At 44.6% G+C, this 288358-nt stretch overlaps 1 protein-coding gene across 2 annotated transcripts; it reads right to left on the bottom strand.

Moving 5' to 3' along the window:
* Positions 1-99655: 99655 nt before the first annotated feature.
* LOC146809760 (serine/threonine-protein kinase SBK1-like) lies at positions 99656-202058 on the bottom strand. 2 transcript variants are annotated; one of them, XM_085616611.1, is made up of 4 exons: positions 201615-202058; positions 135344-135538; positions 121011-121213; positions 99656-113486 (listed from the first exon to the last, which is right to left on the bottom strand). In XM_085616611.1, the coding sequence occupies exons 2-4, from the start codon at positions 135507-135509 to the stop codon at positions 112680-112682; spliced, it is 1176 nt and encodes a 391-aa protein (XP_085472737.1). In that variant the 5' UTR covers positions 135510-135538; positions 201615-202058; the 3' UTR covers positions 99656-112679. The 2 variants fall into 2 exon arrangements, with proteins under 2 accessions (XP_085472737.1, XP_085472738.1); XM_085616612.1 differs by lacking the exon at positions 201615-202058 and adding an exon at positions 194626-194704.
* Between the last annotated feature and the right edge of the window lie 86300 nt (positions 202059-288358).

Here is a 288358-nt window from a genome sequence, read left to right as displayed (position 1 = left end):
CCCGATATCTTCGGGTCAAGTTCGCTTTATATAAAACTCTGAAATAAATAAATAAATAAGCGGATTTTAAAAGGTTGAGCTGATATAACATGTAATCTAATGCTGCTCAGCTGGGAAAGACTGATGGATTTTCGGGATTAAAGCTGCCATTCAATGTCTGTGTGTTAAAGCCATGAAAAATTGATTAAAGGTCAACAGTCTTATCGCTATGGTGACTAAAAAGACTGCCTATTAAAATGCACCAGTGACTGTCTATCTGATCATGTTGCTCGAATTAAGGTTGAGATTGAAGTTGCCACTAATCATCAACATGAACTCTTGATATTTCCCCAAAATTAAGTAGCAAGGCTTTTAATTGTGGCATTGCATTTCACCTCTATGTCCTTGCTTGAGAACTAAATATATTTTAAGTAACTCAGTCCATCATTTGTTCTCTGAGAGGTGGAAACAACGCGATCATGATTGTTATCCTTTTTCATAAAACGTCCTCTATATTCATCATTATCCATAAATCTTGAGCTTGATTTTCATAACTTCATAAAACAAATTATGACAAACAAACAGCCACACGTGTTCTTTGGAGCCAATGGATAGACCGTTCTCTATACACAAGAAATGTTAAGAAGAAAAGGTCCATCAAAGTCACAGCCATCTAAAGTAGCGCAATATGTTATAAGTAGCAATAAATAGATAACTTTCCGTGTTAAATTCTGCAAAGTATTCATCTCCAAAGTAAGAGATATCAAAAGAATGAAATGTATTGTTTGTAGGGATGACATGATACATTCTCGAATGGAATTCTAGTTGATCTTCATCTCCATGGTGAAGGTATCAATATCGAGTGCAGTCACAATCTGTCTCTCACAATGAATACTCTGTAGAATTTCCCATGAGAAGACATTTACATATGCAATAAATGGGCCGCAAGACAAAGGACAGTATCCTATAAACTACTTCAATTATTAAAGCTCCTTCAGTCTCTGGAATAACTTGCTAAAGTGGAAGCTTTCCTCGATGACCGAAGCTCCTCTGTCCCAGCTTTTGCCCAGCCTTACTCTTGAAGGGCTTCCCTATCAATCTCCTGGCTGCCGGATACAGTTTCCAGTAAGATGTGGTGGAGAAGCAGAGTTTAGCAGTGGGTAAAGGAATCAGAGGGTCTGATGACAATTGGAGGAGAAGAGGAAATTACAGTCGTCTAGGCGAAAAACGGTGCCATTTGTATGACAGACACATTTTCTGTCTGAATCTTCTTCAGTAATCTCGGGAGGAGGGGAATAGGAGGAAAAGCATACAAAATCCGTTGCATCCAAGAAAAAGACATGGTTTATACAACCCACTCCAGTTCTCCCTTCTATAAAAAGAAAAAGATGGTCAATAGGGCATCCACTTTGCAAGCAATCCAATCTACATAAGGCAGCCCACTTCTTACAAATTAGGTTAAGCACTCAACCTCCCCAACAATGGGAGTTTGTGACTAAGAGTGTCAGTTCGAATGTTTGCTTTCCCTTTAATATATGCTTCTGAAATCAGCACCAGGTGAGTTTCTACCCCAGAACACATGTGGAGGCCCATGTTAATTAGGTATGGACAATGAGTACTCTCTTTGTGATTGACGTAAACCCATGCTATCTGGTTGCTTATTTTTAACAGACCTGGTTGAGCTGGTATTAAGGGGTAAAGTGTAGCAGAGACTTCCAGATCACTGTTAACTCTCTCCAATGGGAGGAATGTTTGGGCTCCTCCAGGAGCTAATGACACTGAATTGATTAGTCCTGGAAAGTCGCTCACCACTCCAGGTGACTGGCATTGATGATAAATAGAAGGTGTTTAGGGCAACCTCTGCTACACATGCATGTCCTCTAACCAACAGCCTGTGATATCCATGTCCTCCTGACTTACTGGAATAATCGTTTTTTAACACTGATTCTTTTTATTGCTGTGAGACAGAAGATGCTGAACCCAAGGTTTAATGGGGAGTTGAATCCATGATGTTGTGGCTGCTTATAAACCTTGGCCTCTTTGACCCTGGCAGTTACTTGTAATTTCAGATCTGATAACAGTAGATTATAAAGTGGTCTTTTTCTGTCCACTGGAGGGGACATGAATCCTTTGAATGTTTGTAACAGAATTCTACTGAACTTCAAATCTTGGCAAGGTTGCTCACACGATGTTTCCATGTTTATGAGAAATCTATATTTAGTCAGAATTTTTTAAAACTCTGGTCATGTCTCTTTTGACCTTGAAAAATGAAGATGCATAAATAAGACACTCGTCAAGATAACAGAAGAAATAAATGCCTCCTTTCTGCAACTCTGTGAGAAGTGTGGCAAGTATTTTTGGAAGATGAAAGAATTTGAAAATGATACTGGTTTCCATCTATGGTCAATTTTAGGAATTTCCATGAGCTGTTATGACGTGGAAATATGCATCATAGAATTCTATGCATGTCAAATGATCACCACTGCTAATGAGTGGGATTATTGTTTGGAAAGATACCTTCAAAAAAGTTTTGCTTATCACAAACTGGTTAAGATAATCAATGCTAATGATGGGTCAGTGTTGTCCAAGGATTTGTTTTTATTATTGAAATCAGGATTGAATGACATCCATTCCTTTGTTCATGCTCCAAAACCAGTGAAATTGCATTCTTTTACAGAACAAACAATTATGTACAAAATCTTTATGAGTCTTTCTTTCTCTTTCTTTCTCTTTCTCTCTCTTCCTTTCTCTTCCTTTCATTTAATTTTTCTCTCTTTCTTTCTTTTTCTTTTTCTTTCTTTTGTTCTCATTCTTTCTCTTTCTTTCTTTCTCTTTCTTCCTTTCTTCTTTCTTTCTCTTTCTTTCTTTCTTTTTCTTTCTTTCTTTCTTTCTTTCTTTCTTTCTTTCTTTCTTTCTTTCTTTCTTTCTTTCTCTCTTTCTTTCTTTCTCTTTCTTTCTCTTTCTTTCTATCACCATATTTAATGTCTCTTGAGATAAAAGGCTCGAGTTCACTAGCAATCAGTTCCAAAAGAAAGTCTTTCAGTTGGTTGACCAACACAGGATACTAATTGGCGTTCAGGAAAGGAAGCTCAGTCATGTTGAAAATGAAATACCTCAAAGCACTCAGTCTTATTAGCAAAGGAAGTTCGAACTGGAGCTCAAACAGTATATCAGGTTCCTTCAGATACAATACATTTCCACTACTATTCCAGGATTCAGACAATTATAACTCTTGGTCATTTACAAAGAAATATATCTATTCAGGAGAAGAGTACCTTCAACAAGGCACCCTCGCTCTCTTTGACCTTCTGAGTGTGTTTTCTTCTCCTTCTCCAGTGTCTCTCAGATCAGAGTTCTCTATATCGTCGCGAACAAAACCACTTGGCACTGTCCACGCCAGCAAGGCTCCAAACAGCTTTTCCTCATGTGCTTCTTGACCAGGATCCAGTCACTAGGAGACAGGTCATGGCCTTGCTCCTGATGAGGTGGGACCATAGCAGCTTTCACCTGATGAGACACGAAATGCACCACATCAGCAAGTGCTTTACAGTAGTTGAGCACCAAATCACCTGTGATATTGACAAGCTCATTTGCAGGCACTGCAAGCAGTCTCATCGCCCTACCCGTGATATTCTTATGGGGGGACAATTCTGTCCTTCGATCAGGTATCCCGCGAAGACTCATCAACACAAGCGGCAAAGCATCAGCCCGTTTCAATGACATAAAAGCACATACTTTGGCAAGCCTTGATTTCAAAGTTCTATTGACCTGTTCCACCAGACCCAAATCCTCGGGCCAGTAACTGCCAAACCTTGGTATCAACTCCCTCAACAATAATCTTGCAACTGTCAAACTGACATTCCTGCATGCAGGATATGTTTCAGTCCACTGTGAAAAAAGGCACACCAAAACTAGCACATCTCGCAGTCCATTACATACAGGTATCTCTATGAAATCAAGCTGCATCCAATTGGATGGACCACCAGACCTCGCAATGTGACTCAATGTAACTGCAGTTCTTTTCCCTACATTATTCTGTTGGCACACGACACACCTGTAACACAACACTTCAGCCATCAACCTAAATCTGGGATTAAACAAGGTTTGTCAGAACAACCTAGCCATCGCACCTCTTCCTACATGAATGGGACCATGATGGCGTTATGCAATCGGCGATAAAAAACTATTAGGCATCACTGGTCTTCTATCTGCTGAAACCCAAATCTCGTCCTCATCCCTCTTAACACAACCTGCTTTGACCCGACCTTGCTGTTCTTCTCCTGACATTTCCTCCGGCAACCTCTTTACTTCTTCCCATGTGTCTGCTGTTGTCAATAATAGGTTGTAGTTGGTTTTATCTGTTCTCTCATTGGTATTTTCACCAATACAATTACAAGCATTTTAAGCACAGTATTTCACCACCTCATAGTTACAAAATCATCACCCTCACAATGTGCAGAGCACTTAACAACAGCAATCTGAGCTGGCATTTGCAATGCCTCGAAGAGTTTCAAACATGTTCCCCGTTTCGAATGGGCGATCCAGAAGAGGTCATGAAACCCCTTTGGGACCATAACAGTCTGAAATCATGAACCACTCAAAAGCCATATTGACTCTCTATGTAGACTGTCACTCTCTGCTGATTAGTGGCACAGCATGCCCTAGTAAGAGCAATCAACTCAGCCATTTGTGCTGAATATACATCTGGTAGCCACGAAGCTTCAAATATCCCTGAAACTGCAAACCGCATAGGCAGCTTGAACGTTTTCTTCATGATCTCACAAACACGAGTTATCCACAAATAATGCAAAATCATATTCAAGTAATGGCTCAATATCAGGTCTTGGCTTGGGGCATAGTTCAGTGACATTGAGACAGTCATGCTCTGCTCCATTTTCATCAACATCATAATCAAGACTAGGTAATAATGTTGCCAAACTTTAAAACAGAACACCTCTTCAACGTGACGTTTTCAGCCGCAAGTATGATCTGCTCATACCGGGTCAGACGGTTGTTTGTCAAATGCTGAGCGTGTGGACGTGTCAGCAATATTCCCACTGAATGAGGCATGTGCACAGTTAAAGGATGACCCATGACAATGCCTTCACATCTTTCTATGCGGACACCTACGGCCACCACTTCTTTGAAGACACCCAGGCAGAGCCGCCATACTGGATCTAAAGTAGCTGAAAAATAGGCCTATGGGCATTCCCATGTGTTTGTGTTTGTGTTAGCACTGAGAGAGTGCAGCCCTCCCTCGCTCTGCAAAAGAGCCAAAAGGCTTTGTTGTTATCAGGCATTCCTGGCACCAGGGTGCAACAAAGACTTGCTCTCAAATCCAGGAATGCAATTAAACAGTAATTGTCCCAAGGTACTGGATACAACACATCTTTGTGTGTCAGCCTCTGTAAAGTCTTGGCCACTAGGGAAAAGCTGGGTATTCACTGGCGAAAGTAGCTCAACATTTCCAAAAACATTCTAACCTCTTTCTGAGTTGGTGGTGGTTTCATCTGCAAAATCGCTGAGATTGTCTCTTGTGCCACCTTTCTTACTCCTTTTTCTATATGATGGCCATGGTATTAAACCTCTTTCAGACAGTACTGCAACTTTCCAGGGGACACTAAGGTGCCGATTCCGATCCTGTAAAACCCGGGTACGAATCGTCGTACGGAGCGTTTTCTCCGTACGACTCGTACCCGGGGAATGCACCTTATAAACCAGCAAATACGATTCGTACAGAAATACCATTTCTGTACGAATCATAAAAAACACAGTGCGACTAAAAAATACATACAAGTCCAATCCGGGACCGCGCGTACGCGACATTCGCACAGAGTCAGGCAGCGTTTTACGGACCAGCAAGTACGATTCGTACCCACAGCACTTCGCACAGGAATATTTTTACGGGAGCCAAAAAGTGCCGGAAAAACTAAGTACCCCCACCCCCGCATGTACAGTGCGTACCCCCACCCCGTATGTACAGTGCGTACCCCACCCCCGCATGTTCGGTGCGTACCCCACCCCCGCATGTACGGTGCGTACCCCCACCCTCGTATGTACGGTGCGTACCCCCACCCCCGCATGTACGGTGCGTACCCCCACCCCCGTATGTACGGTGCGTACCCCCACCCCCGCATGTACGGTGCGTACCCCCACCCCCGTATGTACGGTGCGTACCCCACCCCCGCATGTACGATGCGTACCCCCACCCCGTATGTATGGTGCGTACCCCCACCCTCGCATGTACGGTGCATACCCCCACCCCCGCATGTACGGTGCATACCCCCACCCCCGCATGTACGATCCGTACCCCCACCCCCATGTGTACCGTGCGTACCCCCACCCCCGCATTTACGGTGCGCACCCCCACCCCCGTATGTACGGTGCATACCCCCACCCCCGCATGTACGGTGCATACCCCCACCCCCGTATGTACGGTGCGTACCCCACCCCCGCATGTACGCACCGTACCCCCAGCGCTATGCGCTGGGGGTACGGTGCATACATGCGGGGGTGGTGTATGCACCGTACATACAGGGGTGGGGGTACGGTGCGTACATGCCGGGGTACGCACCATACATACGGGGGTGGGGGTACGGTGCATACATGCGGGGGTGGGGTACGCACCATACATACGGGCGTGGGGGTACGGTGCATACATGCGGGGGTGGGGTACGCACCATACATGCGGGGGTGGGGTACGCACCGTACATGCAGGGGTGGGGTGGGAAGCCGGGGGGGGCGTACGACTCGTACCCCTCGCCCAGTTGTACCTGGGGTAGGGGTGGTACACAGTTCGCTCCATACGGGACGTTTTACATGCGAATGTGTATTCAGAACGCCGGTACGGATCGTACTTGTGCGCTCGGACTTCAGTTTTACGAATCGTACGTAAAACTGTCCGGGGACGTGTCGTAGACTTTTCCCGAGGTCATTCGTATGTATTTTCCACGTACGAATCATACTTGGCCGTTTGTACGGTTCGTACGTAAAAAAATACAGATACGAGTCGTACGGGAATTTTTTTTAACGGATCGGAATCGGCACCTTTATGTCCATTCTCAGCCAAGCAGTTCAGCAATGCGATGGTATCAACCTTGCATGCTTCATGAGAATTTGATGCAACCAAGAGGACATCAATATACTGGACCAGGACAGAATTACAAGACTACAGAGACTGCAGATTCTTTTTAAGGATCTGGTTGAAGATTGAAGGACTCTCCATATACCCCTGTGAAACTCAACACCATGCCAAAACGATGTCTAAATGTTGATATACCATTATATCGATGTTTGAATATCGATATGACAGAATATCGACCATCAAGAATATCGTCTACCAGAGGATCGACATGCAAGTAAGAAATATTGTTTTAATTAATATCGATGTTAGTAATATTGTTAGTAAAAATATCGTTGTTATTAATATTGATATTTGGTGTGTGTTTTGTATGTTAGTATATGGGTTAAAAGTATAGCTTATTTTTGTAATGTATGTTTGCATTTTTTACAAGTAATTCATTTTATGTTTAATTCATTTTTGCGTATTTTAGTTCAGTAGCGGGTTGGGGGTTTATAAGGGAATAGGGTGGAAAGTAATTTAGTTATAATATATTTATGATTACGTTTTTAGAAGTTAAATAATATTTTTGAAAATATAAATATTGCTTTTTAGCTCTGTAGCAGGTTGTGGGTTTATAGGGGAATAGGGTTGGAAGTAATTTATTTATAATTAATTAATTAATAATTGAATTAAATAATTAATATTGGTGTAATAATATTTTATATTGTTCATTGTGTAAAAAGTTTTTATTGATTAGTTCATTGGATATTACGTATTATTAAATAATTGGTAAATATGTTAATTGTGTAATTTTTTATGAGTTTGCTGTGGGTTTATAGGGGAATAGGGTGAGAAGTAATGTAATTATAATTAATTAATTATTAAGTTTATTAATTAATATTTATGTAATTAAAATGTTATATTGTTAATTGCGTTAAAAATTGTAATAATTAGTTATTAGTTGGATATTAATTATTTATAAATAATTGGTAAATATGTTAATTGTGTAATTTTTTTAGGAATTGGTTGTGGGTTGATAGGGGAGTCGGGTGGGAAGTAATTTAATTTTATTAAAATTTTAATTATTTTTTATATACAATATTTATTTAAAGTTATTTTATTATGTTAATTGTGTGAACTAATTTATTTTTAATTGTTTTTAATTAGCTTGTTAATTGTTATTAGTTAATTAAATGATTGTTAAATAATTATGTTAATTGTGTAATCATTTACAATATTGGTGGTGACGTTTATAGGGGAATTTATTGGGAGGTAAATTATTTTTGAAAAATTAATTATTTGTTAATTAATGTTAATTATTTTGCAGGAGTGGGAATAGTAAATTATTCCAACCCGCAATCCAACACTTTCCCTACTGTTGCACTTGCTGGAGTGGGAATAGTAATTTTTACCCACCCACTATCCAACACTTTCCCTACTGTTGCACTTACTGGAGTGGGAATAACAATTTTTACATACCCGCTATCCAACTCTTTCCCTACTGTTGCACTCCCTGGAATGGGAGTAGTAATTTTTACCCACCCACTATCCAATACTTTCCCTACAGTTGCACTCACTGGAGTGGGAATAGTAATTTTTACCCACCTGCTATCCAACACTTTCCCTACTGTTGCACTCACTGGAGTAGGAATAGTAATTTTTATATACCCGCTATCCAACACTTTCCCTACTGTTACACTTGGTGGAGTGGGAATAGTAAATTATTCCCACCCACTATCCAACACATTCCCTACTGTTGCACTCGCTGCAGTGGGAATAGTAGTTTTTGCCCACCCGCTATCCAACACTTTCCCTACTGTTGCACTCACTGGAATGGGAATAGTAATTTTTACATACCCACTATCCTACACTTTCCCTACTGTTACACTAGGTGGAGTGGGAATATTAAATTCTTCCCACCCGCTATCCAACACTTTCCCTACTGTTAATTTCTTTGGAGTGGTAATAGTAATTTTTACCCACCCACTATCCAACACCTTCCCTACTGTTGCATTCACTGGAGTGGGAATAGTAATTTTTACCTACCCGCTATCCAACACTTTCCCTACTGTTGCACTCACTGGAGTGGGAATAGTAAACTATTCCCCACCGCTATCCAAAACTTAACCTACTGGTGCATTTGCTGTAGTGGGAATAGTAAATTATTACCCTCCGCTATCCAACACTTCCCCTAATGTTGCACTTTCTGTAGTGGGAATAGTAATTGTATCCCCTACGCTATCCAACATTTACCTACCTTTATAGTTGATATAGTGTAAAATATTTTTTTGTAAAATAAATATTAATTTTAATATTTTAATTTATTATATATATATTTTATTTTTATGTTACAGATTTATGTATATATATGTATTTAAAACTTTTCTTATGTTTCTAATATTTTATAATGAAATAAAATAATTATTTATCAATATTAATATGTTAACCCCTTGTGTGCCCATGACGTGCTGGACACGTCATGGAGCACAGTCGCGCTGTGCCCATGACGTGTCCAGCATGTCATGAGGCATTCCCTGGGGAGTCCCTCTGGTGCGGGCACCAGAGGGATTCCTTTTAATTAAAAATAGCCTCGGGAGCTGGGGAAGAGCTTCCCCAGCTCCCGAGGCCCCCCCCCCTTTCAGTGTAATGACGATCGGCACGCACGTTGCGCCGACATCATTACACTGAAAGAGAAACTGAAATGAGCCAAGAGGCTCATTTCAGTTTCACTTTGTACGTGCTCAGGGGGCTATCTCAGCCCCCTGAGCATGTAGAAAGACAGGAGAGGTATCGGTGGAAAGGGGAGAATCTCCCCTTTCCAATGGTACCCCTCTGCAGTGGATCCCTGCTTGGGGATTGCCACAGGAGGGCGATCCCCAACCAGGGATCCACCCACTAGACACCAGGGAGGGGGGAGCAGCCCCTTGGGCAAGGGCCTTTGCTCCCCCCAAATAATTGTGGCATTATTTAGTCTTTTTGCCCCCCCTGGGGGACAGATGGGGGCAGTAGCCCCCAATCTGCCCCTCGGGGGGGCAAAAAGCCCACTAGACAACAGGGAATTTTCAAAAAAATAAAAATAGGGGTGGGGGCTGGCCAAAATGGCCCATGCCCCCACCCCACCCCCCAATAATCACAGTCTTTCTGCCCCCCTCGGGGGGCAGATGGGGCATTTGCCCCTAATCTGCCCCTTCGGGGGGGGCAGAAAGCCCGCTATACACCAGGGATTTGTTTTCAGTTTTTTTTTTAGGGTGGGGGCTGCCCGAATCCGGCATGCCAATGCCCCCACCCACCCGCCACCATTACAGCCTTTCTGCCCCCCCTGGGGGGCAGATGGGGCATTGGCCCCCAATCTGCCCCCCCGGGGGGGGGGCAAAAAGACCACTAGATACCAGGGAACTAAAAAAAAAAAAATAGGGGTGGGGGCTGCCCAAAACGGGCTGGCCCATGCCCCCACCCCACCCCCCAATTATTACAGTCTTTCTGCCACCCCCGGGGGGCAGATGGGGCATTGGCCCCTAATCTGCCCCTCCGGGGGGGGGCAGAAAGCCCACTAAACACCAGGGATTTTTTTTGCGCAATTGTTTTTAGGGTGTGGGCTGCCTGAAAAGGGCACGCCAATGCCCCCACCCTCCCCCCCACAAAAATGACAGTCTTTCTCCCCCCTAGGAGGCAGATGGGAGCTGTAGCCACCAATCTGGCCCCCCCCCTGTGGGCGCAGAATGTCCACTAGAAACCATGCATTTTTTTGTTTTATTAGTGTAGGGGTAGGGGCTCCCCAAAATGGGCATGACAATACCCCACCCCACCCCATCCCCAGAGAAATTCCAGTCTTTCTGCCCCCCCGGGAGGGCAGATGGTGGCAGTGGCCCCTGATCTGCCCCCTGTGGGAGCAGAAAGCCCACTAGGCGCCAGCCAGTACGCAGGCTTTTTTTATGCGTGAGGGTGGGAGCTGCCCAAAATGAGTAGATATGAAAGTATGCTGTTCCTAGAAAGAGCTACTAGTGAGTAAAGAGATGTACGTGTCCCCGAAGTCAGGAGGAGAGTCCTCCTTCAGGAAAAAGACCCTCACACATCCGGCAAACTAGCTGTCATATGTCGTCAGCATGGGGCCCAGATGTTAAGTGTCATCATCGGGTCTGCTCCGAATCGGGGCGGCGCTGCAATCCCCGATCGGCGACCCCAGTGGCGCCTTTTGGTGGAGATCTTTATTCCATAGTTGCCGGTGGGTGAATGCAGGTGAGGGCCTTGAAGTGAGGAAGTGTGTGGTGAAAGGAGTGTATTAAAAATAAGTAGTGGGGAACCTAAATAACGTTTATTAAATGACGGGGGTCCCACTCTTATGCTAAAAACAATAAAGTGCGTAATATTACAGTTAAAATGACTGTTTTACGCTGTGGTCATAAATGGTCAACATGTTTCTTGCTTTAGTAAAGTAACCGCAATTCTTCAGGACCAGGTGATTCACACACTTATTGGTAGTGGTAGTGGCTACTGTGGCACTTACCACCCGTACAGCACCCTAATAAGTGGTGACTAGTGGAGGTGAGGTACAACGCCCTTAGCTGCAGGGCTACGATATCCAACGAGCTGGCGCTGGAGGCAGACACCAGATAGTACAGTGTCAGAAGTCCGAAGAACAGGACGCCTTCCCACCTACCCTTGATCCACGCCGACTCGGGGGCCCAAAATGGTCATACCAATGCCCCCACCCCCACAAAAAATAGCCACAGTCTTTCTGCCCCTTTAGGGGCATATCAGGATGAAATCCCCTTCCCCGATTCCCCCCCAGGGCGGCAGAAAGGCCACTGGGCTTCGGATTTTTTTTAGCAATGTGCATATCTGTGGATTTTGGGCCCTAGCGCAGTTGGCACATAGGCAAACCTAGCAAACCTGTACATTCTTTAAAACTAGACACCGAGGGGAATCCTGGATGGGGTGACTTCACTGGCTCTCACCAGGTTCTGTTACCCAGAATCCATTGCAAACCTAAAAATGTGTCCAAAATAACCCATTTTCCTCACATTTCTGTGGTGGAAAGTTCTGGAATCTGCGTGGGTCCACAAAATTCCACCCACCCTGCGTTCCCCAAAGTCTTCAGAGAAAAATGGTACCTCACTTGCGTGGGTAGGCCTAGTGCCCGGTGATGCCACAACTTTCCCACACAAAAATGTGTGGAAAAGGTGAATTTTTTAGCTAAATTTGAGGTTAGCAGGGCATTCTGGGTAAGGAAACATTGGGGGATCCACGCAAGCCATTCCTCCCTGGAATCCCCGGGTGTCTAGTTTTCAGAAATGTGTGGGCTTGGTAGGTTCCCCTAGGTGGCCGCCGAGCACCTGGCCAAAAACCCAGGTGACCCCCCTTGCAAAACCAGGTCGTTTTGATGTAGACAATTTTCATGTCGCCTCAATACGTTCTGGGCCCTTGCCTGTCGCGGGTACTTGGGCCTCCCACACGAGTGAGGCACCGTTTTTATCGGGGGACCCGGGGGAACGCTGGGTGGTAGGAAATTTGTGTCAAATTTGAGGTTTGAAGGGCATTCTGGGTAAGGAAACGTTGGGGGATCCACGCAAGCCATACCTCCCTGGAATCCCCCGGGTGTCTAGTTTTCAGAAATGTGTGGGTTTGGTAGGTTTCCCTAGGTGCCGGCAGAGCTAGGGTTCAAAAACTACAGCTAGGCACTATGCCAAAAAAGGTTCATTTTTCACTGCGAAATTGAGGTGTGTCCACGATGCGTTTTGCGCCGTTTCCTTTCCCGGGCACTAGGCCGACCCACACAAGTGAGGTACCATTTTTATCGGAAGACTTTGGGGAACACGGGGTGGGTGGAAATTTGTGGATCCACGCAGATTCCAGAACATTCCACCACAGAAATGTGGGGAAAATGTGGTTTTTTTGGCAATTGTTTAGGTTTGCAAGGGATTCTGGGTAGCAGAACTTGGTGGGAGGCAGTCAAGTCACCCCATCCTGGATTCCCCTGGGTGTCTAGTTTTCAAAAATGTATAGGTTTGCTAGGTTTCCCTAGGTGACGGCAGAGCTATGGTTCAAAAACTACAGCTAGGCACAGTGGTGGAGATTTAGCCATGGCCAAAATCTCCACCTCTGGGCCGGAAGCTCCGCCTCCGGCCCAGAAGCCCCGCCTCCGGCCCAGAAGCCCCGCCTCCGGCCCGGAATTTCCGTCCCGAGTGCGGACGTAAAGTTAGTAGTCGTAAATCCATTCTGTGAATACCAAAAGTAGTAAATGCATTCTGTGAATACCAAAAGCAGTAAGTGCATTCTGTGAATACCAAAATGGTAGTAAGTTTAGGATTTTGTCTTAAGTTAGTTCTGTGAGTCGGGCCCTGTAATTCTATTGTGGTTCTGATTTCGCCTAAATAACACATGCAGCTTACTTTAAGGTCTTTCTTAGACACGTTACACATGGTGTCTGGATTATTGTATTATTCAGGATGGCCTAATTTAAACAGAAACATTTTAACATATGCTAACCACCTTATGTTATTGACTCTGCCTATTGCCAATGCGTCTTTCAAAATGAGGCGATTAAAATCTGTCTCCTCTGAAGTCCAGACTCTATGCCAGAGGAGGACCGGCTGAATCTTGATAACGTCTTCCAGATATGGCATACCTAGTTCTTGGTGGCATATATATGTAGATGTACTGTCTGGTGCTGCCAACAGGTAAATGAAAAAATTATTTTCTGCAGACTGTAGTGAGTTTACCCCTTTGTAACCCCAGATTCCAGCTCCATATGTGACGATTGCCACGCATTTTGCCCTGTAAATCTGTAACAATTCTGCAGGGGGACATCTTCCTATTTTTCTGCTGAAATTTAGTAAGGCCATCAGAGATTTAATAAATAAAAAGCAGCCTTCTCGCTTTATTGCTTGGCACCACGTGCCGGTTTGTTCGAATAATATCCCTAAATAAGAGAACGTTTTAGTATGCTCTATTGCCATTGAATAAATAAAAAGCGTTTTGGGCCTGCTCCACAATTCATTGCAAATGTTTTCGAGCAGTTCACAGTAAGTCCCAAGTTAGACTTAAAATTTATAAAAACATTTACAACCTTTTTGAGACCGATCGGTGTGTGGGCCATCAAGACCGCATCGTCTGCATACATGAGTGCCGGGATAGGGCGTGTCCCTGCGGCTGGTAGATCCTTGCACTCCCAGACCAGGACTGATTCTAATTCATTAAGATATAATGTAAAAAGGAACAGGGCAAGGATGCACCCTTGTCTAACTCCTTTAATTACTTTAAAGTGCTTAGTGCATTCGCCCCCCCTCCCGTAATGGACCCTGGGCTTGCCCCCGAGTATAATTGCCTTAAAAATGTGATTATTAAAACGTCAACTCCCATTTCCTCTGAAACCAAACTCAGCTTTCCATGAATCAAGCAGTCAAAGGCCGCTGTTAAATCAATAAAAGTCAGGTATAGACTCTCCTGTTTTGCCCTGGTGTATTTGTCTAAAGAAATGCGTAGATTCAAGCCCTGTTCGATTGTGCCCAAACCTTTAAGAAATCCATATTGTATATCGCTTAATATGTTTTGTTCCTGTGCCCATGCCTGTAACTTGTCCAACAAGACTCGTCCCACGACCTTAACTGTAGAGTCCAATAATGAAATTGGACGGTAACAGGCTGGGTTTGACCTGTCACCCTTTTTGAAAATGGGCACAATTATTGAACCATACCAGGTCAACAAAAAACCTTGTGAGCAACATGCATTAAAAACCTGTGTCAAAAGTAGCCCCCATAGGGATAAGTTTGATTTAAAAAGATCTACCGGAATACTGTCCAGCCCGGCCGCCTTCCCCCCCAAACTTTGAGTAATGGCCGTGTTGACTTCACTTAAGGTGAAATTTAAAGGTAAGCATGTAAGCCTTACAGAGTTCTCCATTTCGGGCCCAATTAATGACGATCCCTGTTCATCTATCTGTGAGTTATTATATAACCTAGCAAAGTGTGATATCCATTCATGTTGGGGATGGCAATCGCTACTATTGCTTTGTCGCCTTCGGCTAAAAACGATGCATTAACCGCCTTCCAAAAGGAGAAGGAATCGCGATCAACAAAAGCTTCATGTAAGGCCTGCCAAGGTTCCTTTTTAGGGCCTTCTTCCTTTCTTTTATTGCCCTCTTATAATCACTTCTTGCCAATCTAATCTGTTCCCAATTTTTTCTATTGCATGTAGAGACTTTTTATGCTTAGAATATGCTTTTGTACAATTATTGTCAAACTACCCTTGCTTACCTTTCTTATTGTTTCTTGCTTTCACATGCAATGTTTCCTTAATGATGCTTGTGATAACAGAAACGTTTTCTAGGATTTCCTGGTGGGATGACTTCTCATCTAAACAGGATAAAAGCATTTCTTTCCATTTCATGACCACTTTATGAGTAAAAGCCTCTGGGTCCACATTAACCCATTTAAGTGCGTAACCATTTTGTCTATATGGGGGCCGATTCCGATCCTGTAAAAAGGCAGTACGAATGGTCGTACAAAGCGTTTTCTCCGTATGACTCGTACCAAGTAAACTCATCTTACAACCTAGGAAGTACGATTCGTACAGAAAGCCTTTTTCTGTACGAATCATACAAAAGACCATACAGCTAAAAAATACCAACGATTCTGATCCGGAACTGCTTGTACGCGATGTCCGCTCGTATGTAAGCAGCGTTTTCCGGCCCAGCAAGTACGATTCGTCCCGACATCACTACGTACCACCCTTTGATTACGGGAGCGAAAAACTGCCGGGAAAGCAGAACCCTACGCCATAGAGCCCCGGTACGCAACGTAAAGCCATGAACCCCATCGTACGTGTCATCCCGGTCCTCTTGGCCTACGACCTGGTGCACCGCACCCGACGCACAAGCCGCAGAAGGTGAGAACAACACCCAGGGGCCAGGGTGGGGGTGAGGAGCAGGAAACATACCCCATACTCAAACCCAAACCTATAATATGGAGGTCATACATTACCACCTGGGACTGGTCACTTGGGGGGCATGTCCAGCAACCCCTGCGTACCGCAACAACGGAAGTGGACGTGTACGGTGCGTACCACACGTACCCCTACGGCACCATGACAACTCAGGTACGCACCGTACCCACGCATGTATGCGTGGGTACGGTGCGTACCCCTACGGCACCATGACAACTCAGGTACGCACCGTACCCATGCACACATGCGTGGGTACGGTGCGTACCTAAGTTGTCATGGTGCCGTAGGAGTACGCACCGTACCCACGCATGAATGCATGGGTACAGTGCGTACCCCTACGGCACCATGACAACTCAGGTACGCACCGTACCCAAGCATACATGCGTGGGTACGGTGCGTACCCCTACGGCACCATGACAACTCAGGTACGGACCGTACCCACGCATGAATGCGTGGGTACGGTGCGTACCTAAGTTGCCATGGTGCTGTAGGAGTACGCACCGCACCCACGCATGAATGCGTGGGTACGGTGCGTACCCCTACGGTACCATGACAACTCAGGTACGCACGTACCCACGCATGAATGCGGGGGTACGGTGTGTACCCCTACGGCACCATGACAACTCAGGTACGCACCATACCCATGCATACATGCATGGGTACGGTGCGTACCTAAGTTGTCATGGTGCCGTAGGGGTACGCACCGTACCCACGCATGAATGCATGGGTACGGTGCGTACCCCTACGGCACCATGACAACTCAGGTACGGACCGTACCCACGCATGAATGCGTGGGTACGGTGCGTACCTAAGTTGCCATGGTGCTGTAGGGGTACGCACTGTACCCACGCATGAATGCTTGGGTACGGTGCGTACCCCTACGGCACCATGACAACTCAGGTACGCACCCCATTATGGCAGCAGTAAATTTTGGATACGAGGCGTACACATGCCAGGAATGTGGGCCTAGAGGACTGGCCCAGCATGTTACCTTCATATTGGTGTGTGTGTAGGTCCTGCCCAGCAGTGTACAGCTCCAAGCGGGTGTGTGGGTGGGTGCATATGACTCCCAGCAGTATCCAGACATATGAGGGGTGGGTGCAGAGGACTCCCACTAGTGTCCAGGCATATGAGGGGTGGGTGAAGAGGACTCCCAGCAGTGTCCAGGCATATGAGGGGTGGGTGCATATCACTCCCAGCAGTGTCCAGACATATGAGGGGTGGGTGCAGAGGACTCCCAGCAGTGTCCAGGCATATGAGGGGTGGGTGCATATCACTACCAGCAGTGTCCAGACATATGAGGGGTGGGTGCAGAGGACTCCCAGCAGTGTCCAGGCATATGAGGGGTGGGTGCATATCACTACCAGCAGTGTCCAGACATATGAGGGGTGGGTGCATATCACTACCAGCAGTGTCCAGACATTTGAGGGGTGGGTGCATATCACTACCAGCAGTGTCCAGACATATGAGGGGTGGGTGCAGAGGACTCCCAGCAGTGTCCAGGCATATGAGGGGTGGGTGCAGAGAACTCCCAGCAGTGTCCAGACATATGAGGGGTGGATGCAGAGGACTCCCAGCAGTGTCCAGGCATATGAGGGGCGGGTGCATATCACTACCAGCAGTGTCCAGACATATGAGGGGTGGGTGCAGAGGACTCCCAGCAGTGTCCAGGCATATGAGGGGTGGGTGCATATCACTACCAGCAGTGTCCAGGCATATGAGGGGTGGGTGCAGAGGACTACTAGCAGTGTCCAGACATATGAGGGGTGGGTGCAGATGACTCCCTGCAGTGTCCCACTCCCAGGAGGATGGATGTCTTTCACAAAATGCATGACACACCACATGTGGGTGTGAGGACATATAACACATGCATACCCACCCATGGCAGATGCAGCACAATACACACCCTGATGTCATGCCAACAGACGGTATAGTCATGTAACTGCATACCAAAGTAAGATAGCCAAAGAGAACACACACTGTCACGCACATCCCAGGAGTGATAGGAATGTTCAAGTGCTGGCCCAGCCACCAAGATGTTGTCTCTCATGGAAGGAATAGGGTTCAATGCCACTAGATACAATGCCCACAATTGTGAGTCAGGTGCCCAAATACCCTGCATAACAAGTACCACTTGTGTGTTAGTCCCTGATTACACACATGCATAGTGCTGAAAAGGGGCAATTGGTCCCTGATGCCATTCCTACATACCCAAAACACAAGTACAGTGACTAGCAAGGATGGCACAGACGATTCAGCAGGAGACATCGGTGAGCAGGCATGCCCATTGTTGAATGGATCCGTCACCAACAAAGGAAATGTTGACACAGGTCAGCACAACAATTGTGCAACTGTTTGCACGACGATGTCAGGTGCCACAGAGGAAGGAACAGTCCTTGGGACAATGTCTCCAAACCAAATGAACACACACTACCAATGATTCTTTGCACAGACATTGTGATGGCACACAGATACCATGGTCCACCTCATGACCATCATACAAAAACATATCTTATTACCCTAACACATTACCAGAACACCTACTTCATGAGCCTCATCACCAACATCAAGTACCTGAAATGCAATAGTGTTCAAAGTAAAGGAAAAGGCTTTATTCAGCACACAAAAATAATAAATGAATAAGAAACTATGTACAAAGGCCAATAGCCAGTCCATTTCTGAAGTCCAAGGGTGGACGTAGGGGACCGCATCCACCCCTACCTTGCCTGCACAAAGTAACCTCAAGGTGTGTCGACTGGGGGGGGCATCATCTGTGGGAGTAACAGGCACCGCAGGGACAGGAGGGGGTTGGGTAGGTATGGTGGGTGCAGGGCTGGAGGTCTCCACCACAGGGGGTGGGGCAGTGCCAAAGGTGGATGTGAGCACCTCGCTGCACACTGCTGCCAGGGCGTCCAGAGTAACCCCTGCACCTGAAGATACGCCAGGGCCAACGGAGGGTGTGGTGGCTGAGGGATGGGGTGCAGTGGCCTTGGGGGAGGGGGAGGACATGGGGGGACTCAGCTCCCCTGCCCGGGGACTTCCTCACCCGTTTCTGAGGTGGTGTCACAGTGGGGGTGAGGGACAGCTCACACATGTAGGCCTCTTTGGGTGACAGTTTGGCAGGGGAGCTAAGGGGAGTGGTTTTGGAGGAACTGGGTTGTGAGGACTGCGGACTCTGACTGTGGCTGCGTGTCTGTCATTTGCCCCCAGACCCTGTGGGTGTGCGTGTCAGGATGCGTGCGCTGTGCCCTACTTCGGGGTGTGCTAGATGTGTCTGTTGGGGTGCGTGCCCGTGATTGTCTGGGTGTGCGTTGGGCAGGCATGGGAGAGGGCAGTGTGGATGGGTCCGGGGTAGGGGGGGACGGAGCGCTGCAGGACAGTACCTGTTGCCATCAGTGAAGAGTCCACAGACCGCAGAATCCAGCATAGGTCAGTCATCGTTGCTGACATGCCCTCCATGAACGACACCACCTGTGTCAGCAGTCTAGTGTGGTCATGGAGGACATTCAGCACTGATGCCTGCCCAACCTGCAACTGCCGCAGTATGTCCACAGACTCTTCACTGAGGGCAGCAGGGATGACAGGGGCAGGGGGTGCGGTGCCTGGCACGAAGGAGACATGGTGTGACGCAGCATGGATAGGAGGGACGGGAGCAACTGGGAGGGAGGAGATGGGAATGGAGGAGGTGGGGACAGATGTGGGGATGCTGCCAGTTGGTGTTGCAGCCTCCGCCTCCCCAGGGATGTCAGCCTCGGACCCGTCGGCGTCGTAGATGCTCACGCCTCCAGACAGGTCCTCTGACTGACTCCCCTCGCCCTCTGTGCCACTGGCTCCTGCTGACACCACAGCACTGATGGCACTGTTGCTGGGTGCCTCCTCCAGGTCCATGCTGTTGTCTCCCTCGCTTTCGGTTGATGATGCTGTGGGCAAGGAGAAGAAACCGAAATGCATCAGTCACCTGTATACATCTGACACATGAGCACAAAACAATTGGTCACAGTGCATATCCAGCAATGCATCATGAGTAACAGCTAGATCACTCCGCACATATGTAAGCCCTGTACTGCCCAGTTGGTAGACCCACTATGCCACTTGGACACCAGGAAAAAAAGAACACACCAGGCCACAACTTGGATGAGAAATACACTGAGAAGCTAGTGGCTGTGAACCGGTGAGCACAGCAATACAATGAAGTCATGCCACCTCTTGTTTACCCTGAAAGTAAAAGTAGTGGTGCACCCAAGGTAAACTAATACACCTCAATATTCAAGGTGTCACCACACTCAGAGACCTGTAAGTACTTTGGAACACAAAACCAAAACATTTTGCTACCTTGGGACTCACAATACCTTACACAATCAACATGTTTTGAATGTTCCAATTCGCCATCTCGTGAAAAGAACACTCATGTGCCTGGATGAAATATGTCGCACAAGGCAGTGCACACAAAAGTACATTTACCCTGTCATTGAAGAAGCTGCCACCTTTTCTAAGAAGCCACTGTTAGAAATAAATGGTGTTGCAGAAAGTACATATACATGTGCGTACGGAGGTTTTGATGTCTTGAGACTCTTTAGTTTGTATCACCAGCAACAATCGAGTCTCACAAAATCAAGAACACTGTGGGAACATGTATATGGAGAATCTGCAACACCAATTAATTCAAACAGTGGCTCCTTTGAAAAGGTGCCAGTGTGTTCAATGAAAGTGGAAATGCTGTTTGGTGTGCACTTCCTTTGGAGATATCTTTCATGCAGGCACATCAGTGTTCTTAACACAAATCATCAAATTAACACATTTAAAACATGAAGAACTGTTGACAAGTGCTGTGAGTGCCAAGGTACAATTTCTTAGAGTAACAACTTGAATAATGTAATTTGTCACATGGCTATCCTTCACCTGATTACACAGTTGGCTACACATATGACCTACTGCCTGTCATCTGGAGTGGCACACATGTCCACACCCAGGACGATGCATAAGCTAATGGGCCTGCAATTGTTTTGAAAAAAGCCTAGCTGTACTGTGGGGACACCCTCATGGCAAGTCAGAATGTACCCACAGATGTGAGCACACAAAGTCACAACTGCGTAGCATCTGAACCACACACAGGTGCAAAAAATGTATGAGCAGGATACATGTTTGTCAAAAACTGACACAGGCTGCAAAGCACGAACATTAAGCACTGGCCATCATCACGGGGGCACTGCACGGTGATTTTCTGTACAGCGAATTCTCACACACAAGTCAGACCTGGCAATGAAAAATCAGGGTTGCACATGTATGCCCCTCCCGCACACCCCCCATACCTGAGTCAATGTGACTGATACAAATCAAGAAGTGACACCTCTTATTCAGGGTTACAATAACTGTGCTGGAAAACTTGCTTCATTTACACAACATCACCTCGTGGGGCTGGCAACACATATTTGTGACAAACAACCATCAACAGATTGTTGTGAATAGCCACACAGGCACTGCCCAGTGTGAGTATGCACAAGCAAAATGGTGTATCCCTGTCCAGTGGACACATGTAGCACACATTTGAAAAATACAAACTAGGCCAGGGAACAATGCCACAGAAGCAGACCTATGCTGAACCCACAGTGAATGTGCACAGTGTTGGATGACACACATGATTAGGAGGGCAGGCTGTCTCAGGGGACTGTAGTGGGCACACTGCTCCATGGTCCTGGAATGAGCTGACTGTACCATGTTCAACCGTCATGGCACTATGCATATCTCCCACTCATGCACATCATGTCTGAGGCCACAACATTGGTCATGCATGCTGCAAGGGTGTTCAGTTGAAAGCTCACACTCCTATGTTGAGAATCATCATCAGTGACAACAAATATGGACCACCAACATAGTGAACAGGTCATGGCACAGGCAAGGTACCAACACAAGTCACAGACCACCCTCCCACATGATGTAGAAAGCTATGTGCACTGAGATTTACTGGCACCCTAGATGAACATGTGCAAATGTTATTACACACAGACCAGGGGACACATGTCAAGGAGGGGAAGGGATGAAAAAGAGCCCCAGGTGACATTGGGGAACAGAAAATGCACTGCACATATAAACTCTGGGAGTGTATTCATGCAAAATAGCACTTCCTAAAGCTGGCGACACATAACACGACAAAAAGCCATGTACCTACCCCCTCCTTGCTGCAGTCTCTCCTGTAACTGCCTATCGAGGTCAGGGAAGACCACCGCCAGGACACGTTTCATGTGGGGGGTCAGGCGTCGGCGGCCGCCATGGGGGCGAGGAGGGTCGAGCTCCAGCTTGACCCGGGCGATCCGCCGGGTCCAGCACCGGATGTCTTGCCACCTCTTGCAGACCTGTGGCAGCTGCCGACTATGCTCCCCCGCAGATCTCACGGCCCTGACGACGTTGTTCCAGATCACTCCCTTCTCTTAGGGAGTTACCTGTCAGGATGACAAAGTGACACAACATCAATACACCTGCTCCATGTCCCAGAGACACACATTAGAACATCTTTGAAATGTTGAACAGGGCATAGGATGCTGATATGAATGGCCTCATTCACAACAAGAAATTGGCCTGTGTGCAAGCGCCAATGCAGTACACGGCATTGAAAGTCAACAGGTGACATGAGGGGTGCAACACACTCACTGATCATGCCACACACTGTGCAGCACATGCAACAGCAGGCTGGTGGCCAACATGTGCCCAGCAGTCACATGTCCCACTCCACTGACGCACCCTCAGCAGACTAGACAGACACACACAGGCACAGATCACTTGCCTGTCATTGACAACAGCGGATACAAACCTCACTCTGCACATGTGCCATTTGCCAGTGGGGAGTCACAGGTGTCAAGCTAGCTCTGCAAGTCAGACACAAAGCATGGCTCACTTGTCACATCAGATGGGTAGATCTGTTGCCTCCACCATGCAGCTGTGGTGCAACACTTCACATAGACACTCACCCACATGACAAGGAACATTCACACACATCAATATCCATGAGGTCGTACACATCATTTGGACACTCTCACCACAGGTCCACTCAACTCATACACATCTGTGGGTACAGTCATCTGTCACACCGGGGGGACTACTGAATCACCTCAGGACCACAGGAAAAAAAGCCACAAAGGATTTGCCAGGCTGAATGTGTCATGCACTATGCAGTAAAAGTCACTGTAAGCACTATGCAAGTGAGTAGTACACACATGAACTACAGAATGCTCTGCATGAGAGACATAAGCATGATCCCCCTGTGTTAAATGGTAGCGGCAGTTTCAGTCGATAACCTTTCAAGTATTGCCCGGCGGTAATCGCCTCTTATACCATTCGATAATTTACCAATGAAAGAGGCAGGCGCCGGAGACTGGAAGGCAGGAAACAAAATTTTTATTCCGTCGGAGCAGAACACATCAGATCAGACAGCAAGGTATTGTCACGAGGTGCTCTAACTGCATCTCTGAGGCCTGGCCTCTTATACACAGGTTTATGACTTTATTGCAGGTTTATCACACATGGCACATTCTTGAGATTGTCTTGATAAAAGAAAGAACTTCCTCGGAATCCCCACTTCGAGCTCGTTCCCACACATATCTTCAGTGGGAGTCCCCACCCCTCCCACAGTAGGAGATGGCTATCACACAGCTGGACATTCCGCCAATTCCCGTGGGTGTGTGCAACCGGTCGGGTCTCAGGGGGTAGGGGCTTTGATCTGCTGTAATCCCTTTGATGTGGGGTGTTTTCCTTTCAGTAGGGGCAATAGACTGCATCTGTAGGGCTAGGTGATGGCCTGGGATCAGTTCGGACAATCGGGCGCGGAGGATGGGGGTTATCAGGAAGGATGTATGACCATGTATGGGATGAAAGGAGGTGTTGGTCAGGCACGGGGTGTGATTCCATGGCAGGGTCGCGCAGAAGGAGAGGGTTTATGGCCCGTGTATGAGAGAGCAGGGGTGGCCGGCGCGCGGGGGATGCTTGCAGCGCCAGGGGAACGCGCTGGCGATCGACAATGAGCGGGGAGAGAGAGTGGGGTGCCTAAAATGGCAGCCGTGCGTTCGCTGTGTGTGGCGCTGGGGAGAGGCAAGATGGCGCAGATAATGTTCAGTTACAAGCTAAATTTCCACAGTCCTCCCTTTTAACATATCTCGCCAGCTTGCCTGGCCGACATTCACCTTCGTTAACCCTTCAGCTATAATATCGTGAATGTTTTTCATGCATTCCTTAAAAGTACAGAGTTTTTAGGACAGGCAGGAGCAATCTGACACATTTGTACATAGTTACATACAGTTGATAAAGTAGGCGAGGAGGTAGTACATACAAAATTACATCAGCTGTGCCGCATGTCAGGCCCAGGGATAGGAGGAGGGGAGCTTGTTTGAGCACAAACATGATACTGTAAAGCAAAAAAAAGAGAAAAATGTTTCTGGCAAAACAAGGGATATTTCGTACATTACTTAAGGCCCAGACTTCGTGTGGATCAAAAATAGTCAGTATAGTCGTGTGCATGGCTGGTGTTGTATGAATGTCATTATACAAAGTTAGATTTTCTTAACTTCTCAGTGTACAGTCGGAAGTGACTGACGCAGCATCATGAAAACTCGATAGGAAGATAGTTAATATAAAAAGGTGGTTGGGAGAGGAATTCAACTTAACATGAGTTCTTCTTTCCAGTGTCCTATTATAAAGAGCCATCACTGGTAAGCTCTTATTGTTGTTCTTCTTTTGTTGGCACTGTTGAGCACCGGCGGTGGAGCTAAGGTCCAGCTCAAATCCAATTTCTCACGTGGCAGGGTGTGACCATTCGCTGTTCTCCGATCACAGTCCTGTTCCCTAACACAGTTCATCATAGGTACTTTGAGACAGGGTACCCGCTTTTTGTTCTTCTGTAGTTAAGTCAAATTCAAAATCCATATAAAAGAGGGAGAGAGAGAGAGAGAGAAGGGTGTGACGTGCTTCGGGATGCCGAGGGAAGAGGGGGTGGAGTGGGATCGGATCAAAATGCGGACCAAGGAGAGCAGAATCTTCCAGCACTGGGCCCATCAATCGGGCCCGACGGGTTGGGACTTCAGGCACGCTGGTCAGTGAGCAGGGGGCCTCGATATAGCCCTCCGTTCTATCGCTTATCATCCTGATAATGGTGCCTCGTCTCACGCCCTTTTTGCTTCGTTGCTTCCCCCTTGGTCGATGCCATAGATGTTCCATGGTCCGCAACCAGGCTGTGCGTCACGTCCGACCCCTCTCTTCCGATGGCCGCAGGTTATCTTTGAATGAGTACAAGAAACAAAATCTTAGAGAGTTGGCAGGGAAGACATTTACACACTTCATCCTCTCTCCCAACCACCGAGTAGTTGGGGAAATGCTTTTATCGGTTGTTGTATGATTGGTGTTTATTAACTCTTATGTCAGTGTGTGTTACTAATTTATTAATCATTGCTGTGGTGCAGGTTTCTGTGGGTGTTCCTGTCCATCGTCTGGCCTGCTAGGTGTCGATTCCTGTGCCCTATAATCGTTGCAGGAAGCCTGACATCTGTCAACCTTCTGGTCTATTAGAAAAATTCGAACCGGCTTCTCCGGTAGAGACTCGTTCATCTCAACACAAGTTCTGTTAATACACATTTTCCTCCGAGGACTGCTAAGTTTATGGAAAAAGTGCGAGGTGCTACTGTCATGGGTTCATAGGTATCTATTTCGGGGAGGGACATAAGCTAAACATTTTTCTTGCTGGAGACAATAGGTAACCCCCATCAGCTTAGGCAATGTACCTTTAGAGAACAAAGTCATCAGTTGTTTTGCTCGAAATTCTCTGGGACGGCTAGTACAGAGCTGGGGTGATTCTGGGAGGACGGGTGCTTGGACATTCTAGTTCGGGACAATTGGGCGGGGGCAGTTCTGGGCGGTGGAGATGGTGTCGTTAAAGCTCTAAGAACGCAAACCACTGACATATAGTCCCCGTGATGAGGGCCAGATTGGGAGACATCAGTCGTCTTACCTGTCCTTTCTTTCTTAGTCAATTAAATTCAACATTTTGCAGAAAGGAGAGGTAGTAATGTGGTAAAGTACGGTCGTTTTTGTTTCTGTCAATTTGTTCGAACACCGCCGTGTTTCAGGCCAATTATACACAGACTGAGGAGGTATGTGTCGTGTAATTTATTCAAAAAGGAAGAGGGCAAGGAAGCCTTCAGTGAGGGAGGGAGAGAGAGAGAGGGAGAGAGAGAGAGAGAGAGAGAGAGAGAGAGAGTGAGAGAGAGAGAGAGAGAGAGAGAGAGAGAGAGAGAGAGAGAGAGAGACGTGCGCATCAAGTAGGCTATTTGGCATATGTACGACACAAAACGAGAGAGAGAGAGACATGTGTACGATAATAGGCTACTTGGTGCGCACACAACATGGAGTAGCATGGGTCGGTTCAATGTAAGAGAACACAAGCGGGGGAAAGACATAAATTCGGTGATCACGCACACACAAATACCGGATAGGGTGTGACAGTACATGCATCCAGCGCAGAAACTTAAGACGGAGATACAGGGTTACGTTGAGTATGGGGGCCTTTCCTTTCTTGTCCTCTTTCCTATGCATGCTGCGTATTTTCAGTATTTTGTAGTCTATCTTGAGGGGGGGGGTGTCGGACTTTTTACTCCCCTCCCTTTGATTGATAGACAAGCACTTCAATCATACGATGACGCTCTCTTCAAGCGACCCCAGCATGAAATGCATACGCATTCATGCCGCATAATCGTAGCACACACGCACAAGCATATCATACAGTTCTTCATGTTCCCAATGGTGGTCTGCACTTTGCGCATTTATCCCACAACGTTTGTCTATGTTTTTCCCTATATTGAACACGGTGCGGTCCATGTCCACTCCATTCTTCAGTCGGAACTTCGTCGTGACCTATAGAGAGGGAAAAGAGGGGAGGGGATGTGCAGTATTCAAAGTACCTTAGCGCGCGTAGACACGAAAAAGTTCTACTTACCACGTACCAGGCTAGCCGCAGGAGTGGGTAATACCACAGACCTATTATTCTTTTCTTCCGAGACAAAGATGCTCTATTTCATTCATCTCCTAAATTCGGGTTCCCTGGTCGTACATGCATTTCTCAATCGGTCGTGTATTATTGCGCAAGATACCATACCTTGCATTCGGCATATACCTTAAGCTATAGTTGACCATTTTCTAACAACTCTTGGAAAAGACAGGTGTGACGGGCACAAATTCCGTTAATCAAAGAGATTCAGGTAAATGGGGTCTGCATTATCTGTTTTCTATTGATTGGGAGTAACAATCATTTATTCAAAAGAAAAACCTTTACCAACCTAGATGATTTGTCATGACACTGATTCCGTAATTCCTCTAAGAAGCCCTTTATTTAAAACAATGTCAGTATACAAAATACGGGCCTACAACCGTTCAGGCCGGCCACGGTGTGAGAGGCGTCTCGACGCCATTTTGGGGCGAGGTCGGGTGGGTCCAGTGCACAGTCTAAGTCTTTCCACTAACTAGCTGCTGGACCAGAATCCCTTTCGGTAGTTCGAGAACTTTTCGTTAGCGTCAGATTGCGTCAGCATGACGTCACCACGATCTCGCAGCGATGCCGTGATCCATCCTCAGGGCGGGACAGCAGGCAGGTCTCGCTGTCGCCGCCTTGAATCAGTCTCTTTCATAGCATCCGGAGGAGGCAAGGTGGTTGTCGCCCGGGGCAAAGAACAATGGCGGCGGCTTGCCCTCACCGGAAGTCCGCGGGAGTCGAGTGCCAATGACTCCCGCAGACTCTGCAAAGCTGAGGGGGCGTTTTGTCAAGGGTGGGGCCCACGCCCAAGCAGACAAGCTTCCGAGTCCAGAACCGTCTCACGGTGGGCTAGGCCTGGATCCGAAGAACCGACCGCCGGAGTCCAAAGGCAGCAGCAGCAGCAGCTCTTCGTTACGGCCACCGGGGTGGGTCCCCCGATCATTCTGCTGCGGGGACCCACCTCTCGAGTCAAACGTTAATGGCAATATTGGTGCAGAAAGGAACCCGCGCCTGGGCGGCTGTCCGGCAGGCAAGACGTAAATGGCTGTCTTGCTGCAGCTGGTCGGTGAGTGCAGGGGCGCCTACTCAGCTGGACGGCGAGTGAAATGGCTGGGTGTAACTCAGCTGGCCGGTGAAAGAAACGGTTGGGGTGCAACTCAGCTGGCCGGCGAGTAAAAAGGCAGGGTGCAACTCAGTTGGTCGGTGAAAGAGACGGTTGGGGTGCCCTCATCTGCTGGTGAGCCTCCACCTGGGGAGGCGGGGGAGGCCCGTCCGCGTCGCTTCCCCCCGCCAGGGCACCCTTCGTTATTGAAGGAAGAAGAGAATGGGAAGATCCGCACGACGTGGCAGGCCCCACCTCGGCGTTGCCAGGGTCTTGGCGCCGCGTGTGGCTTCCGGACTATTCGCACAGTTGTCCGCCACTGATGTAAATGGATTTTTGCATGGCTTTTATAGCCCAAGGCCGACTAAAAGGACCGCCCAAAACAGGCCAATGTTGCAACTTCGAGGAAGGAGAGGCGAGGACGGTGTCACGTGGACGTAAATGCTTTGGGATGCAGGTCGCAGCAGACTGTCATGTAAATAGTTGTTTAAAACGTGTTTTAACCTGTTCACCTTGTCGGAATGTTGTTATACCTATAAGTTATTAAAATGTTTAATCATACTACTTTGTTGGAGTGTTGTACATATTTGCAACCTAGTTATAGTGTAATCGGAAAATGGCATAGTCCAATTGTGCGTGATCCTAGTCAAGTTCGGTGACGTCGATGGCGGGTATCAACAGACTTCGGGTTGTGTGGGATTTCAGTCGTGTTTACTGGGCGGGGTGGGTGGTAGGGCAGACATGTTTAGGCAGCGAGAGCGATGGAGCCGGGCTAACTCGTGGCTGTCTTGACCGTGAGCTTGGCTCCTTCCCGTAGTTCCATATATCCCACAAAGGGCTATTTCCTAGCGTTACTTTAGTTTTGTAGGGTCAAAAAGGATCCCACCAGTGGCCACTGACTCTCGGGGTCCCCCTTTGTATATTTTATGCCATAGCTTGCTACAAACTACGGCGATTAGTTCGTATTTAGTGAACATGTCCTTATTAGGGGTGCCTTCAAGAGGAGCCGGATGGTTCACCTCTAATAAGCGGTCCGGGCAGAACCAACTACCAATCAGTGGGGAGAAGATAGGCAAGACGGGTTTCAACGGGGACAAAAGTCAGCACTACCTATCCTTTCACTGCTTGCAAAGACTAGACAGAATATCTCTATTCCTCGTTATTTGTAAGCAGAGAATACCTCCAAAGAACCAATATCGAACAACTAGTGTTCGGACAATCAATCAATCAATGGGGAGATAAAGATAGGCACGACGGGTTTCAACGGGGACAAAAGTCTGCGTTACCTACCCTTCACTATTTGCAAAGACTAGACAGAATATTTCTATTCTACGTTATTTGCAAACAGAGAATATCTCAAAGAGCACTATTCTTCAAAACAATCAATGTTCGGACAATCAATCAGTGGGAGATAAAGATAGGCACGACGGGTTTCAACGGGGACAAAAGTCTGCGTTACCTACCCTTCACTATCTGCAAAGGGAGAGAGAGAGAGAGTATTTCTACTCCTCCCCGTTTGTAGACAGCGAATATCTCAAAGAGAACAATCAATAAGCAATACTAGTATTTCAATCAATCAATCAATCGTTTCGCAATTTGTCGTGTTTCACGACCTTACCCGGACCGCGTGGACATTTTCTCATCTTCCGCCTCCAGCGCCCGATCGTCCTCTACTCTCCGTATTTGCCACGGCACTCCTGATGGTTCCCAGTCAGGACCGTAGATCACTCGAGAGAGGTCTGCTCGGAACCAGTGAAGTTCGGATGATCGGCTGCCAGACGAGGGTCTATCGGGCAGGAGCTCTCCCGATCGTTGCAGTCGTTCACTCTGTCGTCGGGACCTCTCCCACTGGATCCACGTGTCGCTGGATGGGCCCCACGCTTGGGACGCCAATTGTTAAATGGTAGCGGCAGTTTCAGTCGATAACCTTTTAAGTATTGCCCGGCGGTAATCGCCTCTTATACCATTCGATAATTTACCAATGAAAGAGGCAGGCGCCGGAGACTGGAAGGCAGGAAACAAAGTTTTTATTCCGTCGGAGCAGATCACATCAGATCAGACAGCAAGGTATCGTCACGAGGTGCTCTAACTGCATCTCTGAGGCCTGGCCTCTTATACACAGGTTTATGACTTTATTGCAGGTTTATCACACATGGCACATTCTTGAGATTGTCTTGATACAAGAAAGAACTTCCTCGGAATCCCCACTTCGAGCTCGTTCCCACACATATCTTCAGTGGGAGTCCCCACCCCTCCCACAGTAGGAGATGGCTATCACACAGCTGGACATTCCGCCAATTCCCGTGGGTGTGTGCAACCGGTCGGGTCTCAGGGGGTAGGGGCTTTGATCTGCTGTAATCCCTTTGATGTGGGGTGTTTTCCTTTCAGTAGGGGCAATAGACTGCATCTGTAGGGCTAGGTGATGGTCTGGGATCAGTTCGGACAATCGGGCGTGGAGGATGGGGGTTATCAGGAAGGATGTATGACCATGTATGGGATGAAAGGAGGTGTTGGTCAGGCACGGGGTGTGATTCCATGGCAGGGTCGCGCAGAAGGAGAGGGTTTATGGCCCGTGTATGAGAGAGCGGGGGTGGCCGGCGCGCGGGGGATGCTTGCAGCGCCAGGGGAACGCGCTGGCGATCGACAATGAGCGGGGAGAGAGAGTGGGGTGCCTAAAATGGCGGCCGTGCGTTCGCTGTGCGTGGCGCTGGGGAGAGGCAAGATGGCGCAGATAATGTTCAGTTACAAGCTAAATTTCCACACCCTGTGTATTTTTGAAATCAACACACAGGTACGGTGCGTTTCACACGTACCCCTACGGCACCAGTTGTCCAGTGCGTTTGACACGTACGTGTATGCACTAGTAGTACACGTACCTGTACTAAGGTAGTACACGTACGTGTACGCACTAGTAGTACACGTACCCGTACGTGTACTACTAGTGCGTACCCGTAAGGTGATCGCACTAGTAGTACACGTACCCGTACGTGTACTACTAGTGCATACACGTACGTGTACTACCTTAGTAGACGTACGTGTATGCACTAGTAGTACACGTACTTGACTAAGGTAGTACACGTACGTGTACGCACTAGTAGTACACGAATGGGTACGCATTTCACACGCTTACAATGGTAATACAGGCGTACACATGCCAGGAATGGAGGGCTACGAGCCGCACATGGATGTCCATCAAGTACTTGTCATTGCATACATTCACGTGCAGGCCCTAGGTGTGTTAGACAGTGATATTGCACAGGTCATCTCATCTAGTTGCACAATTGATGTGTTATGACCTGTGGACACATATCATGTGTGATGGGGCACTATGTGGCACACATCACCTTGACACTTGCCACATGTGTGTCTGTAGTGCAACTGTGTCATGCACAGCAGCAGTGGGTGGCACAGTCGTCAACACCCGCACCTGTCTCCTGATGCCAGGGACAGGGACACTCTATCAACTGACCTGTCATGATCAGCGTGCCCCTTTGGGACTATGTCAGGTGTGTGCATGTGTTCCCATGAGCTTGATGTCAGTGTCCCATCAACTGCATCTGCTGTTGGTGCATCCAACAGGGGTCTGTGTGGAGATGGGCATGGAACACATCTACGCACACCATGCCACATGTGGATTCCTACGGCTGTAGGGTCTGTGTGCATCGGACATCATATTTTCCAGTCATACATGTGTGCGTTGTCTCAATGGCTGTGTCTTTGTGTTGTCACATGTACCCCTTCATCGCACTGTGTTTGATATGTACATTTGACATTCCATGTGACCTGTGCATGTGCCTTGCAGTCAGCTGTCTGGATGAGATGACATCCTTCCAATGCAGCTATGTGGTTGTGTGTCACTCCGGTGATGTCTCTGGCTGTTCACTCAGACTGTCCACCAAATCATTTCAGGGCATGTCATGTAGACTTGACAATCAACAGGTGTATCAGGCTTTTTGTAGGAGTGCAAGCAAGCTGGCATATGTGTCCTGTATGTATTACACACACCCGACTCCATAGTTACCTGATGTGTATTAGCAGTGTAGCATGTGCTCTGTTCATTGACATTGATGTTGGCCAACTCTCAATCTTCATTCTTCCAAACTATGGGCCCGATTCACAGAACTATCTTAAGACAAAATCCTAAACTTACTACTTTTGGTATTCACAGAAGTTAGGACTTTACAGACTTAAGAAAGACTTAAGACAGACTTAAGACAGACTTAAGACAGACTTAAGACAGACTTAAGTTAGGATTTTGTCTTAAGTTTGTCTTAAGTCTGTCTTAAGTCTGTCTTAAGTCTGTCTTAAGTCTGTCTTAAGTCTGTCTTAAGTCTGTCTTAAGTTTGTCTTAAGTCTGTCTTAAGTCTGTCTTAAGTCTGTCTTAAGTTTGTCTTAAGACAAACTTAAGACAAAATCCTAACTTCTGTGAATACCAAAAGTAGTAAGTTTAGGATTTTTTCTTAAGTTAGTTCTGTGAATCGGCCCCTATGTCTTGCAGGGCACCACCTGTTCCAAGACTAATGCCAGACTTGGCTGCCATGAGGGAACGTGCCTGCATCCGCCGTTACAGATTCACTCAACAGTTGATTGAGGACTTGACAGACAAGCTGGCACCACACCTCCAACCACAACACAGGTATCCTACTGCGCTGACCACCAAGATGAAGGTGATGGCAGCCTTACATTTCTTTTGCCACAGGTACGTTTCAATTGACCATAGCTGATGTGGGTGGGATGTCACAGACTATGTTCAGCCATGTCCTGCGTGAAGTTTTAGCAGCCATATTGGAGCACCTTGATGAATTCATAAAATGTCCTACTGCAGATGAGTTGACAGATGTCAAGGGTGATTTCTATGCCCTGGGTGGGATGCCCCATGTAATTGGGTCCATTGATGGTACACATGTGGCTTTTGTACCACCACAGGCACAGGAACAAGCCTATCGCACCCGCAAACATTACCACTCGATAAATGCCCTTGTGGTGTGTCTTGCTAACATGCTGATTTCCTATGTCTGTGTACGTTTTCCAGGATCAGCACACAATGCCTACATCATGAGGCGTAGCAGGGTGCCACAAATGATGCTGCAGCTGCACAACGAACAAGCATGTCTTGTTGGTGGGTATACTCTTTTTGTCCTATGTGTTGCTGTATCTTTGTCTCTTACGGCATCTCCTGACCCACCTATTTACATGATGTTTCCATATAGGGGACTTTGGCTATCCCAACATGCCATGGCTGATGACACCTCTCCGCAACCCATGAACAGCTGCAGATCACCGGTACAAGAATGCACACGGGCAGACCAGGCGAGTGATTGAGAGGACGTTTGGACACCTGAAGAGCCGATTCTGGTGCCTGGACAAGACAAGCGGGTCCCTCCCTTATGCCCCGGAGAAGGTCTGCCAAATCTTCATCGTGTGCTGCATGCTGCACAACATGGCAGTTGAGAAGGCAGTGCCACTCATCCTGGATCCGGATGAGCAGGAGCATCCACCCGTGGAGGATCAAGGGCTTGCTCATGAGGCTAGTGATGAGGAGGAGGAGGGGGATGATATCCAGAGTCAGCTCATATGCAACTTCTTCTCATAATGGTGAGTCACTGGGTATGAGTGTGGAAGCTTGTAGCATTGAGTGGCATGTGTTGCAATGTGTGTGTCCAGCTGACTGAATGCAAAGTGACTTGGATGTGTGTTCTGATGTGTCACTCGAGTGATGATGTCATGCAACACAGTTTTGCGGAGAGACTTGATTTGTAATTTACATATGTCCAACATTGTTCATGTTTTGGAAATGTCCATGTGTGCGGTGAGAATTGTTTTAGGTGACTTCTCGTGTGTCTGTCATTCCCAGGTATTTATCGCCTGTTGTCTGCTTGTGTCATCGTTGTCCTCCTGCTATTCCTCGTGAGGATTGCAACGTGTGCTGAATCAGCGTTCCATGCACGGACATGTGGAAATGTCAGTTTGGGTAAGGATTGCAGCAAGGATTTTTGGTGGTGGTACGGGTTGGGAATGTGTGGTGACTGCTTCTGTGCATGTTGTGGTACCATGCATCCATGTCTTCTCACCATGGAGCATAGAACATGTAGCATCACTCCCATGACATGATAGTCACCCTTCTTGACAGTCATCTGTAGTGGAGTATGGCGTCTGATGAAGGCATCAATGTGTGTGAACCTTGCCTCTGAAACATTGCAGATGCTACAGGTGGACATAGTGGGGGACATCACAACAACAGGCTCCATGGGGAATTGCAGCCTCTCCGTGTGCAGCAGGATGTGTTTGGCTCATCACCTTACCTTGTGTGCCAGTTCATTGGGATTTACATCATCCGTGTTGTGATGGGGGGGTCCAGCGTATGTCCCACATGTTCTGTCAACTGACCTGTGAGTCTGTTAATATGGATGCATATCCCTTTGTGTGTGTATGTGGAATAAAGGTGTTCAGCACAATTCAAAGTGCCTCATCTCTGTCACTGCAGATTTCTTGCCAGTTTGCATGCGTCATCTATGGCATAATTGTCAAAGATTGAGCATATGAGTGTATGTGTACTTTGGCAACATGCATGCAATGCTTTATGGCTAATGATCTCTATTGTGCATGAAGTACCTGGTTGTGTACGTATTTGTGCAGGTTGCTCCCCACAACGGGACGTGAATGCCTGCTGATGGTGTGTCTCCTTTGCGCATCTCCGCATTTTGTTGCCTGATACAGTGGCTGTAATTTATGGTGATTGTTCATACATTTTCTCGGAGTGACCCATGAGTGACCTGACACTCCTTCCTTTACATACACCTGTTGCACTGTGCCTTGCGGACCTCCTTGTCTTTGTGTGCTAATTTTTGCATAATTTCTAACCCCTTCCACCTGCTGCTGCCTCACCTGTTGCCCCGCCACTCCGAGTGCCCTGATTCTGCAACCCCCACGCCTCAAAAATGCTCAGCCCTTCCCCCTCCACCCATTCGAAATGCAGCCAGCAGCTTTTCTGTGCCACTGTAGCCCCAGCGCCGTACCAAAGGCAGGACCGTCTGCGCCTGCAACATGCACAGTGCACGACTCTCTAGTCTTTGCATGACCCACGTCACACAACAGGCTCATGCTGCAGCTACTCTCCAAGCAATGTCCTCATGACAATCATCCGCCTGCTATCAGACAACCCCTAAGCTCACACACGACACCTTCGCATGCTGTGTGTGCTACTCCAACTGCCTCCACAGCGCTGCCCAGCCTTCCAGACCCTGTCAGAACAACCAGGTAATGTGCCTCCTACTCCACACCTGCTCTATCCACCAGCACGCCATTGGACTCTGTTACCTCCTCAACACTACAGCCCCACGCATCACCTTCATGACAGTAACCTGGACAAAAGCATCCTCAGCACATGACGTCTTCATTGCCATCTCAGACGGATACAAGATCACCCGCAGGGACGGCCACAGCAATCCCGGTTGCTGAATTGCTATTTATTCACAAGTACACCCTCAGAATCACAAATCCGGGTTCGCAGCAACTCCCTGGCAACCCTCGGAGTAACACTCATCTACAGATCTGCAGGCCTACATCCACAATTCCGCTAAGCCATCAACACGTACATCTGCACGCACGCCCTCACCTCCACGGGCTACATGTGGCTGGGGGCCAGTAACTTCTTGCTGGAGGGGAACCACACCACCATCCATCATTGGTCCACCAACATTTGAATCCACGTCTCCAACAAGCAACACAGTGCCACACACCCCGCTACCGATCCCCCAAAGATGCTTGATGTAAGTCGCCACAGACAAGCTGTGTGGGAATCACAAAACAACACCACCGCCACACCCTGCAACCTCACGCACTGGATCAGCAACTTATCCAACAATCTTGCCACATTGACGGACTTTCCTGTGAAGCACAACAACAGTTAAGGCACCTGGGACAAGGCAGACCTACTGGACTCCTACAGACCTAGCCCGACTCTTGTGCAAACCTTGCAACACAAAGAGACATCATTTTCCTTACAGCCCTGGAAAACACCACACACAGCCATCACCATATCATCAGCAAGGACAAGTGGAGATACTTCAGATAGTGCTGACACACCCAAACACACAACATCAAGGAGCTCATCAGCATTGTGAGTGAACTGACAGCAGATCTCCATCCAAACATCCCACCCTAGCAAGGCAGATCCCATCCCTTGCAACTTTGTACCACTGCAAGCTCATGGCCATACACAACAGCCTTGGCACACAGAGGCAGACGGCACTATTATCAGCAGCAAGTACACAACCGGGCTCATGTGCAATATACACTCTGGCTCTCCATCAGGCCCATTCCAACACAACATCTCAACCACATCATTCCCCATCCTTGAAGCCCACGTCCCGCGCATCATGAATGTCTCCTTTGAGTTTGCCACATTCCATGGGTGCAGGAGGCATGCATAGCCCCAGGCCCTTCTTAAACAACGGACGGCAGTACCGCAGGATCTCCTGGTACATCACCCTGCTTCCCTACCCAGCAAATATCATCAGGAAGACACTCAACAAGCAACTGATCAATTTCCTTCATGCAACCAGCTCCAGCCAACCGGCACCAGACCATCTTCCACAGTAATCACACCACTGCAACCGTCATCACTGCCACCACCAACGACAACTTTGCCCTGCTCAACAATGGTGAGGCCACCACCCTTGACCTCTCAACGCCATTCTACACCATGTGCTACCACACTGTTAGCTCACACATCTCCAACACTGGTATCGAGAGGAGGGCCCAGGATTAAATCAGAAAGTAGCTCACCAGCAAGGCCCAGGGAGTCTGCCTCCACCCTGCAACATGTAGTACACTGGGGTCATCTGGCCCATGCCACAGGGTTCTTCTCTCAGCGTGATGATCTTCAATGTCTCCATGACCCCCCTCTCCACCATCACATGCGCACACAATCATCATCTCGTATGCCATTGACACCCAGCTGATCCTCAAACTCACCAAAGAGCCAGCCATTGCCAGATCCAAACTTCAAGAAGGCATGAGATCCGTTGATGAATGGCTGAACATCAGCCACCTGAGGCTCGACTTGGACAGGACAGAGGTCATCATCTGAGGATTGTCCCCTTATGGCTGGGTCAACTCCTTGTGTCCCACTGGTCTGTGCACCGCACCAGCACCCAGTGGCCACGCACGCAAGCTGGTGTTCATCATGGACCCATCGCTCACAATTACCATGCAACTCCCCGCCATCTGTACCTCATGCTGCAACACCCTCCACATGCTGCAAATGACCCACAGATAGATCCACTCCAAGGCAAGACAGACCGTACCCCTGGTCCAGGACACCAGCCGGCTCAACTACAGCACCGGCCTCTACGGAGGACAACAGCAAAAATGCAGGAGAACTTATCCACATCCAGGGTGCATCCGCGCACCTCATCTGCAACAACCCCCACCCCAGCCACATCCCGTCCACCTGAGATAGGTACAATGGCTCATTGTGTGCTGCAGGATCACCTTCAGACTCCTCAACCACACTCAGGAGGCGGTCCACAACCCCAGACCCAAACTGACCTTGGACGTGTGTCATCCAACAGCCCGTTGGCCCAACTCCATGCAGCCCAGCTTGCCCTGGCCACCATTCATCACATCCACATAAAATCTGCATGCAGGAGATAGCTCTCCCACCTCTCAAAACAGACCTGGTACTCCCTCCCCGGGCATATCAACATGACCCATGACCTCTACACCTTCATATAACTCTTCTAAATTGATCTGTCTGAGCAATATTGCAAGCCCCCCCTTAGCAGCTTGAGGCCATCACGGGTGAGTAGTGGGCTCCATGTCTGTATTTTGTGATACCCATGTGTGTCCTCGACCGGACTCAGATCCAAGTGTATGGATGGCTGGAGTTAGTTCCACACTCAGGCATACTTCGACATATCCCCACACGTATGTTGTGGACTCATGCTAAATGACTGCAACATGAAATTTAAATTATTAATTTTTTAATTTCTCTGGGGCTGATTTGTGCACAGTAAAAGGGCAATGCAGGGACCATAGAATCCAAATTTCACAGGGGGAGATGGGATCCTTGTCATTTGAAGTCATCAGAGTCCAGCCCACTGTGTTTGGCATCATTGGTCAGACTGTGACCAGCAAGTCCATGTGGCAGATGATGTCAGTCAATGAGGTGATGCTGTCGCACATGAAGGCCAGGTGCCAGGCCAGGTGACCTGGGAGATGTGGATGGGCCACTGCCTCTCACGGTCTTTTCCGTGGACGGCCAACCTTCCTCATGGGACCCTCAGATGCAGGCCTTGACGATGCTTGGGACGCTCCGTCAGACGAATCCTCCTCCTCCTCCCTCCCTGTGGCTGGTGCTGGTCTGCGTCTGGTGGCACAGGAAGGGTTGACCAATGAGAAAGGGGGACCCCCAATGGCGGGATAAAGAACCGGTAGACAAGGGGTAAAAGGCAAAATACTTCAAAAAGTGAACAAGACCGGTTCAATAGGTATGTACTGTGGCCTAATAAATAGGTACTTGATAGAAAACAAGACAAAACTGGAACAGAGTTAGACAAGAAAAGATCAAGAATACTCATAAAGAATTGTAGGTATAAAGATAAACCTTTAGTATTTATTTTGCTTTTTTTGTAGAAAAATTCTTTTTTAATTTATACAAATATATTTCATCATAAGGAAAACATATGTGAATATAATGCGAACAATCACAATACATCAATAAATATACATTAATCAAGAACAAAGTGAGAGCCCCACTTAGAACATCAACTCAACCATACATGCATTCAGTCAAAACCACATTCATAACATCAAAACACATTGTGGGTGAACACAAGTTATCCTTGGGTGTTCAAATGGATGATTTGATTGTATCTCATCCAAAGGAAGCCAGGTGGTACTTCAGAAAAAAGAAGGTCATCGAATCAAGCGCCAACGCGCGTTTCGGTATAGGGCCCACAGGGGGGCCCCACCTTCATCAGGGCGTAGACCAAGGATAATGGGGGGCAAACACACGATCTAAAAATTCAAACAAATAAATATAATAAGGTGACGTAAACTAATGTAATCATCTATTAACAAAGTTGAAATTTAAATAACAAATCTAAAGTCTTTTAAGTCCAAAAAACATTTCCAGTTATGTCACAGATAACTTGCGAATAAACCGCTTAATATATATGGCCCAATGGGTCCGACAGTAGCGTAAAAGAACAAATCACCGCTAGTACATAGTGTGACATAGTAAGAAAATGTGAATCAAACCACCCAAGTAGTGAGAATAAGAATCAAATTAGGTCAGTGCTGAAAGGAAAATGTGACAATTAAAAATAATCAAATTTCAAATTAAAACAAAAATAATTGGAGAAAAGATAATTGAGGGAAGGAGGTACCCATCCAGAGGGGTATTGGGACCCGGGACAGACATAGACACCTATAGCATGAACCACAGATCAGCAAAAATAATACATACTAAAACAAACGTCTTTGGAGGACCATGGATAATTCGCCTCCAAGCCTCAATGGCAACACGAAACAGTGTCCTTTAGGAACGTCAGGTAAGGCTCACTGTTAACAAGAGTTTTCTTTTCACTAATGGGGAACAGGCATAGTGTAGGCGCTTAAGTCATGTGCGCCAGAAATCTAAAAAAAGGAATAAATGTGCAAAGAATAATAAGCACTGAATATGTACCGATGTTTCTTTAAACAAACTGTTCAAACAGGGAGAGGCTGGATGAAGGAGATTAAATCAGAATAGGCTTAGTAACCAACCTACTTGCATTCAAAGTGAATCCAATGTAAGCGCGAGCCCGGGATACTTCAGTAGGGATCTTAAAAGATAGAGCGTGTCGGACTGCAGAGTTTTAACAATGACAGATAAATAACTAGTAGTCCGTATCCAGAAGGATGCTGGCAGGCATCAATAAAGTTTCTGTAAGACAAAAGAGAGGGGAAAAAAACACTCAAGGCGTGTAAACGGTATCTGAGGCTAAGCTGAAAGCACTCCCAAACAGTAAATATCCCTATCAAACATTTTAGGACCGAGGGAAGGTGGAACTGATAAAGTAGTAACCGAGTCCTGCCGGGGCTTAAACGAGTGAGGCACCATAGTCAGAACATTACCAACCTAAATGATACCTAGGGGGGAGCAACAGGAGTAGATGGCAACACTCAGTCGACTAGGGTAGGAGAATGTAAATCTGTAGAACGCTGCTATGCAGCAATAAGCGGGTAAATAAACGTACGGAGACAATCCCCAAGAAAACGGACTCAGAGTGCTAGAGCAATCGCATTTCCACTAAACATAACATTAATATCAGATACTTACTAGCTCAAAGCGGTTAGAGTCCCCAAAAACATCGATGTAACAGGTCCGGGGAAGGGACGGCGTCTCTGTCTCCTTCACGATAAGTTTGGAACAAAGCCCGCCCTCATCAAATACCTCTCGCCAATGAACCGCCCACCAATGAGAACAAAGGTGGGAGGGAGCAAACTAAACATCGACAGAGGACTTCGAGTGGTGGCGATCAGCGCATAGTTAGAGATAGTAGCGCCATCTTAGGATCATTGATGCAGGATAGGTAATACTAAGCCATAAAGGTTGGAAAGAGTATCCGCAAAGGCCACTTAATAACAAATGATCAAAAAAAAGAAGGTAAAGAAAAAAGGGTATCCGTATTCTATCAAGATGATAAATATAGACACCGTAGTCCAAAACGGTGCAACAGAGCCACGAGACAAACCTAATTGGAGGGAAATCAGGTTAGAGGTAAACCAGCCATGGGGACTGTAGAGTAAACTTACCCCAACATCCATGAAACCCAAGATAAGAAAAAAATAAAGATAGAAAGATAATAAAACTAGGGTAGGGTTAGAAAAGCCAGTACAGAACTGGGGCACATTAAAACCAAGATTGACAAACTGCTAAATGAATGAACTCTATCTAAACATCCCAATGGAGAATGGGTGCCTTTACTTAGGGTAGTTATATGATGGCATTTTCCCATAAGATAATTTCATTAAGGCCATGCTGCACAGAGTCCAGATAAAAAATCCAGAATGTTTCCCTTTTCTTCCTGATGGAAGTGGGGTTTCTTCCAGGGGGTGAGTGTATTTTTTCCAAGATCGTCCATTTCAAGTCGGAGTCCTTGTGATTCATGTTTAACCAGTGATTAACTAGAGGGGCAGATGTTTTTTTGATGCGAATGTTTGACCTGTGTTCACAGATTCGCAATCTAATTTCCCGACTCGTTTCACCGATGTAAGGGAGGTCACAAGGGCACAAGATGATATATATCACATTGGAAGACCTGCAGTTAGTCATTCCATGAAGCGTGATCGTCCGATTGTTGGCCAGAATGGTGTTGCCAACCATAGCATGTGAACATGCTTGGCAAGTGCCACAACGATGATTGCCCTCCACTGGTTTCAGTCCAACAATAGCTGTTTGGGTGGGTGCTGTATTTCCCGTGATTTTACCTCTAATCAAGCAATTTTTTAGATTCTTGTTTCGCTTGAACGCAAAAAGAGGTTTGGGAATACTGCTCCCATCGTTGCCGATGTTTAACAGGTACCAAAGGGAGTTGATAGTCTGTCTGACCCTATGGTCGATGTTGGAATGCTTGGTGACATATACCAACTTATCAACTGGGTCAGGTTCCCTTCTTTCAAACATGGCTTCCCTGTTAAAGTATCGAGCTCTTTTGAAAGAGTCTTTGATGAGTTTGTGTGGGTAACCCCGTTTCAGAAATTTGGTTTTTAGAGTGTCAGCTTCAGCAAGGAAGTCTTTCAAATGTGAGCAGTTTCTACGGAGCCGTAGAAATTGACTGAATGGGATGCTATCCCTCTGGCTCCTAGGATGATAGCTGCCGTATAAGAGAAGAGTGTTCCGGGCAGTCGGCTTAGTGTATAGAGACACACTGATTTTATTGTCCTGATGTTCAACCCACACATCTAGAAATTCAACCTTCAAGTTACTTGAGTGAACCGTAAATTTAAGGTTAATGTCAGCAGCATTTAGCCAGGCTACAAATTCTTCCAGGGATCTGTGGTCGCCACTCCAGACGAAGAATATATCGTCTATGAATCGTGACCAAGCTCGCACATTCTCATAGAATGGAGCCATGTTGTTGTAGATGTTAAACTGCTCAAATTTACCCATATAGAGGCACGCTATGCTGGGCGCACAGGACGCCCCCATGCTGACGCCCTGTATTTGATGGAAAAAGTCACCATTGAATTCAAAATAGTTGTCATTTAAGACAATCTCAAGACACTGAATGATAAAGGAAGAGTTGGTAATTCGATTATCATTGTTGAGGATTTCTTGAACAACCGCTAATGCCCCCTCCTGCGGTATATTAGTGTATAGGGCTTCAAGGTCTAATGTGACCAAAAGTTCCCTATCAGGGTCAAAGGGGATGTTTTCGATCTTGGAGATAAAGTGGCCCGTATCTCTCACATACGATTCCAGTTCACCCACCAAGGGTTTCAAAAAACAATCCACATATTTAGCTAGGGGTTCAAGGGCTGAACCAATCGTGGACACAATGGGTCGTAATGGCGGGTCCAAAATGTTTTTGTGTGTCTTGGGTACCCCATAAATAATGGGTATTCGGGTGTAGCTGGGTGTTAAATATTCTGCCTCTTTGGTACAGATAAGTTCCTGATCAATGGCATTTTTGACCAGGGACAAAATTCGAGTTTTAAGGTTGGTCTCAGGATTACTTCTAATCCTTTTGTAGTGTGTGGTAGACGATAGCAAGACATTCATTTTCTCAATGTAATTAGTGGTATTGAATAAAACAATACCACCGCCCTTATCACATGGCTTGATTGTAAGAGATTTGTTATTTTGAAGCGATGTGAGAGCCTTTAGTTCAGCAGGAGGTAAATTGTTGGCTGGTTTTGGCACATATTTGATGATTTTCAAAATCTTGGAAGTGACTGCTTTCTCGAAGATCCCCACTTCTGGACCCACTAGATCAAGTCCAGGAGTGAAATCAGAGGGGGGTTTTAATCCCGACAAGTTATTCTCAGTATCAGGAGATGGTCTATTAGAAAATAATTTTTTAAATCTAATTTTCCTGAAAAAGGAATGTAGGTCCTTTAAAAATTCGAATTTGTTAAAGGAGGTGGTAGGCACAAAAGTAAGACCCCTGGATAAAAGGCTCAGAGATTCTTGGTCGACCTCGGATGTCGACAGGTTGAACACAGGAATGTCTACTGTGTTTTCCAGTACTGGTTGTGCCTGGTTTGTATATACATCTGGGGTTGACCTCGAGCTTGATGGTAGTTCCTCATCCGGGATGCTCGAGTTCTGGGGCGGAAATTCCCCCGGCGATTGCCTAAAAAATGGTCCGGGGTCATTGGTCTATCGAATTGTTCTTGACGGGGTTGATAGTTGGTGTTGTAATTTGACTCATAGTCACCAGATCCTTCCCCTTCCGAGTCCGTAGTGTCCGAAAATGTGACCACTTTCTTATTGTTACCCCATCTCATATTGCTAGAACCAGGGCCACTGCCTTCAACCATGGTGTAGAAGTTTGACGTGAGATAGGGGTAAGTGCGTTCCTGCGAGCATAGTCTTATGTCTTTCTTTAGTTTATCTGTTTTTCTTTTAAGGAGATAAGTAGAGAAAGAATCAAGCTCTTGGGCAATCTCATCTAGTTTTTTAGTTGCCAGTTCAATAGAATTGTCTTTCTTCAGTTTATCCTCAAGGGCTTCTATTTCTTTGGACAGGATGGTTAATACCTCTCTCGCTGTTTCGATGATTAACATCATCCAGTCGCGAGAGCATCTATTAGAAATAAGTGCCCATTTCTCCAAAAATAGCCTTATTTCCACAAATAGACCGGGGACATTACGAACACGTAACCCGAAGGGTATGGTTCCAGCCTTAAGGTACTCAAGCATAAAGTTGGCATGAGCTTCAGTACGTTTAGATTTTTTCTTAAGGTTAAGTAATTTCGTCCATTCACCTTCCAGGCCCTTCGACAGTGAGAACTGGCCATCACTGCCAGCCGCCAGACCTATCATGCGGGCAAAATCATCATCAGAAAACCCGAAGGTTTTGATGCTTTCCATGCTGTCCGTGGGGAAACAGAGCTGTTAGATGTCAAGTATAGCCCAGAGAGGGAACTGCAGACAGTCCGAGATCCTGTAGTCTGCCAAACAATAAAAATATATCAATCAAAATCAATAAGTTCAACACCTGTGACAAAAAACCTATAATAGGAGAAAAAGATAAAGAGAATAAGCTACTGTACTAGAAAATCTCAACCCCCACAGCAACCAGGCTGTGACGAGAAAACCAATGAGAAAGGGGGACCCCCAATGGCGGGATAAAGAACCGGTAGACAAGGGGTAAAAGGCAAAATACTTCAAAAAGTGAACAAGACCGGTTCAATAGGTATGTACTGTGGCCTAATAAATAGGTACTTGATAGAAAACAAGACAAAACTGGAACAGAGTTAGACAAGAAAAGATCAAGAATACTCATAAAGAATTGTAGGTATAAAGATAAACCTTTAGTATTTATTTTGCTTTTTTTGTAGAAAAATTCTTTTTTAATTTATACAAATATATTTCATCATAAGGAAAACATATGTGAATATAATGCGAACAATCACAATACATCAATAAATATACATTAATCAAGAACAAAGTGAGAGCCCCACTTAGAACATCAACTCAACCATACATGCATTCAGTCAAAACCACATTCATAACATCAAAACACATTGTGGGTGAACACAAGTTATCCTTGGGTGTTCAAATGGATGATTTGATTGTATCTCATCCAAAGGAAGCCAGGTGGTACTTCAGAAAAAAGAAGGTCATCGAATCAAGCGCCAACGCGCGTTTCGGTATAGGGCCCACAGGGGGGCCCCACCTTCATCAGGGCGTAGACCAAGGATAATGGGGGGCAAACACACGATCTAAAAATTCAAACAAATAAATATAATAAGGTGACGTAAACTAATGTAATCATCTATTAACAAAGTTGAAATTTAAATAACAAATCTAAAGTCTTTTAAGTCCAAAAAACATTTCCAGTTATGTCACAGATAACTTGCGAATAAACCGCTTAATATATATGGCCCAATGGGTCCGACAGTAGCGTAAAAGAACAAATCACCGCTAGTACATAGTGTGACATAGTAAGAAAATGTGAATCAAACCACCCAAGTAGTGAGAATAAGAATCAAATTAGGTCAGTGCTGAAAGGAAAATGTGACAATTAAAAATAATCAAATTTCAAATTAAAACAAAAATAATTGGAGAAAAGATAATTGAGGGAAGGAGGTACCCATCCAGAGGGGTATTGGGACCCGGGACAGACATAGACACCTATAGCATGAACCACAGATCAGCAAAAATAATACATACTAAAACAAACGTCTTTGGAGGACCATGGATAATTCGCCTCCAAGCCTCAATGGCAACACGAAACAGTGTCCTTTAGGAACGTCAGGTAAGGCTCACTGTTAACAAGAGTTTTCTTTTCAATAATGGGGAACAGGCATAGTGTAGGCGTTTAAGTCATGTGCGCCAGAAATCTAAAAAAAGGAATAAATGTGCAAAGAATAATAAGCACTGAATATGTACCGATGTCTCTTTAAACAAACTGTTCAAACAGGGAGAGGCTGGATGAAGGAGATTAAATCAGAATAGGCTTAGTAACCAACCTACTTGCATTCAAAGTGAATCCAATGTAAGCGCGAGCCCGGGATACTTCAGTAGGGATCTTAAAAGATAGAGCGTGTCGGACTGCAGAGTTTTAACAATGACAGATAAATAACTAGTAGTCCGTATCCAGAAGGATGCTGGCAGGCATCAATAAAGTTTCTGTAAGACAAAAGAGAGGGGAAAAAAACACTCAAGGCGTGTAAACGGTATCTGAGGCTAAGCTGAAAGCACTCCCAAACAGTCAATATCCCTATCAAACATTTTAGGACCGAGGGAAGGTGGAACTGATAAAGTAGTAACCGAGTCCTACCGGGGCTTAAACGAGTGAGGCACCATAGTCAGAACATTACCAACCTAAATGATACCTAGGGGGGAGCAACAGGAGTAGATGGCAACACTCAGTCGACTAGGGTAGGAGAATGTAAATCTGTAGAACGCTGCTATGCAGCAATAAGCGGGTAAATAAACGTACGGAGACAATCCCCAAGAAAACGGACTCAGAGCGCTAGAGCAATCGCATTTCCACTAAACATAACATTAATATCAGACACTTACTAGCTCAAAGCGGTTAGAGTCCCCAAAAACATCGATGTAACAGGTCCGGGGAAGGGACGGCGTCTCTGTCTCCTTCACGATAAGTTTGGAACAAAGCCCGCCCTCATCAAATACCTCTCGCCAATGAACCGCCCACCAATGGGAACAAAGGTGGGAGGGAGCAAACTAAACATCGACAGAGGACTTCGAGTGGTGGCGATCAGCGCATAGTTAGAGATAGTAGCGCCATCTTAGGATCATTGATGCAGGATAGGTAATGCTAAGCCATAAAGGTTGGAAAGAGTATCCGCAAAGGCCACTTAATAACAAATGATCGAAAAAAAGAAGGTAAAGAAAAAAGGGTACCCGTATTCTATCAAGATGATAAATATAGACACCGTAGGAAGGGTTGCCCATGTTGTCAGCGATCCGACGGAGTGAATGGCTTATGTCCCTTTGCACCGCCAGGAGTTAAGCCAGTCTTGCCTCCATCCGTCCTTGGTGTTGTTGTTGACTGGCGTGTTGCTCGGCCTGCTGGTTTTTGATCTCTGTCAGGGTCACGACTAAGCCTGGGCAAAGCACTTCCCTACGTTCGCGTAGTTTGCGAAGTTCGCGCTACTTCGCACTACGCGAACTGCACGTAGCACAGTGCGAACACGCGTAGCGAAGTGTTGCGTAGTGCTGCGGTCATTTTTTGCTTGCTCGCATTCCTCAACGTCAAGTTGGTGACCGCGAGCAAGCAAAATGACATCCCGGCGAGACTTTTTCCTTGTTCGCGATCAGCAACATCAAGTTGGCAATCGCGAGCATAGAAAATAAACCTCCCCGCGAGATGCCCAACGCGAGGAGGTCAGGTTTCTCATTGCGAGTGGTCGCGTATGCTCGCGACTGCTTGCGATGAGAAACTACCAGTTCGCGTTGAGAAAGCTGCCGCTCGAGGAAAAATCTACTCGAGCAGCAGAAAACTACAGCTCGCACTGTGCAAGATGCCATTTTCAATGACTGCACAGTGCTGGTTGCTTGTCCGCACTGTGCAATCATTGAAAACAACATCTGGCACAGTGCGAACAAGGTACTACGCAGTTCGCGAAGTGCTAGGCTTAGCTCACGTAGTGCGAACTGCACTTTGCGTAGCTTCGCGAAGTGCCACTTCGCGAACTACGCCCAGGGTTAGTCACGACTACCTGGCTGATCTCCCTGGTGTCACACCGGTATGCCTCCATGATGTTGTGTATGTGTGACATACCGGTCCCTTCAGCTGGCTGGTCAGGTTCTCGCCTCCGCCTGCCTCCACTCCCACCACCCCTGCCCACACGAGCCTGGCCTGCCGTTGTGGGCACATCGGGTCTACGGGACCCCTGAGGGATGGCAGTGGCGGTGTTGTCTGCCTCCTCCTGGGTGCCCGCCGCACCCTGTCCCTCCTGGTCAGGGGGACGGTGTCTCCTGGGATGTGGAAGGAATGGGGGTGGTGGTTGGCACAGATTTTCCTGAACCAGGTTCTGCAGGGGCTTGGACACCAGAGGGTCCAGGTTGGTCGGGGTCATCCACGGAGTGTTCAGAGGCATCGCTGCCGGTGGGATCAGGTTCCTCCCGAGCCTGTGACTGTGATTCTTCACCCCCATTGTTGGGGGGATATTCATCACGTTGCCCTGGGTGTGAGAGACAGACAATGTTAATGCTGTTTCATGCAACATGCATGTTTCATACACATTCAAGTTGGCACTGTTCCTCCAGGTAGTTGTATGTGCCTAGCATTCTCCTCAGTGTTCACTTGTGTATGGGTATGTTGCGGGGGACAGATTGATATGTTCTCCTGAGTCTTTGACATGTCGATTTGTGGCTTGGGTGCTTCTTCAGCTATGTATTGGTCTTGTTGTGTTACATGTCCATTGTGACAGTGGGTAAATCCATTGCCTGTCCTGGTGGTGTCTGATTGTGTAAGGGGTGTGTGTGACAGGGCCTGCTGGTGGGTGTAGTGTGATTTGGCACTGGGGCTCCCAGGTGATGTAGCTGTCCCCCCATGCAGCATGCTGCCATGACAGTGAGTGTGAGTTCCTGTCCTAGCTATCTGACCTTGTTGTGTTGGTGTTTGTGTTTGCACTGGTCACAAGAGGGCCTTGTGCTGCCTACACCAGGGCCAAGTGAGAGCTATCTTGTCAGTACTTTCCCAATCCCTGTGCATTGCGGATGGTGCATGGGTATGTAGCTGGGCCATATGGGATGAGGGCAATTGTGTCTGATTTAGAATTCAAACATGTGTTTTGTGGCACCCACCCTCCCAGCATTCCGCACATCCATTCTTGGGTTGGTGCTTCGTGTAGTATGTGACATAGCATGGCCTTGCTTTCTCAATGGGGCATACACATGTTATTGGCATTAGTGTTGTTTTTGACTGTGGTTCTGGCTGGTGAGGGCTTGGGGGCAGTTGCATGCATTTGGTGTAGTTGGGGTGTGGATGCCATTACCCCATGTTACGTAAGTTGTTTGTGTACTCACCAGGCTCTGGAAGTCCTTGAAGTCCATGTACTCCCACCGGCGGAAGCATGGCCATCACCTTCTCCTCCCAGGGATGGTAATGTACTGGTCTGCGGGGCGCACCACTTCCAGTGATGTTGCTCTGGGCGTGGTCTTCATTCATTTTTCTCTTGACCGCCCTCCGCAGATCGTACCACCTGGCTTGGCATTCGGTCCTGGTCCTTCTGATGGGTGCAACAGCATTCACCCTATCGACGATCCTCTGCCACAGGCGTGATTTTTCAGCTATGCTGGTCTGTCTGACCAATGTTCCAAACAGCTGTGGCTCGACTCTGATAACTTCATTGACAAGGACCTCCAGCTCCTCCCTTGTGAACTTTGGATTCTTGTCTGTGGGCATGGTGTGGGGTGAGGGTGTGGATGGTTGTGGGTGTGTGGGTCTGAATGTGACGGTGTGGGTCTGAATGTGGAGAGGGGGGTATGTGTGAAGGAGGGTGTGTGAAGGTTTATATGTTAAGGTGGATGGGTGCAGTTGTTTGTGTGTGCTCTCTAGCTGCAGTGAGTTTGTTGCAAAGGCTCATGGTTTGTGTGTGTGGGCCCTTTTGTTTGGTCCATTTGTGGGTGGGGCTCAGTTAGAATTTTTGGTGGGTGTGTTATATGGGGTGGTTGTGAGTTTGGCCCTCTGTTTGCCTGTTTGGATGTGTCCAGGTCAGTCCTTTCCATTTTTGGGCAGTGTAGACGTATTTTGTGGTGTTGTGCGAGTCGTATAGGCCATCCTTGTGCTGTTTTACAGTGTCCGTGGTTCAGTACGGTACAGGGGTACGAGTCGTACAGCCACACACCCCCATGCATTGAGGATGTACTGTGCATACACCCAACATCGCGTATGTATGGTGCGTACCTGCAACATCGCGTATGTACGGTGTGTACCCGCAACATCGCGTATGTACGGTGCGTACCCCCAACATCACTTATGTGCGGTGCATACCCGCAACATCGCGTATGTATGGTGCGTACCCCCAACATCGCGTATGTACGGCGCATACACGCAACATCACGTATGTATGGTGCGTACCCCCAACATCGCATATGTACAGTAAATGTAAATGTAAATGTAAATGTATGAGTCTTGTAAAGCGCACTGCTGCCCTGAGGCGTCGTGGCGCTGTAGACCGCTGGGGAACCCGTCCTGGCTATCCCTGTGAGATGGTCCCTCCTGGGTATCTCCAAGGTGAAACCAGGCATCCCCAGCGAATGTGGGGGGCCGTTGTGGAGATGAGGCAAGCTAATGCCCAGAGTTGCCGAGTGTGATCCCTGGTTAGAGTGGGCACCGAGGCGAGAATTATCGAGTCCGCTGGCCCTGGTCCACAACCCTGCCGTGTCGGGAATTGAACCCTGGTCCCGGGCCGTCCTCTGCTTCCGGGTCTGCTGCCTCTAACCAGTGAGCCACACCACTCCACAGTGCATACCCACAACATCGTGTATGTACAGTGCGTACCCCCAACATCGCGTATGTACGGCGGATGTTGCGGGTACGCACTGTACATACACGATGTTGGGGGTACGCACCATACATACGCGATGTTGGGGGTACGCATTGCACATACGCGATGTTGGGGGTATGCACAGTACATGCGCACTGGGGGTACGCACCGTACATACACAACGCATGGGGGTGTATGCCTGTACGACTCGTACCCCTGTACGACTCGCACCCCAGGAACAACTTTTCCCAGGATACGAGTCGTACAAAGTTCGCTTCGTAGCGGGTAATGGCATTCCCCGTGTACGGGACGTTTTCCGTACAAATCGTAAATCGCAAAGCCGGTCCGGATCGTACTAGTACGGTCGGACTTCATTTTTATGATTTGTACGGAGAAGTGTCCGGGTCCGTCTCGTACAACTTTTCCCGATCTGATTCGTACGGATAGGGCAGATCCATATGTATTTTTCACATACGAATCGTACTTCATGGGTCGGACGGGACTCGTACGATTCGTATGGAAAAATTTACAGATACGAGTCGTACGGGGGAAAAAAATACAGGATCGGAATCAGCCCAATGATGTGATATTTTCCACGATATGAATGGAAGTGCCTCTGGTATTTATGATATTATCACGCACCATCATGTCAATACCACTAGGAAAATGGCTGCTTAATGCAATCTCGTGTGTAGTAAAATCCTTGATACGGGTAGAATATCTGCTTGATGCTAATACAAAATCTATGGTCGAGAAAATACCTCGGCCATTAAAAGTGGGTTGGAAAGGGACAGAGGGAAAGCATAAGTTGTTTGCAAAACCTATGTCAAGTGAGAACATAATGTCATTTAAAAGATCCCCATACAGAGTGTGGGTAACATGAGAGAAATCAAAATCTTTCTTGTATGTTATGCCACAAACCCCCTTATTAGCATACTGACATATAGGTGAATTAAAGTCCCCACCTCATATAATGCAGGCCTTTTTGGATGGACACATTTGTAAAAAATACAGTTCACTGCTCAACTGTCTTAAAATTCTCACGATCTGCTCTGGTGCAGCATTGTTATAGAAATCCACTAAATTTCATTAACAGATTTATTTTGCCAGCTTATCAAATGCTGCTGTATCATCATGCTAATCTGAGGTCTCAATCCTGTCACAAACCTAGACACAAACTTTCCTATATCATTCGGTTCTTTTGTATCCATCATATAATACTGCATAAACACATGTAATAATCTCTCATAGTAAGCACAAATCGCTTCCTTTGGTTCCTGAGCTGTATCATCAATTTTAACCCTATCAATATCCCTGGGTGACACCTTAGATTACAACCATATCATCAATTGGTTATACTTCCTCATCACAATATCTGACAAGCTATTAGTCAGTGCTCTCTGTCTGTCTCTCTCTCAGGCCATTCACTATTGAGAAATAATTTTGTTTTTACATTCCGACCACAAACCACCCGGAACCACAATATCAAATGACGTTTTCAAATGGGTCCACAAAACCTTTGAAATCTTCACCAAACGGTCAACTTGTGTATACCAATCTACAGGTTTCTCTTTCAAGTTGGGAAAATCATTTGTGAATGATGCATGATCACTTCGGCTCTATGGTACATGACATAACCTCCACTAGGCCCTTCTCATAGAGGTAAAATCTTAACACATGTTCCTCCGTCTCCCAGAGGTGGCGATTCTCCAAACAGTGTTCCTGGGCTTTTCTTCTTTGACCATCTAACTTCCCACCTCTCCAATGTTCCCCAAATTCGAATATTGAGAATTAGTTCCCTAACTTTCATTTTTAACCCTACCGTTCTCATGTTTTCCAAGTCCTGATCAGAAAAATTAAGTCAATGACTTTTCTGTAAAGTTCTAGTTTGTTCTAAATCTACCTCATATTTCTGTGCTAACTCGGACAATTTGCCATGAGCCTGTCTCGCCTTTCGAGTAACATCCTTGCTCATAAACAAAAGCTCATTTAGTTGATAAGTGTCAATCCGATTTAAATCCAAACTTCCACTTATCATTTCATCCAATTCAAGTTTTAATTTGTATATTTCTACCAAATTCACCTTTACAGTTGACTAAATTTTCCCCTAACTTTTTTCTGTACTCTGAGTCTCATTCAACGGAACATTACAATCCCTTAATGAAACATTGTTTTCCCCTAACCAGTCACCTATATTCTCATCTGTCAGTATACATGTCATCCTCGGTGGCTTGCACACTCCGTTAATCTTAGGCGTGCTTTTGGGAAAATACAAAGGTGTTTCCCATACAAGGGAACCCAGTTCTAGCGATCCCACAATGTCCTTAAAGGTCCAAATTCTCCCTGGCTCATAGATGGGTCTGCACTCCCAGCACAAGGAGAATCCTCATTAATCAGAACTATAGGGGCAAACTGCAGATTAGATCTAGTCAAAACCTATACTAGGGATGTTGACTCACTTGGAATGGAAACATTACATATATCGCTCTCTGTAGTACTAGGGTTATATTTTGGGACTACGGGTCGAATCATGACTGGTACCGCAGGGTATACTGGATGGGGCAGTAGAGTTATTCGGGACTATAGGGTGACTAAGTACCCAAGTTCCTGACTAGCCAGTGTCATATTCTGATTCCAATTTGTACAGGTATCTCCCACCGCATTAGTGCTTGTATTCATAGGTGCAGTAGCAATCTCTGAATTTCCGTTAGTCATTAAACTTCCACCTTCCCTCACTCGTGTCTCATTGTATGGAGGTAGACACTCAGACAGCAAAACTTAAAAAAATTATCACTGGATTCACTTTCATCAGTTGTAGCTCCCTCATCTAGTTCCATCAACCCATCTCCTCTCACTTTCTTTTTCCTTTCCTTTCCAAACTCTTCAAACATTAATACTGGTTATAATTTACCTCCTTCTACCATATCCGCCCCCCACCTTTTCAGTCCTGCATCCCATCTCGCATGCATATATACAAACTGTCCGTCTAGCCCTTCCTTGAAACCTCTCTTTCTCTCTAGCGCATGCAAAACGTTCCCACGACACATTAAGGGGTCTATTAGGTTGGCGGGCGGATCGCCGCCGCCCGTCTGGTGGTCGCGATCCACCCGCCATTTACCACCACCCGCCTACCATTTCCCCCCACCAATTTACGATGGTGGTGGGGACCCCGGCATACGGAAATACCGTCTGCCATTTTTCCACCGGTCGGATAGGCGACCGGGCGGAAAAGGGCTCCAATATTATTCTGGGTGGCAGTACAGGGCTTTCCATGGCGGAGACCCCGCCATGGAAAGCCAGGTGGAGTTCACTTTTGGGGGCCCCCAGAGGTTGGGAGGGTGGGGGCACACTTTGGGGATACCCATGGTACTCCCCTCCATTTGCATGCACAATGTGGCAGCACCTCCCGCCACAATACAACAGATGCGGGATGCTACCGCCACCGCAGCGGTGGCATCCTGATTCCCATGGCGGGACCGCCGCACCTGTGGCAGCCGGTCCACTTTCCCGGTACGGTTTGTCCGCCATCGTAATAGGCCCCCTAAGTGTCCCGAATTATGCTGATCTGGGCAGTGGCAAGATGTAATGCAAAAATGTTCTCAAATTTTCAATGATTCGAATATTAAATGTTCCATAGCAATCACCACCAGCAATCACCAGCCTCACCAGCTCTAGGTGATTGCTTGGGGGGCGGGGGCAAAAGTATGTATCTATTGGAGCAAGTGACCACCAAGGCAGTCTCCTCATCACTCTTGCTGTCCGGAATTGTCAAACTTGCCTTCTTTATAGAGGTAGGGCCAGTTACTTGAGAAATATCTGGTAAGCTTACATTACAGGCCTTTAATGGGGGGGAGGAGTAATCCCTGGTTTCCCGAAACAGCTTTAGGGCAAAGTTCTTCTGTTCGCTGCACACCCGATTGTTTTTTTTATGGTAGGTTTTTTTTTAGGTTCATGCACTAACTAATTTCACTTTGTCACCTAGTATAGAGGCAACTTCTTAAATCTTCTATCTCTGTCATCATGCAATTGTCCCCTGCATTTCTCATTATTTTGGGGGGTTTCTCTTTGCCAGGTGGTACCTCAGACACCTTAAATTTACCAATTCAGGCTCCTACTAGTGCTCACAATGTTCCCCCACCTAGGACCTTGCAAATGGAAAGACCACTAATAGATCAGCTTAAAATGCAATGGGCTCTTGTTAGAAGTCACTCTTCCACGTAATGTGATAAGCCCCTTTGAATCAAAATATTTGGCAATGTCACAAGAGAGGGCTAACGTAAAATCTACAAACACCCAGAATGTTCTGGTCAGTTTACACAACAATTTAATGATCAAACATCTCACAAATAATTTAGAAAATGAGAAAGGAAAAAAAGGAAGTTATTAGGCCCCGCAAGTAATACAAATGTCTTGCGTGGCAGAATGCGGCCGCGCTATAGGCTCAATTCTAGGGAGAACTCCACCCCCTTCCTCAACGTTGGCTTCTCCTGGCACAAAAATCACTGGGTCTTGGAGGCCCCCTTGAGTGATGCAAGTATACTGCACAAGTTGGTGACAGTGCTATAATCACAATGTTAGGGCCAACGCCTCCTCCTTCCTTAATGTTGGCACCTCCAGGCACGAGGCTCACTGGAACTTGGAGTTTCTCTTGATGGAGCAGAGGGTACCAGCTAAAACTTTTCACAATTTAAATACTCACCTGGGCCCATAACCATTCATACATAAGCTAGTAAGCTCCGCTCGGATCAATTTAGTGTGCTAATACCTGCAAGATGAATTTACCTCACCAATTCTTACCATTCCTTCCGTCCGAATATAATTTTCTCTGATCAATGGACCTAGTTGTTAGCAGTTTAGGTGTAAATACCATCAAAGTGAATACTTTAAATGACCACAGACTCGAGACAGTTTAAATGTTTACATAGTAAATTTCATGTGAACCAAACATGCAAAGTACAGCTCGAACACCATTTTCTTTGAAGGAAGGAAAATCAAATTAAGTCAGAAATTTCAGACTAAGTTATAATAATGACAGTACCTGAAAAAGGAGAAAAACAGAGAGAGCAGTACAATGACATACTACACAGAATTATAGTTACCTAGAATGGTGTGGAAATCAACCCCTTGGCCTAAGAGCTGGACAGGGTCCCATGGGACAGGTCAGGGGACCAAAGGATTCAGGACAGGATTCAGGACAGGATAAGTGACCTCTTCTAGATCCGATGCCTGCGTCACACCCCTCTCTGATACTCTCCTCGATTCTTCCACGATCTTCTTCTAGCTCTTTACTTACTTCCCTCCTTGATTCTTCCGTGATGTTCTTCTAATTAGCTTTGGTTCTAAGTTCTGAAGTTTGGTTCTGCTTTAGGATGTGCTCAATTCTCGGACAGCATCTCGGTCTCTCAGCATCTCTGCAGCATGAGCGATATCTAACTAACTAAACTACATCAATTATACTCTTCTAATGGTAACCACCACCCCCAAATGTTTCAAAGTTCATGAAACGTCTAATTCTGATTGGACAAGCTAGGATTTCCTGCCAGATGCAGTAGACACATGCGCAATGCAGAGTCCCAGCCATCTTTAGTGACACACGGATTACTTGTTAGTAAAACACGTAGGCAAGCTTCCCCTAGATTCAAATGTACAAATTCATAATGCAAATTAGTATTTATAAACACAATTATTACGGCGTTACGAGTTATTTGAGGGTATTATTTCTGAGCAAGTCTCCTTTTATACGCGTCCTTGCTCCATCACCCTCGCGTGATACAGTGAACACATGAACGACCTAATTCCCAGCCATGCAGCAACTCCCTGGCTTAATTCTATTCAAATACAGTCAGGGAAGGTGGCCAACCCCAACCGGGAAAACAATAATAATTATATGGGGTCATAGATAAGAAACCCCGGGCAAAGGTCAGAACGGCTGAAGAGCACCTTACAATTGCTCTTGTCTGTTCCAATACCCTGAAGAACAAGAGTTAATCTTGTTGAGAGGCCGTAAGGAAGGAAGGGGCTATATCGTAGGCTGTTGCACAAACAACAAAAGAGAGTTGGGCCCATGCTCACCCACATTCACCCGAAGGGACCCAACGATCCCTCCTCTTAGTTCAGAGGAGGTAAGCCCCTTCCATCAAGCAGGCCAGAGGGGGTGCAATCAAGTACTGACATAGAAATAGATCTGAAGGACGCTTAATACTCTTACCGCAAATAGCAATGAAAGTCCGGTGGTAGAGCCAAGGAGGGTGGCCTTGTCCTGGCTCTTTCTGGCGCTGATTGGCGCAGGACAGGCTGTCTTGAACCGTGATGGTGTCACTGGGAACCCTGGAGACAGCAGCGTGAGACGCTGCTGCATCAGAAACCAGTGCTCACTGCATCGAAAGAGCACCATGCTTGCCGTATCGAATCGCTGAGGTGCCTGGATTACAGAGCCTACCAAGGAAGCAAGTGGAGGGTGACAAATCAGGCCAGCTGCTAGCAGGGCTATTGAAAAGCACCGTTGTGGCCATGTCCATAGCTGTAATGTCAGTAGTCCCTACGCAACTTGCCACTATACAAATGGACATCCATAAGGCATTTACCTCCCATTATCACACTATCAATGATGCTCCCCTCACCTCCCCCCGTAAATCTGAGAGTTCCTCAGTAAGATCACACTGCCTGCCATTGAGCCAATGGGGAGGGAAGAACTCAGAACTCAGTGCGCCCATCACGAAGCTGGAATCTGAGGTGCCATTCTGGGCCCTGCCACAAGTCAAACCCAAGGATTGGACAGGTTACCTATTGAGTTTTATAAAATGTATGAGGGTATACTGGTCCCCAAGATGTTGGAGTTGTATATGGCCGGAGGGGCGGCTCCCGCCAACACTTCTTGAGGCAATACTGTTTTCGCTTCCAAAGCCAGAAAGGGATCCTTTGGAGATGGCATCTTACCGACCCCTGTGTGTACTAGGAATGGACTATAAAATACGAATCAAAATCATTGCTGTGTGACTTCTCGAACACCTTCCCTGACTGGTTCATTTGGACTAAAACAGATTTGTAACGTATCGGTCCACTACACTTAATATTGGCAGACTCTACAGGAATTTGGCGAGTGCACCTGCCCAATGGGTCTATGTGGCATGTGTAGTGCTGGACTTGGAGAAGGCGTTCAACACTGTTGAATGGGAATACATGTTTACAACCTTAGCTACAATGGGCGTAGATGGCAGACTGCAAGGCTCATAAGGCTCATAAGGCTCCTTTATTTGGAACCCAGAGTGAGGATGAAGACAGGACAGTGGTGTCGGGCCCCTTTTGAGTTAGCAGAGACATGTGCCAAGGGTGTCCTTTTTCTCCACTCCTGTTTGCCCTGGCAATAGAACAACTGATACAGAGGATTAGACAGCAGGGCCAGGCCTAGGGTATACCACTAGAGGGGACAACACAAGTAGTCTTGCTTCATGCAGACAACATATTGACATATGAGAGGGCATTGTAGAGATAACAGAGATACTGATGGAGTTTCATGGTCCCTCAGGACTAGGAGTTAACGGGTCGAAGACGTGTTTGTTTCTAGTTAACCCAGAGTGCCAGCCACAGCAATTTGTGATTGACACTCATCCCCTTCGCTGTGAACCATGCACTTTCTGTTAGTTTGGCATCAACATCTATCACACAGCCCAAGCCCACAGCGATGGGAACCTCACAAAAACCATTGCCTCATTCTGTCTGCAAATAGCACTGTGGAGCACAATCCAGCTCACAGAGTTCCGCTTTGAAAAATGGTGATACTTCCCCGGCTGTTGTATTACTTCCACAATCTCCTGGTGAGTGTTCTCTGAGACCTTTTGCACCCTTCCTGCAATGCTTCCTTTGGAATAAGGGCAAGACTTCCTTTGGAAGCAGGGCAGATGTAGAATAATGCTGTTCAAGATGAAGCTCTTGGGGGAAAGAGGAGGCATTGGGGCCTCAAATTTTGAACAGTATTACTTGGCAGCGCATTTACATTGGTTCACTCCCTGGATGGCGGGACGGTATGGAGAAATTAAGACTGGCCTCCAGATCCCATTCACAGCGGACTGTGAGGGAAGCTTTCCTCCTACAGGGGACAATCCCTCAATAGGCCAATAACCTATTACGAGGGTTATCTACTGTAACTTTCAGAGGAGTTTGTGTCTCATGTCAAGTATGCCTCAGTATGCAGCTGGGATTCATCTAAGTTTTATCTGTCAGTTCAGAGAAATTATTGGGGGGAAGGGGGTGATGTTGTGAGAGACGGCCAGAGTAGAAAGAATGGGGGACATGTTCCAGGAGGGTACACTAGTCCCTTTTGAATAGTTGAGAGATGATATGGGCCTCCAAGAGAGGCACTTACAGGCCCATGGCCAGCTGGTTGCTGAACTTGGCCGGTTGTGGTACGTCGATGACACAGAGCCTGATCAGCACCCGCTCATACATACCATGCAAACTCTAGGCGAAAGCTGTCACCTGATAACATATCAAATGCGAACCCTTTCGTATGTATTGCAGAACCCCTAAATAGCACTTCACATGGCTTGGGAGGGAGACATAGGAGGAGAATTGGCGCAGATGAAATGGGAAAGGGCCCGACTAAATCTGTGCAAGGCTCCCGTAACTCCAGAATCCAGTACATACAGCACAACATTCTGCACAGGGCTGATCTAACCCCGGCAAAACTCTATAGGATCTTCCCTGGATCCGCATCTACCTGCCCACAGGGCACACATGGCTCATATATCCAGGAACTGCCTGATAGCCAAGAAGCTGTGGCTAGAGGTCACAAATAAACTACCCAATATATTGAGCTGCACTGATCTCAATAATATGGCAAGTGGCACACTGGGGCTATAAAGGCACAGGAAAGCACTGGCGTAACAAAAGTTGAGGGGTCCCCTCTTCAAGGTACATGAAGGGGCCCCCACTCTGTATTTAATATGGAGCTCTATGGCCTGAGCCCCCCCCCCCACACCGCAGGGGCTGCGGGGGCGTGTGTTACACCAGTGCAGGAAAGCAGGGGTGCTTCAAACCGCTTCATTGATGTGGCGATGCTGATGGTCCATAGACAGATCGTCATGAACTGGAAAGCTGGAGCACTGCCCGGGATGGGGCACAGGTGCGTGGCGACACTTAAGTGGGGTAGGACTGAGGCGCTAGCATTGCGGCATGACAGCTGCATAAGAGACCCATAGCAGCAGATTGGGAAGGCTTTTTGGACGGCTTACGAGCACCCCAAGCAGACCACGATTCACATAAGTGAGAATACTGCTTCGCTAACAGTGTGCGTCCTCTTGCTGAGTGCTGATCTCCCTGACCCGCACCCACACATGCAGATGATGGGGGTGGAGAGTGTACTGAGGCTGTGAATTGCGTATTCAACCGTCCCATATTCTAGGACTTATCAAACTAGGAATGTGGGTGCGCAAGGCTAACCAGCCGAGGGGCTGGAGGGACTGTTCCACCACCTTGAGCTGTTCTAAATACAACTGCTGCTCATTTGGCTTATTGTTTAAACTATTCAAGATTTGTTGACTGGAAGAACCAGTAGCTCCAGATTGTCTCAGGAAAGTATGACATGAGTACAGGGGCTGAGGTGAGTTTAATGTTGCATTGATATATGTGCTTGGCCAGCATTTGCAGGCCTTTCAACCATGTTGCTAATGTCAAAAACCTAAATAAGGATGGTTAAAAAAAAGTCTTCTGGAAAGGGACATATCATAGAAGCATGTGCTGTTGATGTTTTTGTTTCCAATAAAATAACTTCTTTGCTTCCAGGGATTTTGAAATTATTGAATATAATTAGGGTGGGGTGAAGGTTTGTCACTTTTTGATGTTTAAGAGTTTTGATGGTGAAACTGGCACAATTGAGCTTAATTCAGATCTCCACTAGAAGCCAATAGACCTCTCTTAATCATTGTATGTTTTGGTTTTACCTTTTTGGAACCAGATTAAAGTCTGACTAACAGCTAAAAGGGCCTTCTGGGGTATAAGTGACATTTTGGGTGCTCTGATGAGAATTAGGGGTGGGCGGAATTTGCGAAAGTGACTTTCGCAAATTATTGCGAAAATGTTAAAAATCTCCGCAAACACGCAGAAATATCGCGAAGATATGGAAGTTTTTTTCCCGCCCGTTCGCTGTATTTTCTGCATGGTCGCGGCTCGCCAACTTACCCATGCGGTTGCTCGTGGGCGCAGCCATCTTGTTTTCACTCTTCTCGCGGTGCATGATCGCGAGAAGAAAGACGTGATCGCGCGACCAATGACATTACTGCGGGCGCGAACTGTCGCGAGACAGCGCAAATGGCTACCAACAATCCAACATCTCGTGGAGAACGTGACCGGATCGGGAAAACTTGTCGGCGAACGCAGGGATTCAGGTAAGGCGATCACGCGCGCATGAGAATGTATTATTTTACAGCGCGAGCAAGAAACAAATTATCGCTAAGCTGCGGAATGCAGATATTTTGACATTTTCGCGCTCTCCGCGGAATGCGAAAATGACAAATTATCGCAATTTCTGCGAGCGGAACGGAAATTTAGCCCAGGCCGAATGAGAATAGCCTTAGGGCCTGATTACTGAAATTTCCCATTCTAAACAACTGTTTTCAATTAGTGATGAAAGACATGAACCAATTGCGGGGATACAAAGTGTCACAGAGTCTTTGATGAGTAAAAGAGCTTTGATGGAGGCCACAGAGCCTGTCTGTCTCTGGCTGCCGTCCCACGCATCCGCAAGATTACAGCCGAAGAAAAATCCTTCTCCTACCTCACGGAAAAGACCTGGAACACCCTGCCTCTCCAACTCAGGCAATCACCTTCACTGCCTCATTTCAGGAAGGACCTCAAGACCAGGCTTTTTTACTGAACCACAGAGCCTTCAATGGACCAGCAGTCTCCCACCCCCATACCCCCACACTCCTCCCAGCCCTTTGAGAGTCTTATGGGGGAGTAGTCACGCTTTATAAGCTATCTGATTGACAGAGAAGTCAAGAAGCAGGAGAAGGATTCCATTGTTCAGTATGTGGTAAATATCACCAAAATGTTGGTAGAGGTTTCACTGCTGAAACCTTTGTGAGATCCCAATTGATATATTGTCCTCAGATTTGAATTTTTTAAGGGCTTTGAGAGTGAATGGTCATTCAGTTTTCAAGGACTTCCAGTCTCAAGCCATGGGAGTATTGTTACTGGTCTATATTTGCTTCGTTTGTTTAGGTCAGCGGGAGATTTTAATGGGAGTGATGTAGCCTCTCTCAGTAAGTAACTCTCTCAGGGCATTCAGAGAGGTTTCTTCCTGGAGGAAGGTGTTAAATATGTAATACCAGGTTTTGTAGAAAAACTGGAAGTGGATTTTGATACATTTGCCGGTAAATATTTGCTAAAGTAAGAGTGGGTTTCAATAAATTTACTATTTTAGAGAGCTGTTATGTATATTGAATCCTGGTTCCTGGTGAATTATGTCTAATTATGGTGGTGTTGATTTATCTATAGAGAAAGAAAGGGAGTAACCCAACTGACCAAGAGACAGGGTACTACAGGTAATGATTAAGAAGAAACTCTCTTGGACCAAATATGATTTCAGAACATCATTCACTACAATTTTCAATCAATCCAGGGCCTCACATCAAACACAGCATCAAACCCAAATAACAATTATGAACTTATTATTAGAAACTGAAGATAATGCAAAAATATTTATTAAAAATAGTTTCCTTGAAAATGATCCATAAATAAAAGCAAATACAATATTACAAACATAATACCAATTTAATTGCAAACGACAAATGGTCAAAGTATAAAATACATGAGAGACAACAGACATGTGACACATACAAATGATCAAGATATGATTGTTTCAAAAAGAATCAATCAATTCGATCAAAAGTCCATCAGTACATTATATGACTGGGCATTGACAGGTCCTTGAATACAACCTTGAAATGAAACAAGAGCGTCGACGCGTTTCGGTGGACATAAATTATTGAGAACCCACCTTCATCAGGACAAAAGTAATAATTGTCTCTACTAGTGGTACAATATATGGTGCAATTTCATGCCATCTAATTGAAAACATAAATATACAAAATCATCAACATATATTAAATCAACAATGTTAATCAAAGACAAAATTAAAAACATTATTGTAAAAAACTGTTTCTAAACGATATAAGCTATAAATATATCTAAATGTTCTCATCAAAACAAGAACAGGCCTAAAAAATTACAATTTATTCATAATTGCTGATTGGGATCTGTTTATATCCTGTCTTGCATCTCACATTCATAACCACACCGGGCAAGGAAGACACCACTCATTCATCCAACCATGTTACAGTCTTCTGACATTGTAAAAACCAACTGACTCTTGTAACACTGCTAAGATAAACTTTATGCAGTATTTCATATTCTTAATGTTTTATGTGAAAGAACACAATGGAGATCCCTCACCTTTATTTTGTCAATAGACAACTGTTATTTTATAGATATCTGACCGAGAAGAATTGAGTCCAATCTATCAAACTCATATCAAAGTTCTAGTATAACAATCTTTATATCCATAACACCCACCTATACGGTAAGTTTGTGGTCACCAATCCACCTCAGGGTACATAAGAAGACACAGTGACGAAAAAATCTTTAAAAATCTTCTTCGGACAATTGGGCTCCTGTAAAAGGAATGAATATTTCTTACTAATAGCTGCCTCAGTGGTTCGTGACCAACTTGACCATCACCCCATCAAATGGCGGTGGTGGCTGTAAATATATATGAAAACACCTACCACTTCTCTTGTTTTTCGATATGGAGACTGTCATTTCCTTAATACTTAAACGAGAGTTAGATGCGTTTGTCCGCCTCGAGTTTAGGTCAGACAAAATCAACTGTTATGTCAGTGGGATCCTAAAAGGGGAGACAGAAAGTAATAAATATTAATGCATCTATACTCTTCCCATTTTGTATCTTAATGTAAATCCAACATTTCACCTACCTTTATTGAGCACAGTTTAGATATTCACGGTATCTTTGATTAAATATATTTCGTTTTCATGCTCGTACGATATCTATATTGTTAATCACTGTGTCCTTCCACTGCCTTTTCCTGTAGATTCTAGATGTCTTATGTAGTTTCTTGCACTATTTCCATACCTCTCGTTTATGATCGGTGATATTCTTACCAATATATTCTCTACTCCTCCTCATTCAAATGGGTCAAGGAACTCCATAGTATGGGACTCATACATCCCATTGTTTGTATGTTTAGGTAAAAACTTACTTCAGTTCTTATTTGGTGTTTTGGCCACCCCAACTATATACAAACACTTCCTGTCCTCTCCGTGACTATATTTCTATCTAAACCCAATTACATAACAGATTCAGTCCCCTATTGGGATCCATCTACGTGCTCTATTTTCTCACCTTTTGTCAAGGGATCCGGCGTCAGATATCTCGCCGCAGGGTTCTGGTTCACGATCGAGTAGATACTAACCCATATCGCCACCCTCTTTAAATACCTAATATAATTGACCACACCTGGTGCGCTATGCACGCATCATCAAAAATCTCCTAACTGCGACAGGAATTCCTCGTTAAAGCGGTGATGCCTACAGGGTTTTGTTGGTGGGCCCCAGCAGCGATAAAAAGTTGTTCAACTTCGTGAGCTATCTGAAAAGCTTCCTATCATTGACTCACGGATGGCTGCAATCCCTTATATTGGCACGTCTTTGTTATAGGGTATAAGAGATCACCAGAGATTATTAACCGAAGTTACTTGACACACTTATTAAAGTGGTAATCCTGATAGTGTCATGAGATACCCAGATGGGGCTCATCTCACCTCCTGAACCGCTCAAATTTAGGTAGTAATAGGAGATTACATGTGGGGATCAGACAAATGGGTTTAATATCATATTGGCCTCAGCGTTAACCCTGAAATTTGTAAGTAAACAAGGGCATATGACCAATTTTTTTGTAACATCTGATTACTCTTACCTATCTATAAATGGCTATAATAAACATATAAGCCAAAAATTAATCTAACAAAGATTGTTCATTCCAATTAATTATTAGTGTTGACTGGGTCTCCATCCAGCGAGATACCTATAGATCAGCACCAGGACATGGCCGGTACATGCCCTCCTGCCTGTCATGAGGCCCCCGCATGACTAAGCTACCCAGTCAGTTGTATTCTGCTTCTATAAGAACCTAGGAACATCTCTAACATGATACACAATCTTATTACTCAATTAACTTCATCCAATCTTCCTTGGTGTTTAAACCAGTTCTAATGTGTCCAAGATTGAGATGTACCATTGTTCATGTTTTTTACGTTTGATCGTTGGATCACCGCCCCTTCTGTTACCTTTGATTCTCTCTATTATAGACCATCTAAAATCAGTACATGTATAGCCCATTTTTTTTAAAATGGCCAACCAAAGGGGCATTCTCTTTATTATTATTAATCGCCGATTTATGCTGCAATATGCGGGTGCATAGTTCTCTTGATGTTTCACATATGTAGCCCAAGTTACTTGGGCATACAAGTAGGTAAACCAAGTTTTTACTCCTGCAGTTATTGAAATCTCTGGACACAAGAGTGTGTTTGTTGTACATCATATTCTTGCCCACTATGCACTGATCACAAATAGTGCAACAGCTGCACTTCTAGTTGCCTGATGCTCTGGTACCCATCAGATTACTTTAGCCCATTTTTGGTGCTTCATGGTACATGTGCACAAATTATTTTCTTAAATTAGTATTGCGTCTAAATGTAAATAAAGGCCTCTCTAAAGTCACAGGTTCATTGTCATTAAGAATACTCCAATTGGAGTTGATAATGTTATTAACTTTATTGCTAATGCCAGAGAATTGGCTCACAAATACAAATCTTTTTTTTATCATTGCTATTTTGTTTTTTCGTGGTTATATTAGACATCATACTTTCACGGTCATAAAACCGGGTTTGTTTGAATGAATGGGTGATACGTTTTTTAGGATAGCCCCCTATCTTTCAATTTGATTTTTAAAACTTCGGAATGCTTATAAAAATCCTCCAACGATGAGCAGTTCCATCAAAGCTGAAGGAACTGCCCGAATTGAATGTTGTCCTTTTGTGTCCTGGGATGATAGCTCAAGTAATGCATTAAGGTGTTCTTATCCGTGGGTTTAGTGAAAAGTTCTACCCCGAGACTTCCACCCACGTCCTGATGGTTAAATCCAAGAAATTCACAGCCCTATTGCTATACTCTGATTTAAATTTCAAATTTACATCACCCAGATTCAGCCACTGCACGAACTCCTCTAGGAGATGTGCAGTGCCTTCCCAGATGAATAAAATATCATCAATGAATCTACTCCACCTTGTTACATTCTCAAAGAATGGAGCAAATTCACTGAAAATATGTCTATCTTCAAATTGCCCCACATAGAGGCATACCAGACTGGGGCACATATGGCCCACATGCTGGTCCCCTTGCTTTGTAAATATAGGTCATCTTTGAAAAGAAACATATTTTGTTTGAGTACCAAAGTTGTACATGCCATGATGAAATCTGCATTGGCACCTCTGCTTTCTGCAGGACCCAGGATGCGCCTGATGACATCTAATGTTGCATCTTGGGGTATGTTCGCATACAGTGCCTCAATATCCAATGTGACCAACAATTGAGTATGGTTTTAAAACTACAGCCTTCAATTGTATTGCTCATATGTGCAGAATCCTTAATATAGGATTTTTGTCTTTGTACAAGTGGTTTCAGAAAGCTGTCCACATATTTACTGAGCGGCTCTAGTGAGGAATTGATGCAACTCACAATAGGTTTGAGAGGTGGATTATTGACATTTTTGTGAATTTTTGGTGGGCCATATATGGCAGGGATAATGGCTTTATCTTTACTTGAAAATCTATACTCGTTATCTGTAATCCAATTATTACTTTTTGCTAAAGACAACAATTTAGAAATTTCTTTATTGATGGCAGACCAGTCGTTGAAGGATATTTTCTGGTAATGTTCCTCCACATTTAGGAGGGCCATCACCCTGTTATCATAATCAAGGGTGTCAAAGATGACTACCACGCCACCCTTATCGGCGGGCTTGATCGTTATTTTGAAATCATTTTTAAGATCCATGATGGCTTCTGTGTGTTTTTTACTAATATTATGGAAAGTGTGTGGTCGGTGTTCCCAGATATTCTTTATTTTAGATTCAACTACCTGTTCAAAAACATCAATTTTCCTATCTTCCTGAGATATGTGAGGGGTAAATGTGGATTTAGGTTTAAGTCCTGAAATATTAGTTTCCTCTATATATTCCTTATTTTCAGAAAAACAAGTTAATCCAATTTTGCGAACAAAGTATTTAAGATTCTTTTCCAGGGTAAATTTGTTTACCTGTGCAGTGGGTGCAAAACTAAAGCCCTTCTCTAAGACTTCTAATTCAATTTATTAAGGATTCGACTCGATAAATTGATAATGGGAAATCTATTGGACATTACCTCCAATATTGTTGGTTCCTCGTTTGGAGATATTTCTCCTGAGGTTGATGCCTCACATATTGGGCTCCCCCATACCCCGATTTGTTCTCAAGCCCCACCCTCAGGCGCTGTTCTAAAAAAAATGAAGGAGAGGCAGATAAACTGGATGCACCTGGTCCATATTCTAAATTCTTGTAATTACCGCCTAGGTCTAGTCTCATATTACTTTCTTCATTGATTCCCGATCCAGAATATTCTGAGAAGGTAATGCGTTTTCTCCCTCCACTGTTATATGTAGGTCTTTGTTGGTAAGGCCTACCCCATCCTTGTTCACTCTTTTGCTGGTAGTAGTCTTTCTCTAGAAATGGGTAATTCAGTTCTACACTATACTTGTTGACATCCTTTCTTATTTTGTTTTACTTTTTATTGATTAAGTAATCTTTATAGCCATCTATTTCTATTTCAAGTTCCTCCAATTTTTTCTTAGCCTCATCCAATGCCGTGTTATTCTTGATTTCTAATTCCAGTTGTTCAATCTCTTGTTTCTCTAGAATGATAATCTCCTGCGCAGTTTCAATAATGAGAAGGATCCAATCCCTTCTGCACCAGTTCGCAATATGGGTCCAGGTTTCTAAAAACTTCCTGTTCTCAATGAATAAACCGGGTTAATTTTTAATTTGTAACCCAATAGGGATCACCCCGGCTTTAACGTATTCAATTAAGAATTTGGCATGCATCTCAGTTCTTATAAGTTTCCCCATTTATCATTATTACTGGTAAGTATACTATCTTTAGTACCATTTTTAGTATTCATATTTATAATTTTGGTATATTGATCCTCACTGACTCCAAAGGTTTTAAACAGATCCATGCTATCAGTAGGTTGGGAACAACTCTCTACACTGATAAGGGTTTGTGTGTGGGAACTTCTGAAGGAAGGTCCACCTCCCCAACCAACTGGTTGTGCCAAAAGTACAGAGAAAGAAAGGGAGTAACCCCACTGACCAAGAGACAGGGCACTACAGGTAATGATTAAGAAGAAACTCTCTTGGACCAAATATGATTTCAGAACATCATTCGCTTCAATTTTCAATCAATCCAGGGTCTCACACCAAACACAACATCAAACCCAAATAACAATTATGATCTTATTAATAGAAACTGAAGATAATACAAAAATATTTATTAAAAATAGTTTCCTTAAAAATGATCCATAAATAAAAGCAAATACAATATTTTAAAATAATACCAATATAATTACAAACAAAAAATGGTCAAAGTATAAAATACATGAGTGACAACAGACATGTGACACATACAAATCATCAAGATATGGTTATTTAAAAAAGAATCAATCAATTTGATCAAACGTTCGTCAGTACATTATATGACTGGGCATTGACAGTTTCTTGAATATAACCTTGAAATCAAACAAGAGCGTTGACGCGTTTTGGTGGACATAAATTATTGCAAAGCCACCTTCATCAGGACAAAAGTAATAATTGTCTCTCCTAGTGGTACAATATATGGTGCACTTTCATGTCACCTAATTGAAAACATAAATATACAAAATCATCAACATATATTAAATCAACAATGTTAATCAAAGACACAATTAAAAACACTGTTGTAAAAAACAGTTTCTAAATGATTTGTGCTATAAATATATCCAAATGGTCTCATCAAACCAAGAACAGGCCTAAATAATTACAATTTATTCATAATTGTTGATTGGGATCTGTTTATATCCTGTCTTACATCTCACATTCATAACCACACCGGACAAGGAAGACACCACTCATTCATCCAACCATGTTACAGTCTTCTGACATTGTAAAAACCCAACTAACTCTTGTAACACTGCTAAGATAAACTTTATGCAGTATTTCATATTATTAATGTTTTATATGAAAGAACACAATGGAGATCCCTCACCTTTATTTTGTCAAGAGACAACTGTTATTTTATATATATCTGACCGAAAAGAATTGGGTCCAATCTATCAAACTCATATCAAAGTTCTAGTATGGTAGGGTATTAGAACCACATCTATGGGCTAAAATTATAACAATCTTTATATCCATAACGCCCACCTATATGGTAAGTATGTGGTCACCAATCCACCTCCGAGTAGATGATAAGACACGGTGACGAAAAAATCTTTACAAATCTTCTTCGGCCAATTGGGTTCCGTAAAAGGAATGAATGTTCCTTACTAATTTCTTCCTCAGTGGTTCATGGCCAACTTGACCATCACCCCATCTAACGCCGGTGGTGGATGTATATATAATTGAAAACACCTACCACTTCTCTTGTTTTTCGATATGGAGACTGCGATTTCCTTAATACTTAGGCGCCGATTCTGATGTCGGACGGACGGTCCGTGCGAAATCGGTCAGGAGCCATAACCGACCGACCTGCTGTCGTCGGTTACGGCACTGCTAGTACGATGCGACCGAACAGGGTTTAGTCGCACTCGTATACATCACAATGCAAGCATGCATTCCAAGCGGAATGCATGCTTGCATCGTGGAAAGCAGGGGTGCGGTTCATCCCTGTACCCTGTGGGCGGCACCCCAAAGTGCCTGCCATCGGGTGCAGGGATCCACAGACGAGCACCATACGGCAGCCTCGCACCCATGGGGGCCCTACTGGGGGCCCCCAAAGACAGTTTCTGACTGCCTTTTCGTGCCGGAAAAACCGGCACAAAAAAGCAGTGAAAAACTGCCATTGTACTCCCTCGGTCGCAAAGAGGAGGCTGGGGGAGTACTGAGGGCTTTCCGGACAGCGGACGTGCTCTCCGAGCCTGTCGTCCGCAATCTGGAAATCCGTGTCGGATTCCTTTCCGACCGAGCCCATCAGTACGGCTCGGTCGGAAAGGAATCCGGCCGACACGATCCGATTCGGTTGGAAGGGCTCCGACCGTCGGGTCGATGGCCGATCCCATAGGGGCCGATTCCGATTTCTCCGACCGACGGTTGGAGCCCTTCCGACCGAATTGAATCGTGTCGGCCAGATTCCTTCCCGACCGAGCCATTCTGATGGGCTCGGTCGGAAAGGAATCCATCACGGATTTCCGGATTGCGGACGACAGGCTTGGAGAGCCCGTCTGCCATCCGGAAATCCCTCAGCACTTTTTTTTTTCACTGTCTTTTCGTGCCGGTTTTTCTGGCACGAAAAGGCAGTCGAAAACTGTCTTTGGGGGCCCCCAGTAGAGCCCCCATGGGTGCGAGGCTGCCGTATGGTGGCCTGGGGGCACCTATGGTGGCCCTCTGTGGATCCCTGCACCCGGTGGTAGGCACCTTGGGGTGACGCCCACAGGGTGCAGGGATGAACTGCATCCCTGCTTTCCACGATGCAAGCATGAATTCTGCTCGGAATGCATGCTTGCATTGTGATGTATACGAGTGCTACCGAACCCTGTTCGGTCGCATCGTACTAGCAGGGTTGTAACCGACGACAGCAGGTAGGTCGGTTACGGCTCCTAACCGATGTCGGATGGACCTGAGTCCGTCCGACATCGGAATCGGTGCCTTATTTGAGAGTTAGATGCGTTTGTCTTCCTCGAGTTTAGGTCAGACAAGATCCCCAGTTATGTCAGTGGGATCCTAAAAGGGGAGACAGAAAGTAATAAATATTAATGCATCTATACTCTTCCCCTTTTGTATCTTAATCTAGTAAATCCGACATTTCACCTACCATTATTGAGCACAGTTTAGATATCCACGGTATCTTTTGATTACATGTATTTCGTTTTCATCCTCGTACGATATCTATATTGTTAATAACTGTGTCCTTCCACTGCCTTTTCTAGATCCTGAAATGATATATGCGAATATATATCCACATCTTCTAATGCAAAAGGTGTGAGCCCACATAAGTTATCATCTACTAATATTTTGAGTTTCCTGTAGATTCTAGATGTCCTATGTTGTCTCTTGCACTATTTCCATACCTTTCGTTTGTGATCGGTGATATTCTTATCGATATATACGCTACTCCGCCTCATTCAAGTGGGTCAAGGAACTCCATAGTATGGGACTCATACATCCCATTGTTTATATGTTTAGTTAAAAACGTACTTCAATTCTTATTTGGTGTTTTGGCCACCCCAACTATTTACAAATACTTCCTGTCCTCTCCGTGACTATATTTCTATCTAAACCCAATTACATAACAGATTCAGTCCCCTATTGGGATCCATCTACGTGCTCTATTTTCTCACCTTTTGTCAAGGGATCCGGCGTCAGATATCTCGCCGCAGGGTTCTGCTTCACGATCGAGTAGATACTAACTCACATTGCCACCCTCTTTAAAATTAATACCTAATAGAATTGACGCACCTGGTGCGCTATTCACGCATCATCATAAATCTCCTCACTGCGACGGGAATTCCTCAATAAAGCGGCGATGCCTACCGAGTTTTTTTGCTGGGCCCCAGCACCGATAAAAAGTTGTTCAACTTCGTGAGCTATCTGAAAAGCTTCCTATGACTGACTCACGGATGGCTGCAATCCCTTATATTGGCACGTCTTTGTTATAGGGTATTAGAGATCACCAGAGATTATTAACCGAAGTTATTTGACACACTTATTAAAGTGGTAATCCTGATAGTGTCATGAGATACCCAGATGGGGCTCATCTCACCTCCTGAACCGCTCAAATTCAGGTAGTAATAGGAGATTCCATGTGGGGATCAGACAAATTGGTTTAATTGTCATATTTACCTCAGCATTAACCCTGACATTTGTAAGTAAACAAGAGCATAAGACCAATTATATTGTAACAACCGGTTACTCTTAGCTATCTATAATTGGCTATAATAAACATATGAACCCAAAATTAATCTAACAAAGATTGTTCATTCTAATGAATTATTAGTGTTGACTGGGTCTCCATCCAGTGCGATACCTATAGATCGTCACCAGGGCATGGCCGGTACATGCGCTCCTGCCTGTCATGAGCCCCCGCATGACTAAGCTACCCAGTCAGTTGTATTCTGCTTCTATAAGAACCTAGGAACATCTCTAACATGATACACAATCTTATTACTCAATTAACTTCATCTAATTCAAGATTTATCTGCCATCAAATACCTGGGACACATGTACTTTCAAAATGCACTGCATGTATCTGTGTAATTTAACTGATCCTGACGAGATTGAGGTTTGATGCAGTTCTGTATAATTTTGAAAAAATCGGGTGATTTTGGATTCTGGGATTATTTGTTAGGGATAGGTCTCTAATATCAGACATTACTTCTTGTTTGTGTTTTCAGCAAACCTTATTAGTTCTGTTACATTTAGGTAAGACTTATTGGCTTTCTCTCTTAATTCCATCTTCATTCTAGTAATTTGAGTGCCTTCCATTTGTGTTTCACCTGGGAAGCATGGATGGAGATCATCATGGTATTTTTTCTTTGTCCAATTAAAGCTATCAATTTCTAATATCTGTGTTCAGATCGTCAGTTGAATGTTACTGCAGTCAGGGTAGGCATTCTTTGAGGGGGAGTATTGAACATCACCCATTTTAGGGCAATTTCCCTAAAGGTTTTGCTTTTTGTCCTCCTGGTTTTTGCCGACTTTCTTTTCATGACCTTAGGAATCTGGGTACTTTCCCACTGTGCTGCAGTGAGAAAGTGTGTGTGCCATTCCTGCACATGCCAGGAAAGGGTGCTTACTTGATTGGTTTTGCTGTCGTACCTGTGAGTGCCCTGTACAAAAGTACACCACATACCCAGGGTGGGTACTGCACTGGTTAGTAGAGGCAAGCAGCACTGATTATGCCACCCACTGGAATAGCCTTACAAACATGCATCATGCTTAGGTTTACATTTTTCTCATGCATTGGCCAACCCTCAGGGGGCCTTTTCCTACCACCAGGGTGGTCCTAAGGTAAGTCGTGAGGGGTGAAGCTCAGGGTTGGCGAGTGGTCGGGTAGGTACACTTGTGTGTTCGCTGCCCGGGTAGGGAGAAACCCCCATGTGTGTTATCCAAACCTAGGGGGTCAGCTCTCCCCAGGGGACAACCCCTGGGCTTTGCTGGTACTCTTTTTGTGGCATTAGGGCTTGGGGCACTTTCCCACTGTAAATGCAGGGTTAAGGTCTGCGAACCTTCAAACCCATGGTAGGAAGAGGTGCTTACCTGATGTTTGTAAAACAGGTCACCAGCCTGCCATTGAAGGCCGGTATACGTGTTGGTACCAATAATGTGCTTAAACATGCGTCCAGTCTACCATTTCAGGCTAATCTCTGTACTTGCACCAATAATGCAAATAAACATGAGTCAAGCCTGCTAATGCAGGCCGGTCTGTGCACTTGCACTGATGAGGTGCTAAAACATGTGTTCAGCAGGCTATTGCAGGTCTGTGTGTGTGCAATTGCACTTCTGCTCAGGCTAGTCATCCTGAGAGGACCTATCACTACCACCAGAGCACCCCCAGGATAAGTCTTAAGGGGCGAAGTGAGTGGTAGTTGAAAGGCCAGGCTAGTACACCTGTGTGTTCCCTGACCAGGTATTGAGGAACGCCCATGTGTGTTTTCACTACCTATGTGGTTTGCTTTTCCCATAGGCATGGAGGAATGGTTGAAATTACTTCATGCTGAAATAGTGGATTGCAGTGGAGCAGCCTCATCGTGTTTCCCATCAATAGATTCACAATAACAAACCCTTACCAGTGCTGAAGGTGGTTTTGTCATTACTAGCTTTTCCTGGACTTGGGCATTTCTCTGTTCTAAAACTTTTTGTGTGCCTTTTAGATTGACTCCAGTACACACTGGAGGCTGGGGGAGCACATCTGGGAATTCCCCTGCAACAGATATAAAACATTGGGCATGCAACTGGAACGATAGACCTCAGCTATATGAGGGCCTGGCTGGATAGATTGGAGTAAGAGGTTTTGACACTTGGCCTCTGGAAACCTCGGGGAGCCCTGTGGGCGAACTTCCTGAGTGACTGCCAAGCCCCTATTTGATGACTGCCTCCTAATGAGTCCTGCTACCTTTCACTACCTGCTTCCCTGGGACCAATAGAGAAAAAGAGTGGCAGGGTATAGAATGCACTGAGTTGTGTAGAGTAACAGCTAACAAAACAGAATGCTCAAAGGATATATGTAACGGCCACCCGCCGTTACCAGTTAGGTAGACAAAAGTCCACACGTATATGCATAAAGAAAGAGTTAATAACCTAAACAATAAATCTCCAAAGTAATTAGAACAGTCCACAGTGGTAGTTGCTACATAATTCTTCTACTTTTCTTTATTTTCTTTTGACACTGTTCAACATAGCTGTAGATTCTAGCCAGCACGTGTTTCGTCTATATGAAGTAAACCATAGAGTTCCTCAGGAAAAACTGCAATCAAGCTAGATCAGAGTAGTAGTATAAAACACAAAGGTACAAGATCCAAGCAGGTTACTCCAGTGATGTCTGAAAGCTCAATACTTCAGACATCTATAAATCAAGAAAGTAAAAAAGCTCCACTAGCAGGGCTCTAAGTTCTCAAGTTCTAATCACAGGTCAATGAACGACATCCATGAGTCTACTGAGAACAATAACAGTCCACGTGTAGAGTGCTCCCTGGGAAGCACTCTCCACTTGGACTGTTATTCTTCTCAGGAGACTGTTCTATGTACTTTGGACATTTATTGCTCAGGATATTAAACCTTTCTTTACTGCTTCCCTGGGACCCTGACTAAGTGTGAACTCAGCCGCGTGTGGCCTAGTATGCGGGGGAGGGCTGCTTATCTTTCATCTGTAGGTGTAGGACAGTTAGCATGAGCTGGTGGGTGGAGGAAATATCTGCAGTGTGCTATCAATTGGCCAGCTAGGTATCAGTTGCACCGCATTTTGGTGCTGTGTACGTATGTGTGCGAGCTGGTTCCATACGTACCTGCCTGATATGCATTGCACTGTGCATGGGTGTGGAGTCTGTGAGTGTGTGTGTGGGAGTAACAGTCTGCGGATTGCCTGTGATTCATGACACTGGCTGGCAGTGCTGCCTTCCACATTGATTTCTTACCAGAAGAACACTACAGTTGCAAATGGTTTTACCCATGCAGTCTCTGCCCGAGGTGCTGCTAAAAAGTGTTATAGGTCATTGCATGTACATAGTTCTGAAATTGTTGCGACTTGGGATGCATGCTATAACTGTATGGTATTGAATTAGAAGAATTGCTAGGGTGGGCCTGGGGTTGACAATGCGTTGCACCGCATAAGGGTGCTGAGGGGGTGGTGGGGTTGCAAAGGATCTGTCCCAAGTGTACATATTATTGATGTAATTTCAACACAGTTGACCCTAGCACTGCTTGTAATATTTTCAAGTGTGACTTCTGCCCTGAAAGACATGATCATGTTGTGTTGATTATTGTGTGTGTTGAATACAAACGTTGTTTACATACATCATGTGTGAAGTCTCTTTTGTGACAAAGTGCATTTGTTGTGAGTGAGTGCTATGCCAATGCTTTACACATTGCCTCTGTGATAAGCCTGACTGCTCAGTGCCAATCAACCCAAGGTTGAGCGCAGGTCATACAGTGTATGTAATCACCTGCCCCTGATGGGAGTGATAGGTTCTGCCTGGCTGGGGCATTGCCTCAGTCAACCAGAAAGTGGCAGTTCCAACAGGGAGTGATAGTTCTCTTTTTTAACTATTTGGAATATGTAATTCATAATAACTGTGTCCTGAAGAGGGTATTTTGTTCATGAAAAGTAAGCACATAATAACGAAACATCTGCAGGTTGTGGTCATTTGTGGTATAGTTCACAATGACATAAAAATAAAATATTGGTCAAAACAGACGCACATGGATGTAACTATAGGGTTGATCGAAATGAGTCCATTTAATGTTGTGGATTTGTTAATAAAAAAATATTTTGAATGACTGACTACTTTTATAATGCACTACAGTGCCCCACTGCTTCTCTTTATCAGGGTTGAATGTTGGACTAAACGTTAGTTAGTCCCTGGGTGAAAGAGGTAGGGCTTGAATGTGTTTCCTGGGTGACAGGAGGGACTCAAACTGCCTCACGCCAAAGATATATGGATGTAAAATAATATAATAGATTAACAAGATTAAGAATTAAAGTAAACAGTTGTAAGCACATTTCTAATAAAGATAATAGACAAATGATCTCCAAACAAAGATTAAAAATGCCCTTGAGTAACTAATTACCATGATCTCAGATCCAGTTAAATTAATCTTTCCAAAATACATCCACAACATTCCCGAGTACAGAACGTTAGTGCAAGTTCAGAAGGTCTGAGTCTTAATATTAATTGACATTATGTATTTAATGTCAGTTCTCACTATACTAGCAAAATGATGAGATCTAATAACCTTACGCTCCGCTGCCTATACTTGAACACACTATCCATGGTAAAACATCAATTAGATATTTTTCTACTCCTTAACTCAGATAGACCGGATATGTTACTCCTCACTGAAACCTGGCTTACTCAAGACTCTCTACCAAATGTTCTAGCAGCTCTCCCGGCAGATTATTATATACTGTCAGTGAATAGAGAATCAGGAAAGCAAGGTGGTGGCGTTGCTGCCATCATCCATAAAGATCATAAGTTTACTACTTTACCCTCCCTGGACTTACCGGACACTGAAAACCTTCTAATCAAATCTGATACTGTCAAGGGAACTATGGTACTGGCATTGATCTATCGACCCCCCAAGGTCATGCCCACCTTTCCGGCCTCCCTGAGTGAGCAGTTGGCTGGCTTAGTTGTCAACTATGACAAGGTAATGCTGATCAGGGATTTAAACTATTGGTTTAACGACCCAGCGGCAGGGCCCCAGGCCATTGAACTTTCTGAGCTTCTTTTCCATCTGAATTTTTCTCAATTAGTCCTGACCCCCAGTCATAAAAAAGGACACATTCTGGACCAGATTTGGTCTCATAATGTCCTACTGTCTACCCCGACGGCAACCCCCTGTATTTGGTCAGATCACCATTTACTCCAATTTTCCTGCATTTTTCATGGCCATGTGAAGGCCCCCATTCCTGTCGGAGGGGTAGTAAGGAAATGGAGATCTCTAAACATTCACGACTTTGTGTCTTCCTTGGTGAACTCATTCCCAGCACCTACACATGATATTAATCTTATGGAAAACAACCTCAATGACTGGCTCTTGGCAGCCTGCAATGAGCATGTTCCACTCTCCAGATTTTCTCTTGCTTGTCGTATGGACGCCCATAGGTGGTTCACGGCAGATTTAAAAAAACAAAAATTGGAACTGTGCCAATTTGAGAGGAAATGTGGACGCTTACCTGCCCTTTGATTGGACCTGCCACCGGACTGCTGCTGTTTCTTTCTTCACGCTCTGCCCTTTGGAAAAGCCACAGCAACTCGCCGGACCCGCTCCGCGGGTCCCGCATCGCATGTGACATCAGCGGGAGCTGCTGTTGGGAGAGGGGCGGTCTCTTGGGCTAGGACTTGGGGCGTGTTGTTGCTGGCAGGGCTGCGAGCACGTTAGCAGGGACTCCATCGCCCAGGAGTCCCTGCGAGCCCAATCTGCTTCACCTGGGCAGCTCTCCCTGCTGGCCCCGCCCCCCCACCCATCACTCCTTCCTTTTGCTATTTTAGAAGGACGCGCGCCCGCCGCATGGGAGAGCGCGGGTGCGCCCGGGGCTAAGCCCGGGCAAAGGGCGGGCCGTCTAATGCCGTCCAAGGACGATTAAGGACGGGCCGGGCTTATCCTCTTTCATCACAGAACCGAAGTATTTGTTTTATACTTTTAAGTGTTATTATTATCTTTTAATGGTCTGATTTATAGGTTGTTTTCTTCAGTTGGGATCTTGTCCTGTATTACTCCTCTCAAAAGAATTTCCCCATGATGGCCTTACGTTCCGGAAAGGGTAGGCAGGTTACATTGAAAACGAGTAGTGTTAAAGCAACTGGAACTTTGGATGATTTTATAATTCGGGCAACAGGGATATTGGAAAAAGAAATCGCTCTTACAGAAAAGCGTCTCTCAATAGATCTGGAAACAGGGAAACGCTCTTCACTAGGACGTATTGGTTCTATAATTACCCCTGAAAAAAGTTTAGTAAATGATCTGGTAGATAGCCCAATTCCTGTAATGAATTCTAATTCTTATTTAATTTCTTCGACTGACCTGGTGGACTGTGCAAACGAAGACTGTATATCATCAAGCACTACTAGTGGGGATAGCATCCAAAACTGTAATTTGAGCCTTATAGTGCCCACATTAACACAACCCCAGGTCTTAGAACCCGAGCCAGTAGGAATTGAAATTTTAAAAACTAGTAAACGGAAAAGAGGAGGGGGTCACAATAAGGGTAGTAGAGCCAAAACAGTAAAAATAAATACTTTAAGAGTAACATCGAAATCAGCAAAACAAAGGGGGATTTCATCTGGGGATTATGTACATACAAATCATTCCTGCCCAAATAATGATGAATTATTGCTTAATATTGAAAAGCTGGTTAAAGGGCTTCTGACGCCTCTTGTAGAAAGAACGCAAATAGTAAATTTGAAACTGGACCAATTAGAACATCTTATATCGGTCAATACTCGTTGTCTTGAGAAATTGGCTAAGAACAGTAAACCTATTGAAACCATGGGGGGTAACCCCTCTACTTTGGTGGTTGCTATGGGTTGTCAGCAAAAGCCCGCAGTGGCCGCTGCATCTACATCAAAGTTATCCGCACCCAAGCAGGCAGTCACTTCTGGGCCTAGGGTAATACCACAACAGGGACTTATAAATCATAGAGAAAAATCTCCACTAAAGAAGCCGGTTTGTGTAGATCTACCCCCTGACTGCGCTCCTTTTATCGCAATTTTGACAGGAGTCCCAGGAGTCAGGCCAAATCAATTGGAATCAAACAGGGATCTTAGAAATAAAGTAACCTTCTGGCTCAATAAAAATAGGGCGCTTCCCCCTGCCTCTAGAACAGAAATATTAAGTGTCCGAAGGGTTCCTTGGGTGGGGCCAAGTGAGAAAGATTTGGAGGGGGATTGTATTCCCATAAACTTTAGGGACAATTGGGTTAAAGATTTTATTTGTTGTAAACCAAGGTTTGGTAGATTGGGGGATATACAATGTATAGGTTTAGAATACTTTTACCCCAATCTAAAGCATGTTGCTTTTCAACAATCCCAAAATTATCCTAGGATGAGACCCCAGGGTGAGAAATATTTCGGGTGGACACCAAGTAATATTCCTCTGCAACCACCGCGAAATCATCACGGAATGAGATTTCAGGGTGAGGAATACCTTGGGTGGATGCCAAATAATATTCCCCTAAGTAATCGTTTTGACCCACTCATGGGGATGGAGGGGATAGACTGACTACCAACCAGTCAAAAGACCATTGAATTATTCAGCGAAAAGGCTAGTTTCTTAGTGGAACATAGTTATGATGGATCGAGGGATAATACTAATGAGGTGGTATTAACTTGTAATGTACAACGGGATAATCTCTTGGAATCAGAGGCTTGTGATATTGTAGACTATGAGCTGACCTTGCCTGCCCCTAGGTTGGATGGGGCCACCCGTATCGAACATCCAGGTAATCTGTCAGGGGAAACAAGGTTCCGCCTGATTTCGTGGAATATTGCAGGCCTTTCTGAGAGACTACATGATGACGCATGGCTGGATTATGCGGGTAGCCATGATATCTTGTGTCTCCAGGAGACATGGAGTAGAACTGATCAGGATATTTACGGTTTTCAGTCCTTTAGTGTACTAGCTGTGCCATCACAGGCAGGCAGGGCAAAGGGTGGGATACTGACTGCACTTTCCCTAAAATTGAATAATTTAACAACATCTAAAATAGTGGACACTCCCTGGTACCAATTACTTTTGCTACAGTCTCTGTTTCCTGTGCCCTTATTGTTGATTAATTGGTATCACAATGTCTTTGATAAAAATGAAATATCTGTAATTGTGAGCTTGCAGGAAGCTATATCCAAGGTGCGTAGCGATTTACTCCTACTTTTTATCATTTGGGTTGGTGATTTCAACTGTTCATTGTGTAAATTTGGTGGGTCAAATGTATGTGGCTTGGAAGACTTTAAGCACACACCCCATGGTGATGCGTTAAATAACATTATTGTAATTAACGATTTATGCATAATGGAACCATGGGTTGCCCCAAATTCCCTCCCAATACCAACTTTCCAGGGAACTAGAGGCTCGATGAGTGTTATTGACTTTGCCATTGTGTCTAGTGGTTATTCTCAATACATTGATAAACTTGAGACGCTTGCAAATTCGGCAAGCGATCACAACCCTCTGATTCTAACATTATGCCCCCTGTTAGCACAAGGCACCCAATCTGGGACCAACCTATAAAATATAATAGGAACCAAGGTGTTATCTTGAAGTGGGGGAAAGTAGACGCAATTGGGTTAGAGGCGGAGATTTTTAGTGCCAATAGCTCCGAAATTGAGTCCTGTTTATTACCAACAACTGACCCTCAAATTGTTATTACGAACTTTGAAATCCTATGTGGAAATGTGGCAGAGCATCTTAAAAAACCAATTGGTAATGACAAGATCAAGGGCTTTAAATGGTTTGATGCTGTATGTTCTGCCTCTCTAAAATCATTAAAAATGGCTTTGCAACAAAACACCAAGGAATAAGGAGCTGGTAAAAACGGCTAGAGGCGCCTACAAAGATGCAATTAGAAAACGGAAGTTGGATTTAAAAAACCTCACTTGGGATGATTTAGAGAAGGCCTCGGAATTAAAAGACAGAAAGCTTTTTTGGGAAGTGGTAAATCGCCCCCTATTTTCTAGCAATGATAAGGATAATATGGTGATGCAGATAACAGGCGAGACATGGGAGGCCCATTTTGGGGCAATTTTTAATCCCAATTCACTAGCGCTCTTAGGATTGCAGGATGAAACAAAGGATATGGAGTTCTCGCTGACAGCTTCTTTGCTTAGTTCTTCGCTTACATTGCAGGAAGTTGAAGAGGCCTTGAGGAAAGGTGTCCCACTAAAAGCCCCTGGCCCAGATGCAGTGCCATTGGACTTTTTTAAACATAACATTGTTGTATGGGCCCCATTGTTGCTAAATGTATTTAAAGCGGTTATTGTTGGTCGTATTCCCCTATCCTGGAAGGAGGCAGTGGTGGTGCCGATTTTCAAGAAGGATGATAAGAGCGACCCTCGTTGTTATCGCCCAATATCATTAATTGACGCATCATGTAAATTACTGGGAAGGATAATCCTTATTAGATTGGAGACGTGGGCAGACTCTGTGGGCCTAATTGTAGACTCCCAATATGGATTTAGAAGAGGAAAGGGAACAATCGAACAGTGTCTAAACTTGGCACTGATTATGAGTAAGTACATGAAGGCCAGGAATTCTTCTATTCACCTGGCCTTCATGGACTTATCCAGTGCCTTTGACACTGTTTGCAGAAACAAATTATGGCGAATCATGGAGGATATGGGTTTTAAGGAACCCTTGGTCACCCTGCTCCGCAGATTACATGCAGCTACAACCGTGGCAATAAGGTTTGGGCCAGGGGGGGGGAAAACAAAATCTATCCCCTCAACTGAGGGTGTGCGACAAGGTTGCATTTTAGCGCCTTTTTTGTTCCTAGTTTATACAAATGGCTTGGAAAAGTACTTGTTGGATCATTGCTCTGATTTCCCAAAGGTAAACGGCAAGAAGATACCTATGTTATCTTATGCCGATGATACGGTATTAATGACCCTCACAGCAAATAGCATGCAGACTTGTCTGGATCCATATAATAACTTCATGTTGGACCTGGACCTAAAGGTAAACTTTGCAAAATCTTTCGCAATGGTCTGTGGTCCAAAAGGGACAAAAACCCGTAAGTTTATGGTAACCAACAACACCTTTGAAAAAGTAGATAATTTTAATTACTTGGGAAATCTTTTTAACAGTAAATTGAGTTGGGTCCCCTTGATGAAGGTGCGAGTACAAAGTACTAGTCGATCCATAGAGGGTCTTTTTCGCTTTTGTAGTAAACTAGGGCAAAAACCGGTCGCACAATTAAAAAGCTTGTATAGAGCAAAATGCTTATCTGTGGCCACTTATGGGGCAGGGGTCTGGGGTACAGAAAGCCCAGCCATGATCCAGGTCATGGAAAACAAATTTATGAAGCGTTTGTTGTCAATCCCATCAGGTTCATCTAACAGTTTCTGTCACACTGAGATGGGAATGGAATATGTGACTGACATCATTCGCATTTCGCCCTTATTATTATGGGGTAAAATATGGCTATCAGAAGACCTTCAGCTCTCTAAAGATATCCTCCAAGACTGCAAAAATCTTGACCATGCAATGCAGATCCCATGGCTTTCATACGTCAGTGATACTTTGCACAGAATAGGTCTGGGCCACTTTTATGACAACCCCGAAAAAATACAGGGAGACATAAAAACTCTAATTAAAACAAGTTATCGTAAAAGTTTAAGCATGTCATGTCTAGACCAGTCAATAAACTGCTTGGGCAAACTACAGCACCAATTTTATCTAACATTTACCACTCATGTGCAATGGCGTTTTTACCTGACAAGGTTTAGACTAAACACACTTCATTTTCTTTTTGCCTTTCCAAAACAAGGGGGTTGGTGTGAGAGGCTGCCCCCTTGTCCTTGCATTAACAAAGTTAGTCAAAGTACTATTCATATTGTTCTTTTTTGTTCTTTATATAAGGAACCAAGGAGTAGGTTTATTAAGCCTATTCTAAAAGAACAGCAACCATGTAATTATAAAGAAGGCTATGACTACTTGTTATCATTATCATCCCCTGGAGTATGTTGTGCTATGTTAAGTTTTATAAGATTGTCACTCCAGATCAGGAAACGGTATAGCTAGTTTGGTCTAAAAACCTTTTATGGTTCCCATTGCTTTTTGACAAATGATGTAAAATTGTACACATTTTTCTTTTTATTCTTTTAATGTACAAATTGTAGAATGATTTTCTAGTGGTGTTCTGTATACTTTTATGATTCTTTCTTTTTGAATCGAATAAAGTTTATGGATCGAATCGAGAGGAAATGGAGACACGGGTACTCAGTTGAGGACAGAGTGTCATACACGACTGCCCGTAGGAACTATAAGAACTCTATTCAGATAACTAAGGAACCTCCTGAGGCACAGCCGGGAGTAGGCAGCAGACAGCGCTTTGCTCGCTCTTTTAAAACGTGTGGAATTGCTTTTTAAAATACTCACTCACCCTCTCCTTGTCACAAGCTCCTGATGGGCAGGTATCCCCTCACTCAGCGGAACCAGCGCCGGGAAGGGAAATCGCCGTCAAACTCCACCCGCCTTCCCTCACGCCCAAACAGGGACACGCCCACTCTGAGGCCACGCCCCCTGCAACCAGTTAGTTAAGCGCGCTGAATCACAAGCGCGTTCAGATAACTAAGGAGCCTCCTGAGGCACAGCCGGGAGTAGGCAGCAGACAGCGCTTGCTCGCTCTTTTAAAACGTGTGGAATTGTTTTTTAAAATACTCACTCACCCTCTCCTTGTCACAAGCTCCTGGTGTGCAGGTATCCCCTCACTCAGCGGAACCAGCGCCGGGAAGGGAAATCGCCGTCAAACTCCACCCGCCTTCCCTCACGCCCAAACAGGGACACGCCCACTCTGAGGCCACGCCCCCTGCAACCAGTTGGTTAAGCGCGCTGAATCACGAGCGCGTTCAGATAACTAAGGAACCTCCTGAGGCACAGCCGGGAGTAGGCAGCAGACAGCGCTTTGCTCGCTCTTTTAAAACGTGTGGAATTGTTTTTTAAAATACTCACTCACCCTCTCCTTGTCACAAGCTCCTGGTGTGCAGGTATCCCCTCACTCAGCGGAACCAGCGCCGGGAAGGGAAATCGCCGTCAAACTCCACCCGCCTTCCCTCACGCCCAAACAGGGACACGCCCACTCTGAGGCCACGCCCCCTGCAACCAGTTAGTTAAGCGCGCTGAATCACGAGCGCGTTCAGATAACTAAGGAACCTCCTGAGGCACAGCCGGGACTAGGCAGCAGACAGCGCTTTGCTCGCTCTTTTAAAACGTGTGGAATTGTTTTTTTAAAATACTCACTCACCCTCTCCTTGTCACAAGCTCCTGGTGTGCTGGTATCCCCTCACTCAGCGGAACCAGCGCCGGGAAGGGAAATCGCTGTCAAACTCCACCCGCCTTCCCTCACGCCCAAACAGGGACACGCCCACTCTGAGGCCACGCCCCCTGTACTTTCTCCCAGACTATATCAATGTGTAGTTTCCGGAAGCGCAGCGGACGAGCGCAGCGGGCGCGACGACTGCGCGCCGAAGGCGTGCTTAAGGCAAGCTCGTCTGCGCTCGTCCGCGCCGAGTCCGGGCACAGGGCCGTACCCCCTATCCCTCAGACACCAGAGCTCAGGCACTACAATGCTGAAACCCTACACAGCTTAAGACCTCCTGCCACGAACTGTTCACGGCATCTCCTCTCAGCTGTTGACATCCCTCAAACTTGCCCCAAGTGTAACTCACTGCTTAAACCTAAGCCTAAAGCCGATTCAATCCACGAGTACCATATGCTCCTGTTAAATTGCAGATCCCTGCCGAAACACAGGACAGAAATCGCCCTGTTATTAGACAAACTCACTCCGGACGTAGTTTTCCTGACGGAAACATGGCTTACCACAGACTCCGATCCTGCCCTAGTCAGCGCTCTCCCCCCTGGCCTCCAAATTACTCGGCAGGACCGTCCTGGTGGGAGAGGTGGAGGTCTAGAAATTATTCATAAAGAACAGTTTCAATGCCGTGTTATCCCTGAAACCATTCCCGGTTGTGAGAGTCTCGCTTTTAGCATTAATTTCTCCCCGAACAACTGCCTCTCCGGTACTCTTATCTACCGCCCTCCAGGTCCCCTTAACAATTTTCACCTTCTTCTCCCCCAGATTGTTGCAGAACGCGTTAGTACCTCGTCCAACTTCACTCTGCTAGGTGACCTCAACCTTCACTTTGACTCTGTATCGGATCAGACAGTCACCACATTGGTAGACGACCTAGCCGCGATACAACTCACCCAATACGTCAAAACCCTCACCCACGTGAAAGGTCACTTACAGGACCCGGTTTTTAGCAACTGCTCTAACCTCATAGTCGACTCACCATCCCCGCTCCCCTGGACAGATCACTTCCTGGTGCCCTTCACATGGTCCACATCTAAGTTTCTACCGTGCGGACCAACAACTAAATTCATCCGAGCTTGGTCCCGCCTCTCAATCAACGACTGGTCCTTGAAGCTCGCCTCCAATCAACCTCCTTACAATGAGGACCCAGGCCTAGCCAACCAGGCCTATGCTGACTGGATCTCGCAAACCCTCGAAAATACCCTCCCTAAAAATAAAATCACGCTAAAACGCTCCCACAAAACGGCTCCCTGGTATACGGAGACTCTCAGGGACAAGAAACGCCAGTGTAGAAAAAACGAAAGACGCTGGCGTTTAGACTACTCTTCAGAAAGCAAAGTCAATTAGCGAATACAAAGCGGAAGTCAAACTCGCCCAGACCACCTATTTTTCTAATAAAATCCTCTTAGCTAAGTCTAAACCCAAAGAAATCTTCCAGATTGTAAAAACACTATCCAAACCCCCTACGAGCCTGCACGACACAAAATCCTCAACTCACTGCAATGATGTAGCTCAGTTCTTCCATCAAAAAGTCAATAACATCTACTCCTCCTTTCTCCCCAGCAATATCCTATCCCTAGCTCAGTCCAACGCATCCTTAACCACCCCCCTCTCTCAGCTTCATTCTATTTTGGACCACTTCCCTCTCCTGGATCTTCCCACCCTGGAAGCCATAGCTCGGAAAGTAAAAACTGGTTCTCCAGAAGATCCAGCCCCTCCAGACATCTTAATGTCTGCATCTCTAATCACACTGCCAATCATCAGGGATGTACTGAACGCATCGATCATCTCTGGCTTAGTTCCTCTGGCATGGAAACAAGCCATGGTCCGTGCACTACTAAAAAAGCCCAATCTCGACCTGTCAGATCTTAGTAACTACTGGCCCATCTCCCTGCTCCCGTGGGTGAGTAAAATCTTAGAAAAATATGTCAACTGCCACCTGGTAAATTTCTTAGAAAATGCCCAATTGTTAGACGCCACCCAGACGGGCTTCAGACCCAAACACGGGACTGAGACCGCCCTCCTCATGGTCACGGAGGAATCCAGAAAAATCCTGGATCAGGGAGGATCAGTGGCAGTGATCCTCCTTGACCTCAGCGCAGCCTTCGACACGGTCAGCCATGACACCCTGCTGCATCGTCTGTCCAGCGTCGGAATCAAGAACAAAGCCTGGCGCTGGTTTAAATCTTTCCTGGGGGACAGATCCTTCCGAGTCTTTGACGGCGAGGCCGTCTCCACCAGCAGACCTCTGGGGTGCGGAGTCCCTCAGGGCTCCTCTCTAAGTCCTGCCCTTTTCAACATCTATATGAGGCCACTGGCCGACGTCGTCCGCCCTTTTGGGATTAAGATCATCTCCTACGCGGACGACACGCAGCTAGTGGTCTCACTGGCACAGGGAGCCAATCATCCCACGTCAGGCGGACTCAGAGACTGCCTAATAGAAGTAAAAAACTGGATGTCCTCATCGTCCCTTAAACTGAATGGGGACAAAACGGAACTGATGCTCCTGGGCCCCTCCGACCCCCTCCTCTTCAATTCCCTCTGGCCCTCCGTCCTAGGCCCCCCCCCCAGAACCTAAAGATAACATCAAAAGCCTTGGGGTTTGGTTGGACAGTTCCCTTTCATTTAAGACTCAAGCCACTAAGCTCTCGGCATCCTGCTTCGGCCTCCTCAAAATGCTTAAGAAAATCCTGCCTCTCCTCCCTATGGAAGCCAAGCAGGTAGTCACACAGGGTCTGATACAGTCCCGCTTCGATTTTAACAATGTGTTTTACCTCGGCGCCCCAGACTACACCCTACGCAGACTTCAGATAGTGCAGAACTGCGCGGCCCGACTACTACTTGAACTCCCTCGCAGTCAATCTGTGAGGGCCGGGTTGGTTAAACTGCACTGGCTGCCAATTCGTCAAAGAATTCGTTTTAAAGCCATGTGCATTGCTCATCAGTCCTTTTGAGACACAGGCCCCTTGATCACCCGTGATCTAGTCACCCATTACATACCTACCAGAAACCTCCGTTCTAGCCAAACTTTCCTGGCGACACCTCTTAGAATAAAAAAGACCAGGTCAGGCGGCAGGACGTTCACATATAACGCCGCTAAGTCCTGGAATGCTCTCCCTCTGCATCTCAGAGCCAACCCCAACCACTCGTCATTCCGTAAGGAGTTAAAAACTTCCCTTTTTAACCTTCCCTACTAGTCCCTCTCAGCCACCTTATTAGGTTCCTCTCTAGTATCTATTAGCGCTTGGACGCCTCTGGGCAGCAATTCGCGCTCTATAAATATACTTCCATTCCATTCCATTCCATTCCATTCCATTCTATTCTAACCACCAAGGCTGCATTTTTCTCTGATAAAATGTTGAACGCACACAATAAATCTAGAGAAATTTTCAGGGTGGTGAACGATCTCTGCAATGATGTTAGAACCTCCCCCCCCCAAGCCCCCACACAAGAGCTTTGCAATCAGCTCAATAATTTTTTCATGGAGAAGATAGCCACCATAAAAGAAAGTATCTTGGAAAGGCCTAACATGGTGGCCATAGAGGACATCTGCAGAAATCCATCTGAATTCGAGGTCTTTCCCCTGATGAATCAACCTGGGAAGGGTGGGGGGGTGGGGGTTCAAAGGGTGGTGGGTGATTGCGGTGTTCGGTGGGGGGGCAAGCAAGGACAGCTCTAGTTACTCTACGAATTATTGTGATCATGATTTTGTAGGACTTTCTGATCTATGCCTGTACCTATTTTTATTTTTTGATGGTTCAATTTTTTTTCAGTATTCAATCTATCCCATATGTCAAATGATAATCTATTGTTTAGATACTAACTTGTCGCGATGACTAGCATCAGGGTATGTTCTTGGAACGTCTGTGGCCTTAATAATAAAAAGAAACGTGGTATATGTGCACAAATAATCCAGAGTATGAGACTAGATTTTTTCTGCATACAGGAAACTCATCTTAAATGGGACAATAGAGCTTGGCTGGCCGACCTGGGCATGTATGTGCTCGGCTGCACTAATCAAGGCACTACTACCAAAGGGGTAGCTATACTTAGTAGAAGAAATCAGGCTGTCCTGAAACGAATCAAGACCGACCAATATGGTCGTTGGATAATAGCCGAAATTGTAGTAGAGTGTACCTCGTGGACTCTTTGCTCCATGTATGGTCCAAATACGGACGATCCTGATCTGCTGAATTTTTTAAGTGTAGAGCTTGCTGACTGGCCTTCTACTCTTCTTCTTTGCGGGGATCTAAATATTCATTTGGAACCTGATTATGATATCATTCACGAATTAGTCTATACAGGCTCAAAAAGGAAGATCTTTAAAGCATTACATGGTTTGGTCTCCGAATTTAGTCTTCAGGATGTAGGCTTCAGTAAAAGAAGTACTCTTCCGGGATATACTTTCTTCTCGGCACCCCACAAAAAATTTGTCCGGTTGGACTATTTTTTCATATCATCTATATTAATATCCAACTGTAAGTATGAGATATTTCCAAAAATAATATCGGACCATAATCCCATAGTAACAGAATTTAAAACAGATTTTATATTATCTGGCAAAGTAACAACATGGTCATTTGAACGGAGGTTGTTAGTAGATCCATCTTACATTGCACATATGGAAAGATGGATTAAGGATTTTTTTGAACTTAATATGGGTTCAACGACTGTTCAGATGGTATGGGATGCCTTCAACTCAGGGGTGAGAGGAGAAACTCTATCTTATTCAATTAATAAGCAAAGGGAATACCAGCGTAAGTTAACAACTTATTATAATGATATACAGGATTGTGAGGTAGCACTAGTGGATGCTATTAAGAACTCCTTAGATACCAAGAAAATCAATGCCACTTTAGCTATATCTAAGTCTCGGCTGTATGAAAATTTTGCCTCAAAACTCGCAGAACAACTTGCTGTTTTTAATACACAGGTTTATGAGATGGGCGAGAGGTCTGGACATCTTTTGGCAAAGAAAATTCGGCAAAAAGCCAGCCTAAACACTATAAATAAAATACAGGATGAATCTGGTCAGGTGTATGATCAGCCAGACAAAATATTGGAGGTGTTTCGTTTGTTTTATAAAAATTTGTATATGGAGGAGGTGACCGCGTATTCAACGGAATCACTTTCAAACTTTCTTGTCAATAATGAGTTTTCCAGGCTGTCGCCTATGTTGAAAGCTTCATTAGACAAAGATATAACCTGGGAGGAGATAGAAGCAGCTATTCTCTCTCTACCTGCGGGTAAGGCCATGGGACCGGACAGAATTCCTCTTGAATTTTATAAAATTTTTAGACATGTGTTAAAGCAGGCACTATTCTTAACATGCTTGGAAGCACAGAAAGGGTTTATACCCCCCTCTTGGAGTGAATCAATCATTATGGCTTTCCTTAAAAAGGAGAAACCACCCTTACAACCATCCTCTTATAGACCTATATCTCTTTTAAATGCCGATAGTAAAATTTATTCTAAAATATTAGCAACATGTCTTTCGGGGGTTATTTCCACAATAGTCTCACACTCCCAGCATGGGTTTATTCCTAATAGAGATACCTCTGATCATGTCAGACGAGTGATTGCTTTGATGGACTGGGCCCACGCCTCAAGCATAGATTTGGGTATCACCCTGTTGGACGCCGAAAAGGCATTCGACAGGGTGGCTTGGCCATATCTCTGGGATCTTCTCATCCGAAAAGGCTTCGGCCTTAAAATGGTTACAGCCCTAAAAGCACTCTATGCTGCCCCTTTTTCCTGTATTAGTATTGCTGGGAAGAAATCCTTGCCCTTCAGTATAAACCGTGGGACTCGGCAGGGGTGCCCTGTTTCACCTCTTCTCTTTGCCCTATATATTGATATTTTTTTAAATAGACTTAATAATACAGAGGACATAAAACCAGTTCAAGTGTCTGCTACAATATATAGAGCCCTTGCATATGCAGATGACATCGTTGTATTGACAACAGATATTAAGGGGGCAATGCCAATAATACAAGACCTTGCATTGCAATTTGGTAATTTTTCTGGCTATAGATTAAACGTACAAAAAACACAAATTTTATTTGTAGGACCGAATCCCCCAGAACAGCTGAATATAGTCTCAGCTGCTACTTATTTGGGTATAAAAATTACATCCCCAGTTGGCGCTATTCCTGAACTTAATTTTACGCCCATACTTAAAAAAGCGCAGTCATCTTTAGAACGTATTGATCATTTCCATTTATCTTTATTTGGCAGATGCAACGTTCTGAAAATGATGATTCTACCCAAATTTTTATATATGTTCAGAACAATCCCACTACCGTTTCCCTTGACTTTTTTTCAACAGCTGGAAAGGATGTCGGCAAGATTTCTTTGGGGGTATAGAGGGCATCGTAGGTCATACAAAAAAATGATTCTTCCCAAATCAAGAGGAGGCTGGGGAATCCCACATTTTCTTTTTTATTATCTGGCTGCAGTGCTACAGTTTATTTCACCTTTGATAATAGGGCCACGATTACGTATTCCAGCTAGCCACACACCTTCTATTTATGAATTTGCAATGGGTACAGATTTTCATGGTAGTTTTTTGAGAATTGTAGAACCTAGTTATTTTAAAAAAACAAAGTTTAAGGTTTTGAGTGCTGCTTTCGGCACTTGGCGGCTAATTAAAAAGCAAATGGGTATCGGCAAAATCTTGGTGTATACACCATTCAAATCATTTAATATCTTTCCTGCAATTTTTCAGGATACAGTTATGACACGTTGGCGTAACTTAGGCATCAATTGTATAGGCGATCTTTGTGAGGACGGTCAGTTAACCCCCTTCTCAGTGTTAGAGACCAAATACAACCTAACCTGTAATGATTATTTTAAATATGTGCAGATACATAGTTTTCTTAATACCCTTTGCCCGTCAGTTCGATCACGGCTGATTAGGATTCCTCTTATAGACAGTCTTTTCACTAAAAAAAAGATCGGCACGTATTATAATCTACTTTTGGCCTCATTTCCTGATGATATTTTGCTATGTCAAAAAAAATGGAATGAAAAATTGGGGATAACTAATACCAAAATTCAAGAATCAATAGATTTGGCCAACACAATACTAATAACTGGGAGATCACGTACACAGCACTATATGGCTTTATTCGATCTATACTATTCACCAGCCAAAATTAGCAAATGGTCAACTACTGTAGGCATACTGTGTAGCCGATGCGGACTTTACGCAGCAGACGCTCTCCATATGTTTTTTGCATGCCCTCGTTTGTCTCCTGTATTGTCAGAAATCCAAACTTTTTTAACAATATTGATGGATCAGACAATTATTTTCTCAGGAGAATTAATAATAATAGGTCTGCCACCATTTGAGTTATCTGTGGGACAGACAAATTTTCTTTTTATTTGTATGTCCACTTGGAGGGCATGCATCACTCAAGCCTGGCTGAGCCCAGACTCTCCCACTTTCTCTACCTGGAGAGCATGTTTACTTGCTAAGTATAATTTGGAAAAGGCCATATATAGTGTTAAAAGTAGGAAAAAGAGAAGGTTGGGTGAAGAACTCTGGAGTCCTTTAGAGAATTGGATTAACGATACTTTGACCTAAGTAATGTACATGGTTTCTTCTTTTTTCTCTACCATTAAGTGTATTTGTGGACTGTATTACTGGTTCTTTTTTTTTTATACATTGCTGTACCTTGCTTGCATTAAATAATAAATGCTTATAAATAAAATAAAAAAAAAAAAAAAAAGAACTCCCTCGCAGTCAATCTGTGAGGGCCGGGTTGGTTAAACTGCACTGGCTGCCAATTCGTCAAAGAATTCGTTTTAAAGCCATGTGCATTGCTCATCAGTCCTTTTGGGACACAGGCCCCTTGATCACCCGCGATCTAGTCACCCATTACATACCTACCAGAAACCTCCGTTCTAGCCAAACTTTCCTGGCGACACCTCTTAGAATAAAAAAGACCAGGTCAGGCGGCAGGACGTTCACATATAACGCTGCTAAGTCCTGGAATGCTCTCCCTCTGCATCTCAGAGCCAACCCCAACCACTCGTCATTCCGTAAGGAGTTAAAAACTTTCCTTTTTAACCTTCCCTACTAGTCCCTCTCAGCCACCTTATTAGGTTCCTCTCTAGTATCTATTAGCGCTTGGACGCCTCTGGGCAGCAATTCGCGCTCTATAAATATACTTCCATTCCATTCCATTCCATTCCATTCCATTCTATTCTAACCACCAAGGCTGCATTTTTCTCTGATAAAATGTTGAACGCACACAATAAATCTAGAGAAATTTTCAGGGTGGTGAACGATCTCTGCAATGATGTTAGAACCTCCCCCCCCCAAGCCCCCACACAAGAGCTTTGCAATCAGCTCAATAATTTTTTCATGGAGAAGATAGCCACCATAAAAGAAAGTATCTTGGAAAGGCCTAACATGGTGGCCATAGAGGACATCTGCAGAAATCCATCTGAATTCGAGGTCTTTCCCCTGATGAATCAATCTAGGTTAGGGGAACTGATGAATCGCGTGAAGTCCGGTTCACCTAATGACTGCTGCCCCCCGTCCGTCCTGAGGGACGTCTATTCAGCCCTCCCGCTAGGCATACTCCCCCTCTTGAATGAGTCCCTAGCTCAGGGAATAGCCCCCACTTCATTTAAAAATGCAACGCTGGTCCCGCTAATTAAAAAACCGGGTGTTGATCCGGCTAATCTCTCTAACTACCGGCCCATTTCCCTTCTCCCTTTTGGAGCAAAGATTCTGGAAGCCCACGTGACTAGCTGCATCTCCAATTTCATCGAAACATCGGAGTATCTGGAGACTAACCAAGCCGGTTTTCGCCAGGCGCACTCAACCGAAGCAGTGATCCTCGCAGTTCTGGACACAATGAGATCCAACGCCGACAGAGGTATACATTAGGCCTTGGTGCTTTTGGACCTGTCGGCGGCGTTCGACATGGTGGATCATACCATCTTATTACACCGTGTCGAACAAGCTGGTCTACGAGTATCGGCCGTCGGTTGGGTGAAGTCATTCCTAAGCAATCGAACTCAGGCAGTTAAACTTGGGAACTTTATAGCGCCCAAGATATCTACCACCTCTGGTGTCCCGCAAGGTTCGTCACTATCCCCCCTTCTATTCAACCTATATCTTAAACCCCTCCTACATTCCTTAAAAGGCAGGAGGGTCACGATTTATAACTATGCTGACGACCTGCAGCTAATTTTCCCATTGGACTCTACTGACTCCGCCGTGGAATTTCAGGCAACTATGTTACATATCCAACACTGGATGGAGTTGAACCATTTAAAACTTAATCCCGGGAAGACCGAGCTGGTACTCCCGGGCAGAAGTTCGATCAGCTGGGGCCCTCACTTCTGGCCGTCAACAATGGGTTCCCCTCCCTCTCCCTCTTCTTCGGTGAAAAGTCTCGGGATTACCATTAACTCTGATCTCTCCCTTAATAGCCAGGTAGGAGCGGTGATCTCGTCCAGTTTTTATCAATTGAGCAAAATCAGAAAAATTGCTCATCTACTTACTCACTCTGCCCTTATTCATGTGGTACTCGCCTTGGTCCTGTCCCGATTAGACTTCTCTAATTCTATTTATTTAGGTCTCCCCTTGTTCTTGCTGAAACGCTTGCAGACAGTGCAAAATCAAGCGGCCAGATTAATCTTCAAGACCCGCGGTAGGAGCTCGGCGAAACCATTGTTGGCCACTCAATACTGGCTACCCATAGCCCAACGGGTAATATTTAAAGCAATTTGCTTGGCCTTTAAGGCGCTTCACGAGAAAAGTTCCCATGTTCATTAATAACTTAATATGCAAACATGAGCCTGCTTGCAATCTTCGCTCTGCTCATCAGTCCCTCCTCACTTTACCCTCCTTCAAACTGAAGCGTCAAGGTGGGTGTCGATTTGCTTTTCTTGCCCCAAAGGTGTGGAATTCTTTCCCCCTGTCGCTCAGGAAATGCACCAATCTCATGGAGTTTCGGGGAGCCTTGAAGACCTGGTTATTCAAGCAAGCTCTGAGATAGGTTAACTGTTTCTCACTCTTTCCTCTCTATCAGCGCCAAGAAACCTCTGGGTGCCCGTGCGCTTAATAAATTCTGAATAACATAACATAACATAATTTATTTTTTTAAATGAAATGTCAAGTGTTTCAATCATCTGCGCTTGTGTGTACACATTTTCATAATGACCACTTTTTTAGGAGCTTCTGCTTGTCTCTTAACTTATAGTTAACCCTGGGCGTCATGCTCCGCTTCGCCCACGGAGTGCACGTAGCGCTGCCTACTTCGCCGTTTACGAAGTAGGCGAAGCAGGCAGCGCTACGCACACACCGTAGCGAAGCGAGGCGGGCAGCGCGTAGTGGGGCTATGCGGAGCGCGCGGGTGTGCGTAGATTTTGCCACACTACGCGCTGCTCCACATAGCCCCACTATGCCCACTATGCCCAGGCTTGCTGATAGTGACCATGGCCAACTATTTTGTAGGAGCGAACAAGTATTTTGCAGTCCCATGCCTATGGTCAAAAGTGTTTGGTGCAGTACTTTCTGTGGGCCAAGGAAAGGGAACTAAGGGGCATATTTACAAGGGGATTGCGCAACAGCAACGTCACTTTTAACAACATTCCTGTGGTGCAATGCCCGGCTCCATATTTACAAAGTGGCATTAAGCCACTGTTTGTAGCTCAATGCTGCTTTGTAGATATGATATGCTGTTGCTGTGGGTGTTTCACCGCAACACTCATTGCTTTTTAACTCTGTCCCAGATCTACAAGGTTGTGTAAATCTGAGGCAGTGCTAAAAACTAACGCCATGCAATAGGAGGCGTTATAATGGTACAGCAAGGAGAAATACTTTTATTTGATCCTCGTTTTTGCTTTTTCTATGTGTGCTGAATGCAGAACACATAGAAAGAGCAAACGCCAATAATGATTGATTTATGTGCAGGAAGGTGTCTCTTCCTGCACATAAACAATCATTAAATAATGACAATTTGCTACTTCTATGTGTACTGCAGAATGAAGCACACATAGAAGTAACTACTTGCCATTATGGATTGTTTAAGTGCGGGAAAGGACACCTTGTTGCACATAAGCAGTCATTTCCTGATGCACAAGCATCCTTGAACTATGGCGCAAGTGTATCTGTGTTGGCGCTAGGCAGCTGTTTCTATCACCAGTGCTGGAGAAAACCCGGGGGTGTGCCGTATTGTTGTAAATACAGCGCATCCCTGAGTTTTGGGAATGGTGGAACGCAGCACTGCAAATTTTGCTGCAGCTCTGCACTCCGCCATTTCCTTATAAATATTTCCCAAAGTGTGATTGGAGCTGGCAACTGTAGCTGGCTTTACTAGTTTTCCTCTGAAGTTGAGCAAAACATGAGTGCAAACAGTTATCTCATGCTGCTGTTGTGCTTTTTATCTTGGATCATTGTAATGTCACATGCAATTTTGTGACAGACCTTTCCCTGGCACCAGATGCTTAGGCCATTTTTATTACATTAAGGCTTCATTTCTGCCAAAAGATTTCATGAGCTCAAGACATGCTCGAATTAAGTCACAAAGAACAGAACTATCTCTGAACACTCACCCCTTAATATGTGACTCCTCTGACGTCTTTTACAGGTCAGATATCTGACTGATTCCACTTCGAGTCTGTCCCCTATTGCAACACTCATACAGACAAAGCCAGGCTGCTAAGGCGTTGTTACATAGTGGACCCTTTCGAAAGGTTGCTAGTGAGACTGATGGTTCATATTGCTGCCTTTGAGCATAACCAGTTTTCAAATGTATAAGAATGTTATGCATGTGTTTCTGTCTCTCTTGGTCACATTGAGGACAATAACATGGCCAATACTCAATTTGTTAAAAAGCAAAAGCTGTTCCCCAAAATGTATTGTTCTGTTCTTACCTTATTTTGTGGGATCTAATGTGGGTTTTTCTAGCAGAGGTCTTTTTAGGTCTCGCAAAGGGCAGCGCACTCTACGAGGCATTAAGTAATTCTGTATATTGGGTGAAACTCCGCCTATTGCCGGTAGTTTCTCCTGCCCCTTGCCATTCGTTAACTCGGGTATTTATTTTGTTAGCGGGCTTATCATTGGCTTACGATCCCATGCGGCACTTCTGTTTTGCTTCCCTTTAGCAGGAAGCAGCACCGACCACCTGCAGTTTAGTTCCACTTCTCGGCATTATCTATTAGTGTAGGGACTACTTCCTTGTTTATTTTCCACCGCTGTTCTCAAGTGTCGGTGTGCGCGAGGGGCGGGCACCACATGCTGCTTGTTTATAACCAGGGGTCACGTCTTCTATTCCACTGCTTCCAAAGCTGAGAAGAATCGGCATGCAATGGGAGGGGCCATCGTGTAGTTAAAGCATTTTTTTTCCAGAATTGCACACTTTTTCTCACTTCATATATGCACCCGCGTCTCCGACATCGCTCTTCATGGTACTTTATTTTTCCCTAGTTTGTTGAAGCACTGTGCCTCCCTCACAGCGCACACCGCCCCTGCAGCAGTAGTCCGCGTCGCTCCTTCGGCACCCGTTTCTCTGACACTGCGCTTCATGTTTTGGACAGCAGGGTGCTAGTAATGCTTGTTTATTTTAGAAAACTGTACTAAAATAAACAAACTTTGTTAGCACCGGGATGTCCAAAGCATGAAGCGCGGTAAACTCCAAAACCGAGCATCATGATTTGAACAAGGTTTGTTTGTTTTCGTTTTTCTTTACTTTCCATATTGGGCCAACTTCCACTCTCCGTTACTCCACCCGCTGTGCCTCGGCAGCACATACGGCGCTGCCTCTGGCCTTAACTACTTTCAGGCTCGGAGACCAGACATGAACGGGGGGAGGAGAAAGAGCAAGGAGCTGTAAACCTCCCCAAGGCGCAGGTCGGAACCAGATTAAACAAAAATATCCACACTTGGAAGAGTTTTGCGGTCATATCAGATTTCTTTTATTTATATTGAATACATTTACATTTTGTAACAAAAATATTTGACTATTTAAGGCCATTATATGTAGTAAATATGCTCCCCCCTCCCCCCCTGCACGGACGCCGACCGAAGCGGGTGCTGGGTTAATGAAACAAACTGCAAACGCTTCCTCCATTGTTCCCACTCCCTCCCCCATCCATTCCCTTCGTCTGACTTTTTGGATTTGTCAACCACCCTCACAATATCCACATTGTCAAGTCACCTAACAGAGATGGATTTTTCCACCAGCAATTAAATTCTTGCACTGTTCTCCCTTGATCATTGTTTTACCATGAAAATTGGTGATTTGTAAACTCCTTGCGGAATAATGTGTGCACCGATCATTTACTTGCAAAAGGATCTTTGAGTCCAGACGTTTGAATCAATCAAGTATACTGAGGGAAGTGTTTAAAGTGCCTGCCAATTAATGAGCCGAGTCACAGGAAGACAAAGGTTCTCCTCTGAGCTCATGATATGACAGAAGGGTGAAGGGGAGGGGCCTGGTAGACAAGCCAGCTAGCCATGATTCCAGTAAACCCAAGCTGAGCCTTCTGCATGAGATGGCCATGTGGATGTGTTCTCTGGTTTATATTCATGAACGATAGATCAATAGTTCGTAGATTCCTCCTTAATGAAAGAGTTTATTATTTCAGTGAGCTGTAGTCACCACTCGGCCTCCCAAATAAAACTCACAAGGAGGATTTAGGAGGCTCAAATGGGAAGCCACCAACAGCTTGTTTCCTGCACGTTCTCTCCAGAGCCCTGTGTTCAAAGGGCATGGCCTTTCTAGCTAGCCTTACTTTTAAATTGGCAGAGGTAGAGAGTAGACCCTACATGGCAAGGTTTCACCCCATCTCAATTCTTTGTGCTGAGAGAGGTTCAGAGATGGATGTTCTTATCTGTGGTTTATGTGCTATCGAAGCTTATTTCATGGCTTGTTTACTCGCTCATCTCCAAAAATATTTTGAATGTATTTAAAAGGAGAAAATGCTGACCAAAATAAAAGAAAGAAAATCACTATATCATGCTGATCTCTGCCCATATTTGTCATCGGCTTGTGTTGTTGTCATTCATAAATGCTATTCCTGATTCAGTAATAAGTTTGTTAGTCCCTCCTTAGTACCACCTTGTCTTTTGTAACCTCCCATGAGGACTGGCCCTTTTACTTTGGGAGGTCTTAATTAGTCTGTAAACACTATTTTCTTTAATGCTTTTCTCCTACTGCACGCACTATAGGCTTTCCTACAACATTCAGCGCGCCATGCGCTCTTTCACGGGGCGCTTTTACGGAAAAAAAGCATTTTTTATCAACTTGGCAAACAAATGCTTTTTTTGGTAAAAGCACCCTATATCACACTTATTAAATAGTGTCTGTGGACCTTTCGTTTGATATGACTCGTTTGAAAAAAGGGGCAGCATGGCCTCTATTATTGTGAAAGTGCAGCATGGGGTGCCTGTAAACAACAAGCATTTGCAGTGCAATAGGTCTCGCATTTTAGAAACTTTGACCTATTGGTACTGTAAATGGCAATGCCTTTTATTACTGCAAATTTTATAAACACATAAATAAAAGCCAAGGTCACTTACAATACCAATAGCTCAAAATCTTGCAACTGCGAGACCTATTGCATTGCAAATGCTTGTTTAGCTAGGTTGGGTGGTTTCTGGAGTAAGGTTATATTCATGCAATGACAGGTGGTAAGGCTTGTTGGTGTAGAGGAGACTGTGGATATTATGTAGCTAAGAACAGCACCAGGCGTGGTAAGCTGTTGATTGGGTTGGAAATGTAAAGTGGTGAGATGAATTTGGTTTCTTCAGTTTTGTTTTGTGGTATTTAATGTCTCTATTTGGATGAATTGGTGGTGGTGTCGTTTGCTTGTGTGAATTATTTCTGTGGTGCCTGTTGGTTGAACTATAGTTGTGGAGGAATTTGTATAGATATGGAGTGGTGATTCTTTGTGTGTTGGTAATTTGTGCAGTTCTTTACTGATGGTGATTTTATGTGTGGGAAGGTGGTGGTAGATTGTGAAAAGAGGTGGGAAGCTTATGTTATATTTATTGTATATATATATTACAAGCAACCCCATGTTATGTGTGATATCTTTAGCCAGTCATGATTTTTTGTTTCTCAAATGATACTTCGCTTACTGTGACATGTAGTTGTAGACCAATACTTATAAGGGCAAAGGAAATCCTGTTGAATGCATACAAATCCAGAAATGGCTGAAAGCTCACACGTGAAATAAATGACAAGAAGCCCTTAGTAACTCTGCAAGAGACATGTTGAGGCACAATGGAGAAGGTGTAGGTGTGTTTGTTGAGTGAGATGGGTTGGAAGAGGGATAACTAGAATATGGTGTACATTGAGTGTATGCCAGCAACATGGGCACACCACCGTGCTTGGGGTTGCTGGGGATCATCTGGGATGTCCAGTGTGGTGGTAGTTGGGCATCCACTGGAAAAACTCTCCGTGATTTGCCTGCTCTGCCTGTGTTGTGTTTTTAGGTGTCTGTGATTCCAGTGAGTAGAGAGTTACTGGTGCTCTGAGCTGTCATGCTCTACAGCAGGAGGCAGGGCCAGAAGAAATGTGAGTTCTGTTAAACATTTCTGTATGTTTAAGCATGCAGAAAGGACTGCTCAGCCCCTCGTCTGTAACCTACCTGTGTGTGATGCAGTGCTCTTCTAGGTGTTGGTGTGGCTTGTTGATGGGTTCTCTTGATTCTGACAGCTACTCTCAACAGAGGACAATGAAGCACATATCACTGCACAGGGAAGGATCCACTGATCAAGATGGGATTAACCACATACACTCTGTTTATGGATTTCAAATACTTTATTGTGCATAAGGCAACTAGGTATTACCTGTGCTCAGGTATACAATGAAAAATACAAACAGGCAATAAACAAATATAGATTAGAAATACAGATTTCAAATCAATTATCAGACAGATCACACTGGTGTGAACAAACACTTAACTTTCCACGTTTAAACCTTGTTTTTGGCCAGTTGATACACCCTGACGGTTTTTAGGTAGGGAGTGAGCACCTGTGCAGATGGATCTGGAGGTGGCAGGCTGAGAGGCATATCTGAAAGGCTGAAATGCAGCTTAATCTTCACCATGTCTGTCAGCTTTCGCATGCGCCAGCCTTTTGGGCTGTTGCCGCTTCCCTCGTCGTCTGGTCTGTCTATTTGGAGCTTTCAGGTGTCTGCTTGGCACTTTCCAAAGCATGAATTTCAAAGATTTTAAAAATACACTCTTTCAAAAAGCCTGTAACAGTGGTGAGTTTGATCAATTTGAAACATTTTCAGCAACCTACCAAAACTATATGTACATATTGCTCAACTAAAAGAATAAAAATCCTGGATCGATCATTTCAACGATGCTGTGCAGGTTACAGTACAGTACACACAAGTAAAAAACGAACTCAGCGTCATCAGCCAATGCACGGTTATCAAAACTGCAGTGGGTGAAAAAATATCAGTCAGAAAGAAGTGGAATGAACCTTTCTCCATTACATTTACTGCTTACTAAACTTTAGTGTTTCTTGTGTCACAAGGACAACCCCATATGCTCAGGGGGACCAGGGTCGAGATATGTTATATGAACAGAGTCCACCTGGGGCTCTTTGTGGCAAACTTGTATTGGAGTTGAATAAACAACAGCAACAGAAACCTTTCTAGTCTCAGTGTCTGTTTTATGTAACTCAGACAGCGGATCCTCTGCTACGGCGTAGGAGCGTTGCCCCACAGAAAAATTAATATTATTATCATTTTATTTTTACGGTACTTGCCCAGTTCTGCTTAAGGTGTGGGGTTGGGCAGGGCTGTCGGTCAGCAGGGGGAGGAGTGGTATGTGCACTTAAGTACGCATAACAAGTTGCATGGTCTCCATCCAGGATGTATTACAGCATGGGTGGGGAGCATGCCCAGGCTCCCACTGCCTGCCTGAGCGCCGAACTACAGCAATCAGAGCAGTAATGATGCTGGGATCAGCAGCGTCGTGATTGGCTGGCAGAGACTGGTAGCCTGGGTGCTTCCTGTTCCGGCGGAAGAAGAATGGAGGAGAGGTGGTGGCCAGGTAAGTGTGATTTTCTTTCATTTTTTTTAACCAGCCCCCACCCGCCCTCCCCACCACCACAGCCCCATAGCAGCCACCACTGAACCCAAATGAGGACCTTCCATTAAACTGCTAAATAATACATTTATTGTGGGATTCCCCTGTTTATACAAAGAGAATTTCATTTTGGTACAAATAGCTCCACAGTGAAATCTGTTCATATAACGTCCTAAACTATAGCGTCAACTTTTAATTTCACTTGGGACTATAGCTTTTTCAAGAGCAAACCAAGAATAGTGTCCAGCAGGGGCGCACCAGCAGGTGGCGCAACGTGGCGCTGAAAAAATTGAAACATCCTTGCTTGGCAGGACAACGCAAAATAACTCATTGTTTTTGCATTCAATCATGAAATCATTAAGAATAAAGTGATGTGTACAATGTGAAAAAGAGGAGTGATTGAGATGTTGCTAACAAATGCCACCTCTAAAACAAATCACATTTCCCAGTATTTAAGGCATTTAAGAAAAGGTCAGAAAGCTTGGAAAATCTTGCAACATACTTGTGATAAGAGTATAGGACAAAACGATTAAAACAATCATTGAAAATAATATCTAAAATGCAAAAACACACGCATGAGAAAAAAACTACAAACCCAAAAACATTTTAATTATATTTAGTCAAATTATAACATTCATTTGGAGAAAACATCAGCACCAAATCAACTTGAGGAACAAAGGTGAAGTTTAAAGAATAAAATTCACACAAATTATGTAATAGGCATTGATGTTGGGAAAATAAACTATATGACAGGTGAAATACACGGGCTTTGTAGAAAAATATAGTCTGAAATATAGCATCGAAGAAGAAGTAGAAATCAACACTCACAAACATCTTGTATAGCATCAGAGGGCATATAAACCAAAGGAAATGCAAATAATTAAATCACAAAAGAATATAACTAGAAAGGTAACTAAAGAGCACAGATAAAATAAATATTCTGTTATACCACAGTAAACTGGCTGAAACTGAAATCAGGGCATTTTTATCACCATTAACCACTGAGCTGCCATTAAAAAAATAGTGTGATAGTGTAAAACATAAGAGAGCAAATTCTCTTAATATGTTGCCTAATATTTTGGCGCTCATCATAATTAAGTAGCAAGAACTCTGTACATAGCACTGAGGAGACCAGAAAACCAATTCCCTGTGGCGAGATTACGTAGATTAGACTGATTTGGGCACTTTAGCCAGTACAACTTGCACTTTCAGTGCTCCTGCAGACTGGTACAGAAGTAACATTTCCTCTTAGGGGTCTAGATATCATTAGTTAAGCTGGTGCAGTGGTACTGGAGATCAAGGTTGCAAGAGTCCTATTGCACCACAAGTGTAATCAACTTTTTGTTATCTTCTGTGCTTCAGAGCCATTGACCAGTTAAGGCCTCATTTACAAAGAATTGGCATAGGGTAGTACCACAAGCCTTTTTGCTGTGCTGCCCAACACCAATTTGAAAGGGCAGGAATGCACCATTATTATAAGATACAGTGCATTCCTACCCTTTCCGGCAGCGATGGTGCAAAATTTGCAGCCGAGCGCCAGCGCAGGCAACTTTGCACCATGGTGCAAGGCTGTCTGTGTTGTTGGCAGGATTGCTTTTGTGCAGGAAGGGGCACCTTCCTGGACAAAAACAATCACGAGAGGCATTTTCACTGTTCTATGCAGCACACATGGAAAGATGAAAAAAAGAAGGGGGAATCAAAACATTTCTCCTCGTTACGCCTACTCTGTGGAGGTGTTAGGTTTTGGCGCTGCCCCAGGTTTACATGATTTTGTAAATCCGGAGCAGCGTCAAAAGCCATGGGCGTTGCATGGGAACACTCACAGCAACACCCATGCAACGCCTCCTTGAAGCAGAGTAAGTCAACGCAGCACTTTGCGCTGCTTTACCTTACTCCATATCTATGAGTCCATACAAAGCCCGCTTCATAGATATGATTGAGAGCCCTGAGCCACCGGAGAGACAAAAAAAGTGGCGCTTCGGCGGCACAGGCCTATTGTACATGAGGCCCTTTCTATCTGCAATAACCGACTGGTGCAAAATGATTTGCTACCAGTCAGCTGGGACACATGATTCTGTAATAGTGCATGGACACGGGTGCAAATATTACTGAATCCCACATAACCCATGTAACTCACCCCATGCTAACAGGCAAGTGTGCCATTACTTGCCATGGGGCGCCAGCCATTTTTAACCACAGTCCAGCAAAACAACGTCACACTAAGACATTACGGTAAAATCTGTTTCTGAAAATGGAACACAGAAGACTCTTGCATGGCACATGATAAAATAACACAATATAGGTTTTTAAAAATAAACACTGGTGCACTATAGAAGCAGCGTAGCTTGCATAATAAATTGGAGCAATCTATACTGAAAAATGAGCAGAAGCAAGGCTTGTCACTAGAGGGCGCTGCAAACACATACTTAGAACACGCTCTCATACAGTATCTAGGAGTAGTGAATACAGTACAAAACTGAAGTTCGCAACCTCTCTTGTTTGTTTTTTGCTGATCAGACATATACCATAGAACCATCTTTTGAGAAGGAAGGGTTTCAACTGGGAAATAAAGGCTCACTCAGCCGCTGTTCACATCTTTCTCTGACAATGTCCTCCCTAGGAGCATGCAAAATTCACAGCTACTTAGATTGTTATAAGGTTACTAGATGAGGCAAGCAGGGGACACAATATTTTTTCTTAACAACCGTATGCCTTATTGAAATTGTACACTTGAGGCCTCATTTCTGAGAAATTGGCGTAGGGCAGCGTCACAAGTCTTCTTGCTGCGCTGCCCATGCCAATATGAAAGGGCAGAAATGCACTGTGTCTGTGGAATACTGTGTCTCCTGTCCTTTCCCCCTACACGGGCACACACTTTTCTGCCTACTACCAATGCAGGGACCCTTGCATTGTGCAAGGGTACATCCGTTGCAGGCAGGATTGATTTTGGGCAAGAAGGGGCACCTTCTTGCATGAAAACAATCCCGAGAGGCGTTTTCCTCTTTCTATGTGGGCTTAAGAATCCAGCCCACATGGAAAGAGGAAAAAAGCAGGAGAAATAAAAATATTTCTCCTTTCTAAGCTTGCTCTGGGGAAGAGTAAGGTTTAGGCGCTGCCCAGGTCTACATGATTAAGTAAATCTGGGGCAGCGCCAAAATCCATGGGTGCTGCGTGGGAAAACCCACTGCAACGCCTCGACGCAGAGTAAGGGAAGATAGTGACTTGAGCTGCTTTATCTTACTTTGGGGCATATCAACAACAACCGGCAATAATTATCGCTGAGCGCACTTATCGCTGAGGTAGCGTGCTATTAGTAACGCTTATCTCATCAGCGATAAAAATCCTAGCGCTAACTGGCTAACGTGAGATTATCACTGGAAACCCAGCGATAATCTCACGTTAGCTAGTTGATAGGGACTCACAAACTTAGCCATGATATCCACCTTCCATAGGATATCATGGCTAAGTCAGTCCTGAAGCAGGTGTTAGGAAAGTAGCGATAACAGGGATTATCGCTACTTTTCCTGACGCTATGCTTCATAGCGTGGGGCATGAGGATAGAAGAAATGTCGCTTAGCGACATTTCTCCTGTCATGCCAGGTCAGGAACGCCCACTTTGCATCTCATTAGAGATACAAAGCTGGGCGTTAGGAATCCTGACGCTAAAGCAAGGTTTCACGCGTTAGCGTGACCTTGCTGATTAGGCGATAAAATTATCGCCGCTTTTCGGCCGAAAACGTCCGCAAAAGCGGCGATAATTTTTTAAGCCTGCTTGTTGATATGCCCCTTTATTTCTAGGAGGCCACGCAGAGCGGCTTTGTGTCGCCTCATAGATATGACTGAGAGGCCTGTGCCGTCGGAGCATCAAAAAAAGTGACACTCCAGTGGTGCAAGCCTCTCAGAAATAAGCCCCTTGGTTCACCGCTGGTGGACCTTTACAGTCTGCGGATAGAAAGGTTAGACTGTAATATGGTATGAAACCTTCTGGTGACCTCATCTTGAAGTGTTGTAATCCCCCAGGGGCCGAAGATACAGTAGACTGGGGTTTGAAGGTCATTGGTTTAGAACAGTATGCTCAGTGGTTGGTTGGTTTGGGAGCAGGGGAGAGAAAGAGAGAGAGAGAGAGAGAGAGAGAGAGAGAGAGCGAAAAGGAGGGAGGAAGAGAGAGAGCGAGTGAGAGAGAGAGCGCAAAGGAGAGAGAGAGCGAGCGAGCAAGAGAGAGAGAGAATGAACGAGAGAGAGAGAGAGACTGACTTGTGTATAGGGTGCACAGTTTCCCATTTTCATTTCTCAATGCACTTGCGGCTCATAGAGACACTTTGCACTTGTCGCGCCATCAGAAGCCATTTCTTTGTGGGGGGGTATGAGCTGCTTGGGGTAGGTGTGTGCTCATTCAATAGCAGCACCGTCTAAATCAGATTCATTGACTGTATCGAGTGTGGTTACTCTGTCAAACTGTACCTGAGTTACAATCTCTCTATCGCCTGCTGTTAGTAGCCTTCACTACTCACTCCTGTTGCAGCTGGAAAGTCAAGTAATCAAGGGGAGTAACGTGATTATTGTTTATGGATTAAATATAATCTTAGACCCTGGCACACCAGTGACAGACAGTATAGAACAGGCATACTGTCCAGTAACCACCTACTGCCCCTGACCCATGTGCCTCACAATCTCCTTATTACGTTATCTGCACATGTTGGAAATACTTTGCAAGAGGCTGAGTTCAGGGAGTAAGTGCTATAAAAACACACATTGACAGGGCCAAAAGGTGGGGTCTCAAGGCAATTGCCTTTTAAAATACTACAGACATCTAAAATCTTCTTATAGGCTGGCAACATGTTTCCAGAAGTCAGGCAACGCCTGAGGCAATGAAGAGTTGATAATGCTTTTCGCTGGATATGGGCATCATTTACTGGGGTTGGTCAATTCTACGCCTAAGCTGCTGTTTGCATCCTTCTGTGCTAAATTGCAAGCCATGTGACCGAGCCAATCTGCAGACCTTTGTTTCCAGCACAGGGCTCCCTGCGAGTATAGAGAGCTACACAGGCGCTGCCACTTGGTCACTCACTACCTCTGAATTGCTGGAGTTTACATGTAGTTAAACAAAGCAGGCACGAGCTCCTTCCAGCTCGTTGACACTGACCAATCCCTTGTTTAGTGTAGGAGTGGCTTTAAAAAAGGAGGCTTGAAGTGTGTCTTATTATTGTTTAGTTTGGATGAGGCATCGCTTCACGCTGACCAGTGAGAGGATGCATTGGCCGTGAATGATACAGTGGCCCCGTGGTGTTGCAAGTGCATGGGGCTTGAAGTGGCAATCCATTGATCCAGCTCTTCCTCTTTGTTCCAAGTCACAAAGGTTCAATTTCTTCAGAAAAAAAGGTGAAACAGAAGTTTGTTTTCAGTGTTTTTCCAGCAGGCAACATTCTACGTAAGGCTTAAATCGAGTGCCTGCCATGAGAGAGTTTTCTGACTTTTTGCACTCCTTGTCAGAATATAGTAATAAGGAACTTTTCTTTGAAATTGGAAAGTATTTTAAAGAATCAAAGTTACTAAACAACCACCCAAGGAAGAATAAAATTAATAGAAAAATATTATATATATTTTTAATAGCTATGAAATTAAAAAAAGAGAGTCTATATAAAAGCAATTAAAATTGGAATTGGTCATTAAACAGTTTGTTTTAGTTTAAAAACAGTTGGATTGCTCACTAAAATATTTCGGATTGTTATAGGAGCTGTAAAAAGTTGCAACTGTCAATACAAATATTGTTTAGGATTAGAATAATTTTCTTGTAAGAGTAAAGCCTCAATTTCGATAAGGAACAAAAAAGATTTCATGAAAAATATGGCAATATAAATATTTGCGACTTTTTTCCTGTTATCAGGAATATGTAGTGGCAGATGGCTGATCAATTTGCTCCTGTCTTGGGCAAGAGAGGGCATGATAGAGTGTAACCAGTAGCATACACATCTGAATACCTGGCATGGTACACTGAATAAACAGGCCTCCTGTGTAAATGGATCAGAGGCTGCCCTGCACAGTGGGCTCCTGACATGGCATCCTTGGGGTATTCATTCCATGCTGAGTAAGCTGGGAGCCGGCTTGTGCTGAGTGCTAAGGAATTTATAGAACTTGTTAAGTAGAAAGGAGGAGGTGCTGGAGAGTTACAGCAGAGTCCTGTTTATGGTCAATACAAACAAAAGCAACAGTTGTAACCTGCAAACCCCTCAAGCAAGGGTGAAGTGGACTGAACTGTAAGGGATTAAGGCGACATTAGACCCGACGTGCAAACAACATTGCACACCTACATTGAATTTAGTTGTATAAATTTACTCACGCCTTCATTTGTGGGTGCACATTCACATTTGTGATTTACAAATCATAAATTTAGACCCGTAAAATTAAATGGAATTATTTAAGGGCAGACTGTGGGTGTTCTAGTGCATGGGTGATCATCTAAGTTGGTGAATAACAACACACTTCTCAAACTGTGGCTATTCCCAACCTCCACACCCTGGGCACAGTTGGAGGTTTAGGGACTGATTGAGAGTCTGACAGGCAGTACTCTGTCCCCCAAGGTGGCTGAGACCCCTAGCTCTGCCACTGTGATCCCATTTAAATTGAGGAAACTACCCAACAGGAGGCCCATACAGAAACCTCCCGTCATTAGACGCAGGGACTGGAGAAAATTCAGCCACAATGCTTTCAGTCAAGCCCTTGAACAGAATCCTCCAAAGCTCAGCGACAATTTGGTAGAGGCGTATAAGATATATGAAGATTGGGTGCAAGGTGCGCTGGATAATGTAGCCCCTTGGACTCATAAAGCCATGGCTCGGAGCACGAAATCTGCTCCTTGGTTCACCGCTGAGCTGCGCGCCGCAAAAACCAAGTGCAAAACCGTGGAGCGTAGATGGAGAGTGGAATATGCCCCCTCACTACGCGAAGCCTATAAGAGTGAACTAAGGCTCTACCACAAACAGATCAGGAAAGCTAAAAGAGAGTACTATAATAAACGGATAGACTGTGCGGAGAACACATCTAAAGAACTTTTTATGATTCTAAAGGAACTCTCAGCCCCTCCAGCGAGTTCAGGGGAAGCCCCCCCCACGACTGAGTCATGCAATGACACCGCAGACTTCTTTATAGGGAAGGTAGAAAAAATCTATGCATCGTTTCAGACTAACTCTGAAGCTATAAATCCCGACCCTAACTGCGGAAAGATGGTCAGGGAAGAACTTAGGAAATTTGTGGTTCCTCAAACTGAGGAGCTTATCAATATCCTATCGAACATTCACTCAGGCTCTCCCCTTGATGCAGTACCAGCGAGAATTCTTCGAAATCATATCCTGCTGGTAGCGAAGCATATAGGTAACTTGGCTTCAATGTCTTTCCATGAATGTTTAGTTCCGGATAGCTGGAAACTGGCCCAAGTCGTCCCAATTAAAAAGAAAGCCCACATAAGCATCTCGCAATTAGACAACCTGAGACCAATCTCCCTCCTTCCCTACTGTGCGAAGGTAGTAGAAAAATTGGTCAACAGAAAGCTGGTGAGCTTTGTGGAGGAAAACATGCTCCTTCACACGTCTCAATCGGGATTCAGAGCCAGACACTCGACAGAGACTGCCCTCCTCCTATCGACAGAACTGCTGCGAAGTAAGGCGGACGAGGGTCACACGGCTGCACTGGTCCTATTGGACTTAAGTGCGGCGTTTGATACCGTATCTCACCCCGTATTACTGGACCGCCTAAATGAAAAGGGAATAACCGGTCCTGCACATGAGTGGCTGGTCTCCTTCCTCAACAACAGGAGATTTCAAGTGCACTGCCCACCATATAAATCCAGTGTTAGATGTCTTAGGCAAGGGGTTCCTCAGGGCTCGATCCTGAGCCCCACTCTATTTAATCTGTACATGGAACCCCTTGCCAAATTGGTGGAGTCATATGGTGTAGCAATAGTCTCTTATGCAGACGATACACAACTGGTGATCAATCTATCCCGTGATCCAGTTGTGGACGCTGAGAATTTCTCGGCCTGCTTGGTAGCACTTGACGGCTGGATGAAACAGAACTGTCTCCGCCTCAATGGCAACAAGACGGAAGTTCTTATCGTAGGCCCCTGCCCTTCCATTTGGACCTCTGCCTGGTGGCCCACGGAACTGGGCTTGGTCCCGTCCCCAGTAGACACAGTCAAAAACCTTGGCTTCCTCCTCGACTCTAAGCTAGCATACACCAACCATGTTGGGAAGGTTGCCGGAAAATGCTATGGACTCCTGAAGGTCCTGAGGAAAGTCCTGGACCTTTTGCCCCCCAGCTCCAGAAAAACTATGGTACATGCCTTGGTCACCTCCCACCTAGACTATGGGAATTCCCTTCTATGCGGACTCAGCAAAAAAGGCCTAGCTCAGTTACAACGCGTCCAGAACGCAGCTGCTAGGCTGGTCCTTAACCTCCCTAGGAGAGCCTCTGGGAAACATGCATTACGCTCCCTCCACTGGCTCCCAATAAAGGAACGAATCAAATTTAAAACCATGTGTATAACCCACCGTATAGCTCACAAAAAAGCACCTCCATATCTCCAGGACCTGCTTCCTGTCTATCGCCCCTCACGTCCCCTGAGGTCGATGGGCAGCATGCTTTTAGTGGCGCCTCGGATATATAGAGCTAGGATGGGAGGTCGTTCCTTTAGACACCATGCCAGCAATGACTGGAATAACCTACCCATCGACTTGAGGATGGAGCTGTCTGAAACCAGGTTCAGACAGAGGCTGAAAACCCACCTTTTCCCCAAACTCAATTCAGCATAGCAGGCCAAGCACTCCTTCTGTGATCCAGCTGATGAGATGTAGATAGGGCTGTCAGCGCGGGGACGCACTGTTCTCTGTGCAACCATGCGCTTAACAAATGTCATTAACCTAACCTAACCCATGGCGGACTGTCTGTCACATGTAAAAATGGCTGCCGGCCCGGCGGCCTTCTGGGTCTATTGAAAGGCAGTACCTTTCAATGTACAGAAGTTTGCTGGGCGGTCATCATCAGTTTTGACAGCTGTTCGCCAAACTTTGAAGTTTTAGTTTTGTTGTTTTTCAGGAACAAAGGGAGTTTCTTTCAGAAGAATTTAAAAAAACCTAATGAACCCCACATTGTGAGAATGTCTCTTTCTTTCCCTAGGGTGAGAGACAGAAGAAAACAACATTGCACTGCTCACCCTATATAGAGCAAGCAGTATAATGTCCTTCCTCTTACTGGTCAGAAAAGGAAGGTTTTCCATTGAAAGAGCCAACAGGGGCTTTGTCGATGGAAAATCTAAGGACAGGTGGAGGGCCCGAGGGCTTGGTGGGCCGGGTCGTCTGCACGTTTGCACCAGAGTACCCCCTCTGCCAAACTGTATATCAGGCCCTTTCACCTGTGAAGGGCAAGAATAAGGTCCCACATATTGTGTGTCTGCAGAAGGAGCAAACTCAAAGTGATGGGGGCCCTGTGAAAGGGGGCTTTCTATATGTTGACATAAAACTAGTCTAAAAACCCAGGTTAACTTGTGCCTCACTGTCAGCTGGATGAATGTACACACTATAGTTTTGTAAATTGGTCAGCATTTAACATAAAAGGTGTATTTAAGGCATGCTTGTTTCTTGGCACTAATGTCCGATAACCATATGTTATCAGCTCTGAGACCGTCAATCACAATCGATTGGTTTAATCGGATGCAAATTTTCCTTTTTTCAAATTACATTTGCTCGAGGTTCTAGCAGTGCTTTTGTGCACCATTTAACAACTAGAGCTCATAATGGGAGATAAAGTATTTGCACCCTTTTGTGTGCATTATTACCCTCGTTTTACATGTTTTGTTCTCACTGTCATCAGCAGTGAACAACTAGTGGTAATAGAACATGCAAAACACGGGCAATCGCAATTTATGTTGTGCTCCAAAGATGCTCCTTTCCAAAAACAAGCAAAAATATAATTTGATTAATTCTTACATATAATCTGAGAGGTACATTTCCACTCGCTGGATTGCCTGCTTATATAAAAAGTAATATTTCATGTAAATTAACTGACAACATTCTTTTGTGGACATTTAGACCCTAACGTAAGGGCAAAAAATAGGTGCCACAATATTTGTTTTTGTTTTTGCACGTGCACATATCCACAATTTAGCACACGTTGGTTGAGTGTTAAAACTAGTGCAAAAACCATGCAAACTTCTGGCACAAATTTAATATACACTAGAGTACTTTTGCGCCTACTCACACCGATGTAATGCAAATGGACCCTGTTAAAATGATTTAAACACATGCTACTATTAGCCTATTAGAAAAATCTGGCCAGCAGGTATGGGAAAACATACGTCTGCTTTTGGAATAGTCTAATTCCCATTTTGAACGCATTTTTTTCCAACTAAAATAGGAATATTTAGAGTTGTGAAACTCTTCGCAGCAACGGAGACACAATGGACCTCATATGTAGCCTCATAGATAAAGACATTGATAGTATGGTTGTGGATGCTGGGGGATCTCGGATGTAAAGACCATCGCTAGCAAGACTGAAAAAATCACTGCATAGAGTCATTAATGTATAGATGTATGGTTGAACTTCTACACTTCTGCAAATGGAGTAGAGTAGATAGGCAGAGATGATGGAGACCCCTCTTGGGAACTGCACATTGAGAAAATATGCCAAGAAGTGTAGTTTGACAAAGAAGGCTTCTGCCGTGTCAGGGGTTTTCACGTTCTAGCCTGATATGAATGATGACACACAGGATTCTAATCTTGAAAAGATCACACTAATAAAAAGGATTGAGCTATCCAACTGGCTATAGAGGGACCAAGCGCACAAATTGTAAGACCATTTTAGGTAATTAGGTTTGGTGGAATAAGGATTAGGAAAAGGAAGTGTATCTTTACGAAGGGCACATTGATGAGGCAGCATCGCGGCAGGCTCTACCAGAGCTATACAGAGATATGATGGGCAATAATAAATCCATGTGAAGTGACTGACTCTAATCCAGTCCTTCCAGCATCAAAGGCTCTAGTGTCTGAGAGACTAGTCCACTTGTGTCAGAGGAAAGCACAATGCATCTTTAGAAGTGCTTGATTTCTCTAATACTGTGACCAGATAAGATTTTTTATTAGATGAGTGCAGAATGTACGTCAACATGACCCATCTCTTCATGGTGGAAATCCCAGCGCATGTTCTAGGGAGTCCCCTTCTTGCACCATGACCACCTCAAAACCTCTCCTCTCAAAAATATGGATGCATCCCTTACCTAGAGGCAAGAAGTAAGGAAATGCACTTAGATTAGCTTATTGCAAGTCAGATGAATAGTAGAGGTAGCCCAAAATGCCACATCATCTGCTAATCTGCATGTCTAAGTACCTATAACTATGTGTTTAAGTCAAGCAACATTTAGTTGACAAATGGACCAGGATGGCCATTTTTTTCCTACACAATTCGATGATTCGAAAATGGCGCCATTGTAGGCATCTGCAGATCCCTATATGGTGTAAAATGTTAAGCAGAGGATTTTCATTTCATTGCAGACCATTTTCAGTTCCTTGCAACTCGACATAGTTGCGATATACCCTTGAAAATGTTGGCTTGTGAATGGTAGCAGCATGACTGGCACGTAAACAACTTTCCCTTTGTTGAACTGACCTACTGTTCTCAAAATTCTCCATTCTCATATCTATTTTCAAACTTCGCCCAATATTGTTCCTCCAGGAGGTGAATGCCCCTTTTAATTGTCCTCCTGCAGAAAATCAGTGATATATTTGGTCTCATCAGCTAGATCATCTAAGCTGGTAGTGCTCTCTGTCCAACTTTCTTCTGGCATTGAGATGGCACCACTGCTGGGGCACATGGGAGAACTTTCAACTGAGATCATCCTGGAGCACGAGTTGGCAGTAGTTCTGCAGTCTGTGCTGGCTTTCACTTGGAGATATCTAAGGTTATCCACCTTTTCCTCCAGGAACAGGGAGTTGTCAAGTCTCCTGGAATTATTGTTCAGGTTGCCAGCTCTCCAGGTGACATTGAGGTACTTCAGTGCTTCGATGGCAGGACTTCTCTTGTCTGGATTGGGAGCAAGAAGTTTACGAAACATGACCATGGCTTCACTCGTGAAGGACTTCCACTGTGAAGGTGAGGCTTGGTTGTCTGGATTCCCTTGCCACTTGGCAAACTCCTCATACTGGTTATCAGAATGTAAAGCTGTGTCCCAGGGAAAGAACCCTGTCGAAATACAAAAGAGCAGTACCCCAAATGCCCACACATCAAGACTCGAATCCAGCTCCAAAGTTTCACCGGCCGCAAGGCTGCAAAGTTCTGGGGAGGAGTAGGGAAGAGTCCCAGACATGGGAGATAGAGGGAAACCTTCCAGCCGTGTAAGACCAAAATCACCAAGCTTTATATGATGACAAGCCTTGTCAAAAAGAAGGATGTTGTCAAGTTTGACATCTCGATGGACCAGAGCTTTGTTGTGCATGAAGTCCAGGGCTTCGGCAATCTGTAGGGCACAACGCTTTACAGTCTGTTCAGGAAGTCCAATCTGAGGATAGATTAAAAAAAAGACACTACTTTACAAGCTATTTGAGAAGGTAGACAGTGAGAACACATTTTCAAGGAGTTGTTTGAAGCATATAATTTGCTGATTTTAATAGTAGAAATATTAGAGTGCAGTTACTATTTTTTAATGGCCTTTGGTATGTTGAATAATGCTGTGCTGCAGCATGTTGGATTGCTCAATTTTCCTTGAGTCTGCTGAGTTGAGTGGGAATTGTGTTGAATGATATAGCATGAAGTATTATTAAATATTTCTGGGATGATGTATCATGGAGTAATATTAAGTAATTATGTGTTGATTAATACAAGAAGTAACTATGCAGAGTAGTGTTGAAGTAATGGTGCATTGAATTAGGTTGTTTTGAATTATATTTTATGATATGACTTTGCACTTCAGTATCTTATAGAAAATATTACATTTTTTTACAACACAAGAGGGACAACACCTTGGTTATACATTTGCTTGCTTAAATAACATGGTGTCCTAGTATTGGGTACTCCAGGGAAGGCGTCCGTAAAGCAAACAAAACAGGAGTAGATCGGGAAGTACCTCACTGGAGAGGATAAATGCAGCACACATCTTTGAAGGACTTTTGGGTGGTATTCGCTAAAGCGCTAAACCTCTGATTCATTTTCCTCCTTTCAGGCTATGGTTGACCTGTTTCTCAAGTAGTGCTTTTGAATGATTTGGCAACCGGGTATGGACCTCCTTTCTGACCCTTCATGCATCAGCATTTCCTCATCAAGGTGAGTCAGTTTTAGCCAAATAATTTCATGGCAATCTATGACAGACTCTGCTAGGGTTCAGAACATGCTACCTCATTCCCACTGCACCCGATAAGGTTTGTGTGATTACAGAAACACTTATTTCTACCATATTTGCATTATTTTTTAAACCAGTGCAGTAAAATCTATTGGAACCTAGAGTGTGCATTTTAGAATGGGCACAACATTGAACCATTCATTCTGATAATTATTCCCCAAATATTGATAGAACTGTCCACTAGGCATATGGACATCATTTTAGGAGTGACTACTGACTGGGAATATTAACCCTATGCTCGCATATTGTCAGAACTTTGGCATGCTTTACGGCCTCTTTGATGTAACCTTTGTAGTTACAGATATTGTATTAGTAAGTGTTCATGCAGTTATTGATAGTTTGAGTATCGAGTGTGCCTGTTATCAGTTATTAACAAGCTGTAAATTAAGTTTCATTAAAGTCTTTGTGAATAAATCATAGAATGTCCTTTATCACCGTTAAAGATCTGGTTTCCTATTTAGTTGCAAGGCGTCAAGATATATGTAATGTCACATCTGATGCCCCTAGGAATTAATTGATATTACACCACTGTTAGGCTGTCTAAATATATAATTAGGAATACTACCATACAATTTCAAAAAGAGGCAGGCAATATGAATCCACCGGAACAGTAGAGTCACTGCGAGAAATATAGGGATCCATTCCAAACTTTTAAGCCCTGAAAGGATTGACAGATCTAACAAGCAAAATCTCTTTCTAAAACAGAATTTAATTCATTAATTCCAGTCAACAGGGAAGTTGTTTCAAAATAAAAAATATCACTGAATGAGGAAGTGACCCAAAATACATGATCTACTTGGACTCCGTTTTTCTGGTCTTGATGCTTTGGGCACTTTGCCACTGCTGTTCAGTGCCAAAGTGCAAGTGCTCCCTTTTTTAAAATGGTTATATGTATTGGTGTTTCCATGATTAGCCAATTTGATTTGCTAGTCAGTCCCTAGTACAGTGTACCGTGTGTGCCCGGGGACTGTAAGTCAGATACTGCCAGTTAGCTTGCAGCACTGATTTTTGCCACCCACAGAAGCAGCCTGTAAATGTAACTCTGGCCTTCCATTGCAGAGCCTGTGTGAAGTCTGGTACCGCCATGTCGACTTGGCAAGTGCACCCACTTGCCAGGCCCTACCCTTCCCTTTTCTTACATATCAGTCACCCCTAAGGTAGGCCCAAGGTACCCCTGTGGGTAGGGTGCAGTGTATGTGAAAGGTAGGACATGCCCTGATGAATGTGGAATGTCCTGATAGGGAATTACTGCCAATTTTGTTTTTCACTATTGCAAGGCTATAGGACAAAATGGGGAGTTTGTTCATACCATCTTATAAACATAACTGGCCCTGGTAACAAGGGTGGAAATAAAGTTTAGTATGCCTGAACTCAGAATGTTAAAATGCATCTTTTAGTGAGGTTGATTTTTACATTCTGTGTTTGAAAATACCACTTTTAGAAAGTAGGTATTTTCTTGCCTAACCATCCAGTGTGCCTCTGCTAGGTTTGAGTATTGCATGTCTGGCTTTTGGATGACAGGGGCTGGAGAGGGGCAGTGGCTCCAGAAGTCTGATGAGTCAGGGCTGGGCTAAATAGTAGACCTGGGTTGCATTTGGAGTAGGGGGAGTAGATTTCCTTTCACCAGAATGGGCCTGGTCTGTCTTCAACCAATGCTGTCTCCACATCCTGCCAGGAAGCTGCACCAGGGAGGACAGAAGTGGTTTTGGCTGGGTGCAGGCACTCTCTGCCTTCAGAGAACAAAGGATTTTTGTATATAAAAAGAGGAGCCCAGACCCCAGACTTTTGGATCACTTCTGGGAAATCAAGAGGAACCTTTACCAAGGAGAAGAGCCGGAGAAGCTGAGGAGGAATACTGCCCCTGTACTGTTTGCTGTCTGTGGTTGGCCTGCAGTGGCTACTTGGTGCCAAAGAAAGGAGAAAGGACTTTGCAATTTGCTTTTTCCCCCTGCTTGAAGAGAAGATCTCCAAGGGCTTAAACCGAGCTTGTCCCCTGTTCTAGAGGTCTCAGGAACAGCAAACACCTCACCGTGTCTGTGGGCTCTGTCTCTGATCGTCCCCGCAGAAGACAAGGGTAACCGACTCTGTCATCGAGTCCGTCGCAGGATTCCTTGTCGTGAAAGTACCGCCGAGAGCAATGCCTTGCTTTGCAATGCAACCCTGGTCTCACCGACTCCGTCAACGAGCCGCTGCTTGCACTGCGTCCTATAGGCACCGCACTCCTCAACGCTTTCGCTACATACTGCAAGGACGTCACCGACTCCTTCGCTGCCCATCCCGAACATTGACAGGCTCCATAGCCACACCGTGATCTGTCAGCACCGCAGCGAGCACCTTCTCACCCTTCAACGCAAGCCCTGGTCTCACCAAATCCATCAAGGAGCCGCTGCCTGCCCCGCATCGTGAGGACATCGTCTGCCACAAGGCTCCACTTCAAAACGTGACAGTGACGTTTGCCCCGACCGACTCGCACCAACATGTTGGTCACAACTAGAAAGGTACTGTGTCCGAGTCTGTTGATACTTTAGCTGGCCCGTATCGACGCGGTCCGTTGGAATTATTAGACTCTGTTGCATTCAGTATCACCGTAGCCCCAGGAGGAGCTACCAAGTCGAAAGAACTATGTGTTATTGATTTTCCTGCCATTTAAAGGTTATTTTGCGCAAGTACTATTTTTCAAGAGTATTGTATGTTGGATTTTTATCGTATTTGGTCTTGTTGGTTCAGATAAAGATTGACTATTTTCGTAAACTGGTGTGGTGTCCATTTGTTGTGTTTTCCCTGTTTTACTGTAAGTGTTCAAAAATGCTTAACACACTGCCTCTGAGATAAGTCTGTCTGCTCGTCCCAAGCTACCAAGGGGGTGAGCAGGGGTTATTTTAGGAGTGTATCCCCCTTACCTGACTAGAAGCATGGGCCCCGATTTGGGCAAAGATACCTACCTCTGCCAACTAGAGACCCCCTTTTCTAACATATACTGTATGTCTTTGTTGCTGCAATCGCAAAAGCAATGTTTGTGAAGGTATTTTCAATGAGTGCTCTGTGAAATGCGGGCTGGGAGAGAAGGTGTGTGAACCAGTAGGTGTTTTTCAAATTCAACATCGCACTGTGCTATCAGGCTGCGGAACACGGTGGAGGGAAGCATGGTAGGCATCTAGATCACTTCATGTAATTTTCAGGCAGCTAGTGTTTAATGGCACTACATGCATCCATTTTTACTGAAAAAACGGCTCCAAAAAGGTTTCAGCAATTGTAATCACAGCCATATTGGTGATGCCTTCTGCATGTCCCATCTTTCCTAATGAGATATATTTCACTAAACATGCAGAGGCAGCAGCCTTTGGTATAATCTCTGGGTGGGTGAGCCACACACCACCCGCTCATGGAACTCTGTGGAATTTGGCAGAGCTTTCTGGTAACTATGGTAACTCTGCTCAGGCCTAGTAGTGGGACCCACCAAATGAGTTTTTTTGTATTTGTATTTTTGTATTTTGGTATTTGTTAGGCACATATATCACCCGTAGGTCTCATAACGCCCGCAGTTACTCAGAGGAACCACGGGAGGTGACTGGGCAGGGCTAGAAAAGCCAGGTCTTTAGGTTTTTGCAGAATCGTTTATGATCAGGTTCCTGTCGGAGATGTGGGGGCATGGTGTTCCATATTTCAGGGGCAACTGGGCACAGATGGGGTGCAGGGAGAGAGGTTTAGGACCAGCCTGGCCGCAGTGTTCTGCAACACCTGCAGTTTTGACAGATACTCTTCATTTATGGAAGCAAGTAGTGCATTTCCGCAATCCAGACGGCTAATAATTAGTCCCTATACTAGGGGCATGCGCGAGGATAGAGGAATTCATTTGAAGATCTTCCTGAGATTACGCATAAGCCCGTAGCTGGTGCGTACTACATTGTTGACATGATCCGCCATAGAGAGTTTATTATCTATGGTTATACCCAGGTTTCGGGCTGCAGTTTTTGGCGGAGGGCAGAGTCCCAAGGCAGGCGGCCACCAGTCATCTGTCCATAGTTTTTGTTCATCTCCAAAAAGGATGATTTCAGTTTTGCTGGCATTCAGTAGTAGGTGGTTGTTTGTCATCCAATCGTTTATGGCCATCATGCACAGCTTGAACCTGAGTTTAGTGTCGGTGGGATCTGGTCCAAGGGTTGTCAACAAATGCGTGTCATCAGCGTATGACACTGTTGCAAACCCGTCTGCTTTGATTATTTTTGCCAATGAGGACACATATAGATTGAAGAGTGTGGGGCTTAGTATGGATCCCTGGGGGACTCCCTTCTCAATTTTCTGGCTCTTGGATGAAGTTTTCCTATTTGGACTTTGGAGGACCTATCTGTCAGGTAGCTCTTGATCCAGTTTAAGGCTGGGCCCTCGATACCGAACTCTGCTAGGCGCTCCAAGAGGATGCTATGTGAGATGGTATCGAAGGCAGCCGACAGGTCGAGTAAGATCAGGATGGTGGATTATCTAGCGCCAAGAGTGAGCCGGATGTTGTCAACTATCTCAAGTAGGGCTGTTTCAGTGCTATGAAAGGCCCGAAACCCAGATTGGGATGGGTCCAATGGGTTGTTGTCTTCAAGATGTTTATATAATTGCTTGTTGACCAGTGACTCCATGACTTTGCCAAATAGGGGAAGGAGAGAGATTGGTCGGTAGTTAGCCAACTGTTTTGGGTCTGCTGTCAGCTTTTTTAGGACAGGTCTAATTATAGCATCCTTCCAGTGGGATGGTACAGTTGATTGAGATAGTGAAAGGTTAAAGATTTTAGTCAGAATTAGGAGAAGGGCAGGTGCAATTTTGAATAGAGTCTGAGAGGATGCCGGATCGGTTGGGGATCCTGATTTGATCTTGTTTAGAGCAAGGCCTACTTCTTCATCTGTGATGGTGTGGAATTCAGTGAGGGCAGTAGTGTGCAAGGGAGGAGGCTTATTAACTGTCTGTTCAGGTGGTGTGTGGGTTGGTTGGGAAAACAGTTTGTGAATGTCGTTGATCTTGTTTACAAAAAAGGCTGAGTGGGAGTCGACCCACTCTTGAGTTGCAATAAATGGCTGCTGGCATGAAGGGGGATTGGTGAATTCCTTTACTATTTTATAAAGTTCTTTATGTGAGTTTGAGGCCTGGTTGATTCTACTTCCCAGATAGACTTTTTTGGCTGTGGCTATATGGTCCATCTAGAGCTGATGTGTTGTTTTGTAGTGCTGTCTGTCTGTTACGTTTTTTGTATGTCGCCATTTGCGTTCGGCTTTCCTGACGGCGAGTTTGGTGATTTTTAGATCAGGGGTATACGAGGGGGAGAGTTTATTAGGGCACCTTGTTATCTTCCTAGCGGCGATTGTGTTGAGGGTTGTGTAAATTGCAAGTTCCAGATCTATCGCTGCTTTGTTAGACTGGGTTATCTCCGCAGGGGAGAGGGGGACGAAGTGAGTGGAAAAAGACTTTAAGTTTATCTTGTTCCACGGTCTGCTCAGTTTGGGTTCTTTCCTGGGTTGAGGTTGAGTCGGTGTCCTGTGTATGAGAAACCTAATCACATGGTGATCAGACCATATGACTGGAAGTAGCAGGTTGATTTTTACATAGGGCGAATTTGTGAATAAAAGATCTAGGGAGTGGCCAGCGATATGGGTGGGGTCTATCACCAATTGTTTTAGGCATAATGTATTGAGGCTAGCGATAAGGTCGATTGTGTGGGGGTCCGATATTAGATCGGCGTGGTAGTTAAAGTCTCCTAATAGGAGGAAATTACCTGCGGCCAGGACGTGCGGGGCGATCATCTAAGTTAATTTAACATTTTATTCTTTTTTTTTTAACTCTCCCATTTCACTTTTGTTAAAATCGTTTTTATTCTGAGTTACAACTTGACTTGCATACAAAAGTTTTTAATTGAAGCATATTTTAAACTAAATAACTTTATAAATCAGACAGACCAATAAGGCAACTATTTTCGATCATAGGGAAAACTGTAATGGACTACACAATTTTGATAGACTTGGAACATGTACAATAAGTAACAAAAACCATGGAAATTAATGTTTCGGGGACTCATTTCAGGATCTTGTATCAAAAGATATTAGAACCATTTTCATGTACATATCTAGTCTTCTGCAAAGGAGAGTGAATAACTTTAACCCTGTCTTCTCCCGCACCACGTCTCTCAGTGCAGACACATGTGAGCTAGGTGAACACTCTGGCTTTTTGTTAGAACTCTGTTATATTCACAGGCATTTCTTCAGGGAAGAATACTTAGTGATATATATGTTTTAAAAATGCAATGAGGCTTGTTACAGGTACTATCTATGAATCTTCTTGGTAGATGTTGACCAGTAGAAGGCAACTAAAATGAAGCATTCAGTGGCACACAACTTACTTATTTACAAGCTAGTTTGTCAAACAACTTATTTGATGCTATTGAAACTTCTTAGGGTGGAAGGATTGGAAACAACTCCAGCACCGAATTCCTATTACAAACATTAAGTTTGAAAAAGATGAGAGACACAAGGGAATGTCAGCTTGAACATGATTTTCTAACTAGATCTTAAACCTGATTGGATAGTCAAAGGCACTGACAACCAGCATTAGAAGACTATACAACCTAGCACTACTCATCTTGAAAACTGTACCCAATTCAAGAGTGGAAATACCTTTATAAATATGACATTTCCAGAAGACTTAACCTACCCCTGGTTTCATGATCGAGAAGAGATCACCAGCTGATGCCAACTCCTGTACGAAGATGAAGTATTTCTCAGTCTCAAAGGCAATTCCAAAGGTACCAATGATTCGTGGGTAAGAAGAGAGGCAGAGAGAAATGCAGTACTCCAGAAGGAAATTCGAACGCCTTGTGGTCTTCTTATTCATTAGCTTGAGGGCCATGGCCTTACCTAACCAAAAAGATAAATGAAATGTAATATGTTATTTTTTTTCTATTATGTTAATGGAGATATGTATTGTACAGTATTGCACATGGTATGGACTCATGGTGGTCAAATAATGTTAAATTATCCTATTCCATTCTGAGATGTAGGAACTGTTAGGCTGTAGGCTTGAGGAGTATTATGAAGACAATGTTGTGAATATCTTTTGCCTTGAATATTTTGTGATGACAAAGGGCGTGGATAGTTATGAGAAATTGATTGTTTAGATCAATAAGGAATGTGTGAACTATCTCCCAAATGCTTGAAACCTAATATTTTGTTGCACTGGCAATTGCAGAATCCCCTGCCAATTTAGCAGTTAAAGTTGAGGACAACTTGACAAATGGTTCTTACAGCTAATTTTAAAGGGCATGAATTTCAAATAACCCATTCCAGAACCACTAATTGCTCTTTCTGAATTCTTCAAGGGAAACCCTATTAGAAAACACAGAGAATCCTGAAACCTCAATATCCCACAGTGCATTTCAGTGTGGCACTATCATTTACCACTGACCTTCTAGATACTCTGCATCAATCACTGAATTTATTAATGTAATGACCTCTTAGCTCCCTTCGTCCCTTAAACACTAAACTACTTAGAGACTTTAGTAGTGAGATTTAAAAAAGCATCAGAGTCTACCACATCCACATACATCATTCCTCCCAGCCCGCAATCTTACACAGCATTGTCTCAAATCCGCGAATGGCCATGTCTCTATTATTGACCTTGATATGCCAAGTTGACTCTGTTCAAACTTCTGATGCTATCAACCTGGCCTGGACTAACTAGCTCTTGATTCCATTTTCTTATCTACTGAAACCACTAATTCTTCTGTTCAAAGCAAAAGAGAATGCACATTAGCTGGAGACTCTGTGCAAAGACGATTTGAGCTCTCTTATCTCATCCAACACCCGCTGGACTCCTCCAAAACCAGTTTTTCACCTTCAGACCCTAAAATCCTCTTTCAAATACACCATTGGTGATTGTGCCCCTCGATCTAAGACACTCTTAAAGAAAAACACATTTTACAAATGTTTCTCCTCAATTTTCTGCCTCAAAAGACATTCATAATCCTGAAATAATCTGGAGATTTAAAAGAATCACACTTTCCCTACATCTGGTAAAACGAAAACAGAAAAGGTAATCTTCTCCACTAAAGCCTCCTGCTACAAATCGAAATTAACTCGGATAAAAGCACACCACTCCTCCCTTATACCACAGGATAAATAAAGATTCACTGTTTTTGCTTCCATTTCTGCTAAAGAATCATCCATGTAGTGAAAGAAGAACTCTTTCACTCAAACAAAATTAACTTATTTAAGGAAGAAACAGACAGTACAACTGCAAAGGCTTCCGCATTTCAATCCAACTCCAAGATTTCCACCACATGGAGTTACACGCAGATTAACTAACAGTTCACACAATGCAGCGCAGCAAAGCAAGTTGCTGTGCTGTATTGCATAAAGGGGAGAGAGCTGATTTGTGCCACGTTTTCAAAGAAATGGCGCTGTTCAGCTCTCTCCCTGCGCTGGCGCACTTTTGGCTGCCTTGATCCAAAGCAGGTACACTTGTGCCTGCATTGTAGCCAGATTTGCTTTTGTGTAGAGAGAGAAACCTTGCTGCCCCCAAAAAAATTCTTAGAGGTGTATTCCTCTGTATATGTGTGCTTCAGGATGCAACACACATGCAAAGAAGAAGTAACGAGGAGAAATACAAATATTTATACTCATTATAACAAGATTGGGTAGGCACCCATTTTAGCACAAACCCAGGTTTACTGACTTTAGTAAATCTGTGTTTGTGTCAAGATACATGGGTGGATGCATGGGAATGCCCATGTTCAACCCATGTAACACCTCCCTGATGCAGGGTGATGCAAGACAGCGCAAGGTGCTGCGTAGTGTTACTTTGCAGGTAAAAAGAGATGCAAGGCTATGCAAATATTGATTTGTGCGGCTTTGTAAGTGACACTTAAGCACTTGCGTCAACTTGCGTGATGCAAGGATAATGCAAGTGCTTAGTAAATCTGGGCCATAATATGCCATCATTTCTGAAGAAGGCTTTCTCTCAGCTGTCTGTATCACTAAGCCTGATTGAGATTCTGAAGTTCCCATCCTGCCTGCTCTTGCCAATGAACTAGACCAGAAGTGGCTACCTCAAGGGCTGGCTATATTGACTCCAAATGATGTTGTTGAGAACTTTTACCATTTGTCTTGGATGATGCATTCCTTGTCTGTTTGAACATATGCATGTAAGTGGTATCTGTTTAGCTGGTCAATAGGCAGTGGAGGATTGTACGGAGATAGAGGCAAGGATACAGCCAACAATTGATTGAAGAGGAAGCTAAATTCTGTTAGCAGATGGATTGGACTGGTACTGCATCAACATATAGTGTTGTGTAAAGAGATGCAACTTGAGCTCCTTCCTAAATTGGAGCAGGGTTGGAATGGGCCTGATGGATACATGGATGTTGGTCCAAATCTTGGGTGTATGGATGGAGAATTGTCTTCTCATCCTCCTGTGTGTTTCAGCAGCATTTGAAAAGGGAAATAGCTATGACCTGTGCACCCCTGATGGGTATCACACCCCTGGAGGCCCTGGGTTGTGGCGAGTATAATGCATCTCAATTGTTGCTATCTTTTACTAACTACATAGTGGATAAGAGGAGGCAACTTACCTTCACCACATTAGGGCCCATGGCACCTTTCATACGGCACTGCCATACACCACCAAACCCATTCAGATACCCTCACAAGCAGTGGGTATCGGTGGAATGGTACCGAAGTGGTTAGAATCATTTCTCACTGATCACACCCATCAGATTCAAATTGGCTAATCCTTCTTTGAAGATTATCCTATGCCATATCTTTGGTACATCCTTTCACTGGTACCCCACTGTATAATAAATCAGACTCTCCTGTATTCATCTAAACGATTAGATCGGTGCCGCATGCTGCACACTAATGGATTGGGCAGTACCACCTATAGTTGCATTTCTTGAAGACTCATTTCCTATTATCCATCCCAAGTTATAACTGCAGATGTATTTGGCAAGAAACCTTTGAAAATACTTCCATTACCTCAAAATGTATCACCACTGTCAAATCACCTGGATTCCTCCTGGGCTCCTCTTGGACAAAAGCCTTCACCTCAAGGAGTGTAAACAACTCCAGAAGCTCAAAGGCAGAGAGCATTCACTTTCTGCACAGGACCGGAAATTAGCAGTGGGTGGACTGGAAATCTCCCACCTTAATTACAGCGCATGCGTCCTCACAACAGACCGGCTCTACTAGTGCCCACCCCAGTTCTGTCTTTCATTAGATGGTTTCTGACTGACACAGGAAGCACCATGAGAAATGCTTATTTCACTGATACACCCTTACATTTTTAGAATTCCCAGTTACCTTTATTACATTTTATCAGTATTTGGAGGTTCTCGAAAACCAAAAATCTCACTGCATCCCACATATCACGAGGAAGCCCACCGTGCACAGACCTGTCTCAGGCAAGGCTGCCCCAGTAACGTCTTCTGTGCCTCCAACTCCTTTCTAAAAAGCAAATATGCTTTGGGAGAAGCATCTTCATGGGACAGCACAAGGCCCTCCTTCCTGCTCTCTGTAGTAACCGCTGTTAATGTGCTCAACTCACTGCGGCTTACTTGAGCTCGCCGTTACGAGTTATGCTGAGCATCAGGATGCAACTCATTTTCATGTTCTTATATACTGTACCCTAATTATCGCTTATCAGATACTCAGCTGCTTTACCTCTTTTGTGCTCTTGGCTATAACTCGTTGACATCTTAGAGTAGATTGTTAATTTTACTCCCGCCGTTGCTCTTTTCCAGCAGTCAGATATTGTTCCACTGATTGCTAGTCACACTTTACAAGTGCTTTTTGCACCACTCTGAAATTGTTACACTGAATTCTTCTTCTCATTTACAGTGGCCTGGAATTGTTTCACCATATGTTTCCTCTGCTCATAATATTGAATCCTTTCAACGCGCTAATTAAACAATTGCTCCTTGTAGCCTAAAGTCGTATCCCTCTGCCTCAGTTTAACTGCTTCTTTTACTCTCGTTAGTCTCCGTAGGTTTTTCATAATATGTTTCCTCTTTGCTTATTTAAAAACAGTGCTAAGCACACGTGCCACCCAGATGGATGGCCATTGATTGCTTTGATGGATTGGAGTAAATAGGAAATGTGAACCCCCACACTGCCCCAGTTCAGGAAGGACCTCAAGACCTGGCTCTTCGGATGCCCCAGTACTCAATGGATACGCCCCCGTCCCTCCCCCCCACCGCCTTGAGACCCATGCGGGTGAATAGTTGCGCTTACCAACCCTGTTTGATTGATTGATTGATCAAGATGTCCAGCATTCCAGGCACACTCATTATCCTAACCCCATCATCATGATTTGAAGGACCTTTAAAATGCAGAGACCTTTCAAATGCTTATCTCTAAACAAAGGCTCTTTTTTGTATCCTTTTCTAATTCATTATTTGTTTCATTAAGCCCATCAGTAGGTAAGAGGAGGATCTCGGAGTTAAGAGTGCGCATGCATGACAGTGATAGGTTTCCCTTGAGTGGAATGCAGAAGCAGCATACCACCTGCCCTTGTTTTGTGATCCGGCTGTGGTGCCCCTTCCTCTGTCCAGGCTGCTAAATCGGTTTCAGCTGGGAGCAGTGGGATATTCCTGGACCCTGCACCTGTCCCTTGTCTAAGTCTTGAACATGACAGGATGGATCAAGCGCAATGGGAAGTCGAGTAGCAATTGTAGCCCAATAGCAGATACCGGTGGGAGAGCAGACTTACACAACTACTGCCGTGCTGCAGTGCCCACTTGTACTGTACATGAGATAAATCATATGCCCTCTGCTAATAGGCTGTAAGGGAAGGCTGATGCTTGCAAAAACATTGTAGATGACATCCATGTAGTTCAAAGACTATTTTGCTTGCATTTACACCTGAGTCGTAGTGCTTCTTTAGAGAGATAAAGGAGGTAGTTATCACATCCTCAGTCTATAGACACTTGGGCTGGTTCATGTCTGAAAGGTTAGTTTAATACCTTTCTAATTGCTTGCTCCACCCCACTGGAAGAGCGTGTCTACCACAGTATCTGGTATTTAAGGTTCCCTACCTAGAAATGCATTACTGATTTTCTTCTCCCCTTCCTCTCTGTGGTTGGCCACTGGAAGTGGTGTTTGGTATCTAGTGCATGGGTTTGCTTCCAGGTCCTATTTTCGAAATGGATGGTCCTTCACTATGGCTGAAAATGAGATAGTCCATTTGTTGGAAAGTGGATTATTGGTATGGGGAAATGTAGGTCTGGCACTGGCAATAAGGCCACTAACACAGTATAGGGCTCAGAATAGGTCTTAGAAAATTATTCTCATGCTCAGCCCTTGGTAACGTGGCTGCGAGCAGACAGGCTTAACCCCTTCCCTGCTCATGACGGAACCATTCCGTCATGAGCCACGGTTGGCGTGTGCTCATGACGGAACGGTTCCGTCATGACAATCCTGTTGGCGGCCGCTCCGCCTCCGCGGCGCTGTTTCCCCGCCTGTGCGAGGGGACAACGCAAATGGGCGGAGTCATGACGGAACCGTTCCGTCATGAGCACAGCTCAACTGTGGCTCATGACGGAGCGGCTCCGTCATGAGCACAGGCCCACCGCGCTGCCCCCCTGCCCCCCCCCAGCGCTGCAGCGGAATGTCCGCAGCAGCGAAGGGGTTAACTTCAAAGACAGGTATGTAAAGCATTTAAAAACACCAATTCAGCAAATAATTAAGACACAACACATAATAAGAATCCAACACCAATTTATATGAATAGGAAATATGTTTATCTTTACAATGACACCAAAATTACAAAAATCCAATGTAGGGAAGCCGAGATATGAATTTTTAAATAGTTATCACTTTATAGCACTTAGAAACTTATAGCACCCTATTGGGACATCTGGTCACGATAGACTGGCTTAAAGTCATAGTTTCAGATCAACCACGATGGAGCCCTGAGTGGCTACCACTCGTGGTAGGTCCTGTTCACAGTTTTTACCTTCTGAGCTTTTTCTCGCGGGGTCCCTCGAATGCTCTTCTCCAGGCTGGATTCGGTAAGGGTTCGCCGGCCTCGGATTTCTTCTACTGCCGGTCAAACTTTGGAAGTCAGACCTACAGAGCTTTTAGCGGGACGAACCTGGATGGTTTGGCCGTCTCGCGGTTGAAGGCAGGCGGCTTGGCTGACCAGGTTGAGTCGGTCCCCCATGGAGCTTTTTTCAAAGTTTCTCCAAAGTTCTCCAAACTTCTGGAACTTCTTCCTGAAGTTCCCCAAGGGGTCCCAAAGTGTCTCAAACTCACTCCAAGGGTCTGGAAGCTCCAAGATGGTCCTTGAAAGTTGAGGACTTTAGTTCCCACAATCCACTTGGACAAAACCCTTACAAATCCACTGGTCGTTCTCCAGGTTAAGGATCCTTGGTGGTGATGTTCCAGGTGAGCTCTGTTAACCTGTAGCTTGCAGGGAGTCCACTCTTTAGCTCCTTTACAGCAAGGTAATCCACAGAGCTGTAGTTTCAGCTGGTGCAGTCTTCAGAGGGCAGACCTTAGTATTTTGCACCCCAACTTCTCAGCATGGCAACGTCTTGCTTTCTTAAGTTTCAAGCAGCAGATCTGAGAGACTCTGCCCCTCTCAGATACTTATTCCAAGTTCTCTGGGTCAAGCAGGAGGTCACTCCTGACCAATGGAAGCAGGGCAACTCCCCAAGGAAATGACCACATCCTGTAGAGTGTGGCATTTTTTAGTCTCAGAGTTCACCAAATCCTTCAAATTCATAATGGTTGATTTTCCAGTAGGGAGGTAAGAGCTGGCTAAACACACCCCTAGGATCGCTACATTCCACAGCCTCTCCCCCGTGCATCTGTGCATTCCTTCCATAAGCCTAGCTCTTGCTTTGGGTCAAAAGAGTGAAGTTGTAAATGACACTGAGGCCATCCTCTTCTCTTTGAAGACCATGGTTTATGACTCCTCCCCCTGCTCTGGAATTCCTGTGTAGCAGCACACTGCCCACCCAGCAGAGCTGGTTAACCCCAGGGGCTCTTTATCACCTCTTCAAGGCAGCCTGGCTAATCCACATAACTGTGACCAATCAGGATAGACCACTGGAAGGCTGAATCTGGACTTACAAACAAGAAAGTCTTGTCTGTACATTTTAGGAGAAATTTAACAACATGATATTGTTGGATTCATCACTACCATTCCGGGAAGTCTTTGAACGGAAGTTCTATCACTCTCCTATCAGGAGTTATGAGTTAATATCTTCTTGCCATGTTAACTATGTGGCATGGGATTTGCAATGGGAAAAATGACTTGGGCCATTTTTCCAGCAGTGAGGTTTATAAAAACATATTTTATAAGTACTTCGCTTATATCTACAGGACCCCCACCCCATGGGACAACTAGGGGAGACTTTAGGGGCTCTGAATCCCTCCACAGTGCTCATAGCATCAAAGTCAAATTTGGGCAGCACTTTTATCACAATGTGAGGAGTGAAATGTGAAATTTCACTTAACCCAGGGCATATAAAACTCATTTGATAAGGGTCTACCTTATAAATACCTGCCCCCTCACCCCTGGGACACTTAGTGGAGTCCCTGGGGGTTCCCAATATGCCAAAACATTGTAGGTTATCCATTTTAAGTGTCTCAAACACAAAAGACGAGTTTGGGCACAATTTACTTTTTAAAAGCAGTCCTGCCACACAGAGCCACTTTAAAATGCTTCAGCAGTGCACACATGCAAGTGCAGAAAGGTCTGCTGGCCTCTAAACTGGCATGCCCTATTCATACTAGGGACCGATAGGTAGTTTCAATTGCCATGCCCTAATATGTACTAGGGCCCTATGGGGTAGGTCATGCCAATCACAGGGGTAACCCATACCATGGTATATCCTAGTGTATGTAGGTGTTTTCACTTTAATCTAAATGTGTGTCTTTCAGCATAGCACTGGCCCTGGGCCTGGTTAGGCAGAGCCCAGGGTCAGTCAGAGTCAGTTACCACCAGTACCAGTCAGCAAAGAGTTAGGGGGTGCACAGGGCACAGGATGACTTTGCAACACCATGGTTTTGCCAATTCCATGTTTCTTGTACATGGGGATGGTTTCTTTACGACATGCTCATCAAGTTGTTGGTTTTATGAGTGGTTCCTATTAATTAGGTTCGAATGCATCAGTCAAGCTGTTCTCTAATACAATTTTTCGATAGTGTTGCTTTGTATGCAAATGGAAAACTAACTTATGTATAAGGCAGAGAAGCTGGTTGATAAAACTAATGAGGTCAGAAGAACCACTGTAAAACTGCTCTAAATTGAATGCACCACACACTCGCAATCATAGATTGACCGTGAGAGAATCAAATGCTGAGGCCTGTCCACCTCCCAGGCCACCACCATGCATGCACCATATTTTTAGGCCAGTCCTTCTAATGCATTTTTCCCTGCTGGATCCTATATCAGACTCGCGCAGGGAAAACAAAAGTTGTTTCAACATGCAAGAAGTGTTTTTTTTCATGGCATTGTTATGTTGTCTTCCAGAAAGAACCACCTACTTTAAGGTTTTGTTTTAAAATAAAATTGTAATGGTATTTGAGCCACACGAACATGGTGGCTTGCTTGGCGACCAATGTTGGACTAGCACCAGATCTGCCTACAGGAAGCCCCATTTGATAGCTGTGATGCTAGTTCCTCTGGCATCTCCTCTGGGTGAGATTTTCAATGAGGCAGCAGGGGTCTTGCATGGAAATCTGTAAAAACATCTAGAGGGTAGTGGGAGAAAACTCTTCGTAGATATGTGGGTCCTGGAACATGACACAACTATAGGGATCTGTTCACAGGACCCACATCTGTCAAGCTGTGGCAACGCGAAAGGGGAGGGTTCAAAGGGAGATCTAAAGAGGAGGCGTCACCTTGGCAGGTTCAAGCTGGATACTTTGATGGAGGTGTAGCTGAAGGAGGGGCAAACAGTAGAATATAAACCAACATGGAGTTATCCCCCACAGTATCTCCTGCTAAGCGGGTGGTAGCTATGGTGGGGGGAAAAGCACTGCTGCAAAAATAGAGAGCTTAAAATGTGGCAGTGTGATGGAAGAAGCAGCCTGCCACACCAGCCTTTAGGCAGCCAGACTGCTAAATTTTAAATGGTCTTTTTACTGAAAATATTTATATTTAGTCACAGTCTTTGTACTGAATGGAGAGCTGTGCCATCCTTGGTCTTTTCACCTTTATGGTTGGCCCTCTGTTTTTCTTCCAGTACACCTGGCATTAAGAGTTCACTTATAGACATGCTTTTATTTTATCCCATGCAAAGAGCAGCGCTCTGCTGGATTGAAGTGGAAAGTGGCTTACCAGGAGGATAAACCTTTGTACCTGTCCTACTAAGATGGCCAGTCCACCTCTCATGGAAAAATATTTAGTTCCTCTATATATTGAGGTATTCCTAACAGTGCCCTCTGTGATGTCACAATGCATGCCACACAAGAGGGTGGTTCTATGCATCATAGAACAATTCTCTCTTGCTAAAATGTTGTTGATGTAGCCAATGGGCCAAACCCCCATGGTTTATATAGGAGATTCACCCTGTGTTCACTTGTCAGGATTGAGAGAATTCATATTCAGGCCTGAGACGTGAACTACTACAGTGCACTGGCGGAAACCAGGTTCACTGCCTGGGTTATTTAATTGCTGAGCTGGGAGGACACTTGTATGCATAGACTGCCTTAGTTCTAAGGGCTGTTTAGGTAGAGGAGCTGTATTTCCTAGGCTCCATAGAAGTATCCTTGAAGATCAGTCCAAGATCCTCTTGACTGAGAGCTGGAGGATGGTTCTAAAAGCAACCTCGCCAGAAACCACAACCTGCAGTCCAGCTGGCTTGGACTAAACCAGGAGCAGGATATACTAGGGTACTGACAGGACCTAGCTGTATGCTACTGTGGTAGTGGGGATCTCATCTTAGCCCTATAGACCCATGTGGTGTGTTCGGTTGGCTGAGTGGATGCCCTCATCTCAGAAACATTCGACCCATTATATTGCAACTTCTCAAGATATCACAATTTGAAACCTTAGGTCTTTTTTTCTCTCCACTGGTGCGAATGCATGCAGTGCATGCTTCAGATGGGAAGGTGTCCAACCACCGGGAAATTATTACAATGTCCAACAATTTTTGAAATGCCGTCCCCTGAAGTTTGTGGCACTGAGTCAGCGCTAGTTGTGTGGTACAACTCCATCCAGTACTAGATGGCATCCTGAACACCGAGTACATGTTTTAGATGAAAAAATATGACCAGTTCACCTAAGATTCAGGTCATAAACAGGGCAGGCACCAAACCTCACTGTGTAGTTAAGGTGCCTTTTTCTTGCCTTATTGTTAACGGCTACAGAGCCTTCCTTAGGAAATGTACCAGAACCACTGACAAACTACGCTTAAATAATACCTGCCAGGCTAGTCCTGGCTGATTCATTCAACGCATGCATCTTTTTAACTCATTCAGAACTTCATCACACAAATGAACCGTCTGTCGGATACCCTCGCACCATAGTTCTTTGCTCGTGATCAGACACTTCACATTTGATCTTTTCTTGGTCCCCCTGCGCAAGAGGACCTCTATAGTACTGTGACCGACTGGAGGGTAGTCTTTAGGAGCCAGTGCCAACTGTGATGCTATGAGGGCAAGACTTTGTTACCATACATTGAGAGTCAGCATTGACCCGACCATACTCCACTTGCCGGAAGAGTCGACACAAATGTACATTTGACTACTGACTACTGCTCAAATAGCAGTTTTAGGACAGTTTCATCTAGGTACTTCCTGTTGTACTTTTGCCACGTTATTTGGCTTGTTATTACAGCTTCATAAAACTTTTAGCTTTGTCATAAAGTCTCCTGTGGATAAACATGCACTCGATTCAAATGTTCTTATATATAACACTTTCCTACATTCAGCTAGATTCATATATTCAGCTAAGGCTAAAGCAAACTATGTATGTGAGTATCTGAGGAATTCCTGGGGTAAGCCCTAGTGCAGTTTTCATATCCATAAAGGTAGTCATAGTAGTCATTCTTACCTGGTCAGTTCATTTAATCATTTACATTGTGCTTTTATTTAGTGATACTTCATCACTCCAGTTTTTCATATCGATGTATTTTTTTGTTGTTGCAGTTTTAAATAGTGCGAATTCGACCCAAAGGTATGAGAGCACTTTATATGAGCACCAGTTTCGTTACAAAAGGTCACATTCATTTTTTGAGGTACCGGGAGATTAAACGTTTTGCCCAGAATCACAGAATATTATGTTAAGTTAGGTTAGTTTTGTAAGGCGCACAGCTACCCAACAAGGGTTTCCCAGCCAACACCGAGATTGAAACCTGGTCATAAGACAACATTCTCTCCCTCCTCTATGCAAGTGCATATCTATTTTACAAATGTCTGCATCAGTCCAATGCATTTCAGGACATACCATCCCTTGTTCAAGGAATTACTCTGAAGAAGTAGGTATGGCCACATCAGGGCTCAAGCACATGTCAAACAAGCACCAGGGCTTGTTTCTGATGTTTGGCAGGTGCAATTACAAAGGGAGAATAACACTCCCAAGTAAGAACAGGGATCACTTTAGAGGTATGCAACATGTCCTTCTGTCCAAAAGAAGGTGACACTTTGGTCATGCTTTAGCGACAGGTTTGACAGGTTTGCAAACACTAATGAGGACTTTTAAAAAGGGAAAGCATAGGACAAAGATAAACCCAGTACCTGGTGACCACAACCATTAACAGTCAGCTTTAGAGCTCTGATACTAAATACAGGGAGTAGCTGAAGGCCATGCCCTGTGCCCAAAGAGTTATGTGGGCATGGACTAAGGACAATACTGTAATAAAGCTTCCTGGTCTGATTTCTTTCTCCCATATGTTCTGCATTGTTCTATCATTCTTTCCTAAAACATATAGGCAAATCATTACTGCAGAAACAGTGAGATGTGGTTAGTTTTTCAACAGAACGCCACCAGAGAGCTAAGGTGGGAGGGAAGAGAGTCCTACCTCTAGATGGGTAACTCAGAGACGGTTGGCCCCAGAAGGCAAGGAGGAAATGATTTTCAGATCATATCACTTCATTCTTCTACCATGCAGAGAAAGGGCGAATGAATAGGACTTTATATACTCATAGTTTGTCTCATGCGAACATTACCATGGGTGCATCACCTCTAAAAGAGCAACAACACACAGAGCCGCTCTGATTAGTGGCTGTGAGTAAATTCCAAATCCATGTAAAGTGTCAATGGCCACACTCTGGACTGGCAGATTCTTAGAAAGTCATACCTGCAAACATTTCCCAGTTACAAATGTAATGTAATGTAATTTATATTTATAGAGCGCGTTATCACCAACAGGTCTCTAAGCGCTTTCAGAGGGCATACCTATCAATGTTAGTGGAGGAATGGCAGAAGTTACATGATGCCCCACGCTTCTGAGAAGAGAACTGTCTTCAGCTTCTTCCTAAAAGGGAGGAGGTTTTCTTCCTTCCGTAGGTTTACCGGCAGACTATTCCACACCTGAGGGATGGATGTAGAGAAAGCTCTTACTCCGATGGTCGACAGGTTGAAACAGGGACAGACTAAAAGACTGGCCTCTGCTGACCGGAGCACCCTGCTAGGGACATAATTGGCTAGACGGTCTTTGATATAACTTGGTGCTTGGCCATACATAGTTTTATGTACAATGCAGAGACCTTTAAACTTGATTCTCTGTCTGACCGGGAGCCAATGTAGCTTGCGTAGCAAAGGGGTGGCGTGGGCTTGTCTCGGCATTCTGTAGATAGGTCTGGCCGCGTCCTTCATGACAACCTGCAGTCTGAGGCCGGTATAAAGGGCGTTGGCATAGTCCAGACGCGACAGTATCATTGCCGTGACCGCCAGTCTAAGGGTTGGTGAGGTAAGGAGGGGGGCCGGTTTATGCAGTTGTCTCAACAGGCCCACGCAGGTACCCACTATTGCCGATATCTGTTGTATCATGGATAGCTTGTCATCAATTGTGATGCCCTGGCTTTTCACCGCCCTGGCTGGTTCCAGAAAAGTACTAAATTCTTGCGGCCAAAAAAGTTCATTCCAAGGATTGGACTCTGTGGTGACGGCCAGTACCTCTGTCTTGTCTGGATTAATTTTAAGAGAGTTGGCCGACATCCAATTAACAGTAATTAAAAGTGGGCCATCGGTGAACTGTCAATCTGGATGATGACAAATATGCAATGAAGTCCACTACTACAGGAATTTGATATGAAAAATTACAATTATGCATGTTATTTTCCATTTCTCAAGTGAAAACTAGAAATTTGAAGAATGTTCTGCATCCAGTAAAAAAACACCCAACTGTATGACTGGGTGCAGTAAATACCTCACCCTTTACTGATCATCTGGAAGAACATTCACCGTCGGACTTCACCTGGTGTCCAACAGAGCTCATCCGGACTCCTACTTGTACACATCCCGCGCATACAGAAAAACAGATCCAATGGTCGAGTCTTCTCCTACATTGCTCTTATAGTGTTGGTGGAACTACCTGCCGCTACACATAAGAGCCTCCTCCTCACTTCCTGAATTCCATAAGAAGCTGAAGACGCAGCTTTTTGAGTAGTCCCACCAGGCCCTAGACTTGGCTCACACTTCTCAGCGCCAGGATACCCTCCCACGTGATAGTGTGCTCTACAAATCTGCATAACATAACAAATTATGTAGTTATTGAAACAAAATGCAATCTTAAACAAACGAAACAACATAAACAGCATACATCACATAATACATATTAAGTCAAATTTGTCCTGCAGAGAATACAGAAAGTAAATCAGGAAGGTGCATCTAAAACTACAGAGGAGAATTATCAAGGTTGATATAAAAAAGAAATTAATGAATATGATTCAATTTGAATTTGGGCTATATTTTGCTCTGATTACTCAGAAGACTCATTCTATGAAAAAATGAATTCATAACTAATTCGAAATTTGAGCCATAGAGAAGGTCTATGCATGTGAAAAGAACACAGTTTAATGAATTGAACTCCTCCGTACCTCGTGATCGATGCTCGACCTGCAGGACATGCCCATAAGAGCCACTTCCAAGCTCCTTGATGACACGGTAATGTTGCTTCAGATCCAGTACTGGCATGGTCTGGGATGTCAGCTCCATCATCTCATGCAGGATCTCCTCATTCTCATCTATCTCATTAAGATTCATGTTTGGACTTGATCTCTCTTCGCAAACCTCTGACGGTAAAAGGAGACATAGACTCATGTTATCAAATATATTTTTCTGTGCTGCATCCCGCTCCATGGACATTACCTTATTCCTTTTTCATTTTAGGGCATCTAATTTCGATCCCATAAGAAACAAGGGGAATATTGTGTGGCCCTCTTTTGTCCTATCCAAATTGGAAATCTGGAGACACAGACAAACCTAGAGCAGAAATCACACATCTAAAGAACTCAGGAGACAGTCTGTTCCTTGGATCCTAACACTGACTGTGGTGCAGTTGGATTTGTTGGCATCCTAAGACATTAACGATTTACACCCAGTGCACAGAACAAACCTTGAAACTGTTACACTTGGACTGTCTTTAAGACTCTAAGTTATTGCCTTTAATTATAATTCTCTTGGATGTAGAAACTATTTCCCACTCTTTTGAAAGTTTTAAACTGTTTTTTAAGTGGACCCAATATTTTTGTAGTTCAAAGTGTATCACTAACGAAATGTGGCAGGATTACAACCAGTCAATATTCCAATGAACGACCATAAATATGGATTCTCCTGAGACAAAAGGCACTGAACTATTCTCTGTCACTACTCAGATGTTCCATTCTTTATATTCATTTGGATTAGGGGAGATTTATTGCTGCAGCATTGACAGCAAAGGGAGCTCAGCCATAGAGTTCTTTTTGCCTCCTCACAACACACTGTATTGTCATTGAGTTAGTGCTTATAAAATCAATGATGAGCATGGGTCTTTTTTAAGATAGGAATAGGGTATGGGAACAATTTATTTCATTTCTTAAACCAAATGTAGATTTCAAATTCATTGCAAACGCCTTGTCAGATCACCCAGTTCCCTCTCATCAAGTATTTGCCCAGCCCCAAACACCACAGATCCGTCTGCCTCTCACTTCATAAATGGGCCTATCACCTCTGATCATATATTCGTCACCTCACATTATGGATCAGGCTATTGCCTCTCAGTATTGATGAAACCCCCATTATATTGTGGCTTATCCGGTCTGCCTGTGAGGGGACCTTGCTCCTCTGCTGCTATGATGCATATTTCTGTGTATCATAATGAAGCTTGATAAAACCTCAATTAACAAAAAAAGGCACAATTATTGGCTTTGATGATGTTTGTTTTCAATATTAAGAGCTGACAGTGAAGAGTATTGAAAGTACTTGAATCTCTATCTCTACAAACAGAAAGCAGAATCAATATTCACTAATCTGGCGATGAAACACATCACTGCCTGGAAGTCTCCCCTCCCTTAGAAATGGATGTCCAGCACGTACCTGAAGCTCAATCCAACAAAGACAGACTTTCTGTTATTGGCCAAGAATAACAAACAAGAAACAGTACAAAGGTGGCTTTATGATATGAACTTTGGCACCTTTGACTACCAATTTTCAATTAATGCTCAGTCACCTGCATTCACCATGGACACCAAACCCACCATCAAAGAACACATTGCCAAAAAACAGCAACTGCCTTGTACCAGCTCTCTCTCTTTTAAAGAAAAATATACAATGTATGCCACACAGCTACTTCTGAAACACTGCTCAAGCGCTCATATTCTTGCATCTAGATTGTGGTAATGTCCTGCTCCATGGTCTCCCAGACTAAACACTGGCACCCGTTAACAGATTCCTACATGGCACAGCACATCTCATCCAGGTTGCCCACATACTCTTGGAACCCCATTGATTCAACTTTTTAGCCCACTGCGTCTTCAAAACTTGGTGCATCATTTACAACGCCATCATGACCAGCCTTTTACCTTGCATACAACTAATTAACTCTGGTGGGCCTTTTCTAATAATGCAATCATGATCTGGAACAAGTGCCCCATATCTATTAGGACCGCCCCAACGCTGATCCAATTCAAGCAATAGTTGAAGATGTATCTCTTTAAAGAATGCTTCATCACAATGCACTATTAGTCCACAAACCAGCTGCCTCCCCTGTCCTTTCTTTACATTATGCTTGCCTTTGGCCCTGTACAGCACTTCTCTGCTCTTTGGCTATGTTTGCACTATAGAAATACCATATACATCCATAAAGGCACCTAGTTATTTGAAACAAAAGGCACTAGAATCAAGTTATTTCAGATACGTTAAATAGTCTTGAACAACAGCATGTTGTGACCTTAATGGGAGCACATTCCAAAGTATGGCCTCTGCTACATGGGTTGCCTTGTTACCCATGCAAATGTTCTTTGTTTTAGGCATGAACAACATGCTGGATTATGAGAATCAGAAGGAAGGATGTTGCAAGGATTTTCTTATTAAGGAGGACTGGGGAAGCTAAATGGATCACAGGCATTTCAATATAACCGGCTGTGCTAGGACAAGCACATTGGCCATATTCAGCTGAGGTGAGCCAGAGAGACATAGTCAAACTTTTAGAATCCTACGGAGGGGCTACTGCAATGAGATTTTGTTCATGTTGGAGGTGAGATTCTATGGGAGGTCTAACTAATTCCTATATGCAACTAACCTAAATGATGGAAATACCCATTTTTTGTGTGGTACCACCCCAGATATTTGCCTTAAATGTTTTGCTGACTATAGAACTCTGTGCCCTTTACACCTGCTAATCAGTGGCATAGTATTTGGTTAGGGTGTCCCCATGGGGTGATTCCCACACTTGTTTGTGTCAGGCATACTTGTGGCATCTACAGACACCCACTTCAGAAAACTCCTGCATCTGTGGAAGATCAGATGACTGAAGCTGCTCTCTAAAACCTGAGTAGAACCTAGATGAATGACCCTGCTCTCCATCTTCTACCTGGGACAAAGAAGTGGACCACAAGGGTCAGAAGACTGCCCTCCTTTTAAAGCTACCGGAACACAGCAAGCTGCAAGAGCCCTTTCCTGCAACTTTCTAGAGGAACAGTGGCAAATGGACCTGGAATGGACTCTCTGGTGGGCCTATGGCTGCCATGCTTTGAGTCTATAAGTGCCTCAACTGAAGCCCTTGGCGGATTCAGAAGTGTATACCTGTGTTGGATTGGGATTTGAAGAACTAAGGGCCAGATGTACGACCCTAAATTGCAGACGCAAACAGGCATGCGACCCGTTTGCACATGCAAAATGGTCCAGGGCCATGTACAATTCCTAAATAGCGAGTCACAATTTATTTGAGACTAGCTATTTAGGAATTGCGAGTCGCAATTAGGAAGGGGGGTTCCCTTCCTAATTGTGTCTGCAAATCAATGTACGAATGTTTTGTGACCGCAATTGCCAAGAGGGTGGTAATGCAGTCGCAATTTGGAAGGGGTACCCAGGGGACCCTTCCAATTTGTGACTGTCTCTAAAAATATTTTTTAAGGGCAGGCCGTGCTACTAGGGACCACTATCTGCCCTTAAAAAATGAAACGAAAACGTTTCATTTATTTTTTCTATATGGAAAACGGGCTGCATTTTTTTTTTAACTGCTTTATTTAAAAGCAGTCCTAGACATTTATTTATTTATTTTAGTGTTTTATAGAGCGCGAACTTGACCCGTGAGGGTATCAGAGCACTTTACACGGTATACAGATGTGAACAAAACAAAAGTCAAAAGTGCAGAAATATACAAAAATATACAAAAAGGTTGGCAAGGGTCAGGGGAGCTGAGAACATAGGGGAAAAAAGGGGATACAAGTGTATGGTGACATTCATAGTTAGAGTCAGTAAAGACAAAGGCCCCACATATCCTCGGCGGGGAGAATTGATGATCTGGGGAAGAAGCGATAGTCTTAGGTTCATCAGGCACATTGTGGTGGTTGAGGGCAGGCCTTAGACGAGGAATTTACCCATGAGAAAGGTTTTGGCCTCCTTCTTGAAACGTTCTTTTCTGAAAAAAGGCAGGTTGGCGTAAGAGGTTTCCAGCGGACCGGGAGTTCCTGCTTCCTCCAGATACCACTAGTTTCTGTGCCAGATGAGCAGGGGAATTGGTGTAAAGAGCCTTGTGTGTAATGCATGCCAGTTTCAACTGAATTATGGCCTCTAGAGGGAGCCAGTTCAGCGCTTTCATATGTGGAGAGATGTGGTCGAATTTCCTGGTGCTGGTGAGTAGTCTGGCGGCCGCGTTGAGGCAGGCTTTTAGAGGTGCCAAGGAGATCTTGGGTAATCCTGTAAGGGTGGAACATCCATATTCCAGTCTAGAGATGACTAGTGCTTGAAGTGCTATTTTTAAGTCAGGAGCATCGAAGAAAGGTTTCAACTTCCATAGGTAGCCCAGGTGGAATCTGGCTGCTTTAGCCATTGAGTTAATGTAGTCTTGCATGTTCAAGTTACAGTCGAGGATTATGCCCAGGGATTTGGCAGAGTCCACAATGGTCGGCGGGCAGTTTAGGGCTGTGATGGGCTTGATCCACATCTGAATCTCCGGGTTGGCTTTAGAAGGGGAGATTAGGAGAAATTCAGTTTTCTTTGCGTTGAGTTTGAGTTGGTTAGTGGCTAGCCATTGGACAGTCAGTTTCAGGGTCTCATTCAGGGAGACAATCTCCTCGAGTGAAGAAATATTGATGTATATTTGGGCATCGTCCGCGTACATATGGTAGGAGATGTTGGCGGTACGAAGAACTTCGGTGAGTGGCTCTAAGTAAAGATTAAAGAGGGTGGGGGGCAGAGTTGAACCTTGGGGGACTCCAACCATGACCGGGGTGGGAGCTGATAGGTTGCCGTTAATGATGAATCTCTGAGAACAGTTGTTGAGGAAGGACCTGAACCATTATAGGACCACACCATCCAGACCCATCCTGAGTTTGAGGCGTTCAGGTAGTTTTTCATGGTTGACCGTATCGAAGGCAGAGGATAGATCTAAGAGGATTAGAAGGCAGGTTTTGCCTTGGTCTAGGGCTTGGAGGGCGTAATCCACAATGTGGAGCATAGTAGTTTCAGTGCTGTGTCCCGGTCTGAATCCAGATTGGAAGTCATCAAGTAGGTGGAAGTTGTTGATGTGCTGACTTAGTTGCTATTGTACACACTTCTCCAATACTTTGGCTAATAGCGGGATATTGGAGGTAGGTCTGAAATTGTCGGGGGAGGCTGGATCCAGTGATGTTTTTTTTTAAATAGGGGGGACATGGCCGGCTTTCAAGGGGTCTGGAATCTAACCCTGCTGGAGAGAGGCATTGATTATTGCAGTCCAGCAAGGAACAATGAATTGGGAGGCAGCAGCGAGGCAGTTGGATGGTAGCGGGTCATTAAAGTGGTTATTTGGGTTTAAGGTAGAGAGGATTTTGCAGATGGAGTCTTCGTCATAGTATTCGAAGTCGATCCAGCGGGCTTGGTTTTTAGGTGAGGCTAGAGGGGGTAGTGCGGAAAAAGAGGTCAGGTCCGGAAGGGGTTGAGAGTAGGTGGCGGACCTGAGTTCAATTCCTAATGCTGTGATTTTATCAGTGAAGAAAGAGGAGAATTCCTCTGACGATATTAAAGATTTGGGGGATTCTGTGCCCAGCAGGCAACCATACCTGGGAGGGCCTGTCATTCCCAATGGGCTCGAAAATTGCGAGAGGCTCATTAATATTAATGGGCCTCGCAATATTAATGGGCCTCGCAATTTGCGACCCCATTGGGAATCGTAAACAGTGTTAAACATGCTGTTGTTCATGGCAAATTGCACCTCGCAAATTGCGAGGCACAATTTTGCTGGTTGTACATCTGGCCCTAAAATCAGTAGGTAAAATCTTTCAGCAGGAAGAACCTGGTTAGTGTACCTGCATTGACAGTCAGCGTTAAATTGTGCATAGGTCCTGTTCTACAGAGACCATTGACTATCATTAGAACTTTGTACTTCTTGGCACTATTTCTAGTTAAAACTTTAAAACATCGTATCTATGGGTCCCCTTTTTGGATGCTTCTCATTTTGGTGTAATTGTGTTTATTACATTTTACTCTATTTTCCTAATTAATTTTGGGATTTTCATTGTTTTGCATTCCGCTTTTTGTGATTGTTTCAGTACTGCATAAATACTTTACACATTGTCCCTAAATTGAGCCTGTCTGCTCTGTGCCATAACTACCAGGAGGTTGAACTGAGATTAATTTAGTAACTTTAAGGCATCACTTGGCAAGGACTGAGATTAATACTTGAGGTACTCATCCCCAACTAATAACCCAAATGTGTGCACTAGTCTGAATGCAAGCAGTTGGTATGCCTATATGCTTTAGTGCTATTTCATGAGTAATAAAGATTTGATTGATACAGACATTCTATGATTTTCTAGGAATAGTCGTCAATGATAATCACAGTTTCGGTGGGTTTAGTTGGAGAATCCTGCTGATATTTGTCATTTTTGGGATGCAACAACAGCACCTTGAGAAGAAACCTACTTGCCCCTTGAGCCAAGTTATGTCTAATGAACGCTGGCAAGAGAGACCCCATTATTGTTTAGTTTTTATGCAAGAGGTGCATGCAAGCAATAGTATGATTGTCAATGGCTTACTGACCATCACTACCAGAATGGATATTGACAGATGAATGATGACAATAAACGTTGAGGGGCTTATTTAAGAGCCCCTTGCGCCGTTGGTGTGTCAGGTTGTGTGGCTTTATGTGTGCTTGTAAACATTTACCCATTTCATGCAACACGTTGCGTGTTAGGGACGTGACATGGGTGTTGCTGTGGGTGTTCCCACGTAACACCCTTGTCCACTGATGCATTTCCAGATTTACGAGCAATCGTAAACCTGGAAATGCATCACAATGCTACACCACCCCCAGGGGTGGCATAGCGAGGCACAATGAGGAGAACTTTTTCATTTCTCTTTGTTTTTTCCTCTTTCAATGCGTGCTGCATTCTACAGCACGCATTGGATGAGGAGATCACATCAACTGATTGTTTTTGTGCAGGAAGGTGCCCCTTCCTGCACAAAAACAATCTCCCCACGATGGTGCAAGGGTGCCTGCACTGGCGTATGGCAGCAGTTTGTGCTCCAGCGCAGGGAAAGGCACAGAGATGCAACATGTTGCTGTAACTAAGGCAGCGTAGCGCAGCAATTTATCTTGCGGCACCACACTGAGTTAGTTTCTCATAAGGAAGCCCCTGAACGCTAGTTGTTAGTCCTACATTACATGGATGTGAATGACATTATTATGTAACAGAAAAGGACAGGAGCAGCCCTTGCCCAGCTTCTTCTTCCTACTTATTCCCACAAGGGCTGCTTTGGTGAAATACCTATAAGGCAGCCATTTTGAATTGTTTGTATGGTGGCATTTAGCTTTCAGACCCTAGCAAGCATTCTCGAGGCAGGACCAGCTTTCCTCTGCACCACCAACATCGTCATCGTCATATTGCCGAAAATCTGAAAATCACCCAAAGGAAAGGAGTTGGTATTTCATGCTTACAGAATGCATGTATCTTTCCGGGGCTGCTTTCCTGTAAAAAAGCATGTGCCTCATTGAACACAGGTGATTACTTGATGCTTGAGGTATGGGCTGTCATTCTTATCAATGCTAGGACGAGTCCTGAACCCTGTTAAACCTCTGCTATCATGCCCTGCTGTTATCGAATGCATGTGGAAGTTTGAGAACTTTCACACGTAGACTGTAGAGCACCCAAGAAGTCTTCCCAAAACCTCAGCAGAGACCAGGGGAGACATGCCCAAGTGTCCATTCTGTCTATGAATTACAACCCACCTCACAAACAATCCCACTTTATCAGATCTTGCATCTTCCAATTTGGGATACTCACAAGTCTCCAACCACGTGGCCTAGTTGCCAGAACAAGTACCTGGAGCCTCTATCGGGGTCTCTTGACCTTAACTGGTCCAGACCAGCGGCTGGTTGGCCTGAACAGCATCCTGATCCTTAGCCTAATGATTGCACCAGCTAGATTGTATTAGGTCCATTACCCTTGGACACACAGTCCATTTCTGTCGGATGATCAGAGCCCACCTTGGCCCCCTCCCCCATTCAATAGCTTAGCCCGGGAGCCATTGACCCGGTGTTACTAGCACTTTACATCTGTGAAAACCTAGGAAGCCCATGCACTAAATGGAAGACAGATTGAGTCTGCCAATCGAACTACAAGTGGTAAGCTTAACTGCCAACATTAGGTATCAAAATATTTACATATATTAAGGTGTTAGGAAGCTTTTTGTACTCTTTAGTATCAGTTTTGGAACGTTGATGGATAGTTAAATCCTGTCCCTAGTATGACATTAGTCCAGTGTTTCCTATAGCAGAAGACTGTGCTACGTTCAGTGCTTTGAACGGGCAGGTACTCCTGCTCAAGTTATGGTTTGTTTGGTAAACCCAAGAAGGAGGCGCTCTCATTTTCACAAGCTCAAGTTGTACCCAGAAGGGAACTAATTTTACTCCGCGAGGTCGACAGAAGGTGGCGACCTTCGACCTTAGAACAGAGAGCCCCGCTGGGCCCCAGGAGGACTGCGGGCGGGACACCGGCCCTACGTGCTCAGGAGCCCCGGGATGAAAGATTCATTGCTGGCAGGCCGGCGCTGCCTGTAACCGGAGAGGCCTGCGCGCTGCTGATAACGGGCCTGGCTGAGGTGTGGAGCGGAATGAGGCTCTAATGGATGAGCATGCATGCCTCTCAGCACACTGGCTGGGCGAGAGCGGATATGCGCGAGTGTGAAACACGGGGTCAGCTTCAAGGGACTAGGAGAGGTTCATTTATTATATTAGCAAATCGTGTATTCTTTGGTTTTCAGACTGGGGTTTGGACTTCGACAACTCTGCATATGGGACTACCCCGCAAAAGCATGGGCCGACAGCAGAACATTCTAGTTTCTATGGTTCAAGTTCTCTTTAATTTCAAGACCATGTTTCTCCAGTGCTTTATTTGTAAAATATTAAGTGCCAGGTCTAAGGCACTTCATAGGACTCCACTCCACTCCATCTTGCACCACCAACAGCCCTGCCACTGCTGCCGAATTCCAGTAACCACTATGTGCTAGATTCATCAGTTTAAAAAAAACACTGCACTGATAAATTCTGCAGAAGAATAGACACACAGCGCCACCATGTAGTGCAATCTCATGATAGGTGCAGGTGTCTACAAATAAGTGCTGGTGCTGAGCAAAGGAAAACATCGGCCCAAATTAAGCACTGTAGTTTCTCATCGTTTGCAACAAGTATAGTGTCTGGCCATTCACAAATAGATACGGTGTAAACGTTTGCATGATGCAGAGACTGTACTGCAAACAGTCTTTAATTTTCGGCCTTCAAAATTCCTAAATATTCTTTGGCTCATATTTAGGGTGAAACTCAAGACATAGCTCTTGGGTCAGCCTTAGCAAAGTTTCAGTGGGGCCCTCTCTACTGGTTCGCTGTATAATTTCGGATTTCTTACAGTGCCGAGAGAGTCCTTTAAAGTGTGTTTGCGCTTTACAAAGTAATACCCAGAAAGAAATATTAAAATATAGATAACACATTTATGCATGATTATCCAAAAACTAAAAAACCAGAGAAAGACTCTGAGGAAAAGAACACGTTCTTACCATTTAGAAAAGGAAGTGCAGCCGTGATTAGGACTGTGCAGCCCTGTCACTCTTCTGTAACCGCTCGTTCATCCCACCCCACTGCGGATTCACGGCAGACTATCACAAGGACCCAAACTAACACAAGCGCTGAGGCCTGCATAGTGATCCATAACTGGAATACCTTTAGTTCAGGGGGGCTCCTCCATAATGGCAGAGGAGTGCCCCCCCTTGCTAAAAGATGAAAAATACAGTGATAACAAAATCCGCCGACAACACGAGCAGGGCCGGACTGGTCGTTGCAGGCACTGGGCGTTTCTCCGGTGGGCTGCCAGAATGGGGGCCGGTTTTGGACACCTGGGGGCCATTTTTGTTACTGAGTGCCGGTTTTGCAGCAAAGCTGCAATATCAGCACCCTGTAACAAAAGCAGCAGCAGTGAGACAGAAGTGGTGCTTCCAACTAGCCCTCCCCCCGCCCCCTAGATACCCGGGGCCAGCCGAGCTGTTTGCCAGGGCCGGTTTCAATTCCCAGTCCGGCTGTGAACATGAGTCTTACGAGGGTGGGGCCAGTCAATCCTGTGTGGAAGGCATGGCAGGGGGAGGAGTGCTGGTACTTTTAAGTGTGCACGTCAGTTTGGCCAGCCATCTTAGGCTGGCCAAACAGATTTGCACACTTAGGTTTCTCCAACCCAGCTGTGTGCACAGTCGGGTTGGAAAAACGCCACAGGCTCCCAGGCACTGCAAACCAGGCTGCTCAGACCAATCCCAGTGCTTCTCTCATGCTGGGAATAGCATTGCCAACATGAGCGAAACACCTGGATTGGTATCTGGGAGCCTGTGCAGTGTGCAGCCGAGTCGAGGATCGGGAGAGAGGAGAGAGGAGCAAGGCGGCAGCCATCGGAGGGGCAGGTATGTGAAATTTTAATAATTCTAATTATATTTTCCTTCTCACTCCGCCTCACCACTAAGCAATGTGAACAGCCACCACTGCTTTAGCTACCAGAGCAAAGGCAGTACGCCATGCTTCAAAGAGCTTCAATTGTTTAGTGTAAACAATCAATGCTGCAAGTACAAATGCCAGCCCTATGCTGCCTACCACAATGCACCTATGGACTCATCCTGTCAATCCTGAAATGCATTTATATAAGTTTGCATTCCACCCGATATTTTATCTGCCCATGGCAGGGATTCAGATCAAAGGAATGTACAATGGTACTTTGTATTCCTTCACACTAGATATGTATTGCGCTTAACCCCTTTTTTAATTGATTTATACATATCAATATTTTGTTTATAATGTGAATATAAACAAATTCAAAATTATATATTTAAAATGATATATGCATATATTAGATTACATGTATTTAAGTTTTAAAATTCTAATTAAATCAAAAATTTCATTTGAACATTTATAAATCTTAATTTAATTCATATATGTAACCTAATTTATAATTATATATGTATACCCTGTTTATCTGTGTACTCATACATATATATATTTAGATTAAGTTATTTGATTAATTTCATTTTATATTTACTATTAATACATAAATTATTTAATTGTAAAATGTTTAAATTTGGAATTAATTTATAATAATTTAAAAAACCAGATAACTTTCCATTCTAATTGCCTCACTACCCCTATGCCCTACCCATCACTTAACCCTAAACCCTCTTGCTACCCTAATGCACTAACCATCCATGAAATCTATCACCCCTTACAACCTCTTTTGACTACTCATCTCTGAACATAAAAACTCCTTAGTACCCTCATACACTACCAGCCCCTGAACAATAAAAAAAACATAACTACGCTTTCCATCCGTGAGACTTAAAAGCTCCTCGCTACCCCTATTCTCTTCCAATCCTTGACCCAGAAAAACCTTGCTGCCCCAAGCTTTTCCTGAACCCTAAAAACTCGTTACTAACACTATTCACTACCCATCCTTCCACAGGTTCACCTATGGAAACCTTTTTGTTTTTTAAACACATTTTATTAGTAGTTTTTCAACATATACCATATCACGAACATGTTACTCTGAGCATTGTAATGGTACATACTGCTACAGTGCTGCATCAACATCCACATTAGTAAAGGGCAAGAAAGAGAACAAAAAGTCCACTGTGCATCTTAATAATTTGGTAGTAAGAGTCTGTACCCAATGTCCCCAACTTATTTTCCCACCCCCACCCTCCAGTCCTTCATCTTGTTGCATTCCTCCCTAAGGGAATCTCAATCCACAGGTTCACCTATGGAAACCTTATTACGACTTTCACTTCCTCTAGATAGTTACGTTTGATCGTCTTCTCGGCACTCTGCCTTGGCCATTGCTGACCCCAGGAAGTAAAATTTGTAACAAGGTTTCCGTAGGTGAACCTGTGGAAGGATCATTAACCTCTTACTACCCTATACACTACCCATCAATGGGGCCTACAATTGTGATATCTCAGTACACTACCCATCATTAAACCCTAGAAAAAAAACCTTAGTACCCCTTTTCACTAACCATCCTTAAACCTAAAAATGCCATAGCACTCCGATACCCTACCCAACCCTGAACCTTAAACAAAAAACCCTTACTAAGCAATACACTATTCATTCCTGGGACCTAAAACCACCTCCTTATTCCTATATTGTACAAATACCCAAATCCTAAAAACCCATACTGCTCCTATACACTATCCACCTCTGAACCCTAAAAAATCCTTACTATGCCTATGCACAACACGCCCATGCTGCAAACTCCTTACTACCCCATTACAATACAAATCTAAACCCAAAAGACTTCTTGACACACCTATACACTACACATCCCAGAATACTAAAAACTCCAAACATCTCTTAAGTGTGTGTATATATATATATATTCACTGAAAAAAACATAGGTTTTACACATGTTATAGTTAGCTGGACATTTTACTGATAAAAAACCATTGAAATTCCCCCGTTATAGTTAGTGCAGGCAACTATAACTCACGCGACCGCAATCCTCTGCTGATGCTAATACTGTATTTAGACACTTATTTGCCCATGTCTTCTTCCATTACATTTTAGCTATACATATATTGCAAATATTTTTTTTTCATAAAGACACATGTGTCATCAGCAGAGGATTGTGGTCGCGTGAGTTATAGTTGCCTGCACTAACTTTAACGGGGGAATTTCAATGGTTTTTTATCAGTAAAATGTCCAGCTAACTACAACATGTGTAAAACCTATGGTTTTTTCAGTGAATTTGCAAGGTTTTTTAAATGCTAATTCCTAACTATAACGTGTGTGAAACCTATGTTTTTTTCAGTGAATTTGTACGTTTTTTTAAATGCTAAGTTACTTTACGCCGTTCGTGGCGTGCGCGCCCACTTAACGCAGTTCGTTCCCTGCGCGCATGGTGCGCTTCGCGCACCGTGCGCGCACAGTGAGCACGCGGTGCGCTTCGCGCACCGCGCGCCCACTTTACTCGCGTGCCCGCGTTACGCTGGATGGGCCATGTACGCACGATGCGCTTCGCGCACCGTCCGCACACGGAGGACATATTATGCGCTTCGTTGTGAAAGTTAATCTATTAATTGTTCCTAGAACTCTGTTCAGCCGTTCGGGCTGTAGCTGTGTCTAAAGGTCCTATGGAAAAATGCATGGGAAAAACGCGTTTTGGGACCCCTCTTTTTTCTCAGCCCCTGCTTGACGAATCCCCCCGAGACTTTCCGGGTAGGAGCGGAGCGTAGCGCCCCATTAGTTTTGAAAATTTTGCGAGGATTCGTCCACCGGCGCCAAAGTTATTCCAAATAGAATGTTGCGGTTTTCCTATGGAAACAGGGTCCTAACTATAACTACCTACTGGCGACCGCCAGTAGGTAATATATATATATATATATATATATATATATATATATATATATATGACTCCCAATATACTTACCTGCATTGTAACATCCTCCGCTTGTGTATACTTGCTATATATAGACCCTCGAAGTAATGCCTGCATATTAACAGTTATATACCTATCAAAAAGGACATGTAAAGCATCTTTCTTATTGGTCTAAGTCCCAAATCACATATCACTAGATAACACGCAGAACCAGTTTTTCACACACTGAACTCTGCATATTTTAGTTTTTTACAGGTCTTTTTCCTCAATAAATTTTGGCAGGTTTGACCTGCCAGACATTTTGGAGAAAACTGAGATTGTTATAATTATCACACAACTAGTAATTCTGAGCCCTTTGTGACATTGTCTTTGCACAGCGATCGGAATTTTGCCCTGAACCTGTATTTAGGGCCTAAGGGTGCCAGTATTGGATCCGTTAATTTGTTTTAGTTGGCTTGCTTCATCAAAGGGGTTACTCCTCGCCAGCGACTAGTGTTGCTAGGTGGGCGTTCCACAAGTTCCTTTTTTGGTTTTGATGCTGTAGAGTGACAATGATGTTTGTGTTTTGTGTTAAGACTCATGAGGGGATATTGGTGCTAAATTGTGTGTAGCGTTGTTTAATGGAAATTTATTTTTAGATTCCCTTACTGCCACCTGACTAAAATAATATTATAGAATTGGGTTGTTATTACCTGCTCTGCCTGTATTGATTGTTCAACATGTTTCTGTCTCTATGAAAATGCCAGAATCATCGCAGGCATTTCCCAGGACTGTATTTAAATCACAAACTATCCTCCCTCAGTCTAACCCTCTTGATGTGTCAGGTGAGAGAGTAACCTGAGACATATAACCTGTTACCGAGTTCCATTCACATCTATAATGTACTGCCTAACTTGTTATTAATTACTATATCATGGTCAGGGGGTGGACTACTTTTAGCTGTGGGTATTTTCCAATTTCTGCTTTTCCGTTGCATACCTGCATACCTACACTTGCATGCCACTCCTCCAGACTGGATTTCAGGGTTGGCCAACTGAAGAAACCTGGTGCTCAATCATCCAAGCTGACTGCAAAACCATTTTTGTATACATGGAGAGCCTGCTTCATGACCACATGGAGATGTAGTGTGTAAGACAGAGCACTGTCCTAATCTGACCCAGGCACAAGCTCAGCTGGGTTGACCCGACGCACCCAGGAATAGTGCGCCATATTACATAGAAAGTAAGCTGTCCAAAAAGAGAATTCCACATACACTAGCGATGGCTTAGCATTAAAAAACTTAAATAGATAGTTTGAAATCATAATCAGGTTTCCCATGTGAAGGAACTAGCAGGATTTTGGACAGGGGGCAGGTGTGTCCCCAGAGGTGGCTGCTGCAGTTGACTGTAACCACATCTGGGGAAAAACATTGGTTTCTAGACCCCCCTGCCCTTCTCTCAAGTAGTGCCATCAGAAACTGCTATCTGTGCACCACTTTATATGTGACACACAGTCACTTCAACTCCAAAGGCTTGTTCGCCCCGGCACCCACATCCTTATACTTCGCAAGTAAAGGTGTTGCCTCATTTGAAGGGCAGCACAATGCCTTTTAAATATAGGAATGCAACAGCAAAATATAAACCTGTATGACCCATGTTCCAGAACAGGCTGAACAAGCATCTGCAGTCCCTTCTGTAATATGAATGGGCTGCAGCATGCAAGAAAGGTCACAGAGTCAATACCCATTGGCCCCCAACACTTTCTAGAATACGGGCAATTGTGTTAATGGTAAATCATGATGGTAAAATGTGCAAGTGGAGTAACCAAGACCTCAATACCCCTTGCATGGAATGTTGGTATTAGGAAGACTATGGATTTTGATGTTCACATAATAATCTGTGTATTTAATGAGTTTTCATTTTTATCTATGTATGTTTTTAATCATCTTACCAATCAAGTTGTCACTGAGGGATCACACCAACAGATATAGACTTGCGGTAGAAAACTGGGTTTTTGTTGAAGTACCCTCCATTTTTTGGCTAGTGTTTGATGCAACTCTGACTGAAGTGTACTGGGTTCTTTCTGACTTGGTTCCCAGTACCAGAATGCTTTCCCTAAAAAGGTTTAAGCGTGTACCCCATTGGCAATACCTTTAGCAACCTCTGTAAGTCCCTAATAAATGGTACCCCTGATAACTAGGGCCTGAGGTGCTAAAGAGGGTCCCTAAGGGTAGCAGCACAAATTGTGCCACCCTAAGGCACCCCTCACCAAGCACGTGCAGTGCTGCCATCGTAGGATGCATGTCTTTGTGCGGACAATAGTGAAAACATGACATGTCACACATCCCTATGTGCCATGGCCCCTCATACGTCATATAATGTTTGTAAGTCATCCCTACAGCAGGCCTGACAGCCCTAAGGTAGGGTGCTGAATATTACATGTGAGGGCATACCTGCAGGAGCAGATATGCCCCTGTGCTGGTCAGTCATATTACTGCCAGTGCAAGTGACCAGGCAAGGCATTTCAAAACATGTGCTGGACACTGGTGAAAACGAGTTCCCCAGCTACATGATGGCTTCACTGAAAAGAAGGATGTTTGGTATTAAACATTAAATAATGGTAAACCCACACTGATGCCAGTGTTGGGTTTACCAAGACATACACCCAGAGGGCACCTTAGAGATGCCCCTTGAAAACCTACCAGCCTCTGGTGTCCTTGTTGACTAGTTTCTCCCTACCTGCCACCTGAGACGCTATTCTGACCTCCTAGGGTGAGAGCCTTTTGCTCTCAGGAGACCCAGAACAAATGCCTGTCCGGGAAGAGAGTGTAACACCACAACCCACAGGATTACCTGCTGATTAGCTTCCTTGACCCGGCAAGCATCCAAGAGCTGCTGCCCTTGGAATGCAAATCTCGCTCCCCTCACAGGAGAGTAAGCCACCCCCTTTTTCCAGGACCCCCAGGCTACTGGACAGGCAGGAAATTTAGCTAGTCAGGTAGGCATGCCACCTCTAGGCTGGTACCACCCCTAAGGTGGGCTACTGTGAGGTGGACACGCTCTTTCACAAGTAGCCATCTTTGTGATGGCATACTTAGGAAGTCTGGGACAGGGTTATGCCCACTTCCCACAGGAAGTGGTCATATAGGGATCGTAGTAACCCCAAGGGTGAGTAGCCCATCGGCTACTACCCTATACTCCCCTAACACCAGAGAAGCAGGTCCTGATGGCAAATTTCTTCTTAGAGAGAGGATACAGAAGAACTGCAAAAAGCAGAAGAAGCAACTGACCTGGTTCCGACCCTCAGCAGAGGCTCCTCAAGGCAGAGAAGTGCCGCCCCACTGCTTTCTCAGCAGTGAAAACATTAATGTTCATAAAACAGGTTATTAACATTTTATTTTTGTTCACTAAGCTGAGTCAAGGGCGAGGTGGGACCATCCTAATTAACAGCAGGTGCAGCAGGAAGGAGGAGTGGTGGGCACTGCAAGTGTGCATGTCAGATTGGCCGGCCATTTTAGGACTACAAACCAACATGCACACGTATATATCTCCACCCAAGCTGTGCTGCATAGCCGGGTGGATAACAAGCATGGGCTCTCAGGCCAGACTGAGGCTCAAACCAGATTGTTCAATCAAAAAGGGGGACTTAGAAGGGCTTTTAGGCAAGGTCAGCATACATGCCCAATTAAATCAAACAAGAAGTGGTATGGAGTTCCTGAGTGGGTTAAAGGATGATAGTAGTGGAGAGAGCTACAGATAGGGTAGCGTAGTCCTATATAATGGAAAGGGAGGGGAATACTCCATTCGGAACTAGGGCCCCGTACACACCCAACCAGCTAGGTATCATGCTTCATCACTGGGTCTGCTCCTCTTCGGGTCGGTGCTGCAATACCCAACGGGCACCCAATGAGGGGCTCTTTAGCGGAGATCTTTTGTTCCTGCTGTTTGGTGCGGTGCGAGTAAGGGTCCTAGGAAAGTGTAGATGTGGTGTAGTGAAAAGATATATGCGCTAAAACAGGTTGGGTAGTCCAAAACTAATTTTAATACGATGGCCCCCAGCCAGTTAAAAAAAGGAAAAGAATGGCGACTTATCTGAATGTAGTGTTTCAAGATCCTAGCGCTCTACTCTAATGGGGTCAACATGTTTCTTGCCTTAATCGTACTACGGATCAGACGGCAATTCATCAGGACCATGTGTAAACTTTCTACACCCTGTGGTACTTGTGGACCACCTACCTACCACGTGTAAAGGTATAGTACCTAAGCAGTATCGAGGAGCTAAAAGAAAAATAATAAAGGCATACGTTAACAAGGACATAAGCGTTAAGTATGCTTCATAGCCATGTGACTCTCTCTAGATAAAATCCAGCATAGTGACCCAAAAGGTGTGCACACGTGATAAGGTGACTTGTGGCATACGTTAAGCTGTACATAAGAATAAAAAGGTTTTTTTATTGTATCTAAATCGCAAAAGCTTCATTTGAGGACAATCAGACTCAGAATCAGGCTCTTGTAGCCAGGCCTCAACAGTGTCCGGCGGGGCTGTGACACCTGTAGGTGCAGTGTCCTAGAGGAGAGCATCATAAAGGTTGTTTGGTTGTCAATAACAAACGTGCGTAGGTATCCCCTTTAGGTCCTAAGCCCATAACAGGTGGATATCAAAGGGCTAGTAGCGGTTATCAGGTGCCTCCAATTGCACCTCTTGGTGAACTAAAATGCCCAGTACCGTTAGCCATCGGCGCAGGTAAGACACAGTACACCAGAAGTCTCCCCCCACCACCCCACTTCAGTGATGTTGATTAAAAGGCGAGCATTTACGGACCCCGCTATTGCTCATAAATGTGGCCAACTGGAAACGAAGCACGTAGAATAACAAGCGTGCATGTAAAGCATGCGAGATTAACCCGGTCGGCCACTATGTACAACTTAACGTGTGCCACAAGTCACCTTATCACGTGCGCACACCTTTTGGGTCACTATGCTTGATTTTATCTAGAGAGAGTCACATGGCTGTGAAGCAAACTTGACGATTATGTCTTTGTTAACGTATACCCTTATTATTTTTCTTTTAGATCCTCGATACTGCTTAGGTACTATACCTTTACACGTGGTAGGTAGGTGGTCCACAACTACCACAGGGTGTAAATAGTTTACACATGGTCCTGATGAATTGCCGTCTGATCCGTAGTACGATTAAGGCAAGAAACATGTTGACCCCATTAGAGTAGAGCCCTAGGATCTTGAAACATTACATTCAGATAAGTCGTAATTCTTTTCCTTTTTTTAACTGGGTGGGGGCCATCGTATTAAAATTAGTTTTGGACTACCCAACCTGTTTTAGCTCATATATCTTTTCACTACACCACATCAACACTTTCCTAGGCCCCTCACTTGCACCGCACCACACGGCAGGAACAAAAGATCTCCGCTAAAAAGCCCCTCATTGGGTGCCCGTTGGGTATTGCAGCGCCGAGCCGACGAGGAGCAGACCCAATGATGAAGCATGACACCTAGCTGTCTGGGTGTGTTAAGGCCCCAGTTTCGAAGGGAGTATTCCCTTCCCTTTCCATTATATAGGACTACGCTACCCTATGTGTAGCTCTCTCCACTACTATCATCCTTTAACCCACTCAGGAACTGCATAACACTTCTTGTTTGATCAAACCAGACTGCTCAGACCGATCCCAGGGCTTCTCTCATGCTGGGTATTACCAGCATGATAGCAGCATCTGGTTTGTTGTAAGAGAGCCCGGGAACCTGTGCAGGGATTGCTGGGAGTAGAGGAGCACAAGATCAGTGAAGTGATGGGCAACAAGTAAGTACTATTTAATAATTGTTTTCTTATTTTTCTCCCCCGTGATGCCTTCTGCGCTGCCCTCTTCCCTGCTCCACCACTATTTCTCATTACAGCTGCACAAGTGATGCCTGGTCCACTGGAAAGAGAGGGAGTTCTGCAGGCAGTGCTGAGCAAGAGCGTGTGCTCTGCTGTCTCCTGAGCACTTCACTGGGGATGTGTTTGTTCAGATCCACAATGTAGGGTTCTACATTTACTCCTTTTGCGACTGTTTTAACTCAGCAAAGTGTTTAATTATATGTTGACTTGAGGGACACATGAAGACACTCTGTGCGTTTCCTTGACCTTAAATGAAAACAGGTTGTGTTCGCTATGGTCACATTGGAGCCTGTGGTCTGTTAATGCTCAGTTGACTTTAAGGGGGGCTTATGGGGGGTCTCTTTACTCATAGCTACTCTTGGGTGATGCATTTGAGCTGGTAAGTGTTTCTCGCAGACCACGAGTGCCGTTTGAGACGGAAGAGTAGTGAGGAAGGGCGTGGGTTAACTATTCCAGTTGCAGTCTCATATATGTTCCAGCAGTGGAAAAGCCCATTCTCCGACCCAGACATTTCCTCTCAGGCTACATTTGTTTTATTTTGCTGGAGGTTTTAACATTTTTTGATGGCCTGACTTGTTCGCTGGCCTTACTCCTACTCAGCCCCAAAATGGAAAAAAATCAGTTACGAAACGTTTTTTGCATCTATTTTTTCACATGCCATACAATACTTTATAGCAGGTCCACTGGAATGATGTAGAAGCGTAGGAACAAATTATGCAGCGAGTTAACTAAACTTCAGCAAGAAAAGGCTAATTGTGTGTACAATGTGCCACATTTAGTCTCAGTGTTACTTCGCTAAGCAGTGTTGGGTGTTCTAAATGGGTGTGTGTGTCAATACATGGTTGTGAGTGATGTGTGGGTGTGTGCCCCCTCGCCACCCTCTGTGGTAAAATTGCCAGCTGCCACTGGTAACCATGCTGGCCTGTCTGCATCCCTTGTTGAAAACTGTGCTAAAGTCGACTCGTCCTTAAGCTGCTAACTCCAGAAATCTGGGATGACTGTCTGCCTTCAAAAAGACTCAGGACCACTCGTGAACAGTGGACCTGTTCTGAAGAAACTCCAGAAGATTCTGAGGCCTCCGGAACTGCCAAAACCCGACACCCAAAGCCACAACTGTACCTGTCGCCTGTGGCCCAAAGTTGAAGTGGGCCACCAGTGTCAACAAGGTCCCCCAGACCTCCAAAGCTCGAGTCCATCATAGTTTCATCTCTTCTGGACTCCCCGACATCGGCTGCAGCCTCGGCATGCAGTACCCCTCAAACGCAACTGCTCCGGTAAGGAAAAACCTGATGCCTAAGGACACCCCTGCACTAGTCGCTCTTGGACCTTGGAGAAGAGGACCAAAGGTGTCCCCCCATCCTCGAGAATCACAAGGCCTGAGCCCACTTGCTGGTTCAGCCCGACTGGCCTCCTGACTAGAGCCTGCAGCCTCTTTCCTCAGTGACCGATCTCCACTGAATAGATTGGTCTCCTGACACTGTTTTGCACTCTGCACCAAGCCGCAACGTGCTGCTGGTGGTGAACTGCCTTGGACCTCTCCCACCACTCACCTAAACTCCTGGAGATTAGTCTTGTAAGTCACTCTACTATACCTGTTTGCTGAACGTGTCTTTCCTTTCATAGGATAGCATTGCAGAACTCAGAAATTGCAGTGTCCACTTTTTAAAGTGAAAATAATTTATATTAAAAAATGTACTTACCTGAACGATTTTTCTCTGATGCTAAACATATATAAAGATACTTGCTATTTTTATAAATTCATGTGGATCTCCTTCTTAAGTCGCGTATGTCATGCATTGATCATTGTGTATTTGCAAATGTCTTACACTCCCCTGTGTTAAGCCTAAGGCTTCTCGATCACACTACCTCCTGACAGAGCACTTTGGGATTGCATAGTAAGCCCCTGTCCACTCATAAGGAACCCCATGGGCTCATTGCACGGTATATCAGATTTTTGATACATCACATATTGAGCCAGCTTCCTACAATTGCTGAAGAAATGGAAAATATGGTTGCAAAATGCAAGATCCAAATGTATGTCAAAATATATATAGAGTTAAGAATGTCTCACAGCCACAACTAAGGATGATTTCCAATGAAGGCTGAATGAGACATATATAAGGATAGTGAAACAAAGATTCTCTCTGACTCACAAAGAAGCTACCCAAAATGTGGGTGTGTCTTCACCCGCAGTGTGTCTCTCACCTTCCCTCCTGAGCTGTCACCACAGGACACCAATGCTGTGGGCATGGAAAAGGGTCATATGAAAAACATACATAGAACAAACTTATACCTGGAGACTGGTATCTGTTGTGATGCTCTACCTTAGTTTGAACCGATGTTTACATATACTTTGTTTATCAAGAGCAGTGCATGCACCAGTTCTCCAAACTCCCAACTTTGTTAGAGACAACTCAGAATAGCAACCTGGAGTGGTGGTTCATCCTCCACTCAGTGCTTTTGTGCATGTGGTTAATGACCATCCCAGGGATCTTCATTCCCACCCCCTCCAAATGCACTGATGGGGAGTGCTGTATGCATTAAAAGGAGGAACCTGCCTCTCCTCCCTCAAAGTTCAGATCCCTTTCCTTAACAAACAAAAAAATTGTGAATTATGCAACCCTCCCCCACCTCCAATCCGATTCTTACCTCACCTGATCTTTCAATATGCCTATGACCTCCGCCTCCCTAAAGGCACTCCTCTAGGGTGATCACCCATCCGTAAATTTCACAGACCATCCATTATTTGGGTGTCAAATCCATTGTCCCTCATAATTCATTTTCAGATGCCTTTTGTCCATAACTGTGCTGCCCCCTACGAGAAGCCTCAGGAGTGTTAGAGCACTCACTGCTGTGGGCCAGCTTACGCTTCTTTCAACTGATGAAGCTTCAGCAGCCCCTCCTTGACCTCGCAAAGACTGTCAACTGGTCATTAACATCCTGTCTGCGCCCGAGTCTCACATACGGAATGACAATGGGTCATGCTGCTGTTACAGCATGTGGTGGTCTGCTCCTGCATTGGCCTAGGACACGGCGTTCTGCTTTTGTCGAGGGGCCAATACCACTAAAACAGGAGCCGTGCTTGGGGGTTGGGTGCGGGGGTTGGCTGGATTCCGGGTGTGCTGCATTTTGAAATATCCGACAGGGCTAAATGCAAAGACTTCTGAGTTCTTTGCCTGCCTGCAATGTTCACTCCATTATAAAAATGTCAGTTTAACTCTGGTGATTAATGTATCTTTTGGAGAGATATCTGAGTTTTGCCTAATCCCAGTTTTGACTCATCATAAAGTAAAGCAGATAGATAATGTGCCTCTTGCAAAGCACAAAGTGTAAAATGCAGATTAAAGAAGTGATTTATGTAGTTAGTATAATGAGTCCCTTGGATAATAATAAATATTTATAGATAAGGACAACCCAACCACAATGTTATATTTTTAATCCCTGAGGTTGTATTTCTCCAGTCCAAGCACTCTTAACATGTAATTGGCCACTGGAATAATGCACTTATGCAGGTGCTGCTTTTTTTGCAAACTATTGATTTGCCGCATTTGTCACATAATCCAATCCATCATCTGATGCATATTCTGTAGATTTTAGCAAAAATGCATTTGTTTCTAGCTCAAATGGATCAATAGTTACTAAAACAAAAGTGGTGTTGTGTTCAGACGCAGTGGAAGGCCCTTCAAAAAGGTTACCTGGTCATCTTTCAGTTTCTTATTTCTGTATTTTGTTATTATGCTGGTACTAAGGTGACATATTTGCCCAGAAAGTATTACCATGTATTGAAATAAAGAAATAATCTTTAAAAAATGTGCCGCATAATTCCAAATAATTTCCCGTTTCTTGCTGCATAATTTAGTCAACCCTGCCGCATAAATTGGTGCTCCTCTGGCACATAATTCCAGTGGCCCTACATATCATTCCTACCTGTATGAATGGCATTTAACTACTACACCTTTCAGCCCTCATTCTCTTACACCTTGCAGCCCTCAGCGTCTTAAGTAACATTTCCTATACATTGACTTACATACTAATATGAGCCATTGTCTCTCTTGACACGCTACATTGGGATGAGTAGCACTGTAAAAGAAAGTAAATACACATGGGCGAGATAAGCAGCACGTTGAATGGGGGTTCTGAGGGAATCCATAGAGAAGGAGGTCTTTGGGGCTAGGGGGTGGGGTGACGCCAGCAAAGTTTGTCGCACCGAGTGCAACCAGCACTAAAGCCGGCCCTGCCAGGAGCTATCATACTTGCAGCCTATATAGTGCCCCAGACCCTAAGGCAAGCGCACTTCAGGAGCTGATTGTGGATGGACTGGTAGGAATGCATAGTTAATGAATGGAGTGATTTGATATCATTGTAATCCCTGTTTCTGTACAGTTTTCATTTCAACATTTCTAGTTAATGCAGAACGTAGAGCACCGTTAGAAATGCCTAACCTAACATGACCAGTGAGCACTAATCCCAAACTCTTGAAGTACCGCACTGTAGCGTGCTAGTCAAATGCTTCGTGCTGGAACATTGGATGGATTTCTCCCTCCTGGTTTAAAACATAGCATTTTCTTAACAACCAGTGATTTTCTGATTGCAAGTTCGTGTTATTTGTGAATAGCGTGAGCCTAGTCGAAAGGCAGCAGAATGCTGTACAAGGTCCAAGACAAAATGTCTTTCTGGACTCCTGCACCAAATTATTGAGGAATATATATTTACTAACATTTCATGCATCACAGAGGAGCGAGTGAAGTTGCTGCGCTATTTATTTATTTATTTATTTTTTGCATTTGTAATGCGCACAGATACCCACAAAGGGTTTCCCGGCGCCAGGGCTAAGAGGTCAAAACATAGAGGCAGTAACTGTCAAGGACCACAATTATTTATTAAAAAGCCAAGTTTTAACGTTTTTCTTAAAACTGGCAAAATTCTCCTCCTTCCGTAAGGCTAAGGGGAGGGAATTCCAAAGAACTGGTCCCAGATGGGAGAAAGATTTCCCCCCCATTCGGGCCAGTTTGAACCTGGGAACCACGAAATTTGCTCCATTTAAAGAACGGAGATTGCGTGTAGGAACATGGGGCCTAACCAATTTTTGCAGGTATTTTGGTGCAGCTCCTGCCCTGATCTTGAACATGTATGTCAAGGCTTTGAACCGAACTCGGTTCTCTACCCTCAACCAATGCAGGTTCCTCAGATGCTTCGAGATCCTTGCTGTCCTAGGAATCTTGCACAGCAACCTGGCTGCGGAGTTCTGGACCAGCTGCAATCTCCTGATCACGGCTAGATTGGAACCCAGGTATAAGATGTTACCGTAGTCAAGCCTAGATGTAATTAATGCATTGACTACGGTCTTCTGGGTATCCACAGGCAGCATCCAGATAATCTTCCGCAGCCATTTAAGGATCGTGAAGCAGACACCAGCCACTTTGTTGGCCTGCTGTTTCATTGATAATGAATCATCAATGCACACCCCCAAATTTCTAGCTTGGGTAGCCGGGGTGGGGAAGGCGCCCAAAGATGGTGGCCAATGGGTATCCTGCCACAGATCTTTATTTTTCCCCAGGAGAAGAATCTCTGTCTTCTCCCCATTGAGCTTTAGCTGGTTCGTAGACATCCAGCTGAAAATTTCCTGAAGGCCTAGTTTCAGCACAGAGGGGGATGAAGATTCTGAGTTAGTAAGGGAAAAAATAATCTGCGAATCGTCCGCATAGGTCATGAGTTCTAGACCTACCCGCTCTGCCAAATCGGCGAGGGGGCGGAGATACAGATTGAAAAATAGCGGGCTCAAAATTGAGCCCTGAGGCACACCGTGGGGTGACAGAAAAATGTCCGACTGGGCCTGTGAGGACGAGATCTGAAACGTCCTGTTGCTCAAGTAAGATCTAATCCAGTCCAGCGCTGCCCCTCCGACACCATCCTCACTCAGCCTGACAAGCAGTCTGTTGTGTGAGATGGTGTCGAAGGCTGCGCTTAAATCAAGCAGAACAAGAGCAACCGTTTGCCCGTCGTCCAAAAGTCCCCTGATCTTCTCCGTGACTCCCAGGAGGGCAGATTCGGTGGAGTGGCCTGCCCTAAAACCCGATTGGGAAAAATGGAGTAGGTTGTTATTCTCTGTGTAAGTTGAAAGTACACCATGGATGTGCTTCTCCAGTATTTTTGAGAATGCTGGCAGCAGGGAAATCGGACGATAGTTGGCCAGTACCTCTGGATCAGCTGACGGCTTTTTCAGCAGAGGGCTGACCATGGCGCGCTTCCAGGACGCTGGGACGGTTGCCAGATGAATGGAGGCGTTTAATGTCTCGGCAATAATCCCCAAAGCACTGTCGTCCAGTTGGCTCAGAATATTAATTGGGAGAGGGTCACATGGAGAGCCCGACTTGATAGAGGTGGCTAAAGATTTCAAGGTGTCCAGGGAGATGGATGGCCAGGAGACAAGCCGATTTCCTGGTAGGCTTTCTAAGGGAGGAACTTTCCTGTCATCCCTCCCCGGAACATTAATGTTGGCAAGAATAGTCTCGATCTTTTCCACAAAATATGTGGCAAGGTCTTGACATTTTTGAGGGGTCAGGGGACGTGCAACTGCCATAGAATTAGCTCCGGCTAATTCTTTAACTGTGTTAAAAAGGGTCCGTGCTTTATTAGCAGCAGTATTAATGGTCTCTGTTACATAGGATGCTTTAGCTCTAGCACAGGCCGTGTGATAGAGGTTTCTGGCCTTACGATATGCTTCCTTTTTAAGAGGATCATACTGTTTGCGCCATTTCCTCTCAAGTCCCTTACACTTGGTTTTTTCTAGTTTCAGTACTTCCGTATACCAGGGGGCCGGGGGACGATGGACATTCCCTCTACACCTGGTAGCGGGCAGACAGATGTCAACTGCTCTCTCTAGCCAAGTGTGGGTTTCCAGCGCATTTCTTTCCATATCAGCACCCAGAACAGGGAGGGATGCCTGTAACGCGTTCTGTAACTCAGTTAGATCTAGCTTTTTCCAATTTCTCATAAAAATTGGAGGGCAAGCAGAGCCTGGCGAATTAAATTGTTCAAGAGTAATACTAAAAAGCGTTAAAAAATGGTCCGACCAACAAATAGGGTCTGTTTTCAACCATTTTAGCTCCTGTACACTAGAAATAATGGGGTCTAACAGATGCCCAGCTTTATGAGTGGGACCCTCATTTCGTAGAGACATATTCAAAGTATTAAAGTCCTCTAACAGGTTAACAGCTATGCTATTAGATTTGTCATCCAAATGAAGATTTAAATCCCCCAGTATGGTCAAGTTTTGGGCATTCAGAAAGTAAGGCGAAATGAAATTAGCCAAGTTCGCAGCCCAACCACTGCTGTTTCCCGGAGGACGATAAATTAGAAATCCAGAAAACATAAAATTTGGATTCAATGAAATTTTAAAAAAAAAGCTGCTTCACATCCAGGAATATTTACTGTTTCAAAATCACAATTAAAATCCCTGTTTAAGATCACAGCGATGCCCCCTCCTACTTGTTTATCTCTGTCTACTCTAACAATGGCATAGTTAGAGGGTAAGGCAGCGGCTACATCGGGACCTGCACCATCATGCAACCAGGTCTCTGTTAGAAATAGCGCACAAGGTTTTTCTTCAGCTAGGAGGTGGTAGATATCAGCTTTATGTTGAGGCAGTGATCTACAATTCACAGTGTAGAATGTGAATGTGCGAGAATTTAAAACAGAGGTTTGAGTTGATGGCTTAGGTTTGTGTGATACCTCTGGGTAGGGCTGAACATTTGTAAGAGCAAATGTACAGTGAGGACATACTTGTATACCCGTTAGGGAAGGCTTTAGGACAGAGCATTTACTATTGCTACTTGGGCGCATAGACCATAACTGATCCACAGTGATCTTACCCGGACTAGCGTTTCCTGCCCCGTGACCCGGCCTGGCCCGGACGGGCACAGACGGGCTGGTCTTAGGCTCGTCTTTGGCGCAGTCAAAGGCGCCTACCCTGCGCGCCATCGCTGCGCGCTGGGGGCCTCCGAGTGGCTAAATACTCTCCAGGAAGCGGAGGTCTAGAGCGCTAACCGCTCGACACTCCGTCAGGTGCCGCCCCTGTCCCGCCCTCGACAACCGCAATTGGCTAGGATGCCGGTTGCCTCTAAACTACGCGGAAACAGTCCACGGCTCACAAAGAATGTCACTAGTGAGTGCAAGTATGTGCTCTTATATTCAGGGTGAATCTAAAAACAACATATACACAACAACAGTTTCAATTATTTAAAAAAAAAGCGAGCTTCAGCACAGTGTCACTGCACAATGTGCGTTTAAAACAATTATTAGCCTCTGCAAAAGCGAGTTACATTAACAGAATGTTCGTGCTCGGCGCCCAGCGGGGAGTAGCTGCCACCAACTCTTACTCTTGCGCTAAGTAACATAACAATGGAAGGAGCAGAACAGCACCATATTTTCAAAGATATGGTGCATTTCTGTACTCTCCTTGCACTGGCGCACTTGTAGCTGGCTAGTGCAATAACATTGTGGTCAGGTAAGTTTTTTGAGAAAGAAGACAAAGCTATCCTTTCAGGACATTTCCTCGTTGCATGTGTGCCGCAGCATGCAGCAAACATGAAAAGAGGAAGTAACGGGGAGAAATAAAGATATTTTTTCTTGTTACACCATCTTAAGATCTGCACACCATTTAGGTATATACCCATATACCCATTTTTGTAAATAAGGGTTTACATCAAAATACATGGGTGGATGCACGGTAACGCTTATGCACCGTCCATGTAACACCTACCTGACGGAAGGTAATGCAAGGCAGTGTCATACACTGTATTGTGTTACTTTTTTTTTTTTTTACAAAGCCAAGTCAATTATGATTGCCATAAATGTGAGATGGAAGAGCTTCTTTAAGCTAGCAAGACCAGGTTTATCTGCCTAATTCTTGAGATGACTCATCTTGATAACTAAAAACAATCTTACCATAGAGTGCTTCCAAGAGACACTGATTGGTGAGGATGATGGAGGCATAGTAAGGGGGATAACATGAGAGCACACTGAGTTTCACTTTCTCTGACAGTTGCTTGGTGTCTCCATGCCATGCTGGTCACATTCTTTCAATCTTGTTTTAAACTAATAGAACACTGTATGGGTGTAATGCAGGGCCATGCAGTTTCTGTGGCACGGTGAGGGGGCGGGAGGACAACTCCCTTCAGAGGGCTGCTATTCAGCCCACGGTCTATGAATATCTGTGAGATATGGGAGGCTTAGGGGCCCTCACCACGTTCTGAGGGGGTATGTTATATTTTTGATACACCACTGGAGCAATGCATTCTGGGACATGAGGTTTAATGTAGTTTCACTTTTAGGCTTAACTAGAGGTATTACATATGATATGCAGCTGTTTAGCATTGATAATCGTTAACTTAAGAGAAGATTCATGAATAGTACTGTGAGGGATGATACAGAACTTGAGGTTGAGCAGGGTGAGCAGGAGCCTTTTGGAACTAAGGTTTAGCAGGATCCTCTGGGAGCTAAGCCTGAGACCACAGTTATCAAGCCGGGCATAAGCTGGATAACTGAGAACCTAAATTTGGAATGGCATAAGCTGGGAACCTATGAGTGAGGCTGTGGCACTTAGGGGTCAACAGGAGCTTTGGAAATCTAGTGGTGAGTGGTATCCTCATGGCTTTTTGTGCATGTAGAGCACCAGGAGAACTGGGAGTTAACAGAAGCATTGGGGAATCTCATGGTGGGCATGGCCTTCACTGAGCTGAGGTAAGCAGGAGCTTTTAGGTACAAGTAAGCAAGAGATAAAGGGCCTAACGGTTAACAGAGATATAAAAGGAACTAGGGTTAAGCAGGATTCCAAGACACCAGGGACTGAACAAGATTGCAACAACACCCAAGATTGAGCAAAAGCCTCTTGGGGTCTTTGTGTGAGGAGGATCCTCAGGGATACGTCTCTGACTAGGAATCTGAGCAGACCAGAGAGTAGAAATGAGATTAGGGTCCTGAGGATGATTGGGTAGTTTTAGGACCAATTGATTAAGAGCAAGAGCCTCAGCCTCTTAGGTCCTTCAAAGTGAATATAATTAAGACCTAAGGGTAAACATCACCCTCTGGGGACCTGTAGGTGAGTGGACGGTGGGGATCCTCATGAATGAACAGGAGCTGCAGGACCTAAGATCAGGAAGAAGGCACAGTGATTTGAAATTGCATAGTAGGGTGCCTACAAAAGGATTGCAGGTGGTTTGGGAAACAGAGAAGAGAATGCAGTTGAGGAATTGGAAGAATTGCACATAGGAGTCAGCATCACTGGGAGCCAGGGAAAAAGCACAAAAGGAGTGAAAAACACAGCACAGGGGGCATGGGGGAGAGAACACAGAATGCAGGGGGAAAAGTAAAGAAGAAAGCAAAAGTACCCAAAAGTGACAGCAACACAAGCAGGGCGGAGAAGCACACAGTACCGAGAACAACACTGAGGACGAGGAAGGTGAGTCAGAAGCACACAAAAGAGAAACACCGTCCAGGGGTGGGAATTTGTTGAGTGAACACACAGAGGTGAGAAGGAGAGAGCTGAAAACAAATACACTTTTATAGAGTGCTTAACCCAAAAGGAAAACAAGTTCCCCAAAAATGATCAGTAGAAGAGTAGAAGCCAGCTAATGAGAGAGATGGTAAGCTGGCTATGCTTCAATGAAGCGACATACAAAAGTTGGACAACCTGGGACACGGAAAGCATTGAATAAGAAGCATGCAAATGAGACTGACAGTAAAGACAACCAAAGATAAGAAATGGCGGGTTGTAACCCCCTGTAAGTTCTTGAACTATCTGGTAAGTTTGACCTACAAGTGTACTTTACAAAGTCTGAGACAGGTTCACCAGCAGCGTTTAGACATGCTGATTAACTTGTTGCATACATTTACATTTGTTTAGGTAACCGGCACCCTGTAGAGAATGCTTGTTTCTTCTTTAACGGTCTGTCTCTCCTCTCACTTCACAGCATAGGAGATGCTCTCTTTCCTTTTCAACCTGAGGCAGCTCAAGATCAGGGTTAACCATTGAGAAGTGGTTGTTTTTTAACCAAAATTGTGGAACCTGTTTTGGTAAAATTAAGAAATCTTCGGAATGTTGTTTCTAGTAGATACTGTCCACTTTGACTTCTGCGTAGGACCCTCAAGCAGGGTTCTGCTCAGATGTCAGCAACATATGCACTATCCCTCTCAGCTCCCACAGCAAAACATGATAGAGTAAAATCTCTAACATGCAAGTTGCAAAGTGTACCAAAACATAATCTCCCTGTTCACTCCCTATTCAACCTCTCTCTCTTTCCCTTTTCTCTATCTGTTCCCTCCTCTCCTCTCCCCTAACTTGCAATTGCCGCTGTCTCTCTCCCCCACATGCTTTTCCTCCATCTTGCCTTTTCTATGCCCCTCTTCTATTTTTCTCTTTTCAACCTTCTCTCTGTCACCCTCAGCATATTTCTGTATTGCGTTTTACTCCAAATTGCGCATGCAATCTCCCATTCATCCCTGCAGGATGAGACGTCTTTGGTGCAGTTTCGACTGGGGGCAGCAGACAGGTCGGCAGGGCTGTGGCCAAGTCAGTTTCTCTTCTTCAGACTTCTGCTTTTGTGGCCCTTCAGTGCCCTTCTTATTAGGATATCAGGATCCCGTGACCACATTGGATGAGCAGCTTGGCAGGGCGAGAAGACTTTGGGGCAATTGTTGAGAATAGGCAAAAAGGCCAGCAGGGCTGGTGCCAAGTCAGTTGCTTCTTCTGCAGTTCTTGCTTTCGGGGCTCTTCGGCCTGTCTTCTTCTTCTTGTTGGCAAAATCTGATTTCCTGATGCCATGGCTCCCCTAAATGCTGAATGTATGGGTATTAGGGGAGTATAAAGTAGTAGTCAATGGACTACTTACCCCTGGAGTCACTACGCCCCTATATGACCAATTACTGGGGGAAGAGGGCATTACTCTGTCCCGGAGATCCTAAATTTACCATCACCAAGATGGTCTCTTCTGAAAAGTTGCATCTACTTCAGGTTGCCCAGTTCAGTGGTGGTGCTTGCCTGAGGGTGGACACAACTGTCTTACCTAGCTAATTTTCCCATCTGTCCAGGTGCCAAAGAGCCCTGGACAAAGTGGGTCGGTTTCCTCTCCTGTGAGAGAAGTCAGATTCCCATACCAAAGGCATTGCGCCTCTTTTAAGCTCCCCGGATTGCTAATCAGCAGGTCATCCTGTGGCTGGGGTGCAAAGCACCCCTGGCTCGAGCAGGCTTGGTTCACGGCCCCCGGAGAGCAAAGGCCCTCTACTTTGGGGGTAAGAAGCCCATCTCTGATGGCAGGCTGGTGAAACCCAGTCAGTCAGCACACCAGTATCTGAACGGTTTAGAGGGCACCTCTAATGTGCCTTCTGGGGCATGTATTGCTAAATATGACACAAACATCAGTGTGGATTTATTCTTACAAGATGTTTGATACCAAACATCCCTATTTTCAGTGAAGCCATCATGTAGCTGGGGAACTTGTTTTCACCAGTATCCATTACATGCTTTTAAAATGTCATCCCTGATCACTTGTACTGGCAGTAATGGAACTGACCTGTATGGGGGCATATTTGCTCATGAAGTTATGCCCTCCCACATAGCATAGTGCACCTACCTAAGGGCGGTAAGTCCTGTTGTAGGGCTGACTTACTTAATAATAATATTAATACTTTATTCGGTTTGCCTAGAACCATCAAAGTATACACAAAAAAGTACAATATATATAAAATTATAAAAACAATTACATTCCACTTCGGTGACTTACTTATGCTGCATGCAGTGTTGCCAGGCAGGGCACACATGCTGTGTGCCTTGTGTTTTCACTTTTGTCTGCACCGACTCACACAGCTTGCAGTGGCCATTGAAATGAGCTTAGTGAGGGATCCCATTGAGTGCCACAATACGTGTTGCAGCCCTTAGGCACCCTCTTTAGTACCTCAGGCCCTAAGTACCAGGGGTATCATTTACTAGGGACTTACAGAGTGCACTAAAGGTATCACCAATTGGGGAAAACAATTGCACAGTTTTGGGAAAGAAATCAGGCTCTGGGGCCTGGTTAGCAGGAGCGCAGGGCTCTCCGATATCAAATACCAGGAAAAAAGGGGAGGGCGACCATGTCAAAAGGGCCCTTTACTACACATACCGTATATGATGCATGATCTTGCACCACATTTTTCATGATGTTCCTATGTCCTCTATGTACTAACATGTAAAAAGCACGCATCTCCTGTTACAATAAAGAATGACATGAGAGACAGTGTGAAGCTCATACCTACCTTTATTCTACACCCTTTGTGATCTAAAGATATGTGTCTCATGCTGCTAGACACACACACGACATCAAGTGCACACAGAGCATAAGTATTCTTCTTTCCCTGTAGATTTGTAGTAAATGTGTGCATCATGGATACTGGTACCCAGGGCAAAAGATCCCAGTGGGTTAAGGGTGGCGACCTCGTTGGGAATGACAGACTTCAGTACACACAGACAGGTGCTGTCCAAGCAGCTGCAGCATGGACTCCTTCACACTGACCCTGCAAGCCCAGCTACCTCAGAGGTTCCCAACACTGAGAACAAAGCAGAACGACCATTTGCATCATGACATCAGTTGAATACGTTCCGCTGAGTGGATCCAGAGCAAATATTCCCATTACCTAATGTCAGGAAGAGATGAGGTCAGCATTCTTGATGCACAAAGCAGGTTGTGTGTGAAATATCCAACACATGTTGCAAATCCTTGTGGCCCACATTCTCTTCTGCGTAAGGGCTCTGTCTAGAATAGATGCGTGTTGTGATAGCGCGCGCTGCTGTCCATGCAGCATCTATCAGGACCAGAAACAGCTGGACCGCAAAGTGCGTAGCGAATGCCGAGGATTCACTTGGTTGGCACGAGGCACGTTACAAGCTGTTGCCAGTCGCCTGACTCTCTTTTATCATTCAAAGTAACGAACTTCAAATGTTCCCTGTTGAAATGTTGCAAAATATGATGGCATTTAGAAGCTGGCAAACACATAATATGCCTTCGCTGGGGGAGACTGCGTTATCATCTATTTCAACTAATATTTTTGCAGTACCCAAACCGTGCCCCCTTCACCTATTATAACAAGCACCATTTGGTACAATTAATAGGGTGTACGGATGAAGTGGAGGTGAGGGCAGTAATAATATTTGAACACTGAATACCACATTTGTCAAATCCCTCTCCTTTTCTTGTAGCTCCTTTTCCAACAAGTTCTTCAAAGAAATACGCAATTTGCTTAGACAACAAATGACGTGTGTTTGTCACTTTTGGAACACAGCCTTTTACTAGCATTCTGTGCCTCAATTTAATAAAAAGGAACAGAGGTCAATGGTAGGATCGAAAGTCCTGGCATTTCTAGATAGCTTGTTTGACCTTTCCCATGTCCCCTTTGCCTGGCCTGTGTTTTTCCTTTGATGATCTTAACCACGTGTGTTTGTATATTTCACCAGCATGGACCAAGGAGGTCTAGTCCACAAAAGAGAGTAGCCAGTGCCATCTGAGGCTGTTATGAGAGCACAAGCCTTTAACCTGTACACCTAGGAAAGGATTATACCCCCCCCCCCCTATATATTCAATCCGATTCCCCATATTGAGGGCCAGCCGAGGTCTGTGCAGGTAAGAACGGTGAGGCAGCGGGGCCCGTTGGGGGGCATTTGGACAGACGATGATGAGGGAGGACTAAATAATGAATTTTCCCTCATCGTCTGTCGAAATCCGCCCACCCCACTGGGCCCCACTGCCCGACCTCTCTTACCTGCACGGGCCGCAGCTGTTGGGGGCTTTCACTTCACTTTGCATGCATGTAATGAGAAGTGCATATGGCATGTACATGGATGTATTACATGATTCGATGTACATGTACTCTTCCTATGGCTTCCTATGTGAGGAGATGTGACTGAAGCACATAATGATGGCTCTTCTCCAAGTTGCCTTGTGGACATGACCTTGTTTACAGAGATTCTCATTGCAGAACCCATTAACTATGTGGGAAGATACTGCAAGGACGTGGCTCAAAAGAGATCAAATCAATGACCAAAGCTTGTGGTGCTGCTTGTTCAGCTTCATCTCCACATCAGTTCACAGATAGCGTGCCCTTACTCAGGAAGGAAGCCCAATCACTCCTCTTACAGACATCGCTGTGGTCACTAGGTGCTCCAGTTCAGGAGGACTTACTGACTCCTTTGCATTATACAGTCCTTAAATTAGCTAGTACCTACCCCCTGGCCTGTATACATAAAGGCTAGGAAGATGTGCTCGCTTGTACTTAGACAGAGTGATACATTTTGAACATGGTTCGCCTTTTCATTCACACTGGTTTTCTGCGAGTGCTCTGAATGATAGGCTTATATGAACACAGACAGGTGCTGTCCACCAGCTGCAACATGGACTTCTTCACACAGACCCTTAAAGCCCCAGAAACGCTGCTTCAGAAGTTCCCAGCATTGGGGAAAAAGCAGAGGGACTGTGGGCATCATGACATCAATTGACGGCAGTCTGCTGAGTGGATCAAGAGCAAATATTCCAATTACCCAATTTCAAGAACACATGATGTCAGAATTCCTGGCTCTGCCCAGATGTGTGTGTTAAGATAGCATGGATGGATCGGCCCTTAAGCTACTCAGTCACTAATCCCCCCATCATTTTAACCAGATAAGAACTGAAGCTCTAGGATCAGCACATTTTATTTCCCACACCTCCTCAGACAGCTTTCAGCCAGTACCGTCTTAACGCATGGGCACGCTGGAGAGTTGCCTGGTGGCCCCATGAGCATAGGGCCCCATGCAGATCAGAATTTAATACTAGTTTCCCGTTAAACATTTTCATTCCTGTGAGTGGTTGTGCAGGCAGGGCCCAGTGCACTGCTTTGCTCAGGGGCCAATAATGCTGCTAAGGCGGCCATGCTTTCAGTACGGTATCTGAAGAGGAAGTTATTGTTTTCTCTCCTAGGGCTGAAACATGCTTTTAACTGAGAAGTAAACAATGTTGATTTGATCTGCCCCGAAAGAAGGGAAAGCTGCATTTTCTAGTGTAAGGCAAAGAGCTGATTCATGACCAGGACAATAGCAATATCTAATGGATGAAAGCCTACTTTGAGGTCAACTTGAGAACAAGCATTAGCACAATCTAGGCAGTGGAATGAACACTTGAAGACATTGTGATTTAACTGTAATACAGTGTAAGACATGGTCCGGATGGTAGCAGTGGAAGGATACAACCAACACCAATTAATCATCCAATCAAAACACAGAGAGACAGAAATGTTCCTACAACAGCAAACATAAGAATATGGAGGATATCTATTGAATCAGCAGTAGTGTGCCAAGAAGGACAAAAAGTCACCAGAAAGTACTCTTTTATCAAAACTGTCTTTAGAGGCCGGCCGCAGCACACCCGTGATATTCACTAGCACGCATCAGGCTAGTGAGGCTGGGATGAAGTCATGTGTCATATTTATGCATGCCACACCTCAGCAGCAGACTCCCAGGTGTATTCCTGGATCCTAGGAAAGTCTGCAGTGTATTAAAATGATGTACGTAAGTCTACAAGCATAGATTTCTGACTTTCCAGCTGGAAGTTTTGTGACTCACATCCATAAGAGGAGTTTTCTCTGCATTGCCTTCTAGCAGAGATAGGATGTAAGATTCCTCTCTTTCTGTAATGTTTTTTATGTTGTTAAGGGTTTTACAGTGGAGGTCTCCACCCCAAGGAATACTACGAGACTTATTTCCGAAGAGCAGTTAACCATGGGTGAACATCAACATGTTGAGGAAGATATGTGTTTTTCAAATAACAATAAATTGGGTTCAGTTTCATTTCCCTCAAATATGATGACTGGCGGCTTAGACCATAATGCTTGAAATGCCTTTAGTTAGCTATGCTTACGTAATCGGCCTCCTGGTATCTGATATCAGGAACAAATATGTTTCACTGAATGCACTTGTGCTCTGCATATAATGATGAATGTCACCACTTTTTACGGTGAAAGGGGAGAGGTAGCCTGTAGAGATGTGCAAAATCATTAAAAGTGGAACCCGCCAATATACTGAAGCTGGAAGAAAAGGTTAAAAACATTTGCACGCTCTGTGCAAGGACTTTTTTCAACAAATATGAATTTTCAGGTTTTTTTCTTCAGAAAACTGTTCCCTTCCCTATCAAAGGGAAAGGATTTCTATTATTGAAGATGGCATTTCAAAAATGTTGTACATTTGAAATTATTTATTCGATCTTTTATAATTATTAGGTAAGCTTTTATAGAATTCAATTTATATTTTTAACTGCTCATAATTCATAGCTTCTATCACCATTAAATGAACAATTAAAAAAAATGCAACTTTTTCACCTAGATCTTAAATAATGTCATACCCTAAAAGAAAAAAAGCATGTTTATTAAAACTCTCTCAAAAAGTCCTTTTTCTTTGAAGCATCTTTCATTCAGCAAACAGACGCATTTGAATTCGCAATTCCATGGGCTATTTTGCACACAAAGTTTAATTTGAACAATGGACCCTACAATACTGCATAGTATACAAGAGGTGAGAAAAATATAAAAGGGGCGAAAAAGAACAAACAAAGAGAGTAACGGCCTTCCTTCTGGGCATAACTGCTGCATGGCATTAAAACAAACAACTCCACAATCTTTTGATGGAGTTGGCAGACATCTGCCAAATGTGGCTTCCCCAAATATCTCTAAGTCAACCAGGCGTCAATTTTTGTTTGATCACTTTAATCCGCCGTCATAGTCAGGTCAATCTAGCGCTCAGGTAGATGACCTGAATCCGATAAAACCTACACCAAAGGAAACTATGGGAAATTATCAAAAATCTATGTGGTACAATGTTTCGACAAACTAAGTTTTGAAGCAAAGGGTTGCAGGGAGGGGGCTCCAGGCCAGAACAGAATTCCTCCTACAAGGATGACTCTACATTCTGGGCAGCACAGCTTACTCCTCTAATCCACCATCTTGCAGCTCAATCGTATACCACCCTCATGGCAAGGTTCGGTGTTGAAAGGGAGCAATAAACTATCATTTAGTAGCTCTAATCGATTCAAAATACTTTAAAGAGGCGGCACAGGAGGAGCTGCAGCTGTGGGTTGAGGATTTTCCCAAATCAAACTGGCTTTACCAAGAATACTGGGACCTCAGTCAACATTGTGACAATCTCCCTACTAACTGATTGGGCAAAGGTCCATTGCATCCCAGTCTACCTGGGCTTCATTGATCATTAGTCCGCATTTTCTAGGATTGACCGGGGGAAGCTGTAGTGGAAATTGGTCAACCTAAACATCGAAGCTGGCATATTAAGAGCACTCGATCTCCTACACACCGGAACATCTCTTGTCTCCACCTGGATGAATTCCAATCCTCTAAAAACAGTGACAAGACTGAGGTCATTGTGCTGGGCAGGGACCCCTAGCTTTGGGGTCCCCAACACTGACCTGCTACACTGGGAGTATTCCCTGAATCTGTTAACATAGTGAAGAATTTGGGCTTCTGGCTGGATTCCACCTTGTCCATGAAGCCCCAGGCCACTAAGACTGCATCCTCCTGTTTCGCCATTATGAAATTGCTCAAAAAGATCTTATGGACAGTTCCTGTTTCTGCTCAGGAACCGTTGTTTAGGCCATGATATTATATAGATTGGATTATGATAATATCCTGTAAGTGGGGGCTGACAAAACTGTGATCAGAAATCTTCAGGTAGTTCAAAACTCTGATGGAAGGTTCCTATTACAGCTTCCAAATTACTTTTCTGCATCTGGTCTTCTCTGCGCTCTACGTGGGTTTAGGGTGGACAAGCGGATCAACTTTAAGACACTCTGTTTTATGAACAAAATAAACTCAAACAGTGGACCTCGGTTCCTGCAAAAGCTAGTTGTCCCCTACCACCTCCACTACCATCCCACATTTTCTGTGCTCCAGCAACCGATTCCTTTTCACAGTGCCCAGAGTTAGGCGTGCCCAGATGGGTGGCAGCTCTTTTTCTTTCCTGGGCCCTAAACTGTGGAATGCTCTCCCCAAATCCCTCAAACACAGCACCTCTTAGTCTACCTTCTGCAAGGAGCTAAAAACCTGGTTCTTCTAGGTCACACTTCTTGGTCCCTGAACCTGTTCCTAAGCACTGGGAAACCCTGCGGGTAGCTATGCACTATACAAGAACTCAATGATAATAATAACATGGGTCAGAATCAAAATTGGTGATGGCACTCAACTATCTAGGCCAATTAAAATCATGCAAGGCCTTACGAAGGGCTGCATCCTCGCCTCTATAGTATTCATCTTGTTCCTATCAGATCTTACTCTGACTCTTAATTCAGGTAATGCTCATCTGCCTAAACTAGGGGGCTTTCAACTCTCAAATCTGCTCTAGTTGGATGATCTTGTCCTGATCGGTAGAGCCAAGGTTGGCCTGTAGCACCTTCTGGGTGCTACCCTGGTCTACTCTCCCAGGAATGGTCTATCAATTAATAAGAAGAAAACAAAAGTCTTAGCAATCCATGGTCCCAGAACTCAAAGGCCAACGTGGTTCCTGGTCAAAGATGAATTAGGCCTGGCAAAAAGCTTTAAATACCTCGGAGTCCACTTCAACGAGAACAGGAAGTACAGCGAACAGCTTGAAGAAATTAGGAAGAAGGGCAAAGCTCTAATTTTCAGCCTAAGGTCACTCTACAGAAAACCAAAAGGTCTATAGCTAACGCCAATCCTGCAGGTGGCCCAGGCAAAGGTACCCTGACCTTTGGAAGCAAGGGACTCAGAGGACGGGATAGTGTAACACTGGATAAAATGCTTCTCAAGTTGTATAGATCAACTTTCCATCTGACATCCTATTCCTCGCCCACCCAGATTATACTGGAGTTCAAGATCGTCAAACAATCACTTGCACAATAACTGGCCTTCCCGGTGTGCTGCCACAAACTCAAATCGTCAAAAGAGGGCACCTCGGAGCATTATATCTGGTCTGATCTCGAAGCAAGCCCATATTCCACGGCTAGGGTTTATCTTCTACAGGTACTGAGTACCCTTGGCTTAACTAGCGCTTGGGACTTAACTAGCGCTTGGGACTTATCAGTTAGCCATCTGGAGTTCAAAAATCTGGTTAAATCAAACACAAAGTTGCTGTCACTGCTTGAGGATAAGGATTCCCTGTTTCGATGCAAACACGGCAGGATGACGTTGCACAACTACAGCATACTGAAACCCTAGGGCTACCTAAGTGAACCCTATAACTAGTGGACCAAAATACAATTCTTGAAATACAGGCTGGGGGAACTACCGATCTCAAGGCACTATCCTGTATGGATTAGAAGTGAAGTACAAGATAACTGCACGCTATGCGACCAGTGCCAGGAAGACATCATTTATACCCTCTGCTTGTGCACCACAGTAATGAGGGACTAACGCGAGCTGTTGCAAAGAATATAGAATAAGCAAGGCATAAGGTCCTGTAGGGAAGCAGTTATGGCCCGCTTCAAACCATCAGACGTTAGGTTGGCATGTACCTAGGGTGGTGCGGCGGGGAGCACACCAAAATAAAATAATAATAATGAAATAAACGTACCTTCCTTTCTTCATAGCACAATGTCCTCCACTCTCAGGTGTCTTCTCTCCTCACAGAAGCTCCCGAAGCAGGAAACTGCACTTCCCAATCTTGGCTCTGGTTTCACAGCACGAAAGCAGTCCAGGATTGGATAGAGCAGGCTCTTTCAGCGCCACTAAGAGCACTGGAGGCCTGTGCTTTCTGTAACCTAGCTGTCTGAGACAGCTAGGTGAGAGAACTTTAAATTATTCATGTCTGGCTGGTCGTCCCAAGACTGCCGGCCAAAGGTAAATGTGCATTTTAAAGTGCTCATCTCCCTGCTGCTGCCACTCAGCAGTGCTTGCCCCACCCCACCCTGACACTTAGTTCAGGAAAGGTTGTTAAAAAATAAGACAGTAATAAATAAACTTTATTACCCTTTTATTTTTCAGCTCTAGGGCTTATGGGGCAACGCTCCTCTGTTCAAATGAGGAGCCGCCCCTGGTTGGACTGCACAATGGTGCAATGTCTTCAGAGAGTCAGGAAAAAGATCAAGGCAAGGGCCCAGCTGCGGCAAGGGAGGGAGGTGACCAGTCAAAGCGTAGCCTACAAACTAGCATTACACACTAATATTCTTACTTCACCTCCTTCATCACATGTTCTTAGTCAGTGACGGTAGCAAAGCACATGCGTCCTGATCAAGCACCTTATTCAGTGAATCAGCTACACCCGCACTTTAAATGTTGCTAATTCCTACTATAACATTCTGTTCCCGCCCCTGTACGCTGTATTATCATTTATATTTGGTTATTTGTGGAACCATGGTCGCGAAGGCACCTTTGCTGTAGTATCTGCACACTACTGCTACAATGACACTGCATTCGCATTTCATATCGATAAAATCTGCTCCCACCGTCCCTGGATGCAGCATTTTATACACGTTGCCCAATTTACCATCTATGTTTGAACACTCAATACAGGGGCGGCCCTCCACTAAGGGCATGAGCACTTTGCATGTTCCCCACCAGGCTGTAATGCAGGCTGGTGGGGAACATGCACAGGCTCATAGTCCCCATCTGAGTGCCAAACTGCAGCACTCAGACCAATCACAATGCTGCATGCAGCTTTGTGATTGGCCTAGAGGAGGTTGTTTGGTTTCTCCTTCCGTGACTCGCCAGGAAGAGAAGCAACGATTGAGAAGGTAAGTGCTTTTTTATAGTTAGTTTTTTTCACCCCCTCTCTCCTCTCCCCTTCCCACCTCACCACCCCTGTTCCCTGTCAGCCGCCACTGACTCAATAAGTAAACCCCCATGGCACCTTTGCTGCATCACTTGCATATTATTGCTGCAACGTAATTGCACTTTATCTCCTGCACTTGCACTTTCTGGAGACATGGACTGCAACACTGGGTTTCCTTTTAAGGTAAATATGTAGCCACTGGGAGCCACATTCACACTTGGAACTATGCCCCTTTTTAGGGCATAAGCTATTAACACCTTCTCGCCACCAATCCAACAGGCTTCCTGGACTAGGGGCTAATTTTAGAGCATTTTGAGGTATAGGGCGTGACATTGGGCTAATTTTAGACTATTTTTAGCTATAAGGCAAGAAGGGCGGCCGCTTTTTAGTCCTCTCAAAACATCTCAACTTCATGGGCCTTTTGATGTGAGGATGGAATTGTTTTAATGTTTACGATGTATTACACCCACTTTATGAATTTTACTGTTTTACTGTGTATACCGTTGCAATGGTTTATAACGAACCAGCAATAAACATTATTATTATTATTACCAGTTATAATTATAAAATATTGATCAAAAGAGTAAGGAACAAAATACTTTGAAACTTAGCCAATTTCATCAAACACACCCCAACACTTTGTTGGGTTCATTTTAAGTAATTCTAAATAATACTGGGGCTAATTTGCAAAGGCATTCATGAGTACCTGAGGTAGAAATCCTGCAGTACTTCTTCATATACTTTTAAAGGCCTTTGTGCATTGACCTCAAAACTTCAACAATGAGAATATTCATAGAAAATGAATTCAAATAAGAGTGCGCCCTCTCTGGACGGTGTGCAACCTGACTATCCTCACTAGAAAATCGATGGGACAAAATATTGAGGAAAAAATCTCCATAATAATATATTGACAGGTAAGTGGATGTATGACGTTACAACGCATACTTTTACAACGCATGCACTTACAACGCAATTTTTACAACGCAACATCCACTACAACGCATTCCATTACATCGCATGACACTACATCGCATTTTAAAAAACTACCTTTACAACGCATTCCATTACATCGCATACTACCTTTACAACGCATACCATTACAACGCATAATATTACATTGCATTTAAGGTAAGTATTGGATAGTATAGGGGTAAAAATTACTATTCTAACTCCAGGGGGTGCAACAGTAGGGTAAGTGTTGGATAGTATAGGGGTAAAAATTACTATTCTAACTCCAGGGGGTGCAACAGTAGGGTAAGTGTTGGATAGTATAGGGGTAAAAATTACTATTCTAACTCCAGGGGGTGCAACAGTAGGGTAAGTGTTGGATAGTATAGGGGTAAAAATTACTATTCTTACTCCAGGGGGTGCAACAGTAGGGTAAGTGTTGGATAGTATAGGGGTAAAAATTACTATTCTTACTCCAGGGGGTGCAACAGTAGGGTAAGTGTTGGATAGTATAGGGGTAAAAATTACTATTCTAACTCCAGGGGGTGCAACAGTAGGGTAAGTGTTGGATAGTGTAGTGTAATATTATGCGTTGTAATGGTATGCGTTGTAAAGGTAGTATGCGATGTAATGGAATGCGTTGTAAAGGTAGTTTTTAAAAATGCGTTGTAGTGTCATGCGATGTAATGGAATGCGTTGTAGTGGATGTTGCGTTGTAAAAATTGCGTTGTAAGTGTAGTGCGTTGTAAAAGTTGCGTTGTAAAGGTTGTTCCCCCAGGTAAGTACATGTAGATTGTAGATTTTCTATACCTAACTCCTCGTGATTGTACCTTGGTGATATGCATGTATATATATATATATATATATATACATCTTCAAGGTACAAAGATGTAGAGTTAGGAATAATAATCTATACTTCCCTATATGCACTTGCCTTCCCATATTTGGTCTCCCAATATTCTGTCCTGGATATTCTTGCACCGTGACACTCTGTCCGTCGATACTCGGTGGTACAACCTCTTTGCACTTCTTCTAACAGAGAGTTGGACCTTCCAGGGCAAAGTCACAAGGGCATTTTCTGAGCACCTGAAGGAGTACCCTTGTTGAACTGCGTCTTGTACTCATAACTGCCTTTTTGATTTGGCTCCAAAGTTTATAGCCCAAACATGCCCTATGCATTCCAGCACAGGCAGCAAGATGCACGCTGAAGATTCAAACCTGGGCGTTGCATCAGCTGCTGGTGACAATGCACTGCTACGTGCTGCCTGGCACGCGCAGCCACCACAGACCCTGGAACCAATGAGAGCTTCTCAGCAGAACATTCTCAGCCTAATCCACAATACAGAGCAGCTCAGCTTTAAACAAACTGCAGGTCCATGCCCCGCGACATGTGCTGTGATGGCATTCCGCCCAGTGTGCAGCCAGGCCCTGCAGGCACCGCATAGCTGACCCTTGTGCTACTCCCAAAGGAGAGTAAAGCTCTGCTGCCAATGGGTGGGGAGTACGTTCATAGGGGGGTCCTGCTCGGCACTTTGGAGCAGTCCTGCGGTGCCAGTAGGGTACGCCCTGCCTTTATGATCGCCCTGGGCAAGTCATCATTGCAGCCTCGGGCAAGAGTGATGAGGTGGGTGAAGAAAAGAAGGAGGCACCCCCTGGGGTAGCAGTAGAATCTTTTTGATCCGGCACATACATGATTATATAGGAGACGAACGGGCCAATTCACAAAACCTTTTCTGTGAGTAATTGTGTTGTACTCAAATTTTAGGTGCAAATGTATTACTTCTGAATCTCCATATCAGATTAATAAAGAATGTTCTTTGAGTAGTAGTGTCTTGCTCCCAAGTTCGATTCACTCATGAATTCCAGAACCAAACATATTTTACTTGTAAACCTAGTGAACAAAACTTCTTTTCAGTCTGAGTAAGCATGCTTTACTCATGCAAAGTCACACCAAAGTCTGGAGTAGCATAGAATGACCTCCAGAAAATATTCTGTGACTCAGGCCTGCAAATCTAGGAAATTCATATCAATGGTAGGCTAAAGATACAACTACAGTGCAATACAGTATTGTGGACAAAATATTGTCCTACAAAAATATTGTGATCTAAGTATCAACTACCAATATAGTTCGAAAGTATGTGTTTAAAGGTAAGTATCGGTCCATAACATTTACCCTAAATATATGTGCATTGATGAAATATATCTTCATGAATGGAGATGTGTGGTTAAGATCATTGGATCGGTGCTCAGCTATCTATACTTGCTTTCCCAATATTTTGCTTGTTGATATTTTTGCCTCAATAGTTTTGGAGGATAATAATTCAGTGCTCAATATTCTGACTCAGCCTGGGCAGAGCTTCATTTACGCTTGAGTAATTGGAGTAATTTCACAAATTTTGCATTACTCTTTGATGCAGAATTTTTTGCTAATTACGCAATTACAGCTCCCTTTGTAATTTGGGGGAAAATATTCTACAGCAAGAACATATTTAGTAAGCGCAAGTGGGAGCTTGCTATTTGTGTTCTGTTGCAATTAGCACAGTTGCTTAGCTCAAAATGCATCCTCAGGTCCATTTTGGGTGTGAGACTGTATTTGGGGCCATATTGTCAAGGACCGCGTTAAAATTATTGCCGTTTTAGCGGCAGGAAACTGCCGCTAAAGCGGCGATAATGGGCTTGATAATATGCCCATGTGAATTCCCATAGAAGCCCATGTTCACACCGGAACATGGGCTTCTATGAAAATTCACAAGGGCATATTATCAAGTAGGGGTGGGCAGAATTAGCAAAATTCACTTTCGCAAACTATCGCGAAAATGTTAAAAATCTCTGCAAACACGCGGAAATATCGCAAAGACGCAGAAGTTTTTTTCCGCCCGTTCGCGATATTTTCTGCTTGATCGCGGCTCGCCAACTTACCCATGCGGTTGCTCACGGGCGCGGCCATCTTGTTTTCACTTGTCTTGCGGTGCATGATCGCGAGAAGAAAGACATGATCGCGCGACGAATAACGTGATCGCGCGGTGAATGACGTTACTGCGGGCGCGAACTGACGCGAGACAGCGCAAATGGCTACCAACAATCCAACATCTCATGGAGAACGCGACCGGATTGGGAAAACTTGTCGGCGAACGCGGGGATTCAGGTAAGGCGTTCGCGCGCACGCGAGAATGTATTTTTTTACAGCGCGAGCAAGGAAATAAAACTGGTAAGATGCAGATTTGGAAATGTTGTTCCAAATTCTTGTTTCCTGTGAGTGGGCATCTGATGATGAGAAACGTGGGCATACTAGCGAGAACCGGCTAGCAGCCTCCCTGGTGGTGAGTACGTGAGGGGCCCTCTCACTCTTTTCACCTTCACTCTTCTGTAAGTACTTATGATTTTTCTTTGTGATGGTGTTGGTTGCTGGAGGGTTGCTGTTGCTTCTAATGTTTGAGGGGAATAGGACCACAATTTTCTGGATATAATACCAGTAGTAGAAGACACATAAGTATTGTCTCGAAGTTCTGTGGGGCCTTAACACTGGCAGAAATCATTTCCCTCCTTAGTGCCTAACCCTATTTGATTTATTGATCAGTGGCTCAAACCCACTGTTTCTGGAGAGCCCAACAAACTATACTTTCAATAAGAAAAATCTAAATTATGTTAAGCAACAATAATCATCGAAGCTATCTGAAGAGAATCCGTCAGACAATATACTTCATGTATATGGCTCGATGGGGCATTGGGCCGCATGACAGAATACTATAATGCGTCTAGTTCAAGAATAGTACAGGTGCAGAAAGGTACTGTCAAGTATTCCCCTGCGGACAAGGGACTTTCAGCAGCTACCAGGTTGCTGCCCTGCAAGTTTTCTGTGTTGCAGGTGAGGGACCTCTTAATCAGTGTCCAGGATTAAACCAGGAAGCATTTCAAGTATGCTTGAGTATTTGGAGTAATTTCGGCCGTTACGTGTTACTCTTTGACGCAGAATTTCCGATAATAATTCAATTATACCTGCTCGTGTAATTAAAAATAGATTGGGAGAAGAAAATCATACCACGAGAGCCCATTTAGCGAGCGGGAGTGGTAGCTCCTGCTGCTGTTTATGTTCTGTTGCAATTAGCATTTTCTGAGCGCACAATCCATCAAGTCCATTTTGACAACAAAGGTATTTTGCACTAAGAAACTAGCAGTAAATCCTGGGAGTAAATTTGGGGAAAATCCTATCCCAAGTACAAATGTAGCGAGTGCGAGAAACTGATCATGCTCACTATTCATGTTCTGTTGCTTACAGCGCTGTTTCTCAGTGTCAAATGCATCCTCGCATCGCAGTTTTGTGCTATGAAAAGAGTGGTTAATGAAGAATAATTCTGCTTGTGTCATTCTGTGTAATCTCACAACATTTCTGGGTACTTCTCCGTGATTACTTACACAGAATTACGTAGGTTTTGCCCACTCCTAGCCAGGTTACTTGACTAAATATTGCTTAGACTCTGGGAGCTACAAAATGTTAGTTGTGTGAGGGGTGAATCAGCCTTTTAGGTTTAATGTGGCTAAGAACCCCCTCTTCGAACTCTGCAGAGACTCATAGGGATCAGTCATATATAGCTGTGGCAAGTTGCAGAACTGCAAGCCGCGTACAAAAAGCCATGCGCCTCCCCCATGGATGAATGACGTTACAACGCATACATTTACATCGCTGGTACATTACATCGCGGTTTTTACAACGCAAGTCATTACAACGACTTGCGTTGGAGGGCGCTGGACTTAGGAGTAGTATAATTTACTATTCCAACTCCAGTCTACGTACAGTAGGGAAGGTGTTGGATAGTAAATTATACTATTCCTTGTCCTAGAGCGCCATCTAGCGCAAGCCGTTGTAACGACTTGCGTTGTAAAAACCGCGATGTAATGGCATCGCGATGTAATCCCCGCATTGTAAACGATGTTTCCCCTCCCCCATACCACAATGTGTGCACCATAGCAGAAATGAAGCAACACAATTGAGATAGGCTCAGCTGCGATTGCCAGTCTTACATAAGACTGCTTGAGCGAGGGGACATGCCCTGGCAGTTCACTAAAGGAAACAGTGCAAATATTTCACTAGGGTGGAAAATATGACAATGCCTCAGCGATATGGGTCATTATTTCACAGACATTGACCCAGGAGTAAGGCTTCTGCTTGCAGTCAATACCAATCCCCTTTCTATATTCCCCTCAGAAATAAGTAATTGCTATTTTACTATGATTCAATCTATTCGAGATAATAGTTTGAAATGAATAGGTGCTTTTAGTGGGGAATATTGATGAAAGTCTTCTACTGGCATGGGGTACCATAAGGATTGAGGGCTTCAAGTAAGTCTTTATTTACACTCCAGAGTAACTTTCAAGTGTACAGCTTTTACTGTGAGTAATAGTCATCAATGCTGAAACGACAGACGACTCTCCGCGCACACATTGGGTGGGGGTTTGAGAGGAGCTAAACTGAACCTGCCTGTTAAGCCAAGCATAGGAATCAGTTGCTATATCACTCTTCTATATATTACATTTTAAATTGAGGAGTGCCCTCATCGACTGTGACGTCTGCTCCCTGTGAGAAAGGTTGTAGCTGAAATTCAAGCTTCCAAACAATAAATTGAACAAGCATTTGCAATGCAATAGGTCTCACATTTGCGAGAGTTTCAGCTATTAGCATTGTAAATGGCAATGCCTTTTTTTTAATCTGTTTTGCTAATTAACACATAAACAAAAGGCATTGTCATGCCAATAGCTCAAACTCTTGTAAATGAGAGACCTATTTAATTTCAAAGATGCAGACGAAATTTGCCCGGGGCTGCTTGGAAAGTGACAGCGCACATGGCGCACTGAATGTTGCCGGAAACCATGGTGTGCCTGCAGTAGGAGAAACTCATTAAAGAAAATAGTGCTTAGAAACTTAAAAAGATGTACCGTGTAACAACCGAAGTAAAAGGGCCAGTCCTCATCTGAGGTTACAAATGAAGACAAGGCGGTACTAAGGAGGGACTAACAAGCCTATTAACGAATCAGAAGCCAGCATTTGCAAAGGGCAATGACAGAAGCCAATGACCAATATGGGCGGTGAGTGGTCGGGGCTTCTATTCCATACTCCAATACAGCATGCTGCAGAGCAACGCAGGGGCTCCCCAGGCTCGACCTAAAAAATTTAAGAATTTAGAAATTATGATTGTGACGTTCCCCACAAGTGAACTTATAAATCGGAATATGTTGTCATCACTTTGTGAAGTTAGCAAACATCTCATCAGACACATTTATGAAAAAACTTGTAAGAAAGAAAGTGGTGCACGTCACCATGAAACTACATCTAGAAGTACTTAGCATAAAGCAATTGACTGGAAACCTAAATTTTATGGAACTGGCTCCGTGTCGGAGTAAAAGGAGAAGAGATTTCAACTGAAGCTAACGATGTCAACTAATGGTTAGTCAATAAGTCCCCTGGTAGGAGTTCTATGACCAAATAAACATAAAACATTTATAAGCAGCTTGTATTATTTTGCTAATATGGATACGTGTAAGTGGTTCAAATGTAAGACAGTTTCAAAACATTTGTATGTTTTCATTTGGAATGTGTGGGTAACGTACAGATACACCCATACTCCCTCTTTTTAAACTTAGCAATTCAATAGAAACATTTCCCTTAAACAGCTACTGAATTGTAAATTCCAGGTCTAACAGTTAATCTTCTATTTAATTATTTGAGGGACAGTTTAGTGCTGTTCTCACAAAATGGCTCTGACTGATGCATGCACTTTTTGTAGTGGCCAGAAAGCGACGCATCACATTGGCCGAACTGAGATAGGATTTAGATGGCACTCGCCCAGAAGTAGAGTGCAAAGCTGAAAGAATGGGCAGGGGTTGGATGTAAAAAGGAGGATAACGAGTGGAGTTCTTGGGATACCATGGAGACAGAGAAAAGGCATGAGAAGAAAGTGGAGAAGGAAAGAGGAGAATACATTTAATTCAGCCTGGCTCGATCAACGACCAGGAGTTGGGCAATGCAGGAGGGTCTAGTTGTAGTCTCTGCGCACGGTAGTCCAGACGGCCATATGATGCCAGACCAGCAGCATCACTTTCCTCACAATTAAGGCAAATGTCATCCAAGGTAGATTTGTAGGCTGACTATGTATGACTAAAGGATCAACAGAATTTGGAAGCCTCTAGGAAGGAAGGGTGCAAGCTTAAGGCAATTTTCTCTATGGTTTTCCCTAAAGCAGGAAGAAGAGAGATGTGCGAGTAAGGAAGGTTATTAGCTGGACCAGGTGATATTTCTTTCATGACAGGAACAACCTCTGAACTTTTCCAGGTAAAGAAAACAGAACAGAAGAGAAATAAATGCACATTTTAGTGATTCGAGGAGCACTGTCAGATCAAGTACTTTGGAGAAGTGGAGAAGTGGAGCCAAGTGGCTGTCATCTGGAGAGCTGGGCTTAAAAGGAAACAGCAGTTAAAGGGTGCCTGCGTCAAGGGTGATAGAAATCCCAGGAACATGGGCAGGAATGGAGGACTACGCGGAACTGAGAGGAAACCAATTGTATGTCACTATATTTAGGTCAACAATATGGACCTACATTAACATTATTTCCACCAACCAAACACCTTCCTACCTATATATCACCTATCACTATATTTTGAAGGAAAGATTATATAGCTAAGTATTATTTTACAATGCTTAACTCCACTTACTTATCTTGACTATATAGAAGTTGACAATATAGTGGATGTATTGTTTCTGATTCACAATATGGCACGTGCTATACAGTAGCATCTCTGGAAAAGGATCTGTTGAATTGCGAAAGTTGATCCAGATGCAGCAATTTGTCCCTATGATGTACAATAAAACACATGCTCCTGTAGAAAACGTAAATTTGCACTTGCTAACTTTTTGTCTTTTTTCCCCAGGACAGCATATATATTTTCCTGATCAAGAAACCTTTTTTCTTGTGACTCCAATTGGTTTGCTGGGGTTGTTTCCCCATACCCACAATGAGTAGGAGAGTGAATTCACATTCATTGGTTTACTGACCAAAGGAAGGTAGACTGTTTTGTGAAAGTGAAATGTTTTACTAACAGGGCAGAATGAGTTCAGTGCTTAATTTGGGCTGGTGTTCGCCGGTGCTTGGCACCGGCACTTATTCAACACCAGCACTTATTTCTCTGCACTGGCACTTATTTCCGACAGTCAACCACATAGCGACATTGTCTGGCTCATTTTGTGCAAAGTACATCTAAATAATGTTAAAGATGCACTAAAGTTTAAATGATAATACCACTGGCCTTCGGTAGCAGGAGTGGGCAGTGCAAGCTGCACTGGCCTCCTGTGAAATACCTTGGGCTCTGGTACTTTTTTTTTATAATTAAGCACCTGGGGGCTATAGAATTTCAGCAAAAGATAGGTTATACAATGCAAATTCTACAAAAAGTGTGAACGAAATAAGTCTCTGGCCCGCTTGAGGCAATAAGTGTGTTTATTCTTCTAATTCGATAGTGCAAGAACAACGTTTTTCATGAGTTCAGTACCTACATGCTCCATTTGTATAGGACGTTGTATGCTTATAATGGTTTCTAATAAAGTGTTCTAAGTGAAACACACCAGGTCTTTTACTCCCTTCATACTCAGTTGAAAATAACATTAAAATATACTTTTCAATGAAGGGAACATAAAAAGAGAACTAGGATTTTAATATTTGAATCTAGGAACTGTTGTGTTCATTTTATTGCCAATGATCACCATTATTAGATTAATAGTAAAATTAGTTGTAACATTTTTAAAGATTTTTTTGTTTTTTAAATGTTGGTGTTGAAGGTTTTAAGGGGCATATTTATTTTCAGTTTTGAATAAATTGATTTTATATTAAATTAATTGATGAAATGGACTAACATGCATGCTTAGCTCATTGAAATAGAATCTATCATTTGGCATGCCTAAATTAGATTATGGATTACTCTCCTCTTGGAACTTAATTTACTTATGTGCCAATGCTATGTAAGCTATTAATAGAAGAGAAAAGTTGAATCATTAAATAGATGTTTGGATGAAATTAAAACTCTTTACAATGTAGAGACATTTGTCAAATTTAAAAGCGTGTGGCTGTCTTTTACATGAGCCGGATACCAGAACGAGTGAATAGATACAGCTATAACATACTCTGGTTATGACAAATTGACATCATTATTTAAACAAGTTATTAGATTATGTCAATGTTAGTTACAGCAGCTTACGGATATATTTGTTTTTTTACCCACTGATTTATCTCCTCATTAGGAACATGAATCAGAAAGTGCCCTAGAAAGTAGTGGTGTGTTACTTGCTTACCTTTATTGACAGGCATAAAAACCATAGGAAAAATTCCTTTCATTTTCTAGTTGAGGTACCTTTATTGCCTCTTTCCGTTGGTTTTAAGATACACATGTAAAATGATTAAATCTCAAAACGTACTTGCCAGTTCTTTATTCTACCAGGGTCTATCAAGTGGTTAGCAACAAATAAGGCTATTGCAATACCTTTCACCTACACTACAGAAAACGAAAAACACTAGTAAGTGTTTTTTTTTTTTAATCTATTTTTAGGAGCAGTATTATTGTTATTACTAGAGGCATTAATAGTGGTAATATTAATAATAATACTACTTCTACTACCAACACAACTAATAATAATAATAATAATAATAATAATAGAAATAATAAGAACAAGAAGCGAAAGAAGAAGAATGCTACTGATAAATGTACACACCATGCTGGTGTGTTCTCAACCTTACACTCATGAGACTTCCATTACTCCAGGAGAAAGGCTGATTCAATTTGTGTCCTGCTATACAATGTCTCAAAGTCTCAATAACATCCCTGAGCAGGGGTGTGGTTACTCTATCACTCAACAAAATAAAGCGAATGGTGGGTAGCATTGTTTTCAGCAAGACATGCAGAGTGTCGAGAATCTTAAGAGTCACGAGGAACAGAACTGAAATTCAATATTGTTATTGAAAGGTAAGGTGTAAGGAGTTTAAAATCAGCTAAGAGAAAGCTATTGCAATTAACTTTAATAGCAGTGGCGGCTGCTCCCAGGCAGCAGTAGTGAGGCAGGGAGGTGGGGGAGTTAAAAAAATCACGTACCTGTCGGCTGGAAGGCTGCTGCCTCTCCTTCGTCCTCTCTTTCCTCTTCCTTCTGTGTGAACAGGAAGCAGAAAGTACCCAGGCCCCCCTAAGTCAAACACAATGCTGCTATGCGGTGTTGTGATTGGTCTGAGCACCATGGTTCAGCGCTCAGACAGGGACTAGGAGCTTGGACATGTTCTCCACCCAGGCTGTACTATACAGTCAGTGCAGAACATGCAAAATGTGGATTACTGTTTGGACAGCCCAAGGCAGTTGGCCAAACAGTCATGCACACTGAAAGAGTGCCACCACTCCTCCCCCTGCTCTGCCCAGTCCACCCTGCCCTGGCACGCAAAACTGCGTCAGCACAGAAAAATAAAATGATAATAACATTGCGTTATTATCATATTATTTTTCCTTTTTTGTAGTGCTGAAAAGCCTCAGCGAAGGAGCCGCCCCTGTTAATAGCAATATTTATGTATTGTAAACACGCAGGGTGGCAATGGCATATCTCCTCCGATCCCTTGTTGAGAGGTTATGTGTCTTAATAATACGTTTTAACTTTGGAGGACTCAGCAGAGAGCAACTCTTATAAAAAGCTCAATCTTTACCAGACCCACTGTGTAACCATAAAAAGGAGGCACATATAAATGACTTCTGATGGATGTGCCAGAGCAGTGGCTGTGTTTTTTCCAGTGAAGGAAGAACTAGATTCACAGTTTGACAAGTAACATCCACCAAGGACTAAACAGAAATCACTAAATCCTTTTCTCATGGTACTTGAAGCAGCCACTGGTCGATGTGGGGCTCAATCATGAGTAGCCTTTCAGTCAGAGATGTGAGGGCGATACATGAATGCCCACTCAGTCCAAGTCTGACATTCGATCTCTGCAAAACTAGAAGCACTGGAACAGCAAATGTAGATTCTTTGAGCATCAAGTGGAGACCGGAGGAACATGTTACTCGGTCCATCCTCATCCTGCTTGTATACTTAGAAGTATGTATGGCACCGATTAGACCCAGGTGTTCCCTCTTCTTGTCTTAAATAGCTACTCAAACGTTTGTATCTAGACCAATGTGTAAGAATATTATGAATAGGTTTTGTTAATACAGCGGCGTCACTATGGGGGTGCGGGGGGTGCGGACCGCACCGGGTGACACCCTCAAGTGGGGTGACACCAACAGGGCCCGTCAGGGGCCGGCTTTAGGGCGGTGCGACCGGGTGCTGGCTTCCTGGGCGCGCCGTGTTTGAAAGTTTATTACGCTTTTGAAGCACCTGCTGCAGCGTTTCTTTCCGCCAGCAATTACCAGGCCTCACATAAATGTCAAGATAACTGGTGTGATTAATTATCTTCCTGGAGAGAGATCAGTGTTTTGTAAAGTTGAGGTTTTGACTTAGGTGAAGTTAGTGCAGAGGGTTAATATGCCTGCTGCAAAGAACATGTACCAAGTAGATTACAGAGTGCAGATCAGCAGGTTACTGCTTTCAAAAGAGACATCCTTTTGTTACTTGCAATTTATAACTCCTAATATAGAATAGTGAACTATTAACTTTCATCATAGAACTGCATTCACACTGCAAAGTATACATTATTAGAACATTGATTAATGTTGCAAAAAGGGTTAATTTGGCTAGAAATAGATTTTTATTATTAAAGAAAACTCCCAACGATGCTGTTTCTTTTTCGACTCTGCGTTTGTGCTTCTCCACACCAAGCACTATACTGCCTACCAGTATGGATGACATGTGACTCCTACACTTTCAGTCCTTTGGTTTATGTATTATTTCCTATACACGGATTTACACACCTATGATTGATTGTCTCTGTGTAATGTGTGTGTGATGCAAAGTGCTCGGACACCCTACACTGGTATGAGTGGCGCTATATAACTAATTCAATGCATCTGAGAGAGTGTGGTTATGGTGACTTGGTCACTGTTAAAGGGTGCTAGTGAGAGAATCCGTGGTGGAGGTGGTCATTGGGGGGGCGCCAACAAACATTGTCGCACAGGGCGCCACCAGCGCTAAAGCCGGCCCTGGGGCCCGTGTGCGCAGAGCAACCTAACCTTTTAGGAAGAGGACGTGCCTGTGCGCAATGCACACTGTCTCCTCTCCTTTCTTTTATTTGCTTCCCTGTGAAATGGATCCAAAAAAGAAAATCACTTTTGCTGGAAATCAATGTCATATTTTTCTGACATTTAATTCCAAAATGCAGCATCAGGAAAAAAAGTTTAAAAATATGAAAAGTAAATAACTAAATAAAGTAAGACAGAGTGGTAGCAAACTGTCCAGATTGATTTTTATTCACACCCAAACACATTAGCGCCACTTTTACAGAGTTTGCCAGTGAAGCGCTATTTTTGTTGTCTTGGCTTTGTTTTCCCTGGGCTTGGAACTAGTGCACCAATCCTGGAGGTACTGCAATGTGAGGATTGAAAAACAAAATTTGTACTGCTGCTCTGTATCTAGGGATGTTGTCTTTTTTTTTACCATACTGCTTACATTTTGTAAGGATATAAGCAATGGCCATTGAAATGGGTCCATTCAGGGCCCTGTTGTCATGTCCTTAACTTTTCAGGCAAAAGCACTCACTGATTTCTGAACAGTGAGTGTAAAAGCGTTAAGGTAACCATGTTGTTCCTACTTACATTTCACATGGTTTGCAAAATTTTGCATTCCCTATGATTGTTTGCTTTTTCCAGGATGCTGTCACTTTTTTTTGTAGGCCACATATTGCTCTTGCCCAGTGCATAATTTAAATTGAGCCGCTTCCAGGTGTTTATAGCTGGCAACAATTGGGTTGTAGTTGAAGGCAGTCTGAGTTTTTCTCAGTGGGGCAGTATGGTGTTCAGTGGGGGAGAGGATGTGGCACTATGGCCAGAGCTGCTGAATTTGGAACTGGGGAACCAGGTTCAGCCTTAATAACCAGTCCGCCAGACCACTCTCCTGAGAGAGCACTATCTCATGCTAGACCTTAGAAGGCTTCGCAAGACATTAGAAGCCCCGGTGTCGTAGCACCAGCAGGTGGACCCTAGCATGACAAGTGTAGGTTAACCTTCAAGGCTTGTCCACCACCATTCATACTGAAGTTCACCTCCAGTTTTGTGGCAGGCCTATGAAGCAGTACACCCTAGAACAGTGACCCTGTCACTGAGATCACAGGACCCTTGAGAAGGGCCAGCTCTAGGGCGGTGCAACCGGTGTGACCGCACCAGGTGCTCACTTTCGGTGGAGGCATCATTTTTGCAAGTATATTATGGTTTTAAAAGCGCTTGCTGCCTCCTTCCTGGCCTCCAGTAATTTTCGGTAACAATAAAAATGTCATGATGACTCTGGTGATTAATGTTCTTCCTAGAGAGAGATCGGAATTTTGTCTAATGGAAGATTTGACTCATGGAAAGGTAGCTCAGAGGGTTAATGTACCTGCTGCAAAGAACATGTACCATGCAGATCACAAAGTGCACATAATGTAAATAGGCCAGTGGGCTACTGCTTTTGTCAGAGAGATCCTTTTGTTACTTGCAGTTTATAAGTTAAAATCCTAACATAGAACAGTGAGCTATTAACTGTCATCTACTCCGCAGCAACACAAGTCAAATTTTTTATTAACTTTTGATACGTTTGAGCAACAAACAATTTATTAGTTTAAATGGTGAGATCATGCTGCAGATCTTGCATTATGAGGCAAATATGGCAGAGCCATTATTATTTAGAAAACATTTGCAAACTAGGATTTTTAGCCATTCATGTTTGAACTGCTGTTTTGGTAAAGGGAGAAGTGCTGATGACAGAAACTCCATGGCTCGGAGACAAATGGCTTGTGCTTCCACATTTTATCGTATTTGGGGACATTCTGTGATTAGAAGCATATCCCACTTTGTGAACACATTTTACTGTCAATAACTCATTATAACCTTAAATAATCATGTGTATCCATTGGTTGATAAAACTGGGCAGTGAAACCAAACAAATACAAAAAATTGGGATGTTTGCGCATTCTGGCCACGCCTCTGGCTCTGCCCACTGATCCAATCCTTGGTTTATTCCCGCCCTTTGATTCTCCGCCCACAGTTCCCCTACTATTTTTCCCCCACTTCGACCACTGATATATCGTGTTGATGGATAGTGGGAACACCACACCAGTAAAAAGTACCATGCCTATGATATTATAAATTCCAATAAACTGTTGACTAGCAGGTAGCCCACTGTACAACCTGATTAACGAATCATTATCACACTGTTGTTAACAGGCACATTTTGTAAATATAGGACCTACATTTACAAACGTTACTAAGGATTCTGTATGGTCCCGTTATTTGCCAACTGTGTCCACTGGCGGACTCGGGGCGGAGGAGGTCCATGCGGTAAGTCGTGAGGGGGTGACACCATGAGTTACCCGCACCGGGTGACACCAACCCTAGTGACGCCACTGTGTTAATAACTTTTTTTATTCACACTAAGATGAGAAAGGTAAGATGGAGAGAGTTCAAAGTGGGTCCTGTAGACGCCCACTGAACATAAAGTGTACTTTATGCTATTTTCATAATTCCTCTGCATACAGCCGCTTTGGCACTAATTTCCTGTTACGACAAAAGTAAGTTTCGCCCTGGCCTATACTCTTTCACGCATCTTGCGGTGCATGCACATATAATGTATTGCACTGTTTTACATTATGGTCTGGTCTATCACAATTCTCTAACTGCATCTGATGGATAATATAGGTCCCGATTTACCCCTCCATCACTTGGACTTGCTCCCTGTCTTGCAGCCTCTGTGCCCATGGTTTTGAAACCCCTCTGGCGGCCGATGCATCTAAGAGGTATCAAGAAAGCCTGTGCTTCAGGTACCAAGGAGACCAACATACAGGATCTCTCAAGAGGCCTCACCCTCCAGTGGGGCACAAGATGCCCTCAGGAAGCTCACACCACTCAGCATTGGGCCCTACTCTCTTTTGGAAGATCAGGCCTGGTACACAGCCACACTTTTGATGTTTCACCTGCTCCTCCACGCACTGGAAAACAGTGGCCGTTGTCCATGTGTGGGGGCAGTAACCCCATACTTACACGAATTGATTCAATTGACTGTTCGTGCACCTCTTGGTAGAAATGTTAATGCATTTTGAGCGTGTACAGAATAATTTATGAATCTTCTAATGATATTGTTCAGACGACACATGCTCCAACAAGTCGAGCGTCGTTGTAGCTGACAGAATCTGGGCAGAGTTGTACTGTTGATTCAGTGGTTGGCACAAAACACTTTCTGAAAGGCAGCCAATCTCATTTCCAAGCAAGAAATATTTCGGTTCTTGACAACCTTGTACCAAAATGTTGCCTAACATCATGCAACCATCGTTTAATATTTGGCTTCCAATTCTCAATTCTGATTGTTGAGGATTTTTCAAAATGATAAAAAAATCCTTTTAAAACTATGTTACTATCCCTCTCTAATGCATTTTTGTTTTCTTTCTCTTTTCTATTCTTTTGTCCTATTTCTAATTCTAATCGATTCATTTGTTTATTGAATTGCATTGTGTGTTAGGGTTTTTACAATCACTGATAAATGCTGAAATATATCCATATATATCTATATATATGTATATACATATATATACATATAGATATTATTGATGCATATACAGAATTATTTATCCTGGTGCCATAAATATACAGCTTGTATAAATCTGCATGCGTTTAATAGAACATATGTAAGTGCATATGAGTACATATTCTCTCTCTCCCCCTCTCTCTCTCTCTCTATATATATATATATATATATATATATATATATATATATATATATATATATATATATATATATCTATATAGATAGATAGATAGATAGATAGATAGATAGATAGATAGATAGATAGATAGATAGATAGATAGATAGATAGATAGATAGATAGATAGATAGATAGATAGATAGATAGATAGATAGATAGATAGATAGATAGATAGATATTGTTTACATTGACAAAAGTCATACAACCCTAAGAGGTCTTCTAATTAGTTTAGGCAATGCCAGTCAAAACAAAAAGCAACAAGTATACTGTATGAATCGAGTCAATTTAGGGCAGTCATCTCCCACAAACCTGACCACGGTATTGTTTTCGAACCCACATCTGCATTATCATCATTATTATTTCTGGATTCCTAGATATCCAAATTTGCATGCAGAATATTAATCGGTGTCGTTGAACATCTTTCCATGCTGTGATCTTAATGCAAACAAACCTACACTCACGATCCCAGTGTATCTTAAGTACTGACTCTGTCAGTATCACCTTCAGCATCACCCAATCATCAATTGGCGCTCTGCAAAAAAGAGCTACTAAGAAAGTGCTGCCTAATCTAAGCCAAGAGAATGGCTCTTTGCTACCAAGCACCAGCATCTCTCTCTTCTACATGAAATTCAATTCAAACACAAGCTCCTTCTCTCCGGCAATACACATATGTTTCTGAAAACACAAATCCCTCGCTAATAGTCACATGTTGTTAGCTGTTACGCTTTTGATCTATCTTTCACTCTCCTGCGCGTAGATACTTTAAGCCGTTTTTAGTACTTGCTTGGTAAATGCAAAACAAAGCAGAACATAATCCAACAGCACAATTACATAAAATAACATAAGGACATAAAATGACACAAAATGGGGCTTAGCTTAACATAAAAATAATATAGCACAACAAATCATGGCATAACACCGCATAACATAACCTGACATTACGTAGCAAAACATATTAGGTCATAGCATGAGATGCATGGCAGAAAGCAGCATAACAGAGCAGAAACCTAAAGGAATAAAACACATACAAAGCATAAAAGAAGTGGGCAGAAGAGGAAAGAGCACGAAGTCTGTCAGCATTCTATAATGTAAGATGACGCAATTCAGCATATATTTCAGAAAGCTTCCATAGAAATATAACCAGCCATCCACAGGATAGTATACATTTACAGGAAACACTGAAGTCTGCAGTCAGTATCCAGAACCATGAGACCGGTGTCCTCTCAGAGCACCTGTGCTCTCTAGAATGGGGACAACATGCCCACAACCTTCTCCAAAGGACACGCATGTTCGCCCTGTACCTGGTTGTGGTCTTTGGGATAAGCGTTGCAGGGGTCCACCCAGATCGCCTATCCTGCCCTGTGGTGTCTTGTTGCTGTGTTCTCCTTCGCCTCACTCTGGGATGTTCTGATTTGTCTTCCTAATTTTATATCTCTTGAATCACTCACCACCGGCCCCAGGGAATTGAATCATCAAGTCCTTGACCAGCCAGTCAGTGATGACCTTTACTTCCAAGCCCATCCCCATTGTCGACAGTTGAGACATGAACATCAACATCAACAGGTTTAAAATAAATGGGTGGGTTGGGAAATTCGAGCCATGCAGATTGTAGAGTTTCTAATATTTACAAAACTTTGGTAACTGCAAGAACAGAAAATATTTGTACAGTCATTTCAATAGCCCTTGTTGCTCAATGAGCTAACCATCTAACCATATATACATATATATATGTGTGTGTTTGTGTATATATGTATGTGTATATGTTTACATAGATGTATGTGTATGTAGGGTTGGAGTCCAATCACTCACAGAGAAAGTTAGTGCCTGGTCTGGTCAATTGCTGTCTTACTGTCAGGACCCAAGACATGGAGGCCTTTGAGAAGTGCTGGACTGTTGGGAGGCTGTCTGCTGGCAGTGGAGGCTGGATGATAGCTGTTTGTACTGCCATAAAGTCAAGTCTCTTGCACAATACAATGGTGGGTAGTCTGGGAGCATTCTTGCATCCAGAGCAGGGATGTACCAAACAGTGACAAAAGAGTTACCGAATAAGATCATGTCACAGGTAGAAAATGCTCTACACCGCGGCCAACATTTAACAACCTAATGCATTATGGAACTGGCAGCCTTGAGTTAATGAAACTTCTTCGAGTTAAGTTCCCATTCATAATTTTGTGAAAGTTAACTTAAGCATTTTCATCACGTTTTCTTTTTTTTGGGCTGAGAATCTAATGCAAAGTTGAGTATGTTGGAGGAGAGATCCTAAGACTCAGACTGAACTGTCTGGTGTGGCACAATGAGGTTGAAACACACCTGGGTTTCCTGTCACTTCATGGAGAGCATGGGCAGCAATTTCAGGCTGGATTGGGTATTTCTGGATGAAAAGGTACTGAGTGTTCTAACTTTCAAAATAGATGAAGATATCGTATATGGCATCCTTTAAGGCCTAGAGATGTTGGCTACACTCAGATATGATCCCGAGATGTTACATAAATGCATGCAAATGTTCTTCAATTTTATACAGCTTTCCCTTTTGTCAAAAAAATTCATTTCTCGAACGTCAAAGGTTAGTTAGGTGGCCGACAACATATTGAATGTATGCGATTAGAAATCAAGCAGCGCTTGCTTCACTCTAATTCCAAACTGCCTCCCCGTATATTTAATGTTAACTAAGGCCTACCAAGATACCTGCCACTACCAATGCATTAAAAACACTGAGTTGGTAAAATGAAAAATAGTGCCACAACAGGGTACGTTTCTTGAATTATACCTCATTAAAATATTTTGGAGTAAGTTGCTTCCTTCAAATAACAAGTGTGGTTATCTGCTGATTTCGGGTTACAAAAATACAAGTACAGATTCGTCTAGAAAAGGATTTTAACTGAGAAAAACATCAGTGGATTGTGCAACCATAGGTGGGTAGACTTTACAGATGTCAACAGCAGCCTTAGAGGAGCGCAGCTGTGGCTGGCAAGGAAGGTAATTAAGTGAGCTGGGATTAGGGGGCTGGGAGAGGAGGAGCTGAAATAGAGGCGCTGGTACTGGAGGAGGTGGGGCAGATGTGTTTGTTAAAAATGTGGGGGGTTGGGGGGCTCTCCCTCGCAGTACAAGACCATGGTAACATTAAACGGAAAATAACGAAGCGAGAAACTCTATGTTTCTAACACAGTGACATTTCCTACTTTGGCAAGAGTGCAATGGAGGCACCAGTGAGTGATCACTGGGTGTTGACAACTGCCTTTAGATTTTTCCTTCTGGTAACTTAATAGGGGAGCTAGATGGCCAGCGACGGGAAGTCGAATCGATTCGCTTACCACCAGATCCACAGCCAGGCAAGCCTGATGCACCTTTTGAGACTGAGACCCAATTCCTTCACTCAGTACAATTTCTTTCACAGGTCAGTTTCCTTCCTACAGCAAATGTTCTTGTTTACTTTGTTGTTACTTCGAAACAAAGGGGCAGATTTATGAGCCCCATGCGTCACATTTGCGCCGCCGTTGCATCACTTCTGTAAACCATGCGCCACGTTGTGCCTTATTTACAATGTGACGCATCTAGGGAAATGCGTCACATTGTAAAGCCCTGCGCCACAGGAAACCTGCGTCAGGTTTCATGTGGGCGATCCGGCGCAGGGGGGGGCGGTCTGTCGCAGGAACGCCTTGGAAAAGTGCCTGAGTGAAATATACAAGATTTCACTCAGGCACTTTTCCGACGCCGCTGCGTCAAAACCTTGCGCCTGCTTGAAGCAGGCGTAAGGCGTGACGCACCATGTTGAGGATAGGCCAGGTTGGAATAGTGCTGGAGTTGCGTCGCGCCTGCGACACAACTCCAGCACTGCGCCAACCTTACGCCAGAAGATGCGACACGCATCTGTTTATCCTTGCGCCATGATGCACCGCATTGTAAATGCGGCGCATCTGCGGTGGCGCAAGGGTAAACTTGCGTCACGCATCTTTCCTGGCGCATCCCTGCTGATTTGTAGGGATGCGCCAGGAAATGTAAATCTGCCCCAAAGTTTATGGCTGGAAAAGGATACCTCCACCCTGCGGTTCTCAAGGAAGGCCAGATTACAATGGCCTTTGAGGATATCAGTGCCAGCCTGGCAGGAGGCGGCTGTTAGTGCAAACCGACTCCAATGAATTAGAAGATGCTGGGTGCCATTTTTTACTGCATTACTTGGCGGCTCACATTCGTGGAATATGCCATCAATAGTGCTACGACGATGAAATGTGCAAAAAGGTATTGTTATGGACGACGTTTTCCATTGTTTTAATGTCTTTCACAGGAGTAGCCTGTATATGATGTTCTAGTATCCTGCTACCACTTGTACTGAGCACGGTACTCTTCTACTCTTAAGTTCTAGGGAAATTACAACTTGCCACCCTAATATCAAATTGTAATATGTAGAATGTTCTAGTAAAGTATTCTGCAGATACAGTAGTAACATCAAATAAAAGTGGTAACACTAAATGTGAGGGTGGAGTGAATGCAATTGTTAAGAGTACGACTAGTACTGTTGTGCAAATGAATGTGCATGTCATGTACCAGAGGTACATGTGTTGACATGTCGAAGATAGAGAGAAAGTGCTAGCAGTAACTTAGTTACACCTTATTACTAAACCCAGTGACTTCATAACTAAACCAAAACACCTGTACATCTTTGTTGTAGGTCAAATTTACATTGGAGTTAATCCATTTAGTGGCATTACTCAATTACAAGTGATTAAGTGAGTGAACAAAATAAGTGAGTTAATGAGTGAGCGACTCTGTGCGAGTGAGAGAAACACAGAGACAGAGTGAGAGAGACAAGAGAGAGAAAGAATGAGAGAGTAAATTTGGTAACATACAGCATTGAAGATGTCGATGTCCCCTTAGATTTGCTGCATGATCGCATTTTTAAAAAACATGGAGCAGTCTGCCACACACAAGCTATCTTGAGGCCTCACCAACATGAATCGTTCTGATTTGTTTTACTTCCCCTTCCAACACATGTACTTTCTGTATTTGTTTATCGTTGACCACACCGGTATGAGTATGAGCTCGCATACCCCAGAAGCAAGCTGTCAAGCAGACACTATTGGACTTTAGGCGTTGGTGCGCTATCCAGTGGTGTCTTTCTGTAGAGGGTCTCTGGTCTGTACTGCATGCACAGGGAACCAGACAACTTATGGCCCTCAAAAGTCACAAATTCTTGGACCATGTGTTTACACTGTCTGAACAGTCTTTCAATATTTCTGAAGGGTTTCCATAAATTATCCTGATATATTATTATGGGAAAAGAACAGTAAAGACTTAAAGTAGCTACTTTTAACATGTTTTAGTTCATGAGCAATGGTTTCAGAATGGCCATCATCACCACAGGTTCACTTTGGGTTCTAGGAGGTTCTCATAGGGTTCTGGGAGGTGCTCTTTGGGTTCTGGGAGGTTAGCTTTGGGTTATGGGATGTTCTCTTCGGGTTCTGGGAGGTTAGCTTTGGGTTATGGGATGTTCTCTTCGGGTTCTGGGAGGTTAGCTTTGGGTTATGGGATGTTCTCTTCGGGTTCTGGAAGGTTAGCTTTGGCTTATGGGATGTTCTCTTCGGGTTCTGGGAGGTTAGCTTTGGGTTATTATGGGATGTTCTTTTCGGGTTCCGGGGGATTAGCTTTGGGTTATTATGGGATGTTCTTTTCGGGTTCCCGGGGGTTACGTTTGGATTCTGTGAGGTTAGCTTGTGTTCTGGGAGGCTAAGTTTGGGGTGTGTACAATGCTTTCATTAAGATTATGTGAGGTTAGGTTTGGCTAGCAGTCTAGGTTAGATTGGGTTAGGCAGGGTAGGTATGGTTAGAGTCGGTAAGGTAAGGGTTTGTAACTTTAGGTTACAGAAGGAGAGGGAATGTAAGGTTACCTTTGGGGTGGTTAGGTCAGGGTTATGTTAGTTTAGTTTGTATTTCTTGCAGCGCCTGCAAAGACCCAATGGGTTTCTTTGCGCAAAGAAAAAAAGGTTGTTCCCGAATTCAGAAATGCTCTGGATTGATGTGTGTATCTACTGAGGGCACTTACTGGGCTATCAGTGCATCACGCATGCTGTCATGGTTTGACTTAAAAAGCAAACAAGTGTTTGAAGTTCTCCTGCCTCCTGCATACACTTCTTGGAAGAAATCTGGTTTCACAGCCATATGCAGCTGTTTATATGCAAGACCTTTAGGAAGGAGGGTTCCCTCATATACCGCAGGTCGAAAGAGGACTCGCCTATTATTTGTAAAAAAATACGCGCTAATGCATTTATTCATTTTTGCAGCATCCGCACCCCTGCAGTTACGGCACTCTATGCTGATTACATAATGAACACCGGTTGTAGTGTTGTATAATAAGGACACAGAGCCAACACTTGAAATAGCTGCTGGCACAGAGGATTGCAAAGTCGCCACTGGTATAATATTATATTCACGATATTTAATATGACTTGAACACTGGATCTTTCCCAAACTGTCACGAAATGACAACTTTCATATGAACGTCCATAGACAATACCGCCTGAGGCGCCAGCTGCATAAATGAAGAATGAATTGAAATGACACTGATGCGGCCGACAGTGCTGAGTCTGCGCATCTTTCCAAAGGGCCGATTCTGCGTGTGGTGACACCGTGTACTAGAAGATACCGCACCGGCGGTGCGTGATGCCGAGGGCTGCGGTATTTAACGCCTGCGCATGTACTGCGCCCTGACACTTTTCAGGCAGCAGAATATGGGATCATGCGTTAATTCCGTGCACTTCCCGTGTTTCAGAGCAGCACGGACTCAATATTTACAGCGTCTGCTAAAACGAATTGCGTCAGGTTTTGCTACTTACTACAAAGCGAGCAGACAAAAAGGGGCAATTTTACTCCTGTATCGGGCAAATTCAAACTTCTACCAAACTCGGGATTTTAAAGGGGATCAGAATCCCCCTCAAAAACTCGAGTGTTTCACGCAGAAGAGCCCGCCACTTATTTCACCCAGCATAAACCTGCACAGACACTTTGATTCATGTCTTCACTTTCTCTGATTAAGATCCGAATAAAAGACAGATTCCCAAGACAGCTGCAAAGACCTGCGTCTCATCTGTGAAAGTTAGAACTTCGTTTGAAGAACTTTTGGGTTCTAAACGTTCCTGCATGCTTCGACTATATTCAGTATTAGACAAACGGTGCAAAGTATGCATTTTACCAGAATACCATGGGACTAGCACAGGGCGGGCGATACTACAACCGATATGCCCCAGTTATGATTTCATTCAGGAGCGTTACAGGACTCTGCCGGCGGTAGGGGTATCCTATACAAAAGTTAGCATCACAGGACAATGTGTTAGGAAAACTGTCAATGCCGTAAATTAGGACCCGGCTCATCGACCCTCCCAAAGGTAAAATATTGCTTCGATTTCCGTATAGGGATTTAATGCCCTTATGACACTCACAACACTGCAAATAATGTGATTATTGCCCAATTAAAAGATATTTTACTACTAACTTCAGAAGAATGAAAGGGCGAGACAGTCCGGTCATAATTCGGGCCTATGCCCTGCTAGAGACCCAAAGATGCCTAACTCGAGTTATTTAAGGAGAGTGTGCTTTGCACAAGCAGTTACTCTTTGTGCAGCAGAAAGATGTTGCCTTGCAGCACGTGCATCATTCACAGCACTGTTTTACTCCTGTCTCAAGTATTCTCATGTAAAGAGTGCTTTACTTAGGCATGTACCTTAAAAGCATCAAGATCATACGTAGTGCTAGTGGGTGAGCCAGGAACGGTGTGTATTTAGACTTTACAAACCATGCGAGTGATGCTTTCCTATTAATGTACTGCCCTGCGCGTATCTCATTTTATTTGCGACTGATACTTAAACGGATTTCCTCATAGCCTGGTTTCTCTGTGTCGGTGCCACTACGGCATGTTTCTGCACCGGAACTGCACACACTTCTGGAAGAATGGACCGAACTTTTAAGCTTTCAAAGACCAATAAAATGACTTCGATCGCTAGACAACGCGTTTGATGAGGCAACACTGGTACAATAAGTTGCAATTATTGTACAGAAAATAAATGTGCTCGTTTTATAGTGCGCATTTACATTTGAGGCGCACTTGCGGTCTTTCCTTGAGGATATTGCATTATTCGGACAGAAAGAGAATCCCGGCTCCAACACTAGCCAAGCTGTGTGAATCACTCCACCCCCGCGCCCCTCTGTTTACATCCCTGTCGGGACGGGTACATTTCTAAGGTTGTCTATAAAAAGAACTGAAACCTGAATGGAAGGGGTTAAATAGGGAGCAGGCTCTTACCTTGTGCTAAGAAGGTGACTGTCGAGGCGCTGGAAGCTGAAACCCTCTGCGGTTAGGCTTACAGGGGCAGCATGTTGATCTCCGCCTGTAGGGCTCTGTGTGCCAGGAGCAGTGTGTGAGGTGAGGGTGCCTGGGAGGCTTGCGTGGGAGTGCCCCGGTGTATGTGTCCCTCTCTGTGCGTCCTGCTGATGTGGGGTCTTTTCAGCGAGGCTGCTGAGTGTGCATTTGAAGGAAAGCAGCTCTCTGCCGCAACTGTAGCACTCAGCCAAGAAGTTTCCAAACTTTCAACACGTCTCTCTGCTCCTCTGACACCCCTGCGGCTTTCCCTTCTGCCCTTCTGTGATACTACCCTTCCTATTTTTACGTGCACTATCTCTCCTGGCTCCCCTTCCCTTCCTCTCTCTGTCCAGCGACCACTCGCCCTTTCTAAGTATCTCGGCGTCCCTCCCCCACAGGTTCCTCCAGTCCTACCCGCTACCTGTGTCTATTGTTTATCTCTTACTGTCTTCACTCACTCTACCCCCATGCTTTCTCCTTTATCTGCCCCTATCCTTTCTTATCTGTACCGTTCCCCCCTCTCTCTCTCGCTCTCTCTCTCTAGCTCTCCCTCCCCCTCCAGACTGGATTATGTGTCTCTTTGTTTTCTGACTCACTTTTACCGCCTCCTCTCTCTCCCATCTCTGTACCGCTCTCTATCCTTTCCTCTTCCACTTGTCCTCCCCCCTCCTTCGCTGAGTCTGCCTCTTTACTCATTCTCTCCCCTCCTCTCTGACAGGGTTTCTCTGCCGCCTCCATGTTCTCCCCCCTCTGCCCTGGCAGGGCAGCATGTGTCATTCACAAAGACAATCCCAGCAGCAGCCGTCCAAACATAGCTCCTGGACAGCGAGCTGCTGCAGCCCCTACAGCTGGCGACCAGAGCAACACGAGCAGATTCAAAGACAGGGACCAGACTCTCTTACAGCGCGAAAAGAGGGGTGCGCAAAGTGTTTATTACGCCAGCGAAGTCTTGCCTAGACCCTGATTATTGGTCTACCCGTAGTTCGCGGAGTTTTTTTTACATCTTCACTACGGCTCTACAAATGGACAGAATAGCCTCGCCATTGATAATTGACTCTAAAAGTGGTTCTGCAGGTTCCCACAGGCTACAGAACAGTTTTCCTTGCAACTTTTAAACTGCTTATATTTTAGTCAGGGCTCTAAGTGAGCCGGGTCCTGCAGGTGCTCAGCACCAGCAGTTCTAAAAAGCAGATGTTGAGACGGGTCTCTATCGGGCTCTCTGTGTTTGCCCTCACCATCAGGGTGAAAATCAAACATTAACTCTGCAGCAGGACCACCCTTCACTGCCTATTATGTAACTCCAAAGAGACTCGTTAAGGTACTTTCACAGTCTTGTCATTTCAGAATTGCGGCATTTTCAAAATTAATTACAACGAAGTCATAGTTGTTGCTTATTTATGTCATGCAGCTAACAGCCATTGACAACGCCAATAGGCCTGGCTTGTTGTAGGTGTATTGTTATTTGTTGTATTATGTATCTGGCTGCAATGACAGGAGCAGCAAATTACCAGTCCTGTGGCACAATGTGTAAGCACACATTTTTTAGTTTAGGTGTTTTTAAGCCACGGCCTTAATTATATCGACCACGCCCCTTTGAGAGACCTCACAGTTTTTTCATCCCACTTAAAGCCCTGATTTTAGTGCTCCTTTTCGATCTGGCATTAGCCAATACCAGTGCTTTAAGTGGGATGAAAAAAGTGTGTGTTTGTGTGTGGGGTGGGGGGGCTCTCTGCAGGGGCGTGGCCTAAAAAGTATATCATGAAAAATAGTTGTGGACAGTGCTTAATTTGTATCAGAACAGGCGCCAGGGCCCTCATCAGGAAGCCACTTCAGCTCGCACCACCCATTGCCCACCACTGTCAATGACAGTACAAACACAACTACTAACATCACACTCCTACAAGTGTGACAATTCAGACTTTTCCAGATCCTCAAAGCTATAAGAATGGCTTAGGCGGTAGGTATTAGTCGTTGTTAATGTGTATTGAATTAATAAACTGGTGTTATGCTTATCGGTATATGAGACGAACAGCACCAACATGTGGCACCCTGTAACGATGCCAGTGATGCCAGTTAAGCGCCAGGTGCCGAGCACCGAACAAAATGGCTCAAATCGAGCATTAGCTGTGGACTAAAATTGTGTGCTTTTCCATCTTGCATATGGATCTGTGCAGGGGGGAAACTAGACCCGAACTTCGGGGGGGCTAACACTCCAAGCGAGGGCTGGCCCTAGCACTGGTCGCACACAGTGCAACTGCCTTTTTTGGTGCCCCTCCCCCATTTCCTCCTTCTCCATGAATTTCTTCACTACCACTTACCAACAATGCACCTCATCTCTCTATAGCACCTTTCTGACAAACGTTTCATTTTTTTATAGCGCTACTCATAGTTCACTCACACTCAGTTCTGTGATCTGCATGGTACACATTCTCTGTAGCAGGCACATTAACCCTCTGTGCTGTGTGGGTGGTAGGAGTGCCCATGTGAGTGCACAGTGAGCGATGTGACAGTATGAGAGTAGGGTGAGAGGAGTGACTGCAGGGTGAGTGAGGTGACAATATGAATTTTGGGTGCAGATATAAGTGCTGAGTGGGACAAATGAATACATGGTTGGTGATGGACTTGTTTGAGTGAGATTGCAGATTGAGCAGTGAGGAGGACAGGTGAGTGAAATGTCATGAGTGCAGGGTGAGTAGTGTGCTTGTGTGACTGCAGGGTCAGGTACAGGGTGAACAGCACAAGTGTATTGTGAGTGCAGAGGGATCAGTGAGTGCAGGGTGAGAGGGTGAATGGTGTGAGTGCATGGTGATCAGTGTGAGTGCATTGTGATCGCTGCGAGTGGAGGGTGAGCGTGCAAGTGAAGGGCGAGAATAAGGAGTGAGCTGTGTGAATGCAGGGTGCATTCCCAGACACTTGAAGTAACTCAGGATTTTATTGACGGTGGCGTAGGGTTTCAGATATTAGCTACATTATTGTTATTATTGCATTAAAGCCATATTTTCAGCACTTATCTGAGCATAGTTCGAACAGCAAAAATAGAAAGCACTTTTAATTGTGTTCTAGGGCTGCCTGAGTGATCCATGACTGATAATTAAAGGGAACAAAGACAGAAAAGTCACATTACAAATGAATACATACTTTTTTATTTATAACCCTATTTGGTGTCAAGACGAGGTCTTTGCAGGCTCCTAAACAACACATGGCCGGCATTTTTCTTTTGGCAACCCTACTTTATATTCCTTTTCATGAAATGCATTCTAACACTACGGCAGTAAATGTAAAATACAAATATAAGTAATAGGCAGAGTGGGGGCCCTGGGGCTACCAGAACCAGAAAAAAAAGGAAACCTCTGTAACCAGTTTACAAAGGTATATAAATATGCAAATGGTCTTTAAAGACCTGTGAAAACCCGGGTGTGACGGAGATAGGACTCCAGACAGTGCCCAGCCGAACCCACAGCAGCTCTAGCTGCAGCAGCCCGGGCTGAGAAACACAACAGTGGGAGGGGGTTTGAAGCCCTCTTAGCCCTATGGGCGTTGTGCGCCCTAATCTGTGCCTTAAACAGAAATTTAAAAAGTATTTACAGCTTTTGCCAGAACGATTAGCACCAGGTTTCCCTCTCAGAAAGCGTGCAGACAAAAAAAGCCCCTTAATGGACAATTTATATTCCAAATTCAAACTTCTGCCAGACTCGGGATTTTCAATGGGAACTTTTCAATGGTTTTCAACCAAAATGTATACATTTCTTTGCATCTCATAAATGTTATTCAAGTCAGAAAGTATTCTGTAACTTGGAAAATGCTTTCCATCAAATACACCATTGCATTTTGCAATCTTTCAACATGTTATTTTAACAAATCTGAGACTTTTGCCCACAAACAACAAAAGTACATTGGCCCTATGATTCTTCATCATGTTTTGGGTTCTGCAGTGGATTTCTCATTGTTAATAGAAATAAATCAAACATACATAAACTGCACTGGGTACATTTATCCAATTTCCCATTGCACTCTGTTGTCCTGGACTGTCAACTTTTTGCGAATTTCTCATTAGTTAAATGTACATTTTTTCCACCTTAAAATATATGTTTTCAAATTATATATTCTTGTATGATATTTTAATTGCCCATTCAATGACCCATACAATGAATGTTGTATTTTCTTCTATTAGGAAAGTATTTGGCCATCAGAATCAATAAACAGTGTCTCTTGCAATGCAGTTTGAACCAAATTAGTTCTTCTTTAGGAGATGCATAGACACATTTATGGACACATCAAATCTAGAGCCAAACACAAGGCAAACCGATGTAAGTAGTTTGATCTAAAAGTATTGGACCTATAGGCTATGATCAGGGCCACTGGAATTATGTGATTGTGTAGCTTTAGCATTTCCCCCACAATCACGGATTTGCCCCATTTGGCACATCATCCATCATCTGCTGCATAATTTGCATATTTTACCAAAAAAGGGTTTCATTTTTAGGCCAAAAGGTTCAAAAGGTACTAAAAATGCAGTACCATGTTGCTGTGCAGTGGGATGCCACTCGCAAAGATTGATCGGTCACCTTTCTGTTGCTTAATGCTATATTTGGGTGTTGAATCAGTACTAATGAGGTACAACCTATGCCCAGACAGTTTTAACAAGTGTAAAAATGAGAAAAAAATAAAGTAATACTATCACAAAATGTGCCGCATTATGTCCCATAAATTGCCTTTTCTTGCCGCATAATTTAGTTAACCCTGCCACATAATTTGACCCTCCCCTACCACATATTTCCAGTAGACCTGGCTATTATGGATCAATACATAGGCACACACTAAAAGGAAGAGGAAAAATATATAAATCTAGGTCCGCTATGGGAAACCCTTAGTGGTTTTAAAATTGCCCTCACCCACTAAATAGTGGCGTGCTTCATCATAGGGCATGCTAGAAACAATGTGGCGCAGACAAACGCTAAGAGTGGAGCAGTAAAATATTGTGTTTTTGTGGAAAAAATAGCCCCTCAAAAATGGGATCCTCCAAACACAAAAACCTCAAAACTACCTAAGAGAGTACCCTCTTGTTTTTTGGGGCCTCTCTTGGCAGGGTTAAAAAGTTGTCCCTTGCCTGAACTTCAGGCGATGGGCATCCAAAGATATTGGAATAGACGTCCCACTCACCTATCATGACATGCTTCATCATAGGAGTCTATCCACCCCCAGATAAGATGGTACTACCTGGGCCGACTTAACCAAAGATGTAATGGGAGTTCTTATATAGAGCAGAAGCTGGTTGTGCAGGGAACCAGATGAGTGATCATAAAAATACCTCCAGGTATACCCAAACAATATGTTTATTACAAGGGTACCTGGGGTAAAGATAAAAACGTGCACAATTCGGGATTATACTGAATGTAAACGTTCAGTTGTATCCCTTTCAAGGTGCCAACATGTTTCGGCCCACGCTCTGAGCCAATGTGGGTCTGAGGCCTTCTTCAGGGCTAATTATCTACTGTTAAGTGTCCCTGCTTGTGAGAGGTTCACAAATTTCATGCACTAAAGTGAGGCCTAATGCGCTCACCTGTCTTCACTGTGTCATAGAGTAGGGTTTCTAGGTAAAGGAACAGAAACAAAACAGGGTCATCAAACCTAAGCAAGTATTGAAGCAGGCTGATTCCACCATGCTTCTTCCCTTACTATATACTGGACCATGTTGTATTGGTTCTACCAACTATTCTAGGTGGTGTGTTCCAGTGCACATACATCCCTTTCAAAAGTACATTAAACTCGTGATTTATCATGCAATATTGTGGTTCTCTATAGGTAGTGATTTAATAAAAAAGGATCATGATGATCTTGGTGCATGTTATTAATTCTTCCTGTTATATTACCTGCACTACCTGCACTACCTGCAAAGAAAAATCATAAAATCATTACCACACCACTTGGTGCCAGCCATATTGCAATTTCTACATGTAATGCACTGATCCAGGGATTCATCTTACACACCCACTGTGCTCAATAATAAGGTGGAGGACATAGGTGAACACACACATACAATCCCAAAACACCTCCATAAAACCATTTCTGAACTTCTTACCCAAGTTTCACTAAGATCATTCCAAAACCGTGGTAGGAGTGGGAGCGTCACCCTGTAGTTCCACACTAAATGAGTACAATGGAAGATCAACAATATGTATGTTCCCTATTTGTTGTAAAGAAATGTTGACTTTCCTGTCTTTGGAGCGATTAAAGCTAGACCTTACTTTATGCATGTCACATCTCTGCATAAATGTAACAATACTTTGCACCAACCCTAGGGCCTCCCACATGCCCCCAACCTCAATCATGTTGAATTAATAATCAGTGTCCTACTACGGTATCACCCTGTATCGCAGTGGTTTATTTCATGCGCACAGTGCCTATCTGGTACACCCCATTACTCTCTTATCACAAATCCTTGCCACTTTGGATGAAATTCCAGGTGTTAGTGCCTAAATGGTAATACATAGTTGCCCTTCTTTATTGCACACCAAACAGCTCTGAATAACGGAGTCACTGCTCTATAATATCCATTCTGTTGTCTGGGTGTGGGTAAGGATAAAATACAACTCTATGCAGAATCATGTTGCCCCTTCTGCCCCTTGTCACTTAATTCATCAAGGGTCTGACAACGTCCTTCATACCCTCCGATGTCCGATAGCGTTATGTCGGGCCTCCACTTTGTCGCCTCCCTTGATGGACGTCACTAGTCATTACCTTCCTCTTGAATACTAGAACGTTACTTTCCCATGCTAGTCCCCCTAGTCCGCCGAAATGTTGGATTACCGCGGAACAGTGTTAGGACCTCGTACTGTACTGCATGAGCTATACCTACGCTTCCTCACTGTGATGTTGCAATTCAAAGCTCAAGAAGCATTAATGTGTCATACTCATCGTTATTAACCAAACACAATCATATCTTTCTGCCCCAATCTCAGATCCAGAATTTGTTGGCTCTGGTTAAGAAAAATCTGATGATGGAAATCAATTAATTATACTTCTCCAACCTCCTGCCCATCGCAAGTGAGTACTATGATAAATATGGCACTGCACCAGTAAAAACCTATACATCTAGCAATGGGTCCATATTAGCACCATTTACCTCTACAGACAATGCAGATAGTGCCAAGGGATAACATCATTTAAGCCCCTTTCATTAGTCTTTAATCTGTATACCATCTTTGTTCGTGTTTCAGCAGAAAGTATTTAACATATTTGACTTTTTTTGGAATTTGGAATTTGTCAATGACTACCCATTTCAGATCTCCGCACGGAATGGTTCCTCTCTAAGTAATGTGTAGTCAGTTTTGTCATTGATTTATGACACCTTATGTTACTCATGTGTTCCATTACTCTAATATTCACTTCCCAGGTGGTCATCCCAATATAAAATAAGTTGCAAGGACAATTAATGAGGTAGATCATGTTTTCTAAGTTGCACATGGTGTGTTTGGTCCACAGGTATTTCATGCCTAACTCCACAGACTTTACACTACTAGTTAGTGGACAGGTTTTACATGACCCACACGCATTGTGTCCCTTTACAAATGGGAGGTCCCATAGTTGTGGCTCAGTAACAGGTTTACATACCTGTGGTCTGGTATGCACCAGAATATTTCTGATGCTTACACTCTTCCTAAATTAGAACAATGGGGTCTGCAAGTCCAGACTGTTCAAATTCACAATCCTCCAATTCCTTGTTACAATACTTCTGACCAGATTAGAAGCTGTGCCAAATGTAGTCATAAATATGCTTCTGTCTGCAACAGGTTTCTCATGGGTCTCCAACAGGATGTCCCAGTTGTTATTTTTGGCTCTCTTCCACGCCCTTCTCACCACACATTTGGGATTGTTCTGATCCTGCAATTTGATGCTCAATTTTAGAGCTTCCTCTTCAAAAGCAGTAATCTCAGAGCAGTTCCAGTGTAACTGCAGGAATTTACTACAATGTAAATTCTCTCGTAGAGCCGGAAGGACTGTGTTGGAGACCATGGAGGTAAAGCATAGGAATGGGTTCCTACTATCCAACCATCCAAGGAACCCTTCAACAGACTCCCTGTCCCCTTGCCAAATGACCAACACATCATCAAGTTAATGACACCACATCTTCAATGATTCTGAAAAAGGTTTTTCCAGGGAGTAAATATGTTCTCTTTCAAATTCTGAGACATACAAACTAGCCAAAGTAGGCGCAAATATACTCCCTATGGAAGTCCCATGTGATTGCAGGTAATATTGTGTCCTTGAACTGGAATTAATTCCTAGTCATTGCCAATTCTTCCAAGTCAAGGATAAAAGATTTTGGCGTCTTAAACTCCCAGTACTCCTGGTACAGAATATTTTGAACCACCCTCAGGGCCCCTTCCTGGGAATATTAGTTTAAAGGGACTCAATATTGAGCCCAACACAATGAGTTGTGTGTGGGGATTTAAATGTGATGTCCTCAATCAGATTCAGCACTTCCCTTGTGTCCTTCAGGTAGGATGCCATATTCTCTACGATCGATAGCAGAAAAGTCACAGAATCATGACAAGTGTTCCAAGGCTGACCCGATACCAGAAACTATTGGTCTTTCGGGTTGTGGTAATCTGGATTTATGTACTTTTTGGAGGGGGCAAAATGGTGGCCCAGCATAATTCTATCGGAAATCTAAGGGAAGCTAGTGATATGAAGGGCGGTGTCGAACTCTTTCTGCAGTAAAAGACAAGGGACGGAAGGGACAGCATAATTCCGCATATAGTATTTTACCCTTACCCACACCAAGACAGAGGAATGGATATTATAAAGTGACTCCGTTAATCAGACCTGTGTGGTGTGAAATAGAGGAGGGCAACTATGTCTCACCATTTAGGCATCAACAAGGGAAGATTTGGCCAAAGTGCCAGGGATTTGTAATGAGAGAGTAATTGAGTGTCCCAGATAGGCAATCAATCAGGAAATTGTGAAGTGCGCTACTCACCCGTGAGAGTCTCAAGGCGCTGGGGGTTCGCAGCTCAGTTCAGTCGAAGAGCTAGGTCTTGAGTGTTTTCCTGAAGATGTTCAGGGAAGGGGTGCATCTGATGTCGATCGGGACTGTGTTCCAGATCTTGGCCGCTATGTGTGGGAATGCTCTTTCACCTGTCCTGGCTTTGCTGATGCGCGGGGTTTTCAGCGAGTGTGAGGTTGGTGGATCGAAGGTTTCTCTTGGGTACATGGTCCCTGACGATGGCGGGGAGGGGGGCCATGTAGATGTTGAAGAGTGTGGGGCTGAGTGACGATCCTTTTTAGTACTCCGCAGTTGATTTCCGTGGGTTCAGAGAGGAAAGGTGGTAGTCTGGTCTGTTGAGTTTTGCTGGTGAGGAAGGAGCTGATCCAGTTGATGGCGGTACCCTGTATGCCGGTGTCGTGGAGTTTGTTGATGTGTGTGCAGTGGGAGACGGTGTCGAATGCTGCGGAGAGGTCGAGTAGGATCAGGGCTGTGGTGTATCCTTGGTCGAGGAGGATGCGGATGTCGTCTGTGGTGGCGAGTAGAGCGGTCTCAGTGCTGTGGTTTCTTCGGAAACCAGATTGAGAGTAGTCGAGCATGGAGTTTTCTTCGATGAATGTAGTTAGCTGGGCATTGACAATAGGCACTGTGCGCATTAAATAAACCACCACGATACTGGTGATACCGTAGTAACACACTAATTATTATTTCAAAATGATCGAGGTTGGGGGCATATGGGAGGCCCTAGAGTTGGTGCAAATTATCTTAGCAGGGATTCAGAGGTGTGACATACATCAGGAGCATGAAATAAACCAAAGCAGTGCCGGTTGATTGGAAAGCCCAAACATATTGATGAATACAGTATTTAGAGGTATGGGTTACTAACTATCCAGGCATACCCCGCCTGATAATTTTTTTATCCTGCCAAGAGAGGCTCAGAATAAGACAAGAGGGGTACTCTCTTAGATAGGTTTAAGGTTTTTGTGGTTGTAAGATCCCATTTTTGAGAGGCTATTTTTGCCTCAAAAAGACACAATGTTTTTTTGCTCCACTCTTAGCATTGGTCTGTGCCAGAGTGTTGTAGCACGCCCTATGATGAAGCATACCACTAATTAGTGGGTGAGGGCAATTTTAAAACCACAGAGGGTTTCTCATAGAGGACTAAGATTTATTTGATTTTCCTCTTCCTTTTTGTGTGTGCTTATATATGTGTTAAAGCAGGCTAAAGGAAGAGTAGTTCCTCTCGCCCCTTTGTCAAGGTGTGTTGGATATGATGGCTAAATAATATAGTTCATGCTGCTGAATGATGAAGGGAACACGGTGTTCCATTGGTCTGTCTGGTTGGTATAGTTCTGTCTTGCTTTGTTGACCCATTCCCTTGTCGATATACAGGCACAGGGGAGGATATGAGTAATCCAGAATGAATGTCTTCCTGAAGAGAGTGCTTTTTTGGTCTTTCCTTTGAATGAAAAAGTTTGGCTGTACAATGAATGGCTATATAATGGGTGGGTCAGCAAGAGTTTTTTAAGAGCTGTGTACTATTTGTTATTAGTGACTTTCCACAATGTTCTAACCATCAAAGTCAGAGGAAACATACTCAACCTCCTGCATTGATTATGGTAAAGGAATCATACCAGTTTATAAGGGTAGTCAGAAAATGTGTGTGCATTGTACACAGGATCTTGTTTGTTATATTGGAGGTCAATAAATATGTACATTGTGTTGCATGTTGTGTTTTTCCAGATTTATGCATAGCCCTGTGGTTTGTTGTGGCATATTACTTCGGAATTGCTGTAGTTCAATTGTGTGACAATTGAGGAGATTGTAAGATCAACATGAAGATCTAGCTGGAGTAGCAGAGTATGTTTCTGCGCATGTTTTAGTTGATTGTTTTACTCTCTCAATCCAGTGTTTTTTTGTTTAAAATGCTTTATTGAAGTTATATGGAGAAACAAATACAAAATATATACATAATATAAAAACAATTCAATTCAAGCAAAGAAAGAAATATGAACATTTATCAGTTCCTTTGACCAGAACCTGAATTGAAAAATATAAACAATGTATAGAACCATATGCATTTAAAAAAATATTTTTAAGACAAGAGAGAGAGAAGAAAAAGGAAGCAAATAAAGTGGAAGGAAATGATAAAGAGGAAAAGCAAATAATAAGCAATAACAGCGTTGCAGTAATAACAGTATTAACCTATTAAAATGTTTCCAACATTTATGAAGCTTCAAAATTAGTAACATTAGATGTGGGTAAAACAGCTTGCCTGGATACAAATGACGTAAGTGGTGACCACAATAAATCTTTTTTAATCATTAAAGGAATAGAAGTAGCATGTGCACAGTCCAATCTATGATGATGACATAAAAGACTCCACCAACCAGTAAAAGTAATTTTAGTGGTGTCTTTCCACTTTGTGGTGATAATCTGTAGGGCAATAGCTATTATCAAATCAATAAACATTCCTACACTCCCCTGAGAGCATCATGTGGGTGAAGAGCCCCCAGAAAAATATTCAAAATATCAAAAGGGAAAGTCGTGACAAAATTTCGTTTAGCTCCTCCCATATGAGCAACCAAAGCTTTTTAACCAAAGGGCAAAGAAAATATGTCTAAAAAGTCATTTTTATCATGAGAACAAGACCAGCATTTTGGATTATTAGTCAGCTGGAACATATGAAGGCCCTCAGGGGTCAGGAAAAGTCTATTATAAAAATAATATAACGTTTGTGTTGTGCTTTCTAAGTTAGAGGAAGTGTGAATATTAGCCCATATAGAGCCCCAGGTCTGGAAAGAAAACACCTGGTGAAGATCCCTCTCCCACAACAGCTATACCTTTGATTTTATTCTCAAATCAGAAGGACGAGACAAAATCTTATGATACCAGATGCTTTCATATGAGAGGAGGGATCCAATGTGAGAGAGGAAGGCTGACTTTGCGGGACTGAGGAGGAATCCTGAGAGAGGAGAAGGAGAAGAGAAGTCTTAAGATGTAGATGATGAGTGGCATGATGTGAGGATATGTCATATTTTTTCTGAATAGCTGAAAAGTCCATATGAGAGCCATCAGTAAGTATATGGCTACTGGGTTATAATCCATCAAAAAGAGGGGGGGGGACCAAGGAGCCGGTTAATGGTCCAGTGTCCATGCTCCCAAAAGTTATATTACCACAAACAAAGGTTGGACACTGTTCCAAGGATAGGGTCCAGAGGTTGACCCATATGTCTTGTAAAAAAGACAAAAAGAAAAGAGGGGAAGTCCTGGGTTAGGCAGACCCACCACAAGGGGGAAAGCACATATGTTGCCTCTTGTTGCCCTCACACACCCCGAAGGATGTCATGCTTCATCATCGGGCTATGCTCCTCGTCGGGCCGGCGCTGCAATTCCCAACGGGCCCCCGAAGGGTCACTTTCTCGGAGATCTTTTTGAGGCATGCCGGATGGTGTATGAGGGTGTGTGGGGTGTGGGTTCTAAAGAGGGTAAACAAAATGTGTGCAATGTGAATTAAAAATGACTGGGGGTTATGTAGGTTTAGTTACCCTCCTGTCAACAAAAAACTCTCATTTTGAGTATGGTCCCCAAGGACACATTGTGCCTCGGTGTCATTAAAACGGTCAACATGTTTCGCGCCTCTGTCGCTGCTAGAGTCGTTGGCGCTTCATCAGGACCAAAGAAGTGCAAAGAGTAGTGAAATGCACGTGAGTGTGTACGTGAATATAAAAATATATGAATAAATACCCACAATATATGTCTGGGCGGGCCAATTGTACTGCTCCTGAACATGACCTAGGACACAGAAACAAAAGAAGAAATAGTTACAAAGGATGTGCATTAGACTAGCTTAATGCAACGTAGTGTGCCACAATCGTGTGCACAACATGCCAGTGTCATACAGATAAAAAGGAAAAAGGCGGGACCAAGTGGGGAAACATAACTCCCTCATCTGTTTTTGCTCCAGATAAGGAGGATACCAAGGCAGGTGTATCGTGGCGTGTCAAATTTATAAGGAAAACCCTTTATATGACGAGCGGAGACACTCCCTGTTCGTAATAATATACGTTCCATTGTAAGCGGGGCATCTCCACTTCTTGAGACCCTCAACAAGTCTAACTAGACATACATAACCATCCTCCCTTGAGGTATTCTTACCTCCCAAAGAACAGGGCTCACTTCAATGGCTGTTGGCGTTAAGTCGCCCGCACCGTATCGGGTTGCTAGGACAGAGGCATAATGAAAGAATAAGCACAAATGGACACGAGGTGCAACCATCACATCCAGTGGCATCGGTTGCGTGACCTGACCCCCTATCATTATCGGGTACTCACTGTAGATGGCAGGTGCCTGCACTCTTGAACCTACGCGTCCGACCGCCAAGCCAGTGATGCATTGGAGGCAGCGGGACGGAGGTTTTTTAAACTCGTAGGTTCCTAGGTGAATCCTCCTTCCGGGGCGTGTCTAGCTGTAAATTGAAGAAGCGCATGCGTGCAGCTGCGCCCTTACTGTGCATGCGCAGACCGGGACTAGTGATCCCCTGAGCATGGGCGTCCCGAGTGGAGGCTAATTCTTACTGGCACTCTATATACAGTCAAAACAAAGCTCATGAAACGTGTACCGGTCAACGCCAGGGTGAAGCGGTCTTGTCACAATCGTGGTAGGTAAAATCCTCCTAATGACAGCGTCTACTGGACTCTAAACATAAATCACAAGAGGCATAATAATAATGGCTAGTGATGAAAACACAAGGTGAATAGCCCATACCACTCATTTGTCTGGGATAATGCAGTTACTTCATATTGTATGTTGTAGCAAAGGAAAAGGGTGGGTAGTGAACAGCCACATTACAGGGAGGAAGTATCACTCGAGTATGAGCCTTGGAGCACCCCATCTTGAGAATATGTAGGTCTCGTATATGAAAGGAAATGGAAAACAGAAGGGAAAGAAAAGATAAACGGTCCCTCGGCAGAACTGCCGTGCAAATATTCCATCAAAAAGAGGGGGGGGGGGGACCAAGGAGCCGGTTAATGGTCCAGTGTCCATGCTCCCAAAAGTTATATTACCACAAACAAAGGTTGGACACTGTTCCAAGGATAGGGTCCAGAGGTTGACCCATATGTCTTGTAAAAAAGACAAAAAGAAAAGAGGGGAAGTCCTGGGTTAGGCAGACCCACCACAAGGGGGAAAGCACATATGTTGCCTCTTGTTGCCCTCACACACCCCGAAGGATGTCATGCTTCATCATCGGGCTATGCTCCTCGTCGGGCCGGCGCTGCAATTCCCAACGGGCCCCCGAAGGGTCACTTTCTCGGAGATCTTTTTGAGGCATGCCGGATGGTGTATGAGGGTGTGTGGGGTGTGGGTTCTAAAGAGGGTAAATAAAATGTGTGCAATGTGAATTAAAAATGACTGGGGGTTATGTAGGTTTAGTTACCCTCCTGTCAACAAAAAACTCTCATTTTGAGTATGGTCCCCAAGGACACATTGTGCCTCGGTGTCATTAAAACGGTCAACATGTTTCGCGCCTCTGTCGCTGCTAGAGTCGTTGGCGCTTCATCAGGACCAAAGAAGTGCAAAGAGTAGTGAAATGCACGTGAGTGTGTACGTGAATATAAAAATATATGAATAAATACCCACAATATATGTCAGGGCGGGCCAATTGTACTGCTCCTGAACATGACCTAGGACACAGAAACAAAAGAAGAAATAGTTACAAAGGACGTGCATTAGACTAGCTTAATGCAACGTAGTGTGCCACAATCGTGTGCACAACATGCCAGTGTCATACAGATAAAAAGGAAAAAGGCGGGACCAAGTGGGGAAACATAACTCCCTCATCTGTTTTTGCTCAAGATAAGGAGGATACCAAGGCAGGTGTATCGTGGCGTGTCAAATTTATAAGGAAAACCCTTTATATGACGAGCGGAGACACTCCCTGTTCGTAATAATATACGTTCCATTGTAAGCGGGGCATCTCCACTTCTTGAGACCCTCAACAAGTCTAACTAGACATACATAACCATCCTCCCTTGAGGTATTCTTACCTCCCAAAGAACAGGGCTCACTTCAATGGCTGTTGGCGTTAAGTCGCCCGCACCGTATCGGGTTGCTAGGACAGAGGCATAATGAAAGAATAAGCACAAATGGACACGAGGTGCAACCATCACATCCAGTGGCATCGGTTGCGTGACCTGACCCCCTATCATTATCGGGTACTCACTGTAGATGGCAGGTGCCTGCACTCTTGAACCTACGCGTCCGACCGCCAAGCCAGTGATACATTGGAGGCAGCGGGACGGAGGTTTTTTAACTCGTAGGTTCCTAGGTGAATCCTCCTTCCGGGGCGTGTCTAGCTGTAAATTGAAGAAGCGCATGCGTGCAGCTGCGCCCTTACTGTGCATGCGCAGACCGGGACTAGTGATCCCCTGAGCATGGGCGTCCAGAGTGGAGGCTAATTCTTACTGGCACTCTATATACAGTCAAAACAAAGCTCATGAAACGTGTACCGGTCAACGCCAGGGTGAAGCGGTCTTGTCACAATCGTGGTAGGTAAAATCCTCCTAATGACAGCGTCTACTGGACTCTAAACATAAATCACAAGAGGCATAATAATAATGGCTAGTGATGAAAACACAAGGTGAATAGCCCATACCACTCATTTGTCTGGGATAATGCAGTTACTTCATATTGTATGTTGTAGCAAAGGAAAAGGGTGGGTAGTGAACAGCCACATTACAGGGAGGAAGTATCACTCGAGTATGAGCCTTGGAGCACCCCATCTTGAGAATATGTAGGTCTCGTATATGAAAGGAAATGGAAAACAGAAGGGAAAGAAAAGATAAACGGTCCCTCGGCAGAACTGCAGTGCAAATATTCCATCAAAAAGAGGGGGGGGGACCAAGGAGCCGGTTAATGGTCCAGTGTCCATGCTCCCAAAAGTTATATTACCACAAACAAAGGTTGGACACTGTTCCAAGGATAGGGTCCAGAGGTTGACCCATATGTCTTGTAAAAAAGACAAAAAGAAAAGAGGGGAAGTCCTGGGTTAGGCAGACCCACCACAAGGGGGAAAGCACATATGTTGCCTCTTGTTGCCCTCACACACCCCGAAGGATGTCATGCTTCATCATCGGGCTATGCTCCTCGTCGGGCCGGCGCTGCAATTCCCAACGGGCCCCCGAAGGGTCACTTTCTCGGAGATCTTTTTGAGGCATGCCGGATGGTGTATGAGGGTGTGTGGGGTGTGGGTTCTATAGAGGGTAAATAAAATGTGTGCAATGTGAATTAAAAATGACTGGGGGTTATGTAGGTTTAGTTACCCTCCTGTCAACAAAAAACTCTCATTTTGAGTATGGTCCCCAAGGACACATTGTGCCTCGGTGTCATTAAAACGGTCAACATGTTTCGCGCCTCTGTCGCTGCTAGAGTCGTTGGCGCTTCATCAGGACCAAAGAAGTGCAAAGAGTAGTGAAATGCACGTGAGTGTGTACGTGAATATAAAAATATATGAATAAATACCCAAAATATATGTCAGGGCGGGCCAATTGTACTGCTCCTGAACATGACCTAGGACACAGAAACAAAAGAAGAAATAGTTACAAAGGACGTGCATTAGACTAGCTTAATGCAACGTAGTGTGCCACAATCGTGTGCACAACATGCCAGTGTCATACAGATAAAAAGGAAAAAGGCGGGACCAAGTGGGGAAACATAACTCCCTCATCTGTTTTTGCTCAAGATAAGGAGGATACCAAGGCAGGTGTATCGTGGCGTGTCAAATTTATAAGGAAAACCCTTTATATGACGAGCGGAGACACTCCCTGTTCGTAATAATATACGTTCCATTGTAAGCGGGGCATCTCCACTTCTTGAGACCCTCAACAAGTCTAACTAGACATACATAACCATCCTCCCTTGAGGTATTCTTACCTCCCAAAGAACAGGGCTCACTTCAATGGCTGTTGGCGTTAAGTCGCCCGCACCGTATCGGGTTGCTAGGACAGAGGCATAATGAAAGAATAAGCACAAATGGACACGAGGTGCAACCATCACATCCAGTGGCATCGGTTGCGTGACCTGACCCCCTATCATTATCGGGTACTCACTGTAGATGGCAGGTGCCTGCACTCTTGAACCTACGCGTCCGACCGCCAAGCCAGTGATGCATTGGAGGCAGCGGGACGGAGGTTTTTTAAACTCGTAGGTTCCTAGGTGAATCCTCCTTCCGGGGCGTGTCTAGCTGTAAATTGAAGAAGCGCATGCGTGCAGCTGCACCCTTACTGTGCATGCGCAGACCGGGACTAGTGATCCCCTGAGCATGGGCGTCCCGAGTGGAGGCTAATTCTTACTGGCACTCTATATACAGTCAAAACAAAGCTCATGAAACGTGTACCGGTCAACGCCAGGGTGAAGCGGTCTTGTCACAATCGTGGTAGGTAAAATCCTCCTAATGACAGCGTCTACTGGACTCTAAACATAAATCACAAGAGGCATAATAATAATGGCTAGTGATGAAAACACAAGGTGAATAGCCCATACCACTCATTTGTCTGGGATAATGCAGTTACTTCATATTGTATGTTGTAGCAAAGGAAAAGGGTGGGTAGTGAACAGCCACATTACAGGGAGGAAGTATCACTCGAGTATGAGCCTTGGAGCACCCCATCTTGAGAATATGTAGGTCTCGTATATGAAAGGAAATGGAAAACAGAAGGGAAAGAAAAGATAAACGGTCCCTCGGCAGAACTGCCGTGCAAATATTCCATCAAAAAGAGGGGGGGGGGGGACCAAGGAGCCGGTTAATGGTCCAGTGTCCATGCTCCCAAAAGTTATATTACCACAAACAAAGGTTGGACACTGTTCCAAGGATAGGGTCCAGAGGTTGACCCATATGGGAGCATGGACACTGGACCATTAACCGGCTCCTTGGTCCCCCCCCCCCCTCTTTTTGATGGAATATTTGCACGGCAGTTCTGCCGAGGGACCGTTTATCTTTTCTTTCCCTTCTGTTTTCCATTTCCTTTCATATACGAGACCTACATATTCTCAAGATGGGGTGCTCCAAGGCTTATACTCGAGTGACACTTCCTCCCTGTAATGTGGCTGTTCACTACCCACCCTTTTCCTTTGCTACAACATACAATATGAAGTAACTGCATTATCCCAGACAAATGAGTGGTATGGGCTATTCACCTTGTGTTTTCATCACTAGCCATTATTATTATGCCTCTTGTGATTTATGTTTAGAGTCCAGTAGACGCTGTCATTAGGAGGATTTTACCTACCACGATTGTGACAAGACCGCTTCACCCTGGCGTTGACCGGTACACGTTTCATGAGCTTTGTTGTGACTGTATATAGAGTGCCAGTAAGAATTAGCCTCCACTCGGGACGCCCATGCTCAGGGGATCACTAGTCCCGGTCTGCGCATGCACAGTAAGGGCGCAGCTGCACGCATGCGCTTCTTCAATTTACAGCTAGACACGCCCCGGAAGGAGGATTCACCTAGGAACCTACGAGTTTAAAAAACCTCCGTCCCGCTGCCTCCAATGCATCACTGGCTTGGCGGTCGGACGCGTAGGTTCAAGAGTGCAGGCACCTGCCATCTACAGTGAGTACCCGATAATGATAGGGGGTCAGGTCACGCAACCGATGCCACTGGATGTGATGGTTGCACCTCGTGTCCATTTGTGCTTATTCTTTCATTATGCCTCTGTCCTAGCAACCCGATACGGTGCGGGCGACTTAACGCCAACAGCCATTGAAGTGAGCCCTGTTCTTTGGGAGGTAAGAATACCTCAAGGGAGGATGGTTATGTATGTCTAGTTAGACTTGTTGGGGGTCTCAAGAAGTGGAGATGCCCCGCTTACAATGGAACGTATATTATTACGAACAGGGAGTGTCTCCGCTCGTCATATAAAGGGTTTTCCTTATAAATTTGACACGCCACGATACACCTGCCTTGGTATCCTCCTTATCTGGAGCAAAAACAGATGAGGGAGTTATGTTTCCCCACTTGGTCCCGCCTTTTTCCTTTTTATCTGTATGACACTGGCATGTTGTGCACACGATTGTGGCACACTACGTTGCATTAAGCTAGTCTAATGCACGTCCTTTGTAACTATTTCTTCTTTTGTTTCTGTGTCCTAGGTCATGTTCAGGAGCAGTACAATTGGCCCGCCCTGACATATATTGTGGGTATTTATTCATATATTTTTATATTCACGTACACACTCACGTGCATTTCACTACTCTTTGCACTTCTTTGGTCCTGATGAAGCGCCAACGACTCTAGCAGCGACAGAGGCGCGAAACATGTTGACCGTTTTAATGACACCGAGGCACAATGTGTCCTTGGGGACCATACTCAAAATGAGAGTTTTTTGTTGACAGGAGGGTAACTAAACCTACATAACCCCCAGTCATTTTTAATTCACATTGCACACATTTTATTTACCCTCTTTAGAACCCACACCCCACACACCCTCATACACCATCCGGCATGCCTCAAAAAGATCTCCGAGAAAGTGACCCTTCAGGGGCCCGTTGGGAATTGCAGCGCCGGCCCGACGAGGAGCATAGCCCGATGATGAAGCATGACATCCTTCGGGGTGTGTGAGGGCAACAAGAGGCAACATATGTGCTTTCCCCCTTGTGGTGGGTCTGCCTAACCCAGGACTTCCCCTCTTTTCTTTTTGTCTTTTTTACAAGACATATGGGTCAACCTCTGGACCCTATCCTTGGAACAGTGTCCAACCTTTGTTTGTGGTAATATAACTTTTGGGAGCATGGACACTGGACCATTAACCGGCTCCTTGGTCCCCCCCCCCCCCTCTTTTTGATGGAATATTTGCACGGCAGTTCTGCCGAGGGACCGTTTATCTTTTCTTTCCCTTCTGTTTTCCATTTCCTTTCATATACGAGACCTACATATTCTCAAGATGGGGTGCTCCAAGGCTCATACTCGAGTGATACTTCCTCCCTGTAATGTGGCTGTTCACTACCCACCCTTTTCCTTTGCTACAACATACAATATGAAGTAACTGCATTATCCCAGACAAATGAGTGGTATGGGCTATTCACCTTGTGTTTTCATCACTAGCCATTATTATTATGCCTCTTGTGATTTATGTTTAGAGTCCAGTAGACGCTGTCATTAGGAGGATTTTACCTACCACGATTGTGACAAGACCGCTTCACCCTGGCGTTGACCGGTACACGTTTCATGAGCTTTGTTTTGACTGTATATAGAGTGCCAGTAAGAATTAGCCTCCACTCGGGACGCCCATGCTCAGGGGATCACTAGTCCCGGTCTGCGCATGCACAGTAAGGGCGCAGCTGCACGCATGCGCTTCTTCAATTTACAGCTAGACACGCCCCGGAAGGAGGATTCACCTAGGAACCTACGAGTTTAAAAAACCTCCGTCCCGCTGCCTCCAATGCATCACTGGCTTGGCGGTCGGACGCGTAGGTTCAAGAGTGCAGGCACCTGCCATCTACAGTGAGTACCCGATAATGATAGGGGGTCAGGTCACGCAACCGATGCCACTGGATGTGATGGTTGCACCTCGTGTCCATTTGTGCTTATTCTTTCATTATGCCTCTGTCCTAGCAACCCGATACGGTGCGGGCGACTTAACGCCAACAGCCATTGAAGTGAGCCCTGTTCTTTGGGAGGTAAGAATACCTCAAGGGAGGATGGTTATGTATGTCTAGTTAGACTTGTTGAGGGTCTCAAGAAGTGGAGATGCCCCGCTTACAATGGAACGTATATTATTACGAACAGGGAGTGTCTCCGCTCGTCATATAAAGGGTTTTCCTTATAAATTTGACACGCCACGATACACCTGCCTTGGTATCCTCCTTATCTTGAGCAAAAACAGATGAGGGAGTTATGTTTCCCCACTTGGTCCCGCCTTTTTCCTTTTTATCTGTATGACACTGGCATGTTGTGCACACGATTGTGGCACACTACGTTGCATTAAGCTAGTCTAATGCACGTCCTTTGTAACTATTTCTTCTTTTGTTTCTGTGTCCTAGGTCATGTTCAGGAGCAGTACAATTGGCCCGCCCTGACATATATTGTGGGTATTTATTCATATATTTTTATATTCACGTACACACTCACGTGCATTTCACTACTCTTTGCACTTCTTTGGTCCTGATGAAGCGCCAACGACTCTAGCAGCGACAGAGGCGCGAAACATGTTGACCGTTTTAATGACACCGAGGCACAATGTGTCCTTGGGGACCATACTCAAAATGAGAGTTTTTTGTTGACAGGAGGGGAACTAAACCTACATAACCCCCAGTCATTTTTAATTCACATTGCACACATTTTATTTACCCTCTTTAGAACCCACACCCCACACACCCTCATACACCATCCGGCATGCCTCAAAAAGATCTCCGAGAAAGTGACCCTGCGGGGGCCAGTTGGGAATTGCAGCGCCGGCCCGACGAGGAGCATAGCCCGATGATGAAGCATGACATCCTTCGGGGTGTGTGAGGGCAACAAGAGGCAACATATGTGCTTTCCCCCTTGTGGTGGGTCTGCCTAACCCAGGACTTCCCCTCTTTTCTTTTTGTCTTTTTTACAAGACATATGGGTCAACCTCTGGACCCTATCCTTGGAACAGTGTCCAACCTTTGTTTGTGGTAATATAACTTTTGGGAGCATGGACACTGGACCATTAACCGGCTCCTTGGTCCCCCCCCCCTCTTTTTGATGGAATATTTGCACGGCAGTTCTGCCGAGGGACCGTTTATCTTTTCTTTCCCTTCTGTTTTCCATTTCCTTTCATATACGAGACCTACATATTCTCAAGATGGGGTGCTCCAAGGCTCATACTCGAGTGATACTTCCTCCCTGTAATGTGGCTGTTCACTACCCACCCTTTTCCTTTGCTACAACATACAATATGAAGTAACTGCATTATCCCAGACAAATAAGTGGTATGGGCTATTCACCTTGTGTTTTCATCACTAGCCATTATTATTATGCCTCTTGTGATTTATGTTTAGAGTCCAGTAGACGCTGTCATTAGGAGGATTTTACCTACCACGATTGTGACAAGACCGCTTCACCCTGGCGTTGACCGGTACACGTTTCATGAGCTTTCTTTTGACTGTATATAGAGTGCCAGTAAGAATTAGCCTCCACTCGGGACGCTCATGCTCAGGGGATCACTAGTCCCGGTCTGCGCATGCACAGTAAGGGCGCAGCTGCACGCATGCGCTTCTTCAATTTACAGCTAGACACGCCCCGGAAGGAGGATTCACCTAGGAACCTACGAGTTTAAAAAACCTCCGTCCCGCTGCCTCCAATGCATCACTGGCTTGGCGGTCGGACGCGTAGGTTCAAGAGTGCAGGCACCTGCCATCTACAGTGAGTACCCGATAATGATAGGGGGTCAGGTCACGCAACCGATGCCACTGGATGTGATGGTTGCACCTCGTGTCCATTTGTGCTTATTCTTTCATTATGCCTCTGTCCTAGCAACCCGATACGGTGCGGGCGACTTAACGCCAACAGCCATTGAAGTGAGCCCTGTTCTTTGGGAGGTAAGAATACCTCAAGGGAGGATGGTTATGTATGTCTAGTTAGACTTGTTGAGGGTCTCAAGAAGTGGAGATGCCCCGCTTACAATGGAACGTATATTATTACTGTTGGACTTGGCCCTTCTGGCAGGTTCACCCCTGAAGTTTTTGCTTTTTATTAGTGACTTGGTGTGGTGATTTGTTTGGTTCCTGCGCACTTTCCCTGGGTCCCAGGGTAAAGTGCGTGCACACTCTGAGTGCATGTGGTGAGATAGGCCTGCCCTCCCATAGGAATGCATGGGGAATGTATGTGTACCTAGTAGTTCCTGAGGCGTGGGGTGTGCAGGCCCGAGTTTGGTATGTGCGGACTCGTGGGAGTGAATGCTGCGCGATGATGTGTGCGGCATGCATGTACCTAGTGTGGAAGTGCCACTTCTAGAAGTGGGCACTTCTGTGTGCAGTGTGTCTGTCGCGTGATTGGCTGGTCGTGTCATGTGACGGGCTAGGGATTCCCCAGAGTCAGGATGAGTCACCCAGTGGTGAATGGGGAGGTCAACAGCTAGATGGATGGGAGGAGTACACCTGGGTCCTGAATAGGGCAGGGTTTTCCACACACAATGCTGGCTCCGCCCCCTGTGGTGCGACTGACGACCCTAGCCCTGCCAGTGAATAGAGTGAGGGGCTGAGCACATCAAGGGTGCTCCCCAACCAGCTGCGACTGGTTTTCCCCCTCACCCTGAACCCAGAACAAAGGGATTTGGTGTATAAAAAGGGGCTGTGTCCCCTTACAAAATGTTCTTGTTCTGACTTGAATCTGCCAGGGGCGTGCTGCTGCTGGGGCCCAGGGTAAGGCTTGCCTCCCTGGGCCCTGCCCAGCCCCTGGATGCCTGATGTATTTACTCCTTTTCCTACAGGACCTTTTGCTATACTGGCGCCATGAAAGCGCTTTACTTATTCTGGGGAGCGCTTGATTTTCTCTATGGAGAAGGAGCGCTTCTGCTGCCTGCAGCGCTGGGCTGGATCTTCATGGAGGGAATCCTGTTGCGGGTGCCCACCCCGCTTATTTCTTTGTTTGCTGGGTGTGCCACCCTGCTTGTGGCCGCTGCGACTCTGGCTATGGCGGGTGCCCACCCCGCTTGGTGTTTTACCTCCGAGGGAGCCTACCCCTCGTTTCGCCCAGTGAACCTAAAGACTGCCGGGCCGTGTCTCAGCGCGACCCGGAAGACAGGCGCCATGGCCTGTCTGGGGGTGGGGCCTCGAGCGTCACTTCCTCTGACCCAGAGTTCGGCCATTGCCCCTATGGGGCTCCCGTTGCGAAGAGGGAGCCCCGCATGCCGATAATGATGTCCGTCGGGGCTCTCATAGAGAGGAGAGAGCCCCGCGGATTCCCCCCACCGAGCAGGAAGAAATGCGGCGTCCGCCGACCCGAGCGGGAGCCCACCCCGCACTAGGATGCGCTGCGGGGGAAGCCTGGAGCCTTGCCGGCTCGAGATCCAAGGGAGGCAGGCAATCGAGGCTGACGATTGCAGCGCGGGGCTCTCAGGAGTGCAGGGAAGCCCCGCGCCATGAGAAGAGAGCTGCTGCTCCCGCCTGCTGGGTCCAGAGAAACCCCGGTCCCGGGAAGAGGGACCGGGTGTGAAGAAAGGAGCCCGGTAAGTGGGGGCTCCGTGTTGTTGGTGCCCCTTGAGGCACAGTGCTCTTTCCCTCGTCTCTGAGCGGCCCTGTCTTGCAGCGGGCCGCTCCAGCGTGAGCCAATGCGCTCCAGCGAATAGGGGGCATGTATTTGGTTACTGAGCCTGTGTGGCTCCAACGCTTAGCCCACACTATTCATTCCGTAATTACAGAGCCCCGTGTGGCCCCAATGTGTGCTGTTCTGGATTGGCGCCTATTAATGTCAGGAGCCCCGTGTGGCTCCACAGTACTGGGGGGACATGTTATTTTAGAGCCTAAGTGGCTCCAACGCTGGGCATGATGATTTCAGGAGCCAGTGTGCCCCAGGGGGACATGTTGTCTTAGAGCCTAGGTGGCTCCCACGTTGTGACATTGTGTCAAGGACCATTTGAGAGCCCATGCCTCATCTTGCCTCCCCCAGCTGCGCAGCACTTAGTGCCAGCTGCAGCGTGTAGGCCCTGTGCTTGTCCCCAGCTGCCCAGCAAGTAGTGGGCAGCTGCTACATTTAGGTTCTGGCGCAACCTGGACTCTGATGTGATTTGGGTGCTAGGAAATGTACGGTGTAGTATGTTTTGCGCACCCTGTGTTCATGCTTTTGGTGCTAGGAAATGTACGGTGTAGTATGTTTTGTGCACCCTGTGTTCATGCTTTTGGGGTTAGGAAATGTACTGTGTATAGTATATTTTGCGCTCCCTGTATTTCATACCTCTAGATAGGATTTCTGCCTAGGAGGTTGTTTTACCTTGTTTAGGTTGATGGTAGGGAGAATGTACTTCCCTGTGTTATGTACGCCCCGAGTGTAGGTATACTTAGGTGGCTAGGTCTAATGCGTTAGACTTGCGAGAAATTGCATAATGTGGTTTATGCCCCGGTGATGGATGCAGGATAGGTTTTATACCTGATGCTAGTGTGATGACGCTGAGGTAATTATTGCGCCAGTAGATACTGGTTATGTTCTACATGTACACTTGGTAATTTGTGTTATGTTCTAAGAGTGCTAATTCCTGACAGTGGTCCATGTGGCCCTGTCCCCTGTACATATAATCCCTTGTAAATTCTGCCCGTGCCTGTTGGCACATTGTAGAGTGTGTGTTTTTATCTAATGTGTTGTGTATAATACAAAGGTTATTTTTATAGAATACCTTGTGTGGAGTTTCCTTTGTGGTGGGCCTTGGGTGTTGTTGCTGGGTGCGCGCGCAAACGCTTTACACATCGCCTCAGGGATAAGCCTGTCTGCTCGTGCCAAGCTACCAAGGGGGTGAGCAGGGGTTATCTTTGGCGTGTAACTTCCTTGCCCTGACTAGAGTGGTGGTTTCTGCCTGACTTTGGCGCAAGCCTTAGCCAACCAGAAATCCCATTTCTAACATTGGTGATCAGCGGTGGGATTTGGACTTGCGTTTGCGCTGTACCGCAGCAGCAACTGGCCGCACTACAAAACTCTGCATTTAGATAAATCACATGGTATAGGGATTATTGTTTTAAGTTTGTTTTTAAATGTCATTTCTTTGGAAATGTGTTTCTTGTGCACTGTGAGTTAGGTGTCCCTAGCTCGGTAGGGTAGATCATCCCCCTAAGTGCATTGTGTTTTCTGGATTCACCAGAGGGTGGGATCCAGTGGTGGCAGCAGATGTGTGTCCAGTGCATGTATTCCCATTCCCAGTTCCCGGGGTAGTGGTACCTGTGTCACGTGGTGGTCAGGTTGAGAAATCAGGGGCGGTAGAAACTGTCTTACCAGTCTTGGGAGGGGTTTGGGGATGAATGTGTAATGCGCTGGATGAATGTGAATGTCCCATTCCCAGTTCCCAGAGTGATAGTACCTGTGTCACGTGGTGGTCAGGTTGAGAAATCAGGGGCGGTAGAAACTGTCTTACTAGTCTGGGGGGTGTGTGTATGTGGATGAATGATGTGAGTTCTCTGAAATAAGGAGCTTGCTGGTTGATTGGGTGTGAGTTCTCTGGGATAGGGAACTTGCATTGGGGAGTGATTCCAAAAGTAGTGGCTGAGGTGTCTTCCAGCCAGCGTGGTGGAAGAGGTTCAGAGTAGCCCAGCTAGGTCTCGGTGTAGGGGCTCACGTCCTGTCTCTGCGGAGAAGGAGTTGGTGGGACTGCGTGTCTCCAGGTGCCCGAAACCCAGTGTCAGGGCCTGGATGGTTTCTTTAGGGAACATCAGGTCGGGGGCCTAGGCTGTACCAATAGGTCATTTGAGGAGGATCTCCCAGTGTCTAGAGGGCGTGGAACGTCTGTAATCAGAGCTCCAGTAGTCCTGGTGTCTGGCGGTACCGCTCCAGTTGGGAGGGTGCAGAAGTCCAGAGGGAGGGGTGAGAGGGGGAGGGATTCCCCAGTGGGAACCAGTAGGTCAGGGACCAGCCGGGAGGGCTGAGTCGCCACTGAGTGACCGTGGTGTCGCCACTTCTGTCCTGGGGGGTCTGCACGCACTGTCAGATGGACAGGAGGTCGTGAGATCAGCGCCAGGCAGACTGTCACACGACCCATTAGGTATGTGTCACCCTTGTTAAGTCCTGGTTCACCAGGCATCTGACCAAAGGGTACGTCCCTCGGTTGGGGAGCCAGTAGTCGGTGTTTCCGGATCTGGACGTAAGGGCAGCTGTAGTCCTGAGGGCAGGTGGGGCTCATCTTAAGTGAAGAGACCCTGCTCTACAGTGGAAGGGGGTGCAGAGGGAGGGAGTCCTCGCCTCTGACCCCTTGGATCCCAGGTGGTAGACCAGTTGGTGGAGAGAGGTCCTGAACTGGTGGGAGAGTTGTGTTCTGGTGGGTTCTTCCCTGGGAGGGTGCGGAACCCCAGAAGTAGAGGTAGGGTGGGGCATTCTTGCCCGTGACCTCTGGTCAGCCTGAGGGTGCGGACCCTAGGTTGAAGGATCAGTGGTAGTTGGGAACTACACTGAGAGGGAGAGTGGAGAATGGCTTGTATGCCAGGGGTTACTACCCCCCACTCTGGGTTTGGCAAGGACCAGTGGTATCTGGGTGGCCTAGGGCCTGGTCCTGGCCGTGGACAACTAGGTAGTACCAGTGGGGTAGCCTAGTTGGGCCTGAGTCTTTTCGGTTGTTTTTTTTTTTAGATGGAACCATGTTGATTGAGAATGGCGTAGAACCGGAGAGTGTCCCGGCAGTGCGGGCCTGCGTCCGTGTTCTATCGCCCCAAGCAGGGAAGTCCATCACGGTGGTGATTGGTCTGCCCTGCGTTTTGGCTGGAAGGGGGTTGTGTTGGACTTGGCCCTTCTGGCAGGTTCACCCCTGAAGTTTTTGCTTTTTATTAGTGACTTGGTGTGGTGATTTGTTTGGTTCCTGCGCACTTTCCCTGGGTCCCAGGGTAAAGTGCGTGCACACTCTGAGTGCATGTGGTGAGATAGGCCTGCCCTCCCATAGGAATGCATGGGGAATGTATGTGTACCTAGTAGTTCCTGAGGCGTGGGGTGTGCAGGCCCGAGTTTGGTATGTGCGGACTCGTGGGAGTGAATGCTGCGCGATGATGTGTGCGGCGTGCATGTACCTAGTGTGGAAGTGCCACTTCTAGAAGTGGGCACTTCTGTGTGCAGTGTGTCTGTCGCGTGATTGGCTGGTCGTGTCATGTGACGGGCTAGGGATTCCCCAGAGTCAGGATGAGTCACCCAGTGGTGAATGGGGAGGTCAACAGCTAGATGGGTGGGAGGAGTACACCTGGGTCCTGAATAGGGCAGGGTTTTCCACACACAATGCTGGCTCCGCCCCCTGTGGTGCGACTGACGACCCTAGCCCTGCCAGTGAATAGAGTGAGGGGCTGAGCACATCAAGGGTGCTCCCCAACCAGCTGCGACTGGTTTTCCCCCTCACCCTGAACCCAGAACAAAGGGATTTGGTGTATAAAAAGGGGCTGTGTCCCCTTACAAAATGTTCTTGTTCTGACTTGAATCTGCCAGGGGCGTGCTGCTGCTGGGGCCCAGGGTAAGGCTTGCCTCCCTGGGCCCTGCCCAGCCCCTGGATGCCTGATGTATTTACTCCTTTTCCTACAGGACCTTTTGCTATACTGGCGCCTTGAAAGCGCTTTACTTATTCTGGGGAGCGCTTGATCTTCTCTATGGAGAAGGAGTGCTTCTGCTGCCTGCAGCGCTGGGCTGGATCTTCATGGAGGGAATCCTGTTGCGGGTGCCCACCCCGCTTATTTCTTTGTTTGCTGGGTGTGCCACCCTGCTTGTGGCCGCTGCGACTCTGGCTATGGCGGGTGCCCACCCCGCTTGGTGTTTTACCTCCGAGGGAGCCTACCCCTCGTTTCGCCCAGTGAACCTAAAGACTGCCGGGCCGCGTCTCAGCGCGACCCGGAAGACAGGCGCCATGGCCTGTCTGGGGGTGGGGCCTCGAGCGTCACTTCCTCTGACCCAGAGTTCTGCCATTGCCCCTATGGGGCTCCCGTTGCGAAGAGGGAGCCCCGCATGCCGATAATGATGTCCGTCGGGGCTCTCATAGAGAGGAGAGAGCCCCGCGGATTCCCCCCACCGAGCAGGAAGAAATGCGGCGTCCGCCGACCCGAGCGGGAGCCCACCCCGCACTAGGATGCGCTGTGGGGGAAGCCTGGAGCCTTGCCGGCTCGAGATCCAAGGGAGGCAGGCAATCGAGGCTGACGATTGCAGCGCGGGGCTCTCAGGAGTGCAGGGAAGCCCCGCGCCATGAGAAGAGAGCTGCTGCTCCCGCCTGCTGGGTCCAGAGAAACCCCGGTCCCGGGAAGAGGGACCGGGTGTGAAGAAAGGAGCCCGGTAAGTGGGGGCTCCGTGTTGTTGGTGCCCCTTGAGGCACAGTGCTCTTTCCCTCGTCTCTGAGCGGCCCTGTCTTGCAGCGGGCCGCTCCAGCGTGAGCCAATGCGCTCCAGCGAATAGGGGGCATGTATTTGGTTACTGAGCCTGTGTGGCTCCAACGCTTAGCCCACACTATTCATTCCGTAATTACAGAGCCCCGTGTGGCCCCAATGTGTGCTGTTCTGGATTGGCGCCTATTAATGTCAGGAGCCCCGTGTGGCTCCACAGTACTGGGGGGACATGTTATTTTAGAGCCTAAGTGGCTCCAACGCTGGGCATGATGATTTCAGGAGCCAGTGTGCCCCAGGGGGACATGTTGTCTTAGAGCCTAGGTGGCTCCCACGTTGTGACATTGTGTCAAGGACCATTTGCGAGCCCATGCCTCATCTTGCCTCCCCCAGCTGCGCAGCACTTAGTGCCAGCTGCAGCGTGTAGGCCCTGTGCTTGTCCCCAGCTGCCCAGCAAGTAGTGGGCAGCTGCTACGTTTAGGTTCTGGCGCAACCTGGACTCTGATGTGATTTGGGTGCAAGGAAATGTACGGTGTAGTATGTTTTGCGCACCCTGTGTTCATGCTTTTGGTGCTAGGAAATGTACGGTGTAGTATGTTTTGTGCACCCTGTGTTCATGCTTTTGGGGTTAGGAAATGTACTGTGTATAGTATATTTTGCGCTCCCTGTATTTCATACCTCTAGATAGGATTTCTGCCTAGGAGGTTGTTTTACCTTGTTTAGGTTGATGGTAGGGAGAATGTACTTCCCTGTGTTATGTACGCCCCGAGTGTAGGTATACTTAGGTGGCTAGGTCTAATGCGTTAGACTTGCGAGAAATTGCATAATGTGGTTTATGCCCCGGTGATGGATGCAGGATAGGTTTTATACCTGATGCTAGTGTGATGACGCAGAGGTAATTATTGCGCCAGTAGATACTGGTTATGTTCTACATGTACACTTGGTAATTTGTGTTATGTTCTAAGAGTGCTAATTCCTGACAGTGGTCCATGTGGCCCTGTCCCCTGTACATATAATCCCTTGTAAATTCTGCCCGTGCCTGTTGGCACATTGTAGAGTGTGTGTTTTTATCTAATGTGTTGTGTATAATACAAAGGTTATTTTTATAGAATACCTTGTGTGGAGTTTCCTTTGTGGTGGGCCTTGGGTGTTGTTGCTGGGTGCGCGCGCAAACGCTTTACACATCGCCTCAGGGATAAGCCTGTCTGCTCGTGCCAAGCTACCAAGGGGGTGAGCAGGGGTTATCTTTGGCGTGTAACTTCCTTGCCCTGACTAGAGTGGTGGTTTCTGCCTGACTTTGGCGCAAGCCTTAGCCAACCAGAAATCCCATTTCTAACAATTACAAACAGGGAGTGTCTCCGCTCGTCATATAAAGGGTTTTCCTTATAAATTTGACACGCCACGATACACCTGCCTTGGTATCCTCCTTATCTTGAGCAAAAACAGATGAGGGAGTTATGTTTCCCCACTTGGTCCCGCCTTTTTCCTTTTTATCTGTATGACACTGGCATGTTGTGCACACGATTGTGGCACACTACGTTGCATTAAGCTAGTCTAATGCACGTCCTTTGTAACTATTTCTTCTTTTGTTTCTGTGTCCTAGGTCATGTTCAGGAGCAGTACAATTGGCCCGCCCTGACATATATTGTGGGTATTTATTCATATATTTTTATATTCATGTACACACTCACGTGCATTTCACTACTCTTTGCACTTCTTTGGTCCTGATGAAGCGCCAACGACTCTAGCAGCGACAGAGGCACGAAACATGTTGACCGTTTTAATGACACCGAGGCACAATGTGTCCTTGGGGACCATACTCAAAATGAGAGTTTTTTGTTGACAGGAGGGTAACTAAACCTACATAACCCCCAGTCATTTTTAATTCACATTGCACACATTTTATTTACCCTCTTTAGAACCCACACCCCACACACCCTCATACACCATCCGGCATGCCTCAAAAAGATCTCCGAGAAAGTGACCCTTCGGGGGCCCGTTGGGAATTGCAGCGCCGGCCCGACGAGGAGCATAGCCCGATGATGAAGCATGACATCCTTCGGGGTGTGTGAGGGCAACAAGAGGCAACATATGTGCTTTCCCCCTTGTGGTGGGTCTGCCTAAGCCAGGACTTCCCCTCTTTTCTTTTTGTCTTTTTTACAAGACATATGGGTCAACCTCTGGACCCTATCCTTGGAATACTGGGTTATAATACCTTTGTTAATCCATTATTTTCAAGATAGGACTCTATTATTTAGTTTTGAGTATTTATTGTACCAAATAGGAGTTTGTGAAATAAAATCTACATGGGAATTAGAGGAGGCAATCAAAGGTTTAGCAACGGATATGGAATGAGTAAGTATAGGAGATAAAAAGGTCCTGGGAAGTTGAGAGATATGAACCGCTGCATTTAAAGAAAATGGAGTAAGTTGGGCCTGCTCCAATAAACCCCAGGTAGTTAATGTTGTGTGTGGGTTAGCCGAAAGGGATGTCCAAATCTGTTTCAGTGTAAAGGCGTAATGATAACGCCTAAGGTCAGGAAAGTTGACCCCTCCAGAATCTTTGGGTTGTTGAAGACGGTTTTGTGAGATTCTAGGCTTGCACTTGTTCCACAAGAATCTGATCAAAGAACGGTTAATGGTTTTAAAGAAAGAGAGTGGGAGGGTAACAGGTAGCATGGACAGGTAGAAAATAACTATCGGTAGCAACATCATTTTAATCATTGCTAATCTACCCCACCAAGACAGAAATAATGGAGACCAACCCTCCCTCAATGCCGTGTTTTTCTTAATGATTTCATTAACTTTAATTTTAATGGTTTCTTTAATGTTATTTGTATATAGGATACCTAAACACTTAATACTTTTTGAATTCCAGGTAAACCCTGTATCTTTAAGCGTATCTGGGAGGCAAAATTTATTTAGGGGCAGGACCTCTGATTTATCTATATTTAGTTTATATCCGGAAACTATAGAGTAGTCATTTAATAATGAGAAAAACACCGGTACAGACGTGTTTGGGTTGGATAGATATAATAAGATATAATCCGCATATGCTGTAAATTTAATAACGACGTTCTTAAATTGAAAGCCAATGAACTTTGGAGAACAGAACATTTTTTCCAAGAAGGGTTCTAAAGCTAAAATTAATAAAAGTGGAGATAAAGGGCAACCATGTCTAGTTCCCCTGTGGAGAGAAAAATAATTGGATTGATGACTGTTAACCCAAATAGAGGTGGAGGGTGCAGATTATAATAACTGAATGTATTGAATGATGTGAGGAAAGAAGCTGTGCCATTTTAATGCTCCAAAAATGAACTCCCAGTTCACTCAATTGAAGGCCTTTTCAGCATCTAGAGTTATGGCAGCCACAGGTGAGTTCAACTTGGAAGCCAAATGAATGATATTGAGGAAAGTTCTAGAATTGTTTGCAATAAAACGTCCCTTTACCAACCCAGACTGATGTTTATCAACTAAATCAGTGATAAACTGATGAAGATGGAGAGTCAATAGTTTGGCAGAAATCTTACAATCCATGTTAATTAATTAGATAGGTCTGTAGCTACTACACTGAGATAGATCCTTGTCCTTCTTAGGGATCAGAAAAGCATTGTCTGAGTAAAAGAGCCTTGTGTCCTTCCCATATTTGAAAAATGAGTAATAAGAAGCAATAGCTTAGGAACTAGCAGGTGCTTGAAATGAAGAAAAATACATACAGAAAAACCATCAGGCCCAAGAGTTTTATCTTTTGGAAGGTGATGAATGGCGTTAGAAATTTCTTGATCCGAAATTGGACCATCAAGAGAGGACAAGTCAACAGTGTTTTCTGGAGATTTGGGAATGGATTGAAAATAAGCATCAATCTGATCAGTTAAAGGAGAGGACTCATGGGTATATAAATTAGTGTAGTATTCTGTGAAGCACTCTAATAGCTTGAGGTCACTAAAGTGCATGACCGCAGTATTATCCGTGATAGCAATAATCTTGGACCTTTGATTTATCATTTTAAGGTTGTTCGCCAGAGATTTGCTGGCCTTATTCCGACCACCATACATTCCAGCATTAAACTTAAGCGAACTACCACAAGCAATATACCAGGACTGTTTATTATATTGCATTTTAGTTTTAATGAGCTTAGACAAGGTATTTGTGTGACTGGAAGAAAAATATTCATGTTCTAGGCCTACTCTTAAAACCAATTAAGACCCTAGAATCTAGGGTCTTAATTGGTTTTAAGAGTAGTGTTGAATCTCTAAGTGCCTTCCTCTTTTTCTTTGCAACAAAATCTATTAAACCCCCCTGGCAGTTGCCTTAAATGCATCCCAAACAAAATGCATTTGTGAGTCTAAGGTAAGATTATTCTTGAAAATTTCTTGTAAGAATAATGTAAATTGCTCTGAAAAATGGTTGTCGAGCGGAAGAGCATTATTAAATCTCAATCTGCATGAAGTTGGTGTGGGAATAGGGTAATCTAAATCTACTATGACAGGAGCATGGTCAGAAATAAGTATTAAACCCATCTCAGCGTGTGTCAAAAATGTAAGAGTAGAATGTGTGAAAAATATGTAATCTATTCTAGAATGGGATCTGTGAATGTGAGAGAAAAAGAAAGCTCTAAAACAACAGGGTGTGAAGTTCTCCAAACATCTACCAGCCCTCTAGAAGATAAAGCTTTGTAAATGGTCCTATGTATTTTGTTTGGAATAAACCGGGTTTGGGATTTCCAATCTAAAAAAGTATCCATGAGTTAATTACAATCGCCACCCACTACAAGATTTTCTGATGCATGGGAAGAAAGGAGTGTGGAAAATTCATTCCAAAATACTAACTCTATACCATCAGGGCCATAAACATTGCATATAGAAAATTGGGTATCATTTACCTAAATGTTTAACGAAAGCCATCTACCATTATCGTCTTTAACTTCATTCAGCAAATGGGTAAAGAGTGATTTATGAAATAATATTATAGCACCATTCTTAGTATTCACAGCAGGGGAGCAAAAAACACTCCAAACCCATTGTCTGCTCAAGGAGGGTATATCTTGCTCTCTAAAGCGTGTCTCTTGTAATAAAGCTTCTTGGGATTTTAGTTTTGATAGATGAGACAACACACTTTGCTTTTTGACTGGGTTGCAAATGCCCTTAATGTTCCATGAGACAATACGCAAATCACTCACCAAAGGGGAATATAGAGAGCCAGTAAAAAGCACATAGAAAACCTGAAATAGGTAAATATCTTAACCAACCACAACATGTTTGAGAGAAGATAGTGGAAATCTGAGTACACATGACTACCAATAAACAAAAAAGCTGTATTGAAAAAGAGTATATGTTTAGATGTAAGGGAAGAGATAGAAGAACATTCGAAAGAGTAAACATGTTTATCCAACCCTGGGGCCGGGTAGAAAGTAATAAAGATCCCAAAAAGCGTTTTTGCAATTAAAAACGTTCGCTGTATAACAATGAAAAAGGAATAAAGACAAGTTAAAAAGAAAGACATGAAAAAAGATGATGGAAAGACAAGAGGAGCAAGAGGAGAACACGGGCTCCCCTAGTATGAATATAAAAGAGAGATGAAAAAAAGCCAAAGGGCTTTAGCCATGAAAGTCAAGAACAGAAAGAACAATAATATAGAGAAGGGGGGGGGACAAGAAAGACAGACACCGCTCTGCAAAGAAACACCGAGAATAAGTACATATGATATCAACAAATAGTGTAAGGACAATGTGAAAGAGAAGAAAACGTAACTAACACGGCACCATGGGGACTTATATTAAAGAGAAAGCGTAGCTGAACAAAACGTGGACATTGGAATATATGGACAATAGTGGACATAGACATCGCCATCAAAACAAGGGGAGGATAGGGACCTGCAAAGAGAAAAAGAGAAAAAGAATAGACTGCCTGTTAAATAAGTGATGAAGAACATTTACATTTGACTAAGTTCCATGTCTTCACCTTTGTGCACATATATACATTTCTTGAGCTCTGCAGGATCCTCAAAAGTAATTGCCCCGTCTTTATATGTTACTTTGAAGAAACAAGGATGAATAAGACCATAACAAGCGTTCATGGATCGAAGCGTAGGTCTGAGATCTAAAAACTCCTTTTGGCGATTAGCAGTAGACTTTGAATCATCTTGACTGAAAAAGATCTTCTGACCAGACCATAATATTTGTTTAAATTGTTGGGCTGCTGTAAAAATCATCATTAAATCGGAGTACTGAAGAAAGTAGGCAATAATCCCTCATGGCCTGTTTGAGGCTGATACGTTGAGAGGATCAATCCTGTGTGCCCTCTGGATATTAAGATCTGAAGGTTTGGCAAGCCTACTATTTTTGGTGTATGCACCTTCAAGAAATTGATCATGTCGGGGCCCTCTGAGCACTCTGGTATGCCATAAATTCATAAGTTATTGCATCTGTTGCGGTTCTCCAAATCTTCTGATAACTTCTTTAACTGAGTAATCTCTTTAGATGAAATATCTACCTTAGCGACAACATCCTGAGCATCACTAATCCTTTGTTCAACTTCAGTAAGTCTTGAATCTAAACAAGACCACTTTTCCTCAATTCTTTGAAGCGTCACAGTAGTATCCGCCATAAAAGGTTGTACATTTATCAGCTCGTCCATAATGTCCTCTAGTGTCAAAGGTAGAAGTGATTTGTTTGGAGAAGAAGGGTCTTTTTTAACGCTTTTATTAGCGTTGCCTCCAGATTCCTTGCACCCATTAGCATTAGAGTTGATAGATGCTTGAGATTTACTTGAGTGCATAGAATCAATGTTTGTATTAGCAAGGAACAACAGGATAGCTTCTATAGTCCTTCAATAACCACCAAGGCAAAGTTAAGAAATATTGTATGTAGTCACCACAAGAGCAAACTAATCATTGAGAACAAGTAGGCTCTCAAAGATTTTCCTCCTAAAGAGAAATGAGCGTCAGAGCTCGCACAATGGCGGCCGATGTGCTGAGTGCACCGTGAGCGTCAAGGAAAAAAGAAAAAAGGTAGGAACCAGAGCAATTAAGGGTCTAATAACCTACTTCGCCAGTCCCGGGAGACTTCGACATCTTTTCTCATGATTTTATGGCCGCGCTGTGCGGAATAAACGTCCCTCTACGAAAGATGGCTCCTCAATGCTTCGGAGGGGCTCTAGTGAATGGCCATCTTGTCTCGCTGCCACCATCCACCTCCTTAATCCACTGTTTTGATATGTGATTTGATGGAAAGCTGTAAGTATAACTAGATTCCTCACAGCTTCGGCTGGTGTGGGAGTTCTCTTTAACTGTTGTTGCTGAATGAAGGGTAGTTTGGCCTGCAACATGTTCCCAATCAAGTTGATCTCCAGACTGGAGCAAGGCCCATATGACATTGGTGAGACCTTTAATAGAACTGTGAAGTATTGTTGATCCATGTACTTGCATAATATTTATCTGTGAGGCCAAACCCTTTGATTCGTCTTGTGCAAGTTCTAAGACACAATACCGACTACAAATACAATGAACTACACAAATATCAGTAAAAAAAAATAGATTACCAAAATATCAACATCCTTTACTTATTAAGCAAAAACACATATATTGAATACAAAAATATTGCTATCCTAAATATCTAAGTTGCACTAATATCGGCAACATCAAGATATATAAAATATTGTCCTAATGTTAAAAATGACAATATGAACTACGATATTGTCATTAGCACATAAAACACTATATTTAATATACGTTACTTAACTAATTTCAAACTTCTAAAACAACTTACAACTTAAAATATTCAGAATAGTTTAATATAAACATACAAACTAAAATATGGAAAAATATTTTGATATCATCATATTAAAATGACACTATACCATTACAAAAAAACTCACAAGGAGATGATGGACAGAGTGTCGAAACGTTTAAGACACTCACCCTAGTCACAGATCTGGGTTGAATCCATCATCATTCTTTAGCTCACTTTGACCCCAGTTCAGACTCAGCCATATGCAGATTATTCTTGACCCTTTTCCACATGGGAACAGTCCAGCCCTAACTGCCAAGCCAGGTCTTCCCTGGACTGCAAACAAGCATCCTGGGACTGGTTGCGGGGTAACACCCCTCATCAGCCAGGCTAGCTTGAATCCAGTGGCAAAGTGAGCAAGAGACCCACATCTAGGCATACCCTAAAAACTTATGGTGAACAAAGCAAATACAATGAGATGATGGACGAGTGCTGAAACTTTTCAGACACTCACCCCCAGTTGGCAGGCATCAAGTAGACTTGAAGTAATCTCCCTTGGACTGAAGGAGTCACTCCCCTGCATCTGCAGGCACCGCAACAAAGCTAACTGGTCTGCTGCTCCTGTCATCTCATGGATTTTGAAAGGCTCAGCTACACAGGTTGTGGTACTACAACTCCATCAATAACTGACCTGTCCTCTTTGGAGCCAGTATCCCTCGTCAGAACCGCTGGGACCAAACCCCTGTGCACAGTGTCAACTTGCTGTTGCCAAGGCTTGTTGGATCTGCAGTCCAGAGATCTTCAGGCTACAAGAAGCTTCAGCCTCCAGCATCTCTTCCTGCCAAGTACAGCGACCTCACCACATTCTTGTACAGTGGGTCTTCCTTCTTGGTGAGCTGCTCAAGGTCCTCTTGCGACTCCTGTGCCTTTGACCTGTGGGTCCTTCTGAGGGTCTTCTCCTGCTTCAGTGGGTTCCCCAACTTGCTTGGGTCTGCTCTGACTCTCCTGCTTGTGGTTAGTCCCTTGGACCTAGCTGGTTTCAACGTTGTTCCTTCTGCGTTCTCCATGCCAGTTGCAGCTGCCAAGGCTTGTTGGTGCTCCCGCCGGACGCCGAGCCTCTGGTTATCGACTTCTGATGTGGGACAGCTTGCGCATGGCTCCTGGTATTCCTCAGCATCGCCTGGTCCTTACAGCTGCAGCGACAAAGTCACCGTCAACAGAGCTGAACATCCGGCATCTGTAGGCATTGCTCTTTCGTGCCTCTTGATCACCATCTTTGTGGCATAGACTCTGTCCCTTCTGCTTACAGGTTTTCCTCTTTAAGAATCCACCCTTGGAGTCTACCGAACTCTTGCATAGTCTTCTCGAGTGGCATCTTCTTCAAAGTCCTCCATTGTGGTCTATGGCAGTTTCTGACGTCACTTTGCATCTATGCACCCAGCTTTGCTGGTGTTGGTATCCTGGTTCCCGGGGTATCTATAGGTAGGTGGCTACCCAACCTTCTGTCTTCCTAGAGGTTTATTCGGGATCCACGGAGAAGAGTCCTTCTTCTTAAAAACTGCATCTGCGACTTTCCCGTTGACTTCTATTGGACATGCTTCTTTTCCACCCTGCACACAGCCTCCGTGGGTTTCCTCTGTACTTACCTTAGGTGGATCCATGTGTTGCCAGCTCCTCCGAGTCTCCTGGTCCAAGTCCTGACTTTGGTTGCAGTTCGCATTCTACTTTTTAAAATTAGGATATAGTGCCCCTGGATGCGCCCATCAGCTGACGAATTGCTCTACGGAGGTCAGATCTCATGTGGCAGCCAGACAGACTGCGGGTTGTAGTGCCCAGTGTTTTAGTTGCGTGTTGTGGTAGTGCTCTGGTTCAGGAAGGTGGAAGTTTCTCTTACAGTGCTCAAATGTCACTATATCCCAGCTGTGGAAGAGATCAGAGAGGGTAAGGCAGCCCCCTCTCTCCAGGCATCAAAGAGGCCCGACCCTAAGGCTGTGGGAAATGTTGGATTATAATTCAGTACCGTATGGGTGGAGGTAGTCCACCCCGCAGTCTTAAACACATTGTCCCACACCTTCACAGTTATTCTTGTGGGGGTGATGAGGAATGTATTTGGTGGCCAATCAGCTTTTGGTTTCCAGAGAATATCCCAAATAACTTGTTTCACTATCGCCCTGTCAATATGCAAACAGTGTTTATCTGATTCAGGCAGTGACTACTCTGAAATAACCTGCAACTGAGCCACCCTATAATAAAGGTGGAAGTCTGGGAGAGGCAGGCCGCCGGAGTCTTTGGGAAATCATACGAATTTAAAAGGTAATCCGTCCCTGCGATTCTGCCATGTAAACCATGTGAGAAGGGTGTGCAAGGCAGGCACAAAAGTCCCAGTATAATTCTATGGGGAGGTTTTGAAAGAGGTATAAAACCCTAGGTAGTACCAACATTTATATAGGGTGGATACACCCAAGCCAGGTCAAATACATGGGTGCCCAGCGTATGAGATCTGCTTTCAGTTGGGTCAGAAGGGGAGGGAATTTTGCTCGATAAAGGTCTGTCAGTTTAGGGGTAATATTGATACCATGGTAGATGATATCTGTATTGGCCCAGAAGAAGAGTGTAGAGGCCATCAATGTCAGTGTTAGGCAGTGTTAAATTAAATAGGAAGGATTTGGTTAAATTAATTCGGAAGCCTGCCGTCTCCTCAAAGAGGCATAGTTCCACCTGGATCGCTGTCAAGGAGGAGAGGGGACCCGTGAGCATCAAGAGGGCATCATCTGCGAATAAAGAGATCTTATGCTCTACTGAGCCAAATAAGTTCCCTTTAAAGTTGTGTGTGGCGTGGAGCTTGGCCACTAGGAGTTCAATGCTGAGTGCAAAGACGAATGAGGACAAAGGACATCTCAGTCCATCCCCCTCTCTAGCTGAAAAGGATTAGAGCCCACTCCATTTACAATTGGTCACAAAAGCCAAAGTGCTTAAGAGTGTGAAACAGAAAAGGCCAGTCCACCCTATCAAATACCTTTTCATTATAAAGTCTCAACAGAATGGAAGGTATTCATTTATTCATTGCCTTTTCTATAAGATGGAGCACCCTTCCCAGGTTTTAATGTGTCTGTCTTCCCTTTCTGAAACCAGACTGGTCCGAGTGGATTAAATCCGGCATCAAGTCATCCAATCTGGAGGCCAGAATTTGAGAGTAAAGCTTAGCATTGAAGTTCGATAGGCCTATATGAGCCACAAGCATGAGATCTTTCCTGGCTTGGGGATCATGGATATTAGGGCCATGGTCATGGAAGGTGTCACATTTTCCAACTCTGCTATGTAGTTAAACAGAGACGTCAATTGGGGGATCAAGTCAGAACTGAAAACTAGGCCTTGAGACCACCTGGCCCCGGATATTTGTGGAGTTTCAAACCTGCGATCACCAAGCTCACCTCATCTTCACTAATTGGAGCACTCAATAGGTCATTTGGAGAGGGTCGCCTTTGGGAGGTCCACCAAATCCAGGTAGGCCAGCTGGGTTGGGGCACTAGTCTGGTCAGCCATGCAGAGTTTTTTTTTTAAATCGCCGAATGTTTGAGCCTTCTCTGTTTCTGAACTAAGAAGGTCGCCTGTGAGTCGCCTAACATCCAGAATATACTCCAGTTCGTGTTTGACCCTTAGTTGTCTCACCAATTGGAAGGCCACTTTGTTACCCTGCTAGCATGATATGAGACCCTTAATGGTCCAAGTTAGTGTATTTATTACCATGGTTTACCACATGCCTCTTGTTGTCAGGAAGGGAGGACCCTAGGGCTGCCTAACCCTGCCTCTAACATCGCATGTGGCTGCCCACCGGATTCAAAGGCGTCTGTTCAAGCTTCATAGCTGGGGAGCCTGCGTTCAGCTGCCATCTTGGGGTCAGACCTGACAGGACCTGCAGCGCGAAATGGTGCTGCCTCTGCTCACACGTGGACACAATCTGGGGGCCTCAAGGTGAGTGAGGGATGCCCCCTTCCACTCTTAGTCAGTCACAGGAGCTTGATGGCAGCAGTGTCCCCAAACACAGGTGCTTGTCTTCAGTCCACATTTGCCGCCATCGCAGGGTCAGGCGCACAGCTCGTGGTTCGCCACACTGCGGGCAGCCTCCAAGGGCCTTCAGTTATGCCGCAGGGAGGGCCCTTCACTCAGCACCACCTTCCCTTCATCAACTCTCAGTCTCAGGGGGGCCAGTTCACAACCATGACCCCCCCATCAAGATCGCCAGGCAGCTCCGCTACCAGTGTGGTCCCCTCGAGTGTGCACCGCTCCACGCACCAGGTAGTCAGTAAATGTTTAAGGGTAAATTCACCATAGGCAGATTGGACCCAGAGCACCACCAGTACAAGGGTCCCCCCTCTAAGGGACAATCTACGAAGTCCCAGCAACTCGCGGTCCCAAAGGAACTCGGCTTCCCCGCACACCGTCTCCTTGTGTCATGGGCAGCAAACTGCCTTGTTGGGTGTTGATTGTGTTCCCCCCAACAAGCACAGGTGATGTGGAGTGATAAAATGGCTACTTCATCGGATTTTACACATTTTTGTCACCTTATGCAGCGGAGTATCGGTGGATCATGTCCATTCGGCCATCTTGGCTGGCCACGCCCCTGAAATGCACTTTTTTGAATAGTTGAAGAGAATGTATCATATTTTTTCATTATGCTTGATGCACAATATACATGCCAAATATTATTATGGCTCAGCTCGTGCAAAGTCGCTCAAGACTAAGAGCCAAGCCAGACCCATAGCTCGGCACTGGTTCAGCTTGACCTGTTAACTTACCTGTGCATCCTCCTCTATTTGCATCTCAGACTTAGTAAATCGGACCAACTATCATTTGATAAAATGATTTGTAAAAGGAGAGGACTTGAAAAATTGAGCCTTGTCCACATGGTCTGATTTAAAAACTCTACCATCAAGGCTTCTTGCAGCAGAGATGAAGAAGAGTGTGTGCAGTGAAAATACATTTAAAATAACTGACCACAGGGCTGGGAATCCAGGCCATTGTACTGTACGTGACCGTAGTCATTTGCACTGCTACCATGAATCAAACCGAGGACATCAACTTAATCTTTAGCCTCCAGTTTTAAGATCTTTCACATTTACAGAATGTTTTAAAATGTTCAGTTTTACATTTTGCTTCTTTTTCTACATACACTGACATTACAACGCATGCCATTACATCGCATGCCGTTGCAATGCCAACCTTTACCCCGACTTTCTGTCCGGGGAGCGCTGGAAGATGGAATAGATTAATTTTCTATTCCAACTCCAGTGTGTGCAACAGTAGGGAAGGTGTTGGAGTTAGATCCAACACCTTCTACCCACTGCTGCACCCCTTTTTCGTTGCAACGGCATGCGATGTAATGGCATGCGTTGTAACCGTGGCGTAGTAAAGGCTGTTTCCACTAATTTGAAGCTACACCTTCTCAGGGTATCTCTCTATTTATATCTATGCATCACAGGTGTTTGTAATTGTACTGTTGTGCATAATTAGCACTGTTCGCTGGAGCTGTAGATCCTGTGATGTCAACATTGGTATATTGGAGCTGGTGATGCGCGGAAGGTGTTTCGGGTAGCTATGAAATCGAGGGACAAGTCAGAAGTTAATTTGACAAGTCCAGGAACTGCAAGTTGATCCTGGTATCATTGATTATCTTTGCACAGGTTTTCCTTGGGGTAGCTGATATTTTGAGTGTTTCCCTCATAGGCTTATCTGTAGAGAGATTCCAGGTTCCTGAGATATCCTTGTTCAGGAAAATTACTTCCGGATGAAAGGTAGAACGTGAGGTTGTTGTTAGTGTCCCTTGTGAGCGGCTGGGAATCCATACCTGGATAGGATTGAGGCAGTAGTCTTTTCCTTGATTGTCTAATAAGGTCGGAGAATGGTAATGTGGGACAGGTGATTTATCAATGTGACATAGAGACATTGGATATGAAATACCCATATTACGGGGCTCTACCCTGTTACAACCAGAAGAAGGTCTGAGCAGGACGTCATTGCAGCGCCAACCTGTTAACAAATTTACAGGAAATGTTCAGCACAGTCCAAGGTATATGGTTTATATAGAGTGAGGTAATGCATCTCAGCAGGCTATGCTGTGGGAATCATTCTAGGCAGGAGTGACGTTGTTTGGATACCTATACTCACGATGAGTTTCTCTTACATGAGGAGGTACAGAGGTGTGTTGGGCCGGTTGCCCACGCATAGGGAACATGCAAGCAGTATATAATGAGGCGAGATATGTATAAAGTTGAATCAAGCGAAGTCTTTGACGTGTATTTCAGTCGCTTATTAAAGATAAATAGACATAACAATGTATTGCACCCAAAATAGATGGTGAGAATATCTGCTTATTAGTGAGTTGAACAGTGCACGAGGCACCTTGGGTTGAGGAATTGTGTATTTGCCTGTCTGGCATGGAATGAACTCGCATCCTTGCAAAATATGTTTCTATGGGCAAAGTGTAGGCACTATGTTTCTCAATGTTTAATGTTTCATCCCACTTAACACACTTAAAAGGACGATCTGTATCATGGAGTTATAAAAGATTGAGGTCGAGTTAGATTCGGGCATATTTCTGAGAGTGTAAGGCCCCTGTCTCCTGTTACGAGCCACGCAGAGCCAAGATGTAAAAGAGAACATCCCTCTAGGGTTCACTAGCCCTGTGCAGATAGCCCTAGTATAGCCCTAGTATAATGCCTGTTGTCAGTGACCAACTGGGAAACTAAAGATGCGACCATTCGGAATGGTTGGGTCATACCACATTCTGCTGTATTGTTATCTACCAGTAGGAGTAGAACCACCCAACATTCCAGGACACTCAGAATGCGACCCTTAATGCATTGCATTCCTCTGGCCATTCTTCTGAGAATCACCTACAGAAAGTCACTAGTCTAATTACCTTTCATGAATTCTGGTGTATAATGTACTCTTGAGTGTGTGCAGCACACACGCGCGCACACTCACATTCTCTCTCCCTCTCTCTCTCTCTCTCTCTCTCTTTCTCTCACACACTTGTATGTGGTTCACTCTTTGTGAACCATGAATAAAATGTATAGCTAAAGGTCAAGACTTTTTATAGCACAGGTTAGACTTACTCTTGAAGATAGATTTTTGACCTGGCTCCAAAAATGGCCACCATTCGAGGATGCTGCCCACACACGTCTTTTCACATCTCCTTCACGGGGCAGGGACTGCCGATAAAAGAGGAGGAAGCATAAAATGCGGGGCATGTCTCCCATTTAGTCTTCAGTCGGCGGAGTGGTGTGCGAAGGACATGCTTGCTGACTATCTCTGGAAAGTACACTAATGACGCACATTTTACAGAACATTATCAGTCAGAACAAGTGATGCATGTATGGAATCACCAGCCACTACTCCTTATCTTGTTCTCTATGCCAGGAGGGATATAAATGCCCAGAAGGCAGATAGGAAGCTGTCAGTAACATGCCTGCAATGACAGATGAAGGCCTTGACTGTGCATCAGAGCCTGGGTTGCCAGGAACCCCTGGTATACAGCACATTCTGACTGCAATATAGCTGGCATGGGCAATGCACGAGGCCCATGAACAAGAGGGGCCACAGATAGCCCTCTGCAAGGCTAATCAGCAAGCAGGACTATTTTGACAAGCACACACAGTCTCCATCAAAGCTCACCTTAAGTATCTCAGAGGCGGCAGCATGTTTCTCCCCCAAAATAGGAATCCTTCAATCTTTCTAAAACAAGCAGTCATTCGAGCCAGTGATGGCCGCTGCTTGCTTGAAAGATTCCACTGCGTACATGCGTTTAATGTAATGCTAGTGTAGGGCATACATGTCTTGGCTGAGTAGGTATGTTAGCAGCCTACACGTCACAGGCCCAGTGGATTGACTCAGGCTTTGATAAATTTGGAAAAGACACACAATTGATGGACGGAATGCAGAACCAATCAAAACATTCACCCCCAGTCAAGAGATCTGGGTTAAATCCATCATTCTTTTGCTCACTATGCCACCCCAGTTTAGACCTGGCCATATGCAAATCAGTCTTGACCCTGTGCCTCATGGGAACAGTCCAGCTCGAAGCATCCTAGGACCGTTTTTGGGGTTTCACCCCTCTTCAGCCAGGATAGCTTGATTCCAGTGGCATGGAGAGCACGAGACCCACGTCTGGGCATACGCGTCCCACTCGGGGTGACAAATGCAAAAACAACAGTTGATGGACAGAAAGCAGAGCAATGTCATACATTCACTCCATGACATTGTTCTGCATTCTGTCCATCAACTGTTGTTCTTGCATTTGTCACCCCGAGTGGGACGGGTATGCCCAGACGTGGGTCCCATGCTCTCCATGCCACTGGAATCAAGCTATCCTGGCTGAAGAGGGGTGAGACCCTGAAACCGGTCCTAGGATACTTGTTTCCAGTCCAGGGAGGACCTGACTTGGCAGTTCGGCCTGGACTCTTCCCATGAGGTACGGGGTCAAGACTGATTTGCATATGGCTGGGTTCAAACTGGAATGGCATGGTGAGCAAAAAAACAATGGATTTAGGCCAACATCTCTGTACTGGGGTGAATGTATGACATTGTTATGCATTCTGTCCATCAATTGTTGTTTTTGCATTTCTCACCCCGAGTGGAACGGGTATGCCCAGATGTGGGTCCCGTGCTCGCCATGCCACTGGAATCAAGCTATCCTGGCTGAAGAGGGGCGAAAACCCGAAACCGGTCCTAGGATGCTTGTTTCCAGTCCAGGAAGAACCTGGCTTGGCAGTTCGGGCTGGACTGTTCCCATGAGGCACAGGGTCAAGACTGATTTGCATATGGCTGGGTTCAAACTGGAATGGCATGGTGAGCAAAAAAACGATGGATTTAGGCCCAGATCTCTGATCTGGGGTGAATGTATGACATTGTTCTGCATTCTGTCCATCAACTGTTGTTTTTGCATTGATAAATTTGGAGTTCAGTAAAAAGAGTACCACCACAGCCTGGCGTGCAGGCACCGCCCTGCATTGGAGGCGCAATGCAGAAGCTCTAGGCCCAGATTTACGAAGCCATTTAGCATTCCCTAAGGTAACGGGCAAATCAATACTTCGGCCCGTTAGGAAATGCTAAATGGCATTTTCAGATGTACAAAGGGCCAAAACCGGTCGCAATTTATGATTTATCATGGTCGGAAATTGCAACCACAATTCAGGAATTGCAAATAGGGATTACCTGTTTGTGATTCTAAAGCATTGGGCATTTAGGAATTGCAATTACCAAGGAGTTCAAGTCGATGGTAACCATGTGCAAAATAAAAAAAACAGCAAAAATGCATTTTGTTTATTGTGACATGAAGTGCACATATGTCCTTAGGGCATATGTGCACTTACATCTGCACTAGGAAATTCGGGGTGCCTCTAGGGCACCCTTGGCTTTGCATTTTATAAATTATAATTTCCTATTAGGAAAACGCAATTTGGGAAATGCAAACCATTTCCTCTGTCACCCATAGGCGTAAATGCAATGGCATTTCCTATTTGTGATTCCCAAAATAGCGATTCCTAATCTGTAGGAATCGCTATTAGGTAATGGCAAATTTTGTACATATCCAATTTGCATTTCTTAAATTGCGATTCATACGGGCGAGCGGTTGCAGGGTGGGTACAAAATTGAAAAAAATACACTTACCTCCTCACCACATCTTCAGTCCTCAGTTGTCTCTCCTCCTTCATCCCTCGTCATCTCTCTGTGGCCGAAACCAGGACGCACACAGGCTCCCTCCCCTAAGCCAATGCAGCGCTGCAATTGGCCTAAGAGCCATTGCTAGGTGCTCAGATGGGGAATAGGAGGCTGGGCATGTTCCCCACCAGGTTGTGTAATGCAGCCTTGTGGGGAACATGCAAAGGGCGCATGACTGTTTGACCGGCCCACTCATCCTCCTGGACATCACGGGAGCCCAGCCTAACCTGGCTGACACTAAAAATAAAATGATAATCACAGAAATAACTTTTGTTATTATAATTTTATTTTTGCTTTTACACTGCTCTGAGAGCAGTGGGGTGACGCTCCCCGCCTTAGCAGAGGAGCCGCCTCTGCCTATGTGAGTTAAACGCCTCAACAGTATTTAAATTGAGTATCAACACAAGCAGAGGACAGACAGTGCTACTTTTCCACACACAGAGCAGTTTTGTCTTCTACCAAGAAACACGACTCAAATGCTTAATACCCTCTGTTTGCAATTTTAATTTCATACTAGAGACACAAAGGAGCACAAGCCTTCTGTCCCTCTGAGGTAGGAGTGTAGATGCTAGAGCCTCACAAGTCCCCGACTCATACTAGTAGCAAGGGCTGCTTTGATGCAGCAGGACTTGCTTCAGAAATGTTTTTTTGAAAGATGGACTCATGGGTAGGTACTGTGCTCACCACTGATAACAATCTATTTTATGTTTTTTTAAAAGGCCATGCATTAAAGCAGTTCCCACAATGACCCTCCACTCCTTTTGTGCTGCTATAGGAGTAAAAATGACGAGAACAATGATCTTTTCGTCTGAAAATAGACACACCACCTTGTTTTTCTCCTTTGTAGGGGCATGCCTGTTTTGTTATGTTATGAGTATTTTTGTAGCACACTATCATCCATTAGGGTATCCTGGCACGTAACAAGTGATGAAACTAGCCTTGATGGTACTTAGGTGAAGAGCTAGGTCTTTTGCGGAGTTCAAGTGTGGTGCGACAATAGCCTGGTATTGGAGGTTGAGTACCAGTCTGGATAGTATGGAATCGTTTTGTGAGTTAGTTGGTGATTCCTGCATTTGATGAAGGCTTGCGGGACAGTTTCCTGGTGCTCTTGGGTAGCCACTTGAACATGTTTTTCAACATCCTCAGTGTGTGGAACCAGGATATAGTGACTGCATTGACCTGGGTGGATACGTCCAGGTTTACGTCTATAATGATTCTGAGGTTCCTTGCTTGTGTGCTAGGGTTGGGACCAAGGTCTGAAGGCCACCAGGTAGAGTCCCACAGCAGGGCATCTTTCCTGAAAATCACCACTTTGGTTTTGTCTGTATTCAGCTTGAGGAAGTTGGATTTCAATGAGCAGGCCACTTCGGTAATGCACGAGTTGAGTTATTCCTAGTGCTGGGTTTTTGTCCAAGATGGACAGTATCAGCTGTGTCATTGTCGTAGGTCAGTATTTTGATTTTGTGTTCCCAGATGATGACTGCCAGCATGGTCATGCAGATCTTTGAAAAGGATCCATATAAGCAAAATCCCCGGCAGGATTTCACAAACGAGTCCCTCCTGCTCATGCGAAGTATGGTGCCATGTTGACCGTTTGGGACCTTCTGGTGAGAAAGGTGCCAATCCATTGGAGGGCAGGTCCATGGATTTCTGCCTTGTGAAGTTGTTGGATCAGAATCTGCAGTTGAGGTTGAGATCTTTGCGCATACAAGATAGGAGGATCGGAGGAGGGGACCTCTGCTCATAGGTATGCAACTAGCCTTTCGTAGTGCGTTAGTATTACTAATCTAGTACTACTAATGTACTATTAAAACAGTTTCTGAATAGGCCATAAAATGTTTCATCCATGTAGCTGCAGATGTGGATATCATCTCTGCTAATTTAGAACTGTAAGTGATGCTGTGAATATGAAAGTATTTTAATTGTAAGAGAAAATGATAAAAAGGAGAATGCTCAACACTTCACTGAGGGGCCCACATTCCAAATTGCTGAGGTGCAGCTGGTGAAGGGTTGATGGAACATTCTTTACATTGTTAAGATTGGTACTTCAAGGATGAGGTCATTCTTACTGTATGGTTGTTTCTAGAGGTAATATCACAAAACTACTACTAACAATGATATCCAGGGCTTTGTGCCAAAAAACATAATGCGTCTTCGTGGCAGATGCTAACAAGGAGAAATATTTTCATTTTTTCTAACTTTCCACACATTGCAGGTGTGCTGCACTGTACAGAACACATAGAATGAGAGAAACGTTTATAAGTATATCTGAGCATAATATTTTGTACTGAAAAATCCCCTTCCAGTACACACCTATGCTAGACTCACGCACACCTTTGCACTACAGTGCAAAGGTGTGTAGACGGCACTAAGCAGGCTGTTCAGGCGCAATAGCCGGAGATGAAAGCAGCAGCACCATATCTTAGTAACTACAGTACAGTGAAGATATCCACCCTTAGGGAAACTTTGTTGCTGCTCTCGTGCAACTTTATAATAAATTTGGTCCTAAGTCTTGAAAACGTTGACAGGCTTTTTTGGAGATCCTATGAAGGAAATTAGGAATGGAGTGATGTGGTCAAACTGGCACATGCCAGAATTAAACAGGGCATCAGGGCACTATGCAACTATTAATGTAGAAACAGATTTCGTATTTTTAAAAGGCATGGTGTTTTTATAGACCAGGCTAAACAGCATGAGTGGAACAGATTATACCCAATATTCCAGACTTCTACGCTGTCTGAATTGGCATTGTCCTCTGACATGAACAAAAACTGTAAAATATTAATCAGAAACAGTGGCAGCAGGTCACCATCCCTGGCAGTGCTAACCATTCCCAATGGAGTCGCATATTGCACCCGCCTCACGAATATTAATGAGGCATGCAATTTGGGACCCGATTAGGAATCGCAAACAGTGTCTGAGACACTGTTGTAAATTACATTTTGCGAGTAGCAAAACAACACAATTTACCACTCGCAAATTGTAAGGGTTGTACATCTGGCCCCAAAATCCCCCCTTTTTAGCATAAAGTCAGCTATCCACAGACAGCTAGTACAGTGGTCTTTGGATTCATTGCAGATGACTAGTGTTGTCTATAAGTACACATGATGGCCGAGGGAGGATGGCCTTTGTCTAACTCAGCCTGCCATTGGCACACAGGAAGACTTGTGACAGGTGAGTCCATTCTAAAAGGAATGGCCACATTCTTTTCTTAAAGTGTGCTGACTCCATTGGTCTGGCTCTGGCAGGCAGATGGTACTTTATTTCATGTCTTGATTCCCTTCTCTACCACTGTCCAAAATCTTTCAGCCTCCTCCTCTCACTCTTTTCTATATTCATGCTCTCCCTCCTCCTTTTGCTGACCCCATTTTAATGCCCTGTAGCTGGCATTCCTTGAATCATTCTCTATTGTATTTTTTCAGATTAAAACATTTAATTTCATTTTTTATATTAGCTTACTTCTTGTCAAACCCCATTCAAGTGGCCACAGGACTAGTAGACACTATTGGGTCACAGCGGTTGGGGCTGAGGTCATTTGCATCTGATGGCCCTGGGTCCATCCTACTCTGGCTCTACACACTGGTTAGAACCGGGGTGAAATTTTAATTACACTACCATAATTCACATCATTTTGAGAATTTCACATTATTCTAATTGCCTGAAATTCTCAACATTACGCCATGTCAGATAATTATGCCCCATTTGCTGCTAAAGTTTACTACAAGTGTAAATAATGAGAATAACGAGAACGGCCAGATCACGAGGACACCTTTCATGCAAAAATATATCACTAAATGATGGATTTGCATTTTATGTAAATATGTGTAATTTTGCATAATTTCCCCCAGAATGCACTACATTATGAGGAAACAAATTTCACATGCCCCCAGATTGGCCTGAGTACAACCTCTTTAGCACTGGACTCTTAATGGTAGTGATCGAGGTCAGTGAAAGAATTCTCAGGAAGGTAGCATGGGGCTGCTTGAGCTCAGCACTCAATCATCACACATCCCTACAACCAGGATTGTCCAACCAGGTACTTAACTTTCTTAATGAAAGGTACTTTATTGTACACTAGAACTAATTACAATTCACAGATATAACCACGAAGCAACATTGCGCTTGGATGCTAGAGACTATTGGCGCCTCTCCCTGCTATGGCCCCAAGTTCCCTCACTTTTGGGTGAAGTAGATCTTCCCTTTGGGAACGATGTAGTCATAATCAATTCAGGGGCAGTTTTATCCCCAACACTCTTAACAGTGCACAGAGTTTCTCACCCAATGGTTATGGAAGTCAGTAGCTCTTAGGCTGAGTGTGAGCCAGTCTTCCTGTCCAGGCTTTCGCCAAGGTCATGTCTGTGGCTACTCTGGTGTTGGGAGACATTTCAGTAGGGCTCTGGGTGTTGATATGTCTGGCAGTGTGTGCTGTAGCCCCAATGAGGCTGTGCAGGCCTGGACGGTTGAAGCCACTTTCAAGCCAGGCTCTTCACAGCAGGTGAGGCTAGGTGTGGGATTTACAGGATGGGTGGGAGAACACGGGTGAGGTTACACCATAGCCAATTCACTGTTGTGCAGTTGTTACGGTCATGCTGCAGGTGATTGCTTTTTGCGCAGAGGCATAGGCCACACCACAGTTGACTACTACTTGTGCAGTGCTGGGGTCACACAACAAGATTATATTCCTTGCACAGGTGCTCAGGTCATCCTGCAATCGATCAGCTTGAGGAGCAGCAGCTCAGGATGCCCTATGTATTCATAACTCGTACCAGAAATCGCAGGACAGTCTGGAGCCCGGTGGCACTGGGAGGCAGAGTGATCTCCATAGTCCAGACCCGCTGCACTGGGATTACTTTGCTCCTCGCTGGACAGTTATTCCTCCTGCGGGGTTGTCATGCTCCTTCCTTCTCTCTGGAGGCAGACTGGCTTGTAGGCACTTCAGGATACATGATCGGCTCTTGCAGCAAGGGACTGACTGAGGTGATGCCTCCCTCATCTTTGAGGAGCTGGCTGTCAGGCAGACACCAGCTCCGATTGTGCAGCAGTCCTCTAAGGGCTCTGTGGAGTGCTCGCTTTCTTGGTCATAGATAACCTGGGACTGTAATAACAAGTAAGTCCCACTTTTTATACAGTCAATGCAGAGAGTAGATGTGGATCCTCAGTCTTCACTTTCATAACTGGATTGGGGTGGTTCTCCTTTCAAGTGTCCTTTTCAGCCTTCTCTCCAGACACAGCCTTTGTTTAGAGCGATGTTCCTCATGAAAGAGGAGTCTCCAGCCTCGAGCAGACAGAAAAGAAGCACAAAGAGGTGTGAGCTTCCTGCACCTGGCTGCCATCAGCCAAACTGAAGAACAATCAGAGGAAGGACAAACTTTACCTTGAGAAACATGGACCGCAGTCCCATACTTCGCCCCGCCACCATCAATCAAATGACAGTTCTACAGGAAGGCTAATCTATAGCTACTATCAGCAAAAAGGCCTAATGAAGTTCCTAAAAGATTATTGGCTCCCCGCTTCCTACTTCAGAGCCTAGTTGTATGAATTTCACAAAGGTATTTCCATGTCAATGTTTCAGGCACACATTCACTCCTACTGGCATCTTGACACTGAATAACTGGTGTTTAATGTCACCGAACCCAGTGGTACTTTTTATTGACCTCAGAATGATTTTTTTGAAGAAGTCTGAGTGGCCCTACCAGGAATAAGTCCCCCCCCCCCCCCAGTCATGAGGTCATACACAGGTTTCTGGAGTGAGTAAATTATTCCACTGTGCCATAAAATCCAGCTTTTTGCAGCATTGCCATGATAATTGAGTCAGGAAATATTATGAGCCTGGATAAGGGTGGTGGACTCTCTCCTGTCTCCCTTGTACCCCAGGATGTCACTCTGAGGGTAGTTGATGTTAAGAGGCCAACCAGGGATGGGGTGAAGTGGGACAGAGCTGATCAGACCCTGTACTTGGGAAGTTAGGCATCGTAAAAATCCCAGATTACTCTGTAGGGTGAGGACACACTAAATATAAAAGTTAGGAAGAAGAATTACATGAAAAACTGGATTAAGTAGGAGTCCCACCAATGACTACTATATCCGCCTCCCTATAAAATGTCCTGTAAAGGTAATACGAATTGAGAATCTGATGAAGACTTTAATGGGATCTTGGAAAGGAAGAAGAACCAGCTCTGTTTCTTAACAGCTGCTGTGCTGTCTAGTGGATGTGCACACTCTTGGCTTGCATCTCTGAATTCCACTGGAATTTCTGAAGGACTGGAGACACCCTTAGACTATACCACATTACTAGTCGGTTGTGGTCATGCTGCAGGTCTACGGGTTTAACCCTACCCCCCCTTCCTACTGCCTCTATACCGATCTCCAATTTACGGCGATCACCCTACACCCCCTTCCCTAGTCCCATCCTTGCGTGACTGACCAGATTAACTTGCCTTTTCTTTCAGTTTATGTACTATTTCTAATGTGTGAATATATTTAAAGATTTTTAGATGTTTAATCAAACCTTAATATTTAGTTTTTTGTGTAAACGATTATTCTTCAATTTCATCCTTGTGCTACTTCCTCATGCCATAATTAGCTTACCTAATGTCTTTGTTTCACCCCAGTTTTTCACCTCTTTCCACCGATGCAGGCCGCGCACTCCAACGCTACCTTTTATTATTTCGGATTTCATCCGCAAGTAGTTAATATTTTACAAAAAAAAAAAGGGGGTTTTAGCAGGAAATCCCCTTCCACCATATAAATTAATTAGAACTCACAGCCGGACTATATGCTCTGATGAGCTTCAAACCTTCTCTTCAAGGCAGAGCAGTAATTCTAAAAATGGACAATATGTCTGCGGTTGCTTATATAAATCGTCTGGGAGGCACGAAATCTGCGGATCTCTCAAATTTAGCCAAAAAGCTGTGGATGTTCTGCCTGGAACACAAGATCACCCTGAAAGCCAAATATCTCCCAGGAAAAACCAATATTTCTGCAGATTGGAATTCGAGATTCCTCCTAGACCACAGCGACTGGAAACTAAATGTTTCAGTATTCAACTCCCTCAACAATTTTTGGGGTCCTTTTCACTTAGATCTCTTTGCCAGTAGATTGACTTTCCAATTGAAGAACTACTTCAGCTGGATGCCCGACCCGGGTGCTCTAGCGGTCAACGCTTTCCTTCACTGTTGGAAGGGGAGCAACGCTTATGCCTTTCCCCCTCTTTTGAATGCGGCTCCAAGCAGATAAGTTCATTCGCTTTCTTCTCATTTGATAATACCATACTCTGTGCATTAAGTAAATCCTATTTATGAGATTATGCCTTTTACTTCATTTTAATTACTCTAACTGTCTCTTTCTATTGATTTTACACTATATTTAACGTTTTGCTACATTTTGAAAGCATGCGCTTTTGATTTAATAACGTACCTCTGCCTCCACCGGCTTCTTCCCCTCACTCGCACCGTCTCGCGCCCCATGTTCGCTTAATTTGCTAAATGTTTGTCGAATGGATGCGCACCTGATTTAACCGCGTACTTCTGCCTCAACGGCTTCTACCCCCGCGCATGGCCCGCTTCGCATCCAAAAATATTAGAGAAAGATACCCTGGCAATGCGCACGTCGCGCAGACCCGTTGCCAGGGACCTTTCATCAAAACCAACAATTTCCCTTTTGAAGGAGTGAGCACTGTGGACATCTGCTGCTGAGCAGCGCAAGACTGGAAGATACTGTGGGCCCGGCTGGCTAGAGAGTGATAGTGAAGAGTGTGGTCTGTGTTTGAGAGTGTGTTGTCGCTGTGCAGGAGTACAGGTCCAGTGCCCTGCAAGAGGCACCATTATCAATATTAAGAGAAGGAGAGCGCTATATATGTGGCAAGGAAGCTGAGAGTCGCCCTGCAAAAGAGCATCTTGCCCAGAGTAAGAATGGAGCTGTGCAGGGTTTGTGTCACCATCAACATTGTATGGTGCTTAAAGGAAGGAGCAGTGCTTACACATAATTGTGGATTTGATTCTTAGTCCCTGATTGAGTGTGTCTTTAGTTGTCTCCACTGGTTGCTAGAGGGGGCTTCCCTGAGCAAAGTGTTGTAAACCATGTAAAAATTCATGCAGCTGTTGCTGAGATTTGGCAAGTTAGAGATGCCACTTGTGATAGATATGTTATTTTCTGTCCATGCCCTGAAAATGTGGGCACTCTTCTTCACGGGAAAAAGTCAAGTGTGTTAAGCTGTTTTGAAGGAAAGCTCCCATGAAGTGCTGGTGCTGTGAAAATCACAAGTGCGTTCAGTGGTTTGAAGCATACTGCCACGTAAAGTCAGTGCCCCTGAAGATCACTCCTGTTTCTGGGGACTGAGGAACAAGGGTACTGCCAGATTGTCGCATTGCCCTGAAGTGTGGCCCCTGTCTGCCCACCTCCTCTCTGTGCGTGGATGCCCCAGAGTTAGAAGGGTGTATTTCAGTGTAAGAGGATCTGTGCGGGCTCAAGAGAGTGTAAGAAGACCTGATCAGGCAATGTAGGTTTGGGCCAAATCAGGAGAGGCTTCAGTGTCTGCACAAACCCCGAACTGAAGCACTCGACGATCAGGGAGTCTCCAGGCCCTCACCCGCCAGGCTCCGGGCTCCGACCATGACTCAGCTCTGGTTCCGGTTCCGAGCAGAGCGCGTGTGCACAGATCAAAAGGAAAGTAACGAAAATGCACTGTGGTCCCAAACTTGTGAATCTTGGCCTGTTTGTGAGGACTGTGCTACATAGATTGGGCCTGGCTTGATTGTTATTGACCCCTCTACTTTGGGACTTTTTGTTATAATAATTTGGTCTGGCTGGCTGTTTTTTTAGGTGATGACCTTTTGGCACACAGCCTTATTTGTAAGATGGATTTTGTATAGTTTTAGCGTATGTCCAAGGCTGGATTGCACATTGGGACATGTTTATATCAAAGGTGGTAGATCTGGAATATCTAATGTGAAAAACATGTGTCCAAACCTTTTAGGCCTTATTTTATTAGTATGAAAAGCTTGCATCATATCTTATCGGCCTGGCGTTTACATTACGAAACTTTTGTGCCGAATCTTCTAAGCCTAATTTTGAAAGTATGGAAAAAAAAAATCTAGTAAACCATGTGTGTAAATGACAATAATCCAAATATCTGATAGGAATGGATTGTATCTCCATTTTGTTTGCAGTTTTTGGCAGTATCTGCATTAAATGTCTTTGTTTTTCAAAGTAAAATCACTGGCTGGACATTGAATTATTGGGTGTTATTATTTTGTGTTTCTGAGTTCTGAGTTCCTAACTCACAGCTTCTCCCTGAATACATCTTAAAAGTTTCTGCCTCACTATCATGAGCGTCAAGTGGCAATAGAAATGTACTTGGGCTCGAGTTTGGATCACATTTTACGGATAGCTTTGGAAACCAGAGGTAAGCAATATCAATTGTTTCAGCTGGGGTGCAGTAACACTTGAATGCCCTGTCACTTCCTCCACTACAGACTTGTTTCTCATACTGTTCAGATACTTTGTGGCCATCAGTCTATCACAGAGTTATACAATTATCTGCCTCAGTTGCTCAGAGTTTGCTCTTGTTTCCCACCTGCACCCCTGATCCTCTCAGTTAAACCTACTGAGCCTCAAAGTACCCGATAGTCAGTGCTTGATTTGTGCCGGTGCTTTCCGGTGCTTAGCACCGGTACTAATTTCTTAGGGCCGGGTCTACGCGCGATATGGATTTGTGCATAAAATATTTAAATTTGGACGCCATGGCTGCCCGCCTTAATATTCCTGGGTGAGGTACCTGCCTCAGCTTAACAGCAATAATAGTAGCGCTAGTGCGCTACCAATCACAATTGAAACAAGCATTTGCAATGCAATAGGTCTCGCATTTACGCGAGTTTGAGCTATTGACATTGCAAATAATAATACTTTTTATTTTTGTTTTTCTTTTAAAAACATAAATAAAAGGCATTGTTATTTACAATGCCAATAGCTAAAACTCTCGTAACTGCGAGACCTATTGCATTGCAAATGCTTTTTTTTTTTTTTGGTAGGCATTGGGAGATTAAGTGATTTACCCAGAATCACAGGATGTGGAGTCGACCCCGAGGCTCGAACCTTGGTTTCCCAGCTCCAAATTCGGCAGTCTAGCCGTGAGACCATCAGAAAATGGTCACAATCCCAGCTTTTTCTGTCAGGATCCTCAATTACAAGAGTGCTGGAAGGGCAAGTAGCGTATTTCACAATATCAAATAATCTATTCAAACGATTTGTGGCCGAATCAATTTGTGTTATGATGGAAGCAGCTTTGCTTCAAATATATGCTTTTATGTACATGCTTCTCTTTGCATGCAGCCCTTCTAACTTTGCAACAAAACAATTTGCCCCCAATTCCATTCCAGACTCAGTGAGGATTTTCTTTTCCTTAGTAGAAATGAAAGAGGTGAGCTTTTCAGTGTCCACAGTTTTGTGTTGCCAGCCCAAGTGCACATGGGTTTCCTTTGGCCAGGTGTAGTCATTTTAAAAAAGAATAGAAAAAGGGGAAGTTGGCAATGGTCAGGCCTTCCCACGAGTGTAGATTCTTCCATCCTAAGACTGCCTTTCTTTGCTATGATGAGGTCTAGAACTGCTCCTTTACATGAGGATAAGGCACAGGAGATGCAAATGAAATTAGATCTTCGGGTATTCCTAGTAGGGATTGACATCTCTGAATAAAATGCTACTGTTTAAGCATATGATTGTGGGGGTCGTGTGCTTGATACAGTGTTCCATAATCAATTCTTTTTCTGGTTGGTGGTATATGATATTGAGATAGCTAGGTAAAAGGAAGGCAGAAGTAAGTTCAACTGCCAAAAAGTGGAACACATAAAAACCATTCTTATTCTAAAGGCTTCCAGCAGATGGAATGGCTATGTATCAGAAATAAACTATCCCTGTCTTGCCTTCTTAACAAGGTGGATGATCAACTAATCCTATGGTACTGTTCAGTTCATCGGGTTTCTCTCAGAAGCATAAGACCAAGATTCTGAGATAGACTTTGCAGACATTACAGATATATTTTAATTTGCTGAGGAAGAGCTGAGTGTTATGGTCTTGATACATTTTGCTTGCATTTTTTTGTGTATAGAAACTTATCAAGAGCATGATTTGTGTCCTGTCTGTATTGGGATGAGCAGGCATTTCAGTTTAGTTTTCATTAGGCTACTCTCTTTTGTGTTTGACTCCTGGTCACCATGAAGCATTTCAAACTTGAAAAGAGAAGATGGGATTCTAAGGGACATCTACTCTGGTGTCTTGGGACAGTTGTCTTGATCTCCAGCGGAAATAGGTCAGAGAAGTTTATGCAGGCAGCTACTTACAACTTTTTGTAGAGACTAAACATGGCCGCTCTGGTGTTTTTCACTTCTATTTTTTATCTCCCAATCTCTAGGGAAAGGGTTTCTAGTTTTTTCTGTTTGAGTGTTAATGGCGTGAGAAAGTAAGCAAGAAAGGACACTATTGTCATAAGAGTTGTAATTTTTTATTTTTAAATCGGAGGGCAATTCTGTTTGTGAGAATGATCTTCTAATACTGATGATCAGGGGAAGGATATATGAGCTCTTCTGTTTGTTTTTAGAGTGTTGGAAGGAGTGTAAACCTAGGGATGGGTGCTTGGGCAGAGGGAGGTAAGCTCTAGAGTCCAGATCAGTGGCGACTGATCATTTTCGCAGGGAGGGGAGTGAAAGGGGCACACGCGCACACATACTCACTCACTCACAACCATGCATTCACACACACACACACATATCCATTCACAACACTCACTCCCAAATATTCATGCATGCATGCACCAAACATTAAAAAAATCAAGTAAGCCCCATGTGAAAAGGCCTGTGTCACCCCTTTCGTCTGCTTCAAGCAGGCGTAAGGATTTGACGCAGTGAGGTCGTAGAGGTGTCTGTGACACTTTGACGAGCCTTTTCTGCGCTGGAACGACCACCCTGTATAAATTATACCTTTCGCAGGTATAATGTAATGCTGGGGTTTACCAAGCGACGCATCTGCCTGGATGAGTCATTTTGTAAATATGGCGCAGTGTGGTGCATTTTTTACACCGCCGCAGCGTCACAAAAAGTGAAGCAACAGCGGCGTAAAGGCCTCATAAATCTGACCCTTCATTTTTATTGCACAGCAGAATTATGTGCAATTTAAATGTAATGTGCCTTACATACTCATAGTACCAATGTACTTGTGAAGCATCAAAAACACATGAAGCTGTACATGTGCGAGTACTGTCATAAGCCAGTAGGAGGCATTATTGCAGCTGAGTCTGGCCACTGCTACCTGATTTGAATGGGTTCGAATGAAACTTTGACTCCAGCACAGTCCAAAATATCACAAAAAAATTAACTCACGTTAATCCTTTAATTAGCCAAGCTTATTTTTAATCAAGAATTCTGAAGAATGTTGAATAGGAATGCCCACATTCGGGCAGACTTCGACTGCTCAGAAATTTACGTTTTATCTCCTCCACTTTTCTCCTGCTGTCCTCAAGGCTTGGAAAAGACTGCAAGGTGACAGTTTGCCTCTTTGCAAAACTCTAAGACAGAAAGAACAACTAACTCATTTTTACATCGACTATTGGCTTACTACGATCAGGTCAACAAAGGTCGTAAGCGGGGAAAACAGCGACACTAATTCCGACCTCTTATTAACAATTTACTTGGAGGCATGGTAAGGTCATTTGGGCTAATTTGGTTTGAAGTTATAAGTGGGCGTTGACTTCCTTTCCTAGGTCCAAGGAGGACAAAAAACGCCCGGTGCCTGGTAAATTAAGCTCGATCTTCGTAATGCAGGAAGTGGCTATATTTAGCAGGCTTGACTCATTAACATCAACGACATAATGAGTGGGTTTATTGAAATGAGGGCTATAAATAACACGGAACAGGTTTGGAGTTTGCAAATGAGGTTACCGAGGCGTGCCCATGCAGTCTGCAATTCGGAAGTGCTTGATTTGCTAATTATCAGAGGCGCGCAGGGACGGCTGCTGGGGCTAGCGGATGTTTGTGTAGCGCTATGAGAAGTGGCGTATTATTAACAAATGCCTGGAGTACGGTAGGAGGACAGCAGCAGGGTGGAGTGTTAAATAAATAGATATAAACCTGTGTTTTACGTATGGTTTAAATTCGAATTTTCAGTAGTGTTCGGCATGTGGAAAGGTGTGCGGAATAGAGCCCCGAAACGATTGGTGGCTGGTGGGTTTTGAAAGTGGTTGGGGGTACTACTAGCTCAAATTCCAAGAGACCGACTTCTAATAGGGCGCGGGGAGAGATTTGCCTCCAAGAACATTTAGAACAAGCGACGAGCAGAAGCACCAAAGACACAAGCTCTTCTTGTAGAGCAGGGAAGGGCAGCAGTAGAAAAACAAGCTTTCGCCACGCGGCCGCGAAAGTGAAAGTGATCGCGATTGCGATCGCCGCGAAAGTGAAAGTGATCGCGATTGCGATCGCGTGCTGCGGAGGAAAGACACATGGCGCTGCGCGCGTGCACGTTCACGTGCACTGAAGCTTTAGGCCACGGCAGCACTTTGAAAATCCCAACTATAAAATGTCTCTCCGAGCCAGCGCAAGCGCTGGGGCTCAGCGAGACCTAAAAACTGATTTTTAGTCTGGCCCCCGTCCGTTATTCCTTCGCGCTGAATCGTCTCTCCCTTTGAGTCGGACAAATGCAGATCAGACCAGTTTCTCCACTTTTCACTGCTCCAGTGTACTGCGCAGCCGCAGCAGCACTCTTCTACTCAGAAAAGCAAGCAGTGTGTGTTGCGCTGAGTCGTGTAGCAGCAGGCCTCTAAAACCAAACACCAAAGTAAGTAATGATTCAATTTTAATATTTGGTAGTACTTTAGTGGGAAGCCAGTATATTTTTAAATGGTTGAGGTACGTGCAGGGAAAAGTACACCTCTCCTTTGTTACGCGTGCTAGTTTTTATGTGAGAGACCTGCCGTTCAGTTCAGATAGCCACCTACCCGAGTAATAAATAATGTTCATTCCAAAGGTTTTGGTCAACCGCAACAGCGGTGTTCCTGTTCTATATTGGGTTATAATTTGCATCATTAACTTCCCAAAAGAATACCAGCGATAAGTATTAAAAACAACTGTGGCTTTATAAAGCTTGCCTGTAGACTATTACGCTCAGCCGCACTTGAAGACATAAATGAAACTGAAAGTTATCTGTCCCAGCTTGGCCCAGAACACTAAGCCTCTCTGTCGGCATTCCTTTATTTAGGAGGTTACACAGGAACGGCTGATGCATAACTGGATTGGGCAGACATTCGTGTTCAGAGTGGTTGGTTTGGTATATGGTTTTCAAATATCATCTTATATGGCATTGAGTGAACGAGCTCGTGCCTACTCACTGAGCCCCCAGTGGCCCCTTCAGAGTCTGTTCTCACCAAAGAAGAATGTCATCGCCGCGGGCTAGGGTTCGCAGGCTGGTGCCCGGCTCCTCGCTGACTCACTTCTGACCTTGTACATCGCACCCCGTTGTCCTGCGTCTAGTTTTCAGCACCTCTAATAGTTCTCAATTAGAAACGTTGTCACGGTTCTGATTGCTTTCAAGGGATATCACAATATAAACGACTACTCTGCAGTCATTAGCTCTGTACTCCGGTGGCATCTGTGTGTGCACCACACGTGTCCATGCCGTGCACTGCGCTTAATTGCATTCTTTTCGCAACATTAGAGGCGAGACCTGGACAACGTTCAGCAGCCACAGAGAACACATCACGTACATGGTTATCTTTACCCACAAAAAGTTTCTCTCAAGGCAAATAAATGTGTGTCCAAATATTCCAATGTGGTGAGGAAATCGTGAAAGTTGCAATGAAAACAAGCATTTGCAATGCAATAGGTCTCGCATTTATAGGAGTTTGAGCTATTGGCATTGTAAATGACAATGCTTTTTATTTAAGTTTGTTTTTTTTAAAACAAATAAAAGGCACTGTCATTTATAATGCCAATAGCTCAAACTCGTATAACTGCGAGACCTATTGCATTGCAAATGCTTGTTTTAAGATATGAGGACATGCATACTGAATGCTATTCTAACATCACAGCCATTGTTTCCTGTTATTTCGATGCGAGACGAACGAGCTGCACGAACGTTCGCAAACCACCATTTCCTGGTTCTCGCTTGCCACGCTGCATTGCTGTTTTTGCAGGCTCTGCGCCAGGGCTGGCAATTCGGAGCGGAGCGGGCAGAGAGCTCATTGCAGGGCTAATGAAAGGTGTCAAAAAGACGAGGCTGTGTCACTGTGGTAAAAAGTGCTGAGGTGACGCTACCAATGAGAAATGGTAAATGTAGCATTGTTCCACGTGTTAGTGCGTGTTTGAGGCACCTCAATAGGGTAGTTGTGAACTGTTGCTTTATAAACATTAAATGCTGTGCATTTAAATTGAATGTTTGGACGGCTATAGAGAATGCAAACTGTTGCATTTTCCCCCCTTGTAGTGCATGTTTTAATATGTATGAGAGCCCTAGTAATAGCTAACGAATGACCTGTGTTGTTGCTGGGGCCTCACTGTTCTTTCTGCCTGTTTTTTGCGAGCGTTTGAGGAATGTGCTTCCTTGAGATAAGCACAAGTGTTATGGGGCTCTCTTTGCTCGACCAGAAGAATTCCTTGGGTTTGCTTTTGAAGTGGAGTGGGGGGCGGGTGTTTTATGACCCCTCCGTCCGTCTGCTTAGAAACCTTTTTCAGACGTGAGCTGCATCTGGTGCCGCGTTAGAAGTGTTGAGCCAAGGTATTTACTGGTTGTGATCAACAAAGGCTACCTACCGTACCTATATTTGTAATTACAGAAGTATAGACATTGTGTTTAGTAAAAGAAATACATAAACTTCAAGTAATATGCCACAGTTGTTTTTTTAAAAAATTTAAGTGAAGTTAAATCCAACGTGGTGTTAGTAAATGGAAGGGGTTTGTAAGAATACGCGTAGCAATGGTGAAAGGGTGTGCCTAACTGTGGTTTGAAAGCGCATATTATGTGAGTGGGAAATCGATGGCGCCGTTGATAAGAAGGGCTTTGCCTGGAGCTGTGTGAAGGTGGCAAACAGTCACAGCATGTGACTGGAGCCCAGAACACTTTGCTTGACGGTGTGAATTACAGTGTAACAAGAGATGGTGAAAGAGATAGTTTAGAATGAGGCGCCAAAAGGATAGGCAAGAAAATGGAAAGGCTTACTAGTTTTTTGTGCGTAGTTTCAGGAACACTAAAAATGGTTTGACGTGTTAAACTTGCTACTATATAAACGTGCCTTTGTAGCTTGTGTAAAAACAAAAAAGTCTGTTATAGAAACGGGATATGAAAGGTTGGAATTGCTGCAAAATAGCCTGAGGCACTTTCCGAACCGAGGTCAGGGCACTGCTCATTCAATTCTAATTTAAAATTATATTTGCAATACCTAAATGAATAATGCATCTTAAATATCTGCCCCTCTTACACTCTCAGTTCTCTTTGTTTTGTAAATCGTCATCATATGTTAAAGGAACTAATTCTACTGGGCGGCAGACCTTTTCACTTGCGATGTCTAGAAGGCACGCATTTCTCCTGAACGTACAAGAAAATGTCGAACCAGGCACTTCATTGAAGATGTGATGTTAAAGAATGATATAAGCTCAAAAATTACACTTTCCTCGCAGGTCTGGGGAAAGAGGGCATTGAAAACAAACAAACACCCAGGACGGTTAACGCTACTGACTGCATTTCACGGCCGAAACTTTTCCAATTGCATTCTGCAGTTAACAGCAACGTAAGGCTCTGGTCCTGATGCTTTGCAGTTCCATGGACCAGGGCATTCACAGCCTCCCAGAGATGAACGGGTTCAGTCTGCGCGCGCCGGAGCACCCCGACATTAGTTGTCTGCCCAAGAAATTAGAAGCAACCGGCTGATAAACAGCCAGAGAAGGAAACCTATAGGAATACACAGACAAAGTCAAAGAAAAACATGAAGCGATGGGGAGAGAAAGCGTGAGAGACAGCAAGAGAAGGAAAAATATAGGAAAACACAAAGTCAAAGAGGGACATGGAGCGATGGTGAGAGACAGCGAGTGAGATAGACAGCAAGAGAAGGAAAAATACAGGAAGAGATAGACAAAGTCAGAACAAGAACAAGCGGCGCGAAACTGAAAGTGATCGCAATCGCGATAAAACATCAAAGCGGCGGCCGCGAAAGTGAAAGACTACGAGTGCTTTCAGGCTGCCAAATGGTGCGCACGCCCGGCACACATGCACAGTAGTTGGCGGCCTGAAAGCACTCGTTTGCACTTCCAAAAGTGCTTACTATAAGTCTCGCCAGAGCAGCGCTAAAGCGCTGTCTCAGGCGAGACCTAAAAAATGACTCCTCATTTATGAGCCATGCTGCTCGCAATTGTATTAACAGACTTCTATTGTGATTGAGGGCGTTTTGAAGCTGAGAACTCAAACTACGTGCTTTAGTGGTTTTTCCTGTTCCAGTGGCATGTTTTCCATGTCACCTCTACTATTTGCCAAAGGATACACAGGATACACTGATTCAACTGCAAATTACTAGTGCTTTTACGTTATGGCAAGGCCAACTAACAAAGAGCAAATGTTTTCTGTGTCAAAGCATCAATCATGTTAGACCCCCTATCTGGTGGTGAGTTAGGGAAGACATTAGGTCTCCCTGCATTGGCTGCTTGGCTCGCAAAAGAACCGCAACAGGATGGTCCGTAAAATTTAAAAGAACCCTGAATGTAGAACTTAATTTGTATTTTTTTAAAGTACAGAATTATTTTTTTAAAAGCCAGCAATTGGGACTGCAGCGAAAGAGCAAGGATGTCTAGTCCTGGTTACCCCTTCATGCCTTTTTCTTCCACATCCTACACTTCTTGTCTGATTGTATCACTCTTGCAGCTTCTTTCATCCCTCCTTTCTACTTTGGTCACAGTTTCCCTGTCTTTCTTCTAAGGCTTCCTGGCCTCCATCTGTAACTACTCGCACAAATAAACCACTACCCATATAAGTTTCTCAAAGGTTTTCAAAGCCCATTCTGGGTCGTCTTTCAGGTGTGGAGAGAAAGAGCTACCTTCTTTTCAGAAGAAATTCTGTGTTTGGAAGAACAATACTCTTCACGTCCTGCATCTTTTCTCCTAACGAGAGTTCAGGGATAGGATGGAAGTCTGTTCCTCAAGTATAGGAATCAGGATGACTGTAAGTGAGCGGGGACTGGAAGATACATTTTAGGAATATTTGTAAGAATGCAATTATTATACTCAATAGTGGAGAGGACTAGAGATTCAGCAACATCTGTGAGATCTTGTTCTAAAGTGTTTTATCCCGTGGATGAATATCAGCGTACAGTTGATGTTTTTTGGCAGTAATGTTAATATGTTTGCGGAGGGCGGGGTGCCTATCTATAAGCCAATTGAGAGACTTAGAGCAACTGGTGGTGGTCCGTGTTCATTCTAAGATAAATGTGGAATCCAGGAAGGTTGGGACCGGGGTAGAGATTAGGTACCCTAAGATGTAACAAACTCTGTTTTGTTCGGGGTTAAATTTAGACCTGCATTAATATAAACAGTAAAATGACACTAAAGTACAATAAGATAATCAACATGTGAAGCCTTTATGAAAAGTTAAATAACAAATACAAAACTGACCTTTGACACACAGACATAAAAAACAGACATATAATCTAAAAAGAAAGCTATCAATAATTTATTTCAGCTGTTACCATTAGTTCTCACTGAGTTTAAAAGGGCATCATACTGCCTATCACAACCACTTAAGAGGAATCTTATTAAAGCAGTGGCACACACGCACCACTAACCCACCTTCAGCTCTTTGAAGGACAACACCTTCCACTGTACAGTACCTGGGTTGCAGGGGAGATTTTTATTTCGCACTATTGCATATGGCTTTCAGCAGTGCCAGTTGAGGATGTGGGTGGAGTCAGTGGTGGAAGTGGGTGTGGCCTCCTAAAACCAATTTGAGCACCTGCACCTAATATTTTACACATTAAGCACTGCCGATAGTGCCTGCTTCCATTTGGTCTTGAGAGAGTCCCTCCTTTAACCAGGAGGGTGCAACAAAGGCATATTCAGAAACAGATGTGATGCTTGGTAGAGCCTAGAGACTTCCTCTCTAATACTGGGCATTTTGTGGCCAGTGGCTAATATTTGCAGATGTCAGGAAGGAAGAAAACAAAAGTGTGAATGCGGTTTAGAGTTAGACAAAAATGTATACGTCTTTTAAAATTCACTTCAGCTGACTTCAAGGAGAATAGCTATCTCATGCCAGATCTACTGGAAGGGTAGCAGGTAATAGGAATTTAGCATAAGCCCAGGTCCTTGGAGCATATGTTGCTATTACTGAGCATGGGGCCGGGCAATAATCATTTGGTTTACGAGAGTAACAGTTATGCCACTTTGGTGGAAAAAGGAATCGGTTATCCTTTTTTACAGAGTACATGTGGCTAGAACTGTCCGGCAGGCTAAAGCCACTGCTGTGGTCAAAACACCAGATGTCCAGATTAAAAACAAAGTTAGAACATGTCAAAAGCATGTATTCTCTTACATGCATAGTGTAAGGATTATTAGAGGATAAACCCCTGGCCAGCAACTAGAAACCACAACACACAGGTATTCAGATTCTAAAAATTGATTTGTACTTGTACAGTCAGAGTTTCATTTGGAAGAAAGGTTTATCTTTTCCCTACTCTTCTAATGCAGCCTCAGTGGTCTGGCTCGTGACTCATGGATAACGTTATTGCAGATTTTAATATTCACCGGAATCAGTGCAGGAAATTAAGCAATGATGTTATATGCCCGTGTCAGATGCAGGATAATGTACTTTTATGGAAAATGCCATTAGTATCTGACACGAAAGCATGACAGAGAATATTTGAGAATCTGAAAACAGGTTTCTAAGTGGTGTTTCATAAAATGACAAACTTTTTTTGTGTTTGCAGAGAGTTTTACAGCAATTGTTAGCCGATATTGCCTTCTGCTACTCCGTACACCTCATAGGGGTCTCCAACCAGTAGCTCGGGAGATACTGTAGCTCTCCAGCTACCTCTGAGTAGCTCACCTGCGTACAGACTAGATTATTAAATTAGAAAGCTTTTGCTTGGTTGATTTAATATACATATACAAAATGAACATTATACTATTCCAATAATATTAGTAGCTCTCAATGAATTCAAATGACCATAAGAGGGTCTTGGTACAGAAAAGGTTGGAGACCCTTATTAGAGAATGATTGTATGGACAAGAATATTGCAGATTATGAAGATTCTTGCATGGGGAAGTAGTTTCTTCTGTAGGTAGTTCTAGTTTCCCTAGCGTGGCTCCCTGCCAGATATGGATCTAACTTCCACGGCTCCCTCCCAATATGGATCTCACCTTTGTGGATCCCTCTCAAATATGGATCTCACCTTTGTGGATCCCTCTCAAATATGGATCTCACCTTCACGGCTCCCTGTCTGATATGGATCTAACCTTCATGTCTCCCTCCCAATATGGATCTCACCTTTGTGGATCCCTCTCAAATATGGCTCTCGCCTTTGTGGAGCCCTCTCAGATATGAATCTCACCTTTATGTCTCCCCGCCAGGTATGGATCTAACCTTTGCAGTTCCCTCCTAATATGGATGCCACTTTTGCAGCTCCCTCCCAATATGGATCTCGCCTTTGTAGAGCCCTCTCAGATATGGATCTCACGTTCATGTCTCCCTGCCAGGTATGGATCTAACCTTTGCAGCTCCCTCCCAATATGGATATCACCCTTGTGGATCCCTCTCCGATATGGATATCACCTTCATTACTCCCTGCCAGATATGGCTCTAACCATTGCGGCTCCTTCCCAATATGGATCTTGTCTTTGTGGATCCCTCTCAGATATGGATCTCCCCTTCATGGCTCCCTGCCAGATATAGATCTCACCTTTGCAGCTCCCTCCCAATATGGATCTCACTTTTGCAGCTCCCTCGCAATATGGATCTCACCTTTGTGGATCCTTCACAGACATGGATCTCACATTCATGGCTCCCAGCCAGATATGGATCTCACCTTCATGGCTCCCTGCAAGATATGAATCTCACCTTTGTGGATCCCTCACAGATATGGATCTCACCTTTGTGGATTCCTGGCAATATACGGATCTCACCTTTATGGCTTCCTCCCAGATATTGATCTACCCTGCATAGCTACCTGCCAGATATGGATCTCACCTTTGCAGCTCCCTCTCAATATGGATCTCACCTTTGTGGATCCTTCCCAGACATGGATCTCACATTCGTGGCTCCCTGCCAGATATGGATCTCACCTTCATGGCTCCCTGCAAGATATGAATCTCACCTTTGTGGATCCCTCGCAGATATGGATCTCACCTTTGTGGATTCCTGGCAATATACGGATCTCATCTTTGTGGCTTCCTCCCAGATATTGATCTACCCTGCATAGCTACCTGCCAGATATGGATCTCACCTTTGCAGCTCCCTCCCAATATGGATCTCACCTTCGTGGCTCCCTCTCAGATATGGATCTCACCTCGCTCACCACACACTTCCGCATGAAATGCTGCGGTTCTGAAGGATTACAGTGAGTGGTCCAGCTGTGCCACACAGCTGCGACTAGTGCAGCGTCTGCTGCTGAGCGAGGCTGTGGCAGCAAGCAGCCTGCCCTCAATAACCTTGCACTGCTGAAAGAACACCAGATCCTTCCATACAGCTGGCGGGCTGAATGACTCGTCCACGGATTATGCGGATTAGGTCCAATTCGTCATTGCAGCTACGTGCCCGCAGCAGCTATTTTCACTTGTACATGGCAACTTTGGGTAGGTGAATATCTGAGAGATGCGTACTGTCCTGTGTGAAGACAGCCCAGGCACGTGTCTTCCCCCATACTTTGTAAATATCCTGTCTACAGTAGAAATGGAAACCGGACCCAGGGATAAACTGAACTTGTCCCCACTTCAAAGATTCTCTTCTCAGGATATTGTGAAAAACACCGAGTGCGTCAACGCAAACCGGTTGTGGTACTTCATGTTTCAGGACTTCTGTAATCTTTGTGGGACAAAAACAAGTGACTGACTTCACAAAGTGTCCGGTTTCAGCAAATGCATATCAAAATAGGTGTCCTAACACCTCACAATGTACATACGAGACAGTGTTACAAACGGTAGCAGATTGGAGCTTAGTACTATAGCAGGTGTTATGTTTGTATTTATATATTTGTACATGAGGTTTGGCAATGCATAACTCGCCATCAGAGCAAATAAAGAATAACAATAAAAACAATATGGCAAACCGGAGGTCCAGTAGAATCAAAAGGATTTTAGGAAGTGGGGAAAAGGAGACTTCAATTATCCAGAAGTTACACTAGTTTTGAAGAGGTAACTACTACAGTTACTTTACTTTACTGTTTCTTTACACTACTGCACACAGCTTGCAGTTCAGTAACCTATGCGACCAGTATCACTTTTATCAGGCGAACATTGAGTCTAATAAACAAAATAAAATAATGTAGATTGAGCACACAGTGTGCTTCAGGTTTCATCAGGGCAAAGCAACGAAGTTGAGCACACAATGCTCAGTCTATGTTGTGTTTGTTCTGATACAGACCCGTTGAATTACATATGGATTGAAACACCCTCAGCACTGAAGACGTGGAAACCAGTGCAACTTAAAATATTGATATGGACTTCTTTTACATTACTGAACTCTGTTAACATTGTGTATATATAGTCTGTCACAGAAATGTCTCTATTTGATCAATTTGTTCCGGCTGATTATTTCAGTTACCATTGCCATGTGTTCATTCTGTCACACAGAGCACAGTCCGTTGTTTATTTTTACGCCTCTGTCAATGTCCTATAACATTAAAAAATATAATAGTTTTTTCACATAAATGTTGTTTCATGTATTTGTAACAACAGCTTTCTATTTCTTCTTGTCTTATGCATTATTCATTGTGTGATATATTGATTATACCACCCTTTAGTAGTCTTCAGTTCCCTATTCTTAATGAGACCTATTTGGGCATTGGTTTTGTTATAATAACGCCCACCAGCCATGGTCCTTGCAGGCAATAGTGATGGGGCGGTGGGAGATTTCGACAGATGACAAGGGAAAATTAATTATTCATCTGCCGAATTCCCCTCCCCCCAACCCGGCCCGCTGCTCTTACCTACACGGGCCGCGGCTGGTGCCCACGTCCACCTAAGATCTACAGGTCGCTCCTGTAGTATTTACTAATAACTGTGTATTTAACAAGGTGTCTACTTATAAATATGGTGAAAAAGAGTAGTCCCTTTTCAGTGTGCAGACTCCTTTTTCCCAAACTACAGTCAAAAGTATCAAGAACTGTAATCATTCCTGACCAGAGATCACTGGGGGAGCAGCTCAACCAACAAGGCATTTGAGGTGCCTTCCGCCCCAGCTCCAGCGGCCTGCTACTCATCTCCTGTGTGCAGCTGAAACACTAATCTACAGCTTCAATGCATGCATTCAACCCTCTCTTGACTTTAGCTTGGCACGTCTACTAAGCTCCTGATGCACCATGCATGCACAGGCCTTTAGTCAAAAGTGGTACTTGCCTTGGACCAATCGGCCAAGCTGCACAACTGGCCACCTGTTCCGGTACAATTGCTAAGGTGACATGCAAGCGCAAATACTTGGAAATACCCTTCACAACTTTACTCCAGGATTAAGGGGATTTCATCCACTGCAAGTAATTGCACACAACTATTGCTTCTGGAATATTTCCTACCAGGGGCACATTTGGACCCTCTCCTCCTGAGGTGCTGCAGAGGAGGTTCCATCCTATACCCCTGTGACCAGTAAGGAGGAACACACCACTGATCATAATGACAATAGGACCTTTAGGTTTTTATTATCCATGACGCCACGGTGACTTTTGACATGTGATATTTTATGACCTAAACGTTAACTTAGCGTGAAAAGGTGGTGTAACCCTTCCTAGCAGAGTGCAGCACACCTAGAAAGAGGAAATAACAAGGTGAAATAAAGATATTTCCCCTCGTTACGCCTCCCCAGGCAAGACAAATATTTTTGGTGCATTCCCAGGTTTACCAGTTGTGATAAATCTGGGAATACATAATAAACCATGAAAGTTGCGTGGGAACACACATGCAATGTCCATGGAACACATTCCCAGGACAGAGTAAGGCAACGCAGCAATTTGCGCTGCGTTGCTTTACCCCAGATTTATCGAGCTACTCATGGCTCCATAAATCTAACTTAAAGTTTGCGTCACACATGTACCACATTGTGTGGCACAAAAGTGATGCAAACCGGGTCATAAATAGGCCCATAAGTTCTTTGGGAAGAAAACCAGCAAACCAATTGGTCTGGTTTTAGCTGGACTGGAAGATGAGAATCCTTTTTGCAACTTGAACCCATCTCCTATTGTCCAAAGACACTTACTCGTTTGGAGACCTTTAGAGTGTCATCAAAAAGTACCCGTAATGTTCCTAAACTTGGAACTTTGCAAATGACTTTTCTCCAGAGGGTCAGGATAGGATGCAAAGCTGCTTCTGGTTCCACTCACAGGCTTTGACTGCAATTCTAAACTACCATAGGATCGCCCAAAAAGTTTCCAGCTTTGTGGAGCCCTGTTCAAACACAGCTTTCGGCATTGCTCTCCTGAGGATTTCTGACCTCTGAAAATCATTTTCAGTGGTTTGGCAAATCTCTTGACCTGGACAAATGTGAGCTTTTGCCTGGCCTTGGTCCATAATCTACTGCCTACAAAATGTGTCTTATTTATGATCCTCCATAACTATTAATTACTGTGACTTACAGCCTATTAATTGCTCAATCCTTCTCCTGTTGGTCTCTAAAGCTGCGTAGGGTCTGTTCAACTTCATCGCACTGAGTTACATTCAGTTGCTGGGGGCAGATTTATGTTTCCTGGCGCATCCCTGCAAATCAGCAGGGATGCGCCAGGAAAGATGCGTCACGCAAGTTTCCCCTTGCGCCACCACAGATGTGCCGCATTTACAATGCGGCTCATCGTGGCGCAAGAATAAACAGATGCGTGACGCATCTGATGGCGTAAGGGCGGCACATTGCTGGAGTCGCGTCGCAAGCACGACGCAACTCCAGCAATGTTTAGGGGCCGCCCATACCTAACATGCTGCGTCATGCCTTACGCCTGCTTCAAGCAGGCGCAAGGTTTTGACGCAGCAGCGTCGGAAAAGTGACTGAGTGAAATCTTGTAGATTTCACTGCGTACTTTTCCGAGGCTTTTTCCGATGGAACGCTCCCCCTGCATACATTAAACCTGACGCACGTTTAATGTAGCGCAGGGCTTTACAACGTGACGCACCTCCCTAGATGCGTCACGTTGTAAATAAGGCTCAACATGGCGCATGGTTTACGCCGCCGCTGCATCACAAAAGTGACGCAACGGCGGCGTAAATGTGGCGCAAGTCTAACATAAATCTGCCCCCGAGTTTCTATTGTTTCTATGGAATCGTTTTTCTTTTATTTTTAATAACTTTCGATCCATAACTCCAATTTCTCTAATTGTGGATTCATTTTAAATATTATGTGTTAGTCTTTGCAATAAATTGGGTTTTGGAATTTTAAGTTATTTCTCAACTGCATCGTTCTTTTGTTGTTGCTGCGCCCACAACACATGTGATCTTCTCTTCTTGGTCAATCTTTAAGGGGGCCTAATTCCGTTCAACTGCATCAGGTTGACTTACATTCAGTATCGAGTTCCTAATATTTCTACGAAATGGTGTTTGTTTCTCTAATACCTTACGAACTGCACGTTTTATTGTCTTTAACTTGGAGGGTTTTAATCAGTATATATATTGTCTTTGTCCATTTGATGTTGCTTCACATATACTACACCAACATCATATGGCTCAGCTTGGTAAAGTGCGGGGTGCAGAGTTTATGTCCAGTAATGAACAATGTACATATTCATATTTTCACATTGGTAGGCCTCGCTTCTTATCTCAAGCCAACAAGAGGAAAATAGGGATTCCTCATAGAAACCTGTTTATGTAATAGGAGTTTGCATTTTTTGACTGTGGGATCTCAGTCACAGCTCTCATCAAGACTAGAGCTCACCCCAGTTTAATAATACGGTTTCCTAAGCAAACCATAGTGGAGTTTTCCATCCCCTTGACAAATAAACATGAACAACTGTTCATGGGGTGAACCCAGCCACATTAAATATTCCTGGTGCAGTTAGTTGCAAAAACACGCCCCAGAGCATGCACAAACTGTCTTTGGATTCGACTTTTTGCTCATCCTTTAGAATCCTCAAACTCTGATTGTACTATTGAATATTGAACCCCAGAATATCGAGGTACAAGAATAAGGAGGAGAGATTATCAATGGACTGAATAGCAAAAGGTAAGTGCTTATAGAGCAGTACAGATGTGGTATTCCTAACGCCACATCTACGTACCTTGAAAATATATGACCGTGTAGGTGGTGGAGTTAGAGATGGAAACCTATTTACCTGTCAATATTTTTTTTCAATATTTTGTCTTCGATGTTGTGCCCCATCTGGGGTCAACATTCAGGGTGCACATCTCAAAATGAGTTTGAGGCCTTGCGTGCTGCCCTTCACACATTGTCGAGTATATTAGCATTACCTCGGGCTGCATTCTATTGAACATTTGCAAAACTCGCCAATACAAAGTTAACAGCAGCCAAATCTAAATCCCCTACCAGTGACTCATTGCTTTTCCATTTGCTGCCACTCCAAGTCTGCATGCAGCTCGAGTCTATTTCCATCACACAGAAATACCACTTGGACAAGCTCCCCTCCTGTTCAAAAGAAAACAGACAGTTCAGCATACCGAGTCACGAGTTCTGGATTGCCGCTCCCGCGTGCCTCCCACAGTGCCACAGAGGTAGAGAGGGTGGGTATCAAAAGAATGGAAAGGCAAACCGAGGTTAGATAGTTCGAAAGAGCCTGGTGGCGTAGTGAGAGATGAGGCAGAGATAACAAAATGAGGTAGGGGGAGAAATTAGGTAGAGACAATTGAGGTTCAAAGAGAAGGGCGCAATCAAAAGAGAGGTGTTAAAGAACAGGTCAGATGGAGAGAGTGGTGACGAAGAGAGAAAGGTAGAAAGAGAGGGGTTAAGGGTAGAAAGTAAGGTGAGGTCTATAGCGTAAGAAGTGAAGTGGAAAAAGAGAGGTAATGTTGATATGGTGTTAGAAAGTTAGGGTGAGGTAGCAAGAGAGTTGTAAGGTAGAGAAGGAAACACAGATGAGCAGTACAGAGATGTATAAAGATAGAGAGAGGCGAGGTAGCGTGTGTGACTTGAAATAGAGAAATAAGTCTCCTCAGAAAGCCCCTACATCAGGGACTTGCTCCACACTAGAAAAGTCACAGGCACCAAGCATGGCACCAAGCATAGGTTAGCCTAGGGTACCCATGAGAATCATGTTGTATGTCTCCCGCTACTTAATCTTCATTGAGTTCCAAGGGGTTATATGAGTGCACTTGTCACATCAATGTGTATGTGGTAAGATATGTCGGTTTTGGAAGGACTAGTGAGATCTCATTCGCTAGATGAAGAATCTCACAATTGTCACCATTGTTAGGAGTTTGGCACACATGTAACTGGTATCTACGTTGTTTGGAGGACAGGGTGACCATTTCTAAGGGGATAATGACCCTCACCATACCCGAGCCCTCATTCCCCTAACAATACCACAGATCTCAAAGGGTTAGTTAGACATGCAAGTACTGGAACTTTTCAAATCATTCTAATCCCACTCTTCAATGCTTAAATTGGAACCTTCAAATAGTGTTATATAGAAGAAAGAGAGCCTTTTTATTCAATATAAACTTGAATCCAGGTTAATCTATGGTGAGTTACAGATCACAGGATGGCATTTATTATGACTGACTATCTTGCAAAAAAACGCATATAGTAAAGTGAAAATATACTCATCAATTATATAAATCAATATTGGGCAAAAATGTGGATAGTGATGATAGCACCGACACATTCAAATTTTCACAAAAATATATTGAATTCTAACCAATTACTATCATCAAGCTTTTCAAGTATTGAAGCACTAATGGCAATTTAGCTAAGTTCCACAATAACAGATGTGGTTTTGTTTGTTATGTGAGAAATTTCAACATGGTAATATTTTTGTAGGTATGTCGAAAATCTATAGCAATTACCAACTCATAGGACACACCAACATCTAGGACCGGGAGCAGTGTAGTCCTGATATGGACTTTGGTGCCTTACCGTCTGGAACTTTCTTTTTCATTAAAAGGACACACTCTGTGATGCTGAAACATTCTCATAAGACTGACAGATAAAAGTGCTCTTTCAATGCCTTATATAAGCATTAATTCTCAAAATACAGAAACGGCGTCATGAGCAAATTTAGCAGCAAAGCATATAAGTCATAAGTACAAATAACTCAGTACAGTTCTAAATTAAATCTGGCATAGTTTTGCCATCTCAGATAGGGAATAGAGGGGAGTCTTTACTAGTAAAATCCACACTGTATAATAGGACTTTAGACATAAAGGTTCATACATTCGATGAAGATGCATGGTACTCTTAGTTTGGACCAATAGGGAATATCTTAGAAGAAACATTTTACTATTGAATACATTTGAAGATTCTCTCAACTTGAAGGTACATGAAGTTTCTCTAATTCTCACAGATTTATCTGTACAATTTAGCTGATACATTGTTAACATAGCTTGAGACAGTAAGAACTGTTCTTGATTCAGCATAGTATGGAAATTTCTCTGAGAAAAGTTTCTGCTTTTTCCAGCGAAAGTAAGATGAGTTTTGTTGAGAAATAAAATCAACAACAGTCATCACGTGATATCCTGTAATGGTGGTACAAGAGGGAGGATAGTGTAAACACAAGCCAACGTTAGCACCAGCTCAAATCATAGTGCTCTTTTTATGCACAGAAAATAAATGCTCAGAACACCCCCTCTGATGATTTTAATCATCACCCAATTTCTTTATTACTATAAACATCAGTCATCAATGTATGGTTCTTCTGCTTAATTTCTCCTAGATGTTTCAAAGTAACATAAAGCTGATTGCATTTCTTCAACCTTGATATCGAGCCTCTTTAGCTTTCTTCCTCTCGTTGCTGACAGCTTCTTATATCCACCATTAATTCCCTTCGATTTAGAAATTACTGTATAAAATATCAAGAAGATAAGCACACATGCAATTGTGATTAGTACGGTCAAAAGAGGTGTCAATAACAAATGTAAAATTCCTCCTCCTACACTACCCAAGCATTCATTTATCTTAACAAATCCCTTACCAATGGAGCTGAAGAATGATTCTAATCATTCCCAGGCGTAGCTAGAGCTTGTGGCGCCCGAGCAATCCCTCAGATTGCCGCCCCCACCGGGGGGGCATGCACTTTAAAGAGGTCCAAGATACACATAGTATCGCCGCTAATAGTTACCTTGATCATGCAAGTTACATGCACATACATGACACGGTCCAAGGCTACACAGTTGAATACACCGGGGACTGGCAGTACAAAAGAGAACACACAGACGGCATGATCTATCTGGGGACTCAGAAAAATCGCATGTGACATCCATCAGAGAGCTGCGTGAACAATTACCTGTTAATCCCCTCAACACAATGCAAACATGCACATACATGACACTGTTCAGGTAACCTTCATCTACAGCTGACATTAAATGACCATACATCATGGTCCCCCCCAATTAAAGCAGTGGGGACCTGCACGAACGTGATGTGCTCTGGGGACCCAAAACCAACTTAACAGTGTTGAAGCCTGTGATTCTTTATCTTTCAAAAACAGCAAATTAATTATTCACAGGGAATGACTCACTGTGTGCCCTTAAAACTAAACGCAGCACAAAGGGGTCAGTCAGCTCCACCTTGCCAACACAGACCAGATACAAAGCCCACTCTGGTGGCCCAAAGGCAACAACCAGGGGTCGCTCCCTGTCATTACTTCCAAGCAGCAGCAACAAACTCCCTGGGAATGAAAAGACGTGTGCTCTTGGTACCCAAAACCAGCTTGTAATATTGCATCTCTCCTTCACAGCAGCCTCAGCACACACATGGTGCACAGCCCGCCTGGGGGCCCAAAGCTAAAATACAGGGAGGGGCGACACAATATGATCACAATCCTTAAACACAGTTGTGGGGGCCATGGGAACTTGTTCAACTCTATCCAAGACCCGGCACAAACTGTTCCGGCACTGCGGCACTCCTTGAATATTCAGAAGAAACAAGAAACATTACATTTTTCTGCAATTTTGTTTTCACATTACTTTCATGGTAACCAACAGTGTTAAAAGTCTACAAGCACAGTAAAATCATATTAATGTGTCAAGTACTGAATGGCAAGGCTTGCACACTGCCGGGTGGGGTGTACCTTCAGCCCCTGGTGTGTGAAGGGAGGGGAGTGGAGGGGCCATCGACCGGTTAACTGCGGAGGATTAGGAAAGCCAATCAGATCTTTATCAATAACCTGTCGTTCGGTGCCACTCTGGCCTCTTCCCAGATGAGAGGCCTGGGGTCCCACATGCCCACCTCAGAATCTGTACCCCAAACATGGTGGGAGGGCCCCCTGCACAAGAAGGGTGAGGGGGGAGGGAGACAGACATGAAGAGAATGAGGAGGGCCAGTGTGAGGGAGAGAGGCCAGGGAGTGATGAAGAGAATGAGGAGGGTGTGAGGGAGAGAGGCCAGGGAGTGATAAAGAGAATGGGGAGTGTGTGAGGGAGAGAGGCCAGGGAGTGATAAAGAGAATGAGGAGGGTTTCCAGAAAACTGCATTAGCCGCTCGGGCAACCGGAGAGAGGGCTTCATTTTCATAATGGGCTGGAAGTGCAGCCAATGGTGGGAAGCTGAGAGCCGCCTGTCCTGTGGGCTGAGCCTTTAACCTGCCCCCAAGTCTACCCAGGGCACGGGAAGGGAGCCACTGCCAAGAGAGGCACGGGCTGGGAGGCAGTGCCAGGGCAGGGCTGCTCTGTGGAGTGCCATGTTGTCAGCTTCAGACTTCCATTGTTTGAATGTAAATGGTGGAGGGTCAACTAAGCCCCTGGGTCCAAGCTGTTACATTCTTCCTCAATGTGGAGTGGGATGTTAATGTGTGTAATGGGTCTTTATTTTGGAAGTACTGCTCAGATGCTGGAACTACAAGATTTGTCTGTTAACATTATTATACACCCAGTCATTGATCGCTTATGGAATGCTTTCTGAAGCCCCATGCCTCTTCTCTGTGGAGAGCCATGCTTTCAGCTTCAAACCGTTTAGAGCTGTGCTCACCCATTCTTTGAGCGTAAAGGCTTGAGGATCTTTAACACTGTGTGACCATTCAACCCTTACCATACATATCACTATCCCCATCGCACATAAATGTTCATTGTAAAATACTAGCATAAATCGTAGGCAGCAGGATAAACCCACTGAGGCCCAGTCTGATGCCTCCAGATCAGGCAGCTTAAAAACAGTCACCACCACAGAACAATGCCACACAACAAACATGCACAAATATTCTTGCCACACATTAGGCCCGGCTCCAGGAATTTTTATTTGGGTGGGCCAAGGGTGCATTTGGGTGGGCCACTGCGGCTCGATTTGTCGCATATATGTCTGGGCAGGCTGCTTCAGGGCCCTCCTTTATCTCTTCTTAGTCTTATAAGGCCCAGTAAAACTCACTCTTTTCCAAATGTCTTTCTAAATATTTTCACTCTTAACAAGTGTTTTTTCCATTTAATGTTCCTTTGATGGGAAGAGGAGGTTTCTGAGGTGGGAGTATCATGCAAGTGATACTACTCAGGCTCCATCTGTTCGAGCCTTCATGGAGGATCCCTCTTCATTACTACCTCCACCTGACCCCGGACTCGGCAACGCTCTCCCTTACAGGCTTGATTATCCACTACTCCTCTCTCCGGTGCACCTTATCTCACAGCTGACCGTGGGCCCCATACCCATATCAGGCACCATCGGGCTCCACTTTGCTTTTTCCCGGTAAAAACATTAGAAAAATCACCTTCAAACTTAAAACATTGAATATAGCAGTAAATATAATTAGCATGCACTTTAAAGTATGTTCCACAGTAGCCCTTATGACCCGACTGCTAATTAAATAAACAAAAACAGAAAGGCCATGACAGGACCGGCTTTAGCGCTGATGCAAAAGTCTTTTTGGCGCCACACTAATAACCTCTTTCTCCGTAAATACCTTTACTACCACCTTCCAACAGTGCCCCTCATCCCTCCATGGCCCCCCTAGTGACCTCCTCCTCAGATTCCCTCACTGCCTCACGCCACAAGTGCCCCTCATCTCCCCATAGCCCCTCCCCCTCATGACCTCCTCCTTGGACTCCCTCACTGCCACCATCCACCAGTGCCCCTTATCTCTCTGTAGCCTCTCCCCCTCATGACCTCCTCCTCAGACTCCCTCACTACCACCCTCCACCAGTGCTCCTCATCTCACCCTAGCTCCCTCTCCACACCATGACCTCTTCCTCAGATTCCCTCACTGTCACCCAGGGCACAAGTCCTAAAAAAGAAGTGGGGGGATGCTGACGTCACGACAGGAAGTGATGTCACGAAAGGTGGCTTGCACCATCAGACTCATTGCCTCCCCTCGCTCACCCCTTAGATGCCATTGCATCAGAGAAGCCAGCGCGTGAGCAGCATTCTGAATGAGCTCCGATCTCGCCCCAGAGAGGCCAAAGAGTAAATGTGTGGCTCCATTTGCTCCAGTAATCGAGCTCCTGTTAAAATAAGTGAGGGGACGCCGTCCACCCGCGTGGTACCCCGACTCGAGCCCTACAGTCACCCTCCACCAGTGCCCCTCATCGCTCCACAGCCCCTCCAACTACCTCCTCCTCAGATTCCCTCACTGCCACCCTCCACCAGTGCCCCTCATCACTCCGTAGCCCCTCTCTCATATGCATTTGTTGTTTAGCGCTACTCATATCAGTGTAGTGTGTCAGTACTTTACACCACGAACACATTATACAGAGACAATGAATCATACAAGTATGTAAATCAGTCTACAGGGAATGTCACATAAGCCAATGAGGATTACAAGGTGTAGGAATCACATGTTATCCATACTGGTGGGCAGTATATTTTGAGAGGGTTTGGTCTGGGGAAACACAACCTTAGGATTTAAAAGAGTATTCCATGGGGGTCAGCTTTACGGATAAAAATGTATCTCTGCCCAAACATACTCATTTTAGCAACATTAGAATGATGAAAGACTGAGAAAGTTCTAACTATGTCACAAAACAAAAAAACTATACCATTCATGTTTGTATGCAGCTCTTTGGTGACAGTTCATTGGTCACTGTCCTATGTTAGGATTGTAATTTCTGAACTGCAAGTAACACAAGGATCTCTGTGACAAAGGCAGTAACCCACTGAGCTTCCACATAAACGACGCCGTTCCGACTCTTCCTCCAGGGCACTAGCCGATCTCCATTGGCTACCTGTCCCGCAACGAGTTATCTTTAAAGCACTTTGTTTAGTGTTCAGAGGACTACATGGACAAGGACCGGTTCCGTTGCAAGAATTGTTCCAGTGGTATGTACCCACTCGCTCCCTTCGATCGCTCTCAGCACATTTTGTGGTAATCCCTAAGGTAATGAGAGCTCGGATGGGTGGGCGAGCTTTTGGATTTGTGGCCGCCAAACAATGGAACACTCTTCCCTTGTCGCTAAGGAGCTCCGGAGACTTTCTTTCTTTTAAGAGGGAACTCAAAACTTTTCTCTTTCCTAGGTCTGATTAAATCTCGTCAACTACTCTGTGTGGTGTTGGTATAATTGTCTGAAGCGCCAGGATACCCTTCGGGTGACAGTCTGCGCTATACAAGTATGCCATACATACATACATACAGTTCATCTGCATTTAAAAACTACTAACAGACAAATGATTGCTCTCCAGCGGATCATTAATCACCAGCGTTATTGGGACATTTGTTATTGTCTTATTGTTGTTCTGCATCAGCCATGATAATGATAAAAACTGTTTAAATGAAGCGCACACAAAGTACATGTCCTGCAGGGCCTGTGCAGATTTTTAAAAGAAAAATAAATAGTCACACATTCTCTTACCTACTACTCCATTAGTCAAACTTTGTGTCACAGCCTGATGTGATAAGCAGCTGCAGGGATCAGGAAAGGTGAATAGGAATAAACAAACTTCTTTTCTCCCGTGCTGCATAGAAAGAATTATCCACGCAGCAGAACAGTAGGCAAAGGTTACCCTTGTCAAAGAAATGATTTGTCGCCTTTCGCCTTTCGCCATGTGGAGATGAAGGGGTGAAAAAATAAACAAAACCTCGTTTGCAGCACCCAAACTCCACAGCCAGAGCCAGCAATTAGCATAGCAAATAGCCCAGAGCAGCACTGCCACTGACTGCCCCAGGCCACAATTGGGTCCTCACGAGAGCACGTAGTGGTGAAGCGCGTGACGCGTCACCGCTACGTTCTCATCGCAAGGGCCGGGCAAAAATGTAGGCGTAGCCCAGGGCCGTCATTGGTAGCGCTGGCGCGCGCTCTACAAGATTGACTGCCCTGGAGGCTGGGACCAACAACAGTCAAGGCTTCACAGCAACAACGTATACACGGGCAGAAGTTGCAGAACATCATGGTGGCAATTTTGCAGCAGGCGCTGACGCACTGGCGCACTGAGCACTACAAACTAGTAGGTCAGGTGCGCGCAGTGTGCAGCGCGCTGCTTGCACTTTTAAACTGGGCCGCCCGGCCGCGCGCGCCGTTGCGGCCGCGGCGGACTTTATAATTTACTTAGTGACACTGTGTCCCTAAATAAATTATAAAGGCCGCCGCAGCCGCAACGGGCCACCAGCGCCGAGCGGCCGCCCTAAAAATAGTGCTGCCTGGGGCGGTCCACCCCCACCGCCCCCCCCGAGCTACGCGCGTGCACCTGTTTCTTACAGTTCAGTAAATTCATGCATTATGTTTGTGATGTTAGCAATATGGCTGTCAAGCTTGTTATCTATGCGAGGAATATATGTAAAGCATTCTCTAGCACGAATACATTTGCGAACTTCGCCTCCCTTTGCAAGGAGCAAGTCTAATGCAAGGCGATTTTGCATAATCATAGCTCTTATAGAAAGCAATTTTCAATTAATTACAGTAAATGCGCCTGCAGTGTTAGTTGCAAGTTAATCGACTAAAGTAAACGTTTTCCAATTTTCACATCTTTCAATGTTACGTCTATAGAGGTTATAAGTGCTCTAAAATTATCACTACAAATATGCCTTAAGCTTCGCTTACTTCACCTAATATATTTCTCAAGAGGAAAATCAAACTCATTTGTATGATGTATCTGGAGAAAACTAATGCGACATAGCAGCTACCTATCCAAATGTGCGATAGTTGGAAATAAGCTGATCACCACATACATAGTATATACCTTTAATGCTAACATTAAATTAGAAAGAGTTTTCCCTTTCAACAACTCATTATGAAGCAAACACAAGGAGATGATGGACAGAGCGCTGAAACTTTTGACACACTCGGCCCCAGTCACAGATCTGGGTTGAATCCATCATCGTTCTTTAGCTCACTGCGCCACTCTACTTCAGACCCAGCTATATGCAAATTAATCTTGAGCCTGTGCCTCTTGGGAACAGTCCAGCCCGAACTGCCAAGCCAAGTCTTCCCTGAACTGGAAACAAGCATCCTGGGGCTGGTTTTGGGGTAACACCCCTCATCAGCCAGGCTACCTTGAATCCAGTGGCTCAGTGAGCAAGGGACCCACGTCTGGGCATACCCTGCTGACTTAGGGCGAACAAAGCAAACACAAATAATTATGTTCACACTCATTCCATCACAGCCTTTCAACTTCCTGCTTCCTTTCTGGCTGTCGTATCATGCACAATGCTCTCTTCTTGTTGATTTCAATGCTTAACCTAGGGGGCGGTTCATTAAGATCTCTTTTACCTTTTCCAATAACATGCTCTGCACTTGTCTTTTCTTCACCTTTTTATCCATCTATTCTTTCATTCAAATCATCTAAAACAAAACTTTCATTGTTGTTAACTTTGCAGGTTATGTCATGCAAAGGATGATTATTAGTGCTCATGTTAGTTGCAGGGTTAAAGAATGTTATCATATACTCACACTGTTCCCTTGATTATGCCCCTTTGTGAAAGTGAGAAAGGGGTTTAGTTGCCCATAGATACAGGTTTCCTCCACTGGCAATAGGTACATTTGCCAAAGAATCATCAAAGTAAAAGTAAAGCAATTATATAGTGTTCTAATAGTAGAAGAGAGTTAAGAAGACAGAACAAGAGAAAGAGTAAGACAAAGGTAGGTGCAGGTAGGATGTTCATTCAACTGCTGGAGCAGGAAGGTAGGAACAAACATTAACACTCCTCAACAACCATGACCTTTACATACTCAGACAATATCTGATAATACACATTATTGCTATATGGTAGATGTGAAATCTACACTCTGAAAAGGAGATCTGGTTACAGGGGCAAGGTTGAAATTATTTGGAACTTGATAGTTATCAACCCCACCACAAATAAACATCCAAACGCCATCCAAACATATGAACTGAAATGGCAACTGCCAAACTTACATCAGTAAATTTGCAGTGTGACTTCACCATGTTCCACTTAAATCAGATCAAGAATATTTCTAAAGAATTAGTCCTCTAGTTATTAATCTATTGTCTCTAACCTATCTCGAAATCTATCAGGATTTGTATTGTGTTAGCTGGAGGCCTATGGTGCTATTGTCCTTTAACCATTATGCTGAATTCTATTTGTCCTTTTGATGTTCTGTCAGTTAATGGCATACAAGATCTTTGTCAGCATAAGTGCTTTTAGTCTGAAGGAGGCTCATCTGAGTCCATCAAGCAGTCATCTGAGTCAGACTTGATTTCGGTGAGGTACTTCCAGCCTGGACCTGAGTACTTTGGATTTACCTTTCTTTCCCTCCCAGGTAGCTTACTCTTGGTTGACTCCAAATTAATGTTGTGACTGTCAATGTGGTCTAATTGTTCCTGATCTTCCTTCTCACTAGCCTCCCTAATTGCCTCTAGTCTCGTCTTAGGTATCAACAGTTGCTTTCTAAAAGTAGTTGTTCTAGGCAAACCTTCCTTCTAAGTGCTCGACATTTCTGGCTCTGATGGGGCTGATTCACTCCCTCAGTGGATTCTCCCAGTTCAACTTCTACTCGGGAATGCTGTTGCTGTAGATTAGACTCAGTCTTCCATGAATACTTGCTATCCCAGTGTATGCTTCACCTCATTCAGTTATTGGTATTACAGTTGTTACTGTAATGACAGCATCTGCCTCAGTCTCTAGTTCTGCAGACTGTTCATTTGAAGGAGATGGCAGATCTCCAGTCTCAGTCGCCATGTCTTCTTCCCCTTTGTATCTTTCCCTCATGGTGTGGGATGTCCTGAATCCAATTTGGTAGACTAGCACACTTGATGGGAGTGTTTGAAACCAGGATCACCTGGTAGGGTGTCAAGACATACCTGTGCCAAAGATTTCCACAGGAGCAGATGACCTTTTCCAGTTCCCTACCACCACTGCATGCAATAGACAACTTGGATTTGCAAATATGCACTAGAGGGGAAAGGGGATTGGGGAGACAGCAGACTGTAATATCTTAATCTCTAAACTTTATATATATATATATATATTCACTGAAAAAAACATAGGTTTCAGGGGCGCTATAGTTAGCTGGACATTTCCCATTGAAATTCCCCCATTATAGTTAGTTCAGCTAACTATAACTCGCGCCCCCGCAATGCACTGCTGATGACATCACATATTACATCACTCATGACATGGTCAGCGACATCACTGATGACATCTCAAATGACATCACTGATGACATCACTGATGACATCATCCATGTGATAATTTGATGCAGCTTCTCACAAACTAATATAACCTTTGATACACCCACTCTAAATTACATACTGCCATTCTCAAAACCATAGACACTCCAACACCAATAAGTACATACCCACTCACTGATTCTTAGGTCTGCACAGCCATCCACTCACTCACCCGTACAGTCACTCATACTTATGGTCACTCAGTACAGGACTATCATATGCACTCATACACCTATATAGACACTCACACACCACCACTCATCCATAGAGGTACTCATGTTACAGCGTGGAAAGTCAAATTTCCCTTTGTCACAGACCAAATATCGCATTAACACACTCACTCAAATACATTCATTGGTGGGGCCCATAACACCAACACTCACACTTCATTGATCTGTTTTTCTAGAGGGATACATTTTCCAAACGCTGACATGAAAGGAATATCTTTTCACTTAAACCCTAACGTGCATTGAATACTTTTATTAACTCCAACCTTGTGATATTCCCCTCATTGGGTGATGAATCAGTTAGTTGTATATATGATTTAGTGATTCAATTAATTTATCTATACTCTTTTCTTATCCTAGTTTCTTCAAATAATAGACACAACACATTTATCAATTAATCAAAACATCGTTTATCTAATTAAATTGCAAATTGTTAGAAAATCATCGATCAAACTGCAGAACATCATATTTACCGAATCTGGCTAATAGTCATCCTCTAAGTCAGTCAAGTCGTGGAAATTCTTTAAACTCATCAAAGTCAGGCTGCAATTCAGTCTCTCAAAGATTCAGGATAACAGCTGTCCAGCAGTGTCACCGTCCTCTCCGTCAGCATATCGTCAGGAAATCGCAGCAAGACAAATCGAACGACAAGAGCTAAGAGAGAGTTTTTTCCTCACTATTCTACCGTCTTTTTATAATGATTTTAATGTCAAAATGTATCAAGATTCAGTTTAGACAGTTCTCATTGGTGGATTTGGGGTCACTCGGTAAAGTTCTCACATAGTCCGCAAGAGTAAGTAATCACACTTGCTGGTTCCGGTTTTAAAGACAGTCTATTGTTGTGGTCCTGGCGAAGCTCCCAGGGTGTCCTTGGTGGGAACATCTTCTCCTGGGGTCAGGGCGAAGCCATTGTTGCTGGCGGTGGCACATGCGCTCTTCACCCAAAACCTCGTGAGACAGCAGCAGTCACGTCGTACGTCTCAGTCAGCCATCTTTAAGAAGGCCCAAATGGTCAACTTAAGCAAAACAAATACAAAAACGCAATTAAAACATTGAAATGACTAATAAAATGTTAAACCCTCACTAATTCCCCTATGTATAAGTAATTATCTAGCATATTAGCAACATTCAAAGCGTTTATACTCACTTAGTGATACGCAACTTACAATTACATCACAAAAGCAACATATATCATGCAATATTCTAATTTTCTACCATTAGTATGCGTTCATATGTTAGTATACAATTAGTTTAGCCATGCAAAATGCAAATCCCACGTGTAATTCTTTTGTTAATTTAATTGGTGAGTTTTTCACTTCAAAAGAATTAATAATATTACTATTAGTTGATTATTCAGATTAATATAAACATGCAGAATGGGGGGGGGGTATACAACATTTTGTACTACCCGCTCCAGCAATCCCCCCTTTGGTGATTATATCACCACACCAACAAAAAGTTTGTATCCCTTTTTACGGAATTTCAAAGTGATCTCTTGTTTTTATTCAAATTTCTGTTTCCCCTGTTTCTTCTCTTTTTGCTGTTTTATACATACTCTCCTTGATTTCCTCTAAATCTATTTCTTCAAATTCTCTTTCTTGTTTCTTTTCTCTCCTCCTTAAATTTTCTCTTTTTAACCTTTTCTGATTTTTTTCTTTTTACGACAAATACATCCTAATCTAATTATTAATACTATGAAAATCACACATGTTAATGGAAATAAAATCTTACCTATAAATGTACTACCTAGTTTTACTACAAAATCTTTAATAGCTGATAGTTTCTTTCCAATCTTTTCCCAAACAACTTCAACCTCCAGTGGTGCAATTTCGTCATGCAATTCTGTAATATTTTTAATATAAATTTTCAAATCTTTACTTTCGTCAGGAATGTAAGTACAACAATGTTGAACTTTCAGCATTCCACAGGCTCCACCCTCTTTTGCCAATAATATATCAAGGGCAAGTCGATTTTGCATTACCATAGCACGCATGGCAACCATTTCAGTATTTACCAATAAGAATCCTCCAGCGGTGCTTGTTGACAAGCGATCCACTACTGTTGAAAGTCTTCTAATTTTGTTTGCATTCAGAGATATTCGCACTGCGGGTATCAATGCTCCAAAAATGTCACCCACAAAGACTGTCCAAGATTCTCTCTTACTACATGTAAA

Source organism: Triturus cristatus, chromosome 7 (assembly GCF_964204655.1).
Source record: "Triturus cristatus chromosome 7, aTriCri1.1, whole genome shotgun sequence".
Lineage (NCBI taxonomy): Eukaryota > Metazoa > Chordata > Amphibia > Caudata > Salamandridae > Triturus > Triturus cristatus.
The sequence above is the reverse complement of the archived record's forward strand: the minus strand, read 5'-3'. Positions and strand labels throughout refer to the sequence as shown.

Bases quoted from the DNA above. Each gene is read 5' to 3' on its own strand.
- LOC146809760 (XM_085616611.1), bottom strand. From the start codon at position 135,509: ATGAATCTTAATGAGATAGATGAGAATGAGGAGATCCTGCATGAGATG. The intron at 121,214-135,343 runs GTACGGAGGAGT...CTTTTTGGTTAG, and splicing joins GGTCGAGCATCGATCACGAG to GTAAGGCCATGGCCCTCAAG. The intron at 113,487-121,010 runs GTAGGTTAAGTC...ATCTATCCTCAG, and splicing joins TCTCGATCATGAAACCAGGG to ATTGGACTTCCTGAACAGAC.